At 38.2% G+C, this 261,753-nt stretch overlaps 5 protein-coding genes and 1 long non-coding RNA gene across 18 annotated transcripts; 4 read left to right on the forward strand and 2 right to left on the reverse strand.

The window, feature by feature from the left end:
* Positions 1-2,145: 2,145 nt before the first annotated feature.
* Positions 2,146-80,648, reverse strand: trappc8 (trafficking protein particle complex subunit 8). 5 transcript variants are annotated; one of them, XM_067417118.1, is made up of 30 exons: positions 80,351-80,648; positions 71,913-72,107; positions 62,285-62,353; positions 59,522-59,611; positions 59,071-59,245; positions 55,505-55,658; positions 53,784-53,868; positions 53,410-53,675; positions 49,875-49,990; positions 49,650-49,800; positions 49,405-49,505; positions 49,127-49,232; positions 47,509-47,640; positions 46,559-46,783; positions 44,439-44,547; positions 38,720-38,914; positions 33,071-33,237; positions 32,896-32,970; positions 32,710-32,803; positions 32,442-32,599; positions 28,859-29,292; positions 27,562-27,715; positions 24,058-24,154; positions 19,911-19,979; positions 19,611-19,669; positions 18,019-18,222; positions 17,663-17,764; positions 12,023-12,165; positions 7,034-7,123; positions 2,146-3,334 (listed from the first exon to the last, which is right to left on the reverse strand). In XM_067417118.1, the coding sequence occupies exons 1-30, from the start codon at positions 80,505-80,507 to the stop codon at positions 3,100-3,102; spliced, it is 4,407 nt and encodes a 1,468-aa protein (XP_067273219.1). In that variant the 5' UTR covers positions 80,508-80,648; the 3' UTR covers positions 2,146-3,099. The 5 variants fall into 5 exon arrangements, with proteins under 5 accessions (XP_067273219.1, XP_067273218.1, XP_067273220.1 ...); XM_067417117.1 differs by having other exon boundaries at positions 62,285-62,368; XM_067417119.1 differs by lacking the exon at positions 62,285-62,353.
* Positions 64,970-66,932, forward strand: LOC137041152 (uncharacterized). The gene is made up of 3 exons (XR_010898051.1): positions 64,970-66,054; positions 66,232-66,265; positions 66,581-66,932. It is a non-coding gene; the product is annotated as an uncharacterized lncRNA (long non-coding RNA).
* A 1,284-nt stretch (positions 80,649-81,932) lies between the features above and the next one.
* Positions 81,933-106,331, forward strand: mep1ba (meprin A subunit beta a). 3 transcript variants are annotated; one of them, XM_067417128.1, is made up of 15 exons: positions 81,933-82,082; positions 82,686-82,776; positions 96,805-96,823; positions 96,939-96,998; positions 97,078-97,121; positions 98,347-98,425; positions 98,583-98,700; positions 98,992-99,170; positions 99,293-99,511; positions 99,664-99,816; positions 100,588-100,803; positions 104,680-105,147; positions 105,551-105,736; positions 105,835-106,053; positions 106,149-106,331. In XM_067417128.1, coding segments are annotated over exons 1-15 (2,136 nt in total). In that variant the 5' UTR covers positions 81,933-81,999; the 3' UTR covers positions 106,151-106,331. The 3 variants fall into 3 exon arrangements, with proteins under 3 accessions (XP_067273229.1, XP_067273230.1, XP_067273231.1); XM_067417129.1 differs by having other exon boundaries at positions 96,948-96,998; XM_067417130.1 differs by lacking the exons at positions 81,933-82,082; positions 82,686-82,776 and adding exons at positions 84,354-84,457; positions 84,573-84,710.
* A 149-nt stretch (positions 106,332-106,480) lies between these two features.
* On the reverse strand, positions 106,481-121,023 carry mcm3l (MCM3 minichromosome maintenance deficient 3 (S. cerevisiae), like). The gene is made up of 17 exons (XM_067417127.1): positions 120,834-121,023; positions 120,635-120,747; positions 120,312-120,520; positions 119,937-120,067; positions 115,557-115,795; positions 115,370-115,478; positions 114,480-114,633; positions 112,366-112,497; positions 111,942-112,150; positions 111,677-111,851; positions 110,576-110,702; positions 110,322-110,472; positions 110,068-110,208; positions 109,893-109,984; positions 109,723-109,814; positions 107,172-107,247; positions 106,481-106,801 (listed from the first exon to the last, which is right to left on the reverse strand). Exons 1-17 carry the CDS (start codon positions 120,903-120,905, stop codon positions 106,603-106,605), a joined length of 2,421 nt encoding a protein of 806 aa, XP_067273228.1. The 5' UTR covers positions 120,906-121,023; the 3' UTR covers positions 106,481-106,602.
* Positions 121,024-122,956: 1,933 nt separating this feature from the next.
* On the forward strand, positions 122,957-129,664 carry si:ch211-191a24.4 (uncharacterized protein LOC100150331 homolog). 6 transcript variants are annotated; one of them, XM_067417144.1, is made up of 4 exons: positions 122,957-122,978; positions 124,253-124,382; positions 124,527-124,636; positions 128,796-129,664. In XM_067417144.1, the coding sequence occupies exons 2-4, from the start codon at positions 124,255-124,257 to the stop codon at positions 129,449-129,451; spliced, it is 894 nt and encodes a 297-aa protein (XP_067273245.1). In that variant the 5' UTR covers positions 122,957-122,978; positions 124,253-124,254; the 3' UTR covers positions 129,452-129,664. The 6 variants fall into 6 exon arrangements, with proteins under 6 accessions (XP_067273245.1, XP_067273244.1, XP_067273243.1 ...); XM_067417143.1 differs by lacking the exon at positions 122,957-122,978 and adding an exon at positions 123,273-123,480 and having other exon boundaries at positions 124,250-124,382; XM_067417142.1 differs by lacking the exon at positions 122,957-122,978 and adding an exon at positions 123,273-123,480.
* A 2,560-nt stretch (positions 129,665-132,224) lies between these two features.
* On the forward strand, positions 132,225-196,832 carry tns3.2 (tensin 3, tandem duplicate 2). 2 transcript variants are annotated; one of them, XM_067417122.1, is made up of 27 exons: positions 132,225-132,379; positions 135,929-136,107; positions 136,222-136,272; positions 137,332-137,454; positions 137,564-137,628; positions 139,178-139,261; positions 143,054-143,163; positions 143,911-143,971; positions 144,097-144,172; positions 145,520-145,649; positions 147,847-147,924; positions 148,019-148,120; positions 160,929-161,765; positions 166,490-166,599; positions 166,794-166,923; positions 169,684-169,764; positions 183,309-183,465; positions 184,435-184,793; positions 184,875-184,961; positions 188,409-188,540; positions 190,129-190,224; positions 191,821-191,898; positions 191,981-192,058; positions 192,151-192,319; positions 195,050-195,118; positions 195,359-195,388; positions 195,499-196,832. In XM_067417122.1, the coding sequence occupies exons 2-27, from the start codon at positions 135,955-135,957 to the stop codon at positions 195,641-195,643; spliced, it is 3,591 nt and encodes a 1,196-aa protein (XP_067273223.1). In that variant the 5' UTR covers positions 132,225-132,379; positions 135,929-135,954; the 3' UTR covers positions 195,644-196,832. The 2 variants fall into 2 exon arrangements, with proteins under 2 accessions (XP_067273223.1, XP_067273224.1); XM_067417123.1 differs by having other exon boundaries at positions 190,132-190,224.
* The last annotated feature ends 64,921 nt before the right edge of the window (positions 196,833-261,753 follow it).

Genomic DNA, 261,753 nt, shown 5'->3' on the forward strand with positions numbered 1-261,753 from the left:
CAAAATCTGCATTGTTTATCCTTTTGATCTTTCGTTCAAAAAATTCTTAAACTTCTAAACTTTCACTTAAGTAAAACAATTGAAAGTGGGCCTAGTTCACATAGACCACATTTTTAATTATAGCAACATCCTTTTCCCAAGATGACAGCTCTGAGTCTTCTCTAATGCCTGATGAGTTTGGAAAACACCAGATGAGAGACTGTTCCTTCATCCAGAATCTCTCCAGATTCTCAGCTCCATGTTGGTGCTTCTTCTCTTCAGTTCACCCGTCATTTTCTATAGGGTTCAGGTCAGGGAACTGGGACGGCAATGGCAGAAGCTTCATTTTGTGCTCATTGTCACAATTTTTGTTGTTGATTATGATGTTTTTTTTTTGGATTATAGTCCAGATGTATTGCCCAAGGCCCATTCTAAGATTTGTAGCAGAAGCGGTCAGGCTTGGATTTTGTATGTTGGTATTTGGTAGAATCCATGATACCATGTACAAGGACAAGATGTCCAAGGCCTCCCACAAAAAAAGGCCCACAACATTTAAGATCCAGCAGTATATTTAACCGTGGGCATGGGTTAATCCATTTCTATCTGGTGGGTTTGCTGCAAAAAAGCTCCTTTTTGTTTGATTTGACCATAGAACCAGCCCACTTTTGAAGTTTCAGTCATGTCTGACAACTGAATATACCTTTTTTATGGCACTGATTCTGTGATAGACAATTTTTGCAAGAAAATCATCCACTATAGATTGTGAAATTCTGTAAATATTTTTTTTTTTTTGCCAAAAAGTCATATGATTACATATTTCACTTTAACAGTTCATTTTTTTAAAATAGCAACAATGTACAATAAGTACATATACAGCTATCAAACAGCCATATTCCATTGTTTTTTGTTTTTGTTTTTCTTGAAACACTCCCAAACAACATGTGGTGATGTAGGAGATGTTTTATAATTTTATTAGGCTTGACCACAAGACTCAACACATCTCTGCAATTCTCCATCTGTGATCCTTGGAACGTCTTTGTCCACTCAAACTCTCCTCCTCACCGTACAATAGGATGATATAGACACGCGTCCTCTTACAGGGACATTTTTAACACCTTTAGTTGAACTTCTTTATTGCCCTGATGTTGGAAATGGGGATTTTTTATCTTTTATCTAACAGCCACTTTGTATTTTGTGAAGCTCAACAATCTTTTGCTGCACATCAGAACTCTATTCTTTTGTTTTACTCATCGTGATGAATGATTAAGGGGATTTTGCCTTTGTGTTTCCTCATATTAATACTCTTGTGGAACAGGAAGTCATGGCTGGAAAATTTCATGCTTCTACTCACCCCGGTGTGCTAAAAACTTTACTCATAAAACAATTCTAGGGGTGCCAATAATTGTGGTCAACATGCATTGGAGAAAAACATTTATTTCACAATGTGTCCCACTTTCAATTGTTTTGCTTCAATGAAAGGTTAGAATTTTATGAATTTTTGAACGAAAGATCAAAAGGATAAACAATGCAGATTTATTTTCACAGCCGCCTTTGCTCATATTTGCCAAGGGTGCCAACATTAGAGGAGAGCACATAGGTTCAGAGATAAAATATTAATTTGTTCTAGCACAAAGTATGAAGGGGAAAAAAAAAACTAATATGTGTGTGCAGTGTTATGTCTATTGCTCTGAAATGTGTCACATTCCTTTCACTGATGTTTCAGCTGCCAGTGTCCACAGAATGATGTTCAAGCATGTTGATTTTTTTCCAGCTACTTTTTGTGTTTCAAGGACAAAACCTATAGCATTTTAGACAATGCCAGAGATCCAATTCAGCAGTCCAACTAGAAAATAAAAGCGCAATGCAACTAACAGAAACAACTGTGCTGAATGATTTTAGACAGGAAAAGAGCTGTTTTGTTACACGTGTCAACGTTCAAAAAGTCAATAGCCAGATAAAGAAAAATACCATTATTAAAAATGAATCAAAAGCCTCACATTAATCATTTAACACTGCATGTTCAATTACATGCTTCCCGGGGACTGCACATTAGAGAACAAACTTGTGTGTTGTGCTTTGTAAATGGTACTTGCCAAATCAATACAGTAAATTACATTAAAAAATAATAATAATAAAAAATACCCAAGAAGGCAACAGGCAGCCAGGTTTTTGGTTATTGGTTACATTTTATTCTATGTACAGTAATTTGTTATAAATATAATACATCATTTTTTTCTTCCAGAAAAGCAGTTATGTAGATACATTTAAATAACAGTTTGATCATAGTAGTGGAGATGACAATGAGAGCTGAGGTGGTGGGAGAGGATGATTGGTTTGTAGAAAATTAAAAATTTCTAGAGAAAACAGCACAGCCCACCCACACAAAGATGCACAAACAAAAATATGCTCTCAAACTGTGACTTTTACCCTCTTGGTATCCTTACAGGTCCTTAAAAGTCTCTGCTGTTTGACTGGGAAACATGGATTCTGCCAATTCCTTACCGGGTTACGAACATTAAGATGGCTGCTCGATGGACTTGGCCACCAATTCCACTGGCTTCTCACAAGGTGATGTGAAGTTCCAATTAACTCCACATTAGCAGCCTGACTGAATATGGCACAATATGCCATCCGTTCGGCAGTCGCAATGTTATCAACCGCAGTTCATCAGGTTTCATCTTCTGGTTTTAAGATAGCAGATCGCAGTGGACAACAGTGAGATAGCCAGCAGGGCAGTATGAGGCAGAGATGCATAGCCATTTACATTACACATGTTTGGGATCTTGGAAAACAAAAAATGTAGTTCTAAAACCCCCCCAAAAATTCATAAAACAAGCAAAAAACAAAAAAAATATAAGATAAATTAACATGGAAAACAACAGATCCAGTCACACTTCAGGTGCATTTAAGACAAAACATCTAGAGTCTGTTTGTGTTTAGCTCACCATGGCAAGCACATCAGATGCAGTGTTAAGTTGAAATATTTGTGTTCAAGTCTTTTTTAATTACTTATCTCTCTCAATTAGATTTTGCTTTAGCAAGAAGTAGAAAAAAATCTTGGACTCCGGTCTGTTTCATTTATTTAGTTGGGCCGAGAACAGGGCGACGTCACGGAGTTACTCAAACACTGTTGATGATGATAAGTGCAGGCATGGCGCTCTGCTGGCTGGTCTCACACATAGCGCTGGTCTGTGCCAACTTGGCGAAGACACGAGGTGTGCCCAAATTATAAACTCCAGCCTGGAAGAAACAGGCTTTCAAGGAAAGCCTGTACACCTCTTGTGCTTGGAGTTGCAACTTATATTGGGTCTGGCCCAGCCAGCTAAAAGAACCATGCACTTCCAGTGACTCCGGGCTGCATAAAAAGACAACAAGAGTGTGAGACAAATACTCTCCATATTTATAACATTCCGATTTTAAGGCCCCAATGTATTAATGGTTAAGTTCTTTTTTGTTCATCACTTAGGTTAAGGGTTTTTTGCTGTCTACGTTTTCCCATATATTAGTAAAATTGCTAATAAGTCAATAAGTGCTCCTCTGGATATAGTGGTCTTGTTTTTTTATACAAGTGCTTGTTTGCCACAAAGTGTTACACCGTGTCCTAACTATACGTGATGCGATAAGATTCCAGTGTCAAGTAATGTGTCCGCCCACACCAGACGTGATGCGACTACGAGTTTTGAAGACTTTGAATGTTCGTTTCCATTTGTTTAAATTCAAGATCTGAGGTGAATTATCCATTGTTGCTTTTAGTATGACCACGCTACAAAGCTGGGAGCACTTAATGACATTCAAAGTCACATGACATGCTTTTAACATGAAATAAAGCACACAAACATTACCTGAGATTATCATTGCCATGTTTTGTGTTGATGTTCCAGCCGTGACGTTGCAGAAATAGAAAACCGTTTCTAAAACAGAATCATCGCGTGACGTCGTCGCAACGTAGTTAGTTTCCTATACTAATAAACTTTTAGTTTTACAAATCATCGCATTAAAAATAAATCTGAGGCACTTGAAAGCCCTTGAAAGTGCTTGAATATCACTCGCAAATGAGATGATTAAATAACATTTTTTTATAAAAAAATATTACACTATTTCTGCCACAATATCATGAGGTGTTACTACATTAAATCCATGTTAAATGTTAATGATTTGTAGACTGAAACCCCTGAACTCGGTTCATGGCACAATGGATCTTAAGAATCTTTAGGCATCTTTACATAGCAAACGCTGCACAGAAATTGATTCTGAAGCGGCATAAAATCACAAAAATGTGCTTTTACACAGACCGTTTAATCCTTCTCTGAAGCGGCATAAATGCATTTACACAGGAATTAAAATCGCGGGTAACAATGTGTTGAACATTATTTAAAACTACAGATTTAACAAAGTGTTATAAATTAATTTAAAACAAATAATGAAATAATGTATAAAATAGACCTAAAATAAAAATATGGAATTTTAAATAGTTTTGTTCTGCCTGCTATAAAGCACTTTGGATGTTTGGCATAATTCTGTAGGTCTACTGTAATTCTGCAATTCTTCTATTGTAGGCTACGGTATATATTTTTTTATTTCTTAATAAAATTGTGCCTGATTGACAATGCTATAAAGAAAATATACATTATTACGGGTAGATTACCGCAGGATTAAAAGTGGTCCAAAGTTTTTTTCAAAGAAACAAATGTTCAGGGGGCGTCGTATCCGTGGGGGATACACCCACTCTTTTCCCGGTAACAGGGTTCAACACCGGCTCTATTTCTGCAGTTTTTCCAGAGTTTTCCACAAATGCCATACTGCAGTCGCTCCTCCGTTTTTCCGCCCTCTCTTTACATAATAGATATTTTTATAGCTTAATGCTCTTTAAATATGTTTTTGCATTGTGAAAAGTTTCGGTGCATAGGACAGACCTGCCCGCGATCGTTCTCCGTGGTTCTGACCAAAGAGGAGCATGGAATCTCCACTATAGGCACCAGGCTGCACAGCCTATCTCTCTGAGCCCATAGAGTGTAAAAGTGGTCAGGAATATAATATTTCCCCAAAACAAAGTTTAGTTCTCAGCTCGTATACAATGAGCCCAAATATTTGACAATTCTGTTTAATTGTGAACAGAAAAACGTTACACACGTCAATCCATACCGACGATTTTTGTTCGCTTTTTTATTAAATAGGCCTATACAGGTCCTTCTTAAAACATTAGCATATTGTGATAAAGTTCAAGTTAAATTTTTATCATTACATTATGGAAAATAATGAACTTTATCACAATATGATAATTTTTTGAGATGGACCTGTATAGCCTACAGACAGTCTGGCTATTTAATTAAAACAATGTTATAGGCTAATATTTAAACATAGCCTAACTATGACATTATAAGCTACGTTTTCTTTAACCCTTTGTCCAACAAAATTAAGCGCCGGCACATTTTGTTCCTTTATGACAGCGGGAACAACTGTAATTTTTTTGCCATAGGCTACAGATAGCCTAGGTGCAATACATAGCTAATTATAAACTATAAACTTTCTACTTTTATGTCACAATGACAACAAAGGCCGTGGATTCTGGGAACATTTTTTATGCACTTAAAAATTTCCAAACGTTGTCTTAATTAAAAAAAAAAAAATTATTATAAGTTCGACAAACGAAATTTCGAGCCAAAATAACAAAGTGGTAAAAACTACCACCATGCAATTTTAATTTAGCCCTTCTCTCGCAGTTAGTAAGCTACAACCCGACTGGGGAACGGTAATAAGTTAAATGTTCTAAATAAATATGCACATAGCCTTATAATAATGATAATTAAAAAATACACAACTTTAAATAAACTCAAATATTCTACAATGTTGCTTATAGACAAATTACAGTGCCATAAATGATTGAGTAGACTATATTTCAAGTTGTTAGGCTGCATATGCCTAAGGGAAAAATCCAAACTTTAGTCTATTTTGACGACATGTAGGACAGCAGATAGAATATATCAGAAAATATCAAATTTAATATAAAATATCGTTCTCTCAAAGAGGTTATTTTTGGAATTTAATACTGGGTTGCACAGTCACGCTGACTGGGTTAAGCGTTTACCGTTACTGAGGGGAAATGTTGCAGTGCGTTGATCTGCCAGTCTCTTCAAAGGAAGATTACAAACGGTTAACACTACAGTGGTTAGCTTGACGATGTGAGTACAGAAATCTTTTACTTTAGTTCCTAGATGGTTTGTCTCCTAGCTGCTTTTTGATTCTCGGGCCTAGTGTGCTGGCTGACAGGCAGTTGTCATGACAATGATGTAGTTTAAGGCGGCACAAGTTCGCGTTCATTTACACTGAATCAAAACCATTTCTACGTCGCCTTTGATACTAGGGGCCGAGGTGGGTCAGACCCGGCATATTTTAAGTCTGCTTTAATGCGGCATTGCGTCTTTACAAAGAATTTTGAGCAGACACAGAGCCGCTTTAGAGCCGCCTTAACTCAGCTGTGTAAAGATGCCTTTATATCTGTAGTTTGTAACTGAGTTTGCAACTGTAACTGAACGCTTCCCACTAGATACCAAAACGTTATAAATTCTGTATCTCCCAGCGCTGTGTAGTAACAGTGCCACGTGATCAAGATCAGCCCGTTTAGTTTGCCGTTTCTCATATGTAACAGAAATAGCAACTCTTATCAGTTGGGCACTGTTGTGGTCTGCAGTGGCACAGTCTGAAGCCCTGCAATTTTTTTTAAAGCAAGCAGCTTTACATTATTAAACATGTAAGTATCAGTCTCTTTCAATTAGAACTAATTAATTTTCATTCCTCTCGAGTGTGTTCATGTTTTTACTCGCAGATGTCTGACTTTGACAGACTGAAGCGAAGAAATGAACCACAGAAGTTTTCTACGTCAAAGAAGGCGGAGCCTCAGAGCTACACCTACATATTACGACATCACCACGGACCAATGGTAGTTTGAAGGTTTTTACCATCCAGATCAAATATTTCCGGAAAGTTCGCCTTGGCAACAATTTGTTTGAAATTAGTATATCAGGGCCTTTTGGGATCAGGAAAAACTGATATATACCTGGTTGTTTTATGCCGCAGATCAATGATGACATCGACCTTCGCCAAGGAACAGTTGGACAACGTCAGGGTGACTGGTACCATACATAAACTAGGGAAGAAAAAGAAAAATATGTCAAAAAGCAAGACTAGAAAGATGGGTTTCAGATGTAGGTCTAATTCTTGACATTTCTCCTCTTGATGCAGTGCCTCCTCCATGAAACGAAAAGCAAACCAAAATCAAACAATTTATCCTTTAATTTAAAAATGCACTAGAAAACAACCTTGTGAACCCGTAATGGAACTCAATCATGCTCCCATTTTTCAAGCTAGACAAAACTGATTCAATTTTGTGATGTAAAATAGAGCACTCTTGATTTTCATCTGGATATTACAGTGATCAATGGTTCTCATAACTTCTGTTAATCTCATACTGGTGCTCAGCAACTTTAAGTCATTTGTCCTGGAGCACAGGTATGGATGGACTCTTGTCCTGAACATTCATCGCATAATGCTACAATATGGGGATTTTTTGGGTTTTAAGCCCTGTTTCCCCAGCTTAATTTTTTTTTATGTTTATGTTTTAAATGTATTCAAATTAAAATAATTACTTTAAGTCAGCATGAAGTGAAAATGAGAACACACACACACACACACACACACACACACACACACACACACACACACACACACACACACACACACACACACACACACACACACACACACACACACACACACACACACACACACACACACACACACACACACACACAATGATTCATTCATGTGTAAGCTTCTCTATTTTGACCATGTAACATTTAATCAAAATGTCAACTAGGATTTTCCAATGAAAATCCAGAAGTTTCCAGAACTTCTCAGATCATTTAGCCTCCTCCACAATCGACCTTAAGCTCACATTATTTTTGGAGTGCAATGCACATACCTCAAAATTCAAACAGATGAATAGAATCAAGTCCTGTCCTACATTTCTTTTCTTTTCCAATAACCTGTACTTTAGTTTCATTGCAACATAAAAACACTGTTGAAATAAAGTATTTAATTTCAGCTAGATGTCCTTACTGGAAAAAAAAACATGAAAAATAAATAAATAAATAAAATAACTACAAGCAATTTGTCTGTTCACAAAAAGTGTCTATGCTGTATTATAGGTCTGCAACAACTAAATCAATAAAACAGATTATTATTGACAACAAATTTATTTATAGATTAGCTGTGTCTGCGTACTGTTCTCAGAAATCACCGTCGCATTACAATAGTAAATAACCTATTTCTATAGACAAATTGCATATGGAAAATAGTGGAGGACAGAGTGAGCTTCTGCAGGAAAGGTACACAATCCAAGTTGTCTGAAAGATGAGAATGCTTTATATTTATAAGTGTTTCACACACTCATGCGCGTTTACCGTGTCTGCCTTGTTGTGCTTTGACAGATGTGTGTGCAGATCGGAGCACATAACTTACATTTTATGATTATATCCTTATCTGTAAATGTTAGAAAGTCCTGCAAGTATTTCCATTTTGCATATTCAGATAACAAGCGAGTATTGTTAAACTTCAAATGAACGAGTGCCAGTCCGCACATGCGCAATAAACAGATGGGAGTGCAATGATTCTGACCAAAATACACATTTTGCTAAAATATTTTTTTGTTTGTGATAAATTAGGTGTAGGTATAAAATTCTAAGAGCAACAGAAACTAATATTCACTTGATGGTCATATACAAGTCCTTCTCAAAAAATTAGCATATTGTGATAAAGTTCATTATTTTCCATAATGTAATGATAAAAATTAAACTTTCATATATTTTAGATTCATTGCACACCAACTGAAATATTTCAGGTCTTTTATTGTTTTAATACTGATGATTTTGACATACAGGTCATGAAAACCCAAAATTCCTATCTCAAAAAATTAGCATATCATGAAAAGGTTCTCTAAACGAGCTATTAACCTAATCATCTGAATCAACTAATTAACTCGAAACACCTGCAAAAGATTCCTGAGGCTTTTAAAAACTCCCAGCCTGGTTCATTACTCAAAACCGCAATCATGGGTAAGACTGCCGACCTGACTGCTGTCCAGAAGGCCATCATTGACACCCTCAAGTGAGAGGGTAAGACACAGAAAGAAATTTCTGAACGAATAGGCTGTTCCCAGAGTGCTGTATCAAGGCACCTCAGTGGGAAGTCTATGGGAAGGAAAAAGTGTGGCAAAAAACGCTGCACAACGAGAAGAGGTGACCGGACCCTGAGGAAGATTGTGGAGAAGGACCGATTCCAGACCTTGGGGGACCTGCGGAAGCAGTGGACTGAGTCTGGAATAGAAACATCCAGAGCCACCGTGCACAGGCGTGTGCAGGAAATGGGCTATAGGTGCCGCATTCCCCAGGTCAAGCCACTTTGGGCTACAGAGAAGCAGCACTGGACTGTTGCTCAGTGGTCCAAAGTACTTTTTTCGGATGAAAGCAAATTTTGCATGTCAATCAAGGTGCCAGAGTCTGGAGGAAGACTGGGGAGAAGGAAATGCCAAAATGCCTGAAGTCCAGTGTCAAGTACCCGCAGTCAGTGATGGTCTGGGTTGCCATGTCAGCTGCTGGTGTTGGTCCACTGTGTTTTATCAAGGGCAGGGTCAATGCAGCTAGCTATCAGGAGATTTTGGAGCACTTCATGCTTCCATCTGCTGAAAAGCTTTATGGACCTGGCACCTGCTCACAGTGCCCAAACCACTGGTAAATGGTTTACTGACCATGGTATTACTGTGCTCAATTGGCCTGCCAACTCTCCTGACCTGAACCCCATAGAGAATCTGTGGGATATTGTGAAGAGAAAGTTGAGAGACGCAAGACCCAACACTCTGGATGAGCTTAAGGCCGCTATCGAAGCATCCTGGGCCTCCATAACACCTCAGCAGTGCCACAGGCTGATCGCCTCCATGCCACGCCGCATTGAAGCAGTCATTTAAGGATTCCTGAACAAGTATTAAGTGCATAACTGAACATAATTATTTGAAGGTTGACTTTTTTTGTATTAAAAATACTTTTCTTTTATTGGTCGGACAAAATATGCAAATTTTTATAGTTTTGAAAATGAGGGGGTTTTCATGAGCTGTATGCCAAAATCATCAGTATTAAAACAATAAAAGACCTGAAATATTTCAGTTGGTGTGAAATGAATCTAAAATATATGAAAGTTTAATTTTTATCATTACATTATGGAAAATAATGAACTTTATCACAATATGCTAATTTTTTGAGAAGGACCTGTAGCTAGATGGGGGAAAATAGTAGCTTTATAATAGTAAAAATAATAGTAATTTTCTTTTTTTTTTAATCAACATGAATCATTTATAAAAATAAAATAAAATAAACATTAGTTGCAGGCCTACCGCATTAGGCAGTCATTTTGAATATACATTGAGTACAGAAAGTATTAAGACCACCTAAAATGTTTCACTCTGTTATATTGCGCCATTTGCTAAAATCATTTAAGTTCATTTTTTTCTCATTAATGTACACACAGCACCCCATATTGACAGAAAAACAGAATTGTTGACATTTTTGGAGATTTATTAAAAAAGAAATACTGAACTATCACATGGTCCTAAGTATTTAGACCCTTTGCTGTGACATGATTTTAGCAAATGGCTGCAATATAACAAAGAGTGAAAAATTTAAGGGGGTCTGAATACTTTCTGTACCCACTGTATCTTATGTGCTGTATACAGCTATGCTGTGCAGTATTTTGCCCAATGAGATTCGACTGTGGGAAGCGCCTCCCAACAAAGTGACAAAAATGATCTAATATCCTAATGCTTAAGGTTTGGTTAGTAAGAGCTTTAAGCACATGACAGTTTTTCAGATTTGATGAGGACACTTTGTAAGGGTTGTCTATAGTGGCATCCCTCAATAAATCATCTGTTAATTAGAACTTTAAATATTTTATTGTTTTTAAAGTTTGCATATTATTGCCTCATTAGTGGTTTAGTATAATTTTATGGTTTTCATTTCTTAGTGAATGCGGATTTCTTGCATCATCCGTGAGCTTTCTGACCCCGAAACTGCGACGTTAAGGTTCAACCTTAATGTTATGAAGTGATGAGAATTCTTTTTGTGCACAAAAAATAAATAAATAAACAACTTTATTCAACAATTTCTTCTCTTCCATGTCAGTCTCCTATGCTGTTCACGAAACGCATAGCGCAGTGCTTCCGGGCTCTCAGAATGCCAGCTCACTATTGACCAAAGATGTTCATGCGAGCACAACATGTGCGTGATGTTGATGGAGGAGCTTTGTACGGCTCAGTATTGACCACTGATTGGCAATCAGTGGTCAATACTGAGCCGTACAAATTTGTACAAACTGTGAAAACAGATTTACTACTACTATCCATTGGTTGTTGATTGGATGAAGGAAGATCTTAATTTGCGCTAGCAGACGATTGTAAGAAAGGGGTGGGTTTTAAGTGGACTAAATGATTGGGAAAGTCCAGCAAACATTTCACCAAAAGTTTTGACATTCTAATTAAAGATTATGAGGATAAATGGATTAATCATTTTCAGTGAAATGCATTTAGAAAATGGATAGCAAGAAAATTTGTGTGTTGCTTGTGTGCACTTTGAACAGGTGATTCATCTCAGATATGTTTTGTATTTAGGTTTGTTTGGCTGAGGACAGGACAGAACAAGCAAACTAATTTATGAGCACATTCACACAAAGCCAAAGCTATGAATGATGACTGAGCGCTTAGAGTGTCATAACCTCGACCCGGTCCAGTTTATCTCCATTTTTCACACTTTCAAGCGAACACACCTACTTTCCGCGCACCACTGCAAAACTAGGCCAGAAAAAAACGCTCCTGTGGGCGTGACTGGGCATTGGTGTTTGCCTGTGAAAGTCTTATCACCTCTGAAACACAGTCGGTGGATTTCAGTAAACCAATACAGGTCTCTTTGAGGTTTTCAGGAGTGTTTGTTTGTGTGCGCATCACCTCTTTTGTGGGAAGGGATGATCATAAGACTCTGGGTAGTGAAGGCAGGTCTTTATGAGGTGGGAAAGCTGTTCCAACGAGGGCTTGCTTACAGGAGGGGGAACGTCAGGCTTGAACTTCAGAAGCACCATCTCCTGAGTTTCCTAAGAGACAAGAATCAGAAGGAAACATCTCAGCTCCAGTAGAGGAAATTGCTTTGTTAACAAAAAGCTTTTCGTTTGGTTTAAAGTGCGTGCATGGCTAAAAGAAGAGAATGGGTGGATGATGCAGAATGAACGCAAAATGGAGAAAAACATGAGCTCACGTGTGTGTTTCTATAAAAAGACTTGAGATCAACATGTGTGTGACGCCATTCCCTCACGTGAGGGACTTTCTCTGTCATGAATGAGTGTTGCTATGCAACGGCGTGCAGGGAGATATTTGAGACTGGATGGAATAAGACCCATCAGCAAGAGGGAAACAGAGAGAAAGATTTACAAACGACAGAACAAGTGAAGAGCTGAAATGGAGAAGGAGGGTTTAAAAACAAGAGACAGTTTTAACACCAATGGTTTTAAAAGGAAATTGTAAAAAATTATGACAGCTGCAAGTCATTTCAAACCTATATGACAGTTTATAAAATATATCTAAACGGTTATCGATAATGAAAACTAAAAGAAAACAGTTTTATCGACAGAAATAAAAATAAAAACTAATGTAACTAGGGAAAACAAAATATTTTGATGATATACACTTACATTTTTTATATAGTTTTTTTTTAAGTTTAAATTGTAAATATGAACTTGATTAAAAAGAAATATTGTGAAATATTACAGTTTGAAATAACGTTCTTGTTAATATATTTTAATATATATTAAAATATATATTAAAATATATTATAGGGTAGCTTTTTTGGAGGGGTTATGGGGGGTAGCTTTTTCTACTTAAAATGATTTGTGATTTTTACCTACATTTCTTAAAATAAAAACTATAAATCATAGTCATAACATTATAAATCATAACATTATAAATCATTTTATAAAAAAACAACAACTATAATTTCATTATTTTACTAACCCAACTAATTTTGCGCACATTTCGCAATCCGTTGTGGAGCTATTCAATTTTGATTTAGCATAATGTTTTTTAAAAGTTCGTTCATGTAGTTCACATTACCACTTTACAATATTTGAATAACAAAATTAGGTTAAAAATACAGTGCAAGACATGTAAAAGTCAAAAGGCTAACAATTTAAAGATCAGTATTTGTCTAGTCTGCTCTGCCTGTATTTTCACAGACTAACACGTCACGTATCTGGCATAGACTACAGTATTGAAAATAGCATATATTAGTTATATTCTCAATTTAATTTACAAAGCAATCCCTGCGATGTTTTTAGGTTAATTATAGAAGAGTCTAGGATTAGTGTGTGTCGCACCCGCAAGAATCACGACAGACGACGATATCACAACCCTAGTTCAAGAAATATTTATTATTATCAATGTTGAAAACAGTTGTGCTGCTTAACATTTTTGTGGAAAATGGGATAATTTTTTTCAGGATTCTGTGATTAATAGAATCTTATGACCCCAAACATTTAAATAGAAGTGTGGGTTTGGAATGAAATGAAGGTGAGTAAATGATGACAATGTTATTTTCTAAGTAAAAGGCTATTTAAATGCACAATATCATACTCAGTATCTACTACACCTACATCCATGTGTACACGTACACTACACACACACACACACATTACAATGCATAGTCATCAAATAAGTGGGGAGCTGTCACTGTACAAAACACCCACACAGAACTCTCAAGATAATTTCACCTTGCTGATACCATATATTAAAGCACACCACACATACACACACACACACACACACACACAAACACACACACACACACACACACACACACACACACACACACACACACACACACACACACACACACACACACACACACACACACACACACACACACACACACACACACACACACACACACACACACACACACACTTTTTCTGCTGCTCATTTTCACCATTACAGAGCTGCAACAGGCAATATAATTACAGCAGTAAACATCAGCAGACACATTAAATGTCTGTACGGTATATTAATCTACAGATTGAAAGAGAGGAATCTGTAGTCTGGAAAGGCGACACACAGATCCAAACGCAGACACACGAAGGTCAGAGCCTGTGCTGTCTGGCTCTCTGACCGTTTAAAGCACCTTAGGATGCATCCATCTTCATAAAGAGCAGGACTCACTTATAATGCTCTCAAAGTCACTTTGCTCTTGCACTCCATCTCAGATGGAGAAAATAGAAAGTTAAATTATGAGAGGAAGACTTGAACAAGAGCCAGAGCAGGGGACTGTATAGTTTATCTAGTAGTTGAGGACAGTACAGTAAACACTTCTCATATCATAGAGTAGAGATTTAAAGTATATTCATATCTATAAATATTGAGTAACATCATACAACCTAATTTGAAGCTTATGTGTAGTACACACACTGAAATACAACTATCAAGGCTAGACACCTCACAAGGAAAATTATTGTTTTAATGTAAGAAAAAGAAAGTGATAAATATAAATTGCGAGATTTTGAAGAAAAAAAAAACAGAAAAAAAAACAGACGTAATTCAGATTTTATTCAGCAAAGTAAAGGAGATTTATATTATTTGAAAATATGTTTTTATTTTGAATAAATGCAGTTCTTTTGAACCTTTTATTCATCAAATATATTAGGCAGCAGAACTGTTTCCAACACTCATAATAAATCCTAATATTAGAATGATTTCTGAAGGATCATGTGAAAGACTGGATGTCACATGTGACACTGAAGACTGGAGTAACGATCTTGAAAATTCAGCTTTGCATTACAGAAATAAATGATAATTTAAAGTATAATACATTGAAAACCAAATATTTTAAATTGTAATATATCACAATATTACTTCCTTTTTTTGTATTTTTGATCAAATAAATGCAGGCTTGATGAGCAGAAGAAACTTCTTTCGAAAACATTACAAATAGTAATGTGTCCAAACTTTTGGCCTGTACTGTATATAATATTTTCTGGCTAGATTAATTTTGTTTTTAATTGTTCCATTTGGGTGAAAGTATATATATATTTTTAAATAGTTTAAATGGGTAATTTAAATGTGATGTGCCTGATTGACGCTCACAAATTACTCCTGCTCCCAGTGCGAATGCACTCATTGCTTAACATGCACAGCAAAAATAAATTAAAAAATACACCCTGTTCATGCTTGCGGTGTGAAACAGCTGTAAGGGACTTTCTTTGCCATTAATGCTTGTATAACACGCTTACGTCTCCTTCGAAACGATGGCTAGTGCGGTGGCTACCGCTAACAACATCTGCCGTTACGTTTTTTGGAATGACTTATTGTGAGAGGAAAACATTTAATTTTAGTCGCATAACATCAGTCAATGGTCCTTTTACAATGGTTTTTTATTCATATTTAGAAAGCATTGCAAATGTTGCGCAAATACATAATGGAAACCTTTATGGATGAGACGTTAAACCGAGGTCCTGACTCTCTGTGGTCGTTAAAAATCCCAGGATGTCCTTCGATAAAAAGTAGGGGTGTAACCCCAGCATCCAGGCCAAATTTGCCCATTGGCTTGTCCATGATGGCCAATCACTCAGTCTCCTCTCCACCAATCAGCTGGTGTGTGGTGGGCGTTCTGGTGCAATACGGCTGCCATCGCAACATCCAGGTGGATGCTGCACATTGATGGTGGTTGAGGAGATCCCCACTTCTATGTAAAGCGCATTGAGTGTCTAGAAAAGCGTTATATAAATGTAACGAATTATAGGCAAAAGTTCACTGCTGATGTGATCTTATCGACAAGGCATATCAGCATCATTGTTCTCACTACTAGTTCAGTTAGTCAAATTTTATTTTAACATTATAAACCGATTCCGATGTCGTGCCGATAATATTGTGCATCCCTAGTTTCCGTCAGTGTAGTGAACTACTTTTTTGGCTTCCACAAGAAGTATTCAGAGTTCTAATAAAATCCCACACGAAAAGCTTCAAGGTCTATTTTATCCATCTTTGTGCTGTGAGCACCAAATAAACTTCCTTCCAACCTTCATCCTCTAAGAAAAAGAAAAGCCCGAGGATTGGAGCACTTTGCCCTACATTGCAAAGTCAGAAGACTGTTATTTATTTTCTCACATTCTTTAAAATGCTTTTATAACCACCCATGCACTACAAAAGAATCAAGGCTCTCCTGACACATAAAAGACATAAAAAATGACTTGAAGAGAGTGTGTCAACAAATGCTTTAACATTTCTGATGCCCATTACTTGAGCTATACAGAGAGAAGAACAGCCTCGGAATTCAAACCTCTTTGCCCTCGTATCTCATACCTCTTATCGTGTCCTGGTTTGATATCTGATGGACTTAATTAGAAAGTCATTCACGAAAAGTGTCTCTTTAGTAGTGTTTTTGTTCAGTGCTCAAGTCTTGTTAGTGACTTGATTAACTAAATTTAAAGGTCCCGTTCTTCACGATTCCATCTTTCAAACTATAGTTAGTGTGTAATGTTGCTGTTAGAGCATAAATAATACCTGTAAAATTATAAAGCTCAAAGTTCAATGCCAAGCGAGATATTTTATTTAACAGAAGTTCCCTTTCAAAGCCTACAGCGAACGGCCGGTTTGGACTACAGCAGGAAGTGCAGGGATGTAATGACGTCACTGGAACCGTTTGTTGACTAACCCTCCGCCCACAAGAACACGCAAAAAAGGGGGCGTGGTCTTGTTGCTCTCCCACGTGGAGAAGAGCGTGCATTCAGCGCTTGCATCTCCCCGTTATGGTAAGAGACGGGACCTTTGGCAAAGTGAGCTAAGCTGCTGTCCAATCACAACACGGGAAGCGCTGGCCCAATCAGAACTTGTTTCATATTTCTGAAGGAGGGACTTCATAGAACAAGGAAATCATCTGGCTGTTTTTAGGACAGAGGCAACAGCGCTTACAGATAAGTAAATTGTGTGAAAAATACTGTGTTTTTTTACACGCGAAACATGAACTCATGTTATATTGCACACTGTAAATATAATCAAAGCTTCGAAAACACGCGAAGAATGGGACCTTTAAATTCCAACCCTACATCATGAGACTAGTTCTAGAAGCGCATGTTTGACTACCAAAGGTTAAATAAGACACTTTTCTTGCAGTGTCAGAAGACAAAACATTCAATTGGGCAAAAATTAGCCGGGTCATTTTTGACCGACATTTGTGACTGGATATAAAAGATATGTATGTGTTCAGACTCTTTCAATGAAACACCAAAAAAAGGGGCAAATTATTGCTTAGCAAAGCTGGTTTTGTGTTCATTCACTTGAGTGCTTAATCTGAATGTACAAAGATGAGGACATCTTGGTCTGTCAATGAAGGAAAATTCAAAACAAAATATTCTTTGGCCATGTGCATACGCAAGTATACACTCATCAAGTCTCATTGAAAAGATACAGTTGTCTCCTGCATGGGAGAAAGTCACTCAATTCTCTATAGATTGACTCTATATTTATGTACATTTTGTAAAGCACCATGCACATGAAGAGCCAAATCGCAAGAGTGTCATTGTATGATATTATGTACTGTATCTGCATTACCTCTTTCTGTGAGAGCGAGCAGGCCTCTTTGCCAATGGTTTGTAGTGCAACATGAAGCTGGCCCTCTAAAATGAGCTGTTTGTTATCCTCCACAACATATGCCTAAAATAACACATCATATGATTAATACAAATGACATTCTCACCCTAAAATCTTAAAGCATCAATACTGTCACCAAGCATTAATTTCTGAGATAAAAAGTGACGATTTTCTATTTACAGTAAACGTAAATAGTGCATTGATCCAAAACCAACACCTGCTCAGTGTAAAAGAATCAAGTCAATTAGTTTGGCGAAAGAAAGTTACTGGCAAGTTGTTTTAAATGTTAAAATCTCTCAGCAATTTCTAGGAGTTACCTTCCAAAGGACGATAACGTCAAGCTCTACTTCGCTGCATTTTCTGACGATGTTTGTAACCATTTCATCAGTTCCGCTCTGAGGCGTGAGGCTGTGTCTCCGCATTTGACTAGCACTGCCTGCGGAAACGCCTCCTCTCCTGGGTTCAGCGGGCAGACTCCTCCGGAAGAAAAAATCAGCACATGGAGTGGTAGAGCTGACAATCTAATGACAGAGGAAAAGACAAAGAGAGAGAAATATGTTGAGGACAGTTGAGAAGCTGAATAACGATGACTGTCAGTGACGCTTAAAGTAGTTCACGAAAAGAGTGCCATTAGTGGGCACTTTAGTCTTTTAGTGCAGTGCTCAAGTGCTAATATTGAGTTAACCATCTGCCAGACGGGATGAATCAATCAGTGATGAATAGAGGGTATACATCGACGTCACTTTCCCGCCGGAACACGCCCCCTCAGCCGGGGCTGAGTGGCAGAGGAGCTGCTGCGTGTCTGAAGATAGAGGAAAATGCGAGTAGAGCAAACGATTATCAGTTTAAACTAAAGGTTGGGCTCGATATAGTTTTCCGTATAACTTACCAAAGATTCAGTGATCCATGGATATTGACATGCAGCCAGGAATCATGTTTTCCTGACATTTTTATGAGAGTGATTTCAAAATTTTTTGTAACTGTCAGTCATCCCATTTTTCGAGTAAATCGGATGGGTCATTCAAGCGTGTATGTGGCCGCTTGTCAAGAATGGAAAACGAAAGTTTTATTCAAATTCTATATTATACTATTATTATACTACTATATTCTTTATATTATATATTAAAAAATATAGAATATATATATAGCCTACACATCATGCAAAGAGCGCTGCCTTTATAATCACTAAAAGCTGTCCCTCACTCAATAAACACAATCTCACAAAGTTCCGCCATATTAAAAAGTGCAGCTGGTATACAATGAATCTCTTATTTTTACAATGTCTTCACTTACAGAGGATCAGCGCGTTAACTGAACTCAGCACCTGGACAAAAACTCAAGCGGATCAAGTGGATTCCAAATTCAACACCTGTGATTGGCCTATTGCGTTCTAGAAATCTACAAACATGCCTGTGATTGGCTACATTACTCACCAAAACGAAAACATGTTGGAAATGTAATTCGACGAGTGCAAATACAGATACACACTGGATCTTTTGCTAGCTTCTTTTCGCTAATAATAATATGCTATTATTACGAATTCTTACAAGGGATTACGAGTATTACAGCTCATAGACAAGCAGTTATGGGCAGCTTTTCCCTCTAAAAGCAGAAGCAGCAGCAGGTGGCAGTGGTTTCAGTGAGAAAATTGCAGGCTATTATCAAGTTCGTCTCAAGTTCGGAACAGCGATGTCCATGGAGAAGTCTCCCCACCCCCCCAGCGTAAATGTTTTCGGTGCATTCATGCTGTAAACCAGTGCTGCCTCCCAGTCTTTTTGCCACTCAGTGGGGTGTAACCACAGTCTGTCCAGCTGACAGTGACGTTACATGCATTGCATCTATTAATTCACTAAAATTTAATCAAACACGATTGACTGAACTAGTACTGAGAACAAAAGTGCTTTCTTACTTGTTCATTCCCAAGGTTTAGGTCAGCAAAGGTGTATTTTTCTGCTGCATCTGAGGTAGCTTAGACATCAAGAACAAAAAAGTCAGCATGTTCAAACATCAATGTGTTAACAACAGTGTTCCGTGATTTCATTAGTAAAGAGCAGCTGTGATTGTGGATGCAAAGTCACATCTAGGAATTTATTTGGCAAATGTGATTCTAAGTTCATGCACGTCGTCTTACAGAATAAACTAATTGTTCACCTCCACCGAGTTTTTAATGTGCATTTCAGAATTTGATGCTGTGAGGGTTTGTGTATACCTTCCTCTGGTCTGCATCTGGTGGCTTTAAAACACAGCTTCCCCCTCTCCCTGCTGGCCAGCTTAGAGTCTGCAGCATGAAATGAACGAAAAGACAAGAAAGAAAAGGAGTGTTCATCCACTTATTCTCAGAAACTCTTTCTTTTTGATGCTCCCACATCATGGGGCCCATACACAAAGAGTTTAGATGTCAAGGCCAGTTAATTAAGCAAGTTCAGAATTTCAAAGTGCATTGATGAATGAAGGGCACTTCAAAAGTTTTCCTTGTTTTTTTCTTTCTTTCTTTTTTTAAATTATTGCTTCAAAGGACAAGTTTTAATTAGGCAGACATTAGAGCATCTTGAAGAAAATATTCAGCATTTTTTTCATAAGCCACATGATAGTTTTGTGTGCAAAGGCCTCAATTTACTCACTGAGAAGAAGTTTTTTTTCCACTTTTTGCTTCAGGGTAAAAAAAAAAAGTTTGATATACCTTTATAATTTCAGTTTCTACTATTAAAGCAACTCTCCAGTGTGCCGATGTTTTGGCTCGCGACCGAACAGAATTCCTGAAACTAAATGCAGTAATGCTCCAAATCCTGAAAGACAGCAGTTAATGCTTCGATTTTAAGGCCTTAACAGACCAAAAATTCATTATTTACAGATATTTTCTGTCATAGCTCTTAAATCTCATTAATGTTTTTGCATATTGCGTGATTTGTCGTGCTAAGTAGCATGTATTGAACCTAAACGCCATTGGTATTTTCTCTTCTAATTGATGTACAAAATTCGAACATACGGACACACGTGAATGAGATATACAAGATAGATAAGATTTCAGTGACCAGAACTAAACTAGAATTTTCTAACATTAAGTTATTGTATGATTTCAGAAGTCTTTTTGCGTTCCACAAAAGAAAGCAGGTCATGGAATTGAAACGTTGATGAAATGTCGTACCAAACCCATAAGACTTCCGTTCATATCTGGGGCACGAATGAAAATATTTTATATTCTTTCAACATTTTTGTGAACAAACCTTATTGGATCGAGGATCAAGCAAGCATGTTTGAGCCTCTGATTACCATACATCAATCAGGCATACAATAACATTATGACCTAATATTGTGTTGGTCCCCCTTTTGATGCCACCCTGACCTGTCGAGGCATGGACGCCACTAGAGAGACCCCTGAAGGTGTGTTGTGGTATCATGCACCAAGATGTTAGCAGTAGAACCTTTGAGTCCTGTACATTGCCCAAAGCATCACACTGGTACTACGCTGGCTTGCCTTCTTCCTAAAGTGCACCCCGGTGCCATGTGATATAACATTAAGCGACACACACGCACCTGCCCATCCACAACAAGTAAAAGAAAATGTGATTCATCAGACGAGGCCACCTTCTTTCATTGCTCCGTCGTCTGGTTCTGATGCTCACATGCCCACTGTTGGCGCTTTCAGCGGTGGCATGGGCACCCTGGTCTGCAGGCTATGCAGCCCTATACGCAACAAACTGCGATGCACTGTGTATTGTGACACCTTTCTATCAGAACCACATGGATGCATCAATGAGCCTTGGCCGCTCATGACACTGTCACCGGTTCACCACTGTTCCTTCCTTGGACCACTTTTGATAGAAACTGATCACTGCAGACCGGGAAAACCCCACAAGAGCTGCAGTTTTGGTCGTCTAGCCATCATGATTTGGTCAAACTCGCTCAAATCTCTACTCTTGCCCATTTTTCCTGCTTCTAACACATCAACTTTGATGAAAAAATGTTCACTTGATGCCTAATATGGGATATTTTAGGCAGTAAGTGAACATTTTGTGAACACCCACTAATGGGTGCTGTGATGAAGAGATAATCAATGTTCTTCAGTTCACCTGTCAGAGGTCATAATATTATGCCTGATCTTGTGGTCTATGCATGTGCAAATTTGAGAATAAAAGCCTAAATTAAATCTGTTCTTCTTATAAAGTGAACGTGCCTCTTCAGAAGACTACAATTAAACCACAATATCTGTATGTACTTTTTTGAAGTACCAAAGTTTTGGTAACTTCAGTGGAGAGACAGAAATCCCATTTTGAAAATAAATTTAAATAAAAATTCAAAAAATATTTGTTTTGTAGATGAACAAAAGTCTTATTGGTTCTGAATGACAAGCGCAAGTAAATGACAGAATTGTTGTTTTTTTTTTGTGGTGAACTAACAATTTAAATGTTAGAAGCAAAAAAACAGATCAAACTTTCAGATCTTCAGAACTCAAGATCTTTCAATCCAATGATGCTCGGGGTGCTTTCATGTCTTAATCCTTTTTTTCTTTCAAAAATAAAATATTCCAAGACTAAAATGAAGGGAATATTCATTATTTGTTTGTAGCCGTAGGTCCATCATCTCTTCAGGTTAAAGTCACTCTCTCTTCCATCAGACATATCCATTAATTAAAACTACTGAATTAAAGAACTTCCAAAAGGCTTTCAGGGTAAACATAAATACTGTTAAAAAAACACAAGCCACTGGGTTTCTTTGAGACAAAAGGCTGATTTTTCAAGTTCACACAACAACCATACACCAGTTTAGCCTTGGAAGTGTTTAAAGATGCATTGTTTTGAAGCCATGAATGCATATCCACATATTTTCACAAATCACATCAGTAAATGTATTTACCAATCTGAAGCTATGAAAACAGCGTATGCTCAAGATTCAATTCGCAAGCCACTAAAATGCATGTGCCTGCATGTTTTGTGCACTTTAAACGTGACTTAATTTCATCTCAGCCTTTCAGAACTGCTGCATCACTCTCAGCTTATACTCTCAAGGGTAGAAGCAGGTATTGACTCAACACAAATGCAGATTTAAACCACTTTCAATGGACCACTTAAGGGCTGCTGGTCACGGAGTGTATCGTCGTGTGTTTGTTCCCGTTCCCAGCTTCTTTTGATACTTTGTCTGCCCTACTGGCATGCAATCAAGTTCCTCTTCGTCAATATTCACAGTGCTGGCGGTTTGGAAGTTGGCAGATCGCTCTTTACACAGCACTTTTGTGTGAAGTTTCAAAGGAACAAATTTGATAACATTTCATTTTGTTTATAATATAAAATTGTATAGAAATATGAGATTAATGGTATAGTTCATTCAAAACCTTCCTGTCAAAACATGTCAACATTGATCAGCGAACATAAACAGAAGCTCAACCGAACCTGCTTGAGGCGCGAGAAAAAACCTCTTGTGGAAGCTCACAATTAACATTTAATTGTCTAGCGCTTTTCACAATACTTATCGTTCCAAAGCAGCTTTGGAGAAAATTGATGCATCTACATTACAGTTTAGAGTGATTTGTTATCAGAGGTGACTGTGTCCAAGTTATGGATTTCAGAAATGTATACATAAACAATGTATTAATTTAGGGCAGAAACAATGAGCTCATTGAAGAAATTAGTTTTGGGTGAACTAACCCTTTAAATTATTTTGTCCTACTAATCTGGCAGCACATTTTTTTAACAGTCAGAAGAAGAAAACAAATTTGCATCAATTTCTAAATAAATAACTCTGGGTTTCTGGGTGATTATTCTGCAAAACCTTAGAAGAAATATCTGCACATGCAATCATACACACAGACACAATTTCACCATCATCATTATCTCTGCCAGCAGGACCAGTTATCTTCAGCACTTGAATGCAGTCACTGTATCCATAGTAACTATAAAAATACTCTGATAAGTGCAAAGGAGAAGAATCAAAAGTATGATTATCCCGAGATCAAGATGGGACGAGGAAAAGACGAGTAAAAAACAAACTAATTTATATCATGGTGTCCGCAGGGTTTTAAAAAGTATTAAAAAGTGATAAATCCATATATATATATATATATATATATATATATATATATATATATATATATATATATGAAGGATCGCTTTCATTTGCTTTTGAACATTCCTAGTGTGGACATTTTACAACACATCTCCTTTTGTGTTGGATGAAAGATAAAACATATGATTTGGGAGCCAGAATTGATGCTTGGGTGAACTACTTCCTTTAAAGGAGCGGTCCACAGTCCATCATGCAATGTTGAGCAAAATACTTAACCCCAGGTGGCTGAGGGAGATATAAGAGTGACCGCTAAACGACTAAGTGCATATTTCCAAAATATTCTAGCGGATTCTTACCTTTGTCTTCCACAGGGTTGATGCACTTGTGCAGTCTCCATTGCCTACTGCTGCTGGACACCTGAACTATATGGAATTCACGAACACCTGCTTCACACTGAGAGAGCGAGAGAGAGCGGGAGAGAGAGAGATTCATAGCAACACAAACACAAAACGTGCAGAATATGAGATTAAACTGATCTCCACAGAGAAATCAACTCAGAACACAGATGAATGGGAGGAGACTGTGATAATATGCTAATCAAATAAAACTAAATCATAAATTTAAATAAAATATAATTATTAAAATAAAATTAATATAATAAATATAATACATTTTAATAATTTATATAATATAATAAGTGCTGTCAATGTCAATCGATAAAAAAGCTATACAAAAATCTAGGGGTGACCCCGAATGCATCGAATCCGGAGCCGGATTCGACAACCGATCTCACAGTCGAATCTTCGCGGGTGTGCGACCCCTTTAACGCCGCATTCACACGGGCGTTGTTAACGCTTCTCATTTACTTTGAATGGGTGACATCATGCATTGCCGAACTGAATTGTGGGTTCCGTCGAGTCGCTTCACTCGCGTTGCAAGCGGAAGAAGTTGAAGATTTCTCAACTTTTCAAGCACCAATACAGGCGTCATCCAATCAGATCACCCTATGCAAATACCCTAGAGCAGATGCTAGCCAACTGCGTTCATGCAACCCTAGAGCAGACGTGTAATTGGCTGCGGTCGCATCAGCGCCAAGCTTGAGCCACGCCCTCTCTCAAGCGTTAATGCCCAAGCCCCGTGTGAATGCGGCGTAAGGGCGCTGAGCTTCGAGTCCGGTGTCTGACCCCTTTAAGGGCGCTGAGCTTCGAGTCCGGTGTCCGACCCCTTTAAGGGCACTGAGCTTCGAGTCCAGTGTCCGACCCCTTTAAGGGCGCTGAGCTTCGAGTCCGGTGTCCGACCCCTTTAAGGGCGCTGAGCTTCGAGTCCAGTGTCCGACCCCTTTAAGGGCGCTGAGCTTCGGGACATGAAGCACAGCGCTGCGCTAGGTCTTTAAAAATTGAACACGTTTTCAATGAGTGTACGCACACCGGCGGCGGCATTCGGCACCTGTCCGTGGCGATTTAGGAAGTTGTTTAAAATCCTGCCGCGACACAGAACATAATTTCAAGGTTTTATGTTAAATTTATATTTCCCTCAAATTGTCTATGTACTGATTTCACCCTGTGCTACAAAATACCACCCATCGTGCAGGTCTACTGTCAGATGTCGATACAACATTGAGCTTGCACGTATATATAATGTGCGCGTCTGGTGTGAGATACCGGAGATGGGGCGCTGAGCTTCGCGTCCGGTGTGAGATACCCGAGACGCGGCACTGAACTTCGCGTTCGGTGTGAGATACCTGAGACGTGGCGCTGAGCTTCGCGTCCGGTGTGAGATACCTGAGACGCGGCGCTGAGCTTCGCGTCTGGTGTGAGATACCTGAGACGCGGCGCTGAGCTTCGCGTCCGGTGTGAGATACCTGCGACGCGGCGCTGAGCTTCGCGTCTGGTGTGAGATACCTGAGACGCGGCGCTGAGCTTCGCGTCCGGTGTGAGATACCTGCGACGCGGCGCTGAGCTTCGCGTCTGGTGTGAGATACCTGAGACGCGGCGCTGAGCTTCGCGTCTGGTGTAAAATACCTAAGACGCGGCGCTGAGCTTTGCGTCCGGTGTGAGATACCTGAGACGCGGCGCTGAGCTTCGCGTCTGGTGTGAGATACCTGAGACGCGGCGCTGAGCTTCGCGTCCAGTGTGAGATACCTGAGACGCGGCGCTGAGCTTCGCGTCTGGTGTGAGATACCTGAGACGCGGCGCTGAGCTTCGCGTCCGGTGTGAGATACCTGCGACGCGGCGCTGAGCTTCGCGTCTGGTGTGAGATACCTGAGACGCGGCGCTGAGCTTCGCATCCGGTGTGAGATACCTGCGACGCGGCGCTGAGCTTCACGTCCGGTGTGAGATACCTACGACGCGGCGTTGAGCTTCACGTCCGGTGTGAGATACCTGAGACGCGGCGCTGAGCTTCGCGTCTGGTGTGAGATACCTGAGACGCGGCGCTGAGCTTCGCGTCCAGTGTGAGATACCTGAGACGCGGCGCTGAGCTTCGCGTCTGGTGTGAGATACCTGAGACGCGGCGCTGAGCTTCGCGTCCGGTGTGAGATACCTGCGACGCGGCGCTGAGCTTCGCGTCTGGTGTGAGATACCTGAGACGCGGCGCTGAGCTTCGCATCCGGTGTGAGATACCTGCGACGCGGCGCTGAGCTTCACGTCCGGTGTGAGATACCTACGACGCGGCGTTGAGCTTCACGTCCGGTGTGAGATTCCTGTGACGCTCCGCTGAGATTCGTGTCTGGTGTGCGACCCCCTTTAGGCACAATCGGCTTAAGAACGTGCATGTAAACGCACTCAAAGTGTTCTTTTCCTCTCTGGGCAGTTTTTTTTTAGGTTTTTTCTAGGTTTATTTATAAAAATGTTATTTGATATATTTGTGTGATGTTCTGTATTTCCATCACAGCTTTAAAATGTTATGAGCAACATTTTACAAATGTTTATCCACCACATTGACTTTTATTTAAACCTAAATAAGAAAGCCATTGTCAGCTCGCTGTCAGTTGGCGCTTCCAACCCCTTCACACACACTAAGATGATTCGACTATCAGTCAATCAATCAAAGATACAACAATTCTGATTAGAATGTGTAAATCCTTAGTCGGGGACACCCCTATAAAAAATAAATAAAAATCACAACTTTTTTGTGATTAATCACTACAACGAAAAAAAAGTTTTATTTGTTTTTAATATATTTCATAAAGTAGTAATTTCACAATTAAAGGTTTAGTTCACCCAAAAATAAAAAATTGAGTCATCGTTTATTCACGCCCAAGTTGTTCCAAACCTGTATACTTCCAAGCACAAAGGAAGATATTTGGACAAATGTTTGAAATCTACTTGGTTACAAACATTCTTCCAAATATCTGCCCTGCTTATGATGTTTATCTTAACAGGTAAGGTTGAGTTTAGGAGGAAACTATAAAATGTGTGCGCATTAAATAAGTTATTGGCCAATATTAGACATTTATTTATAATCAGTACCAACAGATATTGCATATTTAATTTTGTGCGCTCAATAAACCTATTTTAAAATGTAGATTTTCTATGCTGTCATCAAATGCTTGCTTGAAGACTAAACTGAAAACACTAATAACAATTTAATAAAACTGTTAAAAGTAATATTTTTCATGCGGTACATTAAAATGGTGTGATGTCTAAATTCACATGTAGCACTCCAAATGCTTCATTTTAGTTTTTACATTTATTTTTAATTTATTTAAATATAATAGTTTAAAATTGTATTACTATATTAAAATGTATAATATCTGTGCATCCCTAATGCCATAGTGTTTATGCTTATCAGGACGTGCAAGAAGAGAAAGTATTAACAGCAGCTCTGCATGGGTCATCCGTGTGAGGGAATGAGCTTACCGTGTTAATGTTCTCCACGTCTACAAAGACCAGCATGCTGCCGTTTTTCTCCTCCCTTCCTCTGCCGTGCAGCGTGTTGCTGCGGCTGGCCGTGGCTCTGATGCTGAGAGAGCGGCTTGCACAGATGAAAACCGTGTGTCGAAGGACCCTGTGACTAAAAGTTTCACAGGAAGTAAAGATGAGTCACTGGAATTCGTGTGGTAATTTTCAAAAACTAAATGATGTTACAGGTCAATTAGTCTTTTTAAATTCAGACAGCAAATTCCCAAATGGAAATGTATGCGCTTAGGTTTGATTATCAGCCACTTAACAGTGCAAAAACAGCTCAGCATCAACAGGAGCCAATTAATGGAAATTAAACTAAAAAATAATAATTTTCTCTTCAATAACGCTGTGCAGAAAAAGTTAAGTTTAAGAAATAAATTATTGTTGTTGTTAATGCTAACAATTTTGTATTGTCTAACGATGACAAAATATATCTTCAAATATATAAAATTTCATAGAAGATTTTTATTAATTCAAAATATTCATAACGCATAGTATGGTTTGTATTGTTTTGGTCTTATGATTGATTGAAAAAAAAAAATGAAAAAAAAAAAAAAATATATATATATATATATATATATATGATTTCATAAACCGTGTGACATAAAACGCATATATATATATATATATATATATATTTTTTTTTTTTTTTTAAGTAATCAAAAATGTGTATGTACTAGGGCTGGGTATTGACAAATTTCACAATTTGATTTCAATTCACAAGCTAGCAAATTGGTTATATTTCGATTCAACATCGATTATTTTGGATGTATCAGGTACAACAAATGGGAAACATATCAATGGTAACAAAGATTATTGCGATTTATTGGATGGGAGACATGCTAAAATGTTCATTCATCAACTGAAAACAGAAAACAATCAAACTGTTTTCGATTCTTGGGATTTAAGAATTGATATCAATTTGTAAAAATGAGAATCTATTAAAATTTTTACCCAGCCCTAGTACATTTAAGCTTCAGTGAACAAACAACAAATTCACACATCTTTAAACAATAGGTTGCAACTACTACCACCACGTAAAGTCTTAGTTGAAGTTAATTTTCTAGAATGCAAAATCAATATAAGAAAAAGGTGCACTTAAGTTAGTTAATGACAGTCCAACAATATTTTCCAAAATGACAGTTTAGTGAATACAGTCAAAGCAGCTACACGCTTGCTTGAGGAAACCTTCTCAAACAAACCCAGTTATTTGTATTGTACATAATTAATAAATGTGTAAATGGCCATGTACCTGAGTTTGGCTGTCTTCTCTGTACTCTCATAGTAAAACAGGAAGTTGATTTCATGCACACCCTCTCGGTCAGGCCCCCTGAGCCACAGCGGGATCTGTAATGCCTCCCCTGGTCCCAACACACCTCTCGACAAGGGAATCTCCGCCACCATCGGCCGGTCACTGCTGGTGACCCCGAATGCTGCTGGTGACACGAGCGACACCGTGGCCTCTGACGGGGGCATGGACACAGTCTTGTAGGCGGAGCAGTGCTCTGCTGCTGTGGGGGTCACTGGGGTGAGGTCAGAGGCGGCACCCCCAAATGTGAAGAACTCTGGGTGTGTGGATGCCACCCGAAGACCAGTGAGAGGGACTGCACTCACGTTCACAAACTCCACCCAAGCTTTCCGGATCTCACCACACAATAAACCAGTGGGGAAGTTAATGAAAAACACCTGGGTGGAAAAGGAAAGAGAAATAGTAATTACATGGCGAGTGTTTAATGCAAGAATTCAGACAAACAAAGAACCGCCACTTAACCCTAACTCCCACCACACACACACACATAGACACACAGAAACACACACTATACCAGGGGTACAGAAAGTATTCAGATCCCCTTAAATGTTTCTGTGTTATAATGCAGCCATTTGCAAAAGTTCATTTTTCTCTCATTAATATACACACAGCACCCCATATTGACAGAAAAACAGAATTGTTGACATTTTGCCAGATTTATTACAAAAGAAAAACTGAAATATCACATGGTCCTAAGTATTTAGACCCTTTGCTGTGACACTCATATATTTGAACCAGGTTTGTTGTCCATTTCTTCTGATCATCCTTGAGATGTTTCTAGACCTTCATTTGAGTCCAGCTGTGTTTGATTATACTGATTGGACTTGATTAGGAAAGCCGCACACCTGTCTAAATAAGACCTTACAGTTCACAGTGCATGTCAGAGCAAATGAGAATCATGAGGTCAAATGAAATGCCTGAGCAGCTCACGGACAGAATCGTGGCAAGTCATAGATCTTGCCAAGGTTACAAAAACATTTCTGCTGTACTTAAGGCTCCTAAGAGAACAGTGGCCTCCATAATCCTTAAATGGAAGACGTTTGACCTTCCTAGAGCTGGCCGTACGGCCAAACTGAGCTATCGGGGGAGAAGAGCCTTGGTGAGAGAGGTAAGGAAGAACACAAAGATCCCTTTCGGGAGATGGAAAAGAGTTGTAGAAAGTCAACCATCATTGAAGCCCTCCACCGGTCAGAGCTTTATGGCAGAGTGGCTCGACGGAAGCCTCTCCTCAATGCAAGACACATGAAAGCCTGCATGGAGTTAAAAACTTAAATTATTTACTAAAAAAAAAACACCTGAAGAACTCAACATTTGAGTTTTTTGAGACTTTTTACCCTTAATTCTAAGCGATATGCATGGAGAAAACAAGGCACTGCTGATCACGTGTCCGATACAGTCCCAACAGTGAAGCATGGTGGTGGCAGCATCATGCTGTGGGGGTGTTTTTCAGCTCCATGGACAGGACGACTGGTTGCATTTGAGGGAAAGATGTATGTTACCAATAACAGGGATATCCTGGACAAAAACCTTCTCTAGAGTGCTCAAGACCTCAGACTGGGCCGCAGGTTCACCTTCCAACAAGACAATGACCCTAAGCACAAAGCTAAAATAACGAAGGAATGGTTTCATAAAAACTCTGACTGTTCTTGAATGGTGCAGCCAGAGCCCTGACTTACACCCAATTGAGCATCTCTGGAGAGACCTTAAAATGGCTGTCCACCAACGTTTACCATCCAGCCTGACAGAACTGGAGAGGATCTGCAAGAAGGAGGAATGGCAGAGGATCCCCAAATCCAGGTGTGAAAAACTTGTTACATCTTTCCCAAAAAGACTCATGGCTGTATTAGATCAAAAGGGTGCTTCTACTAAATACTGAGCAAAGGGTCTAAATACTTAGGACCATGTGATATTTTATTGATATTGGATATTTCTTTTTTTAATAAATCTGCAAAAATGTCAACAATTCTGTGGTTTTCTGTCAATATGGGGTGCTGTGTGTACATTAATGAGGAAAAAAAAAACTTAAATTATTTTCGCAAATGGCTGCAATATAAAAATTAAGGGAGGTCTGAATACTTTCCATACCCACTGTACATATACACACCTATATATGCATCTTAATTAAATTCATAATCAAAGCCTTAAATCAATATTTATCCTCCTTTATTATTATGATGATTTTTAATGATTCTTTCCAGTTATGATTTTGCTTAAGAGAACCCACTGATTGTTTCTTGTTTTCTAAAGTGTGTATTTGGTTTCTGAAGAGTGACTGAGGGTCTGGCCTAGATACGTGTGATGCGTCACTAAACGCTTGATAGCAACAAGGTGTTGTGTGTTTAGATTTTGTAGGTATCACACACCCCTAACATGCCAGAAGTGCAGTAACAGTGCATGCTCACTTAGCCCGGCTTCCAGATATGTAATATGGATTTGTCTTTCATTTCATGTATTTTTTATTAATTTTATATTTCCTTTTACTGAAACAATAAAGATTTGAATGACTATTGCCTGTACTACCATCTGTACCTCTCACTGAGAGAAAGCACGTTATCAGTATGTTTTGGGGAACATTCTAGATGGACCTTAATCAGCTCCGGACCTTAATCAGCTCCAACCTTGGAGAGACTGTGTATCTTTGTATGTGCGCAATATTCTGTGTTACAGTGTTGAGTGTTGAGAATGGACATCCTAAGAGATGGGTGGACTTGTTGTTCTGGACAAGATGGCGCCTGCCCCAGACCTGGAAGGTCACTACAGGCCTAATTCTGGGGTGAAAGCATCAACAAGTAACACATCTATGAACACCTGCATCTGATTAACTTATAATGTGTGGAAATTTACTATGACTTCATTTTCTCTGACCCAATCAGAATCATCCACCTTGCAGTAATGATGTGGATAGACCTTGAAAACAGTTGGGACAATTGTATGTGCGGTACGAAGAGAAGGGGAGAGTGGCCTACGAACTCCTTGTGAGACTTGAAGCTGGCTTCTGCAGATGAATCTGCAAACTATTCTTCAGAACATTTTTCTTTTAATTAATTGCACTCCTGACTCTTGGTCTTTACTTTTCACTACTGGTTTTGGGTCATATACTGTTAACCCCTAACACTGCTCTGTCCATTGTCAGTGTCTTCTTTTTGCTCTGCAATGTGTTTTTCACTGCGTGAGAACATGATGTGTGGTGTCAGAGCACCATAGCTTGTTGGACATAGAAACAGTAACTAAAGGGGGTGGGTCTTTGCAAACGGTCAATTGACGATCGTTTAAATGCCACAGCCTACATGAGTTTTGTTGCGGAACATGTCCTTCCCTTTATAACCACAGTATACTCAACACATCATGTCACAAAGCTCTACAATCAACAGATCCCAATCCAATCGAGCACCTTTGGGATGTGATGGAACGGGAGATTAACATCATGAGATAATTTTTTTGACACCTTGGATGCATGTAAACCTATTGTAGGAGACAATAAATACTAGGCACTTCAAAAGACAAGCTTTGATTGACTCAAACACACCTCCAGTAAGGGCATAGGAGGGGTGATAATGGGGTCCAGGCGGCGGTCTGGTCCATATCTGATGGAAGTCTTTTCTTCTTTGGTCACATTGAGTCTGGGCCCCTGGATCTCCAGATTCTGCTGTCCACGCACACACATCAGATCACCGGCCACTGAGTCTGCAGCACAAACCAACCACATCTACAGTTAGAGTTACATCACATATATTACATTAACTGATGGCTTCTGTGTTTACATGTATGTCAAAGAATGTGAAATTTTGTTAAACCTTCACTGTTGCCCACTTCTCCAGTGTCCAGGTTGTACACCACCCCGAGAACATGCAACTCTCCGGTCTTACGAGGAAGCAGCTTCAAACGAGCCTGAGAAAGCGAGAGAGAGAGACATTTCTGTTAAAGTGATGGGGAAAAAGAGAGACTAGAGGGGGATAGAGAAGTGAAAAAGATGCTCGAACCACTTTGGTCTCTTCTGGACTTATGGTGAACTCAGGAATGACTTGCGTTTCAATGATGTCATTGAGGGCCGTGGTCTGGAACGGATTCAAATGTAGAAAAGTTAATCAAACTGATGAGAAACTCAAAGCTGGATGCCTCAGGCACGATGAACTGAGAGACGATTAACAGACTTACTTCTGTCAAATACGCTGCTTCTTTCTCATTGGTGATGGTTTCTCCGGTTGTGCCACCCTGAGGGCCTGAGAAGTCTTTCAGAGTAAACTTCCACAGCAGAGATAGAGCCGACAGAGCCAGGGGAACCTTCAAAGGGTTACGGAAAACCACCTCCACAATCATGGGTTCTGTGACACAAAATGAGAAAGAAGCCAATGCATTAATAGCAAATTACATAACAGAAAAGGATGTGGAAGGAGAACAATACATGACTCAGGATCTGAGGATGTTCCAGGTGAGCTGATACAGTAAAAATGCTAACGGCTGTCCTGAAGCTTGATACCATCACACACAAGTTTAAATTAATATGCACAAATATACTTATATTACAAATATATTTATTATAATAGGTTTGTGTGACAATTGCTTTGTTTATTTTTAAAGTTCTTAAAATACCATTTTCTGTAATTGTTATTAATAAATTATTCAAAAAAATCTGATCATTTGTAGTTTAGGCCTGAATGATGAGAAATTACAAAATAAATGATCAAATATACAATACTATTCAAAAGTTTGGGGCCAGTAAGATTTTTTTTTAGAGTTTAGACGCTGCATTTATTTGACCCAAAATTACAGTAAAATTAGCCTAGAACTCTAGACGCACCCTAGCGGAAGCAAATCTAATCTGCCCGCGAGTGTCGTCTAGCAACTCTCAATACCCTTCTGAGCTGTAATCACCAAACTCTTGCCGGGCCAATCACATCGTGTATAGAGTCGGTGGGCGGGGCTTAACAATGACGACGGCCGAGTTGCGTTTGCATGCTTCTAGTAAACACAGAAACTGGTGAACGGCGGTCTTTCAGCTCTGACCACGACTCTGGAAGACTTGGAGTTAAGCTTTTCTCTAAAAAAAAAAACAATGAACGGCACTGAAGTCATTCTTAAAAAGGGAAGATGTGTTCGGAGTTTTGCTGACCGGATACGGTGAATGTTTAATCTATCAACTAGCTCTGTTTCACCTTCGTTGCTCTGGTTGGTTGTAGCGCTATCCTATCGCGTGCAGAGGGAGTTTGAAAGACAACCGTTTATCCCGCCCCTCGGATTGAGCCCCGTCAATGGTGAGTTTCCAGACCAAACATCTTGATGTGGGTCTGGCTTGTCAGGCTACAGTAAAATACCAATATTGTACAATTTTCTATTTTAATATATGGTAAAATGTAATTTATTATGGTGTTGACAAAGCTTTAACAAACATTCAGCATAATTACTTCAGTGTCACAGTGTCCTTCAAAAAGCATACTTATGAGTTATCATTTTTATATACTATTATTTACTTATTATCATACAAAAAGTTGACTTATGTTGAAAAATGTCTGAAAAAGAAATCTTTTGTAACATTACAAATGTCTTTAATCTCCAATTAAGCTTGATTAAATCACAGCAAAAATATTTTCAAACCCTATATTATAGCCAGTGGTCAACCGATATATTAGCCAATATTTGACATTTTTTAAATATTAATACAGGCTCTATCTCGCCACTGGTTCATACCCAAACTATGAACTTTAGCCCAGTACACATTTGTCCTCCTGCTATTTAAAGGTTTGTAACATAAATAACGAAATGTGTGGTTGAAAAGACCTTGAAGCTGCTTATCTGTACATTTACATGGCAGCTGCTCTAAAAGGCACTAAAGACGTCGTTACACAGCCCATCTCACTACAGTGGTTCTAAAATAATTCTATGAAGCAACGAGAATATTTTTTGTGTGCAAAAAACTAAATAACAACATATAGTGATGGGCCAATTCCAAAACAAAGATTTTAACGGTTATGAATCAGCGTATTGATTCATGATCTGAATAATGAATCGATACACTGATTGAAATCGGCCCATCACTGTATAAGTTGTTTTTTAGTTTTTTTGCGCACAAAAACTATTCTTGTCGCTTCATAACATTATTTTAGAGCCACTGTAGTGAGATGGGCTTTGTAACGACGCCTTTAGTGCATTTTATGGGTCTTGAGAGAGGAAATGACATTGTTGCCAATGGAGGCCTTTCTGAGCCATCGGATTTCAACAAAAATATCTTCATTTGTGTTCCGAAGATGAATGGAGGTCGTACGGGTGTCGAACGGCATTAGGCTGAGTAATTAATAATAGCAATTTTCATATTTGGGTGAACTAACGCTTTAAATGGTTTAAAAGCATTTGAATAAATATAAGAGCGTGATGATATAAATGTAACACTACCCAAAGGATGATAGAAAAACGGATGCTGGCTTAACTGCGTTAAATATTTTAACACATCAAACTGAAAAAAACTATTTGCAAGCTATAATTTGCATTAGGCGTTAATTTTGACAGCAATAAAAACAAGAGTTACCTTGTAGGGCTGGGCGATATGTGAATTTGGGGGCGATAATCGCCTTCAAAAATATCACGATATCCGATAATATTATCTACTCCGCAATGATCCCGCCCACTCCCCTGCGCGCGCCACAAAATTTTCCAGGCATAAAATGGAGGACAACGGCGAAAATATCCAAGAAAAGATGTACATCAGTAATTTTCCAGTATTATGGATTTAAACCAAATGCAAATGGTGAACCAGCAAATCCAACAGCGGCTATCTGCAGGCTGTGCAAAAAAAAAAGAAAGAAAGTGAAGGTTAAAGATGCGCAGACCACTAATTTCCGCAGCCATATCCACATACACCACTCTGCAGTAGCGGCCTCATTTGAGCCCCGCTCTGCAGCCGCTTCTCAAAGACGACGGATATGTGGTCGAGCAGCAATGACACCTTAAATGTCAATTAGAGCTTAGATCGTGCTCAAAAAATCAAGCCCGACCCTACCGGAGCCTGTGCGCGTTGAGTCCGAGCCTTCCCCGGCCCGACACATTAACTGTAATTATGAGAACGAGCCTGTAATGAGCGAAGCGGACCGGTGTGACTCATGTTAAAACTAATGAAATAAGCTGATAACATCACTGTTTTCCCAGAGCGACTGTACAGCCAAATCAAATTTTGCTGCAATATTGTCCTGTTCAACACTGTGAAGCTGCTTTGAAACAATCGTCATTGTAAAAGTCAAGAACTATATAAATAAAGCTGACTTCGCTTGACTCAGCTCAATAATCTGCGCTCATGAACCGCTCACCTGTAAAATAATTAAATCCAGCTCAGACATTTATCTGTAGCTCACTTTGTTGTAGCCATTAAACAATGTTTGTCTTCTTTCTTTTTGCATATTATGTTTGAATAGGCCTATTATAATAGTATTTTTAAATTTCATCTGATTATGATAAGTGCAAAGATGCGAGTGAGTCGAAAATGATTTTGGTGGTTATATTTAGTTTAATATTAAGTTTTGTTTTGTAGAAAGCATTCTTTCGTTTTGCTTAAACTGTATCTTCATTTTAATACAGTTTTCTTTGGCCAATTGCCTGGGTTTAATAAATAATAAGCAAATAGCAGACATTAATCGTGTCAAAGCCGCCGGAGTGATCTATTTTATTGCTTATGAACTGGAGCGCGTCTCATAAATAAACCGCAGCAGGCTACTTGCCTCACAGACATGAGAAATATGCGTATAAAAAGCTTAAAATGTCCACTTTTAAACGAAACGATTCGAAACAAAAATATTAATATTTAATTAAAGGTGAACTATGTAGTATTTTTGCAGTAAAATATCCAAAAACCACTAGGCCAGTGTTATATATTTTGTTCAGTTGAGTACCTACAATATCCCAGAAGTTTCCAACTATTTGTAAATTGTGAGAAAATTGCTATTTTAACTAAGGACTGGGACGTTTTAACATTGCATTTGAGGGAGTCGCCTGTCAATTGCGTCATATCTGCTTTACCCTCGGTTTCGGCTTTTATTTGGCACGAGCGCTTTACTCTTAGCAGTGTGAACAAGTTAACGCACAGAGTAAAGTCATAACATCGTTTTGAACACACTTAAATGTATCTAATATGATAAACAGAGCAGCATTACCTCAAAATCATAACCGGAAGAGCGGATCTGTGCAGGCGCCCGGCGAATGTCTCCCGTCCCTTCATAATAAAAGTCCCGGTATTTGCGAGGCGGGTATTTGTTTAACAATCGCTCCAGCAGCTGTGCTCAGGTCCATAACACTCGGTCCTGCTCTGCTTTAGACTACAGTAACGTTAATAACCGCATGCATGAACGTGATTTCTGCCCGAGTCCTATTTTCCACCGGCTGTGATGAGAAGACCACATCTCCCAAGATGCTGCTCTCACACAATGCGTCATCAAACCACGATTTGTTTTGAATAGGCGCCCTCTAGTGGACGGAAAGCTCCATAGTGCACCTTTAAGCAAAGTGCAGTGTTCACACAGCTCATGCGTTTCTGTTCAGAATACTGCGCTCCATCACTGCACGAGCTGTGAGTTTAACGCGCATTTTTACATCACTTTAATATATTTTTCTTTCATTATTTATATTTTAATAATTTTATTCTAACACCTTTATTTTATAGTATTTAAAATACAGGCCTATGGTTAGCTTTTATACACATTTTCAACCGTTTAAGGTTGAGCTATTTTTTTTTCCTTTTTCCCCCCCAAAGGTTTCTCTCTCGTTTTATTTTTAGCGTTAGTAGGCTATTTTAAATGTTTTTCAGGTTTCCATGTTTGATTAATGTTTATATTATTAATAGGCTATAATATTTATAATTTAGCCTAATAGCCAATAATATTTTTAGAGCGTTTTAAAACATTTAACCAAGCCAATGTGCTTTTCTTTGCGCGTGTATACTGAAAACACAACCAACGTCTTATCCATAATTCATTGTTTTGCTTTAACACATATAGGCTACTGTAGTTATGCATCAAAAACACTAAAAAGGTGAGTGTATGGTAACTACTATTTATAATGTATTTGGCAACGCAATGTCCTGTGAGTTTATCAGTCGTCATTTTTATGATGTCGATTATCATCTGATAACACTGACTGTTATCGATATCGAGATATTTGCGAGACATCGTCGATATATGATAATATCGCCATATCGCCCAGCCCTATTACCTTGTCTTTATTTTTTTTTAAATTAAGATTCCCAGAGAGCACATTGCCAGAGTGTTTACAATGAGTGTCATTTGATGCGCTTTGCTGCTGAAATAATTGTTAATAAGGAAAAAAAAAAAGTAGGAACATGGCACATCAAAGGGTGTTTGCAGGTTTTTCCTGTTCCTCTATAATCTCCCACTCTTGCTAGGGGGTGCTGAGAGGTGAATGACACATCCATTATGATAATAACATAGTTCTATGATCAATACATGTCTCATTTGCACTACTGAATATTCTACTAACAGGGCAGTGAGATCATCCAACCGGGTCAAATCCATGCAAGGGTCTCTCAGCTTCATTAGCTCTCATAGGAACAGTCAGTTTCTACAGATTTCACAAATTAAAGAGGAAAGCAAATGGTGAATAATTGATTTTAGTTCAATTAAAAATTCACTAATAAACCCAAAAAGAAGCCCCGGAAGGCATCAAACGGAATAATGAAGCCACTTAAGTGCATCAATACCTCAACAGAAACCAAGAGTTTGTGTAAATGGAGCAATAAAAGGAATGGCAATGTGTTAAAAATCAAAATTTGGATCTCCTTAAAAAGCAGATGGAGGAGGGAAAACATACCCTCCACCACAGCGAGGGGGTATCTGAGGTTGTCCGTCTGACTGTTCAGGCAGCACTGAGAGGGCTGGAAGGTGACGGGCACCGCTCCTCTGTTCGCCACGGCGACGACCCGCTCCTCCAACTCCCTCCACAGTTGGGAAAGATCACGGTCAAACTCCTGGTCCAAAGAGACATGCGTTGCAGCCTGTTTCTCGCCTGTTGAAACACAAGTCAGAGATGCAAAATGCAACCGATTACACACTACAATACCAAATAAAATGGGCATACATATCTAGAATTTAAGCTAATGATATGGATGTTTAAATAAAAGTTTCCCTGGCCATCATTATTGACCCCTATTTTGCTTGTTTAAATTGCTTAAAGGCCTGTATTCATAAAAAGTAGACAATATCTACACAAAATGTATTAAAGGTGCACTATGTCGGAGTTAAGCAGTAAAATATCCAAAAACCACTAGGCCAATGCTATATATTCTGCTCAGTTGAGCTCTTACAATATCCCAAATGTTTCCAACTATTTGTAAATTCTAAAAAAATTGCTATTTTTACCAAGGAGCCGTGACGTTTTATTTGGCAGAAACGCTTTACTCTTCGCAGTGTGAACAAGTGTCACAGCAGCCACTGAGCGAATGCACAAAGTAACGTCATAATTTCAATCACTTAAATGTATCTAATATGCTAAACAGAGCTGCATTACCTCATACTCATGACGGAAAAAGCGGAAAAGGTGCCGGCAACAGTGTCCCATCATAATAAAAGTCCCGTTGCCCACGACCCGCGCGTTGGGTAACAATCACTCCAGCGGCCTTGCTCCGCTCCCGCAACACTCGGTGCTGCTCTGCTTCATACTACAGTAACGTTAATAAATCGCATCCATGAACATGATTTCTGCCCGAGTCCTATCCCGTTTCTTATCCCGTAGTCCTATCCCGTTCTATCCACAGACCACATGTCCCAAGATTCAGCACTCAAACTCGACATCATCATACTACGCCTTTGTTTTGAATAGGTACCCTCTAGAAGACGATTTTCCAATTTAATGAATCCATGCTAAATAAAATGTATACTTTTATTCAGCAAGGATTGGTCAAAAGTGACATAAGACTGTTTACATTGTTATAAAATATTGCCATTTCAAATGATTGGTGTTTTCAACATTGATAAGATTAAGAAATGTTTCTTGAACTCTAAATCAACACATTGTAAACAACAATAAATAGCATTTTAAAGTATATAAAAATAGAAAACAGTTATATTAAATTGTACTATACCGTTGGGGACACTGTGCAGTTTAAAAATCTGGGATTCAAAACTCAGAAATACGTTTTAGGATTGAAAACAAAGCAACGTTAAAGTATGACATAAATAGTGAAGAATTTTCATTTTATCGGTTGCTAATCAATTAAGCATTGGTCATGTGACACTTTACAGACGGACAGATGTTCTTCTTCCACTGAAGCCCAAGACACTCTTTGGATCATTCCAGAGAATATGGAGCATATGATCGTCAGGTTTCCTCGCACATTTTTTTCTCTCCTTACAAATATGAATGACGAATCATGGCAGTGAAAAAGAAATATTTGGGGAATTCAGAATATATAAACTCAACAGAATTGCCTTATGTCCAATTAGCCGGTGTCTCAGAGGACATTTGGGATTCAGAGCCTAAGGCAAGCGGAGTGTTGGAAGAGACAACAGGTACATTTATTTATCATTCTACACACATCACTACACCCCCCCTGCCCCTCCCCATCCCCCTTTCAGAGTGAGATCCGGGCAAAGACTTTAATTAAAAAGGTTTTCACACCTCCTCGGGCCTGTTCTCTTCACTCCAACGTCCATTTCCCTGTTTTTTTGGGGGTTTTTTTACACGCGTTTGAGTTCGGTGATATTTCTAAAATGAGTCTTTTTGTTTGCTTCTCTTTAATTGAAGCGGAGCTCATTGCAGATATCGAATGTGGTAGTCCGTGTTCTTCTCTTATTTTAAATGTGATTTATTCTGTGATGTATGGAGCAGCTCCTCAGCACCACTCATCTCTTTTGAAGTTTTAAATGGAAATTACTTTTTTTATCTGAGTACATAAATGGTGCTGTGTTCATCTTCATTTCACCGTGGGCATGATGAGGAGAAAGGTCCTCACAACTTAATGTGGATGTTAAAATATGTAATTCATAACAGTTGTACTGTGCTGTGCTTACTCATGTGCAGGAACAATCAATTATGTCACTATTCGGGTTACTTTTTTATGGGAATATGACTGCTTTTTGAGAGAATGAAGACTAAAATTACGCTTGTTTTGTACAGAAAACCTTGGAATATACAATACCCTTCAAAAGTTTGCAGAAAGTAAGATATTGAAATGTTTTTGAAACATCTCTAATGCTCTAATGCTCTAAGAGTCTCTAATGCTCAAATGCATTAATTTCTTACAAAAATAATAAAAACGTGCTATTTTAAAGGTTCCTCATTTTGTTTTGGAGGTCTCCTACAACAGGTTTACATGCAACAACGGCTGTCCTCTATCTAAATCCCTCATTTCTGCAAGCCTGCTCTTCTCGGTTTGCCCAACGGCCTAGTCAGTGCATGATGGAAGCTAAACGGCCATTACCATAAGTGATCTTCAGTTCCGGAGGCTTCCTAAAGTTCAGTGATTGTACACACTCTAAAGACTCAATGGCGTCGATTTTACCCTATCAATCCGAGCTCGAGTTCGATGATGAAACATTGGAAAAACTAGTTATTCAACAAGAACCTCCATCACAAGAACGACTTGAACAGGATGTTTCTCAGTATATGCTACTCCTTTTGAGGTATTTTGAGATGTAATTCTGTAACTGTAACTCCTCACCATTGGCATTAACAAGTGTACGTCCATCAACAAACCGAAGTGTAGATTTCTAATTTATTGTGGTGCACATGCGGGAATGTTTCAATAACTGAATCATACGTCAGAGCACTAACATGAATAACGTGCTCCATCCTTTATCATTACTCAAAGTAGTAAGAACAACACAAAATCTGAAAACTAATGGACAAAATTATAGGTAAGAGTAGCCCACAACTGATTAGTCTCTCTGGAGATTTGTAGCTGGAGACCTACACAATATAATATGTTGAATAGCCGGTAGAAAATATATACATCAATAATTAATCATAATTACAGGTTGTGATTCTGTGGCACAAGCTGGTCAATATAAAGTGGGTACTGTCCCATCTTCAATGGATATGCTTTTCTTTCTATTCCTATTTATTGTGTACTTTCAACTTTGCAAATTTGAAGACCATTTACATTCAAAAGCCCTATTCGCACAGGATTAGTATTATCTAGGGACCTTTGTGATTTATAAATTACTCCCCCACATCTGAGTTTGGCATGGCACATTCGCATGGGATAAGCAAAGCCTGTGATTTTACTTAAATTTACGGACTTATCTCCCAGATATGATGTCAAGACTTGTAAATGTTTTTTCGTTATAGATATACCTGTATGAAATCATAAACAGTCATAATGTTTTGGTTGTTTTATAGTAATACAAATCATTTTGTTAAGTTAACAGACGCTATAAAACTGAACTGAGCACAAACCATTGGCAGGAGTCAGATTTAATTTATCACGAGTGAGGAGCTAACAATATACAGTGGAAGATTCTGTTTTAACGCTAAATGTAAAAGTGCCCATTTAATTGAGCTTGTCATTGTACTGTTCTGTTGTTATATTTTTCATTAAGAATAATATTGATATTAATATTAAACACACAATTCAAGCAATTTGCTCCCAAATTGGTACTCATTCTAAAGTGAAAGTAATCTCTGAGCCCGCACAGGAATTCATAACGGTGCGCATTATAAATGCAGCCTCCATTCTTCATGAAAGATAAAGATAAATACGCACAGGAAATAAAAACCTTGCAAAAATGATATACGATCCGCCTAATCCTGGCCAAATCACAGAGATGTCGATTCGCATGGGACTAATATTATCACAGTACCTCGGTGTTCTGCGAAATATGGTAGGTAATTTGCGGGGGAATTTTTACTTTACAAATTACAGACATGGCCCATTCGCACGGGATTAAGATCAACTGTTAGTGGTATTATAGTTAGTGGTAAGACATTCTCTGCAATTATTACAAAATACCAGAGGTAACCAGATAATACTAATCCTATGCAAATAGGGCTAAAGACAGCTGTTTTACACACTGTATGAAAGGGAATATTCAAAGAAGCAAAAGGTTTATATTTTAAAATGTAATTTATTCCCATGATGGATTTGTTTTTAATATTTATTTTTATTCTTATTTTTAAAAACATTGCTGTTTAATATTTTTTGTGGAAAATGTGAACAACGTAAGAGTTCACACTGGTTATCTTAGCAGCATGAAACACAAAACAGTTGATCAAACCTGAAAAAAATTACATAGATAAAGCAAGCAAAGAACATTCCCCATCACTGCAGCAGTCAATAATCTCAGTTCAGTCTTGCACACTCACAAAAACTCCCATTAGGTCACTGAATACCTTATGCCGAGTTCACACTGTACGATTTTCAAAGTCGTCAGATCACTGCTCTTTTCACACTGCTGACTATCTAGCATTCAGTTACTGCTTTGTACACACTGCACAATGGATCGACGACAGGGAGTTTCACACTGCATGACTTTACTAGGTGACATCTCTGTCTATTCCGCAAACAACGTTTCATAACCAAACACACACGAGAAGTTCTAAGGAAATAATGCAAGATCACGCGTGCATGAGACCGGAGTTCTCGCACGAGACTGGAATTTTTATTAAAAATTATAGCCCGCAAGAAGCTTACAAACCAAATGATCTGTGTGTGGATGTACAGCACAAAAAAACTGATTATGGACAAGGAAATTGTTGGGGAGATGGAGCAAGGATTATGTGTTCTGCAAGGAGAGTTGGAGGTGAATATATCATTTTGCAATGTGCTGCTGTTGAGGTTAGTCGAGCAAATGTTTCATTTCTGTTTGATTAAATTGTAAACACATCTATTAAAATACTGATATTCTGGTCTATAACTCCTCCCTGAACTTCCTGTTGCCCTGTATCCGGCTCTTTCATTGGCTGAAGGTCCTTGCCGATGTAATTTTCAGTCAGAACACATTTCACACAGCAGGATTTTGAATCGCTGTCAGGACCAGATATTTAGCAAGGCAAATATCTCACAGAAGTCAGCCAATCATTAGCGATTTCTGAAGATCACATCTTTGATAATTCATAATGCATGATTGTCACTCGAGTAAACGTGCACTGATTTGCCTATGATTTCAGGCATTTGTTGTCGATTTCGCAAAACCTGTAAGCGAGTGAAAATACGGCCTAAAACCGTGCAGTGTGAACTCTGAATTACTTGTAGAGAAATTATGTTTGAGATGTTGTTTAAGATGAGAGAATTTGCGAGTGCAGAATTCAGCCAGTGAGTGTTTTCAGCGGACTTCTACTTCAACGTAATGCTCAAAAGTGCAAAAAACAGCAAATAAAAAAGACACCTTTAATTTGATCTGCACTGATTTCATACATGGGCTTGGCCTCTCTGCTCGCCAAATGATGGAAACTTGTCATAGCGATGGACAACTTTAATCCCTGATAATGGTTTGTAACTACATGAGGCGAGTAAATTATACTTTGTTTATTTTCCAGAAAATTCTTCCTTTCTTGTGTCTGAGAATGAGTGAAAGAAACAGAGGGTGCTTACCTTCGGCAAGTCTGCGTTCATGGCCAAAGAAGACGCGTGTTTGTGAGCTGTGCAGGCAGGGCAGAGGCAGCTGCGGTAGGGAGCTCTCACCGGTCAACTGACTCATGCTCTGAGGGCAAAAGGTCAAAGGGTCATAAATATCAACATCATTTGAAGAACGTCTTTTCTTTTCACCTACAATTTGCCCCATCAATGCTTGCCTTCTGAATGGCCAACAAAGGTCATGTGATCCTGCATTGGTTCTGCACAGTAAATATATGAAATTAAATGATCAGTATTAAGGCCCATTGACACCAGTAACTATGAGCATAAAGATAACTATAATGGTAACGGGCAAAAAGATAGCTATAACGATACATATAATGCGTGTCTATATTGTCTTAATCCCTGGCGAGGAAGAAAGTTTGAGTGGCCAAAGACTTCAAGGATTACAGAGATTAGTTGAGTCTTGACGACATTTGTGTCATTTGTGACATCAGGCCCTGATGTTGGACGAGAAGGCTCGCAGTCTCTCAGCTCTAGTTCATCCCAAAGGTTATCTATCGGGTCGAGGTCAGGACTCTGTGCAGGCCAGTCAAGTTCCTCCACACCAAACTTGTTCATCCATGTCTTTATGGACTTTGCTTTGTGCACTGGTGAGTCCAGTAGCAGCATGCTTTACACCACTGCGTTCACCGCTTTGCATTGCACTTTGTGAAGTAAGGCCATTCCATGAAGCTCTCTACGTACTGTTCTTGAGCTAATCTGAACGCCACACAAAGTTTGGAGGTCTGAAATTATTGACTCTGCAGAAAGTTGGTGACTTCTGTGCACTGCGTGCCTCAGAAAAATCTGAATGCTTGATAAATCATCACAAAAAAAAAAAAAAAAAAAAAAAACACAACAGTTTTACACAACAGTTCCTAGAGTGGTAGATCTGCATTATAAAACTCCCATTAAGAAACGAGGCGAAGCAGAATGTTGTCATTTCCTCTTGTTATGTATTCAGGCCCAGTGCTTGAAGGTGATGGAGTTTTGTGGATCACAGAACCACCCAAGGACAGAGCACTGATGAGACCGACTCTACCAAACGATGACGAAAGAGCAGTCTCGCACAGACATGGACAGTTAAACTCATGGCTAAAGTCTGATTGTGTTGGGGGGGAAACTGGGTCAATAGCCTAAATGTGACTCTCAGAGTAGAGTTCTGAGCGCAACATAAGAAAATGTAGCCTGATTCAATGTGAAAACTGCCTCTGACTCTGATTGGGTGAATGGTAAAAATGGTATTTGGTGTAATCATCACATATATTTTCCTTACATCTTGAAACATGGGTGTGCACATAATCATTTTCAAAAAAGTTTTTTTTAAATACACTACAGTTCAAAAGTTTTTTTATGTTTTTGAAAGAAGTACCATTGCTCTCAAAGGCTGCATATGCTTGCTTAAAATTAAAATTCTATTTGAATATATTTTAAAATAAAATAAAAATGTGATGCAAAGCTGAATGTTCAGTATCACTAGTCCAGTCTTCCATTATCCTTCAGAAAGAACAAAAGAGCATAATTTAAAAATGTCCATAAATGTTTAAAAATATATATATATTAATGTCTTTAATGTAACTTCAATGTGATCAACTGAATGCATCCTTGCTGAATAAAAGTGTTATTTTCTTTAAAAACTACGGAACAGTAAAGTAAAACGTAAGTAGGTCAAAAGTATTTAGTACAAATTTAATGAATCAATAACTCAAAAATATATTTAAGTTTTGTTGGATGCAGTACATGACTTTGATTTGCTAGACAGAAACTTACAAATATTAATAATGTTTTTCAAAACTGCTAAGCATATTATATTCTACCTAAAGTAGAAAGAATATAATTAATGGATGGGATGGATGGGATGGATGGGATGGATGGATGGATGGATGGATGGATGGATGGATGGATGGATGGATGGATGGATGGATGGATGGATGGATGGATGGATGGATGGATGGATGGATGGATGGGATGGATGGGATGGATGGGATGGATGGGTGGACATCCTTTTAATGAGGTTTTGTACCATTCTAACATTTTTTACTTGATGAATTGTGAAAAGTTTACCATAAACAGCTAATGTTGAGTGTGTGGCTAACCTTGTACACATAGAGGTATTCCCTGAGGAAAGCAGCCTGCTGTACAGCCGACTGTTTGCTGTCGTTGATGAGAATGTGCCGGAAGGCAGCCACCGCGTTGTCCGGCTGCCGCAGAGTGAAGGACTGCCGGCCGATGGTGAAGTTGATGTGATCTTCAGCCAGTGTCCAACCTTTACCTTTATACACCTGCAAAGCCTGGCAGTAGCACCGCAGTGCATGTCTCTTCTGTAGAGAGAGCGAGAGCGAGAGAAATAAAGAGTTAAATAAAAGAGAAAGTTAAATAATCAACTAAGAACCTTGGTCAAGAGAGAGAGACAGAGAGAGAGAAGCATGGACAAATATTCCCCAATCTAGGTGTGGAAAGCTAGTACAGACATATCCGAAAAGTTTAATTGATGTTTTTAAAAGAAAAAGGTGGCTCTACGAAGTATTAATTCAGGTGACTGATGGCTTATTCTCCAACCCTGTTATTCTAGTTTTAAAATTTGTAATAATCGTCCAGTATGTTTTAAATGTTACACTTTGAAGATGAGGGTTAAAATGTGTACAGCTCAAAAAATGTATTTTCCAGGGTGTCATGTGACAAAAGTTGAAGATTTTCACAGGGTATGATGACTTTCTATAGGCACTGGATATATTGGAGGTCACAGTGACCTCATTCCACAGCATTTATGCCCTGACCATGACTGACTAATGGCTGAGATGATTGGGTGCAATGACTTTAAAGGCTTAGAGAATTATAAATCATTAGTCCAATGTAGGTTTCATCCACTCTGAAAAAGATAAAACTAAAAAAAACGGCCTTTATTTTAAATTATTTGAATCCATCTTGTAGCCAACTTTTTATGTACCAAGACCCATGTAGAGACCAATGAGTTAATGTAATGGTGACAAGGACAGATGTGTGTATCTATTTTAGGAAAGTGTGCTTCCTGCATCTACAGACATACCTGTCCAGCTTTGCTGAAACGATGACCGGCCAATATCATGTGGAAGGCAAATTTCCTCACCATGGGGCTGCGCATATTCATGAAGCAGTGAGCCGCCTGCTCTAACAGGAGTGCACTCCGCAGGTCAGAGTCCTATCAGAGTGGGAAAGAAGTGAAGTGAATAGGGTTTATGTGAGCTGTATGACACAGAAACAACAGCTCAGCATATAGCTTGAGTTTGGGGCGGCACCACCTGTTTTTCCTCAGGGTTCGTGTAGATACTGTAAAATGAAATAGGAGGACTTTCAAGCACTACTTTAATGGGAAAACAAGCCAATTATCATCTTGATAATATCGCCATCTGAGATATCTCTGAAATGTATCCAGAAAAGTATGTGATATGCGTTAGACGTCCAGCCAACGTTCTGTGGGCGTGACGTCTAGCACAACCCTAACCATAACCTGTGTGCCCCACACTTTGAAAACCACTGCCTTAAAGGTTAGTTCACCAAAAAAAATTAGCCCATGATTTACTCACCCTCAAGTCATCCTAGGTATACATGACATTCTTCTTTCAGATGAACACAATCAGAGTTATATTAATAATGTCCTGGCTCTTCCATGCTTTATAATGGCAGTGACTGTTGGGTCATTTTTGAAGTCCATAAAAGTGATCTGTCTGTAATAAAACTGTTACACAAAATGCTTACACTACGCCTGACAAGCATAACTGGTGTGCAATGTTGTCAAACTTAGCGTAAGCATTTTGAACTGCGAGAGGCACGGGTGCTACACTTATTCCATAAGTTAAATACGGAAGGCAATTCCCTGGAAGCTAGATCATTTACTTTATAAAGCTTTACATATAGATATTTATATTTTTCTTACACAAATGCATCTCTTCGCTTCAGAAGGCCTTTAAAAACCCCAGGAGCCATGTGGAACAGTTTTATTACGGACAGATGCACTTTTATAGACTTCAGAAATTACCCAAAAGTCACTGCTATTATAAAGCTTGGAAGAGACATGACATTTTTAATATAACTCTGATTTTTATTCATCTGAAAGAAGAATGTCATACACACCCAGGATGACTTTAGGGTGAGTAAATCATGGGATAATTTTCATTTTTGGGTGAACTAACCCTTTAACAATAATAAAGGATATTACGACAAGTAATATCCTTTAATATTGTAATAAGTAATAAACAAGTAATATCCTTTAATATCAGTCCAACTCCTTGTCCAAATAGATTTTTCTCCCATGAATATTTTTTTTTACTTCCTTGGCCTGAAGAATGAAAGCTATATCATATACTAAATATATGAGCAATATCACGCTCATAGCCATGTGAAATGGCTCCGATAGGCAGCAGAGTTAATTTTGCATTAAAAAGATCTTTCAACAAAAAAATGTTTAAATAATGATGTTTTGTTTTTTCAGTGCCTTTTCAAAAATATGGCTTTTTATAAAAATTGTTTAAATATATTAAAAAATTAAAAAATTCCAGTACTCAATTTAAAAGTCAAATGCTAGCATTTTAAACACCTTGTACGAACCCTGTTGCCTAAAAAGAAATTACTCTAAAAATGTGGTCCAGTCTTCAGATGTAGATGTGTCAACAGGGACTTGAGCTCACCTCACTGGTCATCTTGATCAGAAGCGTGGCAGCATCAGAGTATTTGGCCTGACTCTTCAAAATCTCAGCACTTAAAAGACAACACCGCTCAGCCAAAAGCATGTTTCTGTGACGCACAAACAAAAAACATACTCTTACACATTATATACATGCAACAATTATAAGCACAAAAATCAAGTGCGCATATATTTAAGCAGCATAAACTGTCTAACCTACAAATAGACAGAACTACTAAAATTTGTTTTTATTTAAAATTTTTATATATATTATGTTCTCACTTGCACACGTCTCTGTAGGTCTGAATGGCCGTGTCCATGTAGTGTGCTGGGTACGGCCTCGCTGCCCCGTTTTGCAGAAATGCAGCGACAGCAGCCATCTCCTGTAGAGACAGAGGTACCAGCCAATCACTCTGAGGCATTTTCAGGCAGTATTACTCTGATAACCACACAAACAATGCCAGTGACCCTATCAGCAGAGCTTATTTCAAGCAGCAGCTGCGCTACGACTCCGGTGTGCGTCTCACCAGCGCTCCCGCGGCATACAGCATGGCCTGGTCTGAGAGGAAGTCCTTCTTGGCAGTGTGGTAGCAGTTGTAAGCCAGCTCATAGTGCTGAACTAGGAAGCAGAGGTCAGCCATCTTCCTGATCTGAAGCTCTGGAGCCTCAGAAGGATAGCTGAAATCACAAGGGCCAATAATCAGATGAGATGGATAAAAGAACAACAAAAACATTGAAATGTGTTCGCTTACAGCAGCCCTGCAGTGTTCTTTAGCTCAGCAATACTCTTCTCTGGGACCTTCCCTCCACCAAACAACTTCTTAGTGGCGGAGAAAAGAGATCGGCTCAGACCTTTTCTCGAGACGAGCTAGAAAGGGAAATAAAAAAAGATGAAGACAATGAAAAAAGCTCAAAAGCTGTGCAGAACTTTTAGGAACAAAAATTCTAAATAAAATTGGAACAATATATTTGCATATTGTCAATCGTTAAGGAAATAAATAAGAACAGGTCCTTGGCTTGTACTCTTAAATTTCTTATGTATGAAAGCAGCCAAGCTTTGTATATTTAAAAAAATGAAAACAGCAGTAAATCAACATCAAAACAATGAAATAATACTACAACCAACAATGATGAATTACAAAGGTCTGTATAATGTAAGGAGGTAAACAGAAAATATATAATAAGATGCTGGAGCTAATAGTGAAACATGATTTAATGAGTGATTTTAATGTATAAGCTGTTATGAAACCATTTTATGTGCTGTACAATTTGAACAAGACAGATGTGGTTAAGCTTTATTTTTATTTCATTGGTCTGTATATTTTATCAGAACAGATTTTTTGTATGATACAGAAAAATAAGGTAGCGGCTATTTGCGCTAAGGGTGAGTTCACACTTGGTTCGATTGCCTGGACCGAACCAGAGTTCATTTTTACATTGTTTTAATTCGTTTGTCAAGAATATACAGTATTGTTCAAAATAATAGCAGTACAATGTGACTAACCAGAATAATCAAGGTTTTTCGTATATTTTTTATTGCCACGTGGCAAACAAGTTACCAGTAGGTTCAGTAGATTGTCAGAAAACAAACAAGACCCAGCATTCATGATATGCACGCTCTTAAGGCTGTGCAATTGGGCAATTAGTTGAAAGGGGTGTGTTCAAAAAAATAGCAGTGTCTACCTTTGACTTTACAAACTTAAAACTATTTTGTACAAACATTTTTTCTGGGATTTAGCAATCCTGTGAATCACTAAACTAATATTTAGTTGTATGACCACAGTTTTTTAAAACTGCTTGACATCTGTGTGGCATGGAGTCAACCAACTTGTGGCACCTCTCAGCTGTTATTCCACTCCATGATTCTTTAACAACATTCCACAATTCATTCACATTTCTTGGTTTTGCTTCAGAAACAGCATTTTTGATATCACCCCACAAGTTCTCAATTGGATTAAGGTCTGGAGATTGGGCTGGCCACTCCATAACATTAATTTTGTTGGTTTGGAACCAAGACTTTGCCCGTTTACTAGTGTGTTTTGGGTCATTGTCTTGTTGAAACAACCATTTCAAGGGCATGTCCTCTTCAGCATAGGGCAACATGACCTCTTCAAGTATTTTAACATATGCAAACTGATCCATGATCCCTGGTATGCGATAAATAGGCCCAACACCATAGTAGGAGAAACATGCCCATATCATGATGCTTGCACCTCCATGCTTCACTGTCTTCACTGTGTACTGTGGCTTGAATTCAGAGTTTGGGGGTCGTCTCACAAACTGCCTGTGGCCCTTGGACCCAAAAAGAACAATTTTACTCTCATCAGTCCACAAAATGTTCCTCCATTTCTCTTTAGGCCAGTTGATGTGTTCTTTGGCAAATTGTAACCTCTTCTGCACATGCCTTTTTTTTAACAGAGGGACTTTGCGGGGGATTCTTGAAAATAGATTAGCTTCACACAGACGTCTTCTAACTGTCACAGTACTTACAGGTAACTCCAGACTGTCTTTGATCATCCTGGAGGTGATCATTGGCTGAGCCTTTGCCATTCTGGTTATTCTTCTATCCATTTTGATGGTTGTCTTCCGTTTTCTTCCACGTCTCTCTGGTTTTGCTCTCCATTTTAAGGCATTGGAGATCATTTTAGCTGAACAGCCTATCATTTTTTGCACCTCTTTATAGGTTTTCCCCTCTCTAATCAACTTTTTAATCAAAGTACGCTGTTCTTCTGAACAATGTCTTGAACGACCCATTTTCCTCAGCTTTCAAATGCATGTTCAACAAGTGTTGGCTTCATCCTTAAATAGGGGCCACCTGATTCACACCTGTTTCTTCACAAAATTGATGACCTCAGTGATTGAATGCCACACTGCTATTTTTTTGAACACACCCCTTTCAACTAATTCAACTAATTGCCCAATTGCACAGCCTTAAGAGCGTGCATATCATGAATGCTGGGTCTCATTTGTTTTCTGAGAATCTACTGAACCACGTAGCAATAAAAAAATATACGAAAAACCTTGATTATTCTGGTTAGTCACATTGTACTGCTATTATTTTGAACAATACTGTATATATACTACCAGCAGTAGTTCAATTCTGGGTCAATATGATTTATTTTAAGTGTCAGTAAAGACATCTGTAATGTAAAAAAAAAAAGTAATGATTTTTTTTTATTCATCAAAGATCATAGCAACACATCTGTTTTCAACATTAGTAATGTATAAAATAATAAATGTTTCTTGAGCAGCAAATTAGCATATTAGAATGATTTCTGAAGGATCATGTGACTGATTTGGTATTACCTCTAAATATACTGTATTCTTCAGAATATAAGAATGTTTATTTTTTAGAAATACATCTGAAAAAATGGGTTCATCTTATATTCAGGGTCTAGACTTTTACATGTTTTTACATAATACACCCACAACAACAGGTGACGCCAAACATGCATAAAATGAGTATGCCAAGAAACGCGGTGTCAAAGTCTAATGTTAGAAGATCGCAAGCATAAAAACAGAGTCAAAGAAAAGCTTTACGTCTAATGCTGCGTTCACACCAAATGTGACTAGAGTATCTAGATTAAGTGACTTCCATGTAAAGTGAATGGAGAGGCGCGTTGACGTGCATTTGGAGGTCCTGAGGTGCGTTAAACTAGCCTAGAAATCTAGACGCACCCTAGCGGCAGCAAATCTAATCTGCCGCGAGTGTCGTCTAGCAACTCTCAATACACTTCTGAGCTGTAAAAGCCAAACTCTGGTCAGGCCAATCACATTGTGTATGAAATCGGTGGGCGGGGCTTAACGATCTTTGGTCTCATGAATCTATAATTTCTTGCCTGCTAAATCGTTCTGACAGAGAGCAAAGTGAAGTTTCATAACTTTATTTTTTAAGGCTATTTAACTTTACCGATGTAGCCTACTAGCGCTGACATTATTTGTTTGACTAAATTGTTTGCTTCATTGCTTGTATAGCTTCTTATATCTTTTACTAATACTTTTATAATTAGCCTACTACCTGTATTATTGATCACTCATGGAACGCTTTGAACGCACACCTTTTTCGCTTTAAACGCTCGATTTATACGCACATCTAATTTGCAGTAGACGCGCGAATGGTTTCAAAATGTTCAAGCGTCCTACTAGACAAGGTAAACGCGATTTTGACACTCTATTCCCATTTAGAGCCTCACTGATGGGACGAAGCCTTCTTTGCACGAGATGATAAATTGTAAGACAGTACCCAGATTAACCCAGATCTAACATATAATTTGCGTGGTAATATACCTGGTCATTTAGTTGCCGTATGTTTTTCTCAATGTGCGGCAGTAATCCTCTGAAAGTAAATTCCTGGATAAATTGCCGGATGTGGTCGTGGTCATTTAGGGTCAGGCAGGTTCCGCGAGGGGTTGGGGGGTTGTGAGAGGCCAAGCTGGCCTGTTTTTGAGGTTTCGTCACATCCACACTGTTTACAGACTGACTGGGGTTGTTGCTTGGGTAACCGGCATTAGCGGGCTGGTCCAGCTGTAGAGGATGAGTCTCTGAGATGCCGTCTGCAAACATGAATGGAACATCTTATTAACATTAGACCAACATTTCTCATTCTCATGAGGTTTATAATAAAAATCCCTGATAATGGGATTCATTTGGAATGGACTAACCTTTAGCTGAAGGATCAAGACCATCTTCCTCTGCACCGATGTTGTTTTCAACTGCATTATTCACTGCAGATTCTTCATACAGCTCCTATTAAACATCACCAGAATTAGAACATTTAATTTGGCAAAGCAAATTAGATTTTTCAAATCCAGCATAGTAGTCACACAACAGTAATTCCATTAGGCCAACACATTTTTCCACAAAATTTTTTAATTACACTCTACATTTTTCATATCAGACAACTCTCGAACTTCAATATTCTAAAACAATTAATATTGCAATCAAAATTATTTATTTGTTCTCAGATAAATTTATTGGAGGATTTTATAGAAAATACAAGTATTATATCATAGCAGGGTTTCCCAAACTGTGGTTTGATAAAAAAAAATGATGAAAAGTAATTAAGTCATTATTAAAATCTAAAAAAAAAAATTTGAAAATATAAAACAAATGTTGTTGGTTTTTTTTTAAGTTATGCAAATGTGTTTATTACTTTTTAATTATATATATTCAATATTTAATAAAATATTTAATTTTTAATAATAATGATACATTTTTATAATTCAAATCATAATAACAAAGAAATCCTTATATTTAATTGCTAATTTGATGGAGCAACATGGAAAAAAACTGTACACTATTATGTATAATATTTATTTTAGTATTAGAATAAAATATTTAAGTTCTCTTTCACCATGGATAAATAAAGAATTAAATCAAATAATTAAAAAAAATAACAAAATATTACATTACTTGTACCCTGGATTTGCAAGGTTGATGCCATTGACTGTAAAAAACACACTGCGCATCCGATTGCTGAACTTAAATAGATAGATCGCTTGATGGAGAGCGAAACTCTGGTTCTCTGAGTGTTCAGCGAGTGTTTTCATCGAGTGTAAATATATCTATGCTAAACTTATTCTTAGCCTCTAACACACACACTGGTGAGTAAAATGGCTAATTATAGATATTATTTAGTTACCTAGAGTGACGATTTACTCATTGCAGAGGACTGACCAATCTATTTTGCTGCTCACTGCGTTTCGTCGCTGTTCTTATAATAACATTGTTAACATATTTAACAAATAATAACAATGAGGTGTAATCTGCACCTCTTAATATGGCCCTTAGAGGATGTAGCACCAAAAGATCATTACCATAAATTACGCTTAAAGGGATAGTTCAGCCAAAAATGAAAATTAGCCGATGATTTACTCACCCTCAAGCCATCCTAGGTGCATTGTTCAGACGAAAACAATTGGAGATATTAAAAAATGCCCTGGCTCTTTCAAGCTTTATAACGGCAGTAAATGGAGGTTTTAACGCCCAAAAAAAGTGCACGCAGATATTTTTCTTACAGATGCATAATTTTGCTTCGGAAGCCTTTATTAACCCCCTAGGATGGCTTAAGGGTGAGTAAATCATGGGGAAATTTTGATTTGAAATATTGAAATAACCCTTTAATGCTTGTGGTGTGAACCCCTCCAGTGTTCTGACACGCTGCTAACTGTAATGTAGGAACAGTAAAATGGTGCTAGCATTGTCAAACATCTCGCAGTGTGATTAGAACCAAACCATGGTCCACCATTTCAGGATGCATGGTTTACGGCAATGCTTTTGCCTCTTGGCCAGAAAACACTGCAATGTGGACCAGGCTTTATGATGATAATCAGAGGTTTATGAGTTATATGTTCAGCGCCTGCAGTGAGGTTGTAGCACTCACAGGGTTGTGCATGCTGGTCTTGTGTAAGTACTGACTCCAAGGGTCCGGCATCTGTTCGTCCGCACCAGTGCTACCGCTCCGGGAGTTTATCTTGAGCAGATAGCAGCCCTGAGTACCATAACGCTGTTTCATATCCTCGTACACGCTGTCCGCCCTGAGAGACACAGAGATAGACATTAATAGTTGTTCTCTACTATCATAAATACACATGACAGCCTAATATCTCTCCCCACTGTCAAGTTATCTTCTATTCATCAGACCTTGAGGCTGAAGTCAGCACACGATTACTGTGATTGGCAACTTATCTACATGCAGTATTCTCTGAGGAGCAAGTGGACAGGACGGCAAGCATGCCTGTCGCTCAGCTGATGTCAGAAATCAATATTAATAGGAAAGCGCACAAATCACAATGCAGTTTATGTTGTCTTTAACTGGTTCATTTTTATTCTACTCATGATACTTTCTCTAATTAAATGTATGCAATTACAAAAGAAAAGCAGGAATGTTTTCTCCTGACATCACTTTCGTTTTTTAATCCCCGAGGCAGGGTTGGATACATGTTTCCAGTGTTAATCAACTCTTTTCGTTTAATTGCAGAATCAGAACAAGCAGTGGGAATATCAAAGGCTTTGAATAGCACATGGAATAAAGAGCATTTATGATTCACTCGGCACTTGTTCCAGTTCAGCTAGAATCCTGGCTTAATTAATTATAGTATTTCAGTAATAGTAACAATGAATAAATCTAACATGTACATGTAGAGTTATGCAAACGCACACAATCATAATAATAGTACTTTTTCCTGTTTCCTTTGACCTCTAGCTTACATAATTAAAGTAGAATTGAATCTAGCTTCTAAAAAATTTAAACACTGCCTATAGCAAGAAACCCCCATTTGTTTAATTATGTATGTACATGTGTTTCTGTGTATAACCACCAAAATAAAAGTACTGTTTGAGATGCTTGTTTGAGATGAGCAAATCTGCACTGAACCGATCACCAGTGATCCCCACAAGATGCATGCCGATTCGAAACGTGTCCGAGAGTGATCCGATTTGCTCTGATGTCATGCTGACATGTCAAAAACTCTCACGATGGTGAGGCGGCCATGTCAGATTCTGCAGTCAGGCCTAGTTCCAGTCTCCAATTTAGCTGCACTTTTTTCACACCTCCCCTCACCTACATTCTTAGACAAGCCACTTCTCAAACGAGCTAGATTTCATTCAGTTAACTATGAATTTAATCAAGGGTGGACTTAAGTCAATCAGGATTGCAATTGCTGTGATGTCACGTGAGTGACAGGTTGTCCCGCCCTCATCACAGTAAAAATATCATCAGAGAAGGATTTATGTGGGAGTGGAAGTTATCTTGATTAAAGATTATGGGGGTACATGAATCACAAAGAAAATGATGTGCACATCAATCATTTATAAAAATACTGAAATATACTTAAAAATACGTTGATTTCACTAAGGAAATATCTGAGAACTTAAAAGGTACCAATATGTAAGATTTGTGGATTCAAACTAAAAAAAAGCACTATGACAATGTTTTATATTTTGTTGACTTGTGTACTTACATTATCCCAAATGTTTGCATAAATCCAGAGAAATGCGCAATTTTAACCAGGACATGGACCGTGTCCGTGCGTCGCCTATCAATGACATCATATACCTGAGCTACCCTTCGATTTCATGCTTTATTTTGTAGAAACCATGGAAACACCAAAGAGGCTTTAATATATTATGTGTTTTATTAGACAGACGAGCAACTGTTTGGATAAATTCATAGACAGAAAACTGATTGTTATATACCTCAACACAGTTAGTCTCATTGTTTAAATCTCGGTTTCTTGATTTACCACGAGTACGAGTTTTACCATAGCTAATACTGATCCAGTTCATTGCAATGTGCAACAAGTGTCTCATAGTAGCTGCCGAGTGAACGCACAGTCGCATTATAACAACTTTCAACACACTCAAATTTATCGAATATGATAAAACACAGTGCTTTATCTCACATACGCACGAAGCGGTCGTCTGTGGCATAATAAAAACGTCACTGCTCTCGAGCCGCGTGTTACACTTTTCTTTCATTAGCAATCCCTCTAGCGGCCTCAGTCCGCTCCAACGGCTTGCAGCCCCACCCTGCTTCATACTACAGTAAATCTTTAATACATTAGCTCATCCATGAAAATGATTTCTGCCCGAGTCCTGTCAGATTCTTTTCCACTGGCTGTAGAGGAAAAGACAACAAATCCTATGAAAAGATTCCACGAAATCAAGGTGTCAAAGGTTGTTTTTCTTTTTTTTTTCTTTTTTTCAAATAAACAACCTCTAAGGGTGAAAATTACATATTGTGCCTTTAAGAATTTTCCAAAAATTACACTTGGGAATATTCTTACGAAGTTCTTGGAATTTATCTTTGTTCTTTTGACTCCGCCCCCTGATTCATCAACTAACTGACTCATTGGGCTAGTTGCAGCACATTTCGAATTAATAACCTTACTGGAAGGGAAGATTTTCAGTAAATAAATAATGACCTAAAATTAAGACTCGGAATACTGTTGTTTGGACTATTTTTATGGTGCTTTTTTATCTTTTTGGAGCTTGACCAACCTTAGTAACTATAAATGGATATTGTATGGAAAGGATCAGTGTGAAGGTTTATGAGCGTTTTTAACTAAATATAGGCAGATTTGAATGCCAGTTTGAAGTCAGTTGTGGAGGATATTTAGTCCCACTCTCCGCCGAGACGTCATGAAAGGAACTAATTGTTTTGAGGGAGGGATGGTTAAGGTTTTTGATTAAATATTATGAAGGCATATGCATTTAAAAAGATATATATAATGTGCATGGATAAATCATTTATGATAAGCCCTGCAACATTCTGTAAAAATATAAGAAGTCAATTTTTATTTTAAAATAATAACAGCATTTACATTTTTAGGTGATCCATCCTTTTTAACATTCAAGTGTGGCATATCCAAGAAAAGTGTAATGGTTGAAGCAGCCAAGTATACCTGATTTAAAGGTGCACTGTGTAAATTTGAGCAGTATCTAGTGGTGAGGTTGCAAATTACAAACGCCCATCGCTCCCTCCTCCCTTTCGAAGCACATAGAGAAGCTATGGTTGCTGACACAGGACAAATATGTCATTGTTTGAAACGGCAGAGAGTAGCTAGCACTCTGTAGAGCAGTTTGTCCGTTTGGGGCTACTGTAAAAACATGGCAGCGCAAAAATGATATTTCACTGTAAGGGGAACCGCTGTGTATGTAGATAGAAATTGCTCATTCTAAGGTAATAAAAACATAACAGTTCATTATGTAAGGGATGTATACACCACTGAAAATATAGTTATGTATATTATATTGCATGTCTGTCAGTAGATCCTCATAAATGTTACACACTGCACCTTTAAGGTTTTTCAAGAGTCAATCAATGATGATTATTATTCATCAGACTGTTAAACTTTGTAAAAGAAAGAAAAGCAATCAAGGAAACACTGGTACAAGGAGACCACTTCAGACAGGCATGCAAACACACACACACACACAAACACACACCTCTGCTCGTCTCCATCACTGAAATCGTGAAGAAGGACGTAATATTTGAGCGTGTTGGGGATGAACCATTTGGGGTGGGTGTATTCTCCACTGTGCTGGATTCGGTGCTGTTCTTGGGACAGCTTGAGAAACTGCTCTGTCGGCACTGCCTCATGGGACGACACCACCAACATACCTTCAGCCGAGTTCAGGAGATCTCACAGAATACAGATTTTATTTTTTTATAAATAAATAAATAAATAAATAAATAAATAAAGACTGGGAGAAAAAAAGGGTATACAACCCCACCAAAAAATACAAGAGTGACAAAATATATATTCTTGCCCCATCAAAACTATCAAAAATCTGAACAGACTGGGTAAGAATATTAGAATGATGTTAAATGGAATAATATTTCACAATATAACAGTTGTTTTAAAAGAAAGTTGTTTTCCAGTGTTTTAAAGGATACAGGCCAGATAGTGGTTGAGAAACTCGTGCTCCGATGCTGGCATGGACTGCAGGAAGTTCTCACGGTAAGTCTCAAACCATGGTGTAGTGGCTGTAAGATAAACACACACACACAAAAAGAAATATTGTCTTGTTTCTGAAACAAGATTAATACAGGCCACATGACCAACCCTCCAGGCAGAAGAGGAGAGAAGCACATTATGAACGGCATGACAAATAGCTTAAATGGGAACTTTTAAAGCCAAATAACAGATCCAAAATGAATTAATATTTTATTTTAGATGAAAATTCAACCTAATAATTTTACATTTTAAATGTAAACTCAGCTCTTCAAAATTAAAAAAATTGGCATGTAAAATACTCTCAATTATCCTGCAATTTTGAGGCATAAAGGTGTGTCACATTAGTCAAATTTTAGGTAAATTTTGTGGGCAAAAAGGTCTATTGTCATTCAATAGTGTATGAAGCACATTTCACACACAAGTCAAACCAAGCAGCTTTCTGTTGGTCAAGTCTGTTTGGGGAAATCTTTTGTCCTCACATGAAATTCCCAGTCGTGTCGTGTGTATTCCTACCGAAATTACTTGATTTCGCCCACAAAAATTGACGGAACAACAGAAAATGTGACCATACCTTAAACCCGGATAACAGCACCTTAAACCTGACATCCCTCTGAAACTTTGATCTAATTTAGATTCAACCCCATTTTGCTTAAAGAAAAGAAGGACGTTCAAAACAGGTTGTTTTGAAGGCACGCATCAGCATTCAGGATCAATTTCCCCCTTTCAATCTATCCAGCAATGAGGGAAGATGAGGATGTACCGTAATGATTTTTATGCTCAAGATTCATTAGTTCAGTTCCTTGACATTTCATCTCAATCAATGGTCCTCTCTGAATCATGACAATAAGCACACGGCATGATGCACCATGTCGACAATACAATACAGCAAAGCATATTTAACACATTACTGTATAATCAATAAAGCACATCCCTTGTTTTCAATGTAGCTCTAATGGTTACTACAGTGGCAATATTCTAGTGAGATGAACAAGGCTAATTTACCAATTTTTTCTCTTTAGATTTGATTTATGCTTTAAAACAGGAGCTTTTAACTTGTATTAGTCAAAAGATCCCCCCTGCTGCATACGGTGTAAAACAATGTTGAATTATGGCCTGGACAATCAACCATTTAGCTATGGTTACAGTTAAAACTGAATTTCTGCATAATGACATTTACATTTTTAAACAATAATTAGCATACCCCCTGCAGTAACGCTGTGTATTCCACTTAAGTCTCCTGCTGTCAGCAGACAATGTGTTAATGAAGTGATAAAGATTAATCATAATTAAAATTATTATTAATATAAGGTAATTTCCATAATTATAATATAAATTTGGTATATCTACAGGAGTCCAATTGGTGACTTATAAACATAATGTTAAACTGTAATGTAAGCTTCTTGTTCAGACACATAGTATAAATAATATACAAAAACTTTTTACTTGTCAAAGAGCAAGTGTATTAATACAACTTAGGTTAGGGTTATATTATTATATATATATATATATATATATATATATATATATATATATATATATATATATATATATATATATATATATATATATATATATATATATATATATATATATATATATATATATATATATATATATATATATATATATATATATATATATATATATACATACACAAAATAAAAGTTTGTGTTTATGTTATGCGTGTGTACTACGCATAACATAAACACAAACTTTTATTTTGGATGAAATTATCATGATTTATCGATTTGACAGCACTATATATATAGCAATAAATACTTTATAGGTTATTCTCCTTTTTAGTATCAGTAATGTGCATTAGGGGGTTTTGCGTTACATTTTCTGTTATTTAGTCAATGATTATTTTAGTGCCAAGTGTTTCCCAAATGGTGCTTTGTCTTTGTGTGGCCTGTGAATGACCCTGTGAATGTCTATATACAAGTATTGGCTATGTTTTATGGACATGCCACTTAAAATTCTCTCTCACAACTTTTTCATATTATTATGGTGGTACGTCAGTACACTTTAAGGTAAATATCAGATTTTAATTGGTTTATTAGTACTATATCACTTAATGAAATAAATGGTTATTAGTTGTTAAATATACAGGTATCAATATCCCATCCTGTAATACCTTACGGGTGAATTTCCGGCAAGCACGGCTGCCAGTATTTTAAAGTAAATTTATCAGGGTATTTCTTACAGTGTATAACAAGAACAAAACCATTTTTCAAAAGTGTAAAAAGTGCATATAAAGTCAATCTCTACTTCACAGCAAGAGGAACAGTGGATCTACAGAGAGGAGGAGACTAGTGACTGAACGGATAAAATGACACATTGAGCTGAAAACCTTCCAAAACAATCTGAAATAACACTTAAATTTCAGTCAAAACTATCATTAACTATTGTCTGACTCTTAATTGGAACTCAAACTGATTGGACATAATGAAGAAATTGCTAACCCATTACAAGACAGTTTCAGCACAATGAGTCATTTCCCTTGGATCTATCTAAAACACACACACAAGAAGCTAAAAGACCACCACCAACATCCTGAGAAAAAGGAAGAAGCTGGATTGGAAAGAGGAAAGGAGATTTAGCGACAGATCCGCTACGGAGCGAGCTGGGCCAGGAAGTGATGTGGAGAAGGCGTCAGAGGAAAGCCCTCTCACGCACTCCCAGCACGGGAAGGAAGGGAATACCTGTGTAGTACTTGGACGAGCTCAGCTGGGTGAGTGTTTCTTTCCAGTCAGAGTACCAGGGAACGCTCGCTTTGACCGTGCGGTCTGAGAGGAGAAGAGACAGGCAGTCTTGTTAAAGCTCACTGACAGGAACCACAAAAGTGTAACGCATCCAAAACCAAAACACAACCCACCCCAAACCCTGCGATGTGAACAGACATTATGCCAAGACCAGTTGCTCTCTGTCTTTGCAAAAATAGTTTGTTCATTTTAAATACTGATAGTTGCAATGATTTTTTTACTATCTTACCAGAAGCTAAAACACATCATGAGAAAGATTTCATAAGAGTGATATAATGCAAATTATGATTTTAATTTTTAATGAACTATCCCTTTTATTTTCAACTTCTACAAAGTACTAAACTTTTAGACTTGTAAACTGTAGATCCAGTATCTGAATAAACAATTCTAAAATCAAATTTTCCTGAATAGCTTAGACATGTGCACGTTCCAGTGGCATTTCCCGCTGTGAGGAAAAGCAGTCTACTAAATGTAGGATAATGAAGAAGATTCAAAGATTTCTTATAAATGAATAAACCATATCATAATTTGCCTTTGAGACACATAAAACACAAACTACCGGTGCCAGTTCTAGCAGAAGCAGGAGTAGCATTTAATGAGAGTTTGCAGATTATGTAGGGAATGATCATTTTGATCAAGGAATCAGGCTTTATTTAAGTCTTTGAAACGCCGGCCCACCTGGTGTGGATGAAGGAAAGTCATTTCAGAGCTGCAGGAAGTTTTCTTTAATTAACATTTGGAATAATGTGTACTGATAAGTCATGTGCAAGTGTTATTGTTAACTAAAAGTTAATTGAAATAAGGATGACTTCAAAATAAAAAATAAAATTAAAAATATTTTAATTAAATATTGGAAATGTTGGTTTGGCAACTAATGGAATTAATATGAGGTACTAAAATTACAAATTTTCCTTGAGCTTCTGCCATACAATCATATTATAAGAATAGCATGTATAATTTTGAACTGAAAGCTTCCTTGTTAGTCAAAAAACAGCTTGTATTGTAACAAAGCCCAGCGAATGACACGTTGTGGAAAATGCCGATAACAGATAGGTTGATAAACATCAACACCTACTTCATCATTGTAACTTTGGCCATTGGAGTGTTAGTGAAATGACAAGGAGAGAAGAGCGTTACGGGATCACTGGGATAAAAATAACATTACCATCCGAAGGATCCCAATGCTAGGAATGTGGTCATTTGTTTTCAATAATGTGAATGTCCCAGTTGAGCATTATTTATTTGCATTCAGTACATTTCACTGTGGATTATTTGGTAAATAAAATGCAAATATGGCACAAGTTTCAAACAGATTATTGCGATATGAGATCGTAATGCGACAACATCTAAGTAACTGTGTTTAATCTAATGCTGGATCTGTGATTTCTGATATGTATTGATTCTTGTAGTCAGATGTTCTTTTTCCACAAGTCAGTAAATCAAACCAGTGACTAATTGGTCAACTTCAAATAGTTTCTCTTAGTAGGATTAAAATCTGGTAATTAAACTACACTGTAAAACAAATTAGGTGGTTTAACTTAAAAAATAGAAAGTAACCTGGTTGCGTTAAAATTTTGAGTTTATTGAAATTAAAAATTTGAGTTGTTGAGGAAATTGGTTTAATACAATGAACATTTTTGAGAATCGACAACCTTTATTCAAATACTATTAAAAGATTTTGTAAGCATATTAGGTAATTGTGTGTGTGTGTGTGTGTGTGTGTGTGTGTGTGTGTTAGGGTTGGGACGATACACTTAAACTCACGATACGATGCACCTCGATATGCCAGGGTTACGATACGATACGTCACGATACGATATCAATTAATTTTTTTTTCTTTCCAAATCTGTGATTTTTTTTACCAACAAAGTAATGTACTTAAACGAAAGGTAGGATTTTTCTCTTTTTTTGCATTTTGGTTCTATGTTGTTTGAAAAAAAAGGAGAATTTTTAGAAGTCCGCGACCACATCTTAAACAGGGATGCCAATAATTGTGGAGGGCACTTTAGGGCTGTCAATCGATTAAAATATTGAATCGCGATTAACTGCATGATTGTCATGAGTTAACTCGTGATTAATAGCAATTTAATCGCACCTTTTTAGCAATTGTAAATATAGCTTAAATTGATGTTTGAATTAATTTTTTAATACTCTAATCAACATAGGTATGGACAAATATGCATGCTTTATGCAAATGTACATTTATTATTAGTGAAATCATACTTATTCAATAATAATCAATACAGCATGAAGACTAGACATATCAAAGGTCATAGATATGTTTATCTAAGAAATTGTTCATGTCTCTTAAGCCTAAACTTAAAAATAATGAGTAAGTAGTGATTTCTCTCATTTTAACAATATAAAGGGAGTTTTAACACTGGCAGTTTAATTCAGAACAGGGCACAGTTCGTATGAAAAATTGTTAATGTGTACCAGTGAGCGCACCAGAACCACACCATACCTGGAGGAGGTCCATATTACACGAGTAGGAATATAGTGTGGCCCCTTTAAGAGATCCGCATTCCCTATTGAACTGCCGGTACACTGTAAAAAGTGCTACACCCTCAAAGTAGGGTCTATATATTTAAAATAGTTATACTCTAGTTTATTTTATTTGTTTTATACTAAAGAGAATCAAAATACTTCCTCTTTACTTAAAATTTATCAGTTTTTATATTACAAAATATTTTAAATAAAACCATTGCAATTTATTTGGGTAGTTATTTGTATGTGGTTATTGTGTACAGGAAATGTTATAAAAGTGAGTTTACATACACAATTTATTTGAGTTGCGTTGTCGATGTGGCAGTGTGTTCATCAAACGTAAATATTTTAAATTTTATAAGTTGGCATTATCCCTTTTTCTCTGGCGCGAGGGGACTTGCCCAGGCAGATGCAGTATCTCCCTCGGCACTTCAACTGATCATTCGATGCAGCGGATCTGAGTTTCAGGAACTGATTAACACGGTAAGTTGAACAAATTTAGCCAAATGACTGGTAATGTAAAGTCACGCGAAATCGCTTACTCCAGGGAGCTGAGGTTAGGTTTGCAAATTGTAGGCTACTGTGTAGCTAGCTATCCTGCACACATGGAAAGCTAAGATAGCTGCACCGTGCGGTCGATCGGCAGACAACAGTTAACATTAATAAGTTAATATGAAATTAATAAGTGCTGTAGTCATGCCTACTATGTGTTTTACATCATTGCCTGTTATCATCGCCACTGTAACAACATTCAGGAGGGACGTGTTTAAAAATGCAGATAGGTAGGTAATAATTCATTGCACAAATGCCCTCAGTTATATTTTTATATTGCACAGATTCAATTTCGGGATCATATGCGATCGAAACAGTTGCAATTTCAAGACAATAGTTCAATAGTTGTGCAGGCAAATAAGGGAAAGTAAAACGCAGGACTCTGAAATCAGTGATTATGTTAGTATACTTTTGCATTACTAATTCAGATGCAAAGTTTAGATTTTATAGATGTATGCTTAGTAGACTATCTGTTTTTAGAGATTTTATCCATTTTTTTAATGCTGTGTAGTCGATTATTGACAGATTTGTGGTTGAAAAACCCTACAACTTCTAACCCATAAATAAGTTGCATTTAACACTGATTTTTAACCTTATTCTAACATGCATTTTCCTGGTCTTTAGATACCCAAGCGCTTTTGTTACATGGAGTCTTCAAGCTTGAAATCCAGGTAAGAAACACTTCAAAATAGATACACGGCTATAACTCATCACACGGCTAAAGAATACAGTGCCGTATGCACTAAGTCAACAACAGTATCTTTTTCGTGCTGTGCCACAATCAGAAAAATTATGAGAAAAATTCTGGAATGTTTTCATTAAAAAGCTTAATTTCTTTTTGACTTAAGATAGAAGGACATGGACATCTTGGATGACATGGGGGTGAGTAAAATTATCAGGATTTTTTTATTTAAAAGTAGACTATTCCTTTATTAAGGGGATGACCAATCAGGTACATGCAAATACAATTGCATTGTTTTATTGTAATGGATCATTTGAACCAATGGCATTGTCATGATAGACTTCACTCTGGTCTCATGCTCTAGTCACAGTATCCATCTAGTATCCACCACTTTTACCAACAAAAATTAAATTTTGACTTTGTGTCTTATCTGTCTTCTACCTGTCTGCTATATGCATGTAATTTACAGTTTGTCTGACCAAAATCTTTATCTTTTTTTTTGTCTCCACCAATAGAGTCGTGATGAAACCGAGGTGCATATTGAGCTTGGCCCACTGAAAATGTACATGTGCCATCAACCAGACACAATTTGAATGATCATAGAAGGACAGCCCGTGGTCAGAGGTGTGCCAAACCTGTCGAAAGCATGCTGCCTCCGGTTGGACTTACCTATGCCCTTGACCTTAAGTATCCCTAAAAACTGATGTATACATTTGAGCTATATCAGTGGCTCTTTGTGGGACTGATACTTAATGTGGACTTTGGACTGTGTTCTGTTTTCTCATTACCTCTTGAGGTATATAATCAACACCGTTGTGTACAATGTGATGTTATGGCTTAAATTTACCTTTATCTAAACATTGCAGATTGGGCAGTTTGGATATTTTACTTTACTCTTCAGAACAGGTGAAAAATACACATACAGTGTTTGTTTTATATTATGGTGTACATGTGCAGCCACATTTATTGGCTGTTTTGTAGTCACTGTTAAAAGTGACACTGGTTGACATTAAATAAATATTATTGTCTTCAGTCTATCTTCCCATCTTTTTTTTTTCTTCAATTGAATGTGTAATTGTTATTAACAAAGTCTGGGCTCAATTAAGATGTTTATTCACGTGTGATTAGGTTAATTTTACTAAGAAAATACATTTCATAAAACCTAATTAAAATGAGTACAGGTTACTTGTAACAACCCACAAATAAGTTACCTGTACTAAGAAAAGTAGGTTTATCTAACTGATTAAGACTAGTATTATTAGTTAACTCAACTTGATTTTGTTGCGTTTGTATTAAGTAAAGTTACAGTGTTTATTATACTTAAAAAATGCTGCAAGTTGACTCAACTTAAAACATCCAATGCAGCCACTTGCCTCACTTTTTATGAGTTATATATAGGTAGTACTTTTTACAGTGTATTTTGCGTGTGCGCGCCGAACTGGGCCGTGATTCACGTGGACAGTGTGAAGAACACGGACGACTCGGGAGCGCACTTGTTCAGGAAAGTAACCTGTGCATTAGTTTTAGCCGATTGTAATGTATTTAGCTCAAAAAAACACGTGTACTGTAAGCGTGGTGATGGTGTTAATGATTTACCTCAGACATGAGCGAGAGTGAGCTGCAGTGCATCGCGCTCAGACTGCAGAGAATGTGCTCAGTGAAAAAACGCCCTTTTCTTTCTGGAGTCTAATAAAAGTTAAACAGAAAATATGGTAGCTTATGTAGGCAATAACTGCATTTTTGGTTTAGAATATTAATGCTAATGTCAACCCTTTTCTTTCCCTATTAATGTTTGCTGCTGCATCCTTTGCGTCTGACTGCTCTCACTTTTTCCAACTATGGGCTATGCCTCAGATCAAACAGAAAATGCGCGCTGCGTTTTGTTATGTCTACCCCACACACACACACATAATACACTAAATTATTTATATACAACGCAAATCATGCAGCAGTGCCATCTATCTTTATTTCGCGATCCATTTTTTTTGACCTTGATGCGTTTCGTCACGTTTTGTATCGCGATATTTTATCAAACGATATTTCGTCCCATCCCTAGTGTGTGTGTGACGACGCCGTGAAACTTGAGCTATTTTGTATGATTTATCAAATTCTTTTACGCGGTTTAGATAAATAATATTTTGAGATTCTATTTATTAACTCAAATTTTTAATTCCAATTAAGTCAAAATTAAGGCAACCAAGTAACTTATTTTTAAAATATTTTTTTTTGCAGTGTATGAATCAATTATTTATAGAAAGCGATCAAAGAACACCCGTTGCAATCGCTGGAGTGGTCAATCAAACAGCGCAAGTTTATCAGTGACTTTCCCCAAAACTCCCCTTATAATCAACAAATATCTAAGGGTGTACTCAGACTAGGCACTATGAACCGTGCCCGAGCACATTTGACCCCCAAATCCCAGTTTGTCAAGTGCCAGAGTACGGAACAGCTGTGCGCTTCTGTCATCATTACGATAGCAAACACCAAACTATTACTACTTAAATACAGTTTTCGCTTAAATCAATTATATTAAGGTTTATGACGGCCCCTGTTCTCACCTTATTAATGAACATGAATTGTAGTTTGTGAGTAAAACTGCAAATTCCTCCATCAAAGTCAGCTGCCTTCTTAATAATCTTCTGATACGTGCAGTGCAATCAAGTGAAAATTGCTGCACAAATTATAAATCTATTAGGCAGTCTATTAGCGAAAGTGCTCTTCTTGTCTTTTTCAACAAGAACAAAAGTAGCATCGTAAACAACGTAAAGCATGCTTCGGCCCGGAACATTAAGTGCAATGTGAGTGCAGGCCAGCGGCAGGGGGGTGGGGGGCAAACGTGCTAGGGCACGGTACAACGCAACCGTACCTACATTGTAAAAAATTACTTCAAAAATAAGTTACCTGGTTGCCTTAAAATGGAGTCAACTGAAATTAAAAATTGAAGTTAATACAATGAATATTTTTGAGAATCAACAACCTTTATTCAAATATTATTGAAAGATTTTGTAAGAATATTGGGTAAGTGTGTGTTTTATTTGTGATGACAATGAAACATGCCAAATTGTGCTATTTTCATGATTTATCAAAACATTTTATGTGGTTCAGATACAATATTTTGAGTTTCTATTTATTAAACCAATTTCCTTCATTGTATCAACTCAAATATTTAATTCCAATAAACTCAAAATTAAGACAACCAGGTTACTTTTTTTTTTAAAGTTAAACCAACAAAATAATGTAGTGTAGTGCGAGTGCACCCTTATTTACATTGTGTTTGAACTGTTAGTTATGATGACAGCATTCGCTCATGTGCAGAAATCGAGTAGCTATGATGAGAACACTGCATTCATGTGCACAACATGTCTTTGATTGGCTACAATGCTCATCACTGCAACTTTTCATGCCAAGATCTAAATATAATGCTATAATCAACACTTTTCACGATTAGTTAACCTTGAGAGCTGTAATGGTAAAAACGTGCAAAAAGTTATATATGCAAAGATGTTAGCCAATCGCAACAGTGGGCATTTACACTGAAGTCTCACCGCAGACACGCCTCTTAAAACAGGGTGTTCAGATCAGAGGGCAGGAAAAATGCCTTTCATTTTTAAATTATGAAGAAAAAAAAATGTTTTAATCATACTAGCATTATAAGTGCAACACAACATTATAAAACAATAAAACAATGCAGTTCATGAACCCTTTAAGTCCATAGTCACTTTTGATATCACGTTGACTTGTAGAGCATAGCTTTATGGGACCTTAACTTTGTTGCCAAACCAAACAGCTGTGAAATTTACATATACAAGTACACTAATGCTGTATGTTGCATCTCGACTCTACTGTCATAATCAGGTGCAGTCAGGACCCAGACAATAATATGCATTCATCTACGTTCATTCTAGAGTTGTCAAAAGCTGACAATATCAGCATTTCCCTCTAGCATTTTGAGCGCTGTTGAACGGATTCTTAAACACCTCTGATTGGCCATTGTATTCACACGCTCAACATATATGTCTGTAATTGGGTACAATGATCAACGCTCTTTTTCGAGTGGTTCAATGACGCTCTTCACCGAGCGATTAGACAGATACACATGGGAGCGTTTAAAAGCAGGCGTCTATCAGCGGATATACATTGGATCCTCTTAATAGACCTTCCTTTCAAATGCTCCCATGTGTATTCGTGTAAACACTCTGTAAAGAGCGAGCGTCAACGAAGGACCCAGTGAAGAGTGTTGATCACTGAAGCTAATCACAGATATATATGTTGAGCGTGTGAACACAATGGCCAATCAGAGACCTATATGTTGAGCATGTGAACACAATGGCCAATCAGAAATGTTTAAGAATCCGAGGGAAATCTTGGTATAGTTTCTTTCAGTATGTTTATTCTTTAGACAACTCAAGTTCATTCAGTTGAAAGGAGGATGCGGCTGGTGTAGTTTGGTGTTAGAGTCAGGGAAGAGGTTTGCAGGGCTTTAGGCCCACCCAAGTGATTGGTGTAGCAGAGGAGCTATGTGGGGAGGACAGGTTCTATTGGCAGCCTATGATCTGAGAGGGAACCAAAAACATCACACTCATTGTTCAAAGGGTTAACAGCACAGCACAGCACACGTGTGTGAGACCTGTCATACACACTCTGGAGGAAAGCGTGTATGAGGGTCAGAGCTCTTACCAAGAATTCATCCACAAGTGAAGTGTTGGGGGGGATGGGGGAGAGAATTTGAAAAACGAAAAACAAGATCAGAAACAATAAATCATAAATGAGTAATGCAAACCAAACCCTTTAATTTCATGGACAATTACAACACTGGATTCTCACTCTTTTTCTCAAGGGCTCTGCTGCCCTCATCAGGTGCTGATATGAGAGGATACTATGAAACTAGCCCCATTCAAAAAAAAGAAAGTTGATATTATGAGACTGCTCATAATATGCATATTCCTTTCATTAAATGTTGCAGATATACTGTATGTATATGTATGTATATATATATATATATATATATATATATATATATATATATATATATATATATATATATATATATATATATATATATATATATACTAAATTATTTACATTCTTGAAAAGTCTACCGTTACTTTGGCAATTATCATGAGGACCATTATTTTGTTCAGCATTTTTATTTGTGTATTCAGCAACGAAAACTGTGTGAGACTAGTCGACTAGTCTTAAGAAATCAATGTAAAGTGGTCTCTTAAATGTTTCCAGAGCTGTATACTGTTATGGAAACACTTTACAATAAGGTTTATTAGCTAACATCAGTTAACTACATTACTTAACATGAACTAATAATGAACTGCACTTATAAAGCATTTATTTATCTTGTTTCATGTTAATTTCAACATTTATCTTATTATATTTGTTTATTGTTAATTTAAACATTTAATGTTAATTTCAACATAACCCATTATTAAAATCTTGTTAACATTAGTTGACAAGTAATGCACTGTGAACTAACATGAGCAAACCATGAATAGCTGTATTTTTATTAACTAACATTAAAAAAGATAAACTATGCTGAACAGAGGTGTTGTTCATGGTTAGTTCATATTAACTAATGTATATGTTATGTATATTGTGATATAAATGTTTGCTCATTGACTTCTTGGTGGCTACATATTTCATAAAAATGGAGATTCTGCAAGGGCTATGTAAAGTAGATTTGTAAATATGTTGCATTTGAAAACAATCTATCGGTTCCTGTTTCACTTTAGGCCATTCTACTTTCCTCCTTTAAAAATGTGGCAGTAATATAATCAGGTTCTCTACGGATTTCCCCACCATGATGTTGTGAACAGAAAACTCTTCACAAGCACTTACCGCTTATGTTGAGGTCGTAGTCTCCAGCCGAGATGACAATGGCAGGCGACCCTTCAGGAGGCTGGCAGACAGAAACTGCCTGGCTGAGGACCCTTTGCAGCTCTGGGGTTTGTGGAGGACGTGTGTTGATCCCAGTCACGCTGATCCGGAGACCCTTCACCACAACCACCTGGTTGTTGGGATCACGTAGATGACCTACAGTTCAGTATCGGGGTCAAAAAAAAGGAAGAAGGGAGAAAAGGAGGAAGTCTGTCAGTTGAAATACCAAAATACATAATGGTACAGCTGATTTTCTTCTTACTGAAGCTTTTATCCTAGCCATCTTACAGTGTCAAACAGATGCAAAAATTGGTTATGGACCACAAGTTCTTTATCAAAAAAATTATTTTAATAAGTAATTTCGTCCACACAGAGGACTGAGCAGCACATTACTTTTTATATATATATATATATATTTTTGAAGCCTCGTGAATTTATCTGATTAAAATACAGTAAAACAGTAATATAGTTAAATATTATTTTAAAATAACTTTTCTATTGTAATATATTCTAAAATATAACATTTCTGTGATTACTCCAGTATTCAGTGCTACATGATCATCCAGAAAGCATTCTAATATGCTGAATTGTTGCGCAGGGAAATAAAATTAAATGTTGAAGCCATTTTCATATGTATTATTTTAATATAAATACATACACATGAAATGCAATCACATGGAAAAGAATCTGATTTTTTTTGTTGATTCACATGGAAAATTTGAAAGAAATTGTATTTATTTCCTTTTTTTTAGATCTTTGGAATTTTGTATTACTAATATTGCTGATATTTCTGCTAAGGTACAGCTCTGAAAATGTACTTTTCTATTCTTTGTAGATACTTTTGTAATGACATTTTAATAAAATCAGTACATTACTAATTTTATTAATAATTTGCAGTGGAACATTTAAAAGGAAGTACTTAGGATTTATTATTTCTTTATTTTACAGCGCATTATGGCTGCCAACATAAAACAAATTGTCAAGGTTTAGGAATGGCACAAGACAGCTGGGTTTCCACTAAGCTTATGACATCTGCCCACCTCTAGATTTCAACTTATCCCTCTTCATACACCCTTCCCTGTTCAAATATGTCGCCACCCCTTGACGTTCACACCCTCTTCTGAACACTTTCCCATAATGCGCCTGGGTTTCCCCACTCCACACTTCACATGATAAGCATAACACAACGAATAAAGATGAGACTTTGCTCCTCTGCTGCCAAGTGACAAGGCATTCCCGTACAAATCCAATCACATCACCGAGGGGCAAACACACATATACACAGAAAGCACTGTGTTCATTTGCGTCAACCTAACGGTCTTAACATCATTTCTAGGAATTCCTTTCACACTGCAACAAATGAATGTGAGAAATTGTTCTTAGTATCTGAAAGAGTTCTCTGATAAGAATACATAGACAATGAGTGAAACAGAGCAATGATGACTGACTATGAGTTACTGTACAAGTAAATTTGCCATATTTCCCCACAATAGCTAATTTTACTAGCCTAGAAATCTAGACGCACCCTAGCGGCAGCAAATCTAATCTGCCCGCGAGTATCGTCTAGCAACTCTCAATACCCTTCTGAGCTGTAATCGCCCAACTCTTGCCGGGCCAATCACATCGTGTATAGAGTCAGTGGGCGGGCCATAATGTTGCGAGTTGCATTTGCACTCTTCTAGTAAACACAGAAACTGGCGGTCTTTCGAATCAGCTTTGACCGCGACTCTGGAAGACTTGGAGTTAAGCTTTTCTCTGAGAAAAGAACAAAGAACGGCAATGAAGTCATTCTTAAAAAGGGAAGATGTGTTCAGAGTTTTGCCGACCGGATACGGCGACTGTTTAATCTATCAACAAGCTCTGTTTCGCCTTCTCTGGTTGGTTGTAGCGCTATCCTATCGCGTGCAGAGGGAGTTTGAAAGACAACCGTTTATCCCGCCCCTCAGATTGAGCCCTGTCTATGGTGAGTTTCCAGACCAAACATCTTGATGTGGATCTGGCTTCTCAGGCTAACATTTTACCTGAATGGCCGATAATCCCTCAGACAGGGATTTAAAAGATGCTCCATTAACAAAAAAAGAAACCACAAAAAAACATTTTCACTGTTCCAGGGTAAAACATTTTTTTTAAATACTGGTAACCAACTAGTAATGCTATTCCAATCATTTTTTATCAAATCAAAGAATTAGTTGCAGTAAACTTTCAGATTTACACCCTCCCGGACTGGTGATGTAGTTTATTTTGTCCTAATCGGGATAACATTTGAAAGGAGGCCAAAGAACACAAATCTATTCAGCACATTTTGATTTGAATACCTGAGCTATAGGAATATTTCTTGTGGTAAGAAACAATTAAAATTTTTGAACTATTTAAAATAGCATTTGTTCTCACATGTACCCTACCTTTCAATAAAAAAAGAAAACAAACAGGCCTATTTTCATTCATCAATGATGTATTCATTTGATCAGTATATTACAGTTAAGACATGTATTAAGTTACAAAAAACTTTAACAACTATAATTATTTAAACAAATAATATTTAACCTTCTATTCATCAATGAATCCTGGAAAGAAAAGGTGCATGGTTGAAATAAAAAATGTGTCACTTCTATTTTCAACACTGATAATATTAACTCTTTATTGAGCAAATCAGCATATTTGAATAATTTCTGAAGAATAACTTGACAAAAAAAGAAATCTTCCAAACCCCAAACTTTAAAGCGGTGGCAGATTATAAACTTTAGTTAGCATGTCATATTGATGTTTGAGCATAAACAACATCTGAAAAGTTACGACGCTCAAAGTAAAAAAAGGGAGACATTTTATTTAAAAAAAAAAAAAAAAATGCTTTTTAAGGACTACACCAAATAATCCTGTATTCGCAAAAAAAGCTTGTCCTCAAAGATATGTTAGCAGTTCCCACTTTAAAAGCAGAAGCTGTTTATGGGTCACAACCTGTAAGTATGTTTTATTCTTTGTTGATGTGTTTTCCATGAATAGTTTCTATTATTTATTATGCGGTAGCCATGATGTAAACAAAGGCGAATGCTGTTTGGCTCCGCTAGCCAGTTACCTAACTGCTAATTCAAATGTATCCCACAAACACTTACAAGTTTCTTTTTAATCCCACTAGCGAGTAGCAAACTTCGAATGTTTGGTGTTTAATTGATCGGTGTACAAAGAAGTGTACAACTTAAACTAAGGCGGTTAGCAAATCACAACACACTGGGCCAGCTAACCGATCTGAGCCCATTGCGTATTTTGAGGGAGGGGCTTCATAGAACCAGGAACTCAACAGAACGTTTTTACTAGAAGAGACACAGTAGTGTAGAATAAAGCTAAAATATGTATTACAAAAAAACAAAACCTTTTAACGAAGCAAGCATGAACCCATGTTAGACTGCACCTCATAAACACAATCAAGCCTTTGAAAAAAGCTGATCAACCACCCCTAGGGCTGTCCCGATCCGATCAGAAGTGCTCTGTTTGTTAACAGAGTTGTTGAATGTTAAAATAAGGTGAATAAAATAAAAAATAAGGAACATCCTGGATCTTTTTTTCGCTCTTCTTTAATCTTTTTTATGTATTATAGAAGTATCGGCTCGGGACTTGGTATCGGCAGATACTCAAAATCAAATGACTTGGACTCGAGGGCAAAAAAACCTGATCGGGACATCCCTACTTTCAACTATACACCGATTAGGCATAACATTTGACCATTGACAGGTTAAGGGAATAAAACTCTCTCTTCATCACAGCATTTGTTAGTGGGTGGGAGATATTAGGCAGCAAGTGAACATTATGCCTCAAAGTTGATGTGTTAGAAGCAGGAAAAATTGGCAAGCATAAGGATTTCACTGAGTTTGACGAGGGCCAAAATGTGACTGCTAGACGACTGGTTCCGAGCATCTCGTGGGGTGTTCCCGATGTACAGTGGTCCAAGGAAAGGCTCATTGACGCACGTGGGGAGCGATCAAAGAGACGAGTTACTGTAGCTCAAATAGCAAATTGCTTTAGAAGTTAATGCTTGTTCTGAAAGTAAGGTGTCAGAACACACAGAGCATCGCATTTTGTTGCGTATGGGGCTGCATCAGGGTGCCTACCGCCGAAAGCACCAACAGTGGGCAAATGAGCATCAAATGGACCACAAAGCAATGGAAGAAGGTGGCCTGGTCTGATGAATCACGTTTTCTTTTATATCACGTGGATGGCCAGGTACTTGTGCGTTGCTTACCCGGGGAACACATGGCACCAGGACGCACTATATGAAGAAGGTAAGCCGGCTGAGGCAGTGTGATCATTTGGCCTTGTTCTGCTGGGAAACCTTGGGTCCTGCCATCCATCTGAATGTTACTTTTACGCACATACACATAACTAAGCATTGTTGCAGACCATTGTTGCAGGTATTCTGTGGTGGCTGTGGCCTCTTTCAGCAGGATAATGTGCCCTGCCACAAAGCAAAAATGGTTCAGGAATGGTTTGAGGAGCACATCAATGAGTTTGAAGTGTTGACTTGGCCTCCAAATTCCCCAGATCGCAATCCAATCGAGCATCTGTGGGATGTGCTGAACAAATAAGTCCGATCCATTGAGGCCCCACCTCAGGACTTAAAGAAACTGCTGCTAACATTTGGTATCCAGATACCACAGCACACCTTCATAGGTCTGATGGTCCATGCCTCTTTTAGCAGCAAAAGAGGGACCAACACAATATTAGGATTATATCAGTCTTGTAATTTAATGGCAACATTGCTATCACAGACTAGTATCTCACTATTGCTGTCTTTATAAGTAGCTATCTGATCTGATTGCTTGCTTCTTTAGGATTATTCCATATACTTTACTAGAGGTTTACCAAAGGTGATTAACAGCACAGACCTTTAGTGCAGCCAGTCCAGTAGCCTTTATTTCAGTGGTAATCTTACCCTCACCAAAAGAGGAATCTGATCTGTGCAGTGTCAGTCTGAGTCTCTGGTCGCTAAACGCTCAGGTGAGCAGAAATCAGGTCAGATTTCAAAAACAGCGAGATCAAATTCAGATGAATCCGGTTGTAACCCTTGCTGTCATGATTGGACTGAGGCTCAAAGCTGGATTAGGATCCAGGCCAGAGGAGCCTTATGCTATCAAGGGCATCCAAAGCCTTGTGAATCAAAACTTACAGGAAACACTAAAGGACACCTAGTGGAGGGGTTTCCCATACTTTTTTGTCAGCTGAACCCCTTAGATGCAAAATGTTTACTTAAAGTACCCTCTGAGATTGCAACATGAGCAAATGCTATTTTTTCTATATATCCTAATCATTTGTTAACATGTAATCATTACTTCAATGAGCTCATTGTTTCTGCCCTAAATTAATATTTCATTTAAATTAATACATTGTTAGCTGTGATCTGATGTAACTGTGATCTGCATATGTACATTTCTGAAAAGCATAACTTGGACAAAGTCACATCACTGTAAATATACATGCATTTTCTGTAAAGCGGATTTTCAAGTATTTTGAAAAGTGCTATAAATGTAAATTGACATTTCAATAATTTAACAACATTTAATTGTATCTATTCATTTTTATTTATATTCATATTAATATAAATAAAAATAAACAGTATTTGTATTACGTATTAAGTGTTTGTAAGCATCTATTGACAGAAATGCAATATAATATAAATAACTATGTTTTCAGTGGTAAAAACCTTAATGTACCGTTATCTTTTTACCTTATTACCTTAGAATGAGTCATTTCAATTAGGGCTGTGTAAAAAAAAAAAAATATATATATATATATATATATATATATATATATATATATATATATATATATATATATATATATATATATATTAGGGCTGTAACGATATGCGATATGAAATCGAAATCGCAATACGCAGGTCCACGAACCTGTATCGCGATCTGAGAAGGCAGAATCGCGACACACCCCTTCCAACTCCCAGAATTATCCTTCCTGTCCAGGTCCAACTTTTAAAGTCAGCAGTATGGCAACATTTCAGTTACCCGGTGGAGAACAAGGATGGCAATCGTGTAGTTGACAAGACCCACACAATTTGCCGTAAATGTTTCAAGAAGCTTCCCCAACCGGCTGGCAAAGTGGTGTGAGCGTGGCGTTTCTGTTGCGTGTCATCCGCGGGGCGGCTGCGTGGCGTTTTCTCTTTCTTTGCACACCAGAAGCGTGTCTGACGCGGCGCTTCTGTTGGTATTGATGTACAGGAGGCCCTATACTTCATGTTAAATATATTGGTATATTGCCTATTGGTACCGCAAAGAAAACGTCGGCAGTAGCCTATTGACCATACAGATATATGGTATTGACGGCAAAATAGGCTACAGAATACTGTACAGAATAAAACTGTTTTGTCCCCCCCATATCGAGGTTTGTATCGTACCGTGGGTCAAAAATCGTGATACGAACCGAATCGTGGGTTTGGTGTATCGTTACAGCCCTAATATATATATATATATATATATATATATATATATATATATATATATATATATATATATTTATATATATATATATTTTTTTTTTTTTTTTTTTTTTTTTTTTTTTTTTTTTTTTCGATTTTAATCAGTTCTCATTTTTATGAACCGATATTGATTCTTAAATCCCATTAATCAATTAGCCATCCTGTTTTCAGCTGATGAATGAACGGGACATTATAGCGCTCCTCCCATCCAATAAATTGCAATAAGCTTTGTTACTATTGATATGAAACAAAGTCTCAGATTTCGATTTCCTTCTCAACTCTTAACGTTCACTTAAGACATTCTGTTTACTGGGATACTTGCAGAGACTTATTTTGACATAATTTTGTGTCCGTTCGAGCGCATGAAGATGTGAAAGAGGAATTCCCTGTTTCCGCAATGTCTGAATCTAGCATTTCTGCATGTGCCCACCTCTTTATGTGGCGCCAGCGAACTGTGGAGCCTGGTCTGCGTGGATCACGGATCAACTATTGACTTGTTTAACCCCTAGCAGAGATGAATCACGCTAAGGCATATCATCATTTCAGCCACATCATGACCAGCGCAGCCACAGGAACTCAAGCCGCATAAAGCTTAAAATTTCTTAACACACAGCGTTTGGCAAAAGGGCCCCAGGCCCCTCAGCATACAGCGCAAGAGAGGTCCCGGAAAACTATAATTTTATCAACCAAAACATGACCTTTTCACTTAAAGCATTAGTTTACACAAATATGAAAATTATGTCATTAATTACTCGTTACATGTCGTTCCAAACCCATAAGAACTTCGTTCATCTTCGGAACACGAATTAAGATATTTTTGATTCATTAAAAAACAAAGAAAGGTAGTAAAGTGATTGTAAAAATAGTCCATGTGCCTATATAACGTGCAGAGAATAATTATTTGCGCAAAAAAACCCCAAAAAGAACAACTTTATTCAACAAACTTTTCTCATCTGTGTAAGTCTCCTGCGTAGTTTACGTTGGCCAGCTCCTGTCAGCATCGCACACGTTGTCATGGTGACTCAAGTGAACGGTGTCGGCCAATTGTAAGCCAGCGTTCTGACATAGCGCTTTACTGTGTTTATTACATTAACAGCATAGAGATTATTGAATAAAGTTGTTATTTTTATGTTTTTTGCACATTTTTTTTCCTTGTAGCTTCATAAAAATAAGGTTGAACCACTGTGGTTATAGTTATACAGATTATTTTAACAGCTTCTTTACAACCTTTCTTGAAAGTCGTAATTAAATTGCTGTCTATGGAGGGGACAGAGAGCACTCCAACTTCATCAAAAACATCTTCATTTGTGTTCAGAAGATGAACGAAGGTCTTATGGTTTTGGAACAACATGGAGGTGTGTAATTAATGAGAGAATTTAAATTTTGGGGTGAACTAACCCTTTAAAGAAAGAGGTGTACCACTATGCCTGGCAGTGGCTGGGGCCCTCCAATGACGTCTGCCCAGGGGCCTCACTGGACAAAGACCAGTCCCTAAACATCTAATGAGCTGCCAACCTAGACAGCATTTCTGGAATGTCTCTCAAAACCTAGAGACCCACTTATTTGAACAGCATTTTGAGGGCGTGTGACTAAAAACCCAGGGAGCTGTCCACCTAAACAGGATTTTTGGGCGTGTGTCTCAAAACCTACTGAGCTTCCTGCCTAGACATCATTTCACTGTGTTCAAATCCTAGTATGCTGCCTTCCAAGAGAGCACTTTAACCATGCCTTTCACTGAGCTTCCTCTACCAAGGAATAAGTTTTAATGACACCATAGTCAGTTTTAGCCAATGTAAAGGCAGACAGCTTACTAGGTTTTGTGAAGGTGTAGTATGTGTGTACGTATAACATCCGTCATCTCGAGTAATAATCAGTTGTGATGTGTGATCCGCGGTTGTCTGATCAGCTGGGTGCTTACCCTCGGACGTCAGGCGACAGAAAGGCCGCAGCAGTTCGGGGAAACTCAGGTTGTTTTTGCGGGTCACTCTCTCCGCATCCTCGCTGCACAGGACGGCCACCATCGGCACGAACGAGTCCTGGATGAACTCCTGCACTGACTGCACGCACTGAGCCATGAGCGCGCGCCTCGTCTCTTCACCGAGCTCACGGATCTGCTGTTGACTTGAAAACAAATACCTCCTTTACTGACAGCCAACGGCAGACATGTTGAAATCTACTGCTGCCTGCTGATCGATTTTGCCCAAGAAGCTTAGCGGCGGTCAGGTGATTTTACTTCCGCAATAAAATAAAAGCTCTACTTTTTCCATAATAAAAGCCCCGTTGCCCGTAAATAACCTTTTACTTTCATATGCGACAAAGACAGACTGACAGATGATACATAATAAAGGTGTTGTGTTGAATCAACACAAAATTGGTGTCAAAAAGTAAACACTTCCGCGGCGTTCCGCCACAGAATAAAAAATAAAAAGGTAATTGTTAACTTACTTTATATCTCACAATTCAGACTTTTTTTCTCTCAGAATTGCGATTTATAAACGTGGAACGTCAACAAGTAAAGTCAAAATTACAAGTGTAAAGTTCTCCCTGTTGAAAAAAAAACAGCATGCTGATTAGGTATGTTTTGAAGCATGGCAGCTGGTTTGAGCTGGTTTATGCTGGTTTTTAGCTGGTCATGAGCTGGTTTGGTCATGAGCTGGTTTAAACAGGTCCTGTGCAGGTTATAGCTGGTTTGTTTCTGCCACAGCTGTTGAAAAAGTCAGCATTTGCTGGCAAAATCAGCATATGTTTTGAAGCATGCAGCTGATTTGAGCTGGTTTATGCTGGTCCTGTGCTGGAGCTAGTTTCTTAGGACCGTGCACTTGACCACCTTAAACCAGCTCATGATCAGCTGGCCCAGCATAAACCAGCTTAAACCTGCTTCAAAACATATTGTCAGCATATGCTGGCTTTTTAAACAGCTGTGGCAGAAACAAACTTCAATAGTGGACATAACCGAACTTGAACATAAACAATGAATGAACCTGATATAGGAATGGGTTGACACTGACGGTTTTGCGTTGAACAGACTGACACACAGATGGAACTAAGAAAATAAAAAGTTGATGTCCGTGGACATTGCAGAGGTGAGCACAGTTCAGCTCTCTCACTGACACTTGGCAGAGGAATTGATTAAGTCATAAAGGATAAAAGTGTCTGTTAAAATGTCATTGTTAATTGAAATAGCATGCCCAGTATAATGTAATAAAGCCTATATTAATATACAAAACAAAACCACTTCTCCTATATCATCAGTTTATCAGTCTGTTCCTTTTATAAAAAGTTGTCATTAACTACAGATTTTGAATTGCCTAAAGCTTAAAGTACTTGTATAAGAAACACTTGATATACATTTCCTTCACAGTCCCTGAGTCACGTCACTGTTTAGGAAACAAGTAGCCTACCAGGTAAAGGCGGTATCATCATGAAAAGAAAGTACCGAAGTTACCGAAATACACTCCCTCTTTATGACTTGAGAAAGCTGGCTGTATTAGGCATTGCAGTCTGAAAGTGAAAATAAAAAAACAGAGACTGCCATCAGAGAAAGATTAGACTGCTGATGGTTTGGACATGTCTGTGTCAGAGGAAGAGTGTCCTGTGTGCCAGGGGAAAATAAGTAATCCTTCTCAACCTTCTCCATGCTGTGGAAAAGTGTAAGTGTGATTTATATTTCAAATATATAGTGATTTTAGTGCCTTTATGTGGACACGTAACAAACAGACAAACTTCAAGATCAATCTTGTAAATTCGTAGGACATATTTAGCATAACTTAACATTTTGTTATTTTATAGGCTACAGACATGTCTTTAAAAAAATACATTTGTAAAACTGATAATTGATCGCAGATGGAACTCATTAAATAAATCTAATTGTCTCATGAAAAGTGCCTTATTTGGAAACAGTGTTTATGGTGGAAATTGCTGTGAATTGCTTTTTCTTCATGTTCTGTATATTCTCTAATCATACAGATATAAATATAATTTTTGATAAACAACCTGATCAGTCAAAAGCGAAAGTATTTCTCTGAGGGGAAATTCCATCACATGATAATTTGACCAAGGTTCTTGTTCAACCAACTATAGTTGATTATTTAACTTTCTCTTTTATCTCTCTCTCTCTCTCTCTCTCTCTCTCTCTCTCTCTCTCTCTCTCTCTCTCTCTCTCTCTCTCTCTCTCTCTCTCTCTCTCTCTCTCTCTCTCTCTCTCTCTCACACACACACACACACACACACTTTGTCTCTCTATGTACTTCTAGATTTTGCCAGAGATGCCTCAGTCAATCTTTTCGATTCAGGACTCATTGTCCATACTGCAGAAGCAGTGATTCTGCGAATAATTCATTGAGAGTAAGTAAATGCTCTGCTAAAGAGTGTGATAAATATCAGTCTTTCTGTAAGCGGAGTTCATTAAAGATAATGCTTATGAATATTTTTCTTGCAGCCTCCTAGTAGGAGGAGGCACATGCATCAAATCCTGCCAGGGAATATTGATGCATTTAATTCAAGAAGACCTGTAGGCGCAAACATACAGAAGTAAGTCTCAGGCAAATTTCAACATTTACTGCCTTTTCTGTCAAACTCCAAAGAATTTATCACTATTATTCAACCAACAGTCGCATCAGCCAACTTCAAGATTCACAGGCACAACTGACAGACACTTCCGCTCAAGTCAGTGTGCCCAATCAGGCTGCCCCACAAAACCAAGCCCCTCCTCTTGTAACTCGTACCACACGGCCCGTTCCAATGCCACGGATTCGAGTTCAACCTGCAAATGTAGGAGCCTTTAATGCTGCCACAAGAAGTCTTTTACAAGTCACCCCGAGATCTGCCCCAGCTTTATCAATGCCAGGCCTCACCCCACTGCTGCCAATCCACACTGCCCCACCCCGGGAAGATTTGCAGGCTGTGCTTGATGATTGGTATGTCCCATCAAGAGGATAATCATTTGATTGACTTACACTATGGCTTTTTTAACTCATATTTTCACATTCACAGGCCATGGCAAACAGAGATCACTCTAATGGAAAATAATCCACGACCTCAGGGGTGAGGACGTATACTTTTTTATTTGTTTCTTTTCACATATTTTTCACATTCTTACTTTATTTTTTATTGTTTATTTTAATCCATTTATTTTAATAGTTATTTTAATCTATTTTTAATCAAATGTATTTATTTATTTATTTAAATCAAATCCCTGTATATTTCATCCCATTAATGTGCAAGGAGGAGAATTTTGTGGAACATTTTTTTTTTCTTCAGATTTTTCTTGTCAGAAAACATCTAGCCTACAAATACGCACCATTTAAATACTTCTAAAATAAGGATATTTCAAATCTACATGTTTTTTTTTTTTTAGGATTATTAGGCTATGGCATTTAATTTCAGAGCGTACATTAATAATTATATTATACACTTAAAAATAAGGTATTAATTAATAAGGTTATTTATTGGCTTTGGTTTGGTTCCATTAAGAACCTTTAACTTTCTATTGGAAAAAAAGGTTCAGATTAAAAATAAAATGTTTTTCACACTATAAGGGAAAAGAAAGGTTGTTTTATGGCATTGTTGCAAAAAAAAAAAAAAAAAAAAAAAAGTCTTTACTTGTACTTTTTTTCTCTCAGTTTAACTGTGAGGACATTTGTGTGTCCATACTGCCATGATGATGGACTGGATGAACTGGATCTACGCGATCACTGCAGTGACCGTCATGTCAATGACAGCCGACGTGTGGTCAGTCAGGACTCATAGTGATTTTTAATATTCAATGTGTTGAATTAAACTTGCAGCACATTAATTTAAAATACTAACTATTTTATTTCAGTTACATTTATCTGCATTTTAATTTGAGATAGTTTAGCATTTCAGTCAAATGACTCAGCACACTCAGGATTGTTGTGTGTCCTCTGGCGCCCTCTAGGTGTGTCCAGTGTGTGTGGCGTCACCCCACGGTGATCCGCAGTACCAGAGCCGCGACTTCGTTGGCCACCTCAACCTGCGCCACTGCTACTACATGGGCGAAATAACTGTAAGTCATTTAGCCTACACACGTACACAAATGAAAGAACTTTCCCCCGATAAATATATATTCACACACACAGTCAATGTTTAACTGTAATCCTTTATTTCTCTGATATACGCAGAACCTGGATCAATCTGATGAGATGAACCTTCAGTGTGCAATTCTAGCATCATATAAGAACAACATTTAAGAGTTCATTTTCAAAAACATGGCAACACAGTTCTCAGGGTTTTTCTGGACTTTTTTCGTGAAAGATAAGGTATATTGAAGATATGACCAATAGTTTATATTGAAAATATTGAACTATTTTACCAATAGTAGGCCTAGGCCTATAGCCTAAGTAGGCACATTTTGATTGAACTGCTATTAAAGCAACATACAATTGTTTAAATGATTATCTGAATATTAGAATATAAGATGTATTTTAAGCAGTAATGTATTTTTATATGACACCATTTCATAATCACTGATCAGGCATAACATTATGACCTAATATTGTGTTGGTCACACTTCTGAAGCCCCTACAAACTGTGTATTCTAACACCTTTCCATCAGAACCAGCATTAACTTCTTGAGCAAATTGAGCTACAGTAGCTCGTCTGTTTGATAAGATCACACGGGCCAGCCTTCGCTCCCAATGGGCATCAATGAGCCTTGCCCGCCCTGTCACGGATTCTACACTGTTCCTTCCTTGGACCACTTTTGATAGATACTGACCACTGCAGACCATCAAGAGCTGCAGGTTTGAAGATTCTCTGACCAGTCGTCTAGCCATCACAATTTGGCCCTTGTCAAACTCGCTCAAATAATTTTTCAATTTTTCCTGCTTCTAACACATCTACTTTGAGGACAAAATGTTCACTGGCTGCCTCATATAGGGCAGTTACAGCCGTGTAACTATATTCCATCACTATTATTTGCGGTGATGAAGAGATATTCAGTTATTACCTTCACCTGTCATAATGTTATGCCCGATCGTTGTAAATTGAAGTTGTACTCATCTCATTTTGATTCTCTGAAACATCTAGGATATTGATCATGTCTTTAAAAGTAAAGATTTATCTGCTAAATATTTTGCACAATTTAGCTGCTGCTCTTGCACTTTCTTTTTAGATATAAGTTATACAGTATGCAATATACATTTTCTGTGGGATTTAGGATGTCTTATACCTGTGGGTTACCGTTACTATATATATATATATATATATATATATATATATATATATATATATATATATATATATATATATATATATATATATATATTTGAAATAAATAAAAATATATGTATATATTTGAAATAAAAGTTTCTATGAAACAACTTTGTACTGTGAAAAGGATCATTTTTCATAACAGACTTCATAAGGTGTGTTTATAATTTTGTATAGTGTGCAATTAAACCTCAAGCTCTTAGCCAAGTCATTATCAATAAGTACTTGTATCATGTCTAATAATATTATGGTGACCATCAGTGTATAAAAATCATATCCTATCAGCTGCAGGCTCTTATCATTACAGACTAAGCTCTTTTGCTATACATTCAGTGACGTGCACGGGGGTGGGGGTGGGGGGTGGTCTTTGCAGTCTTTGGTGGTCCTCTGTTTATGGCCACGCCCACTGATGTGGTAACGCCTATTACTAACATGCACGCCACTGTATAAATTGGTTAATACACATATACACTGATGTTTTGAAGAGAAGAACTGGAAGAGTAAAACGATCTCATGGCATCTCTTCATATATTTCTCATTCTTTTCTCATTTACCACGGCCCTGTGTTTGGTGAGTCCAGAATTCAATACACCGTAAATTCTAACAAGATCAGTTTACTTAAAAGTTTAGAAACCGATTGCCTTATTTTTGAAAAGAAAACCTAAAGGGAAAACTGAAGTTAAGTTAATGATCAGGTGAAATTAAATAAAGCAAACTCTTCTAAAGGAAATTACCGTAATTAACACACTCTAGAATATTTAGTAATCTTACTTAAGATTTAATAGTGAGATTACTTGAGTATTTCAATTTACCTTGGTGTTCTGTCTTAAATGCTATTAAATGCTATTAACGTATTAATTGCTATTATTCTCAACATGGTTTTAGTCAGCCATTTTAAGCTATGGAGACTTAAAACAAGTGCAATCGGTTTCCACATTTTCTTCATGTAAAATTGACTATTTTTGTTCAGCTAGCATGGAATGCACTTAACACAAGCGTGAAATTCTTAGTTGTTTAATTTTTGTTAAAATAAAACAAACTGTTTTGATGTTTTTTGATGAAAAAAAATTTAAGAACATCAGAAAAACATGCTTTAGCAGCGTTCTGCTGTCATGACATTCATGACATTGTGCTGTATACAGAACAATAAAAAATAAAATTGTTCTACACCCTTAAAAATATAGGTGCCAGGAAGAACCAAAAATGGGCTTTCACAGTGATGCCATAGAATAACCATTTTTGGTTCCCCAAAGAACCGGTTCTTTAAAGAACCATTTTTTCCCCCGAACCATTTATAGTCTAAAGAACCTTTTTGCACTACAAAGAGCCTTTTGTCCGATGGAAAAGTTCTTTGGATATTAAAGGTTCTTCATGGAACCATACACCCTGCCAAAGAACCATTTTTATTTTTAAGAGTGTACCTTGATACAGCATGTGGCTTTGGAAAGATTTTAAAAATATGACTGTATCAACTTATTTGAACCAGTGGCCACTTGAAATAAGTGCAAATGAATATGCCTGCATCTTAAACACAGCAGCTTAGACATCCAAGGCAGAAAGAAAGGAGATACAGGTTTAGCTTAAAAGCGGATTATTTTTAAGGGTTTGGAGTTTGGGTTTGAGATTCTTCCCTCCCAAACACAGAAACACCCGCTGAATGGAATCAAATGTGTTCCTCGTTGTCTTTGGGTAGTCTAATTAAGAGCATAGATCAAAGAAAAGAGGAAACATACAGAATGTGGCAAATGTGGGACATCATCCATAACAATTGTTCCCTCCGAAAAGATTACCCTTATTGCATCCAAGTTGAGGGCATTTGGACGTTTGGCAGGCATTTCTTCGGTAAAACTGAAGTAGGCCAACATACTTGAAGTCTGCATCTACATCCACATCCTAAGTAGAGAAGGAAAAATCAGAACTGTTTTACAAGAGACAAATATAATATCACTGCAAAACTACAAAAAGTATACCCAAAATTAATATTTATGAATTAAATCAATCTATAAATGAAACAGGCTTATTTTACATTTTATTTGTGAAATATGAAATCATATTACAGTATTTTTCATGAATTAAGAAAATGTTAAGGAAAAATATGAATAAAATGAAAGTGTAGTGCACTGGGAATATTTTTATTTTATTTTTTAAAATAAAGACAAATTTTAACGCTAATAACACTTATTTTTATATTCAGCAATCACAGTGGGCGAATTAATCTAGCGTTTGGAATCAAGGGTTTTTGAGTAACACACTACATACAAGCTGCAATACACACTTCAGAATATCTGACAGCTGGATCCGACCAAGTCTGCACGGTTTGTGAAATTAAATGTTTATTAGATATTAAAAAGATTTGTTTAAATTATATTGTTGAATGCTGATGGTAGGCTATATATGGGAAAGTGTTATGTAAACTACGATTTTATAGCATGAGCTTTTATATTATTAGTAACAAAAAGGCAAGATAATGCTATAAAATCGTAGTTTACATTCTTTGTTTAACAGTTTTGTTAGTAATGTTTTAGACAAAACTGTTAAACAGACAAGGCCATAACCTACAAATCTCAATACCAAGTAAGCGAACATTTGACATACGTCCTTGGTAGGCCTACACTGTTAATTATTTCCCCATTAAATAACAGGAAATTACTGGCGGCAAGGTTTAAATATTTATAACTGTTTAAATATTTTTCCTGTTATTTTTTTACACTGCACATGGCAACAATGTCAAAACTTGACCTTCTAATGGAACAGCAGCATTCCTGATAACATCACTCAGCTCGTTCTCACGGATTCACTGCATTTATGGCCAGCAAATCAACGCCACTCTAAAAATGGCTGGGTTAAAAACAACCCAATTGGCAACCCAGCGCTGGGTAAATATTGGACAGAACAAATGCTGGGTTAAATTAACCCAGTGGCATTTTAACCCAGTGGGCTGGGCTGTTGAGAAAACCCAAAATGTAGTCAATTTTTTTTTACCATTAATGGATTTGCTGTTCTAGGTTATTCTTGCTGGGTTGTTCTTAAAAAATCTCCTGTGCATTGGCCTACTGTAAAACTACACAATCATGAAAGAACAAATGAAGAATGCATGTTTAGACTGTTAAAACAATCATTTTTATTGCTTGACAAATGGTACAATACACAAATGTGTTCAAATTGGCAACAATGACAACTAACGTTACAAACCTAATATTCTGTCAATTTATTCACGTTTAAATCGAACTTTTATTTTGACGGGTTGCCGTGACTTTTGAGTCTCTGTGTTCATGATATGACACGCGTCCCGTCATTCACACAGAGACGCAAAACATGGAAGAGTAACGTTAATATTTAAATAGTATTTAATATACACAGACACTCGTATATATTCGGCTACAGTCTGGAGCCCTGCGTGACGCGACTGAACGCAGCTGCGGGACCGAATATAGTCTAACTTACTTGTGAGTCAATGCTATAACGTTACAGATATCGTCACATTTTTTTACATTTCAGTACCGAAGTACCGGTACTTGTGACATCCCTACATACAACCATGCTTAATTTTCGAAAGGGGATCATGGTTCTGTGTAATCACAAACTGTATTAATCTAAGTTATCGAATCACATGCCTACCTTAACTAACAGGAGTCAGTAACGTTACATTGCATCGGATTCTGAGGTAAAACTTTTGCCGTCTTAACGTCATGTAAGCTTAAGAATTGTTGCCGCGAAGAAGAAAAAAAAAACTATAATTATAATAATTAAAATGATTATTAATGAAAATATATGAACTTATCTTAAAACATCTGCAACCAGGCTTTGCCTTTTGCATTGTCCTTTCAAAATGACAGTTTGGGAGCGAATTTAAACGAATCAAGGCGGGAAGCACGTGAAACAACCAAGCGCTGGGTAGAATCATAGACAGTAAAAGAAATGGACAGAGCTATCCCATTGACTTCAACGGCGGAAAGTGAGGTCAGTAAAGGAGCACTCATTTCCTGATGGCTGAGCGAACTGCACAGGCAGACTGAGCTTGACTATGGAGCCAGAATAGTCTCAAATATAATACATTTACAAAACACAATTCATAAATGCATAGCACAATTCACATTTGATCATAATTTCATCATAATTTTGTAGAAATTTTAATCAGGTGCTAGAATAAGAGTACCCATTAAAACGTCTTTACACAAAGGTCGTGAAACAACCGATCATGAAAGAATGCACAGAACAAGGGCAGGAGTGAGCTTCTTGAGTCTTATCAGTAAGGAGCGTTTTGATTGGTGGATTAAAAGCTCACCACGATTGGCTAAACAGAACGTCCTCCAAAAAAAGATATTTACGAACCATAACCTGCCAGGAAAATCCAAGGGGGTAATCTAGCGCTCGGAAAGCGTTCCACCTCTACGGGCTGCCATTGCTAACCAAGCCATCACCTGCTGTTAGCATCCCATTGACTCCCATTCATTTTTGAGTCACTTTGACAGTGAATAACTTTACATCTGAGACGTTTAAAGACTCCATTGTTTATTTCTAAAGAAACACGACAATGCATAAAAGGCTCCGTTACCTTGTATCTTACACTATCGCCCCGTAGAAGCTGTTTTTGTAAAAATAGGCTAACGATTGCGTCATAACCAACGCGACTCTGTCGCACAGTTGAGAAATTACCGTATAGACAGGAGGAGACGCTCGCAGGCAATATTTTACTGTCTATGAGACAGTCGGGGGGACGTGTAGACATAAAGTCTGATAAAGTCAAGGGGGAAGAATGGGGAGAAGCCCGTAGTGAGCCAAAAGCAACGGGAGAAAATATTTAAACAACGTGATTCAGCTTTCACTTTCCACCACTACTAGAAGACCTACAGCTGTCAGACAGGAGGCTCACGTCACATCTACGTCGTCAAGCTCAGTCTGAGCCTGCGCAGTTCGCTCAGCCATCAGGGAGTGAGTGCTCCTATACTGACATCACTTAACGCCGTAGAAGGCAATGGGATCCCTCCGTCCATTTCTTTTACTGTCTATGGGAAAATCCCACACACAAATGCAATGCAGTCCATGCACGTGTGACGATTCGCAAATGCAGATTCAACGATCCATAAATGCATGCAACATCTTTCATAAATGTGTGATGGAAATTAATTCAAGAACTTGATATATACATATTTGTGTAAAGATTTTACATTTATTTAGGTAAGATGCATTTGTGTGAGCATTTGGGGAAATATTTATGCTTTTACTTGTGCATTTATGAATCGTGTTTTGAATTTACGAATCAGATTTTACAAATGTGAATTGTGCTATGCATTTATGAATTTTGTTTTGTAAATGTATTATATTTGAGACTATTCTGGCTCCATAACCAAGAGGTGTTACCGAAATACACTCCCTCTTTATGACTTAAGGAAGCTGACTGTACTTAAGCATTGCAGTCTGAAAGTGAAAATATAAGCAGAGACTGCCATCAGAGACAGATTAGACTGCTGATGGTTTGGACATGTCTGCGTCAGAGGAAGAGTGCCCTGTGTGCCAGGGGAAAATAAGTAATCCTTCTCAACCTTCTCCATGCTGTGGAAAAGTGTAAGTGTGATTTATATTTCAAATATATAGTCATTTTAGTGCCTTTATGTGGACACGTAACAAACAGACAAACTTCAAGATCAATCTTGTACATTTGTAAGACATATTTAGCATAACTTAACATGCTGATAAATATTTTTTGTTTTTTTAATAGGCTACAGACATGTCTTAAATAAAAAAATAAAAAACATTTGTAAAACTGATAATTGATCGCAGATGGCTCATTAAATAAATCAAATTGTCTCATAAAAATTGCCTTATTTGGAAATTGCTGTGAATTGCTTTTTCTTCATGTTCTATATATTCTCTCATCATACAGATATAAATATAATTTTTGATAAACAACCTGATCAGTCAAAAGCAAAAGTATTTATCTAAAGAGAAATTCCATCACCGCGGTTCTTCTTGATGATAATTGATATTTTAATCTCTCTCTCTCTCTCTCTCTCTCTCTCTCTCTCTCTCTCTCTCTCTCTCTCTCTCTCTCTCTCTCTCTCTCTCTCTCTCTCTCTCTCTCTCTCTCTCTCTCTCTCTCTCTCTCTCTCTCTCTCTCTCACACACACACACACACACACACACACACACACACACACACACACACACACACACACACACACACACACACACACACACACACACACACACACACACTCACTCACACTCCCACACTCACTCACACTCACACACTTTGTTTCTCTATGTACTTCTAGATTTTGCCAGAGATGCCTCAGTCAATCTTTTCGATTCAGGACTCATTGTCCATACTGCAGAAGCAGTGATTCTGCAAATCTGAGAGTAAGAATCATTGAGAGTAAGTAAATGCTCTGCTAAAGAGTGTGATAAATATCAGTTTTTCTGTAAGCGGAGTTCATTAATGATAATGCTTATGAATATTTTTCTTGCAGCCTCCTAGTAGGAGGAGGCACATGCATCAAATCCTGCCAGGGAATATTGATGCATTTAAAGGGGTACTTCAGCACTGGGAAGATGAAGCTGTATTTAAACTAAGTCATTAATGAAGTAGAAATGTGAAATTATTTTTGAATTTAGTGCTTTCTAGACTGAAAAAAGACCGAAAATGTATTTTTGTCCCATGGGGATGAAAGACAACAATTCCCAGAATGCTTCGCTGCCCTGTGAGGCCATTCCCAAAGCCACCGCTACTGGATTACTGTGACTGAGTTGGAGAACACACTACAGTTAAAGGGGGGGTGAAATGCTGTTTCATGCATACTGAGCTTTTTACACTGTTAAAGACTTGGATTCCCATCCTAAACATAGACAAAGTTTCAAAAACTAATGTTGGACGTTTGATGGAGTATTTCTGTGTCAAAAATACTCCTTCCGGTTTCTCACAAGTTTCGGAGAGTTTTTTTCGAGTATGGGTCGGCTTGACGTTAATAGAGCGGAAGGTCCTTGTATGGGCCGTATGGGCTCTTCTCCCGGGAGGGTGCGCGCGCGCGTGACTAGATCGAGAGAGAGGAAATGCACGCCGTAAACAGTCTCTCAGATGCAGATCCAGTCGTCCGTGAACACTTATGTGGCGCCGCGCTTCTCTTTATTCCTATGGGTGACGTCGAGCGACTTCAACGCTTCAGCACAGCATTCCGGGAAGGCAGCGCTGCATTTGAACCGATTTGAACGCAGAAATGACAGGAAGCAGGGGCGTGGGACTGGGGGGATAAAGGGTACTGAGTAACCAGGGCCCGAGGCAGAGAAGTCGTTTTCTATACATACACATACATGGTACGGGGGCCCAGCAAGATGGTTTGTACCCAGGGCCCAAAATTTGGTGCTACGCCACTGACGGGAAGCAAGCTTCACAACATCGTTTCAGTTGCGTCTCAAAATGGATTTACACGCCACTGCTGTCAGGACTTTACCAAATCATACCAAAGAAGTGTGTTTTTGACGGAGCAGTCCCAGCGATAAAGCTTCGGTCCTGCTTTGGAAGCAACCCGTGAGTTAACTTAAACTGCTTCAAATGTCTCTGCTTTTGGCTACGGACGCATGAGTAAACATCAGTAAACGACACGATCGCGTGCTTCGTCATTCAAATGCGCTAACGGTTACTCCATTGTTCTCTGTATAACGTTACAGTATTCTGATGTGCAAAACCGTTTTGCTTGCTACTTCTAAGGTCTAGTCGCATACAATAGTCCATAAACCGAATCATGTCCTCATACACTGCGAGTAAATACACAGAAATGTGGAGAGGCCATTAAATACAGTACATACCACAGAGACGGACGTCCTGATGTTGCCGTTTCTCCTGTTCAATTTATTTCTCCCTCAGATTTGATTCTGGATCATTATCTGCATTAGCTGAGATAGCCATGGGTTTCTCCACGCTTGAGGACGTCACCGCTTTGCGCGCTTGTCATTCTTTAGCTCCGCCCACACGATACGCCTCCAGGAGCTCGGTTTTTTCCGGAAAGACTCTGTACAGCCTAAATATGATAAAACTAAAGACTTTTCGGAGATATGAAGGATACAATACTACTCTATAGGTACTCAAGATTGACATGAGATTGACTGAAACTGAGTGTTTCACCCCCCCTTTAAATACTGAACGTGTCTGTTCAATATAATGAGTGAGTCACCGTGCGAGTGTCACAGCACAAACGCTACAGGAGTCAGTTTACATTCATTGTGATGAATGAGTTGAATGAGCTCTCGTGATGAGAGCTGAGGTAATCGCGGCTACACTCGCGGCATACATTCACAGCGCGTGTTCAGTCTGGCGTGTTTTCAGTTTATGCCATTGGAAGCTTAACTTTCATAGAAATTAATTTGAGAAGTTAAAACCTTTTCATTGCTCAGCATAGCTTCGTTTACATGAATACCTGAGGCTGCAGCTGCGAGCTGAGCTCTGAGTGTAATCTCCCATCCCTCATACGCGGGTTGAAAACATGCGGAAATGGCTCCCTCTACTGGCTGTAGTCTTTAGCCTTTTGCCAAAAAATTCCTCTGATGATGCAAATATCGTCAATTTGCGTCATTAAAGGAATTTTTCCAGAAATAAAATGCATAGATCTCTTGTCTCGGGGAGATACGAGGGGGGGAAGCACAATCATTTGAATATACTGGGTTTCTACTGATACAAAGCCATAGGCTAATCGCTGAAGTAACCCTCTAATTTAAGAAGAACTGTAGGCTCAAACATACAGAAGTAAGTCTCAGGCAAATTTCAACATTTACAGCTCATTTTTAAAAACATGACAACAGTTGAGAAACCATATTTAAGGTATATTGAAGATATGATTAAACTATTTTAGCAATAGTTCAATTTTTTTTTTTGAACTGCTATTAAAGGAACAGAAAATTGTTTAAATTATTATTTGAATATTAGAATATAAGATGTATTTTAAGCGGTATTCTATTTTTATATGACACCATTTCATAATCACTGATCAGGCATAACATTATGACCTAATATTGTGTTGTTCCCACTTTTGCAGCCCCTTGCATACACAAAAACTGTGATGCACAGTGTATTCTGACACCTTTCTATCAGAACCAGCATTAACTTCTTGAGCAATTTGAGCTACAGTAGCTCGTCTGTTTGATCAGATCACACGGGCCAGCCTTCGCTCCCCACGGGCATCAATGAGCCTTGTATTTTTTCATAACAGACTTAAGGTGTGTTTATCATTTATATAGTGTGCAATTACGGTAAACCTCAAAGTCAGCTAAGTCATTATCAATAAACACTTTTATCATGTCTAATAATATTATGGTGACCATCAGTGTAATAAATATCGTATCAGCTGCGGGCTCTTATCATTGCTGACTAAGCTCTTTTTGTTCTCAGTGACGTGAACGTGAGTATGAGGTCTCTGCAGAACAAGAGTGGGCGTTTCTAAATTTGTGGGTGTTTTTAAACTAATGGGTGTTTATAAATCACGCAATGAAAATTATCCCCTTCACCCGACCCCACCCCTAAACCCATACCCACACTGTGACGGGAAAATCAGGTAACACAGTTGAAAACGTCCCTCTGTTTATGGCCACGCCCACTGATGTGGTAACGCCTATTACTAACATGCACACCATAAATTGGTTAATACACATATACACTGATGTTTTGAAGAGAAGAACTCAGAGTAAAGCAATCTAATGGCATCTCTTCATACATTTCTCATTTTTTTCTCATTTACCACGGTCCTGTGTTTGGTGAGTCCAGAATTCAGTACATCGTAAATTCGAACAAGATCAGTTTACTTAAAAGTTTAGAAACCGATTGCCTTATTTTTGCAAAGCAAACCTAAAGGGAAAACTGAAGTTAAGTTCATGATAAGGTGAAAGTAAATAAAGCAAACTCTTCTAAAGTAAATTAAGTAATAAATATCAAGTTAGTTTAATGTCAATTCTAGTTAACACACTCTTAGTAATCTTACTTAAGATTTAATAGTAAGACTACTTGAGCATTTCAATTTAACTTAGTGTTATAATGTGTTCTGCAAACATATTAATTGCTATTATTCTCAACAAGGTTTTAATCAGCCATTTTAAGCTATGGAGACTTAAAACAATAATAAGTGCAATCGGTTTCCACATTTTTTTCAAGTAAACATATTTTTAGTAGTTCAACTAGCATGGAATGCACTTAACACAAGCGAGAAAATCTCATTTTTTTGTGAAAAACTTAAGAACATAAGAAAAACATGCTTTAGAAAATGTGTTCTTTCAAACACTTTTGATTGGCTAGCAGCATTCTGCTGTCATGACATTCAGAACAAGCGCTGTAAACAGAACAAAATATTAAATTGTTATACCTTGACACAGCATGTGGCTAAAATCTTGACTGTATCAACTTATTTGAACCAGTGACGACTTAAAATAAGTGCAAATGAATATGCCTGCATCTTAAAAACAGCAGCTTAGGCATCCAATAAGGCAGAAAGAAATGAGATATAGGTTTAGCTTAAAAGCTGATTTTTAAGGGTTTGGAGTTTGGGTTTGAGATTCTTCCCTCCTAGACACAGAAACACCCGCTGAATGAAATCAAATGTGTTCCTCGTTGTCTTTGGGTAGTCTAATTAAGAGCATAGATCAAAGAAAAGAGGAAACATACAGAATGTGGCAAATTTGGCGAATAGTCTGCTGTATTGGGCTATATAGACTTATACTAGCGCTTTGACAGTAGATCGCGTTGTTTTTCTGCCCATGCTGTGCGTGCACCCAACCTAGGTTTTCAATTTATACAAACATTGAAGGGTCATATGATCAAATGTTTCAGCAACAATATAACATTTTTTGTAATCTCAACATTTTGGTTAAAATCAAGTAAACTTACTGGGATTGTGTAGTAAGGAATACTATTTTGATTTAGTGTTAGGGTAAGTGTCATGTATAGAGAACCACAATTGTATGATGTTGAATGGTGAGCCAAAGCAAATGATTTTGAGTAATCCAATACTTCAGCTGAATTAACATGTATTGAACCTGTTCAGGACTGAATGAGTTTTATGATGAATTGGTTTCTTGATGTTTCATATCAAGGATTGCACTGTAATAATTTGTTGATGTAAAATGTGCACCTTTGACACTTTCCCCAAATGTTTTTTTTCAAAGCCAACATCTTCACTGTCAGGTAAGTCTTAATAATTACAATCTTTCAAATAAAAACAAATAAAAAAATAGTTTGATTTTAAAGGTTTTTATATCCTATGCTCTGTATTTTCTTTTTTCTTTTTTCTTTTTTGTAGGCAAAACAGAGACTGATGTAGATAATGGAAAAGACCAGGACATATTTGAAATAAACGAAGGTTTGTAGATACATGCGTCTTAAATTTGTAGCATTAGTTCAAAGCCACTTCTGCAGTAACCGTCTGTGTTGTTGAACAGAGGCCGGACTTCACCTGGTGGAAGGAGACATTCTGATAGAGGAGGTCAGTTTTATTAAACAGATTCTCATGGCACTTTCCATTAACAGGGTACAAAATGGGATCTGAAACATGTATGAAAAATAAACAAAAACCATTTAATCTTGACCATCAGAAAATGTTTAACTTAAACCTTGGGATGTCAAACTAAATATTATATGAGATGTTTTTTTATTTTCTATTAATTTTCTGTGAGGTCTGTAACTGAAATGTAGGACATGTAAATATAGTTTGGTTAAATTTTCAAGCAATAAAAATATCAAATGAATAAACATAAAAAGAAAAGAAAATAGGAGATGCTTAGCTTTAACAAGCCTTTTTTTTAGATTAATTTTATATGAAGTCTGTAACTAAAATTTAGGAGTTACATAGGTATCTAAATTTTCAAACAATAAACAAACATCAAAATACTAAAATAAAACAAACATAAAAATTCTAAAATAAACAAAATAATAATAAAATAAGAACAAAATAATTAAAACTAATAAAATAATATAACCTCAAAAAATAGGAGCTGCTTATTCTTTAACTCTCTATGAAGTCTGTAATTTAGGAGTTACATAGTTATGTACATTTTCAAACAATAAACAAACATCAAAATACTCAAATAAAATAAAACAAAACAAAATAATTCAAAGAAAACAAAATATAGGAGATGCTTAACATTCAGAAAATGTTTAACAAACCTCAGGATGTCAAACTATTTAATAAATGAGCCTTTTTTTGTTTTTTATAAAATAAAATAATATAATATTTAAAAAAAAACAATATTTGGGAAATGCTTAGCCTTCAGCTTTCTATGAGGTCTGTAACTAGAAATGTAGGAGTAAAATAGTTATATACATTTTCAAGCAATAAACAAAAATCTAAACACTAGAATAAAATTTAAAAAGCAACAACAACAACACTACAATACAGTGAACCACACACAAAACAAACTAATAAAACAAAATAATAAAACACAACAAAATAATAAAACAAAACAAACATTTAGGAGATGCTTATCCTGAGGTTTAAACATTTTCTAAAGGTTGTCAAACTAAATATTATATGAGCAGTTGTGTTTGTCTTTCTATGAGGTTTGTAACTAAAATCTAGGACAAGTGTAAAATTTCAGGCAATACACATCAAATAATATAAAAACATTTAAAAATAAAATTAAATTAAAAAAACTTGCAAATTCAAGGATGTGTCACTTAAGCTAAATCCATATTTGGTTTGTGTTTAAAAGGGAGAAAGCAGGAACACTATTCTGGGTGAAAAGTATCGCTGGCCTACCACTGTGCCATACTTCCTAGACAGCAGCCTTGGTATGTGAATCTATAAAATAACTGATTCAGTTCATTTGAACTAATGCTTTGGTCTTCATCTGACTTTATCACTCCAAGTAATCTTTAAAAATCTCCCGCTCACTGTTTTACTCTCATTTACATGCTCTTTCTCTCGTCCTTCTGTCACTTTCAACAGAAATCAATGCCAAAGGTGTGATTCTGAAAGCATTTGAGCAATACAGACTCAAGACCTGTATTGACTTCAAACCCTGGGGTGGAGAACCAAACTACATTTTTGTATTTAAAGGCAGCGGGTGAGGAAACTTCAAACATTACACTCAATAATTAACACTTTAGTTTTAAGTCATCAAAAGGTAATAATTTTAATGTATTCAATAATATCTGGTTACACTTTATTTTGATGGCCTACTTTAGACATTCTACTGTAACTTTGCAATTGTCAACTCTTATCAAAGTATTATTATTTTTCTGTAGTAGTGTTAGGTTAGGGTTAGGTGTTAGGGTTCGGGTTCGGGTATAGAATAAGTTGAAGGAGTGTGTATATTTGCAACAAGGTGAAATTGAGTTTTTTTTTTTTATTCCAGATGTTACTCAAAGGTGGGGAATCGACAGATGGGGAAACAGGAGTTGTCAATTGGTTCAAACTGTGACCGTTTAGGAACAGTGGAGCATGAGTTTCTGCATGCGTTGGGTTTCTGGCACGAGCAGTCCAGATCTGACAGAGACGACTACGTCGCCATAGTGTGGGACCAGATTGAAGAGGGTAATAACTGAATATAAACATAAGCCATCAAAGAATAAATCTCTTTTCAGTGATATCAGTCTTGCCAAAATCTTATATTCTATTATTGCGCACAACTATTTCCTGGTTTGATTGTCACTTAGGTAAAGAGCACAACTTCAATTTATATGATGAAACGGTGTCAAGCTCTCTCGGTGTGCCCTATGATTACGGTTCGGTCATGCACTACAGTAAGACGTCCTTCAACAAAGACAAAGAGCCAACTATCGTTACCAAGATACCAGAATTCTTGGATGTGATTGGTCAACGCATGGAGTTTAGTGACAGTGACCTGCTCAAGCTAAACAGGCTGTACAATTGTAGTAAGTTTATGATTTTTGTGGGAGATTGGTTGAATAATCATTATTTTTTATAAATATATTTAAATTATTCTGACTGATTAGATAAAGATTTGTTCAGCCAATAGACTTCTCTCACGCATCTCCTTCTAAAATATCTTTTGAAATTCTTCCAGCTAAAGCCTCAACTTTTCTGGACTCTTGCCACTTTGAGGAACCGAATATCTGTGGTATGATCCAGGGAGATGGTGGAAATGCCAAGTGGGCTCGTGTACAAACAGTAGAGGGCGGTCCAAAAACGGACTACACAACTCTGGGTCAATGTCAAGGTATGAACTCCCCTAAACACAAAAGAAGGATTCAACCCTATGACGTTTGGTGATGAAACTTCATCCAAGTGGGCTAACTAGGTTTCCCTTTATGCACCACTGTGCAGCCCACTACTTGTGTCAGAGAACGTTCAGAAGTTAGGTTCCCATAATTGCAGGGAACATTCAAAAATAGGTTAACGTTTTCATAACTTCATAACTAGCGAAACATATTTTTGCTAGGTGGAGTTGCATGTGAATACACGAACAAAGCAAAAAAACTTTGCAGAATTTACTTGATGTCAATGAATATTATTTGCATATTTTTGCCATACAGTATAGTGTTAAGAATGTGCATTATAGTAATATTTTTTGAAATATATATTTCTGATGTTAACCATCACAAAAATGCATCATCACAGTCTTATCACATCATGCCTAGATAGGCCAAAGATTCTCTTCAATGGGTCGGTATCACGTGGAAATGTTTGTTTGTTGTTTGTTCACTGGTATACCACCATTGTGGAAAAAGTTGAATAACTCATAGTCCATAATCCTGGATTGATAACTCTTTTATGATATTATTATGGTGGAACTTTGGTCTTAATGATAAACATATTTTACTGACACTAAGGAAATATCATTCTTTGACCTTATCTAGACTCTTCTTGTCAAGGGTTGCTATAATATGTAAAATGATCTTTCTGCTCCATTATAAGGTTCAAAGAGGTGTGAGAAAGCGAGAAAACTGGCTTAGTACCTTATTATCTGATAACGTTTATACTTTTACAGGGGTTGGGTTCTTCATGCATTTCAGCACAGCTACAGGTAGCCAAGGAGACAAGGCTTACCTGGAAAGCCGCCTCTTTTACCCAGAAAGACGCTCCCAATGCCTGCAGTTCTATCATTACACCAGTGGGGGCGCCGATGACCAGCTAAACATCTGGGTGCGCGAATACACTGCTGAAAACCCCAAAGGAGTCCTGAGACTCATTCAGAAGATCAGTGGTAATGAATAAAACTTATTTAAAACCCAAAATAAAGAATTGTTTTCCATTAAAGGTGGGATCACAAGTACCGTTGCAAAGCGGAATTTCGCAAATAAAAAATTCTGTGTGAATTCAATGCCCAACAGAATGCTGCTTTGAAAGGGACTTTTGTTTGAGCTGCTTTTAGTCGAACCTAATTTTACCAAGGACAACATGTTTCTTTATCAAAATCTGGAACAACATTCCATCAGATTTGAGAGACAAGTTTACAGTTGTCAAGTTTAGGCTTAAAACCAGGATTAGTTGCTTCTACATCAGTGTTATCATTTCTCTTTGATTTTATTGATAACGTATGGGTACGGTTAGGTTAGGGATTTTGGCGAGGTAGTCAAGCGAGAGACGTGGAAGGAGCGAGCAAGACCGGTACGTGATTGAAGATGACCGTCACCTGCAAGGCACACCGGTCTCAAGTCCTCTCATGAGGGAGTTTGGAGGCATATAAGGACACCAGTGAAGGATGAGAGAGGACCAGATCTGGACTTTATGTTGTGTTTTGTTTACAATTTATGTGTGTGCAGCAGTCGTCCGTGAGGGTCTGTCCGCAGTTATTTTGTTTTGTTTTCGTGGTTCCCTCCTCCTTCTTCTCTCTCTATGTTACATTGGTGTCGAAACCCGAAGGGGGATCGCGGTGCTGAGGAGTTAGGGCAGCATGGATAAGAGTAAACCGCGAGTGGCTGCCCGAGGCAATGGTGCTTGATCGAGTACAGACCGGTGGGACAGTAGGGCTAGCTGCCATGCCCCTGGGTCAAGGTGGGGTGGCAGCTTTCCTGGAGGGAGTGGAGATGTCGCGGGCTTTAACTGTGGGCCGGAGCCTGCTGCCATCCGCCATGATGAGGTGTAGAAAGTGCAGGACTCGCTGCCGGCTGCCCTCAACCGGAGGAGCCACCGCCAGCTGTCAGGGGGCGGAAGAGGATCAAGCCGTCCACCAAGTGTACATTACCATCGCATGGCACCATGAAGAAGAGCCTCTCAGCTGACTAAGGACCAAGTGGCAGTGTTACCGGACCAGAATTTTTATTCTTTTTCCTCTCTCCACTCTCTAGTCCTGTCACTCTGTGTCTCTGTCTCTCGTTTCTCATCTCATCTGTCCATACCCCAGATGCGAGAGACATGGTGACTGGCCCCCGGGGGGGAGCAGGTGTCGTCTCGGGTGTACCCCTGGCCTGCGAGGGGGATTGGGGGTATGTGGCTAGGTAGTCGAGTGAGAGACGTGGGAGGAGTGAGCAAGACCTCTACATGATTGAAGATGAGCATCATCTGAGAGGCACACCGGCACACTCTAGTCCTCTCATGAGGGAGCTTGAATGCATATAAGGACGAGCGACACCACTGAAGGATGAGAGAGGACAAGGCCTAACCTTTATGTTGTGTTTTGTATTTTGTTTATAATTTTTTGTGTGTGTGCGGCATTTGTCCGTGAGGGGCTGTCCACGGTACTTTCGTTTTGTGTATTATATTTGATTAAAGTCGTTGAACATTCCCCGGTTCCCGCCTCCTTCTTCCCTGAACAAACAAACTACGTTACAGTGGTGCCAAAACCCATGAGGAAGGAGGGACATGCTGTTGAATAGCCCTCGCTGCTGAGGGGGATCGTGGTGCTGAGGAGTTCAGGGCAGCAAGGATGGGAGAAGACCACGAGTGGCTGCCTGAGCGATTGGTGTTGGAGCGACTGAAGACTGGTGGGATGGAGAGCTTGCTGTTGTGCCCCTGGGTCCGAGAGGTAGAGGAGGAGTCGCTGGCATTCACCGTGGGCCGGAGCCTGCTGCCATCCGCCATGATGGGGAGGAGCAGGGAACACAGGACTCACTTCCGGCTGCTCTCAACTAGAGGAGCCACGCCAGCCGTCAGGGGGCGGAGGAGGCTCGAGCCATCCACCAAGAGTCCAGTACCATCGCATGGCACCGTGAGGAAGAGCCTCTTGGCTGGCTGAGGACCGAGCGGCAGTGTGCGTGAAGAATGGGCTCTCTCGGGTGTACCCCCAGACCTGCGAGGGGCAATGGGGGTGTGTGGCTGTTAGGGATACAAGGATATATAGGGTTAGGAATACATTTTCGAACGGGAATGTTGTTCGTGGATCAACTAAATATGTTGACCCAGGAACGCATCTAATTCAGCTAAATAAGGACATGCTACTACTACCCTTCCCATAACTTAACCCTTAAAATCAGAGGGAAATGATGGTGAATAACACTGATATAAAAACACCTAACCCTGATTTTAAGTCTAAACTTGACATAAACTGTAAACTTGTCCCTCAAATCCAATTGATTGGAATGTTGTTCCAGAACATGCTGAACTTGGTGAAATCACATTCTGCGCTTTAGCGCATCGTTCACTATTGCCAGTCATTCGAATGGTGTTCACACGTTCTGGAGCTTTGTGTGGGGAGACGAAAATGTTCCCCACAAATATTTTGCTCGTGTTCAAGTTGGTCACATGAATTTTACGCCTTGACCAACAGAAAGCTACTTGGTTTAAAAGGGATTTCTTTCTGAATTGCTTTATAAGCAGAACCCTCTTTTACCAAGCACATATTTCTTGATCGACATCTTTGTTGATCCTGGGACAACATTCCAATCAACCAATCAGATTTGTGGGGAAAGTTTACAGTTTATGTCAAGTTTAGGCTTCAATCCAGGGATAGGTGCCTCTACATCAATGTTATGTTTGTATTTGTTTATTTAAAAAGGGACAGTGTAAAATATACATTAAACCTTAAAGGAAAGATGCATTTTACCAGGTTGTAGCACTTGTGCTAATTTACACCTGCAGTCCCTGGACAGGCGGATGTAAACAAATCAAGTAAATAATACATTAACAACATTAAAATAATCAAACCCTACATTCATTCTACAGCATACATTTACAAATACACTATGACCTTCACATCAACTAAACATTATGTAAACATGTTTGTTGTGAAAGAAGCCAATGTTATTCACCTATCATTTCCCTATCATTTCAGGGATAACTTATGGGTACGGTTAGATTAGGGGTAGGGATATGGTTAGGAATACATTTTCGGACAAGAATTATGTTCCAGGATCAACAAAATAGGTTGACCCAGGAACCCTACCTATCCTTACAATAAGATGGAATAACCCTGATGTTAGAAGCACCTAATCCTGCTTTTAAGTCTAAATTTGACACAAACTGTAAACCTGTCCCTCAAATCTAATTGGTTGTTTGAAATGTTGTTCCAGGATCAACAAAGATTTTGAGACAGGAACGTTTTTAAATTCGACCTTAAAGGTGCGGTCACATTTACCATTGCGTTGAAATTAGTAATTCAAACAGGGATTGACATGTTCAGGAGTTTTCTGTGGTTCTCCAAAATTTTCCGTTCATGTTTAAGTTGATCACGTGCGGAGCCGCTTACATGACAGGCGGGGAAAAAAGGTGAATAGTGTGCACAATTTACTATTTAGTTCCCTCGATTTATAAATCAAATTAGTTAAACGTGCACACAATTTAGCAAAACGAGGAAACAAATTAGTAAAATGTGCGCACTATTAATAAAGTGCGCACATTTTACTAATTTGTTTCCTCGTTTTGCTAAATTGTGTGCACGTTTAACTAATTCGATCCCTCGATTTATTAAATCGTGCGCACAATTTATAAATCAAGGGAACAAAAAAGTAAATTGTGCGCACAATTTAGCCTACTAGTTTGTTACTGCATGTCATGTGCGGGGCTCCGTAATCACGTGAATTCAAATTCTTGCAACAGAAAGCTTCTTGGTTTGAAAGGGACTGCTGCAAAATTTAGTGACCAGTGACCACACCGTAAGGATCAATTTTTATGTTATGGGTAATGTATACTTGTACTTTTTTAGGTGGACTTAAAGACTCCTGGGAACTATACCATGTGACGCTAGATGTCTCTGATAAATTCAGAGTGGTGTTTGAAGGAGTTAAAGGAAGAGATGCATCAAAGGGTGGTCTGTCTCTGGACGACATCAACCTCTCAGAGACCCAGTGTCCTCAGTACACTTGGCGTATTCGTGATTTTACCAGTCTTCTTGCTACAACTGCTGCTGGCGCTAAAACCTACAGCCCCCGCTTCTTATCCCCAGATGGTTACTCGTTTCAGATTGGTTTGTACATTAACGGCTTGAAGGATAGCCCATATAAAATGGCAATCTACCTCCACTTGACCTCTGGACCTTATGATGATGATCTCCAATGGCCGTGTCCATGGCGACAGGCATCTATGGAGCTGATGGACCAGAATCCAGACATCCAACACCGCATGAACAACATGAGGATGATGACTACTGATCCAACCAAGTCCTCCACTGACTGTAAGATGTAAACATAGTTGGGGAGGCTTGGAAGCAGCAGATATTAGGCAATTTTACGAGCTGGAGCAAGTTAGGTTCTGTGTTTAGTATTCAGATGTGTGCTATATTAATAACTATAATAAATATATATACACAACCAAATTAGCTTCAATTACATAATATACAGTTTTATATATTAATTCTAAAGAATTAGAATAAAAAAATACAATGCAGAAACAATGTTTTCAGATTTATCCATTTAGGAAAGTCTTCAAAAAGCAATTTTTCACAATACAAAAATGAATTCACATTAAGAAAATCATGCCTTTTAAAATTAATCGGGATTAATGTAGGTGTATGTTAATGTAGGCCTTAGAGAGAAAAAATGACGACATTTTATAAAGTATCTTCTCTCTTTTTGCAGCCATGGGTAATGTAGAGTATTTCTGGGATGACCCACGAAAAGTAGGCAGTCGAGTCACTGACACAGATGGCAATTCATACTACCGGGGACCCGGTTCTGGTACCAGCAATTACATCACACATGATCGCCTGAAGAGTCGAAGCTTCATTAAAGGAGATGATGTTATCTTCCTCCTCTCCCTTGAAGGTTTGTGAGCAACAAGTTTTTTTTGTTTTAATTCCATTTTTGTTATATTCCTATGAAAGATGACATAAATTGACTTGAATGTTTAACCTTGTCAATAGATGTGACTGGACTTTTGGAGCCTCAGTCAAGAGAGTTTCGGAGACCGGAATCACCTCCAAAGGACTCTAATGGAAGCTCTACAGCAACAGTGACAGTAAGCATCTTTGTGGCAGCGGCTATGTTCCTTGGTCTTGTTGCGAGTGCACTGTTCTACGTGCGAAGGAGAAGACAACAGATGGAAAGAGACAGAGAGATTGAGCCAGAGAGGACAGATGGTTGTGAGTATCCATATACCCAATTCAGTTCTCCTTCCACACCTGATAACTGTACCATTAAATGCATCTAACTCCTACTATACTGAATTCTCTTACAGAACACCAAATGTCCATTTAAAATAACAGTGGACTAAAGCAGGCCCTAATGACCTGAATGCTGGATATATCAAGAAGTCTCAATGGAGAATTATTTTCTGGTATCTACTCTTCATTAGAGCTGGATCTACTGCATCATAACTTGCCTTTAAAATGTATATGACTCAACTGGCGAGGTGGACGAGCGAAAGACACGGGGAGCGAGCGAGACCGGTGTGGATCGCAGGTGACACTCATGCCACAGTCTCGCTCCCTCCCTCCCATGTCTCTCGCTCATCCACCTCGCCACAACTCATTTGTAAAAGAATAAAATAAAACAATTGATCAAAAAAAGTAATGCGTACACAATTTATTGGTATTTTTTACAGTCTGTAATAAAGTGCTGGAATATAAATAATTGCAATGTTGTATACATTTCTGAATTTGCAAAAGCTGCAGCTGTCTATTGGCAATCCTTTAGATGAGAAACACCACATTCTCTGAGACCATGACCTGGTTGTCATCCTGCATGCGCTCCAGCAGGAGTTCAATCTCGTTCTGGTCAAACTCCTCGTCCTGGCCTTTGTTCATATGAGTCAGAAGATCAGGCACTGCCACAGACTGAGACCGGGTCACCTTAAAGGCCTTCAGTAGAGCCGCCTTGAAGACTTTCAATCTAAAAATTATTGCAAAAGGTCACATGAAAGGCTGTCAAAAGCATACGTGCAGTTAGCCCATTGAATTGACAAAATATAAATAAACTAAATGAGGGAGTAGAAGTGCAAAAGCAGAAGATTTCCAATTTGGACAGAGATCGCTGACAAAGGAACAGACTGTGTCATACCTTTTTTTTTTACTGTGTAGGAACACGAATACAAACTATCATTTTGACAGTTTTCCACAATGGCTTTTCAGCTGAGAAAGATTTCAAGTGTAATTTGGTAGAATAATTGTATCAATGTAATGCAAACTATGTAGTGGAAGAATGAAATAAAAATAAACTTTTTTTGCACAGGCCAGAGTCTGATATCTGGAATCTGTTGTACCTGTCCTGACTGATGTCAACCTTCTTCCTCTGACTGCTCCTCTGAGACACAGGCTTGTTCTTCTGACTCGGCTGAGCTGTCATCAAAAAAATAAATAAAAAAAATAATCATTATCAGGACCAGTTTCAAATGTATAATGCCACAAATCAATATATTCAAAATGTTAACCCTGTAAAAACTTACACAAGACGGTTTAAGCCTTTAGAGCAAATCTATTTTTTGCAGATTATCATTTGATATGTCAGGCTTTCATGGCTCATATAGTATGATATGTATGAACAAAAATGCTACATTTGGTGCCATTGCTGATATTTTTATGGCCAAAAATTAAGATTAAGGATTTCTGATATCTTGTAACGCAAATCAATAAGATATTTATAACAGTATAGCAGACTACTTGCATAAAATGCATATAAATATCAGTTGTCACTATATCCTGATAATAGTTATATTGAACGCATTTCTAAGATAAGCATCCTTCTGTGGCAAATACATTCCAAGATTCAAATTATTATTTTATTTTTTTGCCTGTGGCACTGTATGATGTCAAAAAAAGTGGAATTCCTTGTATGGGAACTTCTCCCGAATGAGCATGTGCACATGTAACGAGTTTTATAAATATACACGCATATGTCTCCACTTGCTAAAGATGCGTTGGTAAATAATCACACTGAAACATGATTGTATCAAACAGGGATTAACAGGGCTTCCTATTGGCTGGCTTGTTCTCTTTGTTGGGTGCGCCCTCTAATGTACTTATTAGTTTGTGTGTAAAGCCAACAAGAATAAAGTCATGGAAGAAGAGTTTTTTTTTTTAAACACAAGCTTTATTGATTAAAAACACAAGAGAAGAAAAGACTAGTTACACGCACAAACCAGAAAGAGAGCAAGAGTGCGCCCAATCAATGAGTTTCGTTCGGGTTACAGATGCCGTCGACAGCGCTGTCATTTTGGTTTTAGAAATCAGCAATGTCACTAAAGAAGTGTGTTTTTGGTTTTGAAGGAAAGATAACCGTTCAGTGTTAAGAAGCAATGGAGTTCTACAAGTGTGTTTGTTTGTTCCCAGTCAGAAGTTGAAACCGCAGGTGGTGAGTGAAACTGCATCAAATATCTGTGTTTTGTTGAAAATCGAAAAGTGCATATAAATGTAAACACGAATGCATGTGAATCAAAAGTTATTCAGGGATAAAGCCCACCCACTACACTCCTCCATGAGCTTGCCTGTTTTCAGAAAGAATCGGTAGAGCGCATTAGTCTTTTATAAATATGATCAAAATAAAGACTCTGAGATATGAAGGATGCAATACTACTCTATAGGTACTCAAGATTGACATGGACATGTGTTGACAGGTAATAGGAGGGTGAGGGACAGATGGAAGGAGTACTTTGAGTGACTGATGAAGGAGGAAAAATTACAGGGAGAGAAGAGGAGCTGTTGAGGCAAATATTGTTGAGCAGGAAGTAGAAAGTATTAGCAAGGGTGAAGTTAGGAGAGCTTTGAAGAGGATGAAGAGAGGAAAGGCAATTGGTCCTGATGACATACCAGTGGCGGTATGGAAGTGTCTAGGAGAGATGGCAGTCGAGTTTTTAACTAGGCTGTTCAACGAGGTCTTAGAGAGTGAGAGGATGCTTGAGGAATGGAGAAGTGTTTTGGTGCCGCTTTTTAAGAACAAGGGAGATGTGCAGAGTTGTGGAAACTACAGAAGTATTAAGCTGATGAGTCATACAATGAAGTTGTGGTAAAGAGTATGATTCATGCCAAGAAAGAGCACTACAGATGCATAATTTGCTTTGAGAATTTTAAAGGGATACTTCACCGCTTTTTCATATTAAACTATGTTATTCCCTTAACTAAGGCGAGTTGATACATACCTCTCTCGTCTGAGTGCGTGCACTTAATCGCTCTGACGCGCGGTGACGATCTGATAGCATTTAGCTTAGACCACTAAGCCCAGTTCATTCACTATGGTACCAAACAGAGATCAAGTTAGAAGTACCAAACACCTTCACGGTTTCCCTATTTAAATACAGTTACACGAAAAGTTGAATAGTGACAAAATAAAACGTGGTGCTTTTCTAAGGGGATTAAAAAGGACAACTATAATGTATGGCGGAATAGCACTTTGACTCGGCGCAGTAAAAGTCTCGGCTGAAAAATCCTCCCTCACATCTCCCCTTCCAGCTCTCATTTCTGTCAATATTGGGGAGGGGGAGATGTGAGGGAGGATGTTGAAGGTAGTCGGTCTGAGAGAAGAGGACGCAGGGGATAGGACTAGATAGAGGCAGATGAGTCGCTATGGCGACCCCTGAAGGGAAAAGCTGAAAGGAAGTTTTTCACATCAAAGTTTTGTGTTTAAAAATTTAGAAGCCTTACAATTTTACGCAACATATGAGACAGTTGGCTTTATAGGGTTAAAATTCAGTTTAGAGGGAGAGAAAAACTATTCACTGGGTTGAAATGCCTTGACATTTAGTACAACAACTAAACCAATAACCTGCATTGGTTTCTAGCAAAGCTAACTAAAAAGTCAAACTGAATCAGTTGACCTACTGTTTTCATCTTCTGTGAAATCATATGGGTCAGAGTCTTCCCCTTCTTGGGTCATTTCCACATCATCATCTTTAGAGATGCGAGAACGCTTCCTGTAGACAGAACCAGCTCACACCTGCAACTTCAAACATTCAATTTTACTGTAGCATCAACCTCCCATCCACACTGACCTAAGGTTCCTTTGACTCTCCGTCTCTTGGCTCTGAGAGACGTCCATTTCGGAGTCCTCGGGTACCTTCCTCTTCTTATCCTTCTCCAGAATCTACAACGTCATGCAAAAATACAGCATGTTAAACACAAATGAAAATTAACTATTGTCAGTTCTGGATATGAACAGTTGTATACCTTTTTGAAATAAGCAAACTGCATGAGTTCAAGTGCAGCTTCTGCATCTCCCAGATCGATGGTTTTACTCATGCGGGCCTTGGCGTGGGCTGTAGACAATCGAATCATGGTCTCCAGAGCTCGAGCTGTCACAGGCATCGTCTGTGGGAAGGGACCAAACCAAGCAATTCCAGAGTAATACTACTAATAGCATGATGCATAATCTAAACGTATCCATTTATGTAAAATAACTTTGTTGTATGGGCTCTACGGACCCTGGCGGATTCACTGTTGACTTGGTCATGGCTCCGGAGTCTGGAATACTCCTCCGCTATGTAGTCCGACGCCTCCTGTGTCAGGACTGGCTTCACCAGCTTAGCAACGTGGATGTACTTCCTGATGAACTCCATGGTAACAACCTTCTCCCTTTCAAATGATTATGATGAGCACCACAAAAACCCAATGGATTATGGTAGACTGACAATTTAGGAAGCAAAGTAGATTTAAACCTAAGTGAAGAAATATGTACTTTTTCTTCCTGTGGCCATGCAGGACATTGTCTTTTTTCTCATAGATCTGCAGCTCCTGCTCAGCTGCTTCTGTGATGTTTGGGTCGTCTGTGGCGAATACATCTACCGTGCTTCCCAGTGGCATTGCTGTTGGTATAGAGATGACAGGACGAGATCAACAGCTGACTAAAGCTGAAAACTGAAGATTGTGATCTTCATCAGAGGATCTCAAACTGTGGTCCATAAGACATTCGTAGTAGTAGGTTACATTTATATAGTATTTTATAATGTAAAATTAGGGGGGGGTTAGAATCTGATTTAACCAATGTACTGTATCCGCCTAGATGGTGCAACGGCAGCCATATTGCGCCAGAATGCCATCCATCCAGCCATCCATCCATCTTCTCTCTATGCTCTCTTTTATTCAGTGTTATGGTTTAAACTCTCTAAAAAATGTTTTATAAAGTTTATTTTATTTCTAATCAAGTAACAGCGCACACATATTCAATCACAATTCTTGCCGTTTATTTGTGACATTTGGAGAAATATTTATATATTCCCATGTTTACTTTAAGGGGAGGGGGGGGGGGGGGGGGACACACTCAGTTTCAGTCAATCTTGAGTACCTATAGAGTAGTATTGTATCCTTCATATCTCCGAAAAGTCTTTCGTTTTATTATATTTATAAAAGAAATATGGGCTGTACTGAGTCTTTCCGGGGGAAAAACGAGCACCTGGAGGCATATCGTGTGGACGGAGCTAAAGAATGACGAGCAAGCGGAACGGTTTTGCACGTCAGACTAGTGTAACGTTATACATAGAAAAAAAAGCTGTATTAACGTCAAGCCGACCCATACTCGAAAAAAACTCTCCGAAACTTGTGAGAAACCGGAAGGAGTATTTTTGACACAAATACTCCATCAAACGTCCAACATTAGTTTTTGAAACTTTTTCTATGTTTAGGATGGGAATCCAAGTCTTTAACAGTGTAAAAAGCTCAGTATGCATGAAACAGCATTTCACCCCCCCCCTTTAATAGAAATTACCATTCTATTAAAACCACAGGCAAATCCTGCCCCTCTCCATAGCTTAAAATGTCAAACTACACCCATGAGTCTCACCTGCTCCATCCGGCTCCCCCTGTGCTCTGTAACGATGCATCCGCAGCACGTGCTCCGAGATCTCCCGATCGCTATCTGGATCCATCTGATCCAGAACAATAAAGAGCAGATCAAATCGGGAAAGCAAGGAATCCTGGAGCCCGATGTTCTCCATTGGGGTTTTATACTGGTCATACTGTGTGAAGAATACAGTAGGATTATAAGAAACTAAAACAAAGCAACTACCAATATATATTTTTACCAAACAAGCAAAGTCATTATTTACCCTTCCATATACAGGGTTAGCAGCAGCCAACACACTGCATCGAGCATTAAGCCTCGCCTGAATCCCAGCTTTGGAAATGGTGACCCTACCCTGCTCCATCACCTCATGGATGGCTGTTCGGTCCATGTCAGACATCTTATCAAATTCATCAATGCACACCACACCTCTGTCAGCAAGAACCATGGCTCCGGCCTCCAAACGACGCTCACCTGGATTAACCAAAGGATAAATGCACTTTATAGATTTTAACTTCAACCTCATAATGCAATTAAGATGCCATTGTTGTCAGATTTAAATTTATGATTTAACACATCTTGAAATGTTCCACTTGCATGAATAGAAAATGACTAATGAAGAGCATTTCCAAGAGTGAAATGAGTGAACATATGCATGTGTACTTGTCAACAAATGTTAAAAGCGTTACCCGTCTCTTGATCAGTTGTGACTGCAGCGGTCAGACCCACCCCAGATGAGCCTCGTCCAGTGGTGGGAATTGCCCTTGGTGCCGTGAACAAAACATACCGCAGCAACTGAGACTTCGCCACTGAAGGGTCACCTGAGAACAGTCCAATGAAAAACACTGCACTACGGGGCCAGAAATGACTTAGGAATAAATAAAAATAAATACATTTTTATACAAGCGAATAAAATTCATAAATTCAATATTGGGGGGGGGGGGGGGGGGGAAGACAAAATGAATCTATTTACACAATGAAAGGTTTAATTTATATAAATATACAGCTCCAGTGTTTCTTTAAAATATCCGCAGAGAGTAATCCAAGTTTCTAAGATAAGTAATATGCTGTATATATATTAAAGGGATAGTTCACCCAAAAATGAAAATTAGCCCATGACTTACCCACCCTCAAGTCATCCTAGCTATATATGACAGTCTTCTTTCAGATGAATTTAAGTTATATATATATATAAAAAAAAAAAAAAGTCCAGGCTTAATCCAAGCTTTAAAATGCCAGGAATTGTCATGTTTTTGAAGTCCATAAAAATGCATCTGTCCGTCAAATAATGTGCTCCACACAGCTTCAGGAGGTTAATAAATGCCTTTGGAAGTGAATTTAAGCATTTGTTTAAGAAAAATATCCATATTTAAAACAAGTAAAGTTTCAGCTGATCGCCTTCCATATTCGGTTGATTTAAAAAATTAAAAAATAAAATAAAAAATTCTCAAAGTGTTGAAAGTGCCTCTGCAATTCAAAGACTTACGCTATACCAGGTACATTTACATTTAATCATTTAGCAGATGCTTTTATCCAAAGCGACTTACAAAAAAAGGGAAGCGCAATAGAAGCAACGAAACAAACAAGGCCAACAACCTGTAAGAAGTCTCAGTTAATAAGCACAGTACACAAACAATTTATTTTTATTTTTTTGGACACACAAACTAAATTTAAATGGATGGTTAAGTGCTATTCTTTATTGGTCAGGTACACTCGCCAGAACTCGTACGCATCTTGAACTCCGAGAAGGCACTTTCAACACTTTTCCACGGACGGCGATAGGCCAGAACTTCAAATCAGAAAGTTTTACATTTGGATATTTTTCTTACACAAACACAACAATTTGCTTCAGAAGGCATTTATTGACCTCCCGGAACCGTGTGGAGCACATTATTTGAAGGACAGATGGAGTTTTATGGACTTCAAAAACAGAACAACATTCCTTGCCATTTTAAAGCTTGAATTAGCCAGGACTTTTTTAATATAACTCAACTTTTATTTGTCAAAGAAGAATTTCATGTACATCTAGGATGACTCAAGGGTGAGTAAATCATGGGCTAATTTTCATTTGAGTGAATCATCCCTTTAAGAGATACTGAACTCTAGCATGAGGAGCATAGTGGTGGTTATTTATAATAAATAATAATTTGTTACATTTATATAGCGTTTTTCTAGGCATTCAAATCGCTTTACATATGGGGGGTGATTGGTTAGAATCTCCTCAACCACCACAAAATGTACCGCATCCACCTGGATGATGCGACGGCAGCCATATTGCACCAGAATGTTCACCACACACCAGCTTGGGCAGATAGATTTATATCATAAAAATTTATATAAATTGTATATGTGTAAAGATTTAATTTATATAAATCTTTAGATTTAATGTAAATAACATTCATATAAAAATTATTTCTTAAATGTAAATTGATTAAATTTGTAGAAAGATCAAATTAAAAGACAAAAATGTATAATTTATATAAATATAGATTAAATGCATAAATTCAGACAAATTCATTATAAGTTAGTAAATACAAATAACTAACTTTTAACTAAATAAGTTTCATTTGATACAGTTTCACAAAATGAAAGCATGCGCATCACTAGCAGACTGATCAAAGTGGGTGCTTGGCCAACAACAAAAAAGCTCACACCTAAGGTGCACCTAAGCTCCCCAAAATTTTTGTTAATAAATGCATTATCTGTTAAAAAATTAACAGTCTCGGAAACACATATGCTCTTTAATAACTTTATAACAAAATTCTCTGTTATACATTATAACAAAGCCATAAACATCACAAACCTATGAGCAGAATATTTATGTCTCCTCTGATGCGTGTTCCATTCTCTAGGTTGGTCTCATTGCCTCCCAACAACAGACACAGAATGGCCTTCTTTATGTACTCATGGCCATGGATACTGGGAGCCAAAGAACGACTCAGTTGCTCAAAGACATCCTGAAACAGATCAGTAATCTTACCTTGCAGAGTAAAGATGAAACTGAGCAGGGCTGCATTTCACTAAAGTACTGAAAACCTACAGTAGAGTACTAGTCTGAAGGCTTCTACAAAGTATATGGTCTAGTTTTAGCCTAGAAATCTAGACCCACCCTAGCGGCAGCAAATCTAATCTGCCCGCGAGTGTCGTCTAGCAACTCTCAATACACTTCGGAGCTGTAAAAGCCAAACTCTTGCCGGGCCAATCACATCGTGTATAGAGTCGGTGGGCGGGGCTTAACATAATGACAGCCGAGTAGCGTTTGCGTGCTTCTAGTAAACACAGAAACTGCCGAACGGCGGTCTTTCGAATCAGCTTTGACCACGACTCTGGAAGTCTTGGAGTTAAGCTTTTCTCTGAGAAAAGAACGGCATTGAAGCCATTCTTAAAAAGGGAAGATGTGTTCGGAGCTTTGCCAACCGGATACGGCGAATGTTTAATCTATCAACAAGCTTCGCTTCACCTTCGTTGCTCTGGTTGGTTGTAGCGCTATCCTATCACGTGCAGAGGGAGTTTGAAAGACAACCGTTTATCCGTCCCTCGGATTGAGCCCTGTCAGTGGTGAGTTTCCAGACCAAACAACTTGATGTGGGTTTGGCTTGTCAGGCTAGTCTAATTTGAGAATTGCAGCCAAATTTAGAATAAATCACTTCATAAATAAAGCTCAGATAATGTGTGCGCGCGTCTCTTTCTTACTTTAGAATGAGCTTTGCAAAACTTCTTGATCTTGGCAACATCATCTGCAGAGAACGTCGGCACAATCTCTTTACTCATGAGCTTCACATTGTTAGCCAACAGGATTGTTCTGCAAAGAATCAAGAAGTTCATCCGAGGACATGACATTCCAAACCCGATCACGTGAAAAGTTCAAATGAACACACACCTGAAGGTCCCAGAGGTGAAGCCCCCCTGTTTCGCAGGCAAGCAACGGTAGACCCCTACAATCTGCACGCGGTCGCCTGGTTTCACCCGGTCGACGAGGTCATCGTTCGCAATGATGTCCACAGAGCGCGGCAGCTGTCCCGCAGGGGCCTTCTCAGGCATCTCCTGAAGGGTCAGCGTCTGGTGGTCCTTATAGCAGCACAGCCCAAACTCCGTCTCCAGAGGATTGTTTTCTTCATCCTACAAATGCAGGATTTAGTTTGTGATTCGTGTCATCATAACGCCAAGTTGGTTATCACGGCATGCTCATTTACGGCATGCTTGGGATTCTGCCAACTAGGACATGCTTCTGAATAGACATCCATATTTCTGTAATAGGTGATTTTCTGTGATTAACCGTGATTAATCGCGGTATGCACAAAATTCAATAATGAATACAAAAGTGCAGCTAAATGAACAAGTGCAATAACATATGGTTTGCAAACACTTTAAACAAATAAGGTGCTTTTTACAGCAGTTAAAAGTTAGTAACAGTTACAATATTTCTTGTAAATATCAACTTAAACATTAATTTAATCAAATTAAATTGGTGGTATTCATTTTCTACATTTAGCAGCAATAGATAAAGGCTTAAAGCATTTTTTGAACTGTTTTTTAAGCTTTGCGTAAGAGCTAATAAAATAGTTAATCTCAAGACAATATTTTGTGTCTAATTTATTTGAGACTAGTAGCCGTGTAATAAGCGGGATAATGTACATCCAGCCGGTTGTTATCGCAGAATAAACCCCTTCTGAGTGATGCTCCGCTTCGCGTCGGGATCCTGATCACTCTGTCGGGGTTTATTCTGTGACAACAACCGGCTGGGTGTACATTATCCCTTACATATAACACGTAGTGTAGTAATTAAGGTTGAAATAGAGAATTCCAATGCAAATTAGAGTCATTTTGTAATAATATTATTAATAATATTTTTTATTTGTAATGCCATTACCTATTAGGTGTCTGTATGGCTCTTTTATAATTATACGTGTCTAGTTGCTCAAAGAAGTATTGCAGATCATAACTGCTTACTTATTTTTTGCAATAGAATACATATTCAGACACGATCAAACATTAGATTTCTTTAAAGCTGCAGTCCGTAACTTTTTGCACTCTAGCGGTTAATAACCAAAACTGCATGCGTCTTGCGGACGAACATTGCAGCTGGAGCTACCTCTCTCAGTTTTTATGTCTATAGCGAGTCACGCAGGGACTGTGCTCCTCCGCAGCCGCTCCTACCAGACCGCTCTGAAATAGTGCCAATATAAACACTTATTATAAGTGTACCATAATGATTCAGGGTACAACTAAAACACCATTTGGAAAATGGATTCATGTTGTACAGTCTCATTATATAATTTTTGTAAATCTTGAACACAAAAAAAGTTCCAGGCAGCTCTTAAATTAACTCCATTTTCTTGTTTAAAAAGATGTTTACATATTTGCCATCCAATTTTTAAACATGTTCAATTTCATATATTTTCCCAGGGTGAAATCCGTTGCCTGCCTGTTATTAAAGGTAAAAAATAAAGTGAATTGTAAAGTATTTCTCTTTGTTTGAATAACTACTCAACCTACCTTACACATTAATACTGGAAAAAGAGCACTTTTAGTGTAAAACACATTAAGTAATTTTACGGAGCGATTTTGAATCATGACCATTCACTGTAAATAAGGGCTCCCCCGCCCTACAAAAGGCAATTTAACCACTGGGGCTTTTACTTCAAATGTGTGCAGATGTGGAGAAATATTGATAGATTCTCATATGTTTGAGTCAAATTTATATACAGAGAAGTATTATTTATTCAATCTTCATCCAAAATCCGCGGATGTATCATTATGAGCGCAGACTGATGTGCTGTGTTTTCATTGTGGCAGCCGGAGGGCGCTGGAAAGCTGTACTACTGAACATTCACTCCTAATTTGGCTTATGAAGAACAGACACACCATATGACATTCATAAACAAAACAGCTTCCAGAGATCATCAGATCGCTATTTCATGCAGATAGACACGTTTGAAGACAATAAACACACAATCGTGACAATATATGGTTTGTTTGTGTTCTTTATGCCATGTTGGGTATTTTCATAATATATTATATTTATAACGCAATGCTATTTGACATAGTTTTTATCTTTGCGTATTTTCTGTCAGTTTTTCTTTACCCAAATTCACATGAGATCACTTGGTTATCTAAAACACTCGACTAATGAAGTACATTTGGAATATAACATGATTTTAATCTTATAAATGTTTGTTTTGCTGGCCCTAAGATGCAACTGCCAATACCTTATTTTTATGAACAGTTTTGAAATCTAAAACTACTGAAATGTTTATTTGCAAGAAAAGCATTTGATAGAGTCTCAGAGAAGGTGAAGTGAGAAGTTTGATAAAATAAATTTAAGTTTGAAGTAATTACAATGAAGAAATTTGAAGGTTTGAAGTAATTACAATGCAGACAAAGGAATAATAATTATAGCCATAACCGCAGAGGTGTTGTGTGCTGCTGGAGACAAACTGAATGGGACCTGAAGAGGTGCAGATTGCACCTCTAAACAAAAGATGCAATGAATACACTGAATAAAAGCCCAGAAGACATGGCAATAAACATCAGATGATATTTTAGAGAAATCTCAAAATCAACACACAAAAACATTTCCTGAAATTCAGAGTTTTAGACTTATCTTCAGATCTGAAATATAACATGGTCAGACTTGTGGCTTTAGCTCTAATGCATTTCTAGATTGCTCCAAGGCCAACTTCAATTTTATTTTCATAAAGATATTTAATACAAATATATTTCTAATAACTTTACAAAACTTTGAAGCTTATAGCTATTTTTGATTCTGAAAATAATTATAATTATGTCTTGTAAACTGCCAAGTGTTTGCTTTCAAATAAAAACATATAGACCACATTTATGCTTTTAGTGCAAAGGATTCATTAACTGTTTATTCATTTCTTAGGCTTTTTTCAAAAGTGGGGGTGCAGCCTAACAGGTAAAAAAAAAGTTTGAGCTGAAAGAAATGTTAGCTCTACTGTCTGTAAATTAATTGTAGCGAGCTCAGTAAAATTACCTAATGTTAGCTACATTAGGTGACATTGATGTATAACCACCATCATCCACGGAAAACTCTGCTCGAGTCTGAAGTCTTAATTTAGATCACTGGTCTTTATAATCAGGCTTTCAATCTCTGTCTCGCTCTCACTCTCACGCTCTGCCCATGTCAAACTGCATGAAAAAAATGCCAAACCTGCTTTTGATATTAAACAAAGTCTAAGCTTTAAAAAATGTGTAAAGTTTTAATATGAAATTCAAACAGTAAATACCATTTTGGCGCACTTGAGCCATTGCAAATTGCATTTGCCATTGCATGTGAGTTAAGACCAGCTTTTAGCTCGCGGCGGCGCACACGGTCGTGAAGTTTTAAACAAACCAGCGCTGTCAATACATTTGAATAGAATAGATAGACAACAGCTGTACTATACATAACAGGTATTTGCAGCAATTTTTTTTGGTAAACACTACAGCATAGTGTTCTTTGATTATTACGTCAAACACTTACAGTATTAATTTATTATGTAGAGTTAATGTTAATGTTTTTCTTGTATTTAGCCCTAAAGTAGGCTATTCCTTATTAATTAAACACACCCAGGTGGTCAAATGTGACCATACACCTTAACTAATTTTAAATGAAATAAATGGTCCATTTAAAGTATTTTTCTTATAATATTTGTATTATTTAGCTTTATTACGCGGCGCTGTGAAATACTTGATTCTGATTGGTCAATCGCGCATTCCTGCGGTATGTTATTTCCAGATAACAACCGCTCATCGGAGCCGTGTGTAGCACGTTATTTGACGGACAGCTGCATTTTTTATGGACTTCAAAAACAGCTACTGCTTGGATTAAACGTTAGCCTGGACTTTTTAAATACAACTCAGATTGTATTTGTCTGAAAGAAGAAAGTCATTTACACCTATAATGACTTGAGGGTGAGTAAATCATAGGCTTGGTTTAACAATAGTAAGTAGTTTAATACATTTTAAAAATATATAAATAAATAGTTTAATAATTGAGTTACCGTTATCAATAAATATACATATGCATTATTTTGTTAAATAAGCAAATCAAAAGTTAATTATTTTAAGTCAAATAAATAGAAATCATAACTACATAACTATTTATTATTTTGTTAAATAGCTAAATGAAATGGTTAAATAAATATATACAGAAATATATAAACCATTTATTAAATAGATTATTAAATTAGTTTAATAGATAAACTTTTTAAATAAACTTTGTTTTTTTTAAATAACCCATTCAAACATTACTAACTTTGGTTGGATAGATGGCACTGGAAGGAAAAGCGTCCAATGAGGTAAGATCAGTGTATTTTCGCTCCAGGGTTTTCTTGGTGGCTGGACAATAGTGGACACTACGCATAATCTTGGGCCTGACCAAGGAACCTACAGGATCACATCGAAATTACAAATTAGAAAAGACAGCTTGTGTTTAACATACTATAATGCATAATGCCCGCTGAGGTGGAATAAAAATACACATTATCTACACCATAGCTCCAACCTAAACACATTGATCCAAAAGTCAGGGTGTAAGATTTGGATCAAATTGTATTAATTAAAAAGAAAAGTAGGCCTAAATGAACAATGATAATTTGTCATTTGATAAATGAAATAAATCCTAACTTACACTTGGTCACAATGCCTTCCACACACACAAGATTTCCCAGAAAGCGTGCACTGAGAGTACGTGGAGACAGATGTCTGCTCCCAAAGCTGCCCTCAAAACCAACGTGGAACTCTTCAAACTGCTTCGCGTAAGTGGTGTCTATTGAAGCCACAAGGTCCTTTAGGGCTTTTTGGAACGCCACCAGCTCAGCAAAAGCATTCTTCAGTAATCTATTGACAAGAGGCCATTAATTAGAAGATTCCGGGATATATTCATGGCCAAAGTACTTCAATGATATGAGAAAATTGTGTTCAAATAAAATGATTTTTTAAAATAATGCTCACTCTTTAGCTCGTTTTTCACTTTTTCGTCGCAGGTCATTAACGTTAACAATAAGGCGACACTGGCCCTCGGACACCATACTCCTGACCTTCTCATGATAAATACCCTGGTCTTGCTGTAAATGACAAACAAATTCAAATAACAGTGTCTACACAAAACAAACAGGTCAAAAACAGAAAGACACAGAATAAAATAATTCACATCATCATCCAAAAAGTCCAGGTACTCCCTCTGTGACTCTCTCTGCTCAAGGTCCTCCAGCCCAGTCTCCATTTCAGCTCCTCTCGCGTCAGGACAAAGGTTGCATTACAATATCAAATCTTTTGCAGTTCAACAAAATCAAACACACAAACATAAAGGACCAAGCAAGCGTCTGTCTGGGAAACCAGGGGCCACAGGCCTGCCATTCAATTATGCTAATTAGGCTCATTAATCTATTCAGAGCCTCTGATTCGTTGAACATAAAGATACATTTAATAAAAGTGTCTTCTTTGTACCGAGCTAAGTCACACTGAGCACAATAAATGTAAGCCATTAATCTCTTTAAGTGCACGCTTGCTTGAACCCAAACAGTGGAAGAGCAGATGAATGTGGCACTTTATTGTGAAATGCCAAGTTACACGAAGTAGTGTATCTTTTTGCAATAACCCCACTCCACAGCAGCCTATTAATAGATATTTTCATACTGTATTTGACAAAGCAGTGAACAGACATCTGAGATGCCTGCTGCTGTCGTAATAAGGAACCCATAAAGACTGTATAGTGTTTTAGTCTGACAATGACTTATTCAGAGAGTTTATTTAGTTCTGTGGAATATTTATTGTTGACACTGACACATAGTTACATAATCCGCATATAAATGTCCTCATTTTCTTTTATTACGCCATTCCAGAAGGAATGCGGCTCAGGCAACAAGCCATTTCAAGTGGTGCTTTGTTCTTAAACGATACAGAGTTTTGAACGAATCTTTTAAGTGATCGAATCCTTCTTCGTTCATTCATTGCAGACTCTTTTGACGCGTGACTGCATTCGTTCCTGTCTCTAGCATTAAAATGCATTTGACGAGCACGGACCGAGCCCTTCCCAGATAGAGTTCTTGAATCACTTGGATGGAAAGTTTCCTCAACTGATTCAGAATTTCGAGTGCAAACGAACTCAGAATACTTGGGAGTCGAAAATTACATTCAAATTAGGCTAATTCACAAATGTTACCCAACTAAGTCAATCTCAGTAAACCAGACATTGAAGTGGATTGGAGTTTCTTCCACTTTTCAGAGGTTTCCACTTGTTGTAGCTACCCAGAAAAAATTAGGACAGATTTTTTTTTTAACGTTTTGGCTATCCAATCTTATTTTGTGAGTGACTTTTCTTTCTGTTTTAAATATGTTTTCTTTTGTTTTTTTTGACTAGGCCTAGTCAAAAAAGAACATTGCCTTCTACTAAATTTCACATGTCACAAAAAAACAAATAAACAAAAAAATCTGCTAATTATTTTTTCTCTATTCAAAGATTAAGTATATGGAAACTATCCAAAGCTCTGGTAATTCCAAAACAATTAAAAACGGTATCTACATTCAACCTTTTTGTCCTCTTAAGGTGTAACTTTTTAGTTCTTTATATATATATATATATATATATATATATATATATATATATATATATATATATATATATATATATATATATATATATATATAGGCTTTGTCTTGGCAGTTTATCTGTCTGTATATCTTCTTGTCTTTTCTGTTTTGTTGTTTCCATGTCTATCTGTATTACTTTAATAATGATGTTTTGTAATGTTCAGTTAAAACAACAACAACAACAACAACAACAACAACAACTTGGGGAGTCGACTCCAAAGGAAGGAATCGGCTCTCTTGTCGACTCTTTTGGTGTCCGAAATTGCACTTGTTACAAATCTAGTCACTGATAAAGAACTTGAGAACTGTCATTCAGTAGGCTAGCCTTGTGCATGGCAGTTGCACTGTAGCTAACGAAATGGAGTTGTCGCAAAAACTTAAGTTGTGGAGTTGTCACATCGATCTTGCTTATAACAGCCACAGTGACGTAGTCTTTAATAAATGTTAATGCAGTAGGTTTTCCTTGGTTAACCTTGTGTTAATAATCATTAAACTAATCATAGGCCTAAACCATAAAAAACACAAGTGTGGTAGGCTGTTAATTTCATCTTTAACTATGTCCAAGCACCTCGTATTGATTATAGGCTATGTGATGTGTAGGCGTGATTTTGATGATGATGTTGCTCCATCACCCTAATTCTGACAAATTCAACCACGACTGTTTTTCGTGACTTTTCCCTATGAAAAATATGGCAATTGGCAACAGGTAGCAACATCTTAAATCATCCCTAATGACTCCTTTTATTTGGACAGTCACGCTAAAAGGTTGTTTTAATTAGGGGAGTGTAGGCTTTGTGACGGAGATAAATGAATTAAGTGTGAAACGACTGCAATCTTTATATTCCTCCTAGCGTTTTTTTTTTTTTTTTGGACGGAGTCAAAGCTTAAAATCGACTCCAAGAAACCTGGAATCGTAAAATCAGTGAGTGAATCTTTTGAATGAACTGATTCAAAAGAATCGAGTCGCTGGAATGAATCAAAACCATGCTCTTACTCTTCACTGGCGTAGGTTTAGCTCCAAACAGAGACACTTCTGTTTCGGACACATGTCTATGATCTCAGACAGCAGTCTGTCGTGACCCTTGCTCCCGTTATAACGGATAAGATCTTTTAGGCCAGCGAATAAGCGTTCAAAAAGATTACGAGCTTTCAACTTGATTCAGAGCCGTCATCTGCTTATCACCTGCTCAACCACACCCATTCTACAGGTAATCATCGCGAGATTTCACTGACTGGTTTCGGTCAAAATCTCGTGTTAGTTTGTGGGAAGTCGTGAAGTTTATTTTGAAAACAACAACAAATGTGAACGGCGATCTTTAAGCAAGTAAGTTGTCTTTTTGCGGTGTGTTTACAAATATTGTTCGCTATATTTGTTAAGACAAAACGAAAGTGTAATGTTGTTGTTGCTGATGTCAACTGAAACTAGTAGACAGGTGAAACTTACCGATACTGACCCGCAGGTTGCTTTGCGTTAAATTGCGGCAGAAACCCGAAACGTCTTTAGTTAATAGAACGGTTAATACGATACGATTGGCAGGCTTGTATTTTCAAAATACAATCTCATTTACTGAAAAACATGTTTACTGTATTGTTAATGATATATAATATAGAGATGTTTCTCTTATAAATCCGTCCACATCCCTGGATCTTACGGTGAGTCCATACACAGAAAAATCAGTCATTCAACAACTTAAATAATTATAAACATAAATAAAAAGTGTGTGTGTGTTGTGTGTGTATGTATGTGTGAATATATATATATATATATATATATATATATATATATATATATATATATATATATATATATATATATATAATATGAATGGTATTATATATAATATGAATGTCTTACCCCGTTTTGTATTGGGATATTTGGTTTCCCTCAAAGTTGACCTGGCTGGGGGCCCTTGGTTCTGTAAAATTTGAAAATCTCTGCTATAAACACATAATACACCAAATCATCTTTCCCTCAAGAAGCAATGAGCCAGCCATCCAGAAACCATCGTGCTCAGAGAGAGAGAAACGGGGGAGACTATAGTGAGAATAGAGACAGAGACCCCCGCGGCCGACGGGACGGTCCTAGTGACCGACGATCCGGCAGCGAGAGGTGAGACGACATAGCCTACTACCTGTTCAAACAAACAACAATACAAATTTACACCACAAAAAAAAAGAAATTGATTTTTTTGGGGGCTTTTGAATATTTTACGTCATTAGAAGTTTTAAATCATGTATGCTATATCTGACCCAGGTCTTCCAGCCAGCCCCCATACTACCCCAGAGGTTCTCAGAGACCTGTGAGGAGCGCTCCTCGAGAGCAGCACCGGGAGTCAAAGTGCACCCACATCTGTTCCAGGAGAGGTAGGCATTCACAGACGGCCATAACTATGGATGGGAGACAAATGTTGCAGTATGTATGTTTGAATGCATCCAAATAACTTCGACAAAGAGCCTAAACCTGTTGCTGGTAATTCTCTGGATTGGGTGTCAATTCTGGGATCATGATTTTTTTCGAACATACAGATACACAGGTCTGGTTTTACTCTAGCTCAAACCACACCTTCTGACACGACACTATGTATTTACCCCTTTCCTCCTCTCACCTGGTCTAACTGGTTAAGCTTGTTGATACCAATCTTTCATCACACCTTTACTGTGTTCCGTATAGCAGACGTATGTAACATATCTCACTCTTGTTTAATCATACGCATGCCCCAGGTATAGCATCACTGTTTATGTGTACTCTGACATTATCTCAGAGTGTTATACAAATGTATTGTTTTATACAATTATATATATTATTTTTCAAAATATTAAAATATTTGTGCTGTTCACTTGATATTATGTTAGCAGGTGACCTTTATAGAGTGCAACAATGTCCGACCCTTTTTCAGCAGTACTTCTTCTGCATGTATTTTTTCCTTTTTTACCCTATATATAGGGGTTTTAAAAAGTCTTCACTAAAGAGTTCTCAGCTATGAACCAAGACAATCAGCTATGAGGTTGAAACCAGACACTTTCAAACTTTGATTTGAAGTAAAAAAGTTTTTGAAAATCGGACAAAACGACAAAAGCACAAGATTAAGGTCTTAAAGGGTTAGTTCACCCCCCCCAAAAAAAGTCGTCATTTAAATGGTAAATGGACGGCATTTTTATAGCGCTTTTAATAGACCCTATGGCCATCCAAAGCGCTTTACATATTGCCTTATATTCACCCAGTCATACACCGACGGCGATGTCAGCCATCCAGCTCGTCGGGAGCAGCTGGGGTTAGGTGTTTTGCTCATGGACACGACAACACTTGGTCAGGTGGAACCTGGGATCGAACCAATAACCTTCCGGTGGTTCAACCTACATGAACCACTGAGCCACTGCCGCCCAGTTTACTCACCGTCATGTCGTTCCAAACCCGTAAGACCTTAGTTTGTCTTCGGAACACAAATGAAGATATTTTTGATGAAATCTTAGAGCTCTCTGACCCCTCAATAGACAGCAATTTAATCACCACTTTTAAAAGGTCCAGAAAGGTTTTAAAAACATAGTTAGTTGTTATATTTTTTTTTATTTTTTTGCACACAAAACTTATTCTCATCACTTCATAAAATTAAGGTTGAACCACTGTAGTCACATGGACGATTTTAACAATGTCTTTACTACCTTTCTGGTCCTGTTAATTACGTTGTTGTCCATGGAGGGGTCAGAGAGCTCTTGCATTTCATCAAAAATATCTTCCTTTGTGTTCCGAAGATGAACGAAGGTCTTACAGTTTTTGAACGACATGAGGGGGATTATTTAATAACAGCGTTTTCATTTCTGGGTGAACTAACCCTTTAACGGCTTTAGTGAGGGGAAAACTTCAAATGAAGATTTGCAAACAGCAAAATAGAATGAAAAACTATGGAGAAATATAAAAATACTAATTTGTAAATGTAGATTTTTATAATAGCATTACAGCTGAATTTGACAACATGACTCTTACGTCATTCACAGTGCTTTATAGAGTGGGCGGAGCTAAAGAGCTATTTTGGCCTGTTGCTTTTTTCTGACTCTCTGATTGGTTTATTTTCTGTACAGCATCATGGGTAGTGTAGTTTTTCCCAGGAATCCCACTGTTAAACATGATTATTTAAAAAAATAGGCTGAAATAATGTGAGCTGGGGGGTATTGCAGAATGCAGGTTATGTGACATACCCGGGGATGTTTGAGAGTACCGGTAACTGAGCGGATATCCTCAACTTTCAGGGTATGTGTGTGTGGCTGCTCCAGAGCAGGTTATGTTCCAGGGTTAGTTTGATTATTAGGTGTGTGTTTTAAATAATGAATATAGTTATTAAAGATGCACAATGCAACTTTCCGTCCGCTAGAGGGCGCCTATTCTAAACAAATGTGTAGTTTGATGACGCCAAGTGTGAGCGCAGTATCTTGGGACATGTGGTCTTCACCTCACAGCCGGTGGAAAATAGGACTTGGGCAGAAATCATGTTTATGGATGCGGTTATTAACGTTACTGTAGTGTAAAGCAGAGCAGGACTGAGTGTTGTGGAGCTGAGCACGGCTGCCGGAGCGATTGTTATACAAACACACGGCTCGCGAGTACCGGGACTTTTATTGTGACGGGACGGGACACAGTCACCGGGCGTGTGCACTTCCGCTTTTTCCGGTCATGATTATAAGGTAAAGCAGCTCTGTTTATCATATCAGATACATTTAAGTGTGTTTAAAATTATGTTATGACGTTACTCTGTGCATTCGCTTGGCGCTGCTGTGACATGTTCACACTGCTAAGAGAAAAGCGCTTCTGCCAAATGAAACCGAGGGTAGCGCTGATATGACGCGATTGACAGGCAACTCGCTCAAACGCTATGCAGAAACGTCCCAGTCCTTAGTTAAAATAGCAATTTTCTCACAATTAACAAATAGTTGGAAACGTTTGGGATATTGTAAGTACTCAACTGAACAAAATGTATAGCACTGGCCTAGTAGTTTTTGGATATTTTACTGCAAAAATACTACATAGTGCACCTTTAATAAAACCAAATTTGTTTCAGTTATATAATATACAATACTATATATTAATAATTCTAAAGAATTTGAATAACAAATGTTTACATTATAATGCAATTCAAATATATGTATGTTATTGTCATCTCACACATGGATCTGCATTCAGTTAATTAGCATCAAACAAACAATAAAATTCGTAAAGATTACTTATTAAACAAAGACATTGAAAAAATTATTGCACAACCACCAAATAGGTGGCGATGTGCACTTAGTAGGTTATGTAAATCGCCATTAAACAAAAGAAGAAGAGGAAGTAGAATGGTGCACTTCTTCTTAGCATCTGTTTCCAATTATTGATTCATGAATCTGTTGAGAATGTCTTGGGTGGTGTTAACCAGGAACATACTCTGAGTTGTCTGAACTTACTCCCGGACTCGTTTTTGAAACCAGCATACCTCGATTAAGCAAGGTTTGGGTTAATCAATTGAGAGTTCAAGGATATGTGACGGTAAGTTAACCTTACTTTCTGGGATACCCCCCTGACGTCTTCAGCAGAAAAATACCATCGATAGCTCACAGTTGGGCTGTCTTTAAAGGTGTATAAATTATTATTCAAAATTAATTTCCCCATGGAGTTTTTACTTCCAGAGCATTACTGTTGCACTCAATTGGCATGCTTGTAAAAACAAAAGTTATTTAATAAAATGACACATGCGCGGATGCATACAAACTTACTCAGTTGTACACAATAACAGAACATTTTGTAATTTTTGACTGAAAAATTTTAATATTGGATAAAAACTGATGTGTAAAAGTCATAGACTGTAAAAAAAATATGGACGTAGTGTCCATGATGTCACCCATAGGATTCTGAAGTGAAGTTTTGAAGCGTTAAGTAGGCCGTTTCCATCTTGGCAACGCGTCATCGTCTCGCCCGGATAACAGAAAATTGGCAAAGAGGCGGGACGTGGGCGGAGCTGAGGTTACACGATGACTAACAGACAGCGGATAAATGGCCATCCACCTGTCAATCAAAGTGACCACGCCCTTAATTATGCAGAAATTAAGGGTTTATATAACGTGAAACGAACTAGTTCTAAAAATATTCACCACCCTCACAGTTGTCATGAAGGGCAAAATTAGCCATATAGACCAAAACCAAAATTTGTACCAGGCTGTAAATATGTTTTTTTTCTGCTGTAAATTTGGGCATTTTAACATGGAGCTCAATGAGATTCTGCTCCTATCTGGAGCCTGTCCCTAGTGTCCAGAAACTGTGGGAGGTTGCCACTTGGTAAAAGCCAATCTTAAATTTTCCAGTCATGTTTATGATACTGCTTTTACTATTTTTCTTACAGTGTCTGTGTGTACCTGAAAACATAGCTGTGTTTAATTTTGGGAAGAGGGTCCCTCACCAGATGGTCATCATATTTGGGAGTTTAAGGCATAAAGTTATAAAACCCCTGCTCAAACAAGTTTGCAGTTTCTTATGTAGTTGCATGTGTTTCTCTTTCAGGTATTGTGTTGTTATGCACCATCCTGACCAATGCGTTGGTGCTCATCTGCGTGGTGGCTGCTCACATGTCACAGATGGGAATGTCTGCGATGGGTATGGGCGGCACAAGCTTTATTGACGCCATTATCCCTTTTGAGGGGACGGAGCTGCAGAAGGTGCGTGAACTTGACATGCAGTTCGGGCAAATGAGAGCACCTCTAGTCTATGGAGGCGTGGCCTTCAGCCTCACATTTGGTGTGCTTTCGCTCCTGTTTGTTGTGTCCGGCAGCAAACCGGCCCACAGGCTTCCACGGAAGATGCTAATCGGACAGTTTGCATTCCAGATCATTGGTGCAGTGGCTTACGTGGTTGCTGTAGGTTTGTACCTGCATTTCGTGATCTATGTGAACTCAACCGACATGTGCATTCAACGCGAACGACTGTACGCTCGTAACGGATATACCTGGATGAACTGTAGCGTAAATGGGGGGGATGCATCCGTCGCACTGTTTGGAATCATAACCGCAATTCTGTACGCTGCTGGCGCCTTTTTGACGGGAAAAACTATCCAGGGTGTCAGAAGTTACTTTAAGGAGCGTGAGCGCTACAAAGCCGAACGAAGAGAAGAAACCAGCGCACCTCAAGAAAGAACTCTTAATCCTGACATCTATGTCTAAGTTGTGCTGCAAAAATGTGGACTGGAACTATCAACTGGATGTATATAAGCTGATTTTAAATTCTTTCCTTTTCTTTTTTTACATTTTTTAAAAATTTTATTAGTGTGGAATTTTGCTGTTTAAATATTTCAGTTAATATTGAATAAATCCTGCATAAAATAAAAATGAAGCTGTAGCATTTAGCCTTATAAATAAAAAATATTTCAATCAATAGATATTAGTAGAATTATGTTATTTTTAGACATTGCTATTGAATATTAAGTTATGCAAAACATTTAAAGCAATAGTTCAACCAAAAATGAAAATTGTCATAATTTACTCACCTTGATGATGTGTTCCAAACCTGTATGACTTTCAAAAACTGAGATATTTTGAAGGGTCTTCAATGGTTTGTTTTGGTTACCATTCACTTCCATCATAAGGTAAAAAAAACACCTGAGACATTTCTCAAAATATCTTCTTTTATGTTCCATAGAATGAAGAAAGTCATAAATGTTTGGAGCCTTTAAGCTTGTTGATTCTCTATGGCTGATTGTCCAATAGGGGGCAGCATATACACGTGCAATTCTGGCCCCTCAGTATAACCTCATTTTTACTATGATGTATGACCTTAGCATTACAGCTGAATATGATTTTAGCATTCATTATACAATCTTTTATTTTTTCCACTGTGCCAAATGTAATATGTTTCTAGATGATATTAAACATTTTTTAAAAAAAAGATTCTTCATGGATATAAAGTTGTTTGGGATTCAATTATATATACAGGTCCTTCTCAAAAAATAGCATATTGTGATAAAGTTAATTATTTTCCATAATGTAATGATAAAATTTGTACTTTCATATATTTTAGATTAATTGCACTCAAACGGAAATATTTCAGGTCTTTTATTGTTTTAAAACTGATGATTTGGGCATACAGCTCATGAAAACCCAAAATTCCTATCTCAAAAAATTAGCATATCATGAAAAGGTTCTCTAAACGAGCTATTAACCTAATCATCTGAATAAAATAATTAACTCTAAACACCTGCAAAGGATTCCTTAGGCTTTTAAAAACTCCCAGCCTGGTTCATTACTCAAAACCAAAATCATGGGTAAGACTGCCGACCTGACTGCTGTCCAGAAGGCCATCATTGACACCCTCAAGTGAGAGGGTAAGACACAGAAAGAAATTTCTGAACGAATAGGCTGTTCCCAGAGTGCTGTTTCAAGGCACCTCAGTGGGAAGTCTATGGGAACGAAAAAGTGTGGCAAAAAACGCTGCACAACGAGAAGAGGTGACCGGACCCTGAGGAAGATTGTGGAGAAGGACCGATTCCAGACCTTAGGGGACCTGCGGAAGCAGTGGACTGAGTCTGGAGTAGAAACATCCAGAGCCACCGTGCACAGGCGTGTGCAGGAAATGGGCTACAGGTGCCGCATTCCCCAGGTCAAGCCACTTTTGGGCTACAGAGAAGCAGCACTGGACTGTTGCTCAGTGGTCCAAAGTACTTTTTTCGGATGAAAGCAAATTTTGCATGTCATTCAAAAATCAAGGTGCCAGAGTCTGGAGGAAGACTGGGGAGAAGGAAATGCCAAAATGCCTGAAGTCCAGTGTCAAGTACCCACAGTCAGTGATGGTCTGGGGTGCCATGTCAGCTGCTGGTGTTGGTCCACTGTGTTTTATCAAGGGCAGGGTCAATGCAGCTAGCTATCAGGAGATTTTGGAGCACTTCATGCATCCATCTGCTGAAAAGCTTTATGGCGATGAAGATTTCGTTTTTCAGCACGAACTGGCACCTGCTCACAGTGCCAAAACCACTGGTAAATGGTTTACTGACCATGGTATTACTGTGCTCAATTGGCCTGCCAACTCTCCTGACCTGAACCCCATAGAGAATCTGTGGGATATTCTGAAGAGAAAGTTGAGAGACGCAAGACCCAACACTCTGGATGAGCTTAAGGCCGCTATCGAAGCATCCTGGGCCTCCATAACACCTCAGCAGTGCCACAGGCTGATCGCCTCCATGCCACGCCGCATTGAAGCAGTCATTTCTGCAGAATGATTCCCAACCAAGTATTGAGTACATAACTGAACATAATTATTTGAAGGCTGACTTTTTTTGTATTAAAAACACTTTTCTTGTATTGGTTGGATGAAATATGCAATTTTTTTGAGATAGGAATTTTGGGTTTTCATGAGCTGTATGCCAAAATCATCAGTATTAAAACAATAAAAGACCTAAAATATTTCAGTTGGTATGCAATGAATCTAAAATATATGAAAGTTTAATTTTTATCATTACATTATGGAAAATAATGAACTTTATCACAATATGCTAATTGTTTGAGAAGGACCTGTGTAAAATTCCATAAGCAATAACTGGAAGAGCCTCAAATTTTTCAGCAACTCTAAAAATACATTTGTGTTTCTGCTTTAGCTGTCACGCTCTTAGAGCTGTCTTCAGTTTGTGATTGAGAGGCAAAATCACGCAGCTCTAGATACAGCTGGAATGTAGAATGCACATACTGGTAATATTTAACCATTATGACCCAGTTACAGTCAATGCATGGAAAAACATCTCACATAATTTAAATTATTTAGAAATCAATGGATTACTTGACTAAATGTTATATACCAGGACTTTCCAACATGCAAAGAAAAAAAAGAAGTGTCCACTATTACTTCATCATATGGCCATTGTGTGACTCAGGGCTTTTTCTTTGTAATAGGGAGGTGTGTTCCCCTGGTAGGGTTTCTTTACTCATGCTGGCCACACAACAAGTGGTGACAACGGGTGAGCACACGCACATACACCACAACGGCCAAAGTACATGTGAGCTCAGTCGCGGACCAGACAAAGCCTTCCACTGCCTTTCTTTTCTCTTTTTTTATTTTCAGACGCTCAGAAGGTTATCGAGAGGAGATTTAATCCGGACAGAAGGGTGAGTTCTTTCAGGTGTTTTCTATTTATATATTCAATGAAGACAGCACTCAGGTGAGCGATCATTTGTGTTTTGTTTCTTAACGGAACTAGTTGGAGGTTGAAGGTTAAACAGGTTAAGGATTAAACTTACTGTAGATAAGTGACCTGACGCACGTATGCCGCAGCACATGGTGTAGGTGTGCAGTGCTGAAAGTGAAGGTGGATGAACTTTAAGAAATCTGATCTGGTGTGAACAGGGAACAAGGTGAGCAGATCAGATCTAAAGTTATAATATTTTCTATTTTGCGGTACATGGACAAAATAAACCTTAGCTTGAAGTGGAGAATGGGTATGTATGGAAGCAGGTATTTATACTGAGACGTAAATGGAAGCTAGAAGTGAAATGATTATAAAGTCCTCTCTGTCTCTTATGTCTTGTCAATAGGTGTGTCCACTTTGTGCCAGGTCAACTCAAAAGAAATGTTCTGATTGGCTCACTTTGAGTCTCACTTCAGTTCAATGGATCTGTTTTGCCTCTCCACCATCACATGACAGGGGTCAGACAAATGTCATTTAAAAGACTGGCTGTCATGTGTTTATGTATTGGAAGCTGAAGGGGTCTTGGGCAAAAATAGCACTTGGTTTATTGAACCTTAAACAAGCATTATTTTTGACACTGATCCCATGTATTAGCCTGAAGTGCAGTAGTAATATGAAACTCTTTTTTTCTTTTTCTAGAGGAATAGAGATACTGAATGAAAAGAACAGAGAAAGCATCCTTGATGTGAAACAGAGAATGTGTCTAAGCAAAAGCAAAATATGTCTTTGATCTCGTGACTCCTTGATAAGGGAACTGTGGCTGCTTATTCAGACTGGTTTCAGTTTCATGTATGCATGTATTTTTAAACTCCACTTTCGACATTTTCTTTCTGTACACTACAGTTCAAAAGCTTGGGGCCCTTTTTGTTTTACTTTAATTCAACAAGGATAGATCAAATGTATTAAAGTTTCTTATATTGACAGCCTACATTTAGATAAAAAAAGCCATTAACATTGTACATCCTTTTCAAATAAATCGTTATTTTAAACTTATAAAAATCAGTTTCCAAAAACAAAACAAACAATTAAGCAGCATGGCCAGTTAGTTTACCAAAGAGACAACAGTGACCACGAAAAGCATGTTTGAGATGAAATATGGGACTTGTCTGAAAAGAGCATATGTGTGCAAAGAAAATGACTTGAACAAGATATTTTTATTTCCAAATTAGGCTTTGTCAAATTATGCAAAAAGTGTTTCATTTTTTGTATTTATTATGCCTGAAATACTAAAAAAGGAGTTTTATTATAAACGTCATGACTATTATTTTTACCATCAGTATTTCCACAACAGAAGATTTCTCTTTTGATGCATTTTAATACACCCATTTAATCAAAGCATGCATTTTTAACTGTATTTGAGGCTAATACATGTAATATAAATAATGTCATGTCATGTACAGGGGTCGGATAAAGAAGTTGATAGCTGAAACACTGGCCAGTAAAGGGTTGGAGGTTTCACGGCTATATATGCACAGCCTCATGACCAATCTTCATAGAGCAATAGCACAACTGAAAATAATGGGAGACATATTAGAGTTCAAAAGAGGACAAATTGTTGGTGCACATCTCTCTGGCTCCTCTGTGACCAGGACAGCAAGTATTTGTGGTAGATCGAGAACTCTGGTATCCAGGGTAATGTCGGCTTACCTCCAAGTAGGAGTAACTGTCGACGCAAGAGGAAGCTGTCTGAAAGGGATGTCCAGGTACTAACCCGGGATTGTATCCAAAAGACATAAAATCGCAGCTGCCCAACTCACTGCAGAATTAAATTTGCACCTCAGCTCTCCTGTTTCCACCAAAACTGTTTGTTGGGAGCTCCACAGAGTCAATATTTATGGTCGGGCTGCTATAGCCAAACCTTTGGTCACTTGTGCCATTGCCCAATGTTGGTTTCATTAGTGTCAACATTGCAAATCTTGGGTTGTGAACAATGTGAAAAATGTATTGCTCTCTGATGAGTCCACCTTTAATGTCTTTCCCACATCTGTGGGAGTTACGGTGAGAAGCCCCAAAGAGGCTCAACACGCAGAATGAAGCACGGGGGGAATCAGTGATGGTTTGGGCTGCAGTATCTTGGCGTTCCCTAAACATTGTACCCTGAAGAGGGTGCCGTGCATCAGCATGGCAGTGCACCAATAAACACAGCAAGACTTGTGACAGAATGTTTGATGAGCATGAAAGTGAAGCTGAACATCTGAACATCTCCCATGGCCTGCACATTTACCAGATCTAAATATTTTTGAGACCCTTTGGGGTGTTTTGGAGGAGCATGTCAGAAAACCTTTTCCTCCACCAGCATCACATAGTGACCGGGCTACTGTTCTGGAAGAGGAATGACTTAAAATCCCTCTGCCACTATGCAGGGCTTCTGTCTGTCATTCTCAAGACTAATTGATGCTGTATTGGCCGCAAAAGGAGGCCTATACCATACTAATAATTTATTGTGGTCTAAAACCAGGTTTCAGCTATGCTGTCCAACCCTCAGAACCTACAGATTTTATTATATATTAAAGTTAAATTTTAACATGAAGATTAATACGGAAAATAAATGATGCATGTGTCCAAGGGCTTGACAAAGCCCTACTGTCTTTTCCATGTATTACCTACCAGTTCTGTTCTTCCATGGATCCTTGCAGATTTTCTCAATGCTTGTAAAGAATCCTGCACATTAAAGGGGTACTTCAGCGCTGGGAAGATGAATCTGTATTTAAACTGGGTCATCAATGCAGTAGAAATGTGAAATTATTTTTGAATTTGGTGTCTTCTAGACTGAGAAAAGACAGAAAATGTATTTTTGTCCCATGGGGATGAAAGACTACAATTCCCAGAATGCTTCGCTGCCCTGTGAGGCCATTCCCAACGCCACCAACTTCATTACAGTGACTGAGTTAGAGAAGACACTACAATTAAAAACTGAACGTGTCTGTTCAGTATAATGAGTCACCGCGCGAGTCTCACAGCACTGAGCACTAACTGCACGAGTGATGAGAGCTGAGGTAATCGCGACTACATTCGCGGCATACATTCACAACTCGAGTTCAATCTGGCGCGTTTCAGTTCATGCCTTTGCAAGCTTAACTTTAATAGAAATGAATTTGAGAAGTTAAAAGACTTACATTGCTCACCATAGCTCTGTTTAAATGATCCTGTCTGCAAGCTGAGCTCTCCCTGCCAGCTGTCTCCCATCCCCCAATGCTGGATTCAAAACATGCGGAAATAGCTCCCTCTGCTGGCTGTAGTCTTTAGCCTCTGGGCAAACATTCCTCCTATGATGCAAAAATCGTCATTTTGCATCATAGGAGGAATTTTTCCAGAACTAAAATGCATAAATCTCTTATCTCAGGGAGATATGAGGGGGGAAAGCACAATAATTTGAATATTCTCCAGGGTTTCTACTGATACAAAGCCATATGCTAATCGCTGAAGTAACCCTTTAATGAACTGACGCCTCGTCTCGTCCTCACTGCAGATCTCCTCATATGAGGGAACATTATCATGATGGCGGATGGATCCGAATTTGACCTGAACTACGTTACGGAGCGCATCATTGGTGTCACGTTCCACCAGTCCTGCGCAGAGCAGACGTACCAGCACAACCTGCGCAGCATCACGCAGATGCTGCAGTCCAAACATGACGATCAATACATGGTGAGCAGGCAAGAAAAACAAATTCATCACATGTCTGTGTGTCTGCTGACCGTCTGTGTCAGAGTGTTACAATTGGGGTCACATGCAGCATAACCTTTATTTTCCTGCTTGCAGGTCATCAACTTATCCGAACATAGTGATGAGCTCAGCAGGATGAATCCCAGGGTAAAGTTCAGCTGTGTTTAGTGACTGATGTTGCAGATGTGTGATGGAATGTGCACTATCGCTCAAAACATTGGGGTGATTTTTAATGAGTCTATTATGCTCACCAAGGCTGCAGTTTAAAAAAAAAACAGCAATAGCAGTAATATTGTGAAATATTATTACAATTTAAAGGGGTAGTTCACTTTGAAATTAAATGTTGATATGTTTTAGCTTACCTCATGGGCATCCGAGATGTAGGAGTATTTGTTTCCCCAGTAGTTTCAATTTTGATCATTTTAGGTCAAACCGTTCTTGTCTGTGCCTCACAATATGCAGGTCTATGGTCACCACCTCAAAGAGCATACACAGAGAAGTCCAAATTAAACAATCCCCCATCGTAAGTACACACTGATGGCCTAAGACACAAAACTAACGGTTTGTGTGAGAAAACGAACAGTATTTATATCGTTTTTACCTCTTGTACACCACAGGAAACACGTAGGCGCACCCTCGGATCAGTCGGACGTAGTGGTGTACAAGAGGTAAAAACGATATAAATACTGTTCGTTTTCTCACACAAACCGCTCGTTTCGTGTCTTAGGCCATCAATGTGTACTTACGATGGGGGATTGTTTAATTTGGACTTCTCTGTGTATGCTCTTTGAGGTGGTGACCATGGACCTGCATTATGTGAGGCACAGACAAGAACGGTTTGACCTAAAATGATCAAAATTGAAACTACTGTCTTCAGTAAGTCTTCAGTGTTACATGATTCTTAAGAAATCATTCTAATATGATGATTTTCTGCACACGAAATTTTCTATTATCAATGTTGAAAACAGTTGCGCTGCTTAATACTTTTTCCGGAAAATTATACATTTACAATTATACAATTATACATACAGTTCAAAAGAACAACATTTATACATTTTTTTATTAATTTAATGCATCCTTGCTGAATAAAAGTATACATTTCTTTAAAAAAAAAATCAACTAAATTAAATTAAAAATCCTCCTGACCCCCAACCATTTGAACGGTAGAATACTGTACGTATAACTGTTGCCTCACATCTTTGTTAGGTGGTGGATTTGGGCTGGCAGGAGTCTCACGCTCCATCGCTCCATCTGCTGTGTTCGCTAAGTAAAAACATGAACAACTGGCTTAGCGCACATCCTGAAAATGTGCTCCTGCTGCACTGCAAGGTGTGATTTTAAGTTATTTGCACTTTATTCTCAAGTTAAAAGTTCATTATTTGTCTCTGGGACTAAAGGAATGTCACAGTTGGTTAACTTCTTCCTGTCTCTTATATAGGGCAGCAAAGACAGGGTGGGTGTGGTCATATCCTCTTACATCCAACTATCTAATGTTACCACCAGGTACAACTTAACAATTCATATCCTTTGTTAACAAGTCAAAATATCTTTAAAAAGACATTTGCCTTCTAGACAAGATGCTTAAAGTTTGTTCACCACACAATGATAATTGTTGCTATTAGGATTTTAGGATTGTGTGAGAAACAGATTGAAATGTTTGATATATTTTTTTAGGGTTTCTGACCACAAGACTCAACTAATCTCTGCAATTCTCTATCTTTGATTCTTGGAGAGTCTTTTTCCACTCAAACTCTCCTCCTCAACGTGCATTAGGACGATATAGACACGCGTCCTCTTACAGGCAGATTTGTAACGATTTTAGTTGGTTGGTACGTCTTAATTATTGTGTAATTAATGAACGTCTATATCATTTTGCTGCACATCAGAACTCTATTCTTTGGTTTTACTCATTGTGATGAATGATTAAGGGGATTTGGCCTTTGTGTTTCCTCATATTTATACTCCTGTGGGCCAGGAAGTCATGGCTGGACAACTTCATGCTCCTAGTCACCCTGGTGTGCTAAAAAAAGTAAATATGACTGTACTTTAGAGATATTTTACTCATAAGAATTTCTAGGAGAGCCAATAATTGTGGCCAACATGCATTAGAGAAATATATTTATTTATAATGTGAATTTCCCCCCACTTTCAATTGTTTTACTTCAATAAAAGATTACCATTTTGCAATTTGTGATTTTGAATAAAAGATCAAAATGACAAACAATGCATATGTATTTTCACAGCCACCATCATGTTAACACAGGGTGCCAAATTGGAGGGCACTGTAAGTCATTATTCACAAAAATACTGACTAAGTTCATGAGCAAATGTCCAGTTTTTTGCCAAATCCTTATTTTACTTTTACTTTACTTTTCAATGAATTGGTAGACTGGGTAAACCCAGCCTGATCTGCCGGTGATTTGATTTCGCCCTGCACTCAGTCTGGAAACCCGTGCATTAATTTCTACTGCTTCTGTTACACTTTTGCGGAAACCAATTATAGACTGGCTTATCCACCTGCCGTGCTATTGGCGGATTTAACACGATGACAGATAGAGAAACAATGGGTCGGTGCCTGTTAATCATGCCTCTTGTGATCTGATTGGTTAAAGACTATCCAATTGCGTACAGAGTCATTCGAATAATGCTCGTTTTATCATGACTCTTGTGCAGTACAAAATACAGAGCAGACTCCCCAGACCAATGTTCAATTTTAAATTGAGCTTGGTCTGGTGATAGCCAGACAGATGAATTGGTTGAACTAGTTCACAAATCCAGTCTGAATGATTTGTTCAGTTATCCAGTCTCAGAGATTCTCAAATTTACAACTTGCAGGCGGAGAAAGATTATAAGAGCAACCATTCTTTGTAATTTCTCATTTGTGTTCCAAGGAGGAATGAAAGTGAAATGGTTTTGACCTTGAATTGCAATTTTTGGCATGTACAGTATATTATTTTTTTTGTGTGTGTTTTTTGGAAGAGACCAAAATATATATTTTATAGCTTTGTACATTTATTTGTGACTGACCCGTTTCATTTTCTCTTGTACCTAGTGAGGAACATGCATTAGATCTCTACTCCATGAAGAAGTTCTGCAGTGATAAAATGGTTAACCTCATGACTCCATCTCAGAAAAGGCAAGGCTCATTTGTTTATGCATTAACTTTCTTTCCCTCACTTTGTTCCTGTACACAGAAGGGGAGAGTTGGGTATAATTTTTTTTTTAACAAGTACCTTCTGATACACTTTACCATACTGCTACTTTATTGGAAAAATTTCATTATTCTATTTATTCAAATCAGGGGAACACTTTATTTTAGCGTGTTTTTACGCATTGCATGTAGTAATTGCTATAAATGGAGCAAAATTACATGCAACCTTAACTATGCCCTAATCTTACCCGATATTTAACTATTTGTAGTTAATTATTATTACTCAGTACTTAAATGTATAATTGCACTGTAACATAGACACCTTAGAATAAAAAAATTACCCAAATCAGCATATTAGTATGATTTCTGAAGGATCATGTGACGCTAAAGGTTGGAGTAATGATGAGGAAAATTAATCTTTGTCATTGCAGGAATAAATTACATTTTCTATAATATATTCAAATAGAAAACCTTATTTTAAAGTGTCTGGTGTCACAGAGTGTGCATATGACGTTTTGGCTCAAAATACCCCACAGATCACAAATCTCACCACTTTTTGAGGGTGAACAAAAATGTTGTGTGTGTGTCCTTTAAATGCAAATTGCTTTCAAGAAGAGGGCGGAGCTTTAAGAGCTTGTGTGTTGCTAAAAACAGGATCACCTCAGGCAGACACTCACTTAAAGGGGTACTTCAGCGCTGGGAAGATGAATCTGTATTTAAACTGGGTCATCAATGCAGTAGAAATGTGAAATTATTTTTGAATTTGGTGCCTTCTAGACTGAGAAAAGACAGAAAATGTATTTTTGTCCCATGGGGATGAAAGACAACTATTCCCAGAATGCTTCGCTGCCCTGTGAGGCCATTCCCAACGCCACCAACTTGATTACAGTGACTGAGTTGAAGACACTACAATTAAAAACTGAACGTGTGTGTTCAATATAATGAGTGAGTCACCGCGCGAGTCTCACAGCACTGAGCACTAACTGCAGGAGTGATGAGAGCTGAGGTAATCGCGACTACACTCGCGGCATACATTCACAACGCGAGTTTAGTCTGGCGCGTTTCAGTTCATGCCTTTGCAAGCTTAACTTTCATAGAAATTAATTTGAGAAGTTAAAACACTTACATTGCTTACCACAGCTCCGTTTAAATGAGTGCCTGTAGCTGCGCTGAGCTCTCCCTGCAAGCTGAGTGTAATCTCCCATCCCCCATGCGCGAGTTCAAAACATGCGGAAATGGCTCCCTCTGCTGGCTGTAGTCTTTAGCCTTGGGGCAAACATTCCTCCTATGATGCAAAAATCGTCAATTTGCATCATAGGAGGAATTTTTCCAGAAATAAAATGCATAAATCTCTTGTCTCAGGGGGATATAAGGGGGGAAAGCAAAATCATTTGAATATACTCCAGGGTTTCTACTGATACAAAGCCATATGCTAATCGCTGAAGTAACCCTTTAAAGGTCAGAAACTGTTTAGCCTTTTAATGTTCAAACTTGAGTCAGACAATGGTGGAGAGACTCACTAAGATGTGACAACAGAAAATGTATGTAGCTGGTGTGGAGTTAGCTATCTTTAAGTCATTGATTAGCATTCTGTTATGATAATCTAAAAATTGCTCATGTGGGAACTGTTGCACAGAGCCAGGCAATACATTTGTTGCGTGTTTCCGCGGACAGGGTTTATATAAGATTTTAGGGTTGGTAATGTCACTAATCCAGGAAGAAGCTTGTTGTAGTCTCTACTATCTTGTTGTAGTCCTTAAAAAGCTATTTCTTTAAGAAAGAAGATATCAAAAAATATCTCCCTTAGCTTTGAACTTTGAGCTTTGTAACTTTACAGATGTTGTTTATGCTTAAACAGCAACATTTACACTAACTAAAGTTAAAAAGATGAAATCATAATTAACCACCCCTTTAAATTGTAATAATTTTTCCAATATTACTGTATTTTTGGCACTTGGTGATAAGAGACTTTTGAAAATTAGTTTTCTAAATGGAGATGAGGAAAATGTTGTAAACTTTGCTCTTAACCCATTCTCCCCCTATTTTATAAGGATTTCCATTGAGAAGAAGTGTTACATATGAACTCTGTTGCTTTCCTCCTTGCATACTGAGGTTTTGGTCATGTTATGGCTTTTGGTCACTCAAGAGTATGTCATGAGTGAAGGTTTCACTCTAGACAGCGGTTCAGGGTCACACATGAAAGGAAATCCCTCCTATGCAGTCTGGACGTCCTGACATTATTCCCACTTCCCTTTTCTGTGAAACATCTTCATTTGTGTTTTGGTACTGACTTTGTTTTACATTATCCTATAAGCCATCACTCCTTATGCACAACTAAGGAAGAGTTTTTACTTGAAACTTCTTACCCTGCTGTTTAGTGTATTATCATTTCCCTTGGCTTATGCTCTCCAATTTCTATTGACTCTAGAAACACTTTTTCAGTAAAATTAGTTATTGTAAAACTTCAAAAATCGCAACATAAATATTCTGCTCTGATCTGTTGCTGGAACAACACAAAGAAGCTGTTTTTGGCAACACTGTAAAGAAGCTATTTGTTCTCTTTGATAATGTAGCGCACCCAGAATAGCAGTAAATCATGGAGGAATGTTGAGAAATGCGTTGTGTTTTTGTATCTTTTGAATTAGTAATACTTTTCACACCTGAAATCAGTTAGTTCATCCAAAAATAAAAATTCTGTCATTAATTACTCACCCTCATGTTGTTTCAAACCCACAAGACATTCGTTCATTTTTTTTTTTTTTTATCAGATCTTTATTATGAAATCAGAGGTTTCTGTCACTCCATTGCCAGCCTATGCAACTACTACTTTCAAGCCCCAGAAAGGTAGTAAAGACTAGAGATGCTCCGATATTGAAATTTTAACCGATACCAATTATAAATCTGTATATTTGAAAGCCAATAACCAATATATTGGCCAATAAATCTAAATCCAAATTTTGATGTAATTTTTTTTAAGAGCAAGTCAACACAATCATGGTGTACAGCGTGGTGAATAATCCATTATTTATCGGCTTTAATATTTTATTTTTGGGACGATGACGATAGCTTTAAAAATGAACTGTGGCTGGTATTTTGTGCGTCCCTAGTAAAGACATAATAAAAGTAAACCATGTGACTCCAGTGGTTTAAACGTTTCATGAAGTGACGCAAGTGGGGTTTTTTTTGCACAAAAAACATAATTTACCACTTTGTTTACATAATATTAATCTCCAACGCACATTGACACAACAAATGTCTGCTATCATGCATTGTGGTTCTCTTGTGGACACGTTGGTGATTAATATTTGGTAAATAAAGTGATAAATTATGTTGTTGTTGGGTTTTTTTTTCCCGCAAACAAAGCACTCGTGTCACTACATAAAATTGAGGTTAAACCAGTCTCATGACTGCTCTATTGATGTCTTAAACTACCTAGGGCTTGAAAGTTGCATAGGCTATGACTGAAATCTCTCAGATTTCAGTTTTAAAAGATCTTCATTTGTGTTCTGAAGATGATCGTAGTTCTTACGGGTTTGGAACAACATGAGAGTAAAAGATGATGGACATTTTTGGGTGAACTTCTCTTTAAAATATTCATGCATTCTTTCTTCCCCCCCAAGCCCCATTGGTTTCCCATTAAGGCCAGACTGATGCTTTTTTTTTTTTTTTTTGGCTGTTTTATTTTCGACTTCATCTGAGTTGTGCTGGTGTTGTGAGGCTTGATTTACCATTGTCTGGTGTCCGTATGAGTGACTGATATGTTTGTGGATGGTTCAGGTATGTGCAGGTGTTTGGCAGGCTGCTTACTCACCAGATCAACATAAACCCTTCCCCGCTCTTCATCCACCGCATTAATATCCATCCCATTCCTGACTTCCACCCTACAGGTGAGGAAAACATCCATATATCCTACGTCCAGTCATTTAAGTTTTAAGTGAAATTGAAAAAAAAAACTACCTCAGTAATCTTAAGTATAAGTTCACCCAAATATGAAAATTCTGTTATCATTTACTCACCCATTTGTCATTCCAGACCCGTATGATATTCTCTTTTCTATGGAACACAAAAGAAGATACTTTGGACATTTTGGTGATCATTGACAAAAACATTCTCTTCTTTTGTGTTTCACAGAAGAAGAAGAAAAGCATACAGGTTTGGAAAGAAATTAGCAAATTATGACATTTGGAAATGAAAGCTGTGTTTATTAACATTGAATGCAATTGTTAAGCAGTTTTTTTTATTAATCTAACAATATCAACATTTAAATCTAGATTCGTGGTTTTTGAAATGTAATATTTAAAATATTTTGTTGAATATAAAATATTGTTTGTTCATAACAGGTGAATTAACTTGAAATGTTAAAAATGTACTCATTTGTTTTATGCATAAATTAACCGATTAATAAATGCTGTAAAAAGTATTTCAATAGCAGATTCTTCCAAAACCATTTTATCTAAGCTATGAGCTTATTTACAGTAGGCTATGTCAACTGTATTTAACTTAATTTGTTTTCTCCAAGGAAGTTGAGTAGAAACATCTGAGACAAAGATAATTCTTAATGGCACAACTGAGATCTATATTAAGTGAACTAAACAAGTGTAATACAATTTTCCCCTGGGTTTGTTTGTTTTCAGTGTGTCAACTGTTTATCAGAGTGTATCAAGGCACGCAGGCAATATACACATCAGGAGTGCAGTAAGACTGTTGAATATTATATATAAATAAACATTTTAAAAATCTGGGCATATTTTGTATCATCATGTTTGTCCATGTGATTATATTTAGAATATGTGTATATTAAGTGCTTGTGTAACTCTCAGTCAGGTTGCCGTAGGTCAGACGGACAGTGTGTGTTTTGTTCTGGAACCCCCACAGATGATCAAAGGTGATTTCATGGTGAGACGTCTCTCTGTCTCTTACACACGCACACACATATTGGTTTACCTATCATTATGAGGACATTCCATAGACATAATGGTTTTTATACTCTACAAACTGTATATTCTTTTCCGCTAAACTACCCGTACCCCTTAAATTGCCCATCACAGGAAACATTCTGCATTTTTACATTTTTAATAAAACATTGTTTTGTGTGTTTTTAAAGCTATTTTTTTATGAGGACACAGGAAATATCCTCATAAACCACGTTTACGTTGTAATATCAGTGTAATTCCCATGTCATTATACAAATCAGTGTCCTCATAAATCCTCATAATAACACACACACACACACACACACACACACACACACACACACACACACACACACACACACACACACACACACACACACACACACACACACACACACACACACACACACACACACACAATCAAGCCATCCTAGGTGTATATGACTTTCTACTTTCTGAATAACACAATCAGAGTTATATTAAAACGTATCCTGATGCTTCTAAGCTTTATAATGCCAGTGACAGCCAGTGTCTATTGAGTTGAAGCTCATAAATGCTCATCCATCCATAATAATCATAATCTTAATTGTAATTCATCTTGCGGAAAAAACGTAGTGCGACGTAGAACATACAGTATAGTGTAAGCTTTTGAACTACGAGAGGCGTTATACTTTGCATACGTTGGTTACGGAAGATGGCCTGTCATAAGCTAAATATTTTACTTTATAAAGTTTTAAATATGGATATTTTTCTTACATAACCCCATTAATTCGCTTTAGAAGGCCTTTATTAACACCCCAGGAGTTGCACGCCGTGTGGAGTACATTTATTATAGATGGATGTGCTTTTTTGAGCTTCAAACTCAATGGATCCCGTCACTGCCATTTATAAAGCTTGGAAGTGTCAGGATATTTATTAATTTAACTTCAATTGTGTTTATCAGAAAGAAGAAATTCATATATGGCTTAAGGGTGAGTAAATCATGGGGTATTTTCATTTTAAAGGGAAGTAATCCTTTAAACTGAAAAGAATGAATCGCATGCTATTAAATTTGAGAACCACTGACCTAACCCAAATCCTATACTTAAAATTGATAAGTCTTTTTTAACTAGTGAGGCCTAATAAAAAACATACACACACAGCTTGTGTGCACAGGTTTAGCTATACTCGTGAGGGCCAATTGTCCTCGCTTATAGTGATTTATGACAACCAACTAGTAAGGACCTTTACTGATCCTCATTAGCTTATAAAATTTTCCAAAACATGTTTTTGCCACTAATCTTATGAAAACTGCATACTGTCTCAATCTTCATTTCTTCTTTCTCTACAGATTGCATGCTATCATAAAAACATTTCTGTGAAGAGTCATGAGACAGTGTTTCGTGTGCAGTTTCACACCGGTGCTCTGTCTGGAGACCAACTTTCCTTGCAGAAAGAAGACCTAGATCACGGCAACAAAGGTACCCAAAGTGTTTTTGGTAAAATCATCGCACACAAAAGTGGCCCAAAGATATTTGAAGATAAAAATCTATGCAAGTATTTGCATTTGCAAAATAACAAACCAAATGATATTTACAAATATTTTGTTCAAAATGATGACAAAGTATTTGTACCATAAAACTGGTTGACAAATGTTGTTGGAAAATAGTTTAAAGGGGGGGTGAAATGCTGTTTCATGCATACTGAGCTTTTTACACCTTTAAAGACTTGGATTCCCATCCTAAACATAGACAAAGTTTCAAAAACTAATGTTGGACGTTTGATGGAGTATTTCTGTGTCAAAAATACTCCTTCCGGTTTCTCACAAGTTTCGGCGAGTTTTTTTCGAGTATGGGTGTACTTGATCGGAAGGTCCTTGTATGGGCTGTACGGGCTCTTCTCCCGGTAGGGTGCGCGCGCGTAACTAGAGGGAGAGAGAGGAAATGCACGCCGTAAACAGTCTCTCAGGTGCAGATCCAGTCGTCCGTGAACACTTATGACGTGCCGCGCTCCACTTTATTCCTATGGGTGACGTCGAGCGACTTCAACGCTTCAGCAGAGCATTCCGGGAAGGCAGCGCTGCATTTGAACCGATTTGAACGCAGAAATGACGGGAAGCTTCAAGGCATCGCTTCAGTCGCGTCGCAAAGTGGATTTCCACGGTCACTGCTGTCACAGGACTTCACCAAATCATACCAAAGAAGTGTGTTTTTGACAGAGCGGTCCCAGCGATAAAGGTTCGGTCCTGCTTTGGAAGCAGCCGGTGAGTAAATCAACTTCAAATGTCTGTTCTGTTGGCTCGTCGCGTGAGTAAACATCAGTAAACGATACGATCGCGTGCTTCGTCATTCAAATGCGCTAACGGTTACTCCATTGTTGTTCTGTATAACACTAGTCTGACTCTGACGTGCAAAACCGTTTTGCTTGCTACCTCTAAGGTCTAGTCCCATACAATAGTCCATAAACCGAATCATGTCCTCATAAACTGCGCGTAAAGACACACAAAGGCCCCTAAATACAGTACATACCACAGAGACGGACATCCTGATGTTGCCGTTTCTCCTGTTCAATTTATTTCAGCCTCAGATTTGATTGTGGATCATTATCTGTATTAGCTGAGATAGCGATGGGTTTCTCTTGAAAGCTTGAGGACATCACCGCTTTGTGCACATTCGTCATTCTTTAGCTCCGCCCACACGATACGCCTCCAGGCGCTCGGTTTTTTCCGGAAAGACTCGGTACAGCCCATATTTCTTTTATAAATATGATAAAACTAAAGACTTTTCGGAGATATGAAGGATGCAATACTACTCTATAGGTACTCAAGATTGACATGAGATTGACTGAAACTGACTGTTTCACCCCCCCTTTAAAGGAACTGTATGTAAGAAATGTTTTAATTAATCATGAAATGGCCCTTCTATGTCACTAGACATTAAGAAATCATGTTAATTTCAAAGCCTTATATCACTGACAACAGTAGTCCGGCCAGGATATTGTCATTTAAAAGTTGTTGTCGCAGCCCTCAACTGATGTTGATGTTGACATGTTGTGTTTTGGCCTGAAGCTCCGCCCTCCACTTATCTACCAATCACAAAGTCAGTAGTGTTTTGGCATCCGGGTTGCCAGATCTGCTCTAGTTACCACAGCTTCAGCTACAAACGTTCCTTCTGGATCTTGCTGCTTATCTGGCGACCTCGAGTCAGGTGGAGGGGGAGAGGGGATACACCTGCAGTACCAGTTTTGGCTACAATCTTACATTCACTTCCTTTAAAGTTAAGCTCTAGCAGCAGTATCTATATTCCACATTCTTTGGGACCATTTCCTGGTGCGTGAGTGGGTGCATGACTGAGCGTGTGAGCATGTCCGAATGTTTTTGGTAAATAATGACAGGCAAGACGCATGGTGGCCCCAGCTGATCTGAGCAACAGATAGACAACTTAACTCTTTACACAAACACTTGTGTAATTTTGATCCTTACACAATGGGAAACCTTACACAATCAAGACAACTTTAATGTGGATTGTCAGAAGCGAAAACGGTCACATGGCTGTGGCGAGTCACAGATACATCAACTCATTGAACTTGTTTGTTGATGTTCCCGCATTGCTGCGCGGCATAGTTTTTTCCATCCCTTTCAATCCTTTTAGTCATCATTTGCTTTTGTCTCCTTTCAAGACCCAAGATTCCCAGGGGATGGTGTGGTGGAGGTGCTCTTTTCAGAAATTGCGGAGAGAGATCCATCCCTTGCTTCAGGTATCCTCACATTTCTCTACTGTGGAAGATTTTTTTTATAGGTCTTGGTGAATTTGTATGATCCAATATGGCTGGTTTGTTTCTTTATTTCAAGACTGTGACTATTGGAGGAACAGTTCAGCCGTTGTCATTGAAAATGACCCTCTGGATTCACTACAGGCTCAATGGGACTTAAGTGAAAATTCTTCAGAAATAGGTAACACTACATTACCTACCTTCTTCATAAAGTCTAAAGTAGGCATCTTGAATAGAACTGTGGGGGTTTTCCCATGTCTTATTCTGTACATACAGGACATTTGTATATATAGGGGAGAAGCAAAGCTTGTTGTCACAGACGTTCAAAAGATTGGGATCAGTAAAATGTTTATTGATTTATTTATTTAAGAAATTAATACTTTTTATTCAACGAGAAAGCAATAAATTGTTCAAATGTGACAGTAAAGACATTTATAATTTTACAAAAGATTTATATTTTAAATAATTTGAACTTTCTATATTATTCAAAGAATCCTAAAAACATTGATAATAATAAATGTTTCTTGAGCAGCAAATCAGCATATTAAAATTACTTCTGAAGGATCATGATTTAAGTAATGATACTGAAACTTAAGCTTTGACGCAACAGGAAAAAATTACATTAATTTATTCAAATGTATAACACATTCATAAATTACATTAAAGATTTTTTTTTGTTGTAAACTAAATGCAGCCTTGGTGAGAATAAGAGACTTCTTTCAAAAACGAACCAACCCCAGCCTTTTGAAAGGTAGTGTAATTCAGCAAATAGTATAATACAACTAACCACTGTGTATGATATACATATTGCAGATGTGTGCTAAATTGCTCAAATGAAATTAATTTACACAATAAACTGTTGGTCACTCAAACTGTTGGTCCATTTAGGGAAAAGTTCTGCTGATCTGCAAAGTGATTATTAATATCATGTCAAAAAGCCCAATTATTGGATGATTATCACTAGTCTAGGATCATTTGATGTACATTATGTTTTCAAATCCACCATCTTTTATTCTTTGGTCTTTTTTGTTCAATCATGAATCACAGTTCGTTTTTCTTTGCATCCAAAACAGATATGATGTGTCATCATGAGCTCATCATGTGTGCATGCGTGTGTGTGTCCTCAGGCTATGGTTTTAACTTTTGTGCTTTTCAAATGGACTATCTGAATAGTGTAAAAGTCTGAATACACTTTACTATATCTTTATTAACATACTACAAACTGACTAAATCTGGCTTTAGATTAACTAATTCAGGACATGTTTTCATAGTACTTCATAGGCCACTTGTGGGACTTCTGTGGCAAAACCATGAGATTGTGGGCATTTATTTTAGGAGAGGAAAACAAAAGCATGAATGCACATGTAAGCAGTGTTTATTTCAGGATGCAAAGAATAGTTTTCCGATACACAAAGTCTCTGTAATGGTACAGGAAAACACTCTTTAACTCTAATAAGTCTGGGCAGTGTTCGCAAAGGTTAATTGGAACATGTGAGACTGTGTGGGACTGTTCAGGGTGGGTGGGAAAGCTTAACCTCCTATACAATAATAGTAAAATTCTTGTATTTGACCCAAATCTAATCTTGTTTGGTCTGAGGCCTCCAGACCATAATGACTTACCAGTTACCATAGTACCGCCACATCCTTTGCTGCTTCCCTTGAGGGTTTGTAATTACTGTAAATGTTAACGTTGCTGCTCTAGATGAGCTGTAGTAATGGAGAGCTACTCAACAGTGTATACAATGTTTTGTCCAGAAGAGCGAGTCAGATTATCAAAGCAGTGGGATGGAGCTTAGACATAACAGACCCAAATGACTTGTTTTATTCAAGGGCCAACATGTAGGGCTAAACATTACTACCAGTTTTATTTTTATTTTTTTAAGTTGTCTTCTACACAAAGAGCAATAAGGCAGAGAAGAAAATATGATGAATTCCTATGAATGTTCAATGTGATATACACTTGCCAAAAGTATTGGGACACCCCTCCAGATCCCTGAATTCATGTGTTCCATGGACCCAGGTGTAATCAAGCACCTAGGGATGCAGGCTGCTTTTACAAACATTTGTAAAAAAAAGAATGGGTTGCTCTCAGGAGCTCAGTGAATTCAAGCGTGATAGGTTGCCACCTTTGCAATATTTGTTTTTAATGTTGCCATATCAGCACCTGTGTCTGTTGAGCTGTTTTGTTCTGCCTTAAGCAGCACATAAAGGAACATTTTTGTAAATGTTCCATGCTAAATTTTTGTTCATGCTCAGTGAATTCAAACGTAGTATTGTGATAGGTTGCCACCTGTGCAATAAGTCCATTCATGAAATTTCCTCCATACTAAATATTCCATGGTCAGCTGTTAGTGGTATTATAACAAAGTAGAAGCAATTGGGAACAACAGCAACCCATGTAAAGTCAGAGCGGGGTCAGCATATGCTGAGGTGCACACAGTGCGCAGAAGTCACCAACTTTCTGCAGAATCAATAGCTACAGACTTTGTGAAGCCTTAATAGTGCGTAGAGAGCTTCATGGAATGGGTTTCCATGGCTGAGCAGCTGCATCCAAACTTTAACTTACCAAGTGCAATGTAAAACGTTGAATACAGTGGTGTAAGGCGGCACGCCGCCACTGGACACTAGAGCAGTGGAGATGTGTTTTCTGGAGTGATGAATCACGCTTCTCTGTCTGGCAGTTCTTAGTCTGGGTTTGGTGGTTTCCAGGAGAATGGTACTTGCCTGACTGCATTGTGCCAAGTGTAAAGTGTGCTGGAGGGGGGATTATGGGAGGGGTTGTTTTTCAGGGGTTGGGCTTGGCCGCTTGGTTCCAGTGAAAGGAACTCTTAATGCTTCAGCATAAGACATTTTGGACAATTTCATGCTCCTAACTTTGTGGGAACAGTTTGGGAATGGCCCCTTCTTGTTTCAACATGACTGCACACCAGTGCACAAAGCAAGGTCCATAAAGACATGGATGAGCGAGTTTGGTGTGGAGGAACTTGACTGGCCTGCAAAGAGTCCTGACCTCAACTCGATAGATAACCTTTGGTATGAATTAGAGCGGAGACTGCGAGCCAGGCCTTTTCTTCCAACATCAGTGCCTGACCTCACAAATGCACTTCTAGAATAATGGACAACAATTCCCTTAAACACACTCCTAAACCTTTTGGAAAGCCGTCCCAGAAGAGTTGAAGCTTTTTTTTAGCTGCAAAGGGTGGGCAAACTCCAAATTAAACCCTACGGATTAAGAATGTCATTGAAATTTATATGCATGTAAAGGCAGACATCCTAAAACTTTTTGCAGTATAGTGAATCAATGACAGCAAACCCAATGGTATTTGGGTCATTCTATTTAATTTGTTCCTTTCTGGTTCGGGTTGGGTACCGAAACCGGTGCCAGTATAGCAATGGTACCTATATAACCAGTATGTACCGGACCAAATCAGAATGCAGATTTTGGTTCCTCATTTTGGTGCCACTTAAGTTCAAACGTGCTTTCGCACTTTAGCTGGTGCTGAGGCAGAGACACACACACACTCAGTGCTCGTCACATATCACAACTATTCAGTGTTTTCAACCACATGTTTATTTTAGGTTTCAGACATTTAAAGGCACATAAACACTAGCAAAACACACACACACTGATGTCTACGGAAGAGGCAATAACAATACTTTCAGATAGTTTTAATTTGACGAATTTACGTGTCTTATATCAAATACACATTATATAGTTAGTTTACTCTATTATTCTCTGAGTTTACTGGTCACTTACTTTCATGTGTTTTGTGAGACGTGATGTAAATCGGACACATCCGATTCTCTGAGGCACAAACTAACATAGCAGCGCCCTTCGCGCATTATAGATCAACATGATCATTATAAAGGTTTTAACTGACAAAACACATTCACTTACACATTTGAACATCAGAATATCAGACATGACATGGTATCAGTTCATGACATAGTTAGCAAGTTTGAATATTTTTTGTGAATATTGAATATATTTTGAATAAAATAAAAAAACGTAATAAAACCGATACAGCTGAGCTGTCGTACAGCGCTATTGTGGCTGCTGTGTCGTCATGACTCATGTGAGAAGAATGACGCGTCGCCATGGAAACAATAAGGCGATGCGTTCGTAGATATAGCCAGAGAATATGGTCATATTTCTGTAAAATAAAGCTGAACTGAGGCTGGTTTGTAGCAGACCAAGAATACAGACATTGCTGATATTAGTACTGTAACTTATTTAGAGTAAAATTAGTAGTTGGGTTAGGTGGCTTGGGTTTTACTGTGAATTAAGTAAATTGTGTTTTGTATCTATTTATATTTTAAGTATACTTTAAACTTGTAATAAATTGTTTAATTTAAAGAATTAAAAAAAAAAATCTATAAAAAGCCATTCTTTAATGTAATCCACCAGCGTTTTGTGTTGCTCATGTTGTTGTTTTTTTGTTGTTATTTTTTTAATTATCGGTTCGGGCACCATACCATAAAAACCCCAAATGATACCCAACCCTATTTCTGGTATAATAAGGAGGTATCTAAAATAATAGTAAAACAATGTTTTTTTTTATTCATTCAGTCATACAAATAATATGTTAATAAATGTTAATAAATTGTACAGATTGGACAATTTTATTATATGCCATTAGAACAAAGTTTTTTTTTTTAATTTTTGGGAATAGTTTGTTGTTTAAAAGAGTAAAAATTGATGATAACAGGGAATAAGCTTTTATTTCAGTATAATTCATTAACTTTACAAGCCAACATCCATGATATTTATTTTTGAGGTAAGTAAATTTGCTAAGAAGAACACACCATTTTACTAAGCATGTAGAAAATGAACATTGCTTTAAAAGATGGAGAAAAAAAAACACTTTAGCTTGTAAAAATGTCCCTTTTCATCAAAAAAATAAAATAAAATAAAGGTTAAAAACTATGGTAAGTTGGGAACTATACTCTTCAAAGGTTAGGTGTCTCTAAGATGTCTTAATGCGTTTTAAAAACTAAAACTGTTAATAATTTTGTAAAATATTATTACAATTTAAAATAACTGTTTTCCATTTGAATATATTGTAAAATGTAATTTATTCCTGGGATAGCAGCTGAATTATCAGCAGCATTACTTCAGTCTTTAGTGTCACATGATACTTTAGAAATCATTCTAACATGCTGATTTGCTGCTCAAGAAACAGCTATTAACATAAACATTAACTTATTAATATCAATATTGAAAACAGTTGTGCTGCTTATTTCAAAGCATTTATTTGAAATATAAATCTTTCGTAACATTATAAATGTATTTGCTTTCAATATAATGCAACACTGAAAACCCTAATAAGTTGATTGAACTCAATTGATTTGAGTAAACTCGTTCCCAATGGAGTCTCCCAAAACTTGTATATTTAAGTTCACTTAACTTGGTGCTCACGTTCACTGTACTTAAATTGTTAAGTTTACCAAACTGGGTACACCAGAAGTTCAGTAAACCATGCTGGGTACAACCAATCAAAACTTCAACCTGCATTGCAGCATGAATAAATTATACATCTGAATTGTGACATGTGCGCATAAAAAAAATTAAAAAAATTAATTGTCACCATTGTAGAGTTTCATACACGGATTCTTGATGTCTGTGCATGTCTAACTAATGCCATAGATTTGAACATTTTTTGCACAAAAAATAAAATAATAAATTGTTCAATTACCACAAGAGTAAAGAATCTCATGGAAATTTGTATTAATATTTCAAAACTATTAATAACTGCTTTGACAACCAGAGCAGTAGACTCTGCATGAGATCAGGGATTCTGCCAATACATGATGATGTTATCATCGTCGATGATTAAACAACATCACTTGTTGATATTTTCTCTTGACTTTGTGTTCCTTCACAAATGTGTCTCACAAAACAGCCAGAGAAACATTATATTATAATATTATACAGTCAAGGGTCAAGAGCCTAACTAAAGTAAACACTTATCTCCTTCATGGTGACTTCCAACAAAACTATTATTTTCATTAAAACAGAAATAAAGTCAGTCTGGTTAATTATAAGTTAGTTCACATATTATTATTATTATGTTTAGTAACTTACAAATTTTTACTTACCAATTTTAGGATTGCACACATTGAAAAAGTCTTCATCTCAATTTGAATCAGCAACAGAAAAGGACCGCCTTTTGTAAATGTCCTCCAATCAGTGAATTAGTTCTTGTTGCCAGACAGAACTCCTTGCATGGCAAATCACAAGCAAGACCATAGCAAGCTATTTTAATTAATTATGATTTTGAGTTCATTCAAATTGAAATCTTAAGTTTATGTATTTTGTAGGTTAATAAGTTAAACTAACTTATATTTTTGAGTTTTTGGACTAAACTAGTAATATTTAGTCAAGATTACTTGATTTGTTTAAGTAAAGACAACATTAGGGTTTACAGTGAACCTTGCTTTTCTTATTGACCAAAAACAAGCTTTTTTGGAGTACAGTAGGAGAGTAAAATTTGTGGTGGCTGGCACATCTTACCCTACCTTCCCCTATACACAACATTTAATTTTGCAGAGGTAAATCCACTTGAGGAAGTGGAACATAGTGAGTGTTTAACTTTATGAAAATGAACTTTGTTCTCCTTGTCCAGTTAAAGTTCAGTGATCATGGAACTATTAAGTTACATTTGATATGGTGGCTGTTAGCTTTTGGCGCCACACATTCTAGGCTTTTACATAGTGAAATGACATAGTAAATTCCATGGCCGGATATTTAAAGGCTGGGAATTTCTTACACAACTGTAAGAAATCAATCCCACCAGCTTAATGTGTGTGTGCCTGTGTGTGTCATGGGACTGAGTCTTGATGCACATCTGGTTGTGTGATTCCGTCCCAAGCAGCCGTGTAATTTAGAGATGCCTCATGGTTGGTGCACAAACAGCCTTTACAATTTACAATACATAGGCTCAAATATAGAATTGCACACATTCACAAACACACACTTGTATGTCTGTAATTACTGCCAGTCGCAACGACAAACAGTCTAAAGGAATGCAACTGCCAGCCGACCAAAGTTTCATACGGTTTCATCATTCTCTCCTGTTATCTTTCTTTAGCTTTCTTTCAATCTTTCTTTCATCATTTTGTGTTTCTTTTTACCTTGGCACTCTTGTTCTTTAGTACATCAATACCTCCCTTATCTCTCTCTTTCGCTCTGTGTCTTTTGCGCTCCGTCTCTCCACCCACACATAACTCCGCCCTTGTGTTTACATTCCCCACTCCATATTTGGAGGGCTCAAGGTCCTCAGAGCGTCCGTGCACGCTCTACAACAAGCATATGTGTGTGTATGTGTGTGTGTGTGTGTACAGCTGTATTCTGAGGAGCATTGGCTGGTTCAAGCGGAATAATGCTTCCCAAGCCAGGATTTTCCCCTACACCCAGGAGGGGCACCTGAAAGGGGTTACCTGTGTGTGGAGGTGGAGAGAGAGAGACGGGGAGAGCGAGCAGCACTGTTAGAGGAGAGGGAGGAGGGAAAATAGGGGAAAGGGAGGAAAAAGATTGACTGAGAGAGAGAAAAATAAGAAGAGGAAAGAAAAGGAGACCCAAGGGAGCTGTTATCACCTTATGGGAAAGAATGCAAGCTGCCTGTCTGTTTAAAACTGCATGAGGAGAGAAGGACAGAAAAAGAGAAACATGCAGGACAAAATGGGAACAGTCGCCTGCAGGATAAACACGGTCAGGACTGCTTGCCTTTTCCCCCTTTCTCTATTTATTCAAGAAATATAGTTTGTTTTTCTTTTTTGTATATTGTAGAAACTCTCTCTCTTTTCACTTATGACTCTGTCAGATGTCTTTTTCTCTTGCTCTTTGTAATAGTTTCCATGGTCGAAGTCATCTGTTGTCCTCTCAGATACCTTTGGGGTCTGATCCGAGAGGATGTTTCTGGAAAGCATTAGGTTTGTGCCGCTCCGTGCATTTTTGAAGCGGTGCGAAGTGGTGGGATACACTTTCAACAGCAAAACGGTTGATTTATTTTGTGAGCTGTTGAAAGCTCTTGTGATAAATGAATGCAGTTGTACTTCATTTATCAGGGAAAAGTCACTTTTGAGAGTTTTCGAGTTTGCTTTTGATGTAGACTAAAAACACTTTAATAAGACAAGGGCAGAATATTAAGAAATGTGACTAAAAATGACTTTTTTGTAGATGCAATGAAGTCATTGAAAGTCAAGTACGAAGTTGACACATTGGTCTGTGTGAGGCTTTTGAGATTTTTAGTTTTGATCAAGTGGTCTGTTAAATATTTATTTTAGATGATTATGAAGTTGATTTTATAATATAGTTTGTATGTCGACTATTGAATCACAGATGTGTGTGTGTGTGTGTGTGTGTGTGTGTGTGTGTGTGTGTGTGTGTGTGTGTGTGTGTGTGTGTGTGTGTGTGTGTGTGTGTGTGTGTGTGTGTGTTTGTGTGTGTTTGTGTGTGTTTGTGTGTGTTTTTGTGTGTGTGTGTGTGTGAGAGAGTTGCCAGCTGTGGCGTTTTATCATGCATGCCTGGTATTTGTATTTCAGCCTCTTGAGACTAGAGAAGCTTTACTGGTTTAGTTAAAAAGAGTGTTTTTCACCAGTTGACGCACTGATCAGTTTTACCACTGTTACAAACTTTTTAACATTTAATGTGTTCATGCTGTATTGTAAAACACTTTTGCTTCTATTGAGGTGGGAACAGGTTTGGTGGTCTGGTTGGGTTAAAGGGTTGGTTAAAAGGTTGAGCCAGCTGTGTAATCGCATAAATTAATTACAGATGTATTAAAATGTATTGTAATTTTAAATATAAGTTCAATGTAAAAACATATACACACTAAGTACATTACATCAAATAATGTATAATAGGATACAGAAAATAAGCTCTGTGACCAGAAAAAGTTTATGAATCCTAAAAGTTTTGCTCGTGTAATCTTCACAAATGAAAACAACTTTTATGAATTTTCAAGCTTAAATACATTTTCCATGAAAGTTTGAGTTGGAATAGTTTTCAAGAGTGCATTTATAAAAGCAATAAGGCTGTGAACGTGGACCAGTAAGTAAGGGAGTTTACTCATCTGATGCTAAATGTCTGTGTTTAGGTGTGTTTGTTCTGTCTACATGTGTGATGCTGCCTTCTGGCTTCATGTTAAACAGTAGATAAGTGTTATCAGTCATGATCAATGCTGCGAGAGTGTGTGAGTGTGTCATGACACATGATGCTATCTGCATACGATCTGTGTTCAGCTGCAGCTGGCTGACTGATGTGTCTTTGCTAGAACACACACAATGGCAACACAAAGACATCTAGGTCTATGTGTATGTGTATTTTTGTGATGACTAAGGTGTCTGCATCTTGCTAAAGACGTGTTAACATTACCCAAACTATGACACACAGGGCTAAATGTAAGAGGAGTGGGTGAACATAAGTACTTCTGACATGTTTAAAATGATAGTACATTGATGTATCAGGTATCATGAGTGCCAAATGCAACTTTAAAATCTCTAAAATCATATCTGTAGCTGAAATATTTTGCTTTTGTTTATCTGTTTACCAGCCTTCATGCTGTTTCAAACCCGCAAGACAAGCTCAAACGTGCTGCGTAACATGAAAATAAACCTAATTGGTTCTTGTGGAAGCTCAAACGTGCTGCGTAACACGAGAATTAACCTTGTTGGTTCTTGAGGAAGCTCAAACGTGCTGTGGAACACAAGAATGAACCTCATTGGTTCTTCTGGAAGCTCGAACCTGTTGAGTAACACATGAAAATGAACCTCATTTGTTCTTGAAGCTCATGCGCTGCGTAACATGAGAATGAACCTCACTGGTTCTTGTGGAAGCTCAAACGTGCTGTGTAACATGAGAATTAACCTCATTGGTTCTTATGGAAGCTCAAATGGGCTGCGTAACACGAGAATCAACCTCATTGGTTCTTGTGGAAGCTCAAACGGGCTGCGTAACACGAGAATGAACCTCATTGGTTCTTGTGGAAGCTCAAACGGGCTGCGTAACACGAGAATTAACCTCATTGGTTTTTGTGGAAGCTCAAACGGGCTGCGTAACGCGAGAATGAACCTCATTGGTTCTTGTGGAAGCTCAAACGGGCTGTGAAACACGAGAATTAACCTCATTGGTTCTTGTGGAAGCTAAAACGTGCTGCGTAACACGAGAATTAACCTTGTTGGTTCTTGTGGAAGCTCAAACGGGCTGCGTAACACGAGAATGAACCTCATTGGTTCTTGTGGAAGCTCAAACGGGCTGCGTAACACGAGAATGAACCTCATTGGTTCTTGTGGAAGCTAAAACGTGCTGCGTAAAACGAGAATGAACCTCATTGGTTCTTGTGGAAGCTAAAACGTGCTGCGTAAAACGAGAATGAACCTCATTGGTTCTTGTGGAAGCTCAAACGGGCTGCGTAACACGAGAATGAACCTCGTTGGTTCTTGTGGAAGCTAAAACGTGCTGCGTAAAACGAGAATTAACCTCGTTGGTTCTTGAGGAAGCTCAAACATACTGTGGAACACAATAATGAATCTCATTGGTTCTTCTGGAAGCTCGAACCTGTTGAGTAACACATGAAAATGAACCTCATTTGTTCTTGAAGCTCATGTGCTGCGTAACATGAGAATTAACCTCATTGGCTCTTGTGGAAGCTCAAACGGGCGTGACGCAAGAATTAAACTTGCTGGTTCTTGAAGCATCCTTTTGTGGTAGTTGCGTAGCTGTCAATGGAGGGAAAAAAAGTATAGCTTAGATTTTATTAAAAAAATACCTTCATTTATTTTCAGGACATGAACAAAAGTCTAACAGGTTTGGAACAATGTGATATGAGAGTTTTCTTTGAGCTAAAACCTTTAAGGTACATTCTTCTTTAGTGAGGTTAGAAGCACTGTTAGAAATGTTTTTTTATATATAGAAAAGATACATTGCCCATCTTGCTCCAACCAAAGTGATTTGAATGCTCCTGATGTCATAATTATTACTTTTCAACTCATAAAAATGAACTTCAAGGCTTGAATGCTCCGTAAGCGATTTTAAGTGGTTTTCCAAATCATAGAAAGCATTTATGTTCAGCCCAAAGGGAACAAGTGTACGTCGATATATCACTTCACTGGAAGTGAAATGCAAACATAAATCACATAAGCCAGTAGAAGAAACCATAAATACTGTAAATGAGACAATATTTCACGTTGAATATTGTAATAGAAATGTATCACCAAGCTTAGGAGTAATGAATGACAAATATATAATGATTCTAATATATATATATATATATATATATATATATATATATATATATATATATATATATATATATATATATATATATATATATATATAAAGATATAAATAAAAAAATATATAAAGTATTATTAAATAATATAATCTATCATTAATATAATAATTCAATTTAATATAATTTAGTTTAAATATATTATGTCTTCTAGAACTGCATATGCATATTTATGTATTTACTTTGAGTATATTTGCTGCCCAAAGTGTTTATGTTTCATGATGTTGCAGGGCACTCGAAATAAACTACTTTTAATCCCTTACTTACGCCTGTTTCACACCGCAAGCATGAGCAGCGCGTGAGCTGCACTTCAGCGTAACTACACCGTGACTGCAGCTGCAGACGCGCGAGTGTAATGCATTCACACTGGAAGCGTTGGTGCAGCGTCACAGCAGCGGCTCCCACAATGATAGAGCCTATACCTGTCTGAGTATTAAATACTAAACTAAAATAAATTATTATATTTTCTGCCTAGTTTACTTTACTTTTTATAATACTTTCACCCAAACTGAATAATTAAAACAAGTTTAAATGGGTAAATCTTCTACAGATGATTTTTATTCTTCGTTTTCTTTTTCTGCATTTTAAAGCGCTTTTGTGATATTATATTTATTTTGTCCATCAAAAGTGTGCTTTCGCTTTACACCGTGACTGCAGCTGCAGACCGAGAGCCTTTACCTGTCTGAGTATTAAATACTAAACTAAACGAAAGTTTGTTATATTTTCTGGCTAGTTTACTTTATTTTTTATAATCATAACCATACTTTCACCCAAACTGAATAATCAAAACAAGTTTAAATTGCTAAAATCTTCCACAGATATTTTTATTCTTCGTTTTCTTCTCTGACATACTCCAGTTATTGTTCAAATACACTACACGTGCTTCCTGTGTGCATTTTAGGCACTTTTTGTGTGAAATCACATTTATTTTGCCCTTTAAAAGTGTGCTTTCACTTTAATTGAGCGTCAGCAGCGCAGCAAAAATAGGCTCGCAGCCGAAACCCCCGCTTCACTGCTGCTCACGCGACGCTCCTGCTTGACGCTCACGTGCTGCTCCTGCTCCCGGTGTGAATGCACTCATTGATTAACATGGGCGCCGAAAAAAATATGCGCTGCTCACGCGCCGCTCACGCTTGCGGTGTGAAACGACCGTTACTGTACTGGGAGCAGTAAACATTATGAAGGGTCCCTGTGAATTGAAATGCAACTTTATTGCTCCTTAAATATAAAGTGGTGCAGGGTTGATGCATTTTTCTAAGCCAAAACCAGGAAGTTAGCATTTTAGCTCTTCAGGCTCAGTCCGCTTCTTACAAACTATTTTAAATTTGAGGGAAAATGTTTTTTTAAGATAAAAACTGAAAGAGTTGTTAGAAGCTTAGTGATGATGACGTTGAAGTCATGAGACCGTGATGCAGTCTGTTTATAGCCTACCTTTAGCGTTTTACTTCTGCCGCTTGTATTTAGGCTTTAATATGTATAGAAACTGAAAAAAACTTTCTTAACGTTATCTTAAATGAGTATGTATCATAAACTTTTGTTAATCACAGAGCTTACTCAAGATTAATCAAAAAGCCTTTGGTAAAATCCTGTTGGGTTTTTGTCGAGGAAACCAGTCTGATGCTAACTGATTGGTCTACAAATTTACATCATCCTTGCACTACATTATTATACTGAATCTTTTCGTTCTTTCTTCCACAGCCAAGCCACATGAAGGCACCCATTCTCTGAGCAGTGACTCTGGACTCTCCAGCTCCTCCCTGTGGACTGGAGGACAAGCCTCTGGGCTCGCAATCAGCTACAGCTCAGAGGAGCATACCCAGCTCCACAGAGTTATTCCTGGTCTCAGAATGGAGGAGGAACAACCTTCTCTAGGCATCCTGAGACATGACCCTATAGCCAGTCAAGCTGAATTTGATCATTCCAGTCATTTAAACGGTGAAGCTATGTTCATAGAGCGGGAGACGGACATTATAGATGACGACGACGACATCACCACCCCTAATATTGCCATTGCTGTTTCAGACTCTAAAAACACTCTGTCTTCAAAGGAAGTGTCTGGTTTGTCTTCAGGTGAATGCCAGAACTCCATCCAATCAGATGACTGTCAAAGTGAAGCTGCCATATTTAGAAATGATGCGAGTTCCTCAAACACACTCGTACACTCTACAGTACCTACTGGATATCAGACGCATATATGGGTGAAACAACAGCAGTCGGTGTCGCAGCCCACCTCTTACACACACACTCCATCAGACAGACTGGAACACAAGGAGGAGACGGAGCTCCACAGAGGTGCAAGCAAACCGTCATTACCAGACAACGGCTTTCCAGAGACGCAGTCAGAGCCAGACAAGGACGATGAGTTTGCAACTCTCGCTTTGGATATAGATCAATCAATCGAACAGCTCAATCAGCTGATTCTGGACCTTGACCCTGACTTTGAGCCAATCCCCACACAGGCAAGGAGTCACATGACCCGCTCAGCCTCCCTTCACACCAATGGAAAGACGCACTCAGGTGGAAGGGCCAAATCAAGTAAGAGCAAATCCTGATAAATTCACTAATCATAAATCCATTTATTGATAATTAACAACTGACCAGCAGTCCACCACAAAAAGTTTTAGTTTTATTTTAGCTAATGACACGGTCAGAAGTTTCGTAAAAGTCACTTTCGACATCCAGTGTAGACACTGTGTTCAATATATTAGTTTTTTCTAATCAGAAAACCCATATCATGCAGTCAGTTTATTTAAAATACTTTAATTTTAATCAAAATAAATGCTCAGCATTTCATTGTTATGGCTGTAAAATCAGTTCAACACCTAATTCAAAAGCAACTGTAAAAAGATCCAAGCACATATAATGTTTATTTAATTTACACTACAGTTCAAAATAAGATATTTTTCAATAAATTGATCAAAAGTGACAGTAAGCACATTTAAAATAATACAAAATAATTTTATTTCAAATAAATGCTATTTTGAACATTCTATTAATCAATGAATTGTGAGAAAAGCAGCAACTGTTTGCAACATTGATAATAATAATAATAAATGAGCGTCAAATCAGCATAGAATGATTTCTGGAGGATCATGTGACACTGAAGACTGGATGATGCTGAAAACTTTAAATTAAAATACAATAAAAACAGTAATATTGTACAATAATATTATAATCAAATAAACAGCCTTGGTGAGCATAATAGACTCACTTTAAAATTCTTTCAGACTCATAAAATAGTTGCATCACGTGTATGTTTATGAGTAAATATTACTATCACATTGCAAATACAAATTTTGTCGCTTTAAGTGGCATTTTTGCCTTGTTCACTGGTTCATTTCTGAGCTTGCAGCCTAGTGACTTTGAATTGATGTTTCCATTGAGGTTTTTGTTGGCAGGGGCTTAATTTATGTTAATAAATGCACACAAGTAACATACAATGGTTCTCTATGTGCAGCTCCTGACAGGTTTTCTAAAGAAAATAAAGTCCATTTCAGTGAGTGTGTGTGCGTGTGTGTGTGCGTGTGACTGTGTTTGAATATATAAACATCCAGGTATGGAGTACTGCATCCTGTAAATATGACCTCTGAGCTGGCTTTTTGTTTAAACTTGACTTTATTCTTGTGGTGTAATAACACTGCCATTGACAACTATTTAGTGATTTCCTAATGATGTTATATTGACTGCTGCTCTTAACCAGACACATCTGTGATGCAGTCTCCATGAACTCAATACTCTGGCTCTTTTGACCTCAGCGGACTGAACGTGTCTTGTTGCTTTTGAAGTGTGTCCCCTGCCTTGCATGTGTCCCCTGTCTACTCTTTTACAAGATCCCAAGATCCTTTCGGCAGGATCAGCCCATGTCAGAGAAGCTCTGGCACCTTGAATAGAGAGTCCTTTAGTTGAGTGGTGAAATCATCCTGTTGAACAGAGATCTATGCAGTGTGTTATTACTACTGTAGTATGTCACCAGATATATGCCCTGTGGTGTGTGTGTGTGTGTGTGTGTGTGTGTGTGTGTGTGTGTGTGTGTGTGTGTGTGTGTGTGTGTGTGTGTGTGTGTGTGTGTGTGTGTGTGTGTGTGTGTGTGTGTGTGTGTGTGTGTGTGTGTGTGTGTGTGTGTGTTTGAATACACATGGTGTAAGGACTGAAGAATGCTTTTGAAGTGAGCGTCTCCTGACACACAAAATGTCTTTCCCCATTGCTGAGTATTGAGGATTTTGAAAGTGATAGTTAACAGAGCCTGTACTGTTGGCCATTTGTAATCAATTATTACCATTGCTGCATCCCAATCCGCCTACTTATACTACGTCCTAAAAGTATGTACTCTTTTTGTGAGGAAAAAGTACATACTTTTGAGGGTGCGGCAGAATAGTAGGCACGCTTTGGGACATACTACTTCATCATCTTTAACGGACAGCTCTGTTGCTTAGATTGTTTAAACTGCCACGTCAATCATGTTGTCACAGTTAAAACCCTTAACATTCAGTTGAATTTAATTCCCTGCCATATCGGTGATAATTGTTATAGCACGTGGTCGTGGGTATTGCATGTGGAGACTCTCCTCATGTGTTTGCAATTTGAATATGAAGATGTGTTAATGGCCAAACATTACAAAAGTTCTCAAAGCTGTAACAGATTAAATATAATGTGGATAACACTGAATATATGTCTTTTCGTCGGGTTAGATACTGATCATAGATACACATCCGATCATGTTTGTAGCTTTTTAACACTTTTTTTTAAACACTTTTGTAGTTTTAATCGAATCCTCTGCCAACTCGCAGTGGGTTGTGGGCAACATTAGCCATTAGAGTGTGCACAGATCTCCACTTCGAATTCTAACCTGAAATAGTAGACCAGCTGGGTATCTTTGGAATACTCATTTCAGCATACTATGGTTTGGGACATTCTAATTCTATTTTTCAAATACTATTTAGGATGGATAGTATGCGAATTGGGACGCAACACATGTTTTTATAGTCATTATAAAAAACTGGGATCCAACTGTTTTTTTTATTTTTTTTATTTAAACCCGAAAATAATCAAAATGAATAGGATAAAAAATTTAAATAACCCAAAATTGTAATGTAAAACCAACCGTGCCATACAAGTCCTGATAATTGAAGCCAAAGCATCTCGATCACCCCTAGATGCATAAATTCCGCCTTCTCCATGAAGTGGAGACATAGACAAACTAAACAATAAAATTACACTTCAAATAATGTTTTTCAAAGGTATCTGTCATTTTAGGCATTTTTTTATCACGCTGATGTTAGTTCAAGTGTTCGTTCTTTAAAGGGGTGATGAATTGAGAAATCAACTTTCGTTTCAGCTTTTGATATATAAAAGGTCGTAGTAATATAAGATTATCCTGTAAGTTTCAGAGCTAGAAACTTCCTTATTAGTCAAAGAAAAGCTTTGGCCCAGGCCCAGAAAACGATCGTGTGCTTCTTCCTTACGTCATCGTGCGGCAAAAAAAAACGCCTCCACAGAATAATAAGCACGTGTAGTTCAGTAGCCCCGCCCACTGACTCATGGAGCTGTTCAGATCACACTAGCCAGCAGCAATAAACATGCCGAAGAAGATAGCAAGATATTGTGGAAGAACACAGTCGCTGCATAAGCTTCCTTCGGATCATTATATTAGGAATGTGTGATACTTCATTTATTTTTAATGAAGTTCCACTTCCAGCTCACGTGGGGAAGACATGTACGTGTGTTCGCTTCATTTCACTGTGGAATCGTTTGTAAACAAATCTCCTATGCTAGATTTGCCGACATATTGAGATTAAAACACAATGTTGTGCCTTCTATATTGGATTCGACAGGTTATCCAGACAGGCTACCAAAATGGAAGCCCGCCGGCAGGCCGGTGAATCTCAAATAGTGAAATAATATTCCTTTCTTGGTCTGGGCTCGTGTGTGTGTGTGTGTGTGTGTTTGTGTGTGTGTGTGTGTGTGTGTGTGTGTGTGTGTGTGTGTGTGTGTGTGTGTGTGTGTGTGTGTGTGTGTGTGTGTGTGTGTGTGTGTGTGTGTGTGTGTGTGTTTGTGTGTGTGTTTTTGTGTGTGGGGGGGGGATCTCAGATTTCCCTGAGAAAAGAACAAAGAACGGCACTGAAGTCATTCTTAAGAAGGGAAGATGTGTTCTGAGTTTTGCAGACATGGATACGGCGAAAGTTTAATCTGTCAATGAGCTCTGCTTCACCTTCGTTGCTCTGGTTGGTGTAGCGCTATCCTATCGCGTGCAGAGGGAGTTTGAAAGACAACCGTTTATCTCGCCCCTCGGATTGAGCCCTGTCAATGGTGAGATTCCAGACCAAACATCTTGATGTGGATCTGGCCTGTCAGGCTAGAGATTGGCAGCTTCTCTAAGCGCAGTCGCCCCCGAGGCACTAACCTAAATAACTAAATAACTAACTAAATATCCGTTTATTTCACAAAAAGTTTTTGATTAGGCGGGAGTGTGGGTGGAACCTTGATATCACGGCTCAGCTTTTATGCTCACTACTGCACAGACTCGACCAATGTCAGCACCATGTTTGAACACTGGCGGCTTCAGTTACTTCAATGGAAGAAAGTGTAGACGCATCATCCATCTTTTTTCAGTCTATGTCTAAAACGAATGCGTATTTTTAAGATTCTGGACTGCACCTTAGTAAATAAGCAAATTCAGTGATGATGTGGCTCTTTGTACAGACAGTCAGGTGTGTTTGCTTTCACTGAAGCTCAAGATGCACTTTGGATTTCAAATAATTTTGGAGAGGAGGATTCATCAAGATTCTTTTTCATGCAGCTTTCATTTGGTGAATTAAAGTTAATGTTATTAAAGCAAAAGACAGATTTAAAAAAAAATGTAATAATTGTTTACTTATTTATTTTAATATTTATTACATTTTCATTTAATACTCATTTATCTATATTTATTTATTGATCTATAAAATGTATTTTATATTTTATTTTGAAATTTATTTTATGGAATGTATTTTATAACCGCCCTGAAGGAAATGGCTCTAGTTTATGTAAGGTCATAAACTTCTCCTCATTGATTTTATCAAAACAAACATTGTATAATACCATGCTATTTTAGTTCATGGTGTTTGAAACGCTTTAACTTTCTTTCATGTTGTTAGAAAATCATGAATAAGAGTGAGATTTCATGGCTGAATGACTCAAATGTAAACTGCCATTCAGTGAATATCAATTGCGAATGCCTTCTAAATAACTCTTTCTTTCCGTGTGTGTCTCGCTCTGTACAGGTTGGAGACAGAAACAGCTCAGTGATGTCTCTGAATACTCTGTGCTGCAGAGTGCAGGGGGTAATCGAATCCAGAACATCCAGAGATTCGGCTTTGACACACCGACTTTGGTATAAATATACACATATTTTTACGTGCACAATTACTTCATAAATATATATCCACAAAACTTAAACATTAAAGATTTACCAACTAGTAAAATTGAATCGCTCACCAACCCTGTGCAAACTAAAATACAAGTTAAACTTGTATTAAACCCAGAACATTCCTATAACAATGCCTTGTGTGTTTTTGTCTGTTCCAGAGAGGTCTATATCACAATGAAACTGTTGACTTTGGTGACCTCCCTCCAGAGGTTGACAGCCCACTGTGGGTGGGTCTTAACCAAGTTCCGCCCACGCCGGCATTTCCTGTGACACCCCCCACTCCATATGGTAAGGCCGACACAGTGTTTGATGTTTGTTACGTGAGTGTGTTAGGCATGTGAAGCCTTTCACAGCCTTATTACCCTCTGCTCATGTAATCTATTTTAATATGGTCTTTTTAAAGACATCATAGCACCCTTGTGTGGTCACTGTGGAAAAAAATCCCATAGTATTTAGACATTTAATGCTATAATAATACCTTTACCACAGTATTCTTTGAAATACTGTATCGTGGTATATGATTATGTACATTGTATACATTATGCTATATATCATATCATATGACTAAGTAATAAAATAGAATAGTGCTTTCCTGCAGATAAGTTAAATAATATAAACATTTGCATACACAGACACATTAACCTGTTTACTGCTCAGATGTAAATCAATATCCATCTTCTGTGTACAGGTCAGAAGCTTGACTTCTGCAGTCTGCTCCAATTGAAGACATGTTAAAGGGATAGTTCACCCGAAAATGAAAATTAGCCCATGATTTACTCACCCTTTTTACTAAAAAACAGAGTGACAATTACTGCTATTATAAAGCTTGGATTAGCCAGGACTTCTTAAATATAATTCAACTTGTATCCATCTGAAAGAAGAATGTCATATACACCTAGGATGACTTGAGGGTGAGTAAATCATGGGCTAATTTTCATTTTGTGTGAACTGTCCCTTTAATTACTGAGAAATACCTGTAGCGAATTAATGTGATGAGACAAATGTATGAATGACGGTATCCAAGTCTTTTGAAAGAATCGATTTCAATTTGGAGATTAGTCGGTAGAGGACAGCCTTAACAACAGTGGTAACCTGCTCATCAAGTACTAATGCAAGAGTCCAGAATAACATCCCGGTTCTATAACAAGATCAGAAACGCTTAGCAAAATAGAGAATAGCCTACTTATAGTCTTCTTGGTGGCAGAAGTAGATCAATACACAACACTCTGTCTTATTAGTGTTAAGATGGAGAAAATGACTGGCTTTACCAGCCTTAAGCTTCACCTGCACTGTAAACCCTAACGCTCAAAATAATTAATTGGTTTGAGTAGAGCAATCTCAAATTAAACAAAGTAGTTTCTTTAATTTACCTAGTTATAGTTTCTTTCTTTAACCTTTCCTTAAACTGACAGATTTTAAATAATCTGAATTGTTTCATTGTTTTGCTTTTATGACCTTGTTTCTTTTAATTCAGACTAACTTAAATTTAACTGAAACTGGGTTGGGATTTCTATTTCCCAGCATCCTTTGCCATGACACTCAAAATAGACAGTAAGTGCCAATATAAAGTATTATAGTATGGTTTTTGTGCAAGATTAACGTGAAGTAGGCGAATTAGTAGTGTTTAATGTTTTCTATGCTAGTTTAGAAGAGTTCCTGTTATGTTGTGTTTTTTTAGTGTTACTATCATGGTGACGAGTTGAGCATGAACTTAGTTTGAGAACAGATATATATTAAATGTATTATATTACTGTACTCATTCAGCAAGTGCTATATGCTAATGCTACCAAAGCGTTGTGTAACCAATTAGCAAGGTGGCATTTATTGAATTAGCTAGTTTAAGCTAGCCAAGTTTCCAATTCTAAAAATGTGAGATTACATGATATTTTTAAGTTAAAGCAGCACTTGGTAACTTTTGCTCTCGGGGTCCCCCTACAGTTGGGAAAAAATAATGTCCTCAACTACTGTCGTAAGCTGTCATCCTACAACAGGGGATGCCATCGCGCGTGCATTTGTTGACATGACAACCCTGATAGCCCTGAACTAGTCATGCGCGGGTCGTCTCATAACCCGCGGACCCCTTATGTCTATTTTATGGTCGCGGGTGCGGGGCGGGTTGTAAAAATATATACAGTGGTGCGGGGCGGGCCAAATAACTTCATAAAAGCGGCCCTGCTGGTTGGTGCAGCACTAACAGTTCCCCTGAACACTGCAGGAGGAGTTCACATGCAGGTGTTCTTCTGGCGTTGGGTGTGAAATGTCTTCATCCCAGGTACAGTCAGTGGCGTTTCAGCATGTCATATGAATATAATTTCATGGGTTTTATTTTTTTCAAATGCCAAATAATCGCGATGCTCACGTTTACAAGCCAGCGTCATTATAGTAGTCTATTGGTTACCATTTTACAGAATCTATATGATACTTCAATTCAATGTTTGAGTGGTAACGTTAGGTAATCACCATAACAAGCATGACAGCATCGGTCGGGCACGCCATTTTTTTCTCGGGTTACTACCCGAAACCCAAAGTTTAAAAGTACGATTAAAAACGATACACACCCCATCAAGCTATGGCAAACGTGTCATTCAACTTATTGTAAGTCGATGTATTATCACAAGAGTCTTGAAAATATATTATGAAGGTTGTGAAGTTACCTAGTGTTGCTTTAAATGTATGAATTAGCTTACTTAAATATTTAAAGTTCAGAGCAATTAAAATGTTTGATTAAAAAATAAAAGTCTGCAAGTTCTGCTTACTTAAACTTGCTTACAACTGATTGTCAAAATATTTTAACAACTTTTTAAGGTTTACAGTGTGAGCAATGTGCTAGTGAACAAACAATTGAAACCACTTGGATGGAGTGGAATATATAGCTGTGTAACATCAACATACAGTGTTGAATATACAGAATGATACAGAATGTTGTATTCATGGAAATTGAGCCTAATGGACACATATAATGGAAATAAATATAAATGGTCCAAGAATAGAACCCTGTGGCACAAGTTACACTACTTAATCTGCTTAATTGTCACTTTCTCCTCACAGTGAAGAGTACACATGACTTCATCCCTTCAAGACCTGGTTCTCAAACCAATAGACACTACATGAGCTCTCCAATATGGCAAGGTAATCAACTGTGACTACATCCTTATGCTAATTCCTTTAACTGCTAATTTAGCAAAATCATGTCTGCATCTACATGAGAGGATCAGAATGTGTTCGGCTATTGTTTTGTGTATGTCTTTGTTCATTCTAGTCAAGGAAAGCATTCAAATGTATTTTGTATAAATGTGACCTTTAAAAACGCTCCCCTGTAGCAAAGTTTGTCTTGCTGCTGTTATAATCTGTGCTGCTCAAAATAACTCTGCTACAGGATGTGGCCCTCTGGGTCAGGATGCATACTTCCTGTAACCTGGCCATTCAGTGTTTTGGGAACTTGGAACTGGGTGCTTAGTATTAAGCCAGAATTATACTTGACTTTTGACGCGAACTCTTACAGTAGGCATACATGTAAACTCAACCTTTCAAATTACATTGTTTTGAAATGGTCTGTTGGGCACAAACACAGATGCTCTCGACACGTGCACTAGAAAGTTTCATCCTTGTCTGTTGTTTGCACTAATTATCTCCAGAAGTTAGTGATAAAAATGTATTTGTACAAACTTAAACTTTAAAGGCAGCTATTTCTTTCCCTCTCACACAATACCTTGTTTAGTCTCTATTGTTCTTGCAATCTCTAATTTGTTGTTGTTTTGTCTCATCCTTTTCTTTTTTTCCCTGTGAAACAACTGCCGGGTTTGTGTTGCCACCTTTGTCGACCAACTAATTAGCACAACAACAAAAAAATCAAGCCACATATTTAAGCTTAGTGTATACCGGAACACGTTGGCAGAACTCAAACAATTGAGGCAAGATCTGTTAAGAAATGTAAAGTTTAAGTAAGCAGAACTTGCTGATTTTATTTTGTATTCATACATTTTAATTGGTCTGAACATGAAGTATTTGGGTAAGTTTATTCATACATTTAACCTAAAAATATCATATAATCTAAAAAATTTAGTAGTGGAAACTTGACTAGCTTTAACTAGCTAATTCAATAAATGCCACCTTGCTAATTGGTTACACAGCACTTGTTGAATGAGTACAGCAATATAATACATTTAATATATATCTGTTATCAAACTAAGCTCATGCTCCACTCGTCACCATGATATTAATCCTACTAAAAAACAAAACAAAACAGAAACTCTTCTAAACTAACATAAAAAAACATTAACACTACTAAATGTGTGCACAAACACGCACACAAACACACGCCCAGTTTTAAATTTAAGTTAGTCTCAAATAAAAGAAACAACTTCATAAAACTCAAAACAAATTAACAATACACTTAAAAAAAACTCATAAGAAAAATAAAGTTCTAAATGCTCCTCTTAAAAGTTTTTGTTTGAACTAATTTGTTTAATTTGAGTTGGCTCTACTCAAACGAATGAATTATTTCGAGCATTATAGTTTAGAGTGAGTTAGGTTGATGACGAAATGTTTACTCCGTGTAGACATACTGTATACACATAAAAACTATAGGATAATTTGGGCTTTAGTGTAAATGCACAACAAATCATTCCATCGGTCAGTTATGTAACTTTTAATAAGGGAAATACTATTGCCTGATTACATCTTACTGAGAATGAACAGGAAAACACGGGAATAATGATGAAGAGAAAAGAGACTAAAAAAAGCTATTTTATTTGCCACTTTTATACAATATATTTAACTTTTTACCATTTTAACCTTTGATAGATATAAATCAATACATAGAAATCAATTACAAATTAAATAATAAATCATCTTTTTACAATTAAGCAATAAATTGTCAGATTACCTGTTTTATAGTTCAATCTTAGTCATTACAAGACTTCTTGGTATTTTAAATTAAATGAATACCAATAAACAACGCGATAATGAATTAAATTTGTTTCATTATACAATGTTTAACACGTCCGACCTTAAGCAAGTTGGTCCAGAGGACAGAGGATGTTGTATATTTTAATTTCCTGATGTGGGGACATTTTTTTAGGTTATGGAACTTCAGTCCATCTATGTTTTAGTGTCTAAATAAACAGGAGAAAATAGAAGCTCTCACAGCCAAACTCTCACTGACAGACAAATGCAAATATTTGCACAGACGTTTGAGGGGGAAGGAAGGACAAAGCACTGCCCCTTTAAATGGATTTATTTGCTACAGTGGCTGAGGTCACATGAGGGACGTTAGAGTATGATAAAGGAGCAACAGGAAAAGTATTTTTCACTTTAACAACAATCTAAATATGATTTTTTTTCTCAGTAAATTTAGATTAGGTTAAATTTAGCTGTGGATTTTGTCCATGGTGCAGTGTGTAGTATTTGAGAGATACTTTATTGACAGAAATGCAATATACATAACTGTTTTCAGTGGTATATAAATACCTTACATAGGGAACTGTTATGTTTTTATTACCTTAAAATGAGTCCTTTCTATCTACATACACCCCTTACAGTGAAGTCACAATTTTGCGGCGCCATGTTTCTACAAAAAATATTGTTGGTTTAACTTAACATTTTAAGGCAACCAAGTTACTTACTTTTTTGAGTTTATTGAACTAATTTGTTTTAGTTACAATGAAGGAAATTTGTTTAATAAATAGAAGCTCAAAATACTAGTATCTGAACCACATAAAAAAACTGATAAATGATGAAAATGGCACAATTCACTGCGTCAAATAAAACACACACAATTTACCCAATATGCTTATAGAATCTTTTAATAATACACTGTACAAATTATTTAGAAAAAAAAGTTACCTGGTTGCCTTAAAATTTAGAGTTCATTGAAATTAAAAAAATGTGTTAATACAATGAACATTTTTTTGAGATTCAACAACCTTTATTAAAATATTATTAAAAGATATTGTAAGCATATTGGATAATTGTGTGTGTTTTATTTCTGATGACGCAGTGAAACATGCCAAATCATTTATAAAAAAAATGATGTGGTTCAGATACAATAATATTTTGAGTTTCTATTTATTAAACAAATTTCCTTCATTGTATCAACTCAAATTTTTAATTTCAATAAGCTCAATTTTAAGGCAACCAGGTTACTTACTTTTTTAAGTAAAACAAACAAAAAACAATACTTTTTTTAGTGTACTTGAATAAAGGGTGTCGATTCTCAAAAATGTTCATTGTATTAACTCTTTAATACAATTAAAAAATCTCATTTTTAATTTCAATTAACTCAATTAACAGTTAACTTATTTGTTAAATATGTTTTTTACAGTGCAGTAGCCCTAAATGGACAAACTGCTCTACAGAGCGCTAGCTACTCTCTGCTGTCTCAGAGGATCTTTGTCCTGTGTCGGTCACCGTTGCTTCTCTATGTTGATTTGATCAGAAAACCTCATTGAATTAAATGAGATTGATATTTGAACAAGTGAAAATATTTGTCGTTGTCATGTAAAGATAAGGATGCTTTTTGCTCCAAAACAAGACCAAAATACTGATGGCTGTTTTGCATAGAAGCAGATGTTGGGAGCAGCAGCACTTGGTGTAGGACATAAGGGGGTCCATAAAAAGACATCCTCACCCCTGACCTCAGTGCTGCCGTTTGGTTAGGTGAAGCAGACTGTGAGAGTCTGCGGAGAACAATGCTTGAATGGCTTATCAAAGGCTGGAGAGCACTCATGAACTCGTATGGTAATGAAGCCATGGGGGTCTTTCACTGCCTTTCTGCCTCATGCCAGTTGGGGGCAGTCGTCCTCCCTCCCTCTTCCTTTCCTTCAGCCCTTCCCCTTCCCTCCCTCCTCAGAACTGGAGTCAGTCAACCAGCGGCACAGTCCTGCTGGAAGAATGACGTGAAGTAGTTTTCCATCTGGGGTTTAACAGAATTCTAAAAACTCAATGACTTCATTCAGGCTAGACACAAATGAGTAGAGAGAGAGAGGGGAAGGGGACAGAGTTGGACAGAACAGCAACTGTGTGACGTGCCGCCCGTGGTCAGTGTTTGTGCCGGGAAGCAGAGAGAGAGAGAGAGAGAGAGAGAGAGAGAGAGAGAGAGAGAGAGAGAGAGAGGTGGAATAAGTGACAAAGTAGGCAACTTAACAGACTGGGGCCCTGGAAGAGTGACACTGGGAAACAAAGTAAGCGTGCAAAAGCATCAGGACACAGCAGTGGCCAGCACGTCCAGCTAATCTTCTGTGGATGAGTCTCTTGTGAGGAATACTTCAGCATGACTGCTTCCTTAGGTATGCAGGAAAAGATTTTGTCATTTTGACCCAATTTATTGAGTCATGCTTGCATTTGTGTGTGTGTGTGTGTGTGTGTGTGTGTGTGTGTGCGTGCGCACAAGAGCATTTGCCTGTGTGTTTGTATGCTAATACTCAGCCATTTGCTGTTGCCATCTCTGGCAGACTTGAATTGTCTCCTTGTCAGCATGAAGTCTGATGTGAACACCCCCATTACTGTGGTGAAGACTTTCTCTTCTCTTCTCTTCTCTTCTCTTCTCTTCTCTTCTCTTCTCTTCTCTTCTCTTCTCTTCTCTTCTCTTCTCTTCTCTTCTCTTCTCTTCTCTTCTCTTCTCTTCTCTTCTCTTCTCTTCTCTTCTCTTCTCTTCTCTTCTCTTCTCTTCTCTTCTCTTCTCTTCTCTTCATCTGTGTACACTGTGAATCATTTAAAATCTCTATATCAGTCTTGATTTTCAGTAAAAACATGTAAAATGTGTGGTTTATTATCTAAAGTGTTCTATCTTTATTATGCTCAAGTGACTTCTTGTTTATTATTTATTATTAAATGTAATTAAATTAAGTTGTTAATTAAATTAATTAAGTTTATGAATGAAATAAACCTGCCCGTACCCAGCACCTGGATAAAAATAATGCAAATGGCCACAAAGTGTTTAGAAAAATAATCTATAACTTTTTTGTAGGTGTAGGCCATATCAAAATGCATATTTTGACATTTTGTTTTATTTTTATTTGTTTTATTTTTAATTCATATTCTTTATATAAAAACACATTTTTATTTATTAATAGACCCAAATACCAATAAACAATAGGATTTTAAATCTTATCTTATTTTGATCTTTACTTAATAGCCATACGATTTTTGGCATAAAAGAAAAATCTTGACCCATAAACTTGCCACAATATATACCCATGCGTCTCTGACTGGTTTTGTAATCCAGGGTCACATGTGTTCGCAGTACATGCTTGATTTTTGCACATCAAATTGCTGAGATTGTGAAAAAGGCCAGTGTTTTTTATTTGAGGTGTGTGTGTGTGTGTGTGTGTGTGTGTGTGTGTGTGTGTGTGTGTGTGTGTGTGTGTGTGTGTGTGTGTGGGCATGTTTTTGTGACATATGAGGACACAACTGTGTATGACATGGGTATGACATAAGTATTACAAGGAGAGGGTGACTTATGAGGACATTGGCCATGTCCCCACTTTTCAAAATACTTATAAATCATACAGGATGAGTTTTTTTTAGAAAGTAAAAATGCAGAATGTTTCCTTGGATGGGTTTAGGGGCAGGGTCAGTATAAGGGGATAGAAAATACGATTTGTACAGCACGCCTATGGAATTTCCCCATATGTCACAAAAACAAACGTGTGTGTGTGTGTGTTTGTTTGTTAATGTTTCCTGTTTGAGCTGCCCTCAGACTTGGACACTGTGCTTGAAGACCTTAATTAGTTAGTTGCATTGCAATAAGTGTACTGATAAAGGCAAATACATTTAAAGCCTCAATGTTTGTGCTTAGACTACCCTATATATTTGGTTGGTTCTGTCAGTGTTTGGCATTCCTCATGTGCTTTCTTACAAACAGCAGAGCACTCTTTACCAGTGGGCTTCTTTTTTTGGAAAACATCTTGCTTTCACTCTTTTCTAAAGCTCATTTACACTTGACTAGTCCTGTAATTTACCTCAGATTGGTGATTTAAGCTTTGGCACTTTCTCGTCTGGCCTGGCAGATTTATCAAGCAACCCATGGGAGGTACTACAACAAAAAGAGATGGATGTGGTGCTCTTGTCAGGAGTGGATGTGTTTAGTAGTGAGCACTTTAATGGAGATTGAGTGGAGACAGTGGACGCTATTCTTCTCTGTCTCTGGACAAAAGACAGTTTTGTGTGGGCCTGTATCCAAATGAATGTGGATGAGGAAAGAATGTGTTATGTAATCGTGTCAGTTCGAACTGAAATTCATTTGATTTAAGCTTGGGAATGAAAAGCATGCAACCAAATTATCCAAAGCAAACTATTTGGTTTGTTTATTATTGTTCTTTTACTGTGATATGACACAATTTGACAAAGAATAGGAACAAAAGCTTACAATAGCAACACTAATGGAGCAACACAACATTTCAATTATTGCATAATCGCAGCAAAATCAGAAAAAGTATATGATAAATACAAATATGATCAAAATAAGTTATTTAATTTTTTTTAAAGCAAAAGAAAAGGTGGCCAGTTATTGCGTCTACAATTCTACACCTTCATTATTATTCAATTAAAATGTTTTAAAATACTACTTTCTCTTAAATAAACATTTAAAAATATATATTTAATATTAATATTTAATATTTTTTTTCCTTTTAGTGCTGTTATAAAAACAATACATTTATAAAAATAAATACAGCACCAAAAATATTAAAAACTTTCCCTTAAATTATAAAATAAAACAAATTTTAAAAATGAAACAATGTTAAACACTATTTTCCATTCATAATTATCAAAAAAATAAACTTAAAAGTTATAAAAATAATACAGCATATAATATTACTTTACCTAAATACATTCTAAAAATAATAATAATTAAAACAACAATTGAATATTAAAACCAATATATTATCTAATTACAAAATTACAAAAAAATCAGCATTTAAAATGCTCCTTTCCCTTAAACACACACACACACACACACACACACACACACACACACACACACACACACACACACACACACACACACACACACACACGCACACATTTTAATATTACATGTTTCCTTTAAGTGCTGTTATAAAAACAATAAACTTAAACGCACAATTACATTCCCTTAAATAATTACATTATAAAATAATTCAAATAAAAAAAAACATCTAATGTTAAATACTCTTTCCCCTTAATTAAATAATAAACAATACGTTTAAATATTATACAAATAATTCAGCCTATAATATTACATACTTATTAATAACTAAAGTAATAATTAAGTATTAAAACCAATAATATTAAACTTTGTTATGTATATTATAAAATAACAATGAAAAAAAAAATAACATTCATATAAAATATATCCTAAAATTCATGATGTTAGAAAAGAAAAGGTAACTGTCATGTCTAACGCATAATTATTGTCCAATAATGTGATTTATGGTAAAAGGGGACATTTAGGATAAAAGAGTTCAGCAGATCAATTTCGGTTCCTTTATTGTGAGTCACAGATGAATGGCTGTTTCAGTCCATCTATGTGTTGTGTGTGTATATTACCATATTAAGCCCACAAATGGGCTGAAATACTCGTTAGCTATTTTAGTGTGCTGTTGAATACCTACGCAGTGAAAAAGTGTTATTTTTGGTCTGCGTGTTTTGACACTGAAAGGAAAACTGGACTGGTTGTGCAGAACGTCTAGTGGACGGGTCTTTGATGCAGCAGAGAAATCATGTGAAGTCTGAGGAAGCCCAGGTGACTCATATGAAGCTCAAACAAGTGCTAAATCATATTGCAGACATATTTTAAACCATGTATCATAGAGCTGAAGTAATGCTTTTGACTGGAAAGTATTTAATTCTCCTGTGCTGAATTCTATCTCTCTTTATTTCCCCCTCCACACATTCTCTATCCAGCTCAGCTTCGCAGCTTTGATCACAACAGCTGGACATTTTTCATCTTGGCTCACTGCGCGCGCGTGTGTGCGCGTGCATTCCTCCTTTGAATGGCGAGTTTGTTAAGTCCGTAAAACTGAAGTCGTCCTTTGTCTCACTGGCATGTGGGATATTTAATCCTGAAAGACCTGGTCTGAGCAGACATACACGGAAACACGCTTACACACACTTTTATTGACCCTTCTCTTTCATTTGCCGGACAAATTCCCAACTCTGTAAGATGCTATGACATGCTAATATTGATAAGGTGAATACATTCAGCAGGACTGGATTTAAAGTTAAACAGTCTGATACTCAAACATACATTCCTGTCTTTTTTTTGTCTTACTCTCTTTTCATTCATTTGGAGATTACATGGAATATTAATACTTTTCAGATAGTTATTTTACTATCAATTATTGTTAATATTAAAGGTGTCATGAACTGGCTTTTTAATTTTTTTTGTACTGTTGTCTGAGGTCAACTAATGACGTTCGTGTGGTTTTTACATTCAAAAATATCATAACTAATAATTAATAGGCTATTTTCTACACTGGTTTTGAGGCTCTCTCCTGAATGCTGGGGTTTGATTGGACAATAGAAGCGCAAACCGTGCGCGCGCACACACACACACACGTTCGCCGCGGGTGCTGCCCGTGCCGCCCTTCAGATGTTAACTTGCGAGAGAGAGAATAGCAGAACAAGAACGGAGTATAATGAGATTCATCGGCCTGCTGGGCTTTGCTAGCCCTGGTCCATACATGTCTGAGTCCAGCGTACACATAAGCAAAACGATCTATAACAATGCAGTACTATTACATATAAAAACACGTTTTACTCACATAAGTGTGTTGCACCATTCCTCCTGTCGGATTCAAATCCAGCATCGACCTGAGATTTGTTTACAAACGATCCCGCAGTGAACTGAAGTGAACGTCTTCCCCACGTGAGCTGGAACTTCATTAAAAATAAAGTTCAACCTCTCATTCCTAATATTGGGATCCGAAGGAAGCTTATGTAGTGACTGTGTTCTTCCAGAACCAGGAATAGCGCAATATCTTACTCTTCCTCCGCATGTTTATTGTTGTTGACCAGCTGGCACGAGCCCTCCATGAGTCGATGGGCGGGGCTACTGGATTAGCGCGGCGTTTCGTCGCGCACTGACGTCAGTATGAAGCACAGGACCGTTTGCTGAGCCTGGTGTCTATAAAAGCTTTTCTTTGACTAAAAGGAAGTTTTCAGCTCTGAAACTTAGAGGATACTCTTATATTACCATGACCTTTTATATATCAAAAGCTCAAGGAAAAGTTGATTCCTCCCCTTTAATATTAAATTGAATTTTTTATTTCATTTTAGCTTAAGTGATTTTGTCTGTTTTTGTCTTTTTGTAATCCCAATCATTTCAATAGTTTTAGTTATTTTAGTACTTCAACTTTTATATAAATAAAAATATTAATAAAAGAAAGTCCCGATAACGATACTAATGTAATTAGTTAATGCAATAAACATTAGATGTTTTTTTTTAATTTAAATTATTTTTATGTATTTAAGGGAATTTTATATTTTCTGTTTTCATGGCAAGGTTTAGTATTGTTTATGTAGACCTTTTTTTAAATTAAATTTTACTTTATTTTAGTCCTTAAACTTAAATTAAACAAAAATTATAAATAATAATAATGTTTTATATATATATATATATATATATATATATATATATATATATATATATATATATATATATATATATATATATATATATATACTGTAAAAAAATATTTAGAAAAAAAGTTACCTGGTAGCCTTAATTTTTAGTTCATTGAAATTAAAATTTTGAGTTAAAACAATGAACATGTTTTGAGATTCGACAACCTTTATTAAAATATTATTAAAAGATTTTGTAAGCATATTGGGTAATTGTGTTTGTTTTATTTCTGATGACGCAGCCAAATAGTGCTATTTTCATGATTTATCAATTTTTTTATGTGGTTCAGATACAATCATATTTTGACTTTCTATTTATTAAACAAATTTCCTTCATTGTATCAACTCAAATTTTTAATTTTAATAAACTCAAAATTTTAAGGCAACCAGGTTACTTACTTTTTTAAGTTAAACAAAAACCAACTTTTTTTTAACAGTTTTATATATATATATATATATATATATATATATATATAACATTTTATTTTTAATTAATGTTTTATTGTTCGACTTTGTTAACAATAATTCTAATTCTTAATATTCATTGTCACATTGCATAACTAAGTAAACTGCAAAAATGTTAAAAGATGTTTAAAATGATGAAAAACTTATACCAGTTATAGTATTAAAAGCCTCCATTAAATAGAAACAAACAAGAATTGAAAATGCTAAATCATCTAATATTAAATGCTTTGCCTTAAATACATTATAAAAATAAAAGGCAGCATTAATATGAAATTCCTTTCCCTTAAATAATGAGTTATTTGGCTCTTTAAAGCACTGTTAAGTGATGACATGTGGTACCCTATCCTTTCATCCCAGAATGCTGGTCTCCGAACTTGGGTTTTGAAAGCTTGAATGGCTAGAAGCATCAGCATTCATGTGAATTTTGGTATGTTTTGAGCCTTAAAGAATAAGTTATATTTTCAACAAAAGAACTGGGACGTCTGAAATTCCTTGCTGCTTTATTTTTGGTCCATAATAAATGTCTGTTAGACCCTCAGGCCTCTTTCTTCTTTCTGGAAGGGTCATCCAGACCTTCTTTTCTCTTCCCTTTGAAGGGTCTGTGTAGTTCAACAGATCATTGACCTCTTAGCCCACCGGATGGTGCAATCCTCATGTGACCCTGACATCTGTTTATGTCGTTGGTTTTGGGAGAATCATGTTAGGATCCCCATTTTCTGTAACTTTAATGCAAGTCCAGGCTGGTTTGGTGCTGATCTTTCAGGTGGACCAGTAGCTTTGCTTTTTAATAGGAAACGTTGACCAGGAGGCTGGTGGACATTGGGTCTACCAGCTTGAGTTGATTGATAAAGGAAGCCTTGCTGGTTAGTTATGAAGCTTGGTGGGACTCCAGCAAACCAGCATCTCATGCTGACCACCTACATCCAAAACACAACGTGCTGGTGGCCAGCTGAGCTGCTGTTTTGCTTCCCAGAGATTCATCTGGTCTGCTTCTCCCTGATCAATCTCGGGATTCTTGTGTCTTGGGAATGAGTTGCAGGGTTTTCTGGGTGGGTCGCAATGTCTATTTTAGAAACACTTCTGCCTCCAGATGTTGTTTGTGTATTTGTTTATGTTTTTATGTATTCTTGGTTACATTTTTAGCGTTTCCTTGACAACCTAGCATATGATGTGGTTAGGGTCTTGGCTTAAGAAGACGCTATCATGATGCTTCAGTATATGTTTGACTAGTAAATGTCTTTTGAAAGACACTTTTTTCTTTTCGTTTTTACATGTCGTCTTTGGAGATGATTTCATGAGTAATTTGAGTTTTTTTGGATCTAGAAATTAAAATGTAAGACCCTCCAGTAAGGAGTCTGCAAGCCCAGTTGGCAAAATTGTACCTGCCCATCTACACACACACAAACACACACACACACGCACACACACACAAAATGTAGGCCTTTTTTTTATATACATTTTTATAAAAGTATATTTTTATCAATGATAAATTATCATTTGAATATGTTTCTTTACCAAAAATGCTAGACTTTTAATTGTCAAAAACAGAAATAAAATGAAATTCCAAGATAGCTGAACATTTCATAGATAATACACTTATTTGTAATTCACACAATTGTCTAACTAATGCTTACAAGACTATCAGTTGCAATTTTGATTGTTGTGGTTTATGATTGAAGTTTTGAGCACATACATGCTGAATCTAGTCATTTCTCTGGGAACAATTGGTAAAAAAATAAATAAATGAATGCACACATAATAATATTGAGCATCAGTATTATAGATGAAAGTCAACTACTAGTACTCAAAATGTTCTATTTCATCTGCTTCTTTACAGTTTCATCGTTATGCTTTTGCTTACTGCTGCTTAAAGCTATATTATTATTATTGTTATTATTTTGTTTTTAATATTTAATTAAGGTCAAAGAGGATTTACCACAAAATTAATTTGATTATATCCAGCCAGTTTCCAGACAGAAAGGGAGGGAGCAGGAGACAAATAGAGATAAATTCCTCCAGGGTCCCTCCCCTGCGGTTTGTTATGTGCACAATCTGAAGAATTTGTGTGTATGGGCTTCTGCCAAACCCCCAAGCCCAACTCCCATACAACGGTCTATCCAATAATACCACTTGATTTATCACCTAGATTTGGCAACTAGTAGCAGGGAGCACAGCGCAGGTCTTCAAATATTTTGTGGGTGGTGCAATAAGACATTGCTCATACTGAATGGAATCTGGGAAGAAACTGGGCGAGGGTCAGGGGGGCTTCAGGTATACCCTACATTGTGGGGATATTGTCATTGGGAAAACTGCTTTTAAATCATACTAAGTGATGTTTTTTTAAATATAAAAAGGCAGAAAGTGATGGGTAGGTTTAGGGTTAGGGGATGAATTATACAGTTTGTACAGTATAAAAATCATTATTGCATAGCAATAGATGCTATTTACACCAAGTACAAATAATGATAACTGCTATTGACACTAGGTGAAAATAAAGATTATTTCTTTTCAATAAGTGTTCATAGTCAGATTATCTTTATACTTATAAATAGTGGCAGATACTCTTTGCACATCAGTTTTGTAAATGGTATCCAGTAATCACATAGTGTGTAAATTATTATATTTCTTAAATGGATGCCACCTTATTGGGACAATAACCCCTTTCTAAAGCTACCCTAACCACTTTATTATTAAACACAGATTAGACACTTTATTTCCACTTTTTCAAATATTTTCTTAATTTGTATTGAAAATAAATGCCATCCCTATCTGATATAGCCTGACAAGACAGACCCACATCAAGATGTTTGGTCTGGAAACTCACCATAGACAGGGCTCAATCCGAGGGGCGGGATAAACGGTTGTCCTTCAAACTCCCTCTGCACGCGATAGGATAGCGCTACAACCAACCAGAGCAACGAAGGTGAAACAGAGCTTGTTCATAGATTAAACTTTCGCCGTATCCGGTCGGCAAAACTCCGAACACATCGTTCCTATTTAAGACTGACTTCAGTGCCGTTCTTTGTTCTTTTCTCAGAGAAAAGCTTAACTCCAAGTCTTCCAGAGTCACGGTCAAAGCTGATTCGAAAGACCGCCGTTCGCCAGTTTCTGTGTTTACTAGAAGCACGCAATCGCAACTCGGCCGTCATCATTATGGCCCCGGCCACCGACTCTATACACGATGTGATTGGCCCGGCAAGAGTTTGGCGATTACAGCTCAGAAGGGTATTGACAGTTGCTAGACGACACTCACGGGCAGATTAAATTTGCTGCCGCTAGGGTGCGTCTAGATTTCTAGGTTATACCTGATAGAAAAAGGGAGTAGAACAAGATCAGCAAAAGGCGGATTTGAACTCGGGACGATTTGCGTCAACTTTATACCACATGCTTCACTCCTATAAACTATTACTAATGTTGTCAATCAAGTGTCTTCCTTAATTTTGTCTGTCCCAACCAGACATCAGGGGGCGGAGTTAGTGTAAATAGCCTCTGCCAACAAGGCAGGCTATTTGCACTTAGAGTAAATATGACACACCAAACATGAAAACCCAACGTGTGTGTGTGTGTTCAGCTCCTTAAATCCCTTTTGTGTTTTTTATTCTTAGATTCACGAGGATACATGGACAGCATGACGCACACATCTATGTCATCCGATGGAGAGCTCTTCCATTCTGATGTCACAGGAAGTCCCGCCTCCTGTCAGAGGATGTTTGGATCCTTGCACTCTATCTCCACCCCCAGCCCATTGGTCAACACAGACAGGTACTGACTGTCAATCAACAACAGCAGCCAATAGGGATGCATTAAATATCAGCACAATTTTGATTATTGTTTAAATTTGATATTTAACTGTGCATGTTCATTTCCCCAATTTCACATTTAAATGACTCACTGAAAGTTAATGTTAAAAAATACTAAAAATGTATTCATGCTGTTAAATCTTAAAGGATGAGTTCACTTTAAAATGAAAATTACCCCACTGGTGTTTTGAACTGGGAGAGGCGTTACACTTTCTGTGAGAGTTGACTTCGGAAGGGGGTCTGCCGAAAGCTTGATATTTTACTTCATAAAGTTTTAAATATGGATATTTTTCTTACAAAACCCCACTGATTCGGTTCAGAAGGCCTTTATTAAAGGGTTAGTTCACCCAAAAATGAAATTGATGTCATTAATGACCCTAATGTCGTTCCACACCCGTAAGACCGTTCGTCTTCGGAACACAGTTTAAGATATTTTATATTTAGTCCGAGAGCGTATCCAAGAGCGTATCCAAAGTGCACATTTTACTGTCCATGTCCAGAAAGGGAATAAAAACATCATCAAAGTAGTCCATTTGTGACATCAGTTAGTTAATTAGAATCTCTCGAAGCATTGCAAATACATTTTAGTCCAAAAATCACAAAAACTACGACTTTATTCAGTATTGTCTTCTCTTCCGTGTTTGTTTTCAATCCTGAAATAAAGATTAAAACGGTTATGAATCAGCGGATTGGTTCATGATTTAGATAACCCCCGGTCTCAATTTTTTTTTTAATACTACATTTCTACCAAACAAAACCTCTCCCTCAAATTGAAGTAAATTCTGCCATTTCAGTAACAACGGTTTAGATTTGTGGTCTATTGTGTATCTTAGTCTATATTTAACAATGCATAAACACACGGTGGGGTGTGTTTGTCTAGTTACAGGATATGTAAGGGATAACCCTGTGCTGTGGTCCCTTCTCCTTTCAGCCCCACTCCAGCTCATTCCTGGTTGGAGGGTGGATCCAGCACCCCCTTGAGTCACTACACACCCCAGCCCTCCCCACCCCTCAGTCTCTCGGCACCCAACTCCCACAGCTCCCCTCGAGGAGCCCCCCGCAGCCTGTCCTCCTCTCTGGATGTCGGGGGACTGGAGAGCAGCCTGCTGGAGGCGGTGGAGGGTCTTGAGGCTCTGGGTCTGGATGTGGCTCAACCTCCCCTTCTGCCCCTGAAGAGACGAGGTACGGAGGGCTCAGAGACGATGTTGAGTTTCCCGCTCAGCAGGAGTGCTATCAGCACATCCTATGGCAGTCACAACACCTCACCTACCAGATCTACACCGAGTCCAGGTGAGTAGTGTGCCTGTCTGCAAGCACACACACAGCCAGATTCATCGATCAAATATAACATGATGATATTCTTATTTATAGATTTCATGGTCACCAAACCGGAAAACGCGAAGTTTGTTCAGGATACGTCAAAGTTCTGGTACAAGCCGGATATCTCGAGAGAGCAAGGTAACAATATTAGATCATCAGTAGACCTTAGTTGAAGGCAGAATTCATGCTAAATATGAGATTTTGAAACATATGCATTGCCATTTAAAAGTTTAAGGTTGGTAAGACCATTTATTTGATAAAAAATACAGTAAAAACCTTAATATTAATAGAACCGTAAAACTGTTTTCTAAAATAACAGTGAGTATATTTAAAAATGTATTCTTTAATCGCAAAGCTGAGTTTTCAGAATCATTACTACAAATTTCAGTGTCACATGATCTTTCAGTAATCCTTCTAATATGATGATTGGCTTCTCAAGAAACATCTATTGCAATTATCAGTTGAAAACTGTTATATTTAATTGCTTAAATTTTAGTTAATATTTTTTTTCTTTTTTGATTAATAGAACAGGGTATATACAGCAATCCTTAAGTAAAATTTACTACTTTTTAATACCTTTTTTACTACCTTCAGAATATTTTTTAAAACCACCACGACACTGAATTGCAAGTGTTAATCAGCGACCTTTCTATTATTCACACAGATTTTGACATGTATAACATACAAAAAAGAATAGATTTAGAATCGACACCAGGAGGAAATCTGTTATAAGTTATCATTCAGACACAGTAAAATACATCTCAACATTCACAAAGGTTGGTGAAGGAGAAGCATTACTGCATACACATGTGATTTCAATTAATAATTGGTAATTCAGCAATTCAATTATTTAGTGTTTTTTTTTCCAACAACAAAACCTGAGCCAAATATTACATTTCTATAACTGTGATAAGTTGTTGAATTAAACAAAATACTAAAAACTAGTGCCGTCAATCGATTAAAAACTTGTTTAAATGGCATCTTTTTATGAATGAAGGCTAGTATTACTGATACTGATACTGATACAGCTACTGATTTTTTTTTTTTTTTTTTTTACATTTATGATTTAGGCTTCAAAAATATAACAGTTTTTAATTTAGGTAAACTTAAAACAATGCTAACATAAACCCATAATAAATGTCATGTTTACTCCTGCCCTTCCTGTCTTAACAGTTAAAAAAAAAACAGAAATGTAATAAAGTTATCAAAGTTATATGCAGTCGGCACTGCATAAACTATGAATTAAATAGTTAATCCTTATTTAAGCTACAAAAGTTATTTAGTCAAGAGCAGCGAGTCATTTTCTCTGTTCCCTGACAGGAAGCTTTATTGGCTGCTGTCCCTTTAAGAGCAGACAGACACGCGGATCTCACTGTTTACTGTCTATGGATCGCGCTTCATTCTCTCACAACTCTTTGTTCATTTTAGACTTTATATAAATCATTTAAGATTGCCCTTATGACGATAGTCGTTGAAGATATGCCTTAAAGCAAGTCTAAAATAAAACGTAAGATAGCCACTGCTGTTGAGCGCGCAGTGTTCTGAGATGATGCCGAACGGCCGCTGAATATGACGTCAGCATTAAACATACGCTGAGACGGAGACGAAAGATCTTTGATTATGTGCCCAGATATGCTAAAGTCCATATTTAAACGAACTAACGCGAACGCAGATAGAATTTCAATCAGAATAGTACACCTGATAGTCTGAAAAAATAATACCTAATTTGGAAAAAAATAATACCTCTGAGACCACATTTAACACTTTTAATGGCCTTAAATTTGACAATTTTGATTTATCACTTTTTAATACTTTTTAAAACCCCGCGGACACCCTGTAGAAAGTTCAGAAGAACAACATTTATTTGAAATAGAAATATTTGTAACAATATAAAAGTCACTTTTGATCAATTAAATGCATCTGTACTGAATAAAAGTATTCATTTATTTTCTTTATTATTACCAAATGGCCCCAAGCTTTTGAAAGATGGTGTAATTACAATCTGTTTAATGTTGCATGTTCTTTTAAAGGGGGGGTGAAAAACACTCAGTTTCAGTCAATCTCATTTCAATCTTGAGTACCTATAGAGTAGTATTGCATCCTTCATATCTCCGAAAAGTGTTTAGTTTTATTATATTTATAAAAGAAATATGGGCTGTACCGAGTCTTTCTGGAAAAAACTGAGCGCCTGGAGGCGTATCGAGTGGGTGGAGCTAAAGAATGACAAGCGCGCAAAGCGGTGACGTCCTCAAGCGTGGAGAAACCCATGGCTATCCATCTCAGCTAATAGATATATGATCCAGAATCATTCGGAGGCTGAAATAAATTGAACAGGAGAAACAGCAGCTGCAGGACATCCGTCTCTGTGGTATGTACTGTATTTAGTGACCTGTCAACATTTGTGTGTGTTTTCTCGCAGTTTATGAGGAGATGATTCGGTTTATGGACTATTGTATGCGACTAAACCTTAGCAGTAGCAAGCAAAACGGTTTTGCACGTCAGACAAGTGTAACGTTATACATAGAACAACAATGGAGTAACGTTAGTGCATTTGAATGACGAAGCACGCGATCGTGTTGTTTACTGATGTTTACTCACGCGACGATAGCCAACAGCGCAGACATTTGAAGCAGTTTTACTCACCGGCTGCTTCCAAAGCAGGACCGAACCTTTATCGCTGGGACCGCTCCGTCAAAAACACACTTCTTTGGTATGATTTGGTGAAGTCCTGACAGCAGTGACTTGCTGTGCTGAAGCGTTGAAGTCGCTTGATGTCACCCATAGGAATAAAGTGGAGCGCAACCCGGAGTGTTTATGGGCGTGCATTTCCTCTCTCGCTCTAGTCACACGCGCGCGCGCACCCTACCGGGAGAAGAGCCCGTATGGCCCAAACAAGGACCTTCCGCTCTTATTAACGTCAAGCCGGCCCATACTCGAAAAAAACTATCCGAAACTTGTGAGAAACCGGAAGGAGTATTTTTGACACAGAAATACTCTATCAAACGTCCAACATTAGTTTTTGAAACTTTGTCTATGTTTAGGATGGGAATCCAAGTCTTTAACAGTGTAAAAAGCTCAGTATGCATGAAACAGCATTTCACCCCCAATGTTTTCCAAAGGATTTTCAATGTTTATTTTCTGAATGATATGAACACTAAGTATACTATGATTTGACTTTGGACAGAAGTTATGTCCCTCACAGCCTTGTTTTTACTACTTTTTTAAGCAGACTGACAGCTGTTTTCAGTCATATTAGGCAATGGAAATTTCTTTTAAATTCCTTCTAGTAAATCAATTGGTTCAGGTGGTAATAAAACATTCACCAAAACATTTGACTCCTTGCACAGATGCATTTACTTTTTGCATCTTCTTTTTGTAGCAACATTATAAATGTTACGGATATTTGACAAATTGGTGTTTTCTCTTTATTGGTGTTATATAATGTAAACAGATCAATTGATTATTCTCAAAGTGTCTTAAAGTGGATCCCAAAGTAGATTCCATCACCACAGTCTGCACTGGTTTATAAGAGTTACATCCATGACTGCATAATGCATCTGTTTTTTATTTTTTTATTTGCTGAAGCTATTGGCATTCTCAAGGATAAAGAGCCAGGCTCGTTCATCATCAGAGACAGTCACTCATTCAGGGGAGCTTACGGATTGGCCATGAAGGTGGCCACGCCCCCACCCTCCGTTCTACAGCAAAGCAGGAAAAGTAAGAAAATGCTTTTTATGACAACTCAACCTAAATGATGACGCAATTGACTGGGCAAACACACACCCCAACCTGCCCATAAACTATATGAGTCTGATTTGTATTTTATGCAGCTTAACAAGTACTTGGTGTGGAAAATATCGACTTGATTTTTTGTTTTTTTTATGGAATATTGCAGTATTTATTATAAGCAATCACGTGTCGTGCACATCACTATTATTTTTCTTTTATTTATGTTCTCTTATAATCTTTAATAAAAATCCCCTCCCCTCTCATTTGCGCTCTTGTCCTTGATGATTTGTTTTTTGGGACCTTGTCACTCAAATGACATCACATCAATAGCAAACCACAACCATCCAATGATCCAATCTATTGACAAAATCAAGTCCCAGCATACATTTTTTCTTTTTAGAAAAGCTCATTCAATTGGACATTTGTCAAAATAGGGAAAAAAAGTCGCAAATTCTGTTTCATGACATTTTGAGCACTTTCTCTGTGGAAAACAGGTAAATATATACTGTCCATAGATTCGGACAGGGAAACTCCTTGAAAGAACTACAGTGAAATATTTTATGGACTTTAAGACCCTGAAGAGCTGGACGTCCCAACACTATTGTGTGAGGAACAGCTGAATGAGTGTGAGCACAGCTGGAGCGTTCATATCCAGAGCCCCTCTGTAAACACGGTGTGTGTCTCAATCAGAGGAAGGAAGGGAGACGCGCACACGCACACACACAAACACAAACACACACACGTCTGGTTCATTATTTGTAACACATTTAGTATGATTTATAAGCTGTTTTCTACTTGGGAACCAATTTTTTTTTTTTTAAGTCAAAATTTACATTACTATCCTTTTTAGGGACATTTTGTCCCCATAATATAGGGAAGGTTTTGTCCCCATAATGTAGGGAAGGTATACACAAACACACACACACACGTCTGCTTCACAATCTTTGTGGCGACTCTCCATAGACGTAATGGTTTTTATACTGTACAAACTCTATATTCTACCCCCTACACTAACCCTACCCCTTAAACTACCCAGTATGCAAAACTTTCTGCATTTTTACATTTTCAAAACGTCTCATTCTGTGTGATTTATGAACTCAGTTTAGGTCCCAAAGGTGACGCGAGTCAGTGCGTATTCAGGTTGAAGTCCCAACCGGGACAGAAAAACATGATTTTAATACAGTTTTATATGCTGTTGTTAATTATTCTTGAGAAATTTTTTGAGGTAAGAGTTTATTACCAAAAAAACAAACTGTTAAGAACCTTGGCCTACCCGGTCAGAATGAGTAAGATACTAATACTGTTCCTAAACACCAGAATAACTCATCAGAGTAAAACGCAGGAAAGTCTGTCCTTGTGCTATTGCTGCTGCTCTGTAGATCCTTCTGAAGGATCCCAAAATTAGAAACTAATGTTCTTTACAGCAAGATTCCTGATCATTTAGAGCTACTTTCTCAGTTTGTGCAACACATTTCAGTAATTTTCCCCTCGCTACTGCCTAAATGTTTTTTTCTTTGATAGTTAAAAATACTTTTACACATTTACACACACAGAAATTTCCTTTCTCTTTGCACAGCAGGTGATCTCTCTAATGAGCTTGTGCGGCATTTCCTGATCGAGTGCACACCGAAAGGTGTGCGGTTAAAAGGCTGCCCCAACGAACCCTACTTTGGTGAGCATCTGTTAATGTCTGCAGTGAATGTCATTGAGGACATGAATGTTGATAGGCATGGTCAATATCTCCCTCTAGTGGCTGTAATCAGGCACATCATGCAACTATTTGTTTCCATTTCCTTTTTCACTCATTTGGTGTCAGTAGTTTTTTTTTTTTTTAAAGAAAATAATACTTTTGTTCAGCAAGGGATGCATTAAATTTATCAAAAGAAACATTAAAGACTATACTGAAACATTTGTTTCAAATAAATGCTGTTCTTTTGAACTTTCTATTCTTAAAATTAAAATTCTAAGTTTACACAAAAATATTAAACAGAACAACTTATTTCAACATTAATAATAAGAAATATTTCTTGAGCACTAAATCAGCATATCAGAATGATTTATGAAGGGTTGTGTGAAACTGAAGAAGTAATGATGCTGAAAATTCAGTTTTGCCATAGCAGGAATAAATTACATTTTAAAATACACTATATTGCCAAAAGTGTTGGTATACACCCCTCCAAATCATTGAATTCATGTGTTTCAATCACTTTCATGGCCAAAGATAGTATAAAATCAAACACCTAGGCATGCAGACTGCTTCTACAAACATTTGTGAAAGAATGGGTTGCTCTCAGGAGCTCAGTGAAATCAAGCGTGCTGAGCAGCTGCATCCAAGCCTTACATCCCCAAGTGCAATGCAAAGCATCGGATGCAGTGGTGTAAAGCATGTCACCACTGGACTCTAGAGTCTCGAATCACGCTTCTCTGTCTGGAAATCCGATGGATGAGTCTAGATTTGGAGGTTGCCAGGAGAACTGTACTTGCCTGACTGCATTTTGCCAAGTGTAAAGTTTAGTGGAGGCAGGCATTATGGTGTGGGTTGTTTTTCAGGAGTTGGGCTTGGCCCCTTTGTTCCAGTGAAAGGAACTCTTAATGCTTAAGCATACCAAGACATTTTGGACAATTTCAGGTTCCCAAGTTTGTGGGAACAGTTTGGGAATGACTCCTTCCTGTTCCAACATGACTGTGCACCAGTGCACAAAGCAGGGTCCATAAAGACATTTATGAGCGAGTTTGGTGTGGCGGAACTGGACTGGCCTAAACAGAATCCTGACCTCAACCCGATAAATAACCTTTGGGATGTATTAGAGCGGAGACTGTGAGCCAGACCTTCTCATCCAATAGCAGTGCATGACCTCACAAAGAATTATTCATTCCAGAAGAATGGTCAGAAATTCCCATAAACACACTCCTAAACCTTGTGGAAAGCCTTCCCAGATGAATTGAAGCTGTTATAGCTGTGAAGGGTGGGCAAACTCCATATTAAGAATGGGATGTCATTAAAGTTAATGTAAAGGCAGACGTCCAAAAACATTTGGTAATATATTCAATAAAAAAGTTATTTTAGTTATATTTCACAATATACTGTAGCATAACTGACTTATAAAAGCACTAAAAACATTTTAATTCAAACTGACTCCAAACAGTTGTGCATATCTTTTTAATTAAGCAAAATTGCAACAAACTGTGCATTATTGTTATATGGAAAATATTATGGTAAACCATTTAGCTAAACTAATTAAAAATGTTACGTTTTTGGTGTGTACAGGAAGTCTTACAGCTTTGGTGTGTCAACATTCAATCACACCCTTGGCTTTACCCTGCAGACTTATCATCCCTAGCAGAGGTATGTAATTGTATTAGTGTGTGTCAGTGTTTTTCCCCCTCTGGTGTTACTATACTAATGGAATTGGCAATACTTTCTTTAGACCCTCTAGAAGAGTTAAACGAGTCTCCAGCACAAACATCTACAAACTCTGCAGCTGAGCTACTTAAACAGGGGGCAGGTAATTGAATATGTGTGTAAATGTTGAATTTCATCAGTGATTAATGTATAGGAAATGTGTTCCATGTGCTAATGTGTATGTGTGTTGTTCAGCTTGTAACGTGTGGTTCCTGGGCAGTGTGGAGCTGGAGTCTCTGACAGGAGTTCAGGGTGTTCAGAAGGCCACCACTGTGGTTTTCAGTATGGATCCACCTTCCACATCCACTGTTGTTCACTTTAAAGTGTCAGCACAGGGAATCACCCTCACAGACAACCAGAGGAAGTGAGTCTCTCTCTTTATGTTTCTGTTTCTTAAGTTGAACTCATATTGGATGGTCAGGTGGGTTATTAGGGTTTTAGGTTTTAGGGGGAGTTAGTGATAATGTAATGGCAAAATGTTGATAAAATGAAATGGCACATTTGTGTTAGTGACATTTCCACTTCAACATTATTCAGATGATTACTATTTTGAAAACTAATTGTAGGTGATGTTGTGTGAATAATTTTGTCCAATGTCTCATAAACAGCTGTTGTTTTTGTGTATAATTTGTTGTATTTTGTATAAAATGTATAACTGTTTTTTTTTTTAATCTCTTATGTTCACCAGGGCTGCAATTATTTGATCAAAAATACAGTAAAACAGTGATATTGTGAGATATTACATTTTAAAATAACAGTTTTCTATTTGAATATATTTAAAAAAAAATGTAATTTATTCTTGTGATTCCAAAACTCCAGTCTTCAGTGGCACATAATCCTTCAGAAATCATTGTAATATGCTGATTTGCTGCGGTAGAAATCTCTTATTATCAATGTTGAAAACAGTTGTGCTGTTTAATACTTTTTGTGGAAACTTTATAAGTCTTTTTTCAGGATTGTTTTATGTAATAATATATAGTCTTTGCTGTCACTTTTGATTAATTAAATGCATCCTTGATAAATAAAAATAACTAAGTTATTTAAATAAATGTAGAACTTTTGAACGGTAAGGTTAGACATAAACATACACCGATCAGGCAGGTGAAGTGAATAACACTGATTATTTCTTCATCACGGCACCTTTTAGGCAGCAAGTGAACATTTTGTCCTTAAAGTTGATGTTTTAGAAGCAGAAAAAATGGGCAAGTGTAAGGATTTGAGTTTGATGAGGGCCAAATTGTAATGGCTAGACGATTGGGTCAGAGCATCTCCAAAACTGCAGCTCTTGTGGGGTGTGTCCGGTTTGCAGTGGTCAGTATCTGTCAAAAGTGGTCCAAGGACGGAACATTGGAGAACCGGCGACAGGGTCATGGGTGGCCATGGTTTATTGATGGACATGGGGAGCGAAGGGTGGCCCGTGTGGTCCAATCAAACAGACGAGCTACTGTAGCTCAAATTGTTCAAGAAGTTAATGCTGGTTCTGATAGAACAGTGTCAGAATACACAGTGCATCACAGTTCGTTGCGTATGGGGATGTATAGCTGCATACCAATCATCAGGGTGCCCATGCTGACCTCTGTCAACTGCGAAAGCGCCAACAGTGGGCATGTGAGCATCAGAACTGGACCAAGGAGCAATGGAAGAAGGCCTGGTCTGATTAATCATGTTTTAGTTTTTTTACATCCCATGAATGGCTGGGGGTGTGTTTGCGGCTTACCTAGGGGAACACATGGCATCAGGATGCTTTGTGCAATGTTCTGCTGGGAAACCTTGGCTCCTGCCATCCATGTGATCCATGATTTTACTTTGACACACACCACCTAGGATTGTTGCAGACCTTGTACACCCTTGCATGGAAATGGTTTTCCCTGGTGGCTGTGGCTCTTTCAGCAGGATAATGCGCCCTGCCACAAAGCAAAAATGATTCAGGAATGGTTTAAGAAGTTTGTTGACTTGGCCCAAATTCCCCAGATCTGAATCCAATCGAGCATCTGTGGGATGTGCTGAACAAACAAGTACGTCCCACGGAAGCCCCACCTCACAACTTACAAGACTTAAAGGGTCTGTTGCTAACAACTTGGTGCCAGATACCACGGCACACCTTCAAGGGTCTAGTGGAGTCCATGTCTCGACGGTTCAGGGCTGTTTTGGCAGCAAAAGGTGGACCAACACAATATTAGGAAGGTGGTCATAATGTTATGTCTAATAGGTGTATATAGTTATGGTGAACGTTATCAGACATTAAAGGGTTAGTTCACCCAAAAATGAAATTGATGTCATTAATGACTCACCCTAATGTCGTTCCACACCCGTAAGACCTCCGTTTATCTTCGGAACACAGTTTAAGATATTTTATATTTAGTCCGAGAGCGTATCCAAGTGTATGCACACTATACTGTCCATGTCCAGGAAAGGGAATAAAAACATCATCAAAGTAGTCCATTTGTGACATCAGTTAGTTAATTACAATCTCTTGAAGCATCAAAAACACATTTTAGTCCAAAAATCAAAAAAAATATGACTTTATTCAGCATTGTCTTCTCTTCCCTGTTTGTCCTCAAATAAAGACCAAAATGTATTTTCAATGCTTCAAGGGATTGTAATTAACTAACTGATGTCACATATGGACTACTTTGATGATGTTTTTATTCCCTTTCTGGACATGGACAGTATAGTGTGCATTCACTTTCATGAAGGAACAGAAAAACTCTTGGACTAAATATAAAATATCTTAAACTGTGTGTGAAGATGAACAGAGGTCTTACGGGTGTGGAACGGCATTAGGGTGAGTCATTAATAACATAAATGTCATTTTTGGGTGAACTAACCCTTTAAGGGACACATTTAAGTTTAGGCTTACAACTAGGGTTAGGTGCTTCTACATCACTGTTATTCACCTATCAATTCCCTCGACTATTAATTCTTGTTAGGGATAAGTAATGTGTAGGGTTAGGTTTAGGGGTAGAGATAGGGTTAGAATCAATAAAATATTTTGATCTAGGAACATGTCTTACTTGGCAAAATTACTGTGACCATAATGTGTATACATACATACAATGTTGTCTTGAGTTATTATATTGCTTTGTGTTTACAGATTGTTCTTCAGGAGACACTATGCTGTCAACACAGTGATATTCTGTGCCCTGGATCCTCAGGACAGGAAGTACGTCACACACACACACACACACACACACACACACCTCATTATGAAGACATTTAATAGTAATGTTTTTATACTCCGCTAATGCTATTCTAACCCTTAACCCTACCACTAAACACAACCCTCACAGAAAACATTCTGCATTTGTAATAATTAAAAAAAAATGTTTAGCATGTTTATTTGGGGATTTGAATTAATTCAATTTAACATTTAAATTGAATTTCTCTACGGATCTGTTCACAGATGGACACGAGACGGCTGCACAGCTGCAAAGTGAGTCTCAATCTCAGTTCTGAAGTAGTGCTAGTTGTGTAGTTGATTAAACATGCTCCTTGTATGTGTGTACAATTATTCATCGTTGTGCATGTGTGTGTGTGTTACAGGATCTTTGGCTTTATTGCGAGGAAAAGCGGCAGCGGCACAGAGAATGTTTGTCACCTGTTTGCTGAACACGACCCCGAGCAACCCGCCAGTGCCATTGTCAACTTTGTCTCCAAGGTGATGATAGGCTCTCAGAAGACCAAATAGAAAAAGACATACTCTGAGATTCTTGGGGATGGGAACCAAATTCATATCTTCAACTTCAGATGTAGAAGACCAAAACATATTTACAGGATTGCTACAGTTATGTGATCAGTTTGACTTGCTGATCCCTGATGGTGTTGAGACAATAAAACATCAGTATTTTAACAGATTCAATTTCTTCCTGTTATTTGAACAACATGGAGCATCGCTAAACTTCATTGGGACAAGGAACAAATGTATTGGTGGCAACCCGTTTCAGTCAAGGACAACATTCCTGATGAAGGCTCTGAGGATTATTTCCCCAGGACGTCTTTGAAATCCATGCAGTACCGTTGCGTCACAGGAAACGTCCAGTAGGGGGCGACACACTTCTTTGGCTCACTCTCGCACTGCCATAAACGGAGTCTGCTCAAAGCTAAGTTGAAGGCTAAGGAAAAATTACTGTTTTTGAGCTGCCTTAAAGACATTTTTTGCTGTTTCGTCTGCAGTATTTCGAGGTTCCTGGTTTCGTTTGTAAATAATAATAATAATAATGGAGGTGTAACTAGATTAATTTGTGTCTGGGCACATACATCCACAAAATGCAGACCAAAGAGCATTTCGCATATCAAATTACAAAGCATAAATGTTTTCGATTTTATAAATATATATGTGTATATGTTATCAAATACAACTTATGTTTTTATAGCTCAAAATATTCAGTGCATTGTTGTTTATCTGTGTATTTGTTTATAAGTGCGGGGCTAACATTTTCAGTCAATGATAAGTGGTTTCCTTAAAAAGCATGTTGGCTTAACTTTGTTTATATATTTGGAAATATTTATCATATAACTCATATTCTGTGTATACTCCTCTCTTACTCATCTATGCGGCATGAGTGTTAAAACGTCTTCTTTGAAAAATCACCTCATTTGAGGGAAGCAACATGACATTACTCATGTAAACTCAGTACTTCTGACATAATATTTTTTACTGAAAAAGTGTGTAAATGCTTGATCAAAGAGGATTCGGAGTTAAAATTTTCACTTGGAATAAATCTAAATCAGACTTATTTTTCTTACTTTAAGCTGCGAGGACTGTTTTCTTTACTGTAGGCCTACTTTTCTTCTACGTCTAACTCTTTGGTTTATTTGTAAACTAATGTTTTATGGAGTGTATACATGCACAGAATACAATAAAGATATTGTATGGTACTAAATTAGGACATTGTTTGTCACGAAAGGACATCTATCATGAGCTTCTGTCGACATGCTGCTTGGTTCACTTGCAGCTTAAGGCCACAATCATACACAAAAATGCTAATGCTAGTTACACTGACTTGTTTTCTCACCTTATGGTTGTATCAAACTTCAGGAGTTAGTGGTAGTTATCTTTAAAATGGCTGTGCTAGTAAATGTGATAGTTATATTTTGTGTAACTAGGTAGCTACAAAAATGTCAGCTGCTCCCAAAATCATGTAGGCTAGACCTAGTATACGAACTACATTTGGTATGGAACTTATGGGATAGTAAAGTGAATTGGACCTGAAGTAGTAAGTCAGGTATTTTTTGCCTGTATGGATACTATGAATTTGGACATAAGACTTCTTTTTTTTATCATAATAGGCTCACATAACCTACACTGAAATATGGAAGTAGGCATTCAGACATAAGGTTTAAATAAATAGCTTTAACTTGTTCAGCAATATTTCTGCTGTAATGTCCTGTTTACGTCACCAATAAAGAAAACCGTAACGATACCACAGTAAGTAAGTGATAATGTAGGCCTACATCCAGCCGCTTGTTATCGCAGAATAAACCCAGACAGAGTGATCAAGCAGAGGGGTCTTGTGTCACTTTGTCGGGGTTTATTCTGCGATAACAACCGGCTGGATGTACATTATCCCGCTTATTACACGGCTACTTGTCTCAAGTAAATTAGACCTGAAATATTGTCTTGAATTTAAACATTTTATTAGCTCTTACGCAAAGCTTCCGCGAATAAAAAACAGTTCCAGACTGCTAAGCCTTTATCTATTGCAGATGATGTTACGTGGGCTATATGTGTATATGACATTCCTGTTTAAGACGAATACAATTGGAGTTATATTTAAAAAGTCCTAGCTAACGTAATCCAGGCAGTAGTTGTAGCTGATTTTAAAGTCCAAAAATGCAGCTGTCCGTCAAATAACATGCTCCAAATGGCTCCGATGTGTTAATAGAAGCTTCTTATTTTAATCGATGCGTTTGTGTAAGAAAATTATCCATATTTAAAACTTTATAAAGTAAACCCTTGAAGTCTTCCATCCAATGCGGTTTAGTGTTTAACAGCCAAGATGGCGCCAGAGAATCAACGACAGCGTTAAGCATATAAGTACCGCAGCTCTTTAAAACTGTAGTCTATAATATTTCGGTTAAAAATTATACAAAATAAATTTGAGTAACCAGCCAGTGTTCAAAAAAACATCATCTTTACGTAGCCCGATTCAAAATGGCAAGCTTCTAATTTAAGGTGTACTGGTGGGTTTCCGTGGGAAATTCAAGCATTCGTTTTTGAGTCATTACGGTCTGCCGCCATTTTGAAGTGTGTTCCACATAGTGAAGTTTAATATGGACAGACCCTTGCTCCCTCGATTTTGACGATTTTTGAGGGAGCGACTACGGCTGCGTCCGAAAACCTAGGCAGCTGACTATTAAGGGAGTGTTTTGTGCACGAAGGCGCCTCACGGAACTAATTTCGGACAGTGTAACATGTAGTGTAATCTACAGCAAAATAGAGAGAGCTTTGGTGAGAACTAAACAAATATTTAATAATTTCGCTCTAGAAATGACACCAGAAACAAACTGACCCGGTACTTTGATGTCACACACCGATCGGTCTGCGCAGCGCCGATGGATCTCGAACATCTCTAACAAGCCTGATTTTCAGCTTCATAAACCACAATGCAACACGAGTGTGACGTCACATCATATCGCAACCCCTATTTTTTACAGTCTACTATGAACCCCGCCACCAATTCCATGACATTTTTATTATTTTTAAAAAGAGTTGAAACACCCCAAACAAACCTATATACATAATGCTACATTAAACAATTTCGTAAGGAAAAAAATAAAATAAATCAACTCCACAGTGCATTGCAAAGGTTCCACCAGTAGTGGGCACTCATGCACCGTCAGCAATGACGCACATCCGAGTGAACGAGACGGAGGGAAGTTCGTGAGTGAAGGACATAATAAAAACGAACTGGAACGCAGCTCTTGAATGCTCCATGGGAGTGCGTATATTCTCCGGTTTTCTCTGACCAAATTTTAACTGACCTAATCAGCGAACAGGAAGTGGCTGAGAACGATGATGTTGATGTTGTGCGCTACAGTGTCTGGTTCGAGATGACATATTAACCGACCACACGTTAGTGATGGCCGGTTAATATGGCAGATAGAGTAAATCTGGCCAGATCCAATAGTTTTACACTTTAACAGATTAGGCCCTAACCTACCCGCCGGGATCATCAGTGACAACTGGAAATTCACCCATAGTCAAAAGCTGTACAGAAATGGAAATCTACAGGTAATGCTATTACACACTATTTGAGATCAAAGTATAATAATAATTTGCATTATGTGATATGAGCTAAAGTGATCGTTCTATTAAATCACCATTGGTAGCAAGATTTATTAAAGGGTTAGTTCACCCCAAAATTAAAATTATTTCATTAATTACTCACCCTCATGTCGTTGGACACCCGTAACACCTTCATTCATCTACGGAACACAAATGAAGATATTTTTGTTGAAAGCTGATCGCTGAGAAAGGCTTCAGTAAGGCCTCCATTGGCATTCAGTACATTTCCACTGAGCCACTCGCATACAAGGCACTAAAGACGGCGTTACAAAGTCCATCTCCCTACAGTGGCTGTACAATAATTTTACAATGCGATGAAAATAGTTATTGAGCTCACAAAAATCAAAATAATGACTTTATCCACCAAGTTATTGACTTGAACTCGAGGCATCTGCGAGAATATGACAGCTCCACCATTCAATACATGACCCGGAAGAGGAGGAGCGCCGCTATCGCGTGAGTTCACGTCAAAGTCATTATTTTTATTTTTATTTGTGCACAAAAGCTATTATCGTCGCTTCGTAAAATTATTGTACAGCCACTGTAGTGAGATAGACTTTGTAACGCCATCTTTAGTGCCTTTTATGGGTCTTGTGAATGGGTTAGTGGAAATGTACTGAATGCCAATGGAGGCCTTTCTGGAGCCTTTCTCAGCCATCAGATTTCAACAAAAATATCTTAATTTGTGTTCCGAAGATGAAAAAAGGTGTTATGGACCCGTGTCCAACGACATGAGGGTGAGTAATTAATGAAATAATAATTTTCATTTTTGGATGAACTAACCCTTTAATGCTTTTTTTTCTCAGTTGGTCAGAACAAAAGGGGCAGACATGTTACTTGTTCAGATGAAATTTACTGGTGAAAATAATTTTTATGGTCATACAAGATATACAGTACAATCTGTGATTCTGAAGTACAGTATCCACACTGGTGTGGTGAATAATAATAATAATAATAGATTTTATTTATAATGCACTTTTCATTCCGAAGAATCTCAAAGTGCAACAAAGGGGGGGGAAAAAAAAAAAAAAGAAAAAAAAAAAAAAAAAAAAGAATAACAAGTAAAAATATAGAATACTACAAACAATTAACCAACACAGAAAACAGAACAGAAAGAGCTGATGGTGAACAGAAACAGAGCTGATGGTGAACAGAAACAGAGCTGATGGTGAACAGAAAACAGCTGATGGTGGAAGTCTCTGTTAGCTCCGCAGCACACTGTGGTCCACTCCATGTTTTAAATTTCTCCCAGCGGCAGTGTCCTGATGACATCGCCGAGGCAGGACAGCTGAAGACCAGATGATGGGTCTTCATGACGATTCAAACGATGGGGATCGCTGCAGCACCATGCAGGAGGCAGAACATTTTTCCGGGCACTTCTGTGGACACACCGGGGTCGGCGCAGAAGTCCAAGCTGCTCCACGGCCGCAATGCAGGACGGAACAGCGGCGCAGCCGAGAAGCGGAACATCCCAACATCATGCCGGACGCCGATTACGATGGCCCAGATGACGCTAGCCCGGTGCAAACTTCAGCCACCATGCAGCTTAAGCCCAAGGGAGACCACCAGTGAGCAGTCGCGGCGAGAAACATCAAATGTCCTCCAAACCAGAACCAACCAACCGCAGCAATTCAAACATAAACATTAGAGAAGCTGTGGAAAACGGCGAAACGACGAACAACGTCCTCTCAGTGGCTGCCAGCAATCAGCAACAGCCCCAATTGTAGCTCAGACTGTTAGACTAGTCACAAACATAAGAAAATAAAATAAAATCTAAATCTAATAGTACATTAACATGATTTGTGGGTGGAGAAGCGGCGAACACAGACAACGCCAGCGTCCTCTCCCCCACGTTGCCTAGCAACCTCTAATGAATGACCTCTTCATCTGAATGAACCTCACACAAACTCCTTGTTTAGTTATCACCAGACCAAGCTCAATTTAAGATTGAACATCGGTCTGGAGGGTCTGCTCTGTATTTTCTACTGCTCAAGAGGCGTTATTTAAGAGCGTTATTCAAGTGACTCTATGCAATTACACTCTAAAAACTAATACTATGATTTACTCAATTTTTTTGGTGAAACATTTTTACACTAAAAAAATTGAGTAAATTTTAAAGCAGTGAAATCAATTATAGACACCATATGATCTGAGTAAATGTAAGTAAAAAAATTAAGTAGATCTGAGTAACTGCATTTGTTACATTAACAAATTCAATTGAGTAGAAAAAAATGGGTAAAAGGCATTTTAAAAAACAATATTTATGACTAATATGAACTGTTTTTATTTATGAGTATTACTAACTTGTATAGTATAACTTTAATTTCCTCTAAACCTTTGTAAAATACTCCACAGTCCACACAAACACACTTATACATGACATGGCCTTTATTGTCGATGAGTACAGCAATAACGTTACAGCATATATTACTCTTTTGACATGTAAAGAATAACAGTTATTTTACAACATTTAAACTCATGTGACAAACATTTTAGAAGTAAAAATTAAACATTTAAAAGTAATTCAAGTGTAATCAACCGGTCTGTTATCCCATTTCCACCGTATCAGCGCTGTTTCTCGAGCCTGAGATGCGGTCTGCGGGTGGACTTTGAACTTGAGACCGCTGTCCTGCGTTTCATTCGTAGCTGAAAGATGCTGCGAGGCGCCAGACTCCATAACCTGACAATTAACAAACAGTGCCCAGTTTTAATAAGATTTTATCATCCAAATTCATAATATTCATTATCTTTAGGAATAAAGTTTTGTGTTTTGAGCAACACAGCAGGCGTTTCAAAGACCAACGCCACACATTAACTTAAGGTGACTCACACTGTCCCTGTATGTTGTTTTGAATTAAATAAAATGCCTTTAAGCACAGTAATGATTATATAGATAATAAAAAAAAAACATACAAACCTGAATTTCACAGAGGAAATGCCCCAATTCTGCGACGCTGAGAAGAAGAAACTGCTCTGGTGACTAGGGCTGGGAATCGATTCCAAAAAGAATCGATTCCTCGATTCCAAGGCGTTGGGAATCGAGAGTCGATTCCAACGTTTGGAATCGATTCCATCTCGGGGAATCGACTCCTCTTTATTCACTTGTCTCTCGCTTACTAATAATGATTGGAAGTCTATTTATTTTTTGCAAAAGGTTCTTTTGAGCACTTAGTTTCAAATTACGAGTTAAAAATAAAGCAATTCAGCGTTTTTTTGCGTCATTGTGTGATGACGTCACTAGAACGTAATTCTAACTAATAATAATAATAATAATAATAATAGATTTTATTTATAATGCACTTTTCATTCCGAAGAATCTCAAAGTGCAACAAGGGGGGGGGGGGGAAATAACAAAAAAAAAAATGAATAACAAGTAAAAATATAGAATACTACAAACAATCAACCAACACAGAAAACAGAACAGAAACAGAGCTGATGGTGAACAGAAACAGAGCTGATGGTGAACAGAAACAGAGCTGATGGTGAACAGAAACAGAGCTGATGGTGAACAGAAACAGAGCTGATGGTGAACAGAAACAGAGCTGATGGTGAACAGAAACAGAGCTGATGGTGAACAGAAACAGAGCTGATGGTGAACAGAAACAGAGCTGATGGTGAACAGAAACAGAGCTGATGGTGGACAGAAACAGAGCTGATGGTGGACAGAAAACAGCTGATGGTGGAAGTCTCTGTTAGCTCCGCAGCACACTGTTAGCTCCGCAGCACACTGTGGTCCACTCCATGTTTCAGATTTCTCCCAGCGGCAGTGTCCCGATGACATCGCTGAGGCACGACAGCTGAAGACCAGATGATGGGTCTTCTTCATGATGATTCAAACGATGGGGATCGCTGCAGCACCATGCAGGAGGCAGAACATTCCTCCGCGCACTTCTGTGGACACACCGGGGCCGGCGCAGATGTCGCTCCACGGTCGCAATGCAGGACGGAACAGCGGCGCAGCCGAGAAGCAGAACATCCCAACATCATGCCGGACGCCGACGACGAGAGCCCGGATGACGCTAGTCCGGTGAAAACTTCAGTCACCATGCAGCTTAAGCCCAAGGGAGACCACCAGTGAGCACCCGCGGCGAGAAACATCAAATGTCCTCCAAACCAGAACCAACCGCAGCAATTCAAACGTAAACATTAGAGAAGCGGTTGAAAACGGCGAAACGACGAACAACGACCTCTCAGTGGCTGCCAGCAATCAGCAACAGTCCCAATTGTAGCTCTGACTGTTAGACTAGTCACAAACATAAGGAAATAAAATAAAATGTAAATCTAATAGTACATTAACATGATTTGTTGTGGGTGGAGAAGCGGCGAACAGACAACGCCAGCGTCCTCTCCCCCACGTTGCCACTACGTTCCAACTACTTATTTTTATGGTATGAAACGTTCAAATCGAGCCATATGAGAACGCATATCGCTGATTATTACTATACCTTTCCTTCACTTAGTTTAATAGTGTTTATTGTCATTGTTTCCTTCTGTGATGCTGCATCGTGGACAAGTTTGCTACATTTTGCACACAAAAACTCCATAATTTTAAATTGTGAAATGGTTCTGTTATCCACAACGGTAGGTTTTGAGCGCTGCTTACAGATGCAGATGTGAGGGTCTTATTTTAATTTTCTATTTTCTTTTATTTTCATTAATCCATTGATAACAGAAAGAAAATGCGCCTAGTACAGCTTAATGACCGAGTCTATGTTGCTATAGTAATGAACGCAACTTGCTCGCGCATCTGATTGACAAACTGCGCACTCTTATATAATTCTTTTTCTTTAATATTGTGGTTATTTTACCTCGTACATTCTGTGCAAGCACTTATTTGAATGTAGTCATTTAACTTAACTGTGCACATGCATTTTAGACATGTCATGTAGTTTTAAACATGCAATAAATGCACATCCATGAATAATGTGCTATCCTTTTGATTTATTAGGCTAAATCGCATTTACTTCTGGGCTATATGGGCCATTTCAGGAGAATCCATCATTTAAAATTCATCAGAGTTATGGAAACGTATCATCATTTTACAAATAAAGTTTCAGAGAAGGATACTTTCTACATCCTTGTATCCTGCGGTCACTCCGGAGGTTCACCATCGATTTTGTTAAAAAAAAAAGAAGAATCGAAAAGGAATCGAAAACAACAGTGGGGAATCGATTCTTGGAATCGACTCCGTCGATTCCGGAAACAGGAATTGGAATCGGAATCGATTCCAAAAATTTCGGAATCGACCAGCCCTACTGGTGACTGAGGAGAATTCAAATATCCGCACTCACTCAACCGTCGAGCTGTCGTCACGTCAGAGGGTGGGGGAGGGGCGCATTGTTTTAATCGAGTAAATTTACTCAATTTCTTCAGTGTGTGTTAAATATTAATAATCTTGATTTTAATTAAGTAATATTTGTGGTTCTTTAAACAGATCGGTTTAATTCTCCATTCTCAAATATTTTGAAATAAATTTCGCAAATGTATTAAGTATATTTAAAATAAATAATTGGTTATTTGAATACTAAATTATTTTAGTGAAAAAAACTTAAATATAACTATACATTTTAGACAAAATTAACTGTTGGATTTTTAGTCAATTATTTTGGTATGTTTAACTAAAACCATCAAGTTAATGATATTGAGAGATTTTATTAAGTTAATAAAGTTAATTATTACTGTGATTATTTACTAAGCCACTGAATTATTTTTTAGAGTGTAGATAGTCCTTCAACCAATCAGACCACAAGAAGCTAGCCTGACAAGCCAGACCCACATCAAGATGTTTGGTCTGGAAACTCACCATTGACAGGGCTCAATCCGAGGGGCGGGATAAACGGTTGTCTTTCAAACTCCCTCTGCATGCAATTGGATAGCGCTACAACCAACCAGAGCTTCAAAGGTGAAGCAGAGCTGGTTGACAGATTAAACTTTCGCCGTGTCTGGTTGGCAAAACTAAGAACACATCTCTTCTTTAGAATGACTTCAGTGCCGTTCTTTTCTCAGAGAAAAGCTTAACTCCAAGTCTTCCAGAGTCGCGGTCAAAGCTGATTCGAAAGACCGCCGTTCGCCAGCTTCTGTGTTTACTAGTAGCACACAAGCGCAACTCTGCTGTCATTATGTTAAGCCCCGCCCACCGACTCTATACACGATGTGACTGGCCTGACCAGAGTTTGGCTTTTACAGCTCAGAAGTGTATCGAGAGTTGCTAGACGACACTCACGGCAGATTTCTAGGCTAACAAGAAGCGTGATCTACGGGCAACATCCCACCGCTTCTCTGTCATTGTGTTAAACCCGATGACGTATAGAGAGTTGCCTGTAGTCTGTGATTGGTTCCCGCAAAAGTGTAACAGAAACAGTAGAAATTATTGTACAGGTTTCCAGACTGAGTTGCAGGCCGAAACCAAATCGCTGGTAGGTCAGGCTGTGTTTACCCAATCTAACAAACTACTTAAAATATTAGATTCATCCGCACTGAGGAGATGTGACGATGCACAAACCACGTTCTGCAAATAACTGCAATTGAAAACAGAGATGGTGACAAAGAGACAAACCTTACAGACTACAGCTTTAAAGTCAGAAGGAATCTGATCGGTTGCCAATTTTTTTTAATCATTTATCAGCTGGAAAAATGTATAATAATAATGTTTCTCCCTGTCACATTTGTGGTGTGGAATTCTCATAGAATTAGAATGATTATTAAAACTTTTTAATTATTGTTAGTTTCTCCATTGAATGCCATTCAAAAGTAGTTGTGTATTCTGACTGAATTATTATTATTATTATTTCAACAGCAAAAATCTAATTCTGATATGTTTTGAAGGGTGCCTTAATAGCATGAAATAGATGTATGTGTTGTCTTGTCTGCTGAAGTAAGTTCTAATAATGACATGGTGTCACATGACATTTAGAAATGAGGTGATTGGCTCTCAATATCCTCATAAAGCATCCATGTAATGTGTTTCCAGGACTGTGTGCACCAGCTGAGCAACTGTCATTGAGATGAATGAATGCCAACCTTTTTTACAGGTATGTTACAATCCACATCAGCAGGATTAAATAAATTTGAAAACCTTTTCTCAGGACACTTCTATCAGGTAGCAAGGACTTTGTGTCGTAGGACAAGAAAAGCTTTAATTTTACAACATGACAGTATCAAAGACATTGACTCAGCATAGTGTGGTAGACTGCAGGTGGTATGAGCTCACTATATCCTCTGGTGAGAGAGAGGGTAGTATAATGGTTTGCTTATTCAGAGGTTTGGTTGGATAAAAAGATAGTGTCTCGCTTGTTCAGATGTGATTACTGATTAAACAAACTGCCCTTTATACAGGCTCGGGGCAAGGGGGTGGAGGTGGAAATTAAACAAGAAAGAATGAGACAAAGAAACTGAGAAAGAAAACGTGTTTTCTGAGTCAGCTAAGCTGAGCGCCCCCTTCTGACCCACCTTCCCAAATACAACAAGCTCTGAGAGTGTGTTCTCTTACTTTTCTGTTTCTTTAACCTTCTCACTATGGGCTTCAGTATGATTGAGAGGAATGCCAGTCATGCAACTCTCCAGACACACACACTCACAATTCATCTCAACACCCCGCAGGTCTCCACATGTTTGTATAAACGCACACATTGGAAAAGAGTCACAGTCGGGAGAGTTTGATTAAGCGCTGTGAGTGTATTACACATATCTAAAACAAAGACCTGTGTGTGTGTATGTCTGGGGAGCTGTGTGTGTCAGCCATTCCTCTTCATCAGACTCACGGTCACGACTGTGAGCTCTGTGTTTTTTTGTGTATGTTTAGTTTTGCACGTTTTCGCTTGCCGTTTAGTTCCAACATTACCTCGGGAGTGTGAGCTTTGGCCATAAAGGCGCATTGTGAATGTGTCATAAGTGTGGCCCTGAGGTGGTATTTTCTGTATGGATACAGACTTTGACCCTGAGCTTAATTATTTGTGGGTTGGGGGATGCGAGAGGTCACTGAAAATTTGTATTTGAATGAAATGTGACAGACAGGGGTACGTGCAGTACGTGGTTGGGTGCAGGGTTATAATAGTTAAACTAAAACTAGAACCATTAAAAAAAGTTACTTGAAATAAGACAGGAAATGTTACTTGAAATTGAAACAAAAATGTTAATAATAAAAATATTTTATTCAAGCTAGTTGCCAAGGAAACCGCTTTAATTTATTTAGCTCAACTTTTGCTAAAACAACAAAAACTGAAATAAAAATATTTAATAATTAAATATTAAAACTTTACATATTACATTAAAAATGAAGACTTCAGATGCAAAAACCATCCTTCTGACATTTTTTTTTATCAGACTCCTATACCTGGGGTTCAGTAATTTGATTTCAATGGACTTTAATATATATAATATATACACACACACACACACACACACACACACACACACACACACACACACACACACACACACTATATTACCAAAACTTTGGGGAAGCCTGCCTTTTACATGCACATGAACGTTAATGACATCCCATTCTTAATATGGAGTTGGCCCACCCTTCACAGCTATAACAGCTATAATCTGACCATTATTCTAGAAGCACATTTGTGAGGTCAGGCAATGATGTTGGGCGAGAAGGCCTGACTCGCAGTCTCCGCTCTAATTCATCCCAAAGGTGTTTTATCGGGTTGAGGTCAGGACTCTGTGCAGGCCAGTCAAGTTCCTCTACAGCAAACTCGCTCATTCACATCTTTATGGACCTTGCTTTGTGCACTAGTGCACAGTCATGTTGAAACATAAAGGGGCCATCCCCAAACTGTTTCCACAAAGTTGGGAGCATGAAATTGTCTTGGTATGCTGAAACATTAAGAGTTCCTTTCACTGAAACTAAGGGGCAAACCCAACCCCTGAAAAACAACCCTTCACCACAATCCTATCTCCACCAAACTTTACACTTGGCATAGTGCAGTCAGGCAAGTACCGTTCTCTTGGAAACCACCAAACCCAGACTTGTCTGGAAATTTCACGAATGAACTCATTGCGCAGGTGGCAACCTATCACCGTACCACGCTTGATTTCACTGAGCTCCTGAGAGCAACCCATTTTTTCACAAATGTTTGTAGAAGCAGTCTTATACACCTGTGGCCATAGAAGTGATTGGAAAACCTGAATTCAATTATTTGAAGGGGTGTCCCAATACTTTTGGCAAAATTGTTTTAATTATAGAGAGAAAAAAAATTAAAACTGCTTATTGCAATCATGATTGCAATCATGTGGTCTGGCCAACTCGCAAAAAAAGAAAGAAAAGGAAATGACCCCTGATGGAGAGAGGGCCCTGCAGACCATCTGTGTGTCAAGTTCAGTAAAATATCACCTTTTTAGGTTAGTTCAGGTGTTAAGATGTCATTTGGTGCAACGCCCCTCTGCCAAACCTTAATATTTATTATTTAATAATTAATGATCTACAATTTTAAGAAAAAAACAAAAACATTTTACCTTGAAAAACATGTTAAGAATGTTTTTGAAAATTATTAATATGTGTACACATAGGTCTAAGGAAAACTTTTAGGTCTAAGGTTACTTTTATTCTTACTTTATGTTTACACACCACGTAATATTTAGAGTTATTCAATTGAATCGGTGCTTAAAAATGATATAAACGTTTTTAAAATTCACATTAAACTACCATAAACTCAAAAGTTTCATTTTCTAAACTATATTTTTTTCCATTTATCGTAGATACATTTTGTCCTTCACTATACGCAAAAGTCACGTGACCTTCATCACAATCATATGTGTGCATACACAACCAGCCGAAAAGCCAAGACATTGTTGTATACCTCTTTCTTGTGTGTGTGTGTGTGTGTGTGTGTGTGTGTGTGTGTGTGTGTGTGTGTGTGTGTGTGTGTGTGTGTGTGAGAGTGAAACAGATCTGGTGGGGTGGGGGGGTTGAAGGGATGACCTCATCAGGAAAGGAAACTTTCCCACAGTCTGTACACAAAGCCCGCTGTCAAAAGGTGAACTGAAAGAGAAAGAGAATAAATTTAACACACTGGATAAAAAAGGCCTAATCTCAATATACAACCTCTCTATAAAAGACATCTCAGCTCAAATATTTAGCAGTGAATAAAAAGTTGCTCTCACTCATGCCAAATTTGTTCCAGAAAAGATGATGTCTCAATGAGTCTTGAGACGATGATGAGGTGCCATTTTGTCTTGTCTCATTGCCAAGCTCTTAACAGCCATCATGAGGGGATCATCAGTTTATCGTGCAGGAAATATTTTCTTAATGACTGTCAATGTACAATATATGACATTTCTTTTGACATGTTTAATTCGGCGCTGGAACAGGCGCGTTCAGTCGTAGGCGGTGACGATTAGCTGTGATATACATGCACGGGGGATAAATACAGATGGTGGCCAAGCACACGAGTTATGCCTCTGACAGAACACTGGACTGATGATGTTTTGCTATTAAACTGCAGAGTGTTTTTGTCTGGCTCGTAGATTGCAGCGGTTTCTGAATTAACCAAATGAGAGTCTTTCCGGGAAATGGCGTTTTATGCTTTTGCACTACACAACCTTCTCATGCAATATGACAGAGCCACATTCTTGGACCTCCTCTCAGATGGGCCACAGAAAAACCATAAAATTGTGTGAATGTTACCATATGAAATATGGAAATGCTCGATGACATGCTGGATGAGGGTATCTGGTGAAGTCAAATTCAGTGGCACTGGTACAACAGTGAGGACATCTGAAGAGAATACTGTAATGTCCAGTGGCTTAATGCCTCAGTATTTCAGAATGAAACTTTTTGATTTAGTTTGAAACATCTGTCATCCTTAATGAATTTGCTTGCTTGTCCATGCTGATTTACACCAGTTATGTTTACATGTATCCAAAAAATCTGTTAGTAATTGGATTGATGGCTTAGTTAGATTCAAAGCCTTCATGTAAGCAACTCAATCAATCTGATAAATATTTGTCAGCATTCCATTCAGATATGTAATCAAGGAAAAACGACAATTATGTTCACAGTTGCGATGTTGATATTAATAAAATAGAATTCATTTAAAAAAATTAATTAATAAATACATACATACATACATGCATACTAGCTATCATGCATGCATGCATACATATATAAATGCATACTAGCTTTCATATGTACTTGGATGCATGCCTACATACATACAAACCTGATTCCCAAAAAATTGGGACACTGTACAAATTGTGATTAAAATTTGTACCGAATGCAATGAAGTGGAAGTTTCACATTTCAATATTGTATTCAGAATACAATATAGATGACATTTCAAATGTTTAAACTGAGAAAATGTATAATTTTAAGAGAAAAATAAGTTGATTTTAAGTTTCATGGCATTAGCACATCATCTCAAAAAAGTTGGGACACGGTCATGTTTACCACTGTGTGGGATATTATATAACAGTCTGCAAATGTCTGGGGACTGAGGAGACAAGTTGGTCAAGTTTAGGAATAGGAATGTTGTCCCATTCTTGTCTAACACAGGCTTCTAGTTGCTAAACTGTCTTAGGTCTTCTTTGTCGCATCTTCCTCTTTATGATGCGCCAAATGTTTTCTATGGGTGAAAGTTCTGGACTGCAGGCTGCCATTTCAGTACCCGGATCCTTCTTCTACCCGGCCATGATGTTGTAACTGATGCAGTATGTGGTCTGGCATTGTCATGCTGAAAAATGCAAGGTCTTCCCTGAAAGGGATGACATCTGGATGGGAGCATATGTTGTTCTAGAACTTGAAATATACCTTTCAGCATTGATGGTGCTTTTCCAGATGTGTAAGCTGCCCATGCCACACGCACTCATGCAACCCCATACCATCAGAGATACAGGCTTCTGAACTGAGCTCTGATAACAACTTGGTTTGTCCTTGTCCTCTTTAGTCCAGATGACATGGCATCCCAATTTTTCAAAAAGAACTTACAATTTTGATTCGTCTGGCCACAGAACAGTTTTCCACTTTGTCACAGTTCATTTTAAATGAGCCTGAAAAAATGCCTATGCTTCTGGATCATGTTTGGATATGCCTTCTTTTTTGACCTATAGAGTTTTAGCCTGCAACAGCGAATGACACGGTGGATTGTGTTTTCTGCAAGTAACCCTGAACCCATGTCATGATTTTCATTACAGTAGCATTCCTGTATGTGATGCAGTGCCGTCTAAGGGCCCGAAGATTACGGGCATCCAGTATAGTTTTCCGGCCTTAACCCTGTTGCACAGAGATTATAATTTTCCGATTATTATTAATCTTTGGATGATATTATGCAATGTCGATCATGATAACTTCAAACTCTTTGCATTTTTCTCTGAGAAACTCCTTTTTATATATCTCCACTATATAGGGAATTGATGATCCTCTGCCCATCTTGGCTTGATCTGAGAGACACTGCCACTCTGAGAGGATCTTTTTATACCCAATCATGTTGCCAATTGACCTAATAAGATGCAAATTGGTTCTGCAGCAGTTACTTGTAGGTGCATTTAACTTTTCTGGCCAACTTTTTTGGAACGTGTAGCTCTCATAAAATCAAAAATCATAAATTTTAAATTTTTTTTTAAAATGTCTCACTTTCAACATTTGATATGTTATCTATATTCTATTTGTAAATTATTGCAGTCCTTTTTATTCTCAAATTTGTACAGTGTCCCAACTTTTTTGGAATCTGGTTTGTACAAGCATCAATGTACATTTGAATAAAAGGTTCAAGCAAATTCATAAATGTTGCTTTAAAATGTCATTTTTGATTCATATGTTCATATGTTTTTTTTGACCTTTGAATTGTGTGATTAGTTTCAAATTATTAACCAAATATTTTCTTTTCTCATTTGAGTATGTTTAATATATATTTTTTCTATTACAAAGACTTCAGGAAGTCAAATATGTGCACTTCAGATGAGTGCATGTAATAGGGCTTTGGCCCTCATGTTGACCTGGGCCTTTCGGGTGTCAGGATACCCTGGGGCTTCTAATTTTCAGAACATTCTCTTTGCAGTGCCCTGTCTCTCTTGAGACAATGAGCTCAACAATTTCTCCTCTCTTTCCTCAGAAATAGGAGTGCCACTCGCTTGCTCTCACGTTCCTTTCGTAGCCTACGTGCTCTAAACCACATGCTCTGAACACTTTTGTGATCTGATCCCTCAGTGTATTGTCTGTGAATTGAAATACACACATTCACACAGAGATTTAATGAACCTGTATGTGGGTGATCACACTCATTTTTATGACATCAGCATTTCTGCAATACACTTAATGAGGGAGTCCCTGTGTGTGTTTTGGAAGAGAGAGTGAACTACTTGGGACTGTCTGTTTCTGTTTTTACACTTTTGTAACGTTTATTTTTGCCATTATTGGATGTAGTTAATCACATTTGGGGAATATTATTCTAGTATTCGGATACATTGTGTCAAGATTTGTGATTCAGTCATGTCAGTGTCGGTTGGATAAATGGCATCTCTTTGTTCCAAAACTGAGTTGCCTTGCTTTCTACTGCCTACATAGGCAGCTGCCTCCTAAGGCAACATCGTACCTGAAATAGAATATAATGACTGACAATTTTAAAACACTTTGCATTTTTATAGTGAAGCAATTATCTGGTAGGATTTTCCTTTTCTTTAATGACAACACTATACACCGTGGAGTTCACAGTGGTTTAACTTCAAGATCATCAAGTAAGAGAGAAATGGGTCCCAAGGACTCTTTAAGCCATTCCTCTTCTCTCTTCTATAGAAACTCTGCTCCATGGATCCACTCTTTGCACTTTACCAATGTGCTGCCACTCACCCCTTTTGATGCTAGGTCAGCAGGGTTCTGCTTTGTTCTGATGAGTTTTCAGTTACATCTTTGTTTTCTCAAATAAGAGAGATCCTGTTAGTTACAAATGTGCGAAATCTTGTATTCTCATTTACAACGTATTTCAGCACTGACTGATTTCAAGTCCAAAACGTTGATCTTTTGAGATCCAGCTCCAATGCTTTTCTTAGCATAATGTCCACTGTGACTGCTAGCACCGTGGCTGCAAATTCTAGACGTATCGACGGAATTGTGCTAGTCACGGAATTGTGACTTGCTTGAGTAATTTTGTAATGGCCATGATTATGTCACTTATGTTTTATTTATAAGTCTGTTTTGTTTACTATGTTGGCCATTGCTCCTTAATTTAATTACTTTTTTCAACTTAATAAATTATACTTTTTGTGGAATTTAGAATTGTGTCTTTCATGATCTGTTGGCTGAGGCTGGTTTCCCTTTTACCAACTAAGAAAGTTCATGCCAACCTGGTCTTTAAAGAATGGGTCGTAATAAGTCATAATTGGCGCTGTAGAAAGTTGTGCATGAACAGTCTGTTTTCAGCGCTTACCTTGTACGTTTTGTTGCACCGGATGGAGTTTTATCCAACATCTCCTCACAATACACATTCATGGAATCTTTTGTGACAGTATTTCCATTTGTTATTGAGGTTTCAGCATTCTTGAGATAATTGATTTTTGCGCATCTCCTTCCTCTTTCTAAGTCCTCTTCTTTCTCCTCTATAGCATGTTTTCATTGCAGTGCATTTGGCTTTGGCAAGTAAAGCTATCCTTTCTGCCTCTTCACAGATATGCGCTGAAGCAGATGTTGACTCACTCAATCTGCTTGAATTTAATCTGCTAGATCTGCCAGATCTACTGCCACGTACAGACAAAACCAATAAGGTGTTATCTTCACTTAGGTTTTTTTTTTTTTTTTTTTTTAGTATTGCTATTGTCTTGTTTTTAGACTGGATATGAGCAGCTTCATAAATAATAGCTCACATATTGTGGTCAGGTGGAGCCATGCATACATTTGACCAGTTCCTGCTGTTTAGTAACTAATCTAGTAGGGTGATTTATGTCATGTCACATTTTGGTCTGTCTGTAATGGTTATTGCATTACTGGATTACCTTGGCAATAGCGTTAGAGCTAAATGGCTCTATAATCATTGTTTTGTCACTATTGATTTATAGTTGATGAAACTCTAATATCAACCTCAGTGCTGGTCCAACGCTAGCCCTTGATCCAGAGCAGCTGTGAGTTCTGACCCAGATTCCAATGGCTTGGAAGGAGCATAGAATCTAGATAATCAAGCAGTGAAAGAGAGGATAGAGGGAGACTGAGGGAAAGAGAGAGGGGGGGTGAAGAGATCAGGAAGAAAGATAAGAGAGAGAAAGAACGTGAGAGAGCATTAGAGACAGATGAGGTGCGTTCATAATACCATAAATAAGGTAGTTTGGAATAATAGCATTGTCACAGGCCAAAAGTACTGTCGCCAAGGGCAACCACTCCCACACACTTAAGTGGGGTCAAAACTGTCCAATGGGATATCTACAGATAAATAGAGAGCAGAGAAACCATAGCTTTGGACTACAAACAAGTGCACTTGGTCTTTTTTTTTTTTGCACTATTTATAGCAGTTGTCTTTTACTTACTGACACCTAGTGGTGTGATTTTAAAACCATGCAAAGGTTTTTGGGTATGAATGCCATTGTAGAAAGTGTTTTATATGCAGTCAGAAATTATTGATTCATTCTGTTAACCAAAATGTCCCATAACAGGGATAGCGAGTAGTATTTGGCGGAGTACAAAATAGCATGTAAAATAAAATGCAAAAGTAAGATTAGAGGTTTAGGTGCTGCAGTTGATGATCTGAGCAATCTGGATCATATTTAGTCGATATATCACTGAGGTATGTAGGGGCAAAACCATAAAGACATTTAAAAAAGAAGACAAGAAGAGGAGGAGTGTGTGGATTGTGATGATTGTGCTGTAAATGCACGAGCAAAACTGATTTCCCTCAATAGTGGGAGAATCCGTGACCCCCGAGGTCAGAGGTCAAGACCCCCCAGACAGGCCCACGAGAGTCTGCCTTTTAAAAGCAACCCCATCTCACTCAAAACCCCTTGGCTGGGGGCATTACATCATCCTTTTCCCATCATTATCACAGGAGTAGAGAGACTGACTCTCTGTCTTTGTGCGCGCGGGGGTCAGTGGGTGAGAGATGGAGATGTCCAGGAACAGAAAGGGATAAAGAGATAGGATAGAAAAGTGGAACACAGAGATTCTATTTAAGTGACGAGAAACTGGTCTGCGCAGTCTGTGACCTAGCGCACACTCTCTCTCCCCAATACACACACACTCACACGCTCCATAGGAACGAAATGGCACTCTTGGTTTAGCCCAACAATGTCAGTGACACTCTAGTACCGGCTTATGGGTTTTATTGTTAGCGTACAATCCTCTTGGCATTGTGCTTAACAATGCCCTCAGTTAATGGGCAGTCTAACCTACTTGCATTGTCTCTAATTGGTCTCTCTGGAGCAGGAAGAGAGAAAGAGAAGGACCAGGTTGGAGAGGGTAAGGAGCCGGGCTGAATCATTGCTTTAGCGCAGAGTCAGGGAACAGGCTTGAACAAAGAAGCTTTTGTGGCACCTGGGCCCAGAGTTCAGGAAATGCACCTGGTCCCCCCTCTCCAGCTGATAAGAGCTCTCACTTGCCATTACCTCATCTCTCTCTCTCTCTCTCTCTCTCTCTCTCTCTCTCTCTCTCTCTCTCTCTCTCTCTCTCTCTCTCTCTCTCTCTCTCTCTCTCTCTCTCTCTCTCTCTCTCTCTCTCTCTCTCTCTCTCTCTCTCTCTCTCTCTCTCTCTCTCTCTCTCTCTCTCTCTCTCTCACACACACACTCACACTCACACTCACACTCACACTCACACTCACACACTTATGCTGCGTTTCCATGTTATATGGACCCTTTCCATAAACACAATGATTTTTAAACTGCATATTCTACCATACGGAAATGTAATGTCATATATGTCCCTATATCACAAGTGACACAGTCATATATGCTAAATATAAGAAAATATATTGCTATCACATATATACATATATATCTAGATATATGTTGATATAAATTTATAACATATATAAATTGTCCATATTAAATGAGTATATTGGCATATATTAATATTATGCATATAATTAATGTTTATAATATTGTATGTTAGGACTATACACTCACCTAAAGGATTATTAGGAACACCATACTGATACTGTGTTTGACCCCCTTTCGCCTTTAGAACTGCCTTAATTCTACGTGGAATTGATTCAACAAGGTGCTGAAAGCATTCTTTAGAAATGTTGTAATCTAGTGACTGATCACATCAAAAATTTTCAGTTTGCCGAATTGAAATTCTGTGAATTGATGCAGTTTAATTCACAGAAATTTTATTCGGCAAACTGAAAAATTTAGATGTGATCAGTCACTAGAAAATTTTCAATTGGAGACCTTAATTTTTTTTTTTTCCCGTGTATGCATATACGTGTAATTTGTATAATGAGAATTTATACAAAGAAATATAAGTAATGTATATTGATAATTATATATGTGACACATATAAAAGACTATTATACATATATAAGCATACATTTATATGGGCTAGTTTTATATGTCAATATATGAAATTTTTCCATTTTCTAATAGGTTTTATATATGGGCAGATATATATGTACACAAGTTTTCACTTGGATATATTTAATATATGTATATTTCATATGTGTACATATAACATTTCCATATGGACTAAGTCCTAACTCCAAACCTACTCAGAACGCTACGCTGTTTTCTTCATAGGGATCAAAAAATGTCCCCATAACATAGGGTATCCCTGAACCACACACACACAAGGGAAAGACAGATATCAGGGAAAATGAAAATAAGGAAAAGGGAAGTGAAGACGCAGATCCAAGTGTAGGGGTTTTAATAAAATGAACACAAAACAATAGACACAAACTGGAAACCGGGAAACACAGAGAACTGACACATGCACCATCATAAGACAAACGCAGCAAACATAGACTGACAAGGAACAAGGGAAACGCAAGAGCTATATACACAAGAGATAACAAGGCACACTTGGAAACAATCAGACTAATCAACTAGGGAAACTACAACACTACAAACGTTGCACTAGAAGCATAGTTTCCAGATGCTCCTGGGCCAACAAAACCCTAAAACAAAAGTCCCGGGTGGGTGGTGGAGTGGACATGTACCGGGGGAGGGATGGAGGGCCAGGCCCATGAGGTGGAGTTGAGTTCAGGGAGCCAAGCAGAGAGGGGAGCCTGGGCAGGGCAGGTGAAGCTGAAGACCACCAAGGTGGAGCAGGCAGAGCTGAAGGCTACCATGTTGGAGCTGGAGGGCACCAAGGTAGAGCAGGAGAGAATTAAGGTAAAGCTGTTAATTTAGGGGGTCTAGGTGACAGAGCAAGAGACCACCAATGCGGATCTGGGCACCATGGTGTTATGGTGGAGCAGAAGACCATGGGGGATCAGGGGACCATGGCAGAGCAGAGACAGTGATTACACAAAGTTGGGGAGCAGCAGATGGGGGATACTGAGAGTCAACAGTAGAGGTCTTCACAGAGGACCCAAAACCTAAGGACCCAGAACCCATACGGTCTGTATTTTATCAGGGTATTATTCCGGATCCTGGGTCTGTTTAACATTGTGTCTAATACCCAAGTTGATCGGAGAACACCCAGCAGTGATCAGAGTCAGACATGTGCATGTGTATTGTAACATTTAAAATTAGGATGAAAAAGGTGTGAGCTGGGAAATAAGGAGAAAAAAACATGAGCAACCCCAGCCCCCAGAAGCAGAGCGGGTAGAACATACAGTTATCATGAGTTTCCTGTTCCTATTGTGTGCAAAAGTCAATGCAAACAAACTTGAACAAATCTCAAAAACATTTAAATAACATTTCAAATCAGCATCAAAATCTGAGATGAACTGTCACATTATTTTTTTCTATGACACTCAAACTGTGTTAAAAAGCACTCAGGCTAACGCGTCTCAAGTGTGCATAATATTATAAAGCATCATAATATAATGAATGAACCGTCTACATTTTTTGGTCAGACCCGGCTAAGAGAGCAAATAAGTAATGCTAACGTCTGAACTAGCAATCGTTATTATAGTTTAAAAGGGCAAACAGCCAAAAGTTATCTTATTATGTGAGTTGACTGAAGATACAAAAAAATACAAAACTGCAGTCACATTTGTCATTTGTCACCGCGACAGCAAGGGGACGTTTGAAGCTGGAATAATGTAGATTAAACATGCTCTTTTAATTGGCAAGAGAGGAATAACATAGATTGAACTGTTTTAGCAAGGAGGATTATATGCATCAAAGTCCGGTACAAGGGGAAGGCTACTAATTGGAGGTAAGGCAAAAAGTTTTATTTTCGCATCTTATTTGTTGACTTGTTGCACTATGCAACTTTTCGTCGTTTTGGTAATGAGTGGTTATTTCAGTGAAAGTTGCTCTTCTATTAGCTTGAATCAATTCTACTCTGACCTATAGATTCAACAAGGCATTTTCGCCTTGGATATTTCGCGGGATAAACGGTTGTCTTTCAAACTCCCTCTGCACGCAATTGGATAGCGCTACAACCAACCAGAGCTAGTTGAAAGATTAAACTTTCGGCGTATCCGGTCGGCAAAACTCAGAACACATCTTCCCTTCTTAAGAATGACTTCAGTGCCATTCTTTTTTCTTTTCTCAGAGAAAAGCTTAAAGGTCCTATTCTTCACGATTCCATCTTTCAAACTTTAGTTAGTGTGAAATGTTGCTGTTAGAGCATAAATAATACCTGTAAAATTATAAAGCTCAAAGTTCAATGCAAGCGAGATATTTTATTTAACAGAAGTTCCCTTTCAAAGCCTACAGCGAACGGCCGGTTTGGACTACACCCCTGCACTTCCTTCAGGAATGACGTCACTAGAACCGTTTGTTGACTAACCCTCCGCCCACAAGAACAACGCAAAAAAGGGGCGTGGTCTTGTTGCTCTCCCACGTGAGAAGAGCGCACATTCAGAGCTTGCATCTCCCTGTTATGGAAAGAGGCGGGACCTTTCGGGCAAAGTGCGCTAAGCTGCTGTCCAATCACAACACGGGAAGCGCTGGCCCAATCAGAACTCGTTACGTGTTTCTGAAGGAGGGACTTCATAGAACAAGGAAATCAGGCCGTTTTTAGGACAGAGGAAACAGCGCTGTACAGATAAGTAAATTGTGTGAAAAATACTGTGTATTTTTACACGTGAAACATGAACTCATGTTATATTGCACACTGTAAACATAATCAAAGCTTCGAAAACACGCGAAGAACGGGACCTTTAACTCCAAGCCTTCCAGAGTCACGGTCAAAGCTGATTCGAAAGACCGCCGTTCGCTATTTTCTGTGTTCACTAGAAGAAGCACGCAAACGCAACTCTGCCATCATTATGTTAAGCCCCGCCACCGACTCTGTACACAATGTGATTGCCCGACCAGAGTTTGGCGGTTACAGCTCAGAACTGTATTGAGAGTTGCTAGACGACACTCGCGGGCAGATTAGATATGTTGCCGCTAGATGTTTTTCCCTTTTCACACCATTCTTTGTAAACCCTAGAAATGGTTGTGTGTGAAATTCCCAGTAACTGAGAAAATTGTGAAATACTCAGACCGGCCCGTCTGGCACCAACAACCATGCCACGCTCAAAATTGCTTAAATCACCTTTCATTCCCATTCCAACATTCAGTTTGGAGTTCAGGAGATTGTTTGGCCAGGACCACACACCTTAAGGCATTGAAGCAACTGCCATGTGTTTGTTTGATTAAATAATGGCATTATGAGAAATTTAACACGTGTTCCGAATAATCCTTTAGGTGAGTGTAGGTGGAACAATGAAGTATTTTTCCACAACATACAGTACAAAATCGAATAATGATCTACACTCTTAGAAGAAAAGTTTCTATTGGCGCTACGTATTTGGAACCCATAAAAGGTTATATATAGAAGTATAGTTGAGTATACTCCAAAGACCCTTTTATGCTTAAAGGGTTCTATAATGTGAGAAAGAACCCTTTTTGCACTTAAAAAGGGTTCTATATAGAACACTGGGGAAAAAAATGCATTTCTTAGGTTCTATATAGAACCTTTTCTTCTAAGAGTGTACAAATAATAATAAATAATAATAACAAATAATGTCAAAAAAGTTATATAGGCTAGTCACACATACATTTCATTCCACACATTGTTGGAATAATGGCAAAATAAAAGTCATCCATATTATCATAAATTCATAATCAAATCATAAGTTTTACAATTAATTAGACAGTAATTAATTAAATGTTCTTACTAAAACAAATGTAAAATGAATTGGCTCTAACGTTACACCTTATGATTTATCCCTCTCTTTCTCTGGCTTTTTCTATGTCTTCCTCTAATTAAATGTTCCTGGCACACTCTCTCTCTTCCTGTTCCATCTTTTTATGGCCATGCCAGATATCCTCTTTTACACTGGCCTACTTTTCTATCTCACGGCGAGGATCTCTCCTATGGATGGAGTTGGCGCTGAAAGAGGAAATAGTTCCAGACCAACAAGTGATTTAAATCTTTTGAGGGGCTTTTATGAACAAGAAAATGTGAGGAATTTAGCTTTTTTACGATTTTAGTCGGACATGTTTCAAATGTTCACACACACATGCACATGCTTACTTTTTAGCATCAGAAGCTACAGGAATAAGGAGAGGGGATACTCGCTGGTATTTGGACTGTTTTGTAATCATCAGTCACACATGGTTAGTCAAAATAAAAGCTATATTGAAACACACTGTAAAAGTATGCTTTCCAATGTTTAGAGACATTCCAAGACACCCAGAAAAAACGTTAAAAGGAGGCCAAAATAGCGATATCAAATTTGAAGTTTGCATTTAAGGAATTACATCACAGATAATCAGTCTTGCTTAATGCATCAGTGTTTGCAAAACTGTACAACATCCACAGTCGTGGTTTGTATGTATGTCTTGCAGTTCTGCTTGCTGGGATACATGGTAAATGAAGGCATCTGGTGAAGAATAATATAGACAACATTATATGGTCAGTATGGTTTGTGAGTCTGTATGCTTAAATCTGGATATGTTAAAAGTATATGTGTATGAGCTGCTAAAATCTATACAGAGATTTGGTCTATGAATACACCCAGGGTACTTACTTTTTCTGTCTTTTTATAGCTCAGATTGAGACTTAAATAGCTGGCTGTTGAACTTTGTGAGGTTTTTCCATACGAAGCAGGGTAGAGAGATGAAGACAGATAAAAACGGACATAAAAACACAGGTTCTAGTTTGCAAGTCAACAAAAAAAATGTATATTATAAATATAGCTGAGAAAAGAGAATGATAGCAGACGTTAGAAAGGCAAAGACAGAAAGTAGGGGGAGAAAGAGAGAAAGCAATGCATTGGCACTTTTAAATAGACTTCACGGAACACCAAATCCCTTCTACCAAATCAGCTGATGCCTCATCATTTGCCAAGGGGGCGAGGAAAAGACATAAGTGGGCATGAGGGAGACAGGGTTGGAGGTGAAAGATGAGCATCACTGACAGATCAGAAGCTTAACACATTTACCGTGTAAGAGAAAGAGAGTGATCTACGATGTGGTAACAATTACTATTGACCTACCGTTATGTTGCTATATTTTACATTGTGCAATTCTCATTACCTGCAACTATGCTGCAAATGTTTTGCAATACAAATGTACAGTTTGTAGTCATGCTAGTCATGCACCCAAACACAGAAAGGGATTTTCCCATTTTGATTTGCGGATGGAAAGTGTTGCACGTCCAGCTCTAATCACTGAGCAGGAAACGAGTGTAAGCACACTGAGACAACCCTTCTGAAAAAGAAGTTAACTTTAGCATACTTTTAAAAAGAGGCTGAAAAGAGTACATGAAAAGGTATTATAGTTCAAATTTATATTAGACCCATTTTAGTAGCAGTTAAGTACATCTTTATATGTTAATTCAGACTCATTAGTATTGTTTTTGAAATATGGCTAGTGTACTATAATTTACATTTATCAAAAAACAAAATATACTTCAGTGTATTTTCTATTGAAACTTGTACGTCATGTATTTAAATATATTTGTAATGATGAAGCTGCAATTTAGTACATTTAGAATCAAGTACTTTACATGTGTCTTAGTATGTCAGTCAAGTCAACAAGTGATTATGCTAAACATGGCCAAAGTTTTTAAAAATTTGTTGGGACATATGACTGTGAATTTCTGTTCTAAATACAGGATTTCAGGATTTGTTTAAGTTTTGAAAAGTTTATTTATTTATTTTTTATTTTCTCGAGTATGGCCCTGTGTGACGTAATAAAGGAAGGAATTCCTTGTATGGGCACATCTCTCGGATGAACGTGTTGCCACATCAGCCAGTGACTCTTTAGCTCCGCCCACAGCATGCCTCCACAGGCTCGGCTGTTTTTGGAAAGAATCGGTACAGCGTATCTGCCTTTTATAAATATGATAAAACTAAAGACTTTTCAGCGATATGAAGGATGCAATACTACTCTATACACTGTAAAATAAATAAATAAATAAAAAGTCTCCAATAGAAAATTTTCAAGTGACTGATCACATCTACATTTTTCAGTTGGCTGAATTGAAATTATGTTAATTGATGCAATTTCACAGAAATTCAATTCGGCCAACTGAAAAATTTAGAAGTGATCAGTCACTTGAAAATTTTCAGTTGGACACCTGATTTTTTTTTACAGTGTAGGTACTCAAGATTAGCATGAGACTGGGAGAAACTCTGTGTGTTATGTACCCTTTAAGTGTGTTAAGAAACAGTCATTAAGTACACTCAAGTGACCTTTCATTAACTTATTATCTGCAAGTTTTTTTTAGATACTTATAATACAATTAAGCACACTTCTTTTGTACAAGGGAATGAAAGGTGTGAAATTCAGAAACAAATCCCTAGCATACTGCACACATTCTGTCACAGTTTCCCAGAATCCATGTGTTTATGAGGGAAGCAGGCCCTGAAGCAGCATTTCTAAGAACCCCTACCTTCTAAAACACAGAGAGAGAGAGAGAGAGAGAGAGAGAGAGAGAGAGAGAGAGAGAGAGAGAGAGAGAGAGAGAGAGAGAGAGAGAGAGAGAGAGAGAGAGAGAGAGAGAGAGAGAGAGAGAGAGAGAGAGAGAGAGAGAGAGAGAGAGAGAGAGAGAGAGAGAGAGAGAGAGAGAGAGAGAGCGCTCCGTTGTGTTTATAACTGCCACAGTATTTAGATTCCTGAAATGTTCTAAATGCTTGTCGCCTCACTTCCTCCTGACTGATTCTGCTGGTGTGTGTTATGATGAAAGGGTCAAAAACAAGCCTCATTGCAATTCAAAAACTACAAACAATTAGAAACAAATGAATTAAACCCCCACAAACATGCTGGCTCTTTGGAATAGAAAAAAAACAACAAAAAAAACTACTTGCTGAATATTGCACAGTGTACACTGCATACTGTTTACACCATTGTCGCATGATCTTGTGCTAAAAAAAATAATTTACTTAAGTCTTTTATTTATTTATTTTTCATTAAAATGATCCAAAACATCTTTAAACTATAGTAATTTACATGAGAGGCAAAACCGTGTAAGATAACTTTAGTTGTTACTATTTCAAACACAGCCATTCATTTCTTGTGCTCCCATGCAGTGTTTCTCCGAAAGTAAGAAGACTTCCAAACATTCAACAGTAAATCTCTGCTTACAGGGCTCAGCTTACTATCAGGATGCGCTTCTGCTCTGCATCGCTCCATCTCTCCTCTCTTCTCCTTTTCTGCACTCCATCATTATAGCTTACCTCTTCCACATTATACCTCTCTCTCTCTCTGAGCCTGCACTTTAGTTTTTAGGGTGCTTTAGTTTTGAAGGTGTTATGCAGCTTCATGACCCTGCAAAATTGCCATTATTACATCAACTATTAATTCTGAATTGAAGCTGAATCATAAGTGGGCCATTCAACATCACAATGGAAAATACTCAAACTATTGGCTCAAGAGAAAGAAATGGAGGAGTTTGGAAAAAATTCTCTTAAGCTGAGTTTACACTCTATGACTTTTGGCCAAAATCTGAAGTAATGGGTCGCTATTTGGCATGTTCACCGACAGCCGGATAAAGACCATTAAGATAAAATTTTACTTCCAACAAACAAACAGAGTTGCTAACTGTTTTACGACAAAAGCTGTCCTTGTGAAAACCTTCAGCCAAGATGTTTTGGGACACAGAAGGGCCACATCTCGTTGAGGGATATATAAAACTAAATAAACTAAATATGGTGGGTTACATAGTGAGGGTTTACAGATCATAATGCAAGCGGGAGAAGCCTAATGTTACAGTGGTCACAAACTTAGATGACAACATCCAGGATCAACACTGTTCATGTACGCAGGGTAATATAAAATAAATTTTTAACTAGTTCAAAATAGAGAGACATTGAAATTTAGACCTTTGTTTATGTGTTAAATTTAGACCCACACTGTTACATGATGTGAGGAGAGTTAGCTATTTAGATTTGTACGTTAGCACTGACTCATTAACTTTAATCTTAACTTAGAGTATGATAACCAGAAAAACCTCTCAGGATACCTGGAATCAGTCTTACAGTACACTAGACATATCAACAACAAACCACCACTTGCTCCATACACATCATCTTTGCTTTTCTTTTCAAGACAAGCAATGATCTACACTAGATCATTTTACTTGTAATCCACATAATGCAGCTCACAGTCACTGAACGTGTCACGGATTAATAATGTAAAACTCCGGTCTTTTTGCATGCGTCCATTTTTAACACATCTTGACTGCCGTACAGTCTGACAAGAATGACTGAGATCCGAGACATGGCTGTACAGTCTGGCAAATTTAACAAGCTTTTTGTTTCAAATACATTTGGCATTATTTACACACATTTCACGCACACGCACACACGCACACGCACACGCACACGCACACACACACACACACACACACACACACACACACACACACACACACACACACACACACACACACACACACACACACACACACACACACACATATATTTGTCCATATAAAGGACAATTATAAATCATGCATTTTTCACCCTCAGAGGCTGATACACAATTATAGGATACAGCTACAAGAAATTATTTCTCCCTGCTACTGCTAATTTTGTAAAGAAAACATATATTTGATGAACAAAACATTTTAAATTCAAATTTGCATTGTTATTTGTTAAATCATTAACTCATTAAAGGAGGGGTGAAATGCTGTTTCATGCATACTGAGCTTTTTACACTGTTAAAGACTATTCCCATCCTAAACATAGACAAAGTTTCAAAAACTAATGTTGGACGTTTGATGGAGTATTTCTGTGTCAAAAATACTCCTTCCGATTTCTCCCAAGTTTCGGAGAGTTTTTTTCGAGTCCGCTTGACGTCAACTGGTTGGAAGGTCCTTGTATGGGCCGTACGGGCTCTTCTCCCGGAAGGGTGCGCACAGGAGCGACCAGAGCGAGAGAGGAAATTCACGCCATAAACACTCTCTCAGGTGCAGATCCACTCGTCCGTGCAACACTTCTGTCGCGCCGCGCTCCACTTTATTCCTATGGGTGACGTCAAGCGACTTTAACGCGCCCGCATAGCATTCCGGGAAGGCAGCGCTGCATTTAAACCGATTTGAACGCACAAATGACAGGAAGCGTCACAACATCACGCTTCAGTCGTGTCGCAAAAGTGGATCTCCACGGTCACTGCTGTCACAGGACTTCACAAAATCAACAATGTTACCAAAGAAGTGTGTTTTTGACGGAGCGGTCCCAACGATAAAGGTTCACGGTCGTGCTTTGGAAGCAGGCTGTGAGTAAAACTGCTTCAAATGTCTTATGTAGTTGGCTATCGTCGCGTAAGTAAACATCAGTAAACAACCCGATCGTGTAACGTTACAGTTAATTTATCAATGGGGCATGCAATGTATGGTGTGTGTTTAAATACATTTAAATACGTTTAAATACAAAAAAAGTCAACCTTCAAATAATTATGTTCAGTTATGCACTCAATACTTGTTTGGGAATCCTTTTGCAGAAATGACTGCTTCAATGCGGCGTGGCATGGAGGCGATCAGCCTGTGGCACTGCTGAGGTGTTATGGAGGCCCAGGATGCTTCGATAGCGGCCTTAAGCTCATCCAGAGTGTTGGGTCTTGCGTCTCTCAACTTTTTCTTCACAATATCCCACAGATTCTCTATGGGGTTCAGGTCAGGAGAGATGGCAGGCCAATTGAGCACAGTAATACCATGGTCAGTAAACCATTTACCAGTGGTTTTGGCACTGTGAGCAGGTGCCAGGTCGTGCTGAAAAAAGAAATCTTCATCTCCATAAAGCTTTTCAGCAGATGGAAGCAGGAAGTGCTCCAAAATCTCCTGATAGCTAGCTGCATTGACCCTGCCCTTGATAAAACACAGTGGACCAACACCAGCAGCTGACATGGCACCCCAGACCATCACTGACTCTGGGTACTTGACACTGGACTTCAGGCCTTTTGGCATTTCCTTCTCCCCAGTCTTCCTCCAGACTCTGGCACCTTGATTTCCGAATGACATGCCAAATTTGTTTTCATCCGAAAAAAGTACTTTTTGACCACTGAGAACTCAAACTCACGTCCTGCATGATAATATTGTGTGGCCCCCTACTTGACATCAAAGTTTAGTGTTGTTCTGAAAACCATTTTTGGCGCAGTCGTTGCGTGTGCCGCGCTTTATGCTTCACTTCATGTGTGTGTGTGTGTGTGTGTGTGTGTGTGTGTGTGTGTGTATGAGAGAGTTAGCTCGGCCCTCTCTCATGCAGTTGACACAGTGTGATTGACATGAACAGAGGCTGATCAGACAATCGAAATGAATGTGGTTTAATGGCCTTTAAATGGGCAATCAAATAAAGTAGGCGGGATTTACATTATCTTTTGGCTTGTACAGTCTTCACACTCACAGACGAGCGCGTCAATCTATTGCGTAATGCTGTTGCGGAGGGAGACTATTCTTTCCGGTGAAATCACAAAACTAAATTGCACACACACAAATGCACACAAAATGCAAAAGTGTCCATCCATGCTCTTAATATAAAATCATTGATGAACATTTTAATGAAGAAAACTATATAAGCGGATTAGAACTCTGAACATTTGAGACGATTTACTAAAAGTCTACTATTAGACTGAAGACGGAGGAACTCCAATATAAGCAGCGGATGTACGTATTTATTCACTCATGTGAAGAATCTCGGGACTAATAATACTTTTGACGACCATTAATGCAAATATTGTTTGCAAATAGTCCCAAATTGATTATTTCCCAACTAGAATTAGACCTAGAATTCCGTTCACTGTTCTGTTTGACCTGGTTATGGCCTTGCTTTGAAGTAGTCTATTATTTTAAATAAAAATAAAAACATTTATTATTTCAGTATTACATAATGATTACATTTTTATTGGCCATATTTATTAGTACACAATTACCATCACACACCTGTTGGTAATAGAAAGGTGCGAAGGATGAAGAATAACTAGATCCAAAAATCTTAAAAATATATTAGCAATATATATAAAAAACTAAAAACAAGTAGGCAAGAGAAGCCTATATGAACCATTCATGTTCAGAAAGGAATGTTCACGTTCAGAAGAAACATTCATGTTGAAGATCTGTTAATAATAAAGATTGAGAGGATTGGATCAGATGTGCTCTTTATTTTTTTTATTTTTTTGTTGAAAACTTGATTCGGCCAAGCCTAACCCAGAATCTACCTCCAGCGGCCCCCGGGTATTTTGAGTTTGAGACCCCTGATGTAGCCTACTCAGTTCAATAGACATAATGAACATGTACAGCAATGACTACAGTTTGTAATTATAATGATTACAATATTAATATATTAGGGTAATATTTGACATATTAAAGTTGCAATGTAGTTGCTCCTGAAAGTTGTGTGAGGTTAAAAAAAATGTCAGCATTATTTAACTGAGCCCAATTTGAGAATCACTTCATATAGTCTACTGAAACCTCATGAATCATAATATCCTAAATCGCGCTGAGGAGGGTAAAGTGAGATGCTATAAAGGTTTGTCCCATGACACTCAATCGGTCTGCGTGACATTTCACTGTTTTAAACAGCCATCTGCAGTATGTAGCAGCTCTACTGTCTGGTGGCCAGATATCCACAGTTTATTGGAGTCAGCATTTGCAAAAGTCAAGGTTAGGCTTGCGCGTATGCAACAGAGAGACGGCACGAGAGTGAGGTCAGAGGGAGAATGTGTTCAGAGTTCAAAGGTCAAGGGTGAGTAGTAAAGCTTTCATTGCCCAGTTTAGGGGATGATGTATAAACAAACTTTAATGACCTCGCACAAACATACTGTACTCTCACATGACATTTCCTCAGCAGCTATAGGTGCGTGTTTGTACGTAAGCAAATCCTCTTTTAAAGTTGGCGACAGAAATCCTCATTTGAGCGTTTAATCTCTGGTCTGACGTCTACGTTTATTTGGTCGTCCAATGACGTGACTTCAACGGGAGCTTTGAGTTATCGAAACAAATTCCTTCCACAAATGGGTTGTGAAAATATTGGTTGTGTATGAATGCATACGCTCTTAACATGTACATTAGTTCTCAACGAACAGCCATGTGTGGTTGCAACCAGCAGATGGAAATGGCATCAGCATTGTGCATAGTGCACAGTCACCCTGACCTTTTCCTGTCAAACTTTCTATCTGTTATTTTAGTTTACACAAGTAGTTCACTAGCATATCCTTATGAAAAATAAATATAATTCACGTTAATTTTATGAAGTACACTTAAGTACTGTTCAAGTATATTTTTAAGTATACTTTATGTGGTAAGTATACTAATATCAATGTACTAGTAGTAAACTTGTTACTATTTCAATACTGCTTGGGACTAAATTGGCCCACTCAAAATGTCGAACTATTACAAAATGACCGCATTTCCGTTCATGTTTAATCCATTATTCCAATGGTATGCAACTAAAACATTTACTTTTAGTTTTTTAGTAGAAACTTAGTAGAAACTTAAGTAGTACTTTTTACTTTTAGTAGAAAAAATGTTTTCCTGTCATGATAAGTAATTCCAAAAAGTATAGCAATGGATGTTAGGTTTGCATATATCACAGCCACTCCACTAACCATTATTTTTAATCAAAGGAGATGTAGCCATTTTATCCAAGCATTAATGGCAAAGAAAGCCCATTATACTTGGGAGCGCCCAGCCGCCCACAGGTGTTTTTCCCTCCTGTCTGCCTCATGGTCTTGATAACTTGCGGCATTTAGTTGTTGTTTAATATACAGTAATCCTTTATTTCTTGTCTTTTATGAGTGTATTAAAGAATGAATTCTCGTCTTCTGTCCAAACATACCGCTTCATGTTTAATGAATAATCGATTTTTACATACGCAAGGTGACCCTGTAAATTTGAATTGTCTGAAGAATCACCTTATGCGGGTGTAAACTTTTTTTGCGAATATATGGGAATTCTTGCGACATTTATGTTTCCATTTGGCATATTTTCAATTCGCAGTTTTAATTTGCGAAATTTGAAGGGTAATGGAAACACAGCTAGTGAAAACATGAATAGCCGGAAAATTCTGTCAATGCCGGGGAAAGAGTAAAGTAGATTTGAAGTAAATTCCTATGTACCAGTGGACTAGGCAACACAAAAATTCAGATACTCAGAATTAGGAAAATACACTATATTGCCAAAAGTATTGAGACACCTCTCCAGATAATTCATTTCAGGTGTTCCAAGCACTTTCATGGCCACAGGTGTATAAAATGAATGAAGCATCTAGGCATGCAGACTGCTTGCAGCTCAGTGAATTCAAGTGTGGTACCGTGAAAGGTTGCCACCTGTGCAATAAGTCCATTCGTGAAATTTTCATACTACTAAATATTCTACAGTCAACTGTTAGTGGTATTATATCAAAGTGGAAGTAATTGGGAACAACAGCCACGAATAGGTAGGCCATGTAAAATCACAGAGTGGGATCAGCGCATACTGAGGTGCACAGTACACAGAAGTCACCAAATTTCTGTAGAGTCAATAGCCACAGACCTCTAAACTTTTGTGTGGCCTTCAGATTAGCTCAAGAACAGTGCGTAGAGCTTCATGGAATGGCCGAACAGCTGCATCCAAGCCTTACATCACCAAGCGCAGCGCAAAGCATCAGATCCAGTGGTGTCAAGCACGCCGCCACTGGACTCTAGAGTGGTTTAGACTGGAGTGTTTTCTGGAGTGACAAATCATGCTTCTCTGTCTGGCAAGCCGATGGACAATTTGGGGTTTTGCGGTTGTGGCGAGGTGGTCGAGCGAGAGACATGGGAGGGAGCGAATGAGTGCAAATGAGTGTCACCTGCGAGCCACACCTTTCTCGAGTCCTCTCATGAGGGAGCTCGGAGGCATATAAGGACGAGCGACACCAGTCAAGGATGAGAGAGGACCAGGCCTGGACTTGATGTTATGTTTTGTTTACGTTTTGTTGTGTGTGTGCGGCAGTCGTCTGTGAGGGGCTGCCCGCGTTACTTTCGTTTTGTTTATTTATTTTGAATTAAAGTTGTCGAATGTTTCCGTGAGCCAGGCCTTCTTGTCCAAAATCATTGCCCGACCTCACAAATGCGCTTCTAGAAGAATGATAAAAAATTTGGAGAGTTGAATCTGTTATAGCTGCAAAGGGTGGGCCAACTCCATATTAAAACCTACATATTAGGAATGGAATGTCATTAAAGTTAATGTGCATGTAAAGGCAGATATCCCAAAATGTTGGCAATATAGTGTTTGTTTTCTTTAGAAAAAGAGTATAATTAATAGACTACTCAATCCAAAAATTAAACACCACTACAAGCCAAGTACACTCAGAATACTTAATTATACTTTTAAGTATATCTCAATCAAAAGATTGAGTACATGTATAGGCCAAATAGTAGACCTTTCTGTCAGCATAGTATAGGCTAAGTCAAGTATAATTAAGTGCAATTTTAAGTACTCTATATTTCTGAGAAGTACATAAAATATATTTAATAAGTATAAAAAAGTAGACTGAAAGAATACTGCCTTATTTTTTTTGTTTAAAAGAAGCATACTAATAGTACTCTTGAATAATGAGGGAGCCATATTCCTAGTTAGCATCACTATGACCTACTCACTGTGATGGGAAGAGCCCCTGAAGTGGACAGTCTCACTGTACGGCGCATTTCATTGGACAGAATTTTTGAAAACATCAAGTCATCAAGATTTTTTGAGCCAAAATTGTGTTTTAATATTTCATGAAGGTTTATGTTCTGTTGTTATCAGGATATCTACGAATTACTTTATTTTAAAACTTATATGTTTCAAGGTAAGAGATCGGCTCAGACAATGAGACTCGAAATGCAAAACAAAATGGTCATTCTGGAAAATGGTCATTTCATTCCAAAATTTTCATTTTGGAATGAAAAAACTATGCAAATTACAATATTGTTGCAGCAAATGGCAGTTTAATGTCACTCTGTTAAAGGAAAGAGCACATAATATAACAGAGGAAAAGGGTGTGTGTGTGTGTGTGTGTGTGTGTGTGTGTGTGTGTGTGTGTGTGTGTGCGTGTGTGCGTGTGTGCGTGCTTGAGCATAGAATTATTTAACCCCTGTAGCATCACTATGGGGGAGGAACGTCACCATTACTTTCGCCACAGCGGGCTGACTGACAGATTGCATCCGTTCTATTCAAGTCCCTCTGATTGGCCGATTCGATCTCCTGATACCCATGGACTGCAGGACCTATGTCACACCATATGACGTGTAAAAAAAATCGCACATGCAATTACAAGCACATACACATTAGCAATATAATCAATAGTAGTATGAATAATAGCTGTAAAATTCAATGCCAGCAGCATTTGGAAAGCTAAATATTCATTGTTGAAAGAAATGTAATTAAATTGTATTAATAGCATCTGAGTGGAATCTGAATCCTTCAGATGAGGACTTGGACATGATTGATTTGAATCTCGATGAGAAAAATCCCATAAAAAAGTAGCTTTCTGAATCTCAACATGCTGATTTTATTTCAGTACTGCAGTTTTATCCAGTCTCTTTCAAGTAACCCTAATATGATGGTGGAAATGTTATTTATCCAAATTCTCTGCTTTTTATGGCATTGGCAATAAGTGTGTTTGTGTGTCTGTGCCGGCAATCCCATTTGAATTTGTGCTGGCCAGTGGACTGGTATATGTGTGTGCGTTTGCCCTAAAGTCGTTGTGGTTGGACTCCGTCCTTTTAACTTAATGAGAGTATGTTCTGTATGTCTCACTGGGGCACAAATACACGTTGTACAGACAGAGCAGCATATCATTACAAATCGCTTCAGAAAAGCCCAAACCAGCCCCAGACGTGCACACCCACGCTCCTTAACTCTACACACACCACAGGCTGTCTCTTCCACTCATACGCAGATACTTGCCCTCAGATACACACCCTGTCATTTTTAATAGACACACGGACACACATACATGCTATTAACTCAATGGCTTTCATATGCACTTTTTTGGTATTGGCTTTTTGTAAGGATGTAACCATTTCAACAGGAAGTTGGTCTTAAGCAGCGTTGCTCTAGCTGTACCCTTTATTTAGTCTTGGGATTTCTCACCTTTGCTTTTCTCTTTTTAGTTTTGCAAGAAAAAGCCATTTGATCGTACTGTTCTAAGTGAGTAGTCATAAAGTGATAGTTCACCCAAAAATGTAGTTATTTTATAATTTATTCACCCTCCATAAAATGAGTCCAAATTTCCAAGTTGAATTTTCAGCATCATTACCCCAGTCTTCAGTGTCACATAATCCTTAAGAAATCATTCTAATATGATGATGTTGGGGTCAAGAAATATTTCTTATTAATATCAATTTTGAAAAGAGTTGTGTTGCTTAATATTTTTGTGGATGAAACAGGAAACCATGAAACAGGATTTTTATTCAGGATTATTTTATAAATAGATAGTTCAAAGGAAAAGCATTTCTTTGAAATGGAAACCTTTTATACCATTATAAATGTCTTTACTGTCCATTTTGATCAATTTAATGCATCCTTGCTGAATAAAAGTGAGATTTTTTTTTAATGGAAGCATACAAGAGCATCATGAACATTTTTCAAACCATCTTCTTTTGTGTTCCATGATAAAAATGGTCAAACAGGTTTGGAACGAAATGCCATTGATTTAAATGATAAGAGGTTTCAGTTTTAAGTGATTATCGCTTTAAGTCCAAATGTGTGTGCATGTCTGCTTGCGTGCATGTCCATTAATCATGTTTAGTATTTGCTTAGGGTTAATAAATTCAGGTTTAGCTAGGAGTGTGAAATATTTGCATGCTGAAAAAGAGAACGAAAAATAAGGTCAGTGAGGGTATGATGCAGACCACTAAACTGTGCAACCCTGACCGCTTGCTGTGTGACTACATCCCCTCAATTGGAATAACAAACACACTGGTTGTTCGCAGCCATGGCTGAATTAACATCTAACAAGATTGAAAATCTTTTCTAAGGGCTTTTGTTGCTGGCATGCTGGATTTAGGAAGAATGTGTTACTGACATACAGCATATCTCTATAGCCGCCTATTACCACATTTTGATGAATCTCAGTGAAGATCCTCCTCCACCCTTAATTCTTCTCATGAACAGATTGAATAAATCATGTATAAGAAGTTTTCCTAGTGGAATGCATTTTAATAAAAAAAGAAAATCTAATAAAAAGTAATCAAGTTTTTACGACCCCCAGATGAGTCGTCCTTCTCCATTCGGTCATTAGATCCAGCTTTCCACAGCGATTCATTTGTGTGTTTGCATTTAGCTGCTTTTATTGTGGCAAAATTGTTTTGATTTCACAAATAGCAGTCGATGGTTACACATAGCTATCAAGAATTTAGCACGTCCTGATCCAATACAGATACGATAAAAATGTCCAAGCCAATTTTGTCATACACGCACACAACACAGTAACCAGTGAGCATTTCTCCAGGATTTATTTGAAGCAGAAGCACCCTAGTTCCAAGATTTTAACGTGACAAGGACTCTTTTAATGGACTATATTTAGTAGCGCAGTGCATTTAGAATTTAGTTATCTCATTGGTGCATTTTACAGCATCTGAATCTTCATATTTTTGGAATGAATTGAGAAATTTTAGAATGGATTTAAGGAATGGTAAAATGTGTTAAAAAGTGTTATAAGTAAACTATACTACACCACACCATTAATGGTAGCCGATGAGTAAACACTGAAAACCCTAATAAGTTGATTTAACTAAATTAATTTGAGTAAACTCGTTCCCTCAATTCAATTGAGTAATGGAGTCTCCCAAAACTTGTTTATTTAAGTTCACTTAACTTTGTCCTCATGTTCACTGTACTTAAATTGTTAAGTTCACCAAACTTGGTACACCAGTTCAGTACACCATGCTGGGTACAACCAATCAAAACTTCCCCATGGGTCCCAACATGCATTGCGGCATGAATAAATTATTGATTGATTGGATTGGAAAACTTTATTAATCCTGTTAGGGTAACTGATTTGCCACCAACTTCGACAATACAACCATCAAACTCAACACACAGTTAACACAGATAAAATAAGAAACTATTAATACCTAATTAAGATGACATGATACAATATCACAATAAATTTTTTTTTTTTAAAAACTATCTGTACACATATGTACATAGACATACATTAACGGTGTTTATTAAAATATCTAACAGCTGCAGGGACAAAAGACCTTTTCATTCGTTCACTTGAGCACCGCGGCATTACCAGTCGTTCACTGAACGAACTTCTAAGACATTTAAATATATTATGGAGTGGATGGCCTTCAAAAAGCCAAACTATTTTTAATTTTGACCTTATCCTCTTCTCCGCGTTGACCTAAAGGCATCTAAATTGACCACGATGCATCTAAATTGTGACTCATTTTCTTTGATTCTTACTGTTTGCTTTTACTTTTGCTGTTTTGTTCTGATGTTTTTGTAGCTTGTTTTATGTTTAGAGTTGTTCTTTTCATCTGAATTTTTTTTTTTTTTTTTTGATTGTCAATTTTTGATTGAGATTCATGCACCGATTCTTGATGTCTGTTTGGGTCTAACTACCGTAGATTTAAACTTTTAGTGCAAATAATAATTAAATAAATAAACGTTCAATTACCACAACAGTGAAGGATCTCATGGCTATTAATATTAATATTTTAAAACTATTATTAACCACTTTGACAATTAGAGCATTAGACTGCATGATATCAAGAATTTTGTTAATACGTAATGATGTTATCATCAATGTATTAAAGGTCCCATTCTTCGCGTGTTTTCGAAGCTTTGATTATGTTTACAGTGTGCAATATAACATGAGTTCATGTTTCGCGTGTAAAAAAACAGTATTTTTCACACAATTTACTTATCTGTACAGCGCTGTTTCCTCTGTCCTAAAAACGGCCTGATGATTTCCTTGTTCTATGAAGTCCCTCCTTCAGAAACACGTAACGAGTTCTGATTGGGCCAGCGCTTCCCGTGTTGTGATTGGACAGCAGCTTAGCGCACTTTGCCCGGAAAGGTCCCGCCTCTTACCATAACGGGGAGATGCAAGCGCTGAATGCGCACTCTTCTCCACGTAGGAGAGCAACAAGACCATGCCCCCTTTTTTTGCGTGTTCTTGTGGGCGGAGGGTTAGTCAACAAACGGTTCTAGTGACGTCATTACATCCCTGCACTTCCTGCTGTAGTCCAAACCGGCCGTTCGCTGTAGGCTTTGAAAGGGAACTTCTGTTAAATAAAATATCTCGCTTGGCATTGAACTTTGAGCTTTATAATTTTACAGGTATTTTTATGCTCTAACAGCAACATTACACACTAACTAAAGTTTGAAAGATGGAATCGCGAAGAACGGGACCTTTATCACCATCACTTGATGATATTTTCTCTTGACTCTTTGTTCCTTAACAAATGTGTCTCACAAACACAAAGCAGCCAGAGAACTATTAATATTACACAGTCAAGGGTCAAGAGCCTAACTAAAGCAAACACTTATCTCCATCATGGTGACTTTAAACAAAACTATTATTTTCATTAAAACAGAAATAAAATCAATCTGGTTAGTTATAAGTTAGTTCACATATTATTGTTAGGTTTAGTAACTTACAAATTTGTACTTATGGAATTTAAGATTGCATCACAATAAAAAAGTCGTCTCGGTTACGTATGTAACCCTCGTTCCCTGAAGGAGGGAACGGAGACGTATGTCGGACTTGACCGACGAATTGGGATCACTTCTGGGAGCCCCTTTTAGCCTCGAGATATAGAAAACGGGCCAATGAACATTGGCGTGCTTGCTTTTACATATCACACCCCGCCCCGCTGCGCGGGTATAAAGCGGAAGCGATCGCCACGCACTGTTGTTTTTCACTGAGGAGCCAAACCCGTGGCTCGAACTGCAGTGATGGTACAGCAACTGTGGCGACGGGACGTACATCTCCATTCCTTCAGGGAACGAGGGTTACATACGTAACCGAGATGTTCCCTTTCAGTCGGTCACGTTCGACGTACGTCGGACTTGACCGACGAATTGGGATCCCTATGGAAAACGCCTGGAAAACGCTGATATCTGTCAGCGAGGCGCCACGAGCCAGCACACAGGAAGAAGCTACACCCCTGGTGGAGTGGGCCCTAATCCCGAGCGGGCAGGGCACGTCTTGGGACTCATACGCCAAGACAATGGCATCCACTATCCAGTGGGCCATCCTCTGCTTGGAGACAGCCTTTCCCTTCTGCTGTCCTCCGTAACAGACGAAGAGCTGCTCTGAGGTCCTAAAGCTTTGCGTTCTGGCCACATAAGTCCGAAGTGCTCGGACAGGACAGAGAAAAGCCAGGGCTGGGTCTGCCTCCTCCGATGGCAGCGCTTGCAGGCTCACCACCTGGTCCCGGAAGGGAGTGGTGGGAACCTTGGGCAAGTATCCGGGCACGATTCGTCGACCGAAAATGCCTGCAGGTCCCCTACCCTCTTGATAGAGGCCAATGCCGTCAGGAGTACTGTCTTTAGAGACAGAATTTTTAACTCCACTGACTGCAAAGGCTCAAAGGGAGGTCTCTGAAGTGCACTGAGCACCAGAGACAGGTCCCAAGAAGGTATGGAGGGGGGGCGAGGCGGATTTAATCTCCTCGCGCCCCTCAGAAACCTGACGATCAGGTCGTGCTTCCCCAAAGACTTACCTTCTACTAGTTCGTGATGGGCAGTGATTGGGGCCACATACACCTTGAGGGTGGAGGGAGACAACCTTCTCTCCAACCCATCCTGTAAAAAGGAAAGCACGCCCCTGACCGAACATCTTCGGAGGTCTTCTCTGAAGTTCCACTTCAACGCATAGAGGTGCCTCGTAGAGGGAGCTCTAGCAGAAATGATGGTGTCTACCATGGTCCGTGGCAGGCCACCTAGAACCTCTGCGTCCCGTCCAGGGACCAGACATGGAGCTTCCAGAGGTCTGGACGAGGGTGCCCCGTCTCTGAGTCAGGAGGACCTTCCTTAGAGGAACGGGCCAAGGAGGTGCTGTCTCAAGGAGCACTAGTTCCGAGAACCATGTCCTGTTGGGCCAGTATGGCGCCACCAACAGGACCTGCTCCTCGTCCTCCCTGAACTTGCACAGTGTCTGTGCAAGAAGGCTCATTGGGGAAGAAGGCCCCGGGGCCAGCTGTGTGCCAGCGCATCCGTGCCGAAGGGTCCCCTCGGTCAGGGAATTAAACAACTGCCAAAGGGCCGTGTCCGGGCACAGGAAGACATGTTTGCCGCCCCGAAGCGATCCCAATTCAGCTGGACCACCTGGGGATGGAGTCTCCACTCTCCCGGAAGCACTGGCTGCTGTGAGTGCTCGTTGGCTGCACGATTGAGCCGGCCCGGAATGTGAGTGGCATGAAGGGACCTCAGATACTTCTGCCTCCATAACAGGAGGTGGCGGGCGAGTTGTGGCATGCAATGGGAGCGTAGACCACCCTGTTTGTATGCTACAACCACAGTGCTGTCCGTATGGACCAGTACATGCTTGCCCTGGAGCGGCGCCTTGACGCGGCTCAGGGCAAGACGAACTGCTAACAACTCTAGGCAGTTGATGTGCCATTGCAGTTGGGGCCCCGTCCACAGACCTCAAACTGCAAGCCCGTTGTACGTGGCAACCCAGCCGGTGGATGAGGCATCCGTGGAGACAATCACATGCCTGGATCCCTGTTCTAAGGGCGCCCCCGCCCGTAGAAACAAAGGGTCCGACCACGGGCTAAAGGTTTGGCGGCACCTCGGTGTAACTAAGACACGGAGGGATCCGCTGTGCCACGCCCACCTCGGGACTCGGTCGTGAGGCCAGCATTGAAGCGGTCTCATATGGAGCAACCCGAGTGGCGTGACCACCGCTAAGGATGCCATATGCCCCAGGAGCCTCTGAAATTGTTTCAGTGGGACCGCCGTCCTACGTTTGAACGAATTCAAGCAGTTCAACACCGACTGGATGCGCTCCTCGGTGAGGCACGATGTCAGGGCGACCGAATCCAGCTCCATACCGAGAAAAGAGAACTCGAGCACCATGAGCCCGAAGGGTGGGACCTCATACTGATATGCTCGTCCGTCGAACACAGAGCATAGAAACGGTGTGTGTCGCGGGAGAATCGAGTACACGTCCTTCAGGTCGATCGCTGCAAACCAATCTTGGGGACAGATGCACCTGAGGATGCGTTTCTGCGTTAACATTCCGAACGGCCGCCTGTGAAGGGACCAGTTCGAGAACCGCAGATCCAAGATCGGCCATAGCCCGCCACTTTTCTTGGGTACAACGAAGTACGGGCTGTAACAGCTGGTCTTCATATCGGCTGGAGGGACCAGCTCGATCGTGTCCTTCGCCAGTAGGACTGCGATCTCCGTCTGTAGCACCGGGGCATGCTTCTTCAACACAAAGGTGAAGTGAACGCCCCTGTGCTCAGGGGGCTGCCGAGCGAACTGAATCACATAGCCAAGTCTGATGGTGCGGATAAGCCAGCGGGACGGGCTGGGGAGCACTAGCCAGGCCCCCAGCGACTGCACCAGCGGGACTAACAGCACCACAGACGTACCCGCAGCGGGACAACGCATGGAAGCGTCGAACACCGCCAAGCTCGCTCTCTTGGCACCCAGAGATTTTGGAAACTGCTCTTTTTGTGAAGTTTTGGGTACCACCGGCCGTGGCCAGTGGCGGGACAGATGTAATTGTCACAAGGGAGCCCCCCGGCCCTCCTCTGGGGGAAGGAAGTGGTGCTGCTGCCACTTCCTGTCGAGCATGATCCTCCATCTCTGGGTGGTCCATCTCAGGGTCTCTTACGACGGTGCTTGCCACCTGGCTTGGCAGCGGCCTGAGCGGGCTGGGCGTCCTTCCTGCAGCCGGCTCCACGCCTACGCCCGGTTGGAGGCTGCTGCTGGGCTGTGGTGGGAGCCACCGGCGGCGGGGTGGAGGCAGCAGCGGGAAGGACGCCCAGCCCGCTCAGCCGAATCTTCATCCCCAGAGGACTGAAACCTCCCCTCTGGTGCAGCGATCGACATCTGCTCGTCCGCGGGTGCCCCAAAGGACACATATGCGCCCAAAATGTGCGGCCGACGGGTTCCTCCAGAAGCACCACTGGTTGCGGTGCTTGTGAGGGATTAGGGTCCCGTGGAGGCTCACTCAACGGGTTCGTCCTAACCGTGATCCTCAGGTCACCCCGGCCATCCGTCAAAGTAGATCTATTCTGCTGGGCAGGAATAGACCTAAATCGAGCTATGGGTAGGGGGGGGACTCCACCTTCCCGAAGGTAGGCAAGTCTCAACCTAAGCGCTAAGATAGTCATGTTCCCGCAGTGAGATCCACAAACGCCGCCTCAGCGTGCTCTAAGCCTAGGCACGTGATACAGCGCTTGTGACCGTCAGCGGGCGACAGGGAACAACTGCATCCAGAAACGCACGGGTGGAAAGATATCCTGAAAAGGACGGCACCTGTGTAGCTCTTTTTGTGAGGAAAATTTTCTCTTTTAGTGCTGAAGCACCCAGGGATCGACCGCGGCAGAATAGCCTGTTTCTGCTCTCACCAGAAAAGGAACACGCCCACCGAACCAACTGTGTGTGTGTAGTGCAATTTGCTCAGTTTCTCAGTTTGCTGTGAAAACAGCAGCTCTCTCAGCAGCAGTGAGATCGCGGTCGCGCTGTCTTGTGCCGTCTGGCCAACACAAGCAATTTCCCCCGGCACACGCTTTCTCTCTCTCTCTCGCTAGATAGAAGGCAGTCAGATGCTTCATCACAGCCGTTCGGCTCCGAAGTGAATGACAACAGTGCGTGGCGATCGCTTCCGCTTTATACCTGCGCAGCAGGGTGGGGTGCAATATGCAAAGCACGCACGCTAATGTTCATTGGCCCGTTTTCTATATCTCGAAGCTGATAGGGGCTCCGAGAAGTGATCCCAATTCGTCGTTCAAGTCCGACGTACGCCGAACATGACTGACTGAAAGGGAACTCCATCTTAATTTGAATCTGACGAGCCCAAAAGGACCGCCTTTTGTAAATGTTCTCCAATCAGTGAATTAGTTCTTGTTGCCAGACAGAACTCCTTGCATGGCCAATCACATCAAATGAATTTTGATTACTTTCAAGATTTCTTGATTTGTAATCATTAGGTAAGACAACATTAGGGTTTACAGTGAAGGGGACAGTTCTCCTCTGACCTGAATGATTACTAAATAAATAAAAAGGGTGCATAAATTAATGCATGAATGAACTTTCAATATTCAACCATACTAAAGTGTCTCAAGCCGTGTTTAGGGTTCCTGAATTTTCAATGGAAAGCACAGAATTTCATTTAAAGGAACACTGCACTTTAAAAAAAAAGGCTCATTTTTTCAACTCCTCTTTTATCAGTTTTGAATCCATTCAGCCGATCTCTGGGTCTGGTGAAAGCACTTTTAGCATAGCTTAGCATAATTCGTTGATTCTGATTAGACCGTTAGCATCTCGCTCAAAAATGACCAAAAAGTTTCAATATTTTTCCTATTTAAAAACTTGACTCTTCTACAGTTACATTGTTTACTAAGACAGACGGAAAATTAAAGTTGTGATTTTTCTATGGCGATAAGGCTAAGAACTATACTCTCATTCCTGCGTAATAATCAAGTAACTTTGCTACCGTACCTTGGTTGCAGCAAGTGCCATGATATTATGCAGCACCTGAAAATAGGCTAAATTCAGTCAACATATCCAACGTGATAAGCTGCGTGCACAAAGAGCCGGCCCTGAAACCATGAAGAGGTTTGTGAGGGGTGATTCAAAAGATATTTAATTTGGTGCAGATCCTGAACCGTAACTATTTCCACCCATGGTACGGCAGCAAAGTTCTTTGATTATTACACAGGAATGAGAGTATAGTTCCTAGCCATAACGGTTTAGTCATGAAATCGCAACTTTTCTTTTTACGTCAGTCTTAGTACACAATATAACTACAGAAGAGAGTTTTAAATAGGAAAATGATCCAAACTCTTCGGTCAATTTTGAGCGCAATGCTAATGGTCTAATAAGATTCAATTAATTATGCTAAGCTATGCTAAAACTGCTACCGCCAGATCTGGAGATTGACCGAATGGATTTGAAAACAATAAAACTTGGCTGTTTAATTCTAGTAGAGTTGGAAAATATATTAAATATTTTAAAATAATAATAAAAATAATTGTGGAGTTTTCCTTTAATGAAGTGTTATTCAATGTGGAATTGTGGTTATTTAATTCTCAATTTTAATTGTTATAGTTCACAGCAGAACAGTAAACCCTACATATCTTTTCCAGGAACAGCCCCTTCAAAAAAACAACTCCACAGCCAGGACCTGTTGCTGAACTAGCCTCTGAAGGATATAAAGTTTGTTTGATTTAATTAATTCCAGAAGTGGCTGCTCGCATATAAGACAAGGTGTATCTTACCATTCTTATGCAACCTATACTTTTATATACTCCACAGATATAAATTCCAGATAAATATTCCAGAAACATTGTGTGCTGAAGATGACAGTGACAAACGAATTTGAAAAATGTTGGCGTTCCCCCGATTAATGTTGTGTTCGATTTGCAGTTGAACACAATGTTTCTTTGGGGAAAGCAAAAATATTTGTGAGAGAACATAACAGCATTAACATATCATTTTCCTTCAGCATATAATTTTCGAATTATTTTTCATGACAATGTCCCTTTAGGGGCTCAGGGGTCCCTTTAGGGGTCAGATCCAGTTCCCAATTGCATGGATACAGCCCTGGCTCCTCTCCGACTCCAGGGCATCCGTATACTCAATTATATCGACAACTGGCTCATATTGGCCCAGTCGTAGGAGGTAGCAGTTCGGCATCGAGATTGTGTTCTGTCCCATATCAGGTGCTTGGGGCTGAGACTCAAAACAAAGAAAAGTGTGTTGACATGTTACGATGTCCGATAACCATACCTGGGTCGGCCAGTAAGGTGCTACTAAGTAGGCTGATCCTGACTCGGCAGACCTGCTCCAAGATTCCCGGGAGCAGAGCGATCGGGGGAAATATGTACACGTCTACGTCATGACATCCAACCCTAGAGGGGTTGGATGCTTGAGGGAAAATCACAGTGGGCAGTGGGACGCCTCTCGAGACGAAAATAGATCCACTTCCACTTGGCCAAAATTCTCGCACACATCATCCACCACTTCTGAGTGAAATCGCTACTCCCCGGGCCTCAGCCCCTGCCTTGGAGCTGGTAGACAGCCGGGCTGCAAACTCGAGGCAGCCTTCCCTGATGAGCTGTCATGGCAAGGGAGACACTGCTAGAAAGCCTTCGACTTTTTTTTCACCTCCTGAAACCTTTCGACGACAGTGTTAACCATGCCACCGAAAAGCCCAGAAGGTGCTATCGGTGTGTCTAGAAGAAAGAATTTCTTCTTTTCCTTTATAGATTGAGCCATAGGTGTCCCTCTCTACGCACACCAAACCAGCCTTGGAGTGGCAGATGGCATGGGCCGTCTCCTTAGTGACGCAGAGAGATAAATTGGTGGCCTTCTGCAGCTCCATTATATCACCAGGAGATGGACCTTCACCCTCGTCAATCTCTTTCAGGAGTTCAGCTTGCTAGGTCTGCAGAACTGCCATAATGTGCAGGCAACTACCAGCTCGTCCGGCCACCATGCTCTGCCCACCAGAGTAGATGTGTCTCTGCGTAGCTTAGTGGGCAGCACCGGGGCTTTGAGGGACGACACAGCATCAAGTGAAAGCTAGCTCGCGAAGGCCTCTTCCACTTGTGGCACCCGTCCCATAGACATATTCAGACGCCCCCAGCATATTACCGAAATCCAGTACTGAGGGATTAGACAAGGGCGCTGAATATGGCTTTTCCCATTACTTCACAACTCATAATGCAAGCCCCGGCGTGAAGGTTGAGCCTGCTGCTTGAAAAAGCGTCCATCCAGCTTGATTTTAGGCTGGACTTCAACATTTCCTTGTGGCCAATCATCAATAGTATCTAGCTGCAGCCCCGAAGCACACTAGTTTCAGAACCCCATCCACAGAACTGGAAGTGAGGGGCAGGCTTAAAACAGTCATAGTTGCGCTATCCATATTATGTAATTTTCTTTCATCAAATATAAGCTGTTTTCACATGGATTTTGATCAGATCGATGTCTACAATATTTAACAACAATACTTTCAAATAAAGTCACTTTTCTGTTCATATAATATACGCATGATGTACATTGATAAACATTTTAAAACATAGCCTATTGATCGTGCTTAATATTAATGAATACAAAGACAGTAGTGTATACTTCATGGAAACAGGCTAAAACTATACAGTTTTTATTAAATATAAATAAATAAATAATATAAATAAATAAATGTATAACATGTTGTAAAGTGTTTCCCATTTGCCTATAGATATATTAGTATTATTCATGGTATTATTTCGTTCACATTCATGTTGTTACAAATAATAGACAAAAAAATAGCGTGTGAGATTTAATGTTAATCACTCTAAAAAATAATTCAGTGGCTTAGTAAATATCACAGTAATAATTAACTTTATTAACTTAATAAAATCTCTCAATATCATTTACTTGATGGTTTTAGTTAAACATACCAAAATAATTGACTAAAAATCCAACAGTTAATTTTGTCTAAAATTTAAAGTTATATTTAAGTTTTTTTCACTAAAATAATTTAGTATTCAAATAACCAATTATTTATTTTAAATATACTTAATACATTTGTGAAATTTATTTCAAAATATTTGAGAATGGAGAATTAAACCGATCTGTTTCAGAACCACAAATATTACTTAATTAAAATCAAGATTATTAATATTTAACACCCACTGAAGAAATTGAGTAAGTTTACTCGATTAAAACAATGCGCCCCTCCCCCACCCTCTGACGTGACGACAGCTCGACGGTTGAGTGAGTGCGGATATTTGAATTCTCCTCAGTCACCAGAGCAGTTTATTCTTCTCAGCATCGCAGAATTGGGGCATTTCCTCAGTGAAATTCAGGTTTGTATGTTTTGTTTTATCTATATAATCATTACTGTGCTAAAAGGCATTTTATTTAATTCAAAACAACATACAGGGACAGTGTGAGTCACCTTAAGTTAACGTGTGGCGTTGGTCTTTGAAACGCCTGCTGTGTTGCTCAAAACACACAACTTTATTCGTAAAGATAATGAATATAATGAATTTGGATGATAAAATCTTATTTAAACTGGGCACTGTTTGTTTATTGTCAGGTTATGGAGTCTGGCGCCTCGCAGCATCTTTCAGCTACGAATGAAATGCAGGACAGCGGTCTCAAGTTCAAAGTCCACCCGCAGACCACCGTTAGTCCATCTCAGGCTCAAGAAACAGCGCTGATACGGTGGAAATGAGATAACAGACCGGTTGATTACACTTGAATTACTTTTAAATGTTTAATTTTTACTTCTAAAATGTTTGTTACATGAGTTTAAATGTTGTAAAATAACTGTTATTCTTTACATGTCAAAACAGTAATATATGCTGTAACGTTATTGCTGTAACATTACTCGTCGACAATAAAGGCCATGTCATGTATAAGTGTGTTTGTGTGGACTGTGGAGTATTTTACAAAGGTTTAGAGGAAATTAAAGTTATACTATACAAGTTAGTAATACTCATAAATAAAAACAGTTCATATTAGTCATAAATATTGGTTTTTAAATGCTTTTTACCCAATTTTTTCTACTCAATTGAATTTGTTAATTTAACAAATGCAGTTACTCAGATCTACTTAATTTTTTTACTTACATTTACTCAGTTCTTATGGTGTCTATAATTGATTTCACTGCTTTAAAATTTACTCAATTTTTTTAGTGTAAAAATGTTTCACCAAAAAAATTGAGTAAATCATAGTATTAGTTTTTAGAGTGATGGACACAAACACTGTAGTCTATTGTTACTTCAACAATACTACAACTTTTTTTTTATTTTTATAATATATTAGGCCTAATACATTCGTAGCATGTTATAAAGCATTTCCCATTTGACTATATTTAATCATATTATTTTGATTGAACAGAGAATGTGACATTTCGATTTTAATACAAGGCCTGAAAGAAGTGAAAGAAAACAAATAGGACATATATAAAATATTTCTAAAATAATAGGTTTAAAACGAATTTAAACGGCACAATAAAAAATAAAAACATGCAAAAAAAGTTATCTTAAAACACTTAAACTTGTGACTCTTAAGCCCATATCATGGCATTTCTGCACAAATACTTAAAAAGATTAAAGTGTTTTCATCCCTGAAAACGAAATGAATATGGTTTATTAAATAATAATTCTTTGATATTAAGACAAATAATATATTTTGAAAAATGAAAAAATAAGCTTTAATAATAAAACGTGAAAGATTCCATATTCGTTCACCGCCACATGTATCATGACAGAAATATCACACACAACTCAACATATGTCTCTATAGGCGCTATCACCCTCTCTCCTCTCCACCTATCGCTGGTGTGTGGTGAGCGCTCTGGCGCCGTTGTACTGTGGCTGCCGTCGCATCATCCAAGTGGATGCTGCACACTGGTGGTGGTTGAGGAGAGACCCCTGACATGTGTGAAGTGCTTTGGGTGTACAGTAGTACATTGGAAAGCGCTATATAAATGCCTCATTCATATTCTCCTTCATGCTTCTGTTCACATCTCACTGGTTTAAATGTTTCTCTTGTTCAAGGATATGAATTGAAAAGTAACTTTATTTAAAAGTATTTGATCTGAAACTGGTGTGCTGCGGGGCTGTAGTTGAATATGTCCCCCAATCATTGCTAAGCTTAGCCACAGCGTGGGTCAATACCTCCACCAGCTCCTCCTGAGGGGGAGAGTGAAGAGGCAATTCAGCCTGCACTTCTCCCGCCTCAATACTGAATGCAAAAACTATAGTGCCCTTGTGGCTGAGAATGCAATATCTTCTAGTATTGCATTATTAATTTGCAAGTTAGCTTCGCTGCAGGCAGCCCCGTCGAGAGTTGACCGAGTATGCTGCGTGCCCCATACAATACAAATACAATTGGTGTGTGTCCGTGCCCGTAATATAGTGCGGACACGGGTGCATACACCTCTTGTACTGCTCGCTTGCCATGCTTTTTGTGATAACTTTTTGGACAAACAAGTTAATTCAATTTAACTTACAATTTAAATACTTAACTTTTGTTGAGTATTTAGAACTTTCCTTTTCTTTTGAGTACACAAAACTCTTACATTTAATTTAGATAAACTTAAATTTACCTAAAACTGGGCTGCTTCCCAGCATGCTTTGCCATGGCACTCTAAAGGGATTAAATGCTAAAAGTATCATATGTTCTATATTAAAGTATTCATTGTTGTAATCATTTCAGAAATTGCTATGCTATGCTAATGTTATCAAAGCATTGTGCTACCAGTTAGCATGTTCTGAATTAGCTAGTTAGCTAAATTTCCACTACTAATAATATTTAAATTGAGATTACATGATCATTTTAAGTAAAATGGATGAATTAATTTAAGAGCAATTCAAATGTATGAGTACAACACTGAAATCTGCCAGTTCTGTTTACTTAAACTTTGAATTTATTGATTTTAAACTGAGATATAACTGACATTTCATATTATCACCAATATTAAAAAATAGTTGTGTTGCTTAATATTGTGGGTAAAACGGTGATGCATTTTATTTCAGGATTCTTTGATGAATGGAAAGTAAAGGGAAAAAAAGATTTTAAATAGATATATTTTGTAACACAATTGTCACTTTTAAACGATTTGAATTGTCATTGCTAAAAAAAATTACTTTCTTTACAACAACAAAAAAACACTATAGTGCCCCATGTGGCTGAGAATGCAACATCTCCAAGTGTTGCATTATTAATTTGCGCGTTAGCTTGATTTCACACTTCATAAAAGCATTTTAATTTACACTTGCATTGAGTCTGTTTTTGGCCCAACATTACCGCAGGATGCCCCCTACCAAATCCTCCTCCCTTCTGCCTTTGTTTTTTCCATCCTGCACCCTTTCATTTTGCCCCCATCGGTATCTTTCTCTCTCTCCCTCCCTCTCTTTTTCTCTCTAAGATAAAAGGTTGAGGGATGTGCTTCCCGCTGACTCTGAAATGGCCAAAACCTCATTTGAGTGTTTCATGGAATTTAGCTCCAGATGTTTCCCAAGAAACCCTCTTTACACACTAACCCACAGCATCCCTCATGGATGAACCCTTGCCATAGATTTATTGACAGGCATTGTTCCAGTTTGTTCCTGAAAAGCAGCTGCTCTCTGAGAACAAGTAGGCAAAACTTTGTGTTACGCAGATGTTAAAACTTTAAAAGACTTTATAAAGTTGTATTATAATGAATTACAGTAACACACTAAAATTTTATGAAGTCAAATAAGGTCTTTTGATCTCTTAATGTCTCCCCTCAGTATGGATACTTTTTTTTTTGGGGGGGGGGGGGGGGGGGCATTTTATCAGCCACAGTCTGATAACAATAAAAAGTAATAGCACATCTCTAAATAAACTGCATTATTTGACATATTCATGTCCGTAGCACAAGATTTTAGTTGCAAGTTACAAGGCAAAGTTTAGTATGTAGGTTTAGGGGTTTTGAAAAAGCCATAACAAGAACCACTAATGACACTAGAGCACACAAACGGCCAAATTCACATTGCGTAAACTCGGATTTTTGGTTTTACAGTAGAGAGGGGTGATGCACTCATGGTGTGACTTTAACCATAAATGGGAAACCCTGGGAAAGGGTGAATGCCCTCCGAAGTGAAACACAATCATTCTCCGTCCAAGAAAACAGCAACAAAAATACCAGGCTCGGATGGTGACTTGGAAAAATATGTTTTATGGAGTGGCAAGAAGGAAAAATAAAATAAAAGCAAACAAAAGCTGGCGAGTTGAAGAGCTGAACGACCTGGTTCCCATTTATAGCGCTGCTGCAGAAAAGACAATCAAGTCTTTTAGAAATTAAGATGCTGGTTACCTCATACATAGGACCTCCAGCAGAAAACTTGAGATGCATCTCCCATATGTATACAGTACTTATATAGACATACAGTATTTCTTATTGTGAAGTTAGCATGTCACCCCACCTTACTCCAATTTTAATCAGACTAAAATAATTTTAAAAAGTCACATGCATCCACATCTTTTGGAATATATTAGCAAAATCTGATTGGATTGCAAGGGGTGGTTTTTCAACCAGTGGTGTGTGGTGGTATTTTAAAATGTCCTTAAATTTTTTTATATAATGTATATCAAATGTAAATTTTTGTCAGTTACACTTAATTTTTCTGGTAAAATAAATATAACACCAAAAAAGTGAGACCAAATACAATTCTATTTTGTATTTTTTGTAACTATGTACATTTCTATTTATTAAAAACAAGTACACATTTGATCAAGTAAGTGTTTGTTTGCATTTTTACATGTATTTTTCAAAATAATAACAAACAGCTGTAACAATTTATATTATTTGTGAACTTATCACTGTTCCAGGCAGTTTTTTGAGCATGTAAGTTACGATTTTTAAACACGACTCAAAACTTTGTAGCGTTCCAGGAAGTCACGGTCAACTTTCGAAGCACAAGGATTATAGCTAGATGTAAGCCACTAGCATGGCGGACCGTACGGGGCTTATACTCATTTGCAATCATTTCTATCGCCAAAGGTGCTTGCTCCTTGCTTATTTGAGGGAAACAGAGGAGAAAAAAATGGTGCATAAGGCAAGATAAGCTGTTATACCTGTTATACCATATATATGTTATTTATGTATTTGGAAACCCTAACGAAACAAAAATATATTGCAGTATATTGGAAAATATCATGTAATACATTAGGCAATATATTCACATATATGGAATTTAATATTTATATTCTCCAATATATTGCAATATATGAAAGCGGCAATAATTTGTATATTTTGCAATATATTACAGGAATATATAATATATTGTATAATACCATCAATATATTATTCCATGTATTTACAATATATTATAATATATTTCAAGTGATATGTTGGTAAATATATTATCCTTTCGTAAGGGAATGTGCGACTTTCATAAACACCGCATCTGTAGGAGCTGCCATTGTTTTTTCACAGACTTTGTAACGTCAGAGCGCGTAACTGGGAGTGCATTGATCTAGTACAAGTTAACAGGTGGAAAGTCACGGGCTTGACTGCCATTCCAGTTCACTTTCATGGGTTGAAGGCTGGAAAGTGGGTTACAGAAAAGTAACCTTGCATGGAAAGCAGCATAGCATTCAACTTTTCTTTTTAATAGTCAACTAATTTTCAGCAGTCATCAAGTACATACATGCACATGTAGCCTACCTTTAATTTCCTCAAGTTGATTGCTCACTAAAAAACCCACAGTCATCAAGTTTTCACCCATTTCAAGTTTGATTTTGACGTGATAGTTGACATTACTTACTTTTTAAAAATCTTCCCATTAATGCCATTTTATTTCTTCATTGAGGCTGATGAGAATGTGCATGAAAACAAGAGGCGGGATATACTGCACAAATCGATAATATCCAATCATATCCATCCTGTCATAGCACGATGGAGGCATTGCCTCCTCTCACATGACTTTCCCCCATTCATTCTCAATTACTCCCCACTAAACCCACCACATGCATTAGGGTGTCTGTTTTAAGTCAATGGGGACAGAGGAGGCACTTATCCCTCTTTAACTTTACCTGTGGGTGTCGCTGTTAAAGGGATAGTTCACCCAAAATTGAAAATTATCCCATGATTTACTCACCCTCAAGCCATCCTAGGTGTATATGACATTCTTTTTTCAGACAAATAAAATCGGCGTTATTTTGTAAAAGTCCTGGCTAATCTAAGCTTTATAATAGCAGTTGTTATTATTGAATTGTTGCTCTTTTTTTGAAGTCCATAAAAATGCATCTGGCCTTCAAATAACTTTCTCCAAACGGCTCCGGGAGGTTAATAAATGCCTTCTGAAGTGAATAGATATGTTTGTGTAAGAAAAATATTAATTTTTAAAACTTTATAAAGTACTTTTTTTCGTCCGATTTCCTTCCATATTCAGTTTATGGAAAAAGTGTTGAAAGTATCTCTGCTGTTCAAAGGCTTACGCGACCAGTTCGCGTATGTATCTTGAACTCCAAGAAAGGCACTTTCAACACTTTTCCGCAAAAGGCGATCGGTTGGAACTTTTTGTGGAAATTTTTCTTACACAAAAGCATCAATTTGCATCAGAAAGCCTTTTTTAACCTCCCAGAGCCATGTGGAGCACTTTATTTGACAGAATGCTGCATTTTTATGGACTTCAAAAATACAATCCCTGCCATTATAAAGCTTGAATTAGCAAGGACTTTTTTTCATGTAAGTCTGATTGTGTTCGTTTGAAAGAAAAATGTTATATACACCTATAGCATGACTTGAGGGTGAGTAAATCATGGGCTAATTTTCATTTTTGGGTGACCTATCCCTTTAAGACACTGTTACTTTATAAAAACACTTTTTTACACTTTTTAATGTCATTTTTTGTATTTTTTGTGCTGTTTTATTCTTTGTTATATCGATTATTTTCTCATCCAGGAAGAAATGCCCCTGCTTAAACCTTTTCTAATCCATTTGATAGGACATGTAAACCCTTGATCTGACTCAAAACCAAAACTGGAACATTCTGTGCATGTGCAATGACATAGAAATGGCATAATGCCGTGTGACGCACAGAACAAGCTGTTGTTGTTGTTGTTGTTGTTGAATATAAGCTATGTCCCAATTCAGAGGATGCACCCTTCGAAGGAGGCTTTTTTTTAAAGGCCACGCCTTTAAAGTCTGAAGGTCATTGTTAAATGGGATGGGAATGTTTGTGCAGGACTTATTTCAAATGTAAAGGCTATATTCAACTGTCTGAAAACCAAACAAGGTTTACAACTTGTTTAAATATGTTTGTGTTAATCCATTTATGTAGGCCTACATACCCAGCAAGCAGTTTTACACAGGCCAGATGTCTAAAACTCAAAATCGGGGCTGTCAGTGAACATTTAATAGACATCTAACCATCTAACATCTAACCCAAGAACATACTAGTCATACACATAGAACATGTCAAAGAAATGAAACCAAACACCTTGTAATCACTGTTGACTTTGCTTACATGATGGAATTTCATACATCTACCAAGGTATTTTGGCAAAAACTGCATGTAACCAAAGTTTACTGAAGTTTTAAGTGGGTTACTCATAGCCGGGCTATATCGGATCTATAGTTAACCTAGACTGTGAAATGATGCTATTGCTTGCTGGGTAACAAAGAGTATAAACAATATAAAATTGCATAGTAAGATATGTGAACATTTAAAACGCTTTAGAGTTTTATTTATTTTATGTTTTAGGTTTACATTTTTATGGTATTAGATATTCAAGTAAGCTGAAATCCAATACTTACATTTAAGAGTGTACTCCAGCATTTTCTTTCAAAAAATCCTGATGTCACCAGCACGCAATGGATCTTGGGATAGGCTAGACTGTAAAGGATCCACTTATGCTACCCTTTGTGGCCCAGGGAATGAAGGATGCATTTTTAGGCCACATTTGAAAGTTTTTAATTGGGACAGCCTTCTTCGCACTGCTGTGAGGCATTCAGCCTTCGAATAAAGCCTTTGAAGGATGCAGCCTCTGAATTGAAGCCTCTGTAGCTATGGTGTCATAAATTACTTATTCTTTTTTTTAAGTCTTGATGCTGGTGGTTGCTATTCACTGCCATTATATGGACAAGCACAAGATGGACATATTTTTATTAAATTATTTTGTGGTCCATAAAAGAAAGAAGGCCATACGGCATTGGAACATCATCAGGGTGAGTAAATGATGACTTCTTTTCATTTTAGGGTACACTATCCCTTCAGTTCAAGCAGTTTATATTCCTTTTAAGCTCCCACTGCTTGCATCTACAAGAGAAATACGGGGGAAGAATTTGCAGATCTTGCTGAGGTGGCTTTTTTTGCTCACCACCCTAGCATCCTGGAGACTGCATTGGCGCGCTTATTCTCAAGTGCATTTGCAGACTACAGCGTCCCATAGCTAATGTGCGACCCCAAACCCATCCCTTCCCTTCCTCCCTGCACATTCCTGTCATGATTGGCTGGCTGTCAGCCTGTAAATGATAGAGACTGTCGGTTCTGTCATCACGGAGATTGAGTTAGAGGATAAAAGTGACTGGCGTGGGAGTGTTATTTACACTGTTCCAGCACAACAACACTGCCAAACAATACTTAAACACACACACACTCACAAATTTACAGATACCCTCCGCACCAGCCACTTCAGTGGGGAAAACCAGGACATGTTCTGAGAATAAACATTTCAGGAGGCACGAGGCAGCATCACATGCAACTTCTGTGAAAAGGCAATCCCAGAATGCTCTGAGACTTTTAAGTAAACATCTTTCTAAGATGGCTGAAGAGAAGAGAGAAATGGTGACTATGAAAAATGCTTCATGCCTAATATTTGAGTGTGATATGTGTTTTTATGCTTGTGACATCCTGTTAGCTCAGCAACATGCTAAGGTCAAACTAGTCTTCTGAGCACTTAGGGCCCTATCATACACCTGGGGCAATGGGACGCCAGGCACGACACAAGTGTTTTTTGGTGTGTTGGGTGTGCTGGTCTGAAAACAAGTTGTGTTCGGGGGCATTGTTAGTGCGTTGCTATTTTGAGGCAACTGAAATAGACTGCGCCATTGACCAACTGAAACCTGGTCTAAAGTCAACAGCTCAGTATTTTTTTGTTATTTAAAGGGTGCGTTAGTAATATGCACCTATAGGCGGGTGCACAACGCGTGTACACTGCTTATTACACACAGGGGAAAAAATTAAAGGATTACTATTTAAAAGATTGTAATCATGTGCATAAAAATAAAAAATGCCTACATGGCATAATGGATAGTCATTGTATGTTTCAGAATGACCTATTTGCAGTAATGACGAATAAAAATTGGCTACTAAAGCCTCGTTTCCACTGCGGGAACTTTCTCCAGGAACTAGGGACTTTTGGGTGGTACTTGGTGTTTCGACCGCAGAAACCGGGGTCAAAATAAAGTTCCGGATAAAGATTTCCCCCTCAAAACGGCCCTGTTCGCGAGGTAGTAATTTTTCAAAGTTTGCAATATTTCAAAATCGATAATTATTTATTTCATCATTTATTTATGTGTCTTCGTGTTAAAATGACATATAAACATATTTTCCTATTCTATATTTTGCCTGGAAATGCTTCCAACAAGCTTGCGTGTCGTGTGAAAAATGGGCTCGAGCAGGCATTGTGCAAACTCTAACCTGTTAAAGAGCCGAAATAAAAACAGACACACCACGCAGCCAGTTTGTAGCTGGCCAAAGAGTCGTTTGGTATTCAAATTAACAATGGAGTTTCACGAGTTCACACTTACATATAATTATATAGAGTATAAATGCGTATTTGGCGTGCTGTCCGGGGGGAGGGATTCGAGCTAGAACTTAGCCCGAACCCAGAGTACCCCCCCTTCGTGTAAGTGGTTAGAACTAAAAGAGCAAAATGTGGAGAAGGGATGGAGGAGGGATGCTGATAAACTGTCAACAGAACAGAGGTAAGACTGCTGCGTGTATATACACCTCTTGTTGATTAGCTGAGTGCTCTCCACCTGTGTCAATTATCTGAAAGCCCTCCTCCTGAATCTTTGTTAATAAACATCGTTTATAAAACACGACCGATTGACCGACGACAAGGTTCAGGCTTTATTAAGTTTATTTGCAGAGGACGAAATCCAGTGCAAAATATAAAGTCGACATGCACAGTCTTACATCACCATACTAATCTTCATGGTACTTTAGACTGAGGGGGATACGCAGACTATAGCAGGTCTGTGGAAAAAAAAGTTCCTGGTACAAATTGTTCTCTGTAATTTCAGTAGAAACAGGGCTTTATTAACCAATCGTGGCATACACACATGTACAGTATTTAAACTGACTCATCAGTTTGAGGGTGACTATATTCCACCATGTAAATAGCAAATCTGCCATGGCGCAAGCGCAACTGGCTTTTAAAGGGAATGGAAGGTGAGACTCTGAGATGAGAATTGGTTTATTGCACGTTATGCCCAAAACACACCCATTACTCATCAAGAGAATAGGTACAACCCTTCTAGACTATGCGCCAGGCGCACAGACCATTTTTTCCGTTGTCAAAATAGCAAAAGTGGATTTGGACACACCCTAAGTGCACTCGCACCGTGCGCTTTAGACCATACGCTTAGATCGTTAAAATAGGGCAATTAGTGTTGCTGTCCATGTAGTGTTCCAAATTGGTCCTGTTAGGCCACATGTCCACCAAAAACGTTTTTAGCCATCTGAAAACACTTTTAGCTATGAGCGCATAATAGCATTTTGGTAGTGCAGCATTTTATTTTAATTGAGATGGTTTTGTTATGATGTGGAATACCCACGGAAGCGTATCTCATTTCACAGATAGTTTGTTTCTCTATTATTTTTATATAAAAAATTAAAGTTAGGTGTCTTCTCTAGCAGTTGTATTAAATGGATTTGTTCCATTATTATGCTTCTTCTTGTCATCTTTTGACATTGTACAAGCAGTTGGTCTGTGTTGTATTTGTCCTGCCCCTCCTCCACTCTGACTGTAGCCTTGAAATCTAGACGCACCCTAGCGGCAGAAAATCTAATCTGCCCCCAAGTGTCGTCTAGCAACTCTCAATACCCTTCTGAGCTGTAACCGCCAAACTCTGGTCGGGCCAATCACATCGTGTATAGAGTTGGTGGGCGGGGCTTAACATAATGACGGCAGAGTTGCGTAAACACAGAAACTGGAGAATGGCGGTCTTTCGAATCAGCTTTGACCGCGACTCTGGAAGACTTGAAGTTAAGCTTTTCTCTGAGAAAAGAACAAGAACGACACTGAAGTCATTCTTAAGAAGGGAAGATGTGTTTGGAGTTTTGCCGCCCGGATATGGCGAAAGTTTAATCTTTCAACTAGCTCTGGTTGGTTGTAGCGCTATCCAATTGTGTGCACGCCGTGCAGAGGGAGAAAGACAACCGTTTATCCCGCCCCTCAGATTGAGCCCTGTCAATGGTGAGTTTCCAGACCAAACACCTTGATGTGGGTCTGGCTTGTCAGGCTACTCTAATTGGACAGCTGGGTAAAAAGTGACCGTGATGAGCACTGTGTTTTACCCAAAGTTGAGCGCTCGGTGCTTGATCTTGAAATAGACACCAAGCGCCTCATGTAATTTCCTGACTTTCCCCCCTAACTTATTTTTCTCCAAACCAATTCAGCGGAAACGTCACCCAGCAGCCGATTCTTAAAATTGTATTGGTCATGTCAATCACAGTAATGATTGCCTACACCAAACACTGATCCCTAAACCTACCCGTCACAGTAGCCTTAACCAGTGAAATTAGCTGAAAAGAATCACGCTGAAGCGCCAAATTGAAGGAAACAACTCCAAGAGTCCAATATTGTGAGTGTGTGAGCTGTTAACATGATTCATTTCGGGGTTGAGGACGTTGTGTTTAGCCCTTAGTGTGTGCCCTTAATATTGTGGGTTATGGTCCAGTGACTGATTCTTTCTCTTCCTACATGCCTGGTATAACCTGTACTATTTTAAGTGGTGGGTTGTGATTTTTAATATTTATTTAATATAGTCTAGGTCTCCAAAATGTTTAAAGTTAAATCGTCTATTTATCCTAATCTACAATGGTTCAGAAGTATCTGTACTTAAAGGTCACATCATGTTCTCTTTTTGGCTGTTGAACTTGCATTAATTCAAGTTGTTAAACAATATTATTTCTGTGGGCATAAATCACCGGTGGCTTAGTCGGGAGTTAAGTGTGACCTTTTGATACACCTCGGTTACAGTTCCATAACCTTTCTTAGAAGGGAACATCCTATAGGTAGTAGGCAACAAGGCCGCTGGAGCTAGTGAACTTAGAAAGGTGCAAGGTGTGTGTGTGAGCATGTGGTGAATGGGGACAGTGTTGGGCTAAACCTTTATTGGGTCTGTTCCATCTGTTTTGGCTCATACTCAAACCATGCAGTGCGAAGTCATGCTCGGATCTCACACATTCCTTCAGCTTTATACGCTCTACTGTGCGCTCACTATTTCCATCTTCAGAACTGCTCTCACGGAAAAGCTTTTCCAAAAATAGAGCGGAGCTTATCGCAAAAAACACAAAATGATTATGTTTAGCCTGCTTTGCTTCTAGGATATTTCTCACAGTGACAAACCACCTGTGCGTCACGCCTGCTTTCTCTAAATCGGTCTGAGCTCCCTTGATTTCCATTCTGATCTTGCTCCGTAACCTAGCAAAAGCAAATCTTTTCTGCTGCCCCCCACCTATTAGCTTCACTCTCTTTTTTTCTGCTCCTGCAATAGCAGAACAGCGAGTGATTATAACACGGTGGAATTTGATCTCTGCGCTGTTAAATCACATGCTGTGACTGTAATTATTCGTTCCTGAAGAGAGAGAGAGAGAGAGAGAGAGAGAGAGAGAGAGAGAGAGAGAGAGAGAGAGAGTTGGGCACAACAGAAGAACAGAGCACAGAAACATCCAGGACACATTCAGCTCTGGCCTGCGAGCGCAGTGTGCATTTGGTTTCCTTCCTAGTTTAAGTCCAGTTGCTATCGAATTCTGGAGAGGCTTTGGGAAATGTGGCATGGAAAGATGATGTTGTACTTCACAGGCAATGAGTTTGTTTGAGTCACATCTGAAAAATAATGTCTTCGTGAGTTTAGATTCAATGAGGCCATTTATCTGATAATGTTGTTTACATTTTTTAGCTTGCAAATGGGCACAGAGGCCTCACATTCAACGGTTTCTTGGCTCAGAGTGTGCCAGAGGCATGGTCGTAGATTTAGCCATATGCAATGTAAAACAACTATTCAATGTACAGTATAAGTATTGTATGCGGTATTTATGTTTTATATCCCTTTCGGTTTCTTTGACTCGACTCGGTGTCTTGAACGAGTTGTTTATTCTTGGCACATTCGATCTGGCTTGAACAACTGCAGATCTAGACCGGCGGTGTCACTGGGTCCAAGCTGCGTTTTTACGGTTTACATTTTAAAGTCACATAATGTTTAATTTTGCGTTTAAAATCATTTTATGAAATCAGATTTAAAAACACTTACTTTATTTATTTTACTGTACTGTTTAAATTAAATCATGTAACTCGGTTGTTCGGTTTAAACATTTTCATTAATGTAAAATATTGTATACAAATAAAAATGTCTACACAGCACACTTCAAGTTTTTAAAAGTATTTAATCTATAAATAAAATATATTTTATAGAAAATATGCATAAAATAATGTCTAAGATTTTTTCAGCGCAATTAACCTCATGTTACCCCTTAATTCTCATTGCTGTAACATGATGAAAAAAAGATGAATGCAATTCATTAAAATATAAATTATTTATTAAATGGCATTTGCCATATTGCCTTTTAAAATTAAAAAAAAAAAAAAAAAAATTTGAAAAATTGATTCAAACATAATGAGAAAGAAAATAAATACATAAATATGCTCAATTGCCCTGAAAATAATTGCACAATGCAAAATATACATTTTCAGTCTTTTTCATTTCGGTTTTGGGGGTTTAAATAACAAAAAGCATTCTGTGAGATTCACTCAAATACTTAATACACTCAAATTCTTAACAACTGCTCATCTGCAGAGCAGTTTTTGGCTGTTATGAGGGAGCGTTGTGCATGTGTTTTAGGCAAATTTGTGATGTATAAAAAGGAGGAAATTAAATTCTGAAACCAAGGCATCGCAAATATTTTTTACAATTTCTTTGTGTCGCAACATCGAGATCCATCGGCACCAAATCAAAATCTTATTAGAATCACATGGTGATAAAGGGAATTCAGATACTTCCCGAAAATGTGTGTCCCAGATCTTAGCACAGAAACAGAAAGAAAATCTTTAAAATACATATCAATTTCTGTGCACATGAGTACCTCTGCGTTTGCATAGTTTGACTGGGTTTAAAATGTGAATCTAAGGCCTCCGTAAGAGATGCACATATGCTTGCAAGACACAGCCTGACACACAAACTCGTGAGCCAATATTTTAATTTGACAGAAAGCCTCCATGCCAGTGATAAATCATGCAAAGTGTATGTGTGTGTGTGTGTTTAGTGCATTAATGCATATTTGTGTGTGACCAGACAGATCCATAATATAGAGTGGCAATGCCATCAGGGATGTGCTGTTTTCTATAAAATCCCCTTGGAGGAACAAAACAAATAAATCAATTTCTCCACCCCCTTCTCTCATTCCCTCCGTCCCCCTCCAGAAACCACAGATGAAACCGGTATTAAATAAGTGTCACACTGACGGCTGTTATATGTGACACACAGCAGAGCAGGAAGGACAATTAATGATTTACCATCCAACACCGAGATCCGCCAGAGGAATGTGAATGAGAGACAATGTTGAGTAAATGTTGGAGACACGCTGACACTTAAATAAAGAGTGTGAGATTCAGATAGATTATAGAGGATATTAAGACTAAGAGACGCTTATAATGTAGACCCACGGTTTGGCGTCCGTCTTTTGGAGCGCAGCGTTTTCAATAAACATTCAGCCAGCTGCAATAATATTCACAGAAATAAACACTCAGACTCACCCACACACACCGGCCAACAGGCGCTTCTAAATGCGATCGAATGGTTTTGTTATACAAGTTTACTTGCTTGCACTGATAAGGAATCGGCGATACGATCTAGGTCAATAACTCATTGTCATGGGTGACACCATCAATTGCTATCTTATCCGATTGTACAATCAGGGCGCAGTTTGATATTCGCTCTCTCGCATGTACAAGCTCTTTGTCCCTCTGTACAGGCGCTGTGCATTCCATTCCCAGAATGCTCCTGGAGACCAGAGGAGAGCCCTCATGTTCAGAAGCCCAAAACGGGAGGAATTCCTGAGGTATACAGACAGACAGACAATAAGAAATCAAGAGTGGGAGACCGAGGGAGAAATATGCAGAGTCATAAGAAAACTAATCTTAGTAGCAGAGGGTGCTGTTAGCGGGGGTTGTGTGTGCTGGGGGGTATTTCCTTACCCCCTCTGCTTGTTTTCAGTGGGCCAGTCTCAACACTGGGGTCTGCAGGCAGGCCTGTAGGGCTTTATTTTCCCAAAGCTGGAGCCACCGAGCTGTACAGCCTGTACAGACTTTGTGTTATTACAGAGCAGAGGCAGGAGGGGTGTTCAGCGCTGAAGCAGCACAATCCAACATCCAACCCACACTCTAATCATCTCTTACCACCCAGTGAGAAGGGAGAGATAGACAGAAAAAGAGAAAGAAGGGTGGACGGATGCAGGCCCGTCACGAAAATTCACAGGTCAGAATTGTTCTCCCCCAGGTGCAATGAGTAGGCACAGGGGTCCTAGTTGTCCCCCCCAATGTTGGTCCTGAGTGGATGGATGTATGCTGAAAAGTCGCAAATGGTCATTGAAGATTCTGTATGGATGAATGGACTGATCTTAGTACAGCAGGTGTCATGAGACTGCTAATGCCCGACCACCCAACGAGCATTTTCCGCATTATTCAACAATGTTCCTCAAATAGTATAGGTGAAAATTGGTCTAGACAGCTTTTTAAGTGTTTTGGATATTTAGATTGGAACAAATCTTACTATAGGTCACTAACAAAGTTGTTTTAGGTTTCAATAGTATTTTTTTAGTAATAGATTGATGTATATGCCAGTCCATTTAATCAGCCTATATTTGACTTTTTTTGAGGCGGGACCAAAATTTACCAAGTTTTACTCATAGTTATTTACTTTATCTCATAATAAAGTAAATAATGTAATTAAGTGTTCATTTAAATGATTTTTTTTTTTTTAAATATTGAGTAGATATTTCTGTTGCTCTGTTGTCAAATATGAGTGTGTTTATGGGAATTTTGGACCATTCTTCTAGAAGCGCATTTGTGAGGTCAGGCACTGATGTTGAACGAGAAGGCCTGACTCGTAGTCTCCGCTCTAATTCATTCTAAAGGTGTTTTGTCGGGTTAAGGTCAGGACTCTGTGCAAGCCAATCAAGTTCATCCACACCAAACTCGCTCATCCATGTCTTTATGGTCCTTGCTTTGTGCACTGGTGCGCAATCATGTTGGAACAAGACTGTTCCCACAAAGTTGGGAGTATGAAATTGTCCAAAATGTCTTGGTATGCTGAAACATTAAGAGTTAATTTCAGTGAAACAACCTGTAAAACAGCCCCACACCATAATCCTCACTCCACCAAACTTTACTATTGGCACAATGGAGTCAGGCAAGTACCGTTCTCCTGGCAACCGCCAAACCCAGACTCGTCCATCGGATTGCCAGAAGAGGACGCATGATTCGTCACACCAGAGAACATTTCTCCACTGCTCTAAAGTTCACTTTGCATTGCACTTGGTGATGTAAGGCTCGGATTAAGCTGCTCGGACATGGAAACCCATTCCATGAAGCTCTCTATGCACTGTTCTTGAGCTAATCTGAAGGCCACACAAAGTTTGGAGGCCTGTAGCTATTGACTCTGCAGAAAGTTGCAGACTTCTGCACACTTTGCGCCCTTTACATGCACTGATCCCGCTTCTGTGATTGGCTGAGTTGCTGTTGTTCACAATTGCTTCCACTTTGTTATAATACCATTAAAAGTAAAATATTTAGTAGTGAGGAAATTTTACAGTGCAAATATTGCACAGGTGGCAACCTATCACAGTACCACGCTTGAATTCACTGAGCTCTTGAGAGTGACCCATTCTTTTACAAATGTTTGTAGAAGCTAGTGCTTGATTTTATACAGCTTTAGCAGTGGAAGTGTCTGGAACACCGAATTCAATGGACTGGAGGGGTGTACCAATACATTTTGCAATATAAATGTATCTACTGTATTTTTAAAAAAAGGAATTCACACTTTTCATATTATTATAATATATTCAATTTTGAGCTATTTTAGACACTGCAGTTTCACCAGTAGGCCTAACTGTGACAGAAATAAAACGCACACTTAACTCTGCATAGT

Source organism: Pseudorasbora parva, chromosome 15 (assembly GCF_024679245.1).
Source record: "Pseudorasbora parva isolate DD20220531a chromosome 15, ASM2467924v1, whole genome shotgun sequence".
NCBI lineage: Eukaryota > Metazoa > Chordata > Actinopteri > Cypriniformes > Gobionidae > Pseudorasbora > Pseudorasbora parva.

What these genes read in the sequence shown, in the direction of transcription:
- trappc8 (XM_067417117.1), bottom strand. Translation starts at nt 80,507, where the DNA reads ATGGCTCAGTGCGTGCAGTCAGTGCAGGAGTTCATCCAGGACTCGTTC. An exon ending in TGATCAAGATGACCAGTGAG is followed by an intron (nt 47,641 to 49,126) that starts GTGAGCTCAAGT and finishes CCACTCTGATAG; the next exon opens with GACTCTGACCTGCGGAGTGC. An exon ending in CAACCCTGTGGAAGACAAAG is followed by an intron (nt 19,980 to 24,057) that starts GTAAGAATCCGC and finishes TTCATGCTGCAG; the next exon opens with ACTCTAAGCTGGCCAGCAGG.
- mep1ba (XM_067417128.1), top strand. Translation starts at nt 82,000, where the DNA reads ATGTCTGTGTCAGAGGAAGAGTGTCCTGTGTGCCAGGGGAAAATAAGT. An exon ending in TCTCCATGCTGTGGAAAAGT is followed by an intron (nt 82,083 to 82,685) that starts GTAAGTGTGATT and finishes ATGTACTTCTAG; the next exon opens with ATTTTGCCAGAGATGCCTCA. An exon ending in CTTCCTCCTCTCCCTTGAAG is followed by an intron (nt 105,737 to 105,834) that starts GTTTGTGAGCAA and finishes CCTTGTCAATAG; the next exon opens with ATGTGACTGGACTTTTGGAG.
- mcm3l (XM_067417127.1), bottom strand. Translation starts at nt 120,905, where the DNA reads ATGGAGACTGGGCTGGAGGACCTTGAGCAGAGAGAGTCACAGAGGGAG. An exon ending in TTCACCTCTGGGACCTTCAG is followed by an intron (nt 115,479 to 115,556) that starts GTGTGTGTTCAT and finishes GATTCTTTGCAG; the next exon opens with AACAATCCTGTTGGCTAACA. An exon ending in GTTGACATCAGTCAGGACAG is followed by an intron (nt 106,802 to 107,171) that starts GTACAACAGATT and finishes AATAATTTTTAG; the next exon opens with ATTGAAAGTCTTCAAGGCGG.
- si:ch211-191a24.4 (XM_067417144.1), top strand. Translation starts at nt 124,255, where the DNA reads ATGAGCCAGCCATCCAGAAACCATCGTGCTCAGAGAGAGAGAAACGGG. An exon ending in CGACGATCCGGCAGCGAGAG is followed by an intron (nt 124,383 to 124,526) that starts GTGAGACGACAT and finishes TATCTGACCCAG; the next exon opens with GTCTTCCAGCCAGCCCCCAT. An exon ending in CCACATCTGTTCCAGGAGAG is followed by an intron (nt 124,637 to 128,795) that starts GTAGGCATTCAC and finishes TTTCTCTTTCAG; the next exon opens with GTATTGTGTTGTTATGCACC.
- tns3.2 (XM_067417122.1), top strand. Translation starts at nt 135,955, where the DNA reads ATGATGGCGGATGGATCCGAATTTGACCTGAACTACGTTACGGAGCGC. An exon ending in CCATTGGTCAACACAGACAG is followed by an intron (nt 183,466 to 184,434) that starts GTACTGACTGTC and finishes TTCTCCTTTCAG; the next exon opens with CCCCACTCCAGCTCATTCCT. An exon ending in CTCACAGACAACCAGAGGAA is followed by an intron (nt 192,320 to 195,049) that starts GTGAGTCTCTCT and finishes TTGTGTTTACAG; the next exon opens with ATTGTTCTTCAGGAGACACT.